Source organism: Sturnus vulgaris, unplaced genomic scaffold (genome assembly GCF_052056855.1).
Source record: "Sturnus vulgaris isolate bStuVul1 unplaced genomic scaffold, bStuVul1.hap1 Scaffold_195, whole genome shotgun sequence".
Lineage (NCBI taxonomy): Eukaryota > Metazoa > Chordata > Aves > Passeriformes > Sturnidae > Sturnus > Sturnus vulgaris.
The window spans coordinates 6,906,156-7,191,176 of NW_028276170.1; the positions used below are offsets into that span (position 1 = coordinate 6,906,156).

The 285,021-nt window shown below is 52.3% G+C and overlaps 4 protein-coding genes across 8 annotated transcripts; 3 read left to right on the forward strand and 1 right to left on the reverse strand.

Annotated features, from left to right (window-relative positions):
- The first annotated feature begins 39,097 nt into the window (after positions 1–39,097).
- On the forward strand, positions 39,098–46,339 carry LOC148218041 (class I histocompatibility antigen, F10 alpha chain-like). 3 transcript variants are annotated; one of them, XM_088158146.1, is made up of 8 exons: positions 39,098–39,386; positions 43,030–43,293; positions 43,549–43,824; positions 44,015–44,287; positions 44,380–44,487; positions 44,586–44,621; positions 44,741–44,772; positions 45,862–46,339. In XM_088158146.1, exons 1-7 carry the CDS (start codon positions 39,311–39,313, stop codon positions 44,764–44,766), a joined length of 1,059 nt encoding a protein of 352 aa, XP_088014272.1. In that variant the 5' UTR covers positions 39,098–39,310; the 3' UTR covers positions 44,767–44,772; positions 45,862–46,339. The 3 variants fall into 3 exon arrangements, with proteins under 3 accessions (XP_088014272.1, XP_088014273.1, XP_088014275.1); XM_088158147.1 differs by having other exon boundaries at positions 45,876–46,339; XM_088158149.1 differs by lacking the exon at positions 39,098–39,386 and adding an exon at positions 39,407–41,957.
- A 1,137-nt stretch (positions 46,340–47,476) lies between these two features.
- On the forward strand, positions 47,477–79,174 carry LOC148218042 (uncharacterized). Its single transcript, XM_088158037.1, has 3 exons — positions 47,477–47,585; positions 53,926–54,856; positions 78,666–79,174. Exons 2-3 carry the CDS (start codon positions 53,953–53,955, stop codon positions 79,172–79,174), a joined length of 1,413 nt encoding a protein of 470 aa, XP_088014163.1. The 5' UTR covers positions 47,477–47,585; positions 53,926–53,952.
- A 3,449-nt stretch (positions 79,175–82,623) lies between these two features.
- Positions 82,624–179,589, forward strand: LOC148218043 (uncharacterized). Its single transcript, XM_088158038.1, is given in 7 exon segments — positions 82,624–82,694; positions 112,504–112,999; positions 121,028–121,058; positions 135,501–135,512; positions 138,302–138,796; positions 150,830–150,838; positions 179,252–179,589. Coding segments are annotated over 7 exon segments (1,452 nt in total).
- A 63,493-nt stretch (positions 179,590–243,082) lies between these two features.
- On the reverse strand, positions 243,083–250,890 carry LOC148218044 (class I histocompatibility antigen, F10 alpha chain-like). 3 transcript variants are annotated; one of them, XM_088158135.1, is made up of 8 exons: positions 250,779–250,890; positions 246,898–247,161; positions 246,367–246,642; positions 245,905–246,177; positions 245,705–245,812; positions 245,571–245,606; positions 245,420–245,451; positions 243,083–244,329 (listed from the first exon to the last, which is right to left on the reverse strand). In XM_088158135.1, exons 1-7 carry the CDS (start codon positions 250,843–250,845, stop codon positions 245,426–245,428), a joined length of 1,050 nt encoding a protein of 349 aa, XP_088014261.1. In that variant the 5' UTR covers positions 250,846–250,890; the 3' UTR covers positions 243,083–244,329; positions 245,420–245,425. The 3 variants fall into 3 exon arrangements, with proteins under 3 accessions (XP_088014261.1, XP_088014259.1, XP_088014260.1); XM_088158133.1 differs by lacking the exon at positions 250,779–250,890 and adding an exon at positions 248,200–248,286; XM_088158134.1 differs by lacking the exon at positions 250,779–250,890 and adding an exon at positions 248,200–248,286 and having other exon boundaries at positions 243,083–244,343.
- Between the last annotated feature and the right edge of the window lie 34,131 nt (positions 250,891–285,021).

A 285,021-nucleotide genomic window follows, 5' to 3' on the forward strand; every position in this document is an offset into this window, starting at 1 on the left:
AATAATTGAGCCAATCAGAGCGCGCGGTGCTGATGATTCCCTCAGGCAGTCCCAGAGCGCCCAGAGCTCCTCACCTGGACTCCACCCGCGCCCCGCCCCCAGCGCCCCCCGCCAGGAGAATTTTGGGAGGGGGGGTGTCAGACCCTGGCCATGGGGCGTGTGGGGCAGCTGGGGCCCTACTGGTGCCCCCGGGAGCCCCCCGGGCTGGGGGCGCCGAGCTCTCGGGTGAGCGGGAGGGGCGGGAAGGTGTCCCGATCCGCTGTTAATCGAGGGGGGAGTCGTGATGATTCGTTTTGATCTCAGAGTTACAAAAGACAACAACAGAAGGACAAATCAGTTTGCTCAAAAAATATTACACTTTATTGAGGGCCAACAACTCAGTTTTGTGATAGAAGGAGAATTAAAGAGAGAGAGAGAGAAATGGGTGAATCATGGTTTTAAAAAGTTAAGATTTTTGCTAAGGGTAAAAGTAGTTTCCATGACCAAGATGTAAGTTAGGTAGGTAAATGCTAAGTTAATAATTACTAGATGCTTAGGCTAGAGCTAATTGGTATAATTATCTGCTATTATGAACTTAGGTATAGAAGAACATAAAATAATAAACTGTTAATCACAAAGCACAAGGCCTTGGATTGTTCCAGAGGGTCACAGAGACCTGATGAAGACTCTCCTGACTTCATCCTTTGAGACCACCGACCCAATTCAAGAGAAGAACTGTGCACGCATGAAGGACTAATGAGCTCATTTTAATATGGGATGGGGATGGGAGGTGCTGGGGTTATGCACATGTATTGTATGTAAGATCTTGGGCAATAAATAGAGGGCAAAGAACCTTGTTCGGGGCGGTCACGCCTTTGGGAGGTGACTCCCGTGCCGGTGAATAAACACACCACTTTGTAACTTTAATTAGTTACAGCGCCTTTGTCCGTGATTATTCCGGTTTTTAACAATTCAGGGGGACAAACTGCGGTCCCGTGGGGACACTGCAGGGACATCGTAGTGACCCAAAACAGGACAGGCGACATCAGGGTGGCCCTGATGTCCCCAAGGCAAGGACACCATGGTCCCCAGTGTCCCTCGGGGTGACAGTGCCACTTCTATGTCCCCACCCTGTCCCTACCCCTGCCCCACTGCCACGTCCTGGGCCGCCTCCAGCTTTCGTGTCACCTTCTTGTGTCCCTCCACCAATGTCCCCAAGGCCACCATGATGTCCCCGAGGGCCTGGGCAGCTCTGGGAATCTCCTGTCGCCATGTCCCCCATGTTTCACCACCATGTCTCAGTTAACAGCATCCACCAAGGTCCCCAGGTGCCATGTCACCGTGTCCAGCCGCCCCTGGACATCCGCAGTGACTTTGCTGGTGGCTGCAGTGGCCTCGGCACTGGCCCTGGCGGTTGCCACCCCCTGGGCACAGTCCCGCAGGCGCTGGGCCATGGCCCGGTTCTCACGGGCGATGGTGGCCAGGTGTCACCACGATGTCGCCGAGGCCTGCAGGGTCACCTGGCAGGACACGGACACCGTGCCCAGGGCCAGCAGCAGGTGACTGTCCTCGGCCACCCCCAGTGCAGCGCACACCGAGTCCAGGGACACTGCGGGGACATGGGGACACCGCACAGGTGGCACCGGGGACACGGCAGCAGGGCAACCAGCACAGTGGCACCTGAGCAGTGGCACCGAGGACACCCCAGAGCCACCAGCCCAGTGTCCCCAGGGCTGCCCCAGTGTCACCATCCCAGTGCCACCTGTTCAGTCTCAGTGTCACCAGCCCAGTGTCCCCAGTTCAATCCCATTGTCCCCAGTTCAACCCCAGCACCACCAGAGCTGCCCCAGTGTCCCCAGTCCTGTTCCAATGTCACCAGCCCAGTGTCACCAAGCCAGTGCCACCAAGCCACTCCCATCCCAGTGTCCCCAGTCCTGTCCCAGTGTCACCAGCTCAGTGTTCCCAGTTCCTTCCCAGTGCTTCCAGTGCCAGCCCAGTGTCACTGCCCCATTGCCACCATACCAATTTCACCATCCCAGTGTCCCCCGTGCCAGCCCAGTGCCACCAGACCAATGTCACCAATCCAGTTCCCTCCCAGTGCTCCCAGTGCCATCCCAGTGTCCCCCATCCTGTTCCAGTGTTCTTGTCCCAGTGCTCCCAGTTGTGTCCCAGTGCCACCAGTTCCCTCTCAGTATCACCATCCCAGTGCTCCCAGTCCCATCCCAGTGCCACCCCCCCATTGTCACCATACCAGTGTCACCAACCCAGTGCCACCAGTTCTGTCTGTCACCACCCAAGTGCCACCAGCCTGGTGTCACTAACCCAGTTCCAGCCCAGTGTCCCCAGTCCTATCCCAGTGCCACCAGTCCTGTCCCAGTACCACATACCAATGTCATCACCAGCCCAGTGTCCCCAGTGCCATCCCAGTGTCCCCCAGCCTGTCCCAGTGTTCTTGTCCCAGTTCTCCCAGTTGTGTCCCCGTGTCAGCCCAGTGCCACCCCGTCATTGACCCGTACCAGTGTCACCAGCCCAGTGCCACTGGTCCTGTCCCAGTGCCACTAGCCCAGTGCTCCCAGTGCCAGCCCAGTGCTCCCAGTGCCAGCCCAGTGTCACCAACCCAGTGGCCCCAGTTCCATCCCAGTGCCAGCAGTTCTGTCCCAGTGTCACCAATCAAGTGTCACTGGTCCTGTCCCAGTGTCCCCAGTGCCATCTCAGCGTCACCAGTGCCACCCATGGCACCACCCCAGTGTCCCCAGTTCAATCTCAGTGTATTCAGTCCTGTCCCAGTGTCACCAGCCCAGTGCTCCCAGTTCCATTCCAGTGTCCCTGTCCCATCCCAGTATCCCCCATCCTATTCCAGTGTCCCTGTCCCAGTGCTCCCAGTTGTGTCCCAGTGCCACCAGTTCCATCCCAGTCCCATCCCATTGTCACCAACTCATTTTCCCCATACCAATGTCACCATCTCAATGTCACCAAACCAGTTCCCTCCCAGTGCTCCAAGTGCCAGCCCAGTGTCCCCATCCTGGGACAGGGGAAGGTCTCTACTGGTCCATACTGGTCTGTAGTGGCCCATACTGGTCTATACTGGTTTATACTCACACACAGCACCATAAGCCCCACGGCCAGCCTATGCCCAGCCTGGAGCCCAGCTCACCTAAACTAGTCTCCACTGGTCTATACTGCTCTATACTGGTTTATTATGGTCCATACTGGTTTATAGTGGTCTATACTGGATTTTACTGGTTTATACTGGTTTATACTGGTCCATACTGGCTTTTACTCACACACAGCACTGCACAGCACCATTAGACCCATGGCCAGCCTGTGCCCAGCCTGTAGACAGCTCTGGCACTGCCGTGCCTGTTCCTCCTCCCACTCCAGCGTCATCACTGCTGCCTCAGCCGGGACCCCTTTGAGAGTAATGTTGAATTTGTCTTTACAAATGAGCTGTGGATCAGCCTGTAGATAAGGCTAGCACTGAGAGATAAAAGAAACAATGGGATGGATTCCACTGATTGATGAATGGAAAGAGATATTTGCCTTTACAAACAAACTGTAGGGCTGCTGATAAATGAAATTGGATATCGAAAGATGAAAGAAGCAACGGGGGGAAAACTATGAATTCTGTAAGAATTAAAAATTAAAAGGGAGGGTTATACATTAGAGGGGAATTTCAGGTATCAGGCGTTCTGGGAAGTCTGTGCTTCTCAAGTACCTCAGCCAATGGGGAAAGAGAGAGGGAAATGCGGCCGGGAAAATAGGATAAAAAGGAGGCTGCGTCCTCCAAAAATTTGAGAGATGCCAGGGGAATGTCCCATGGCCTCTCCCTTTATTCGAATAAAGCAAAAAGGATTCCTCTGTCTCCTTTTTGGACATAAACCTCTGGTGTTTGTGGATTAATTTTCCTGACAATTTTGGGGGCTCGTCCGGGATCTTTCCACCGTCCGGGGCAGCGAGTGGAGCTGAAGGCGCCTCACCCAGTTTGGGTGATCAGCTCCCCTTGGTGCCGGCCGGTACCGGGCGATCCATTGGGTTCCCGAGACTGTCCAGGAGACAGACGAGTGGCGGACCAGGGGGGTCCGTGAAGAGTCCGCAGGGAAGGACCACTGAAAATCTCACCGGTGAGTAAAATGGGATCTTCGGGGAGCAAACCTGGGAGGGCACCCATGGTGGGTAGCACAGGTAAAACGGGGCACCCAGAGAGGGTTGGAAAGGTGAAGCCGCAAAGGGGCCCCGGCAAAAGGGATGACGATCCCATAATACCCCCGGAGAGTCCCTTGGGGTGAATGCTGAGGTCTTGGGACAGATTGTACATTCACCCAGAAGTAACTATGGAAATGATGGTAAAATATTGTTATTTTGTGTGGCCAGAGTATAAGTTGGCAAGGGGACTTATATGGCTACTTATGGAACAGATAAAATTTATTTGTGTCGAATTTTGTGGAGGTATTGAGAGAAATTTATATGTTAAGAAAAAAAAAAAAAAAAAGGAGAAGAGGAAAGTGGTGAGGATTGGGATGTTTTCCAGCACCTTCCCCAGTCTTGTCCTCCAGTGTTGCCAGCTGCAGGTCGTCTGTATCCTCAACTTCCAGAGCAAAGGGATCAGGAGAATGTTATTCCTACAGCCCCACCTGAGAAGGATAATGGTGTAGGGGGAGGGGAGCAGCATGTTGTATCACCCCCCAGAACTAGAAGAGGAACTCAGTTTAGGGCATCAGAAGCCCCCCAAGAGACAGGGGTACACCAGATGCCACTCTGTCAAGTTCCTTTGGGGGGTCAAGGGGGAGGATTTGGGTTTGTAATTGTACCACTTACTACCCAGGATATAAGAGGGTTGTAAAAAGAATTACCCCCATATTTGGATGATCCCAGAGGGGTGGGGGAAAAGATAGAGGAATATTTGGGAAATGCGGATTATACGTGAAAGGATTGGGATTTTCTTTTGGGAATTTTGTTTGGGTCATCAGAGAAACGAATGATTTTGCAGAAAGCTCGGCAGCTGTGGGAGGATGAACATCCACAAGCAGCAGGGGGGGCTGGACCCAATGCACCTACGGTGGGTGATGCCATCCCCCAGGCAGACCCCCAGTGGGACCCAAATAACCAGGCCAGTCTGGCTCACCGTGATTGCCGTGCTTATTTGATCAGGGCAATCAAGTCTGCGGCTCCCAGAACTAACAACATAGCTAAGGCTCTGTCGTTAGAACAGGAGAAACAGGAAAGCCCTCATTGGTTGGAGAGGATTAGGGATGCCTTGAGGAAGCACGGGGGGATGGATCCTGAAGGGCCAGCCTTCAACACATTGCTTAAGGTACCATTTGTTACTAAGGCCTGGCCTGATATAAGGAAAGAAGTACAGAAAGATGAAGAGTGGCAGAATAAGCCTCTAGAGGAATTGGTTAGAAAAACACAGCAGATATATGTAAGAAGGGATGAGGAAAAGGCAGAAGCTAAAGCAAGGATGATGGCAGAGTTTGTGCAGCCCCGGAGGAATAAACCACAGGGTCCAAGGGGTCCCCAGGGACAGAGGGGACGGGGTCGGTCACAAGGAAGGGGCAGAGGGATTCCCTCCTCGGCAGGGGACAGCCGACCCAAACAGCGGCTGGGGAAGAACCAGTGTGCTGTCTGCAGGGCAGAAGGGCATTGGAAAAACGAGTGTCCGCAGAAACAACTGGACCCTCAGGAGGAGGAAGTCCAGAGAATAATAGAAATGGATTGTTAGGGGTGTCAGGGGCTCCTATTACACCAAGGACCCACCATTCAGGAGCCCTTGATAACTTTTAAGGTGGGTCCGGATCGAGAGGAGGTGTGTTTTCTGGTAGACACGGGGGCCTCTCGGTCCACCTTAAATTTTATACCTAAGTGGGGGAAATTGTCAAAAAGATCCTTGGTTATTCAAGGAGTAATCGGGAAGGATGAGCGAGTGCATTTTATTCAACCACTGTTAATAGATGTGGGGGACAGATTTGAAGTGCATGAATTCTTGTTTGTTCCTAATTGTGATTGTAATTTACTGGGAAAAAAAATTTAATGGCTAGAATGGGAATGCAAATTAGTATTGTACGAAGTGACACGGAGTCCGAAACTGTGATATCTTTGTGTAAAATGTCTGAAAAGGCTTATGCTAAAATAAATCCGGAAGTATGGGCAGCTCCAGGGAAATATGGGAAACTGGACATTGAGCCTCTCCAAATTACTTTGAAGCAACCAGGACAAGTGGTGTCTAAAAACCAATGCCCTCTTTCAAGGGAGGGAAAGAAGGGGTTACAGCCTGTTATTAAGTCCCTGCTAAAAGCAGGTCTTTTAGAGCCGTGTATGTCTCCCTATAACACTCCTATCCTGCCGGTTAAGAAACCAGATGGAACCTACAGAATGGTGCAGGATTTAAGAATAATAAATGAGATTGTCAAACCAAGGCATCCCACAGTGACAGATCCATACACAATCCTGAATCAAATCCCTTCTTCACATCAGTATTATTCTGTACTGGATTTGAAGGATGCTTTCTGGGGGTGTCCAATCACAGAAGATAGTAAACAGTATTTTGCTTTTGAGTGGGAACAGGAGGAAGGAGGGAAAATGATAAAACAACAATTGCCATGGACAGTACTCCCTCAAGGATATACAGAGTCACCAGTTCTGTTTGGGCAAGCTTTGCAGAAAATATTAAGAGAGTTTACTCCACCCTCAGGAGCCAAGTTGTTGCAGTATGTAGATGATTTGCTCTTATCAGGGGAACAGGAAAAGGTGGTTGAAGAGGCTACTGTAAAGCTGCTTAATTTTCTTGCAAAAAAGGGACTTAGAGTATCCAAAAAGAAAGCAGAGTTGGTAGAAAAGAAGGTCAAATATTTGGGACACATTCTGTCCGAAGGGTTACGGTGTATTGATCCAGAAAGGATACAAGGGATTTTACAGGTACCATTACCCCAGACTAAAAAGGAGTTACAGCGGTTTTTAGGGTTGGTGGGGTACTGCAGAGCATGGATCGAGGATTTTTCTGTGGTGGCCAGACCTTTATATAACTTTTTAACTCAAAACAGTCCTAATGTCGTGGTATGGACACCAGAAGGAGAGAAGAGCTTTAAGAAATTAAAAGACAAATTGGTTAAGGCCCCAGTCTTGGCTCTTCCAGATGCAGAAAAAGAATTTCAGCTATATGTGGATGTCAAACAGGGTCATGCTAAAGGAATTTTGGTGCAAGAGCATGGGGGAACACGGAGGCCTGGTGCCTGTTTTTCTAAGTTGTTAGACCCGGTGGCCAGAGGCGGCCCCATTGTCTGCAGAACTGTGCAGCCACAGCTCTGATGGTGGCTGAGGCCCGAAAGCTGACAAGGGGAGGGGATCTCATTGTTAAAGTCCCACATCAGATTAAAGCTTTGTTAACTGAGAGAGCCTCTAAGTGGATGACGAGTGCTCGATTATTACAGTAGGAATCTTGTTTAATGGAACAGGAGGATTTAAAATTCAACAGTGGAGAAGATTTTAATCCAGCCTCTTATTTAAATGACCCTGGAGAAAAGGGGGGCCAGGAAGAAATCCATGATGGTATCCAGGTTATAGACCTCCAGACACGGGCTAGGGAAGATCTACGGGATATTCCCTGGCCTGAGGGAGAGAATGTGTTCATTGATGGGTCCTCCAAGGTGGTAGAAGGGAAACGATTTACAGGATACTCTATCGTGAATGGGAAGCAATTAAAGGAAGGGGGGAGGTTACCACACACCTGGTCAGCTCAGACAGCAGAGCTGTACGGGCTTGTGAGAGCCTGTGAATTATACCAGGACAAGACAGTAAATATCTTTACTGATTCTAAATATGCATATGGGGTGATACATGCATTTGGAAAACTATGGAAAGAAAGAGGTTTATTAAGCTGCAGAGGAAAGACATTAGCTCACGAGAACTTAATCTCTCGCCTATTGGAGGCAGTGAATTTACCAAAAAAGGTGGCGATAATCCACATTAAGGGGCATCAGGCAGGATGGTCGGAGGAGGCAATAGGAAATCGACTGGCTGATGAAGAAGCTCGCAAAGCTGCATTGTTGCCAGAAGTCTCTAAGATCCTGCCTTTGCTCCCAGTAACTGCACCGCTGCCAGAGAAACTCTCTTTTCCACCAGAAGAACTTGAAATAATTAAAAAGAGTGGGGCAGAGGAATGAGAAAATAATTGGTTTACAGGGGATGGTAAGCAGTGGATACCAAAAGCTCTAGCCTTACAATTGTTAAAACAGCTTCATGAAGGGAGTCATTGGGGCTCCCGAGGACTGGCAGAAGCCTTCCTCGAAATGAACACTGCTGTTGGTCTCTTTAGCCTGGCAAAGCGAGCCACTGAAGGCTGTTTGACTTGTGCTAAAACCAACAACAAAGTTACAAAGAAACTGGCCAGGGGAGGGAGGCGTTGGGCAGTACGTCCCTTCCAGAGATGCCAGGTGGATTTTACTGAAATGCCTCGAGTGGCAAGATTTAAATATCTTCTGGTAATAGTATGTCAATTAACCGGGTGGCCAGAAGCATTTCCAACTGTTTCAGCAACTACAGGATCAGTTGTTAAAGTATTTTTGGAACAAATAATTCCAAGATCTAGGATGGTGGAAGCAATAGATTCAAATAGGGAAACTCATTTTACAGGAAAAATTCTTCAAGGAGTTATGACTGCTTTAGGGATACAGTGGAACCTCCATACCCCCTGGCATCCACAAAGTTCGGGCCAGGTTGAGAGGATGAATGGAGAAATAAAGAAACATCTCCTGAAGCTGGTGATAGAAACTAAAATGCCGTGGGTACGGCTCCTGCCCCTGGCTTTAACAAGAATAAGAGCCAGACCCAGGGGAGATATTCAATTATCTCCCTTTGAATTGATGTTTGGAATTCCTTACCCTTGTAATTCTCAGCCTAGTGGGGGGATAGAGATAAGTGATGTGTATTTGAAACAATATGTGGCTGGATACTGTCTCTTGTGAAATCTCTTCGACAGGAAGCTCAGCTGGCACAGACCCTGCCTTTGGACTTTGCTGTTCACAACATCCAACCGGGACACTGGGTCCTGGTTAAGGAGTGGGAAGAAGCACCACTGGTGGCCAAGTGGCGTGGACCTTTCCAGGTGTTGCTGAGCACAGACACAGCCGTCAAGACAGCTGAACACGGCTGGACCCATCACACTCGGGCCAAGGTCTCTGCAGCCCCAGAGATTTGGACATCTCAGCGGCAGGAGAAGGACGGGAAGCCGCGACTGACACTCGGCAGGAGGGGACTGGAGCAGCAGCCAGGGCGTCGACATCGGGGGAAGCCTCGTGTGCCCACCCACAGAGTGCCTGCTGAAATAGTCTGTGTGGGCATCCCTCCTCTCAGATCTCCAGGCACTGGGGGCCAACCCTTGCTGTCATTGTTTTCTTTATGTTGAGCTGTTTCTGTGCCTTCACTCCCCACAGGTGGTGTGGAAGACAACGTGAAAGTAAAAATTAAGTTAGGAGATTAGATTACACAATCAGAATGTTTCTCTTAATAATGTTCCCTTTATATTATCAGTTAGGTTGGGGCCAAGAATGGGAAAATAATTTTTTGACCTTAGGAGAAGAAGTAGCAAAAACCATTAACCTTAGCAATTGTTGGGTCTGTGGAGGGCCAGGGGGATCTGAAAACGGGCCATGGGTGGCCAGCCCAGTTGAACATCAATAGCAGATTAGCACCCTGGGTAAGGTCTGTAATGGAACAGGATTTTGGGATGAAGAAGGAAGTCCATGGCGGCTTCATTCTTCTGAAAAAGACACTTATTGCCTAAATAGGCAAATAGAGGACAATGGAAAAGTGGTGAAACAAATTGCAAAATGAATAAAAAAAATTAGCTCATGTACCAGTCCAAAGCTGAAAAAGATGGGAATGGGACATGTTTTCTTGGCTACCTGGTGGACTATAAGTTAAACAACTGCTTTTTTTCCTCTTATGTGCTGTAGCAACTCTAATCTTTTTGCCAGGCATGTTCCCTTGCTTAGTACAACTTATTCAACATGTGATCAAAGGGATGCAGGTAATAGCCACGCCCACTAATTCAGATATGGTTACAAAAGGACAGAAATTGATGTCACTCCAAATAATTACAAAACCAAAAACAACTCAGGAACAAGAAATTAAGTCAATGATACCTAAAGTTTGTAAAGACAATTATTAAAAAATAAAAGAGGAGGGATTGAGAGGAATGTTGAATTAGTCTTTACAAAAGAGCTGTGGATCTGCCTGTAGATAAGGCTAGCACTGAGAGATAAAAGAAACAATGGGATGGATTCCACTGATTGATGAATGGAAAGAGATATTTGCCTTTACAAACAAACTGTAGGGCTGCTGATAAATGAAATTGGATATCGAAAGATGAAAGAAGCAACGGGGGAGGGGAAACTATGAATTATGTAAAAAATAAAAATGAAAAGGGAGGGTTATACATTAGAGGGGAATTTCAGGTATCAGGCGTTCCGGGAAGTCTGTGCCTCTCAAGTACCTCAGCCAATGGGGAAAGAGAGAGGGAAATGCGGCCGGGAAAATAGGATAAAAAGGAGGCTGTGTCCTCCAAAAATTTGAGAGATCCCAGGGGAATGTCCCATGGCCTCTCCCTTTATTCGAATAAAGCAAAAAGGACTCCTCTGTCTCCTTTTTGGACATAAATCTCTGGTGTTTGTGGATTAATTTTCCTGACATAGGTGACCCGGGAGAGGGACCTCGCCCCCAATATCTTGGGCCGTCCTGGCAGGGGTTTTTTGAGAGGGCGAGGGATATTTGGAGCTCACCCGAAGTATCTTTGGGTCTCCCTGTTTGTGTATTTCGGGAGGCGGCAGGCGGAGCGATGTTTGCATCTTGCAGGGCTCCAAAGCTGTCCCGAAATCCCCTTTTGGGGGATCCTGCGGGGTCCCCGGGTGGTTTTTTGGGGATGTCTGGGTGGCGGCTGCAGACAGAGCCCCGGCGGTGGGTGGGGGATGGAGGTCCCCGGAGCCCCGTGGCGATCGCCCGGGACTGGCAGGGCGAGGGGAGCAGCCTTGAGGGGGGGAAAGCGAAAAGGGGAGAGCCCCGGGAGTGCCGGAGACTGAAATGGGGGCCTGGAGAGGGGGGACCCCGAGAGCCGGGAGTGAGGGGAGCCTGGAGAAGGGATGAGCCTGGAGACGGGGAACCCCTGGGACACCAAAGTGGGGACCCCAAAGCCTCCCAGGGCTCTGGCCACGCCAGGGGCTACAGGGACACGAGGCCGGGGCTGCTCCGGGCCACTTCCAGGCTGTCCCTCTGCTCTTGGGTGCCGGGGGTGGCCCTTTGTGACACGGGCGTGTGTCAGGGCCCTCGGTGATGCGGGACATTGTGGTGCTGTCATGAATGAGAGCGTTGGAGATCGCTTAAAAATCGGTGACAAGGGCATGAACAAAAGTCAGATTTAATACTGAGCGACAAAGTACAATAAGTTTGTTGGCAAGATTCACTCCACTGCCTACAGGACAGGTGAGGCACAACAAGACAAGAACAACACCAAATAAAATCCATGCAATCAGAACAGAAATTAACTGGGAACTCTCTAGGGGAGTGTGGATGGGTGTGTGCTGTGTTTAGGCGCATGCAGGGATTAAAAGGAACACGGCCTAAAACCATTTGAACTTCTACCTTAATTTGTAACTTAACTTATACCTTAGGCCTAGCAAATCAACAGAGGAACAACACCAAACTTATACCTAACTTAACTTAGAACTTAACATTAACAATTCCACAGAGCAATAACACTTAGTAGCATTTAACCTAACTTACAGCTGTAACTTCCAAGTTGTACTTAGCAACTTAATACAATAACAACACTTATGACTTACATTTAAGAACTTAGCAAAACACTTAGCATTTAACAGCATTTAAGTATGTTCATAACTATAACTGAACCTTGCTTACAGGCCTAACTTAGATATCCAAGGTACTTCCACATCTAGGAAAGCTGTATTTCTCCCAGATGTGCTATAGCATATGTGCAGGGGCACACACACAGACAGGAACAGTCAGTGCAAGCAATTCCCCCCAGAGCTCAGTGAAATCCTCCCTTCAGATGTTTTTGCATCTCCCACTGGCCGAAGGATGGGGCCTTGAGCAGTGAGGGTATGGGCCCAGGACACGTCGTGTTTCAGCGATCCTCCAGGCACAGCAAAGCCGAGGGTTTGCTGGTTCTGAGAGGCCCCTCAGAGGGAGACTGCTGGTCACAGCCCACGGTGGCCCAGGAGAGCTCAAAGGTCTCCTTTTGGATTTCTGCTGACAGGGTCACAAGAGAGTGGGCTCCAGTCATAACCATGTTTCATCCTAGCCTCAGTTTGGGTTGGCACGTTCTCTAGGAGTGAGGAAATGCATCACCACACTGGGATCTCAGGGGTGCCCATGGCCTGAATGATGCTGGCCCGATGCCAGGCACCCACCAAAGCCACTGACCCTGCCTCTCCAGCTGCAACAGTGCGGAGAAAGTTTAACCCAGAGTTCCTGGGATGGTGTAAAAAGGGGAAGCATCCCATACCAAACAGCAAAATGTGCATCACGGACCCAGCCTGGGCACAGAGAGGAAATTTATTACCAAGCAAATCACGGCAGGACAAGAAGAAGGGAAAGAAATCTCTCCAACCCCTTCCCCCTCACCAAATGGGGGTCACTGGGAATCATCCAACACAAATCCTCCCATGGAGGATGGAGCTGGAGCAGAGCACGAAGCTCTTCCCACACTTGGGGCATTCACAGGGATTCCCTTAGTGGAGACTCCGTTGGTGTTTGGTCAAGTGAGAGCTGTGTGAGAAGCTCTTCCCACACTCAGGACACTCGTAGGGCCTCTCCCCACTGTGGATGCGCCGGTGGACAGTGAGGGTGGAGTTTTGCTTGAATCCCTTCCAGCAGTCGGGGCAGCGGAAGGGCCTCTCCTCTGTGTGAATCCGCTCATGTAAAAGGACATGGGAGCTGCTCTGAAACCTCTTCCCACACTTGGGACACTCGTAGGGTTTCTCCCCGGTGTGGATGCGCTGGTGTTTTCGCAGGTTGGAGCTCCACCCAAAGCTCTTCCCACATTCCGAGCAGGTGTAGGGCCGTTCCCCTGTGTGGATCACCTGGTGCTTCATCAGATCAGAAATAGTCCTGAAGTTTTTCCTGCATTTTCCACACTCATAGGGCTTCTCCCCAGTATGGACCCTCTGGTGTCGGATCAGCTGGGAGCTGTAGCTGAAACCCTTCCCACATTCCAAGCACTTGTGGGGCTTCTCTCCTCCAGGAGGCTTCTCCACCAGCTCTGAGCTCTGCCTGGATCTCCGGCCGCCTTCCTGGCTCAGGGAGGGTCTTTCCTCCTCGCAGCTCCCTGGGCTGGGTTTGCAGCCCCTCCTCAAGAGAGATCTCTGGGGCTTTTCTGCCTCCTCCATACCTGCACACCTGAGGAATGAAAATTCCTGGATTAGGGGGAAATAACAAGAAGAGAGCTCCATAAACTGGGTGTTCCTCCTTGCCCAAGTTCATCTCTGGAAGTCATTGAGGATCTTATGTCTGTAATAACCTCCCAAATAACAAGATTCCCACCCAAAATCCTCCAAACTTTAACACACAGATCAAAACCTCCCCAAATATCAAGATTCAGCCAAAATCCCCCCCAAAATTGTGCTGATTCGAAAGCAAAACCAGTGAAAGACTCCAAGTCAGAAATACAGTTTTATAGGAAAAGAGATAAATTCATGCAATAGTACAAAAGAAAACAACTGACAGAATCAGAATACAACCTGACACCCCGCTAGTTAGGGTGGTGGTAGCAGTCCCAATGAAGTGGTCTTGTTGTAGTAGTGATGCTGTAGAAAGGTCTGGTAGCTCTTGTCCTTTGGAAACCAGTGGGGAAGGGCTGCCTTGGTGTTCCAAAGCTCAGATTTTATCTAGGTAGGAAAGGCTTGGCTCCTCCCCCTGGCTGGAGCATCTCCCAGTGGGATGATGGAATTTTATCAGTCATGCAGTGGGACTCAATGGCCCATTAACAGAAGATATCTTCCTGGAGGAAGGATGGGATGTGGAAAAGATAAAGAACACTGCCCCACCTGGTTTTAACAGATGGCCCATTAGCAGAGGATATCTCCCACAGAGATAAGGATCACTGCTCCATCTTTTTTTTCCTATACTCTTTGTTCTTTTGTTTCGTCCCTGGACCTCTGACTGATTACTTCATGTTTGCTGCTGATTTCTTCTTCCTTTTGAAGATGAAAATGGTAAAAGTGTCTTTGACCTGCCTTGCTGGATATTGTGAAGAGGAACAGTCATCTACTGCAAGTGGAAGTGTCACAGGTGGAGCAGAGTTCTGTGAGTGCTGTATCAAACCAGACCTCGTCAGACCTGCCAGAACAACTGGTCCATGCTGCCCTTCACTGCTCTGCCTGTTCCCCACTGTTTCATGCCAGAGTAATTTAACTGCTGTTAATTGGGTGTGTGTTTCACTCGAGCCAGTCCAGCAGAACCAGCAGAAAGCAGCCCCAGAATGAATGGGGCTCTGCAGAGGAGCCCCAGACTATTCATCAGCCTGCCCGCAGAACTGGCTCCAACTCTGAGCCCTTGTGACCACACTCTGAAGAAGACAGACTTCTGATATTTCTGAGGCACTTATGACTGAGGCACTGCATGTGCTTGTGCAGGGAAGAATCCCAAAGGTCTTTCTTACTTCAGGAAAAAACCTGCAGCAGTGCATACCCAGCATCTGCTATCAGCACATCCTGGCTGCACGTGCAGGAGAAGCAGCAGCAGCATTGGACACGTGGGTTTGTTAAGCTGAACTCCCCTACACTTTGAACAGTGCTCATCACAAACATATTTAATGGCACACCAGTTCCATACATTTCTCCTAAAAGCCTCCCTTGTAACTAAACTTTGCTGGAAAGTTAATGCCGAGTATGAACGAGCAACTTCGGTCTCAGTGCGGAGGTGGAGGGGTTCTAAACACTGACTTTGCGAGAGCAGCATCTCTCCTGAAGCGCTCAGGGCCACCCGAGGCGCCGCCGGGAGCGCGGTGCAGAAGCCGGCCCGGACTCAGCCGCAGCGCCGGGCACCGCGCATCGCTGCTCTGCAGGGCGGCCCGCACGTCCTCCAGCAGCTGCCGCAGGCTGCCCTTCTCCTGCTGCAGCTCGGCCATGCGCTCCTCGGCCCGCTCCAGCGCCACCATCTCCTCGCAGCGCTCTCGGGAGCAGGGCCCCGGCGGCCGCCGCTCGGGCTCGGCGGGGGCTGCGCGGGCGGATGTGGCTCTCGATGTGCTCGCCCTCCCGGCCCAGCGGCAGCCGCGGCCCCGCGCGGGTGCTGAAGTGGCCGCGGAGCCGCGCGTGGAGCTGGCGGAAGGTGAGCTCGGCCCAGAGCCCGTCCCACAGCCCCGCGCACTCCTCGGGCTCCGCCGCCTCCTCCGGCGCCAGCGCCCGGCACAGCGTGCGGGACTCCTCGCCGGGGATGCGGCCCGGCCCGGCGCAGTCCCGCTGCTGGAAGATCTCCTGCAGGGACTGCTCCGGGCCGCTGGCCAGCACGACCATCTCGTTCTCCACGCCGCGCTCCAGCCCGTAGCGGTGGGCGAGGGCGCTGAGCAGCCACTGCGTGCGCCGGGCCGGCCGCCCGGAGGGGTCCCAGCCCTCAGGCGGCTCCATCGCGCCCGCCCGGCCCGCGGCGCTGCCCGAGCATCCTGAGCGCCGCCCGCCCGAGCGCTCGGCCCCGGCCCCGGCACGGAGCGCCCGGCTCGCCCCGCACGGAGCCGCGTCCGCCTTTGTCCGGCAGGAGCAGGGACTCGGGCAAAGCGGGCAGGTGCCGCCCTGCTCCCTTTGTCTGCCAAGCCCGAGCCCCAAGTGTGGTTCTTATTTCTTAGCTAATTTCCCTCTGGTTTCTCTCTGACACAAGCATGACAATAGCATCGCACAATCCAGTTTGACAAGTAAGGCTTGTGAACGAGTGAGCGCTTCCACTAAATTAAAAACCCAATGTGCTTGAATGCCGATCTTCTGTTCGCTCAGGCTCCTGACCTCTGTAGATGAGGTGACTTCCTGGTGTTGGTGTATGGATGTTAAGAGGTCTGTGTTAGAGATGAGCAAGTGTTCAACTCGTTCAAACGAGCTGCCCAAAGCAGTGATTTTGGTGTCTCTTTTTGGCTGGGGAGCAGGACCGGTGTTGTTGAACGCAGGCAGCAGCACGAGCAGGGCTCCTCCAGCAGCAGGGACACGCCAGGAGCCAGAGCAGACCGTGGCACCAGAGTCTGAATAAAGGGTTTTTAGATAGTAATCAGATTTCCATTCTTCTGGGAGGCTAATCACTGTAACTGTTTATTGTGAAGAAGTCTCTGTAGACTGAAAAAAGTCTCCTCTTTCAACTAAATTAGTAAAAAGCTATTTTAAAGATGTTAAACTGAGTTCTTTTTATACATTTTCAGTATTAAAAAAAAAAAAGCAAGCGTGTGATAGAAAAAAAAATTCCAAAGTTTTATTCTGTTTCTTATACATTATAGTAATAAAATTCCTCTTTATACCATTTAACGTTAAACCCGTTTTTGTCTACTTCCTAATCCTCTCTCACAACAAAAAAGTTTCAAATTAATAAACCAAAACTGCTACATCCAACCTCTATGATTCCAGGATTTTGATTTCCTATTGCCCAGGGTTGTCTTCTGCAGCCAAATGCTGATGGACCGGGGAAAGACCAAGATTTTGGAGACAGTGGGGTGGAAACACCTCCAAAAAATGTTCTTCCACCCAAGCTCATGTATCCTCAGCTTGCACAGACATGGAAATCCTTTTCTTTTGGCCTTGATTTGCTTTTCATTTCTCTTCATCCCTTTAAAACATCCAACACTGGGGTAAAAATAAATTCACTGAACTGAGACATGGGTGGGGACACGGGAGGACCTTCCTTTGGTGCAGTTAAGGCTGTGTCCTCTTGTCCTGTCCCTGTTCCCTAAGAGAAGAGCCCGACCCCCACCAGGCTGCACCCTCCTGTCAGGGAGTTGTAGAGAGTGATGAGGTCTCCCCTGAGCCTCCTCTTCCCCAGGATAAACATTCCCAGCTCCCTCAGCTGCTCCTCACAGGACTTGTGTTCCACAGCTTCTCCCCTGTTGTTCCACAGCCACTGCTCCTGTTCCAGTGCAGCTGCAACCCCTCCAGTGGTGCTGCTCCCACTGCAGTGCTGCTCGTCTGTGACAATGTGAGGACATTGTGACACTGAGCAGAGACATAGTACTGTGGGGCAACTGTGACATTGAGGGGACAGATGGAACCCTGGGGCCATTGTGACACTGCAGGGCCTCTGGGAATTACAGGGCCATTATTACACTAAGGGGACACATGGAGCTCTGGGTCCCTTGTGACACTGAGGACACACATGACACTTTGGGGCCATTGTGACATTGAGGGGACATATGGAACCCTGATGCCATTGTGACATGAGGGGACATGGAGCACTGGGGCCACTGTGCCACTGCAGAGCCTCCTGGAAGCGTGGGGCATTGTGACACTGAGGGGACACATGGAACCATGATGCCATTGTGACACATGGAAACCTGAGGCCATTGTGACATGAGGGGACACACGGAACTGTCAGGCAATTGTGACATGGCAGGGGCTCTTGGACCTGTGGGACCATGGTGACACTGAAGGGACACATGGAACCGTGGGGCCATTGAGAAACTGCAGGACCTCCCAGATCTGTGGGGCCATTGTGACACTGGTGGGCACATGAAAGCCTGGGGCCATTGTGTCACTGAGGAGAAACATGGAATCCTGAGGCCACTGTCATGCTGAGGAAACAAATGGAACCCTGAGGCCATTGTGACAGGAAGGGACACATGGAACCATTGGGCCATTGTGACATTGCAGGGTCTCTTGGAACCATGGGAACATGGTGATACTGAAGGGACACATGGAACCCTGGGCCATTGTAACACTAATGGGACACGTGGAACTTTGGGGATATTGTAACTTTGAGGGGACAACTGGAATTGTGGAGCCATTGTGACACTGAGTGGACACATGGAACTGCGGACATTGTGATGCTGAGGAGACACATGGAACCATGGGACCATTGTGATATTCAGGGTACACATGGAAGGGTGAGACATTGTGACACCTCAGGGCCGCTTGGAACTGTGGGACCATTGTGACACTGAGAGGTCACATGGCAGCTGGCACTATTGTGCCACTGAGGGGACACATGGAACAATGGAGCAATTGTGACACTGCAGGGCCTCCTGGAACAGTGTAGACATTGTGACATTGAGGGGACACGTGGGACTGTGGGGCCATTGTGACACTCAGGGGTCCCATGGAACCGTGGGGCCATGGTGACACTCCAGTGTCTTGTGGAATCCAGAGGCCCCTGTGATTCTGTGGGGCCTCATGGAACCAAGGATCCATTGTGATCCCACAAGGCCTTGTCGTTCTCTGTGACTTCATGGAACTGAGGGGACACTGTGACACTGTGGAGTCTCTTGAATCCAAGAATCCAATGTGACACTTTCGAGATTTGGGGAAAGAAAGTGACTCTGTGACACTTTGGGGTCTCATGGAATCCAGAGGCCCTTATAGTTCTGCAAGACCTCATGGGACCAAGAATCCTTTGTGACATTTTGGGACTTCAGGGAATGAAAGGGATTCTGTGACACTGTGGGGTCTCATGGAATCCAGAGGCCCCTATGGTTCTGCGGGGATTTTTGGAACCAAGGGGCCATTGTGATGCCTCAGGGCCTTATGGTGTCCAGAGATCATTGTGACATTTTGGGGTCTCCTGGAACAAAGGATCCATTTTGACTTTACAGGGCCTCATGGAGCCAAGAGTGACAACATGAGACCCCACAACAGAAAGGGGGGACCCTCTGTGCTGGTTTTGCACATTTGACATTTGGGGAGGAGGGAAGATGCCACCCCCAGAAATAATTTTTTTTTTTGGACAGGAGCTGCTAAGAGCTTCCTCTATGTCTGACAAAATCTAATCAGTGATTAGTTTTGAGAACTGACAACCTGTTAAACCACTGAAAAAGCTGTGCAGGCAGAGTGGCCACACTGTTCTGGCTGGGCCCGTTGAAAATTCTGGCACAGCTCCCCAGAATTCTCCACTATAAACAGCTCTGGCCACCACCAGCAGGGATCATATGATTATCTGCAGGCCTTGGAACAAGATATTATCTCTTTCACTGTACAGATGAGACTTGCAGACCTTCAATTCTCTCTCGAGTGAGAGAACAGGACAGAGTGAAGACACGTAGAGGAACAACATGTGGACCCCAAGGTTAGAGAAGTAGAATTCAGGTCCCAGATGGGAGGGATTGAGGAGATGCCTGACTCTTGGGCTGAAATCCTCTTGTAAGTCTATGGGAAAGATAAAGTTGGTATGTCAGACTCTTTCCCTGTAACTTTTTGAAAAGCACGTGGAGGATGAAGTGTTCAAATTGTAGACATGAGCAAAAGCATCCATGCTGAACGAGCAGATATTGAAGTAGCTTGAACAGAGAGAGATGAGAGTGATGAAGACCCTTTACCCCAGGGAAGAAGAAGAGAAACTCTGTTCCCAGAGATGATCTCAGAGACAGATGAAGAGAACCTTTGCTTCTGAACAGCTCATCCTTAAAAGTGTACCCCATTAGCCAAAGATTGAGCCCTCAAAAACAATTGTGGGGAAAGCTGTAGGCCAAGTGGAGGGACTTTTTTACACAGTGATGAGATTTCCATTCTCCTGGGCAGCTGATTCACTGTGACTTTGAAGCCATGAGAGAATTGTCTCTTTTGGAGAAGTCTCCATAGCATGACAAGAGAGACTCCTCTCCCTAAGTGAACTGGATAAAGACTATTTTAGAGATGGTAAACTGGCTGAATTGTTCCTGCAGGTTGTCAGTGTAAAGAAAAGAGGGTGTGGAGGGAGGAGAAGTGTTCTGAAGGTTTTATTCTGATTCTTGTAATTCTTTTAGTTCTGTTAATAAAGTTCTTTCTTTATACCCTTTAAAGCTTGAGCCACCTTTGCCTTCCTCCTAATCCTATCTCGCAGCAGGAAATGAGTAAATAATTCTAGTGGAAGATTTGGCCAGCACTAAACCTGTAGTAGCCAACAGCTGGCCTGGAGGCCTTCCAGTTATAACTAATCCAAATTGTAATTTTATAATGTAAATAATTCTATAACTACCGTAATGATATAACTTGAGCAGTCTGGGCTGTTGGGGAGCAGGTCTAGGCCATCTGGGACATGGGCAGCCATTGGCCAGTTAGCCAGGTGGCAACTAATTTAGCCAAGCAGAGCTAACCGTGCAGACTTCAAAGGCTATATAGGGAGAACAGCCCTCAATAAAAGTTGGTTTTTGTTGCACGAACACGGAGTTTTTTGTCTTTGCTCTGTCTCAACTGCAATGAGTGGTGACCCCGATGTGATAGGCAATAGCCTGGCTGTGGGGATAGTGGTGGAGTTGGAACCCCAGTGGGGGAAGGTGACTGGGAAGAGCTGCCAGCAGTCGAGAGCTGTGGAGGTCCAGACCTTGTAAATAGAAGAACCTGCTGGGGACCCTTGTAAATAGAAGATTCTTACAAAAAGAAGAAGCAGATGGAGATACAGGAATGTGATTTTCCAGAGAAGAAAGGGAAGGGGCCCAGAGCCATGGACTGGACACAGCTGCAAGAGCTGCAGCAGAGACACCATGGGCAACATCCACCAGGGAAGTGGCTGGTCAAAATTGGATGTTTCTGCCACTCCTTCCCAGTCAGCCTCATCTCAGCCTCCAGCAGAGTCAATTCCTGCAATCACCGCAGCAATGGAAATGGGATCTGTCCCCACATGTCCCAATGGCATTAGGGTACACTGTGCACCAGGATCAACTAACATTCTATATTTCTGTGGCTCTAATGTGCCAGGACATTGGATCCACACCATCCAAAAGACCCGGTTTTCCCGTCCCTCTCTCTGGTTAGAAGCAGGGCCCCTCTAGCCCTGGTTATTATTTCTTTCCTGGGGATACATGCTGGAGGTTCCCTCAAGGGGATCTGACAGATCATCCTCCCTTCTGTAATACCCAACACCTCAGTCATGGGAGGCTGAGGCTACCTTCACTTTATAAGAGCTCCCTCAGTCTGTGTTTCCCCCCCCTGAGCTGACGCACCCGTGCTGCCAGGACAGAAGTGAGTTTCCCATCCCACCTTCTCACGTCTTCCCCATGGCCATGCTGAAAGAACCACAGGTCAGCTCGTGGGGTGTACCCTCTCCCTAGCTGGCGGACATTGGGCTCTGACTTTGGTGCCTGTGACTCGCACTGGTGCTGCACTGATCTTCCTCATCTCTTCCCTCATCTCCTCTTTAAACTTCTCTTTGAGTTCCTTAATCACAGCACAGACATGAGCCTGCATCGGCCATTGATCATATTCTCCTAATTTCTAAGTTTGTTGGTGACAGAACCCACTGTTTCTCGGCTGCTGTCAGCACTAACCATTGCAATAAAGGTGGTGTATTGAGATGGGCCCAGGTCTGCCAGATTCCACAACATCTGCCCTGTGCACCTGACCTTGTCAGGGTCATTGTCATGCTGTCCATCCCTCCCAAAGAGCACCTCCAGCACTGCCACTTCTCTCAGCTCTTGGATCCCTTCCTTAAGGGTCTTCCAGCACATTCTATGGTGGTGCTCCTGCATTCTCTCTCTGTGGACAAACCTCTCTCTCACATTCATTAAAAGCCACTCCCATAGGGAAAGGGGCCATGTTGGGTGCCAAAAATTTGTCCTGGTTTGAAAAAGGACAGGTGTGTGCTGGAGAAAAGCAGGGCCTTCCCTCGAAATTGAGCTAATAAATCCCTCCCTCTGAATTAGTATACTTTTGGAATTATGGTGATTTCAGGGAAACATATGGGGATAGGAATAACAGTTCTTTACTAGTATATATACATATATATAACAAGGCAAACAAAACAACAACAACTAAGTAATTAACAACAAATAGAAGACGGGAACCCAGTAATAGTTTTTCTGGTTGTGGACACCTTTCCCCTCTGCTGCAGTTACCGTCCCAGTTTGGCAGTCAGTGCCAGCCGGCTCCCGGTGGGCAGGGGCAGATGCGGTGGTCCCGTGTGGCTGTAGGAGTGCTGGGGGTGATGGCGGATGTGTCCTGGGTGGGAAGGGTGGAGGAAAGACTCTGCTCATGGATCCTTGGAGGCAGTGTCAGTCCCAGTGCTCCAATAGGTTGTGTGGAGGGGGCAGGGTGTCCAAGCAGGAGGGTGCAGGGTCCCACAGCCGAGGAAAGGCAGCTCCCGGCGTTGGGATGGCAGGGCGAGGTTTTCCAGTGGCCATCCTTCTCCGAGCCAAACGAGCGAGAGAGCGAGGAGCTGCACACACCTCTCCTTTACCTGCCCCTCATATCCTGGTGTTCTCCCTCTTCCCCCCCTATCCCCCCTGCCCACGAGAGAAACTCCAAAAAGGCTCAGGGAGTCTCCCCCTAACACTAGCCATCTTAGCATGTCAATGGGAAAAAATTCCAGAGAGCGAGGCGAGGGAAAAAAAAGTAAATAAAATCAACCCCCAACAGAAACTTAACCCAAACTTTACTGAAACAAGCCCGCATTGGCTGCCTGTCACTGCGGTGTCGCTGTTCCCGTGTCCCTTTACCCAGTCAGCTCTCTGATCATGTGGTGTCTACGCATCTCCCCAGCCCATCACTGCCTCACACACGAGGTGACCACCAAGCCACTCTCCGGCCATCTGACCCGCAGCTGAGCCCTTCCCAGAGTGCCCGCACCCGCAGGGAGCGCAGGGCTGGATTTGGCCGCCAGAGAGTTGGTGACCCTCGTGAGATCCTCGGTGCATTTAGTTCCTACAGGAGTGTGGGCACCGCTGGGAAATGATCTGCATGCCTTGTTAATTGGATGTTCTTCCACCGCTAGCCTGGGGCAGGATCTCTCCCGGTCCTTCTCTCAACTCCCGGGCCTCTCCTCAGCCAATGAGAGAAGGCACCAAAATAATTGAGCCAATCAGAGCGCGAGGCGCTGATGACTCCTCAGGCAGTCCCAGAGCGCCCAGAGCTCCTCACCTGGACTCCACCCGCGCCCCGCCCCCAGCGCCCCCCGCCAGGAGAATTTGGGGAGGGGGGTATCGCGTTTTATCTTCTTTTGTGTTCTTCTAGAGTCCGGATTAAATGCTGGACAGACGGAATTTCGTGTTTGGACTCAGATATTTATTAATTCTTATCTATATTACAGTGAGTTCTACAGCACTTCTAGCTAACAGGCTAAAAATGGACACGTATCTCTCTCTACAAGGCCTTTTGAGGGCCAATCTGTCCAATGAAGAACAGACAGCTAAATTCTTTTTACTTTTAACCCAATAACCAATCACCACTGTCCTGCAATGTAGAATTTTCTATCCAATTACAAGAGTACCACCAAGACCCGTGAAGAAGGTGAAAAAGAAAGAAAACTCCACCCTAAAACCTCCATCTTGTTTTATATGTATTAATATAGTCTAAAACCACAAATTCTAAATTTTCCACCATGGGACATAACACACTTCTATTCAAACTACACACCAGTGATCCCAGTTCTATCACAATTCTGGAAACCTTCTTCACAGCCTCGGGTCAAAAGCAGTGTTTTCCTGGAGGTCAATGCCTGTCAGCACAGAAAGCCCAAACCCCTCAGTTTCCAGGGTTCCAGCAGGGGGGAGGTGTCAGACCCTGCCCGGCGCTGGCCATGGGGTGTGTGGCGGGGACCCGGAGCTCTTGGCTACTGTGGGCTGCTGGGGGGCTGCTGGGGGGGGCACCCCCGGACCTGTGTCCTGCACACACAGCGCTGTTCCAGGAGATGGTTTAGTCCGAGTGTCACTTCATTCACGGCACCGACCGGCTGAGGTTCGTGGAGAGGAACATCTCCAAGCGGGAGCAGTTCCTGCACTTGGGCAGCGATGTGGGGCTGCACGTGGGGACACCTCCTTTGGGGACAAGGCTGCCAGGCACTGGAACAGCGACCCGCAATGGATGGAGTACAGACGGGCTGCGCTGGACAGGCACTGCCGGCACAACTACGAGTTGTCCAGCCCGTTCCTCGTGGAGCACAGAGGTGAGCGTGGGGCAGAGCGTGTCCCCTCGGGCCCTGCCCTGGGAATGACCCTGGAGCCCCTCAAAACCTCCCTGGGAATCACCCGAGACACGTCAGCCCTTCTTGTGCCCATTCCCGGGGCCTCCTGCCCCCCCACCCCAAGTAACTCCGGTGGCTCTCCCAGTCCATCCCAGTCTCTTCCAGTGTCCTCACGGTCCCTCCCAGTGTCACCAGAGTCCCTCCCAATTCCTCTCAGTCCACAGCCATTCCATTCGCATTCCACTCCCAGACCTCCACCCTCTCTACCAGTGAATTCCCAATCCCTCCCAGTCTGTTCCAAGTCCTTTTCAGTCCAATCTCGAACCTCCACTCTTTCTCCCGTTCCCCAATCCACTCCACTCTCTCCCAGTGTTCCCCCACTTTCTCCACTTTCATCCCCAGTCCCTCTCACTTCCACAACAGCCCTCTTCCATTTCTCCTAGTCCCCACCCCAGCTGATCCCAGTGTGTCCCCGCTCTCTCCCAGCGCTCCCCAGTGTCCATCTCACTGTGGCCCTCGAGCTCCCAGCCCAGCCCCAGATGCCTGCTCTGCTCCGTGATGGATTTCTGCCTTGCCGAGATCCAACTGAGATGGTTCCAGGGCCAGCAGGAGCTCTCGGGGCATGTGGCCACCAATCTGGTCCCTAATGGGGACTGGATTTCTACCAGCTCCTGGTGCTGCTGGAAACCCCTCCGGCACAGGGTCAGCTCCAGCTCCAGGTGGAGCACGTCAGCCTGGAGCACGGCCCGGACGCCACAGTGTGAGGGGCGTGGGGGAGGCACTGGGGGAGCTGGGAGAGGGATTGAGGTGTGCTGGGAGTAACTGGGAGCGAGTTTGAGATAGTCTGGATTAAAACAGGAGAATGGATCGGCGGTCTAGGATGGCTGAGAATGAGTTTGAAGGATGCTGGGGAGGGTGGGATGCGGTTCTAGGGGTCCTGGAGAGCACTGGGAGGGTGTCTGGGGGTGCTGGGTATAACTGGGAAGGATTTGAGTGAGCCTGGAGGAGCTGGAAAAAGATCAGGGATTGGAAAGCAGGGTTTGGAATGAGGTTGGTTGTGTTGGAAAGAGACTGGGAGGATCTTGGTGAGTTCTACTGTAGCTGGGAAGGGATTGGGAGATGGTGTGGGGGTCCTGGGGCAGTGGGGGGCAAATGAGAGGGAGTTATGGCATTTTGAAAGGGACAGGAGGGGCTTTGGTGGGTCCCAAGGAAGCCAGGAAGAGATTAGAAGAATTAGAAGAAGTTTTAGGGAGCCCCAGGTGGGCTGGGGGAGATTTGGAGGATTCTTGGAGAGCCTTGATATGTCCGTGAGAGGTTTTGGGTGGCCCTGACCCCTGTGATCCCCCAGAGATGCCGCCAGACGCCGCTCACAGCAAGGTGCTGACGGAGATTGGTGGCTCCGTGTTGGGCTTCGTCTTCCTGGCGCTCGGCTGGGGCTCGGCTTCTACCTGTGCAAGAACGTGAGGGGGGGACCCCGGGTTCATATTCCCCCGCCCCCAGAGTAGGTGTGCTCCTCCTGGGGACCTCCAGACGGGTGTCACCCCCTTTTCCCTGCCCACAGAGCTCCTGAGCCGGCAGCGGCCGCAGCCCCTCCCCATGACCTCAGGCCCAGCCAGGACCCCCCGCTCCGCACCCACATTGATTTTGGGAGGGTTGTGGGTCTGCCCCAGCCCTGCTGTAACTCTGTCCAAGCCAAGCTACTCCCAGTCCTCCCAATAAAGCTTCCCAGTTACACCCAGTTCCGTTTACTGGGGGGCGGGACTGGGAAAGGACTTGGGGGAACCCCGCGGGGGGATCGTGACTGGGCGGGGAGGGCGGGTCCAGGTGGGGAACACTGGGTGCTGCGGGTCTGCCCGGCAACCGGTGAGTCATCACAGCTGCTCTCTCTCATTGGCTGAATCTTCTTCATCGCATTCTCTGACTGGCTGAGGAGAGGCCCGGGAGTTGAGAGAAGGAACAGGAGAGATCCTGCCCCGAGCACCGGCACGGGAACAACAGAGCCAGCCTGGGCACAGCGAGGGAATTTATTACCAACCAAATCACAGCGGGACAAGGAAAAGAGAGAGAAATATCTCCAACCCCTTCGCCGACCCAATGGGGATCACCAGGACCACGGATCACCAGGGCTCTGCCCAACGGGGATCACTGGGGATCATCCAACACCGATCCTCCCATGGGGGATGGAGCTGGAGCAAAGCACGAAGCTCTTCCCACACTCGGGGCACTCACAGGGCTTCCCTTAGTGGTGACTCCGTTGGTGTCGGGTCAAGGTTGAGCTCCTGGAGAAGCCCTTCCCACACTCAGGACACTCGTAGGGCCTCTCCCCAGTGTGGATGCGACGATGGTCAGTGAGACGGGAGTTGTGCTTGAATCCCTTCCCGCAGTCGGGGCAGCGGAAGGGCCTCTCCTCTGTGTGAATCCGCTCGTGTAGGAGGAGATTGGAGCTGGTCTGAAACCTCTTCCCACACTTGGGACACTCGTAGGGCCTCTCCCCGGTGTGGATTCGCTGGTGTTTTCTCAGGTTGCAGCTCCACTGAAAGCTCTTCCCACATTCCAAGCAGGTGTAGGGCCATTCCCCTGTGTGGATCACTTGGTGCTGCATTAGGTAGTTGCTGTCCCTGAAGCTTTTCCCGCATTTCCCACACTCATAGGGCTTCTCCCCAGTGTGGATCCTCTGGTGCCGGATCAGGTTGGAGCTCTGGCTGAAACCCTTCCCACATTCCAAGCACTTGTGGGGCTTCTCCCCTCCAGGAGGCTTCTCCATCAGCTCTGAGCTCTGCCTGGATCTCCGGCCGCCTTCCTGGCTCAGGGAGGGTCTTTCCTCCTCGCAGCTCCCTGGGCTGGGTTTCCAGCCCCTCCTCGTGAGGGATCTCTGGGGCTTTTCTGCCTCCTCCATCCCCGCACACCTGAGGAATGAAAATTCCTGGTTTAGGGGGAAATAACAAGAAGAGAGCTCCATAAACTGGGTGTTCCTCCTTGCCCAAGTTCATATCTGGAAGTCATTGGGCATCTTGTGTCTGTAATAACCTCCCAAACACCAAGATTCCTACCCAAAATCCTCCAAACTTTAAGACACGCATCAAATCTCCCCAAATATCAAGCTTCAGCCAAAATCCCCTCCAAAATTTTGCAGGTTTAAAAGCAAAACCAGTGAGAGACTCCAAGTCAGAAATACAGTTTGATAGGAAAAAAGAGAAGAGAAATAAAATCCATGCAATAGTACAAAAGAAAACACCTGACAGAATCAGAATACAACCTGACACCCCGCTAGTTAGGGTGGTGGTAGCAGTCCCGATGAAGTGGTCTTGTTGTAGTAGTGATGCTGTAGAAAGGTCTGGTAGCTCTTGTCCTCTGGAAACCAGTGGGGAAGGGCTGCCTTGGTGTTCCAAATCTCAGATTTTATCTAGGTAGGAAAGGCTTGGCTCCTCCCTCTGGCTGGAGCATCTCCCAATGGGATGATGGAATTTTATCAGTTATGCAGTGGGACTCAATGGCCCATTAACAGAAGATATCTTCCTGGAGGAAGGATGGGTTGTGGAAAAGATAAAGAACACTGCCCCACCTGGTTTTAACAGATGGCCCATTAGCAGAGGATATCTCCCACACAGATAAGGATCACTGCTCCACCTGGTTTTTCCTATACTCTTTGTTCTTTTGTTTCTTCCCTGGACCTCTGACTGGTTACTTCATGTTTGCTGCTGATTTCCTCTCCCTTTTGAAGATGAAAATGGTAAAAGTGTCTTTGACCTGCCTTGCTGGATATTGTGAAGAGGAACAGTCATCTACTGCAAGTGGAAGTGTCACAGGTGGAGCAGAGTTCTGTGAGTGCTGTATCAAACCAGACCTCGTCAGACCTGCCAGAACAACTGGTCCATGCTGCCCTTCACTGCTCTGCCTGTTCCCCACTGTTTCATGCCAGAGTAATTTAACTGCTGTTAATTGGGTGTGTGTTTCACTCGAGCCAGTCCAGCAGAACCAGCAGAAAGCAGCCCCAGAATGAATGGGGCTCTGCAGAGGAGCCCCAGACTATTCATCAGCCTGCCCGCAGAACTGGCTCCAACTCTGAACCCTTGTGATCACACTGAAGAAGACACACTTCTGATATTTCTGAGGCACTTATGACTGAGGCACGTGCTTGTGCAGGGAAGAATCCCAAAGTTCTTTCAGGAAAATTAATCCACAAACACCAGAGGTTTATGTCCAAAAAGGAGACAGAGGAGTCCTTTTTGCTTTATTCCAATAAAGGGAGAGGCCATGGGACATTCCCCTGGGATCTCTCAAATTTTTGGAGGACGCAGCCTCCTTTTTATCCTATTTTCCCGGCCGCATTTCCCTCTCTCTTTCCCCATTGGCTGAGGTACTTGGGAGGCACAGACTTCCCGGAACGCCTGATACCTGAAATTCCCCTCTAATGTATAACCCTCCCTTTTCATTTTTAATTCTTATAGAATTCATAGTTTTCCCCCCGTTGCTTCTTTCATCTTTCGATATCCAATTTCATTTATCAGCAGCCCTACAGTTTGTTTGTAAAGGCAAATATCTCTTTCCATTCATCAATCAGTGGAATCCATCCCATTGTTTCTTTTATCTCTCAGTGCTAGCCTTATCTACAGGCTGATCCACAGCTCATTTGTAAAGACAAATTCAACATTACTCGCAATCCCCCCTCTTTTATTTTTTCAATAATTGTCTTTACAAACTTTAGGTCTCATTGACTTAATTTTTTTTTGTTCCTGAGTCCTTTTTGGTTTTGTAATTATTTGGAGTGACATCAATTTCTGTCATTTTGTAACCATCTCTGGATCAGTGGGCGTGACTATTACCTGCATCCCTTTGATCACATGTTGAATAAGTTGTACTAAGCAAGGGATCATGCATGGTAAAAAGATTAGAGTTGCTACAGCACATAAGAGGAAAAAAAGTAGTTGTTTAACCCATAGTCCACCAGGTAGCCAAGAAAACATGTCCCATTCCCATCCTTTCCATGTTTGGACTGGCACATGAGCTAATTTTCTTATTCCTTTTGCTATTTGTTTCACCACCTTTCCATTGTCATCTATTTGCAAACAGCAGTTTGAGTCATTAAATTTGCCACACACTCCCCCTTCTTCTGCTAATAAATAGTCTAATACCATCCGGTGTTGAAATATTGCAGTTCTCATCTGAGTAGCCTGGTCAGCAAGAAGGTCAAGAGCTGTAGCTGTCTGGTTACTTACTATTTCAAAGACAGCTTGTAACCTAATTGTCCGGTTTAGATTATAAAGGGGTTCTCTGGCACCTGATATGAATTCATTAGGATTCCAAGTGGCTGGTCCGTAGTGTTGTATGATTCGTTCAGGTGGCCATTCATCTTCACCCCATCTTTGGGTGCTCCCTCCAGCCAGGGATACATCAATTGACTGCTTTTCTCTAATTAGATCATCATGTACCTTGATTCCTAAGTGATTTCCCTGAACCTGTGGTAGCAGAAAGAGCAGTGGTCTGATATACCCCACATAACATATTCCTGACCAGTTTGGGGGTAACCTGCGATGTGCATGTTGTCCACAAATCCAGTAATGCCCCTTTAAAGCCCAGGTCCCATTGGCAAAGGGACCTTCCCAATTTTCATGGTCAATTGGAGAGTCAAAATACAGCTTACTCCCTGGGCCCAGTGGTCCCCCAACAATGGTTGCCCCACCATAAGAATCACAGTAGTTGCATTTCCAAGCTCCCACATGAGGTTTCCACCTGCAGTTACATTCCAGATCTGTTTTGTTAGATTTGGACCAGAACCTATTAAAAAGGGTTCGAGTTCCATTTCGATGTTGCCATTTCCACTGGTAGTCACGGATAACAGGTGTCCTACTTGTGGAATTATCTCGGGGGCAGCTTAAAAATAAGGGGTCAAAAACTTATCCTTCCCCACTGCTTTACAGCCTTTTAAATCTTTCTGGTAATTATGGTAGGAGCACTTTACCCAGCTACCATTTGTGAGCTTAACATGTGTTTGATTCCATCTGCCTTGATATCTGGAACAATCATAAGGAAGGCAGTTGGGGGTCCAACAATCTAAACCCAAAGATAAAGTCCAGTCACAAATGCTTTTTCCCATGTATATGCTTCCTGTCCTATTGAGACAGTAAGTGCCTTTTTCAGAAGAATGAAGCAGCCATGGACTTCCTTCTTCATCCCAAAATCCTGTTCCATTACAGACCTCACTCAGGGTGTTAATCTACTATTTAGGTTTTACTGGGCTGGCTACCCATGGCCAGTTTTCAGGTCCCCCTGGCCCTCCACAGACCCAACAATTGCTAAGGTTAAAGGTTTTTGCTACTTCTTCTCCTAAGGTCAAAAATTATTTTCCCAATCTTGACTCCAACCTAACTGATAATATAAAGGGAACATTATTAAGAGAAACATTCTGATTGTGTAATCTAATCTCCTAACTTAATTTTTACTTTCACGTTGTCTTTCACACCACCTGTGGCGAGTGAAGGCACAGAAACAGCTCAACATAAAGAAAACAATGACAGCAAGGGTTGGCCCCCAGTGCCTGGAGATCTGAGAGGAGGGATGCCCACACAGACTATTTCAGCAGGCACTCTGTGGGTGGGCACACGAGGCTTCCCCCGATGTCGACGCCCTGGCTGCTGCTCCAGTCCCCTCCTGCCGAGTGTCAGTCGCGGCTTCCCGTCCTTCTCCTCCAGCTGAGATGTCCAAACCTCTGGGGCTGCAGACACCTTGGCCCGAGTGTGATGGGTCCAGCCGTGTTCAGCTGTCTTGACGGCTGTGTCTGTGCTCAGCAACACCTGGAAAGGTCCACGCCACTTGGCCACCAGTGGTGCTTCTTCCCACTCCTTAACCAGGACCCAGTGTCCCGGTTGGATGTTGTGAACAGCAAAGTCCAAAGGCAGGGTCTGTGCCAGCTGAGCTTCCTGTCGAAGAGATTTCACAAGAGACAGTATCCAGTCACATATTGTTTTAAATACACATCACTTATCTCTATCCCCCCACTAGGCTGAGAATTACAAGGGTAAGGAATTCCAAACATCAATTCAAAGGGAGATAACTGAATATCTCCCCTGGGTCTGGCTCTTATCCTTGCTAAAGCCAGGGGCGGGAGCCGTACCCACGGCATCTTAGTTTCTATCACCAGCTTCAGGAGATGTTTCTTTATTTCTCCACTCATCCTCTCAACCTGACCCGAACTCTGTGGGTGCCAGGGGGTATGGAGGTTCCACTGTATCCCTAAAGCAGTCATAACTCCTTGAAGAATTTTTCCTGTAAAATGAGTTCCCCTATCTGAATCTATTGCTTCCAGCATCCCATATCTTGGAATTATTTGTTCCAAAAATCTTTTAACAACTGATCCTGTACTTGCTGACACAGTTGGAAATGCTTCTGGCCACCCAGTTAATTGACATACTATTACCAGAAGATATTTAAATCTTGCCACTCGAGGCATTTCAGTAAAATCCACCTGGCATCTCTGGAAGGGACGTACTGCCCAACGCCTCCCTCCCCTGGCCAGTTTCTTTCTAACTTTGTTGTTGGTTTTAGCACAAGTCAAACAGCCTTCAGTGGCTCGCTTTGCCAGGCTAAAGAGACCAACAGCAGTGTTCATTTTGAGGAAGGCTTCTGCCAGTCCTCGGGAGCCCCAATGACTCCCTTCATGAAGCTGTTTTAACAATTGTAAGGCTCGAGCTTTTGGTATCCACTGCTTACCATCCCTTGTAAACCAATTATTTTTCTCTTTTCTCTGCCCCACTCTTTTTAATTATCTCAAGTTCCTCTGGTGGAAAAGAGAGTTTCTCTGGCAGCGGTGCAGTTACTGGGAGCAAAGGCAGGATCTTAGAGACTTCTGGCAACAATGCAGCTTTTCGACCTTCTTCATCAGCCAGTCGGTTTCCTATTGCCTCCTCCGACCATCCTGCCTGATGCCCCTTAATGTGGATTATTGCCACCTTTTTTTGGTAAATTCACTGCCTCCAATAGGCGAGAGATTAAGTTCTCGTGAGCTAATGTCTTTCCTCTGCAGCTTAATAAACCTCTTTCTTCCCATAGTTTTCCAAATGCATGTAATACCCTATATGCATATTTAGAATCAGTAAATATATTTACTGTCTTGTCCTGCTATAATTCACAGGCTCTCACAAGCCCGTACAGCTCTGCTGTCTGAGCTGACCAGGTGTGTGGTAACCTCCCCCCTTCCCTTAATTGCTTCCCATTCACGATAGAGTATCCTGTAAATCGTTTCCCTTCTACCACCTTTAAGGACCCATCAATGAACACATTCTCTCCCTCAGGCCAGGGAATATCCCGTAGATCTTCCCTAGCCCGTGTCTGGAGGTCTATAACCTGGATACAATCATGGATTTCTTCCTGGCCCCCCTTTTTTTTCCAGGGCCATTTAAATAAGAGGCTGGATTAAAAATTTCCCCACCTTTAAATTCTAAATCCTCCTGTTCCATTAAACAAGATTCATACTGTAATAATCGAGCACTCGTCATCCACTTAGAGGCTCTCTCAGTTAACAAAGCTTTAATCTGATGTGGGACTTTAACAATGAGATGCCCTCCCCTTGTCAGCTTTCGGGCCTCAGCCACCATCAGAGCTGTGGCTGCACAGTTCTGCAGACAATGGGGCCGCCTCTGGCCACAGGGTCTAACAGCTTAGAAAAACAGGCAACAGGCCTCCGTGTTCCCCCATGCTCTTGCACCAAAATTCCTTTAGCATGACTGTTATGAATGATGTTCTATTTTTCTCAATTTATCAAGCAACAAGATTAAATTTAATAGTAAGTTTTTAATAGTAACAAAATGAATACAATCAAAGTATTGGAGATGACAATTAAAGTATTGGAGATGAAACAATCAAAGTGCATATATTTAAGAATATACAAAATTTGGCAGTAAGTAATTTAGTATAATTGAGGTTCGTATAAAGCATAAGCAAAACCGACCGGGGAGGGGCCCCCTCCGACCGGGGATACGGGGAGTGGCTCCCATTCCTCACGTATCAAAGCATTCAGGCCAACAATCCCACTTATATATTGTAGGCTACAGAAGTTTCTAGAAAGCTCCTCCTAGTTTCTATTCCTAAGATCTACGTAACTATACTGCACGGCGCATGCTCTACTAATGGGTTAGGGGGTCTCTTATCCTTTTAAGGGTCTTATTTCCGGTGAAGGTCCATCATCACCATCAGTGACCGAGGTGTGAGCTGCAGGTAGCACAGGCGCCCTGTGTGACTGAGCAGATGTTTTCCATAACATGACTTTAATTAAGTCCCATGCTTGTGATCATTCCATTTTTGACAGCTTCAAGGTTGAAGCTGTATTTCTAGATGCCGCTTATCAGACCTTCGTCCTTCGACTATTCTTATCTGACTTTCTTCTAACCTCCTTCTTCGACTCCCAACATCTGGGAGATGTCTTTTATCCTGTCTCACCCATCTCCCCCTTCTCACTCTGTAACAATTGTCTTCTATTGATCTAAATACAATTTTGTTAATATAGTTACAACTTAATTAGCACGAATCACATTTATCACAATGACCCTGTTTGACATCCACATATAGCTGAAATTCTTTTTCTGCATCTGGAAGAGCTAAGACTGGGGCCTTAACCAATTTGTCTTTTAATTTCTTAAAGCTTTTTTCGCCTTCTGGTGTCCATACCACGACATTAGGACTGTTTTGAGTTAAAAAGTTATATAAAGGTCTGGCCACCACAGAAAAATCCTCGATCCATGCTCTACAGTACCCCACCAACCCTAAAAACCGCTGTAACTCCTTTTTAGTCTGGGGTAATGGTACCTGTAAAATCCCTTTTTTGCAAGAAAATTAAGCAGCTTTACAGTAGCCTCTTCAACCACCTTTTCCTGTTCCCCTGATAAGAGCAAATCATCTACATACTGCAACAACTTGACTCCTAAGGGTGGAGTAAACTCTCTTAATATTTTCTGCAAAGCTTGCCCAAACAGAACTGGTGACTCTGTATATCCTTGAGGGAGTACTGTCCATGGCAATTGTTGTTTTATCATTTTCCCTCCTTCCTCCTGTTCCCACTCAAAAGCAAAATACTGTTTACTATCTTCTGTGATTGGACACCCCCAGAAAGCATCCTTCAAATCCAGTACAGAATAATACTGATGTGAAGAAGGGATTTGATTCAGGATTGTGTATGGATCTGGAACTGTAGGATGCCTTGGTTTTACAATATTATTTATTATTTTTAAATCCTGCGCCATTCTGTAGGTTCCATCTGGTTTCTTAACCGGCAGGATAGGAGTGTTATAGGGAGACATACACGGCTCTAAAAGACCTGCTTTTAGCAGGGACTCAATAACAGGCTGTAACCCCTTCTTTCCCTCCCTTGAAAGAGGGCATTGCTTTTTAGACACCACTTGTCCTGGTTGCTTCAAAGTAATTTGGAGAGGCTCTATGTCCAGTTTCCCATATTTCCCTGGAGCTGCCCATACTTCTGGATTTATTTCAGCATAAGCCTTTTCAGACATTTTACACAAAGATATCACAGTTTCGGACTCCGTGTCACTTCTTACAATGCTAATTTGCATTCCCATTCTAGCCATCAAATCTCTTCCCAGTAAATTACAATCACAATTAGGAACAAACAAGAATTCATGCAGTTCAAATCTGTCCCCCACATCTATTAACAGTGGTTGAATAAAATGCACTCGCTCATCCTTCCCGCTTACTCCTTGAATAACCAAGGATCTCTTGACAATTTCCCCCCCTTAGGTATAAAATTTAAGGTGGACCGAGAGGCCCCCGTGTCTACCAGAAAACACACCTCCTCTCGGTCCGGACCCACCTTAAAATTATCAAGGGCTCCTGAGTGGTGGGTCCTTGGTATAATAGGAGCCCCTGACACCCCTAACAATCCATTTCCATTATCCTCTGGACTTCCTCCTCCTGAGGGTCCAGTTGTTTCTGCAGACACTCGTTTTTCCAATGCCCTTCTGCCCTGCAGACAGGACACTGGTTCTTCCCCAGCCGCTGTTTGGGTCGGCTGTCCCCTGCCGAGGAGGGAATCCCTCTGCCACTTCCTTGTGGCCGACCCCGTCCCCTCTGTCCCTGGGGACCCCTTGGACCCTGCGGTTTATTCCTCCGGGGCTGCACAAACTCTGCCATCATCCTTGCTTTAGCTTCTGCCTTTTCCTCATCCCTTCTTACATATATCTGCTGTGTTTTTCTAACCAATTCCTCTAGAGGCTTATTTTGCCACTTTTCTTCTTTCTGTACTCCTTTCCTTATATCAGGCCAGGCTTTAGTAACAAATTGTACTTTAAGCAATGTGTTAAAGGCTGGCCCTTCAGGATCCATCCCCCCGTGCTTCCTCAAGGCATCCCTAATCCTCTCCAACCAATGAGGGCTTTCCTGTTTCTCCTGTTCTAACGACAGAGCCTTAGCTATGTTGTTCGTTCTGGGAGCCGCTGACTTGATTGCCCTGATCAAATAAGCACGGCAATCACGGTGAGCCAGACTGGCCTGGTTATTTGGGTCCCACTGGGGGTCTGCCTGGGGGATGGCATCACCCACCGTAGGTGCATTGGGTCCAGCCCCCCCTGCTGCTTGTGGGTGTTCATCCTCCCACAGCTGCCGAGCTTTCTGCAAAATCATTCGTTTCTCTGATGACCCAAACAAAATTCCCAAAAGAAAATCCCAATCCTTTCACGTATAATCCGCATTTCCCAAATATTTCTCTATCTTTTCCCCCACCCCTATGGCAACATATAAATATTTTTTTTTTAACCCTCTTATATCCTGGGTAGTGAGTGGTACAATTACAAACCCAAATCCTCCCCCTTGACCCCCCAAAGGAACTTGACAGAGTGGCATCTGGTGTACCCCTGTCTCTTGGGGGGCTTCTGATGCCCTAAACTGAGTTCAAATTCTAGTTCTGGGGGGTGATACAACATGCTGCTCCCTTCCCCCTACACCATCACCCTTCTCAGGTGGGGCTGTGGGAATAACATTTCCCTGATCCCCTTGCTCTGGAAGTTGAGGATACAGACGACCTGCAGCTGACCCTGGGTCAGCTGGCAACACTGGAGGACAAGACGGGGGAAGATGCTGAAAAACATCCCAATCCTCACCACTTTCCTCTTCCTCCTCTTTTTTCTTAACACATAAATTTCTCTTGTTTCTTGTCTGACATATATTAATCCACATTCCCTTTCAATCCATCCTTTCCAATTCTCCTCTAAGTACCTTCACAAAATTCAACACAAATGAATTTTATCTGTTCCATAAGCTGGCCATATAAGTCCCCTTGCCAACTTATACTCTGGCCACACAAAATAACAATATTTTACCATTATTTCCATAGTTACTTCTGGGTGAATATACAATCTCTCCCAAGACCTCAGCATTCTCCCCAAGGGACTCTCCGGGGGTATTATGGGATCGTCATCCCTTTTTCCGGGGCCTCTTCCCGGCTTCACCTTTCCAACCCTCTCTGGGTGCCCCGTTTTACCTGTGCTACCCTCCATGGGTGCCCTCTCAGGTTCACCTGTGCTACCCTCCATGGGTGCCCTCCCAGGTTTGCTCCCTGAAGATCCCATTTTACTCACCGGTGAGATTTTCAGTGGTCCTTCCCTGCGGACTCTTCACGGACCCCCCTGGTCCGCCACTCGTCTGTCTCCTGGACAGTCTCGGGAACCCAATGGATCGCCCGGTACCGGCCGGCACCAAGGGGAGCTGATCACCCAAACTGGGTGAGGCGCCTTCAGCTCCACTCGCTGCCCTGGATGGTGGAAAGATCCCGGACGAGCTCCCAAAATTGTCAGGAAAATTAATCCACAAACACCAGAGGTTTATGTCCAAAAAGGAGACAGAGGAGTCCTTTTTGCTTTATTTGAATAAAGGGAGAGGCCATGGGACATTCCCCTGGGATCTCTCAAATTTTTGGAGGACGCAGCCTCCTTTTTATCCTATTTTCCCGGTCGCATTTCCCTCTCTCTTTCCCCATTGGCTGAGGTACTTGAGAGGCACAGACTTCCCGGAACGCCTGATACCTGAAATTCCCCTCTAATGTATAACCCTCCCTTTTAATTTTTAATTCTTACAGAATTCATAGTTTTCCCCCCGTTGCTTCTTTCATCTTTCGATATCCAATTTCATTTATCAGCAGCCCTACAGTTTGTTTGTAAAGGCAAATATCTCTTTCCATTCATCAATCAGTGGAATCCATCCCATTGTTTCTTTTATCTCTCAGTGCTAGCCTTATCTACAGGCAGATCCACAACTCATTTGTAAAGACAAATTCAACATTCCTCTCAGCTTTTTACCATGCACGACATCTTGCACCAAAGAGGACACAGGAAAAGAGTTTGAGTCAATGGAAATCATGAGTTTGTAAAGGCAATTCTTGAGTAAATGAGAAAAGGAAGGATTGAAATCAGTAAGATTAATATCGTAGTAGGAGTGCATATTAAGAGGGACATGCAGTAGGCGGATCGGGAACTCTGAACCTTCCAAAAACGTCAGCCAGAGGGGAATGGGAGAGGGAGATGCAGACGGGAAAATGAGGATAAAAAGGAGGCGGCGCTTTAGAGACCACATGGCAAATGCCGCATGGCCTGTCCCTTTGTTCATCAATAAAGTCACTTTTACAGGACTCCTCTGTCTCCTTTGGATACACAACCCTCTGGGCACGGGAATTTTCCCGCACAGCCCCCGGCACAGGGCAGACACCTCTGTGCCACCCACAGCAACCGGGACGAGCCAGCGCTGCTCCGGCACCGGCTCCTGCCGAGGCCCCAGCGGGAAGGAGACCGCGGGCAGCCGCTCCCGCAGCGCCCTCAGCCCAGCGCCAACACGGGCCGGCACCGGCACAACCAACCCGCCAGAGCCCCCTGCCGCCCCCGAGGCCCGCAGCGAGCCCCGAGCCCCCGCACAACCGAGCGCGGCTCCCACCTGCGCTGGGGCCGCCTCCGAGCTCCGCCGCCGCCTCCCCGGTGGTTCCCAGTCTCTCCCTGTATGATCCTGGGCATTCCCAGTATGCTCCAAATCACTCCCAGTAGGATCCCAGTCGCCCCCAGTCATTCCCAGTATGGTTCCTTTCACTCTCAGTCCCTCTCCATAAGAGTTCAGTGTCGCCCCGGTTCCAGTATGAACCCAGTCACACCTTCTATGAAGCCATTTCCCCCCCCGATGGTTTCAGTTGCTCCCAGTATAAGCCTAGTCACCCCAGTATGATCCCAGTATCTCCCAGAGACTTCCACTATGAGTCCGGTTTGATCCCTGCCACCTCCAGTATGATCCCAGTTACTCCCAGATACTTCCAGTGTTATTCCAGCCACTCCAAGTTGGACGCCGTCAGTCCCAGTATGACCCCAGCCTGGGCCAGCTGCTCCCAGTATGATCCCAGTTACAACTGCATTATTCCATTTTCTCTTAATCACCCCTGCTACAGATCTGATCACTCCCAGTATGATTCCAGTCAATCCTAGGATGATCCATGCCACTGCCAGTCTCTGCCAGTATATATCAGTTGTCCCCTGCGTGCTCCCAGTAGCCCTCAGTGTGGTCCCAGCATGATCCTGGTGCCCCAGTTCTGCTCCCAGTGGGTTCTCGTCCCAGTCCTGGTGTACCTCGGTGTCGCAGTCTGTCCCAGTACCTTCCCAGCAGCCGTCGTCGTTTCCCAGATCCTGCCCTGCCCTATTCCCGGGCACTGAGACCCCCCCTGCACCCCCTTTCCCGGGAATCCTCCTCTGCCAGCCCCTGGCTCCCCTGTTTCCGTGTCCCCGGGGACCCCCAGACCCCCATTCCCGGCCAGCCCGGGGCACCTCACCCCCAGGCCTCCTTTTCCTGGGAAAATCTGAACTGAGCACGGGGCTCTCCAGCTGCTCTGGGATGTATGATCACCCAAAGGAAAAATAGAGAACAGGAGAGGGATCGAGAGAAGGAGACTGGGAATCAGGGATCGGGGTCACTGCGCCCAGTCCTGCTCCGCCAGGGGTGGGACCAGCACCCGCAGGAAAAATTGGATCGCGGAGCTCCCCCCGCTCCGGGCCGAACCCGGCGGGTTCCGGGCAGAGTTCGAGCGAAGGGTCCGGGAGCGCAGCACAGCCCGGCCCGGGGGTCCCGCAGTGCGGGGCTGTGAAGGGTCCCAGGTGGATCCCTGAGGGATCCAGAGGTGTCCCAGGTGCGGATCCGGGTGAATTTCCTGGAATTCCCCCTTTTCCCCTCCCCCCCGCGCTCCCTCGGGCACTTTCACTTTCGCATCTCTCGAGCTGCGCCACAGCTGCGACCGCCGACGGCAGCGATGGCTCCAGCGCTGGGTCTGGGGCTGCTCTTGGGGCTTCTGGGGCTCCTGGGGGGCCCGGGGGGCGCGACAAAAGGTGAGTGAGACCCTCCGAAACCGGGACCCCCCTGAACCGCAATTCCTGGGCACCAGGATCCCCCTAAATTTCCATTTTCGGGCACCGGGAGTCCCCTAAAACTCCGTTCCCCGGCACGAGATCCCCCGGAATCCCCATTTTAGGTCGTGTGACCCCCAAAAATCCCCTTCCCCAGCACCGGGACCCACCTGTACCTCCTTCCCCAGGACAGGGACACCCCGTAGCCCCTCTTCTGGCACGGAGATCCCCTTGAACCCCAATTTCTGGTCACCGGCACCCCTTGAACCCCCATTTTCGGTAACCAGAACCCCCTTGAGCCCTGAATTCCGGGAAGGAAACTCCCCCTTAACACGCATTCCCCAGCACGGGAACCCCTGAACCCTCGGTTTTGGGTACGGGGACTCCCCCGTACTCCCTTCCCCAGCACCGGGACCCCCCTGCACCCCTATACCCGGAACTGAGATCCCCCGCACTCCCGTCAGTGCCCTGGGAGCCCCCTGCACTCCCATTCCCAGATCCACCATTTTCCTCGGCTTTTGGACCCCCAGATCTCCCAAATTTCTGCGTCTCCCCATTTCTCCATTCCCGGCGTTTCCTGGAACGGGGTTCCAGGGGGTCCCCCGGGGTCCTAGGGGGTCTCAGCGGGGATCCAGTGGGATCCAGATGAATTCCCTGGAATTCCCCTTTACTCCCATCTCGTTTTCGCGTCTCCCAAATTGCGTCCCCAGGTTCCGCCCGCCTCTCCCTGCCCCAGCTCACCCTTTCCCGTGACCCAGGGACCCCCTGGACCCCCATTCTTGTGCACAGGGACTCCTGGATCCCCCATCCCGTCTCTCCCAGTCCCTTCCTTGAAACTTGGACCCTTCCTGAATCTACCAGTTCTGCTCCTGACTCTTGGACGCCCCCACACTCCCCCAGTCTCTGCGTACACCCCAGTTCTCCATCCCCTGCTCGTCCTGCGGGGGGTCCTGGGAGGTCCCAGGGGGAATTCAGGGGAATTCCCAAGGTTTTCTTTGTCCCCTCCTCGCGTTCCCCCAATCACTTTCGCGTCTCCCAAGCTGCGGCTTCGGGATCCGCCCGGGGACCGGTGACCGCCCCCGGCACCGGGACCCTCCTGAGCCCCCGTTGCTGGGAACGGGGACCCCCCTGCACTTCCATTTCCGGACGAACCCCCCTTCCTGGGCACAGAGACCCGCCTTGAGCGTTCATTTCGGGGCACCAGGAACCCCCTGTACTCCCTTCCAAGTCCTGAAAACCCCTGCACCCCCTTATCTTGCACCTGGAACCCCCCTGAACCCCCATTCCCGGGCACGGAAACCTCCCTGAACCCCCATTTCTGGGAAACAGGACCCCTCTGAACCTCCATTTTCAGGCACCAGGAACTCTTGAACCCCAGAAGCTGGGAAGGGAACCCCACTGAACCCAATTTCCTGGGCACCGGGACCCCCTGAACCCCCATTCCGCTGCACCAGGACCCTTCCAGCCCTCTATTCCTGTGAACGGGAACCCCCGTGCACCCCCTTCCCCAGCACCAGATCCCCCCACGCCGTTATTTGGCACCAGGACCACCCTGAACCCCGATTTACCGGCACGGGAACTCCCCTGAACCCCCATTCCTGCGCACGGGGACGGCCCTGAATCTCCATTTCGGAGGAACCGGGACCACCTTCCCCAGTTCCGGGACCCCCTGAACCCCCATATTGAGGATCGGAACCCCTCTGAACCCCCAGTTCTGGTGCATCGGGACCCCCATGTATCCCCTTATCCAGCACTGGCACCCAGCTGAGCCCCCTTATCCGGCACCAATGCCCCCCGCACCCCCTTTCCAGACCCTCTCCCTCTCGGAGACCCCAGCCCCCCTTTTCCTTGTCCTCGGGACCCCCTGGACCCCCATTCCTGCCTTTCCCAGCTCCCGCCCTCCACTTTCCTCAACCCGTGCAACCCCTTTCCTGGGCATAGGGACCCCCTGGACCCCCCATTGCCTTCACCCCAGGACCCCCTAAACCCCTATTCCTGGGCATGGGGACCGTTCCCGCATCCCTTTATTCGGTACTGAGACCCCCTCCTGAACTCCTTCACGTCTACTGGGATCCCCTGCATCCCCTTCTCGGGCATCCCGCCCCTCCCAGACTCCAGACCCGCGTTTTTCCTTCACCTTTGCACCCCCAGATCTCCCAAATTTCTGTGTCTCCCCTGTTCTCCACTCCCGGCGCTTTCTTAAGAGGGGTTTCAGGGGGTCCCAGGTGGGTCTCAGAGGGCTCCAGGGGGGTCGCAGCGGAGATCCAGAGGAATTCTCTGGAATTCCGCCGTCCCCTCCCCCCGCCGCGCTCCCTCGGTCTCTTTCGCTTCCGCGTCCCAACCTGGGAGACCGGGATCTACCCGGCGACCGATGATGTCACAGAAAAATCGCGTTACCATTGGTGAAAAGGAAATAGCAGCACCAATGGCGGGGCCGGAGGAGGCTCTGGGGGCGGGGCCGGGCGGGCCTGCGGCGGAACAGCGCGATGGCTCCAGTGCTGGGTCTGGGGCTGCTCCTGGGGCTCCTGGGGGATCTGGGGGGTGCGACGAAAGGTGAGTGAGACCCCCCGAAACCGCGACCCCCCTGAACATTCATTTCCAGGCACCGGGAACCCCCTAAACCTTCATTCCCAGGCATGGGGAGCCCTCCATAGCCCCATTTTGAGTCCTGTGACCCTCCCATCCCCTTCCCCATCACCAGGACCCCCCTGGACCCCCATTCCTGGGCACGGGGGACCCCCCTGGACCCCCATTTCTGGGCACTGGGACCCCCTTGAGGGCCAGTTACCGGGCATCAGGACCTCCCTGTACCCCCTTCCCCAGCACCGCAAAACCCCTGCACCCCCTTATCTGCCACTGACACCCCACTCATTTCCCGTTCTTTGACATCCAGATCCCTTTGAACCTCGAATCGCAGCACGGGAACCCCCCTGAACCCCCATTCCTGGGCACTGGGACACCCGTGAATCTCCATTTTCGGGCCTGGGACATCCCTGCACCCCCTTTTCGTGCATCCCGCTTTTACCAGACCCCAGTCCCGCCCTTTGGACCCCCCGGACTTCCCAACTTTCTGTGTCCCCCCCGTTTTCCACTCCAGCCGCTTCCTGAAACGGGGTCCCAGAGAGTCCCGGGCGTCCCAGGGGTCTCAGGGGGGTCGCAGCTGGGATCCAATGGGATCCAGATGAACTCCCTGGAATTTTCCCTTTCCCCTCGTCCCCTCCCCAACCGCATCCCCTCGATCTCTTTCCCGTCTCCCAGGCTGATCCTTCGGGATCCACTCGCCTCTCCCAGCCCCAGACCCCTTTTCCAATGACCCTGCGACCCCATGGACCCCCATTCCTGCTTTTCTCAGTCCCCCTTTTTCTCTGCATCAAGGGCCCCCGAGCCCCCCATTCCAGTTATCCTGGGTCTCCCCACCTTGTGACCCCTCTTTCCTGGGCACCTTTCCTGGAACCCCCATCCCACCTCTCCCAGTCCTTGTATCCTCCTTTCCTTGGCACTGGGAGTCCCCTGAGCCCCCATTGCTGGACACTGGGACCCCATGCACCCCCTTTCCATCTCTCCCAGTTCCCCTTTCATTGATCCATAACTCTCTCAATGCCCCCAAATCTCCGTGTCCCCCCAGTTCTCTACTCCCTGCATTTCCTGCACGTGGCCGTGTCGGAGCCCAGCCCAGGGATCCCCCAGTACATGGTCACGGGGTTTGTGGATGGGATCCCCTTCGAGCGCTACGACAGCGAGCGGGGCCGGGCGGTGCCACTGGCACAGTGGATGGAGGATGGAGCCGAGCCGGGATATTGGGATAGGAAGACCCAGAACTACGTGAAGGACCAGGATGTGGATGCCTGGAACCTGGATACACTACGGGACCGGTACAACCAGAGCAGAGGTGAGTGGGGGGATCCATGGGGCTGAAATGGGATCGCTGGGGCTTGATTGTGGATTCACAGGGCGCCAAGGGGATGAGATGGGGATCCATTTGGCTGGTATGGATATCTTGTGATCCATGGGTTGGGATGTGGATCCATGGGGCTGGGATGAGGCTCTGTGGGTCTCCATCAGATTCTGGGGCTCCATCGGGCTGGAATGGGGCTCTGGGACTGGGACATAATTCCATGGGTCTCTGTGGGTGCAATCCCCTCAGGTCTCCACACCGTACAGTGGCTTTATGGCTGTGAACTTGTATCCGATGGGAGTGTCCGTGGATCCTATCGGAGTGGCTATGACGGGGGGGAATTTGTCTCCTTTGACCTGGGATCCAGGAGATTCGTGGCGGCCGACAGCGCTGCTGAGATCACCAGGAGGCGCTGGGAACGTGAAGAGAACGAGGCTGAGGAGTGGACAAATTACCTGGGGCAAGAATGCCCAGAATGGCTCCAGAAATACGTCAGATACGGGCAGAAGGAGCTGGACCACAAAGGTGGGAGCAGAATTCCTGTGGGAATGTGGGACTTGGGAACGGAGGACTTGGGAATGCAGTAATTCCAGTGGGAATTCCATGGGCAGATCTCACCCCTGTCCCATTCAAGTGGGAATTCCATGGGCAGATCTCACCCCCATCCCATTCCCATGGAATTCCATGCATGTCTCTCACCGTAATCCCATTCCAGATCCCCCTGATGTCCATGTGTCTGGAAAAGAGGAACAGGGGACACTGATCTTGTCCTGCCACGCGTACGGATTCTACCCCAGCTCCATCGCAGTCAACTGGATGAAGGGGGATGAAATCTGGGATCAGGAGACGGAGTGGGGCGGGATCGTTCCCAACAGCGACGGCACCTTCCACACCTGGGCCAGGATCGAGGCGCGGCCGGAGGAGCGGGAGCAGTACCGGTGCCGGGTGGAGCATCCCGGAATGTTGGAGCCTGGGATCTACGCTTGGGGTGAGGCTGGGAATGTGGAATGTGGGAATTGGGAATTTGGAATGCCCAAATGGGGATTCCCCTCCCCCTGCTCACCATCCCTCGTTTCCTAGATCCAACATCTGGCAGGAATCTCACTGTGGTGGTCGCTGTGTCCATCATCGCTGCCGTCCTCATCCTCATTGTCCTCATTGGATTCGTTGTCTGGAAGCACCAATCCGGTAACGCATGGGATGGGGGCCGGGAAGGGGCATGGATCCACCCAGCACTGTTCTGGGAAGCCTGTGCCACCAACGCTGATCCCACTGTTTTTCCACAGGGAAGAGGGACAGGAATGAATACAGCATGGCAGCCAGTGAGTACCAGTGGTGGATCCAGCTCTGGATCCCCTCTGTGCAGATCTCAGGATGGATCCTGGGGTTAATCCTGGTGTGTGATCCGTGCTAGAATCTCATGGATTTTCTCTTTCTGCAGGAAATGATGTGGGAACAACGGCTTGACCGCAGGTACGGAGAGGGATGAGGGTGGGATTCCAGAGAGGGATCAGGGCAGGATTGGATAGATTGGGATCAGGGAGGGACTCTGGATCAGAGCAGGGGTCCAGAGCAGGATCAGATGGAATTGTGGAGTGGGATCGGGGCTGGATTCTGGAGCGGGATCAGCTGGGATGGATGGAACAGGATTGGTTGGAATTCCAGAAAGGAATTGGGGCAGGATGGGTAGGGCGAGATTGCGTGGAATAGATGGAGCAGGATTGGTGTGGGATGGATGAAGTGGGATCAGGGAGGTGTTCCAGAGCAGGATGAGTTGGATGGATGGAGCAAGTTTGAGGCAGGATCAGGTGGAATTCCGGAGCAGCTCCCGCTCTCCATGGGCTCCAGCCAGGTCCATCCTGTGGGATGGGGACAGGGACAGGGTGACACCATGACCCTCTCTCATCCCGGCAGGAATCACTGCCTGAGCAATCCCCAGAGCTGGATCCGGCCCCTTCCTGTGGTAGTCGATTTGGCTGAGATGGACTGGGATTTAGCCCAAATTCCCTATAAAGAAAGCACAAATTTAAGACCTTGGGAGGCAGGCTGTTAAAAAGCAAGGCCTTAGACATTAGGTCTGGTCCCTGCCCTGCAGATGCAGAGGCTTTAGCCTAAAACCATGGGCTTTGTAAGGACATGTCAGGCATGCCTAGGCACGTCCCTAATTCTCATTTGTCTTTGGACCTTTGCCCTCGGGTATCCCTGTGTATATCCCTCCCCCTGGTCTTTGGATGCAGCCTCTCAGATCACATGTTCACAGATGGATTAAAAGGATATCACAGGCACACCATCATTCCCATCCCTATTATTATTATTATTATTATTATTATTATTATTATTATTATTATTATTATTATTATTATTATCATTATTATCATTATTATTATCATTATTATTATTATTATTATTAGCCACACCGTAACCCGGTCAGGCTGGTGAAGTTGTCACAAAGGGAAAAACCCCCATTGCATTACAACAGGCAGCCATATCAGATTCCACATGTTCCAGGTTAAATTCACATGAAGGGGAAACTGGATTTACAGAGATATCTAATGGCTTTAGGTTCCACGTTGCAGAAGCTCCAGAATTACATCCTGCTATCCAGACCCATAGGACTGGACACACCTGCACATCCCTTCCAGCCTGGACACTGGGTCTATGTGAAGTGATGGGACAACGATCCTCTACAAGCCAAGTGGAGAGGACCATTCCAAGTCCTGCCGACCACCCTCACCTCAGTCAAAGTTGCTGGCAAAGGACCCTGGATTCAGTGCTCCAGAGTTAAGAAGGGTTCTGCTCCTGAAACAACTGAAAATACAGAGACTGATGCAGATAAAAATATGTTTTAAATTATTCCTCTTCTGTGCCTAAAGAACTGTTTGTAATAATCAGGATTCGTCTTTGCATGATAGCCAACTGTGCAAGACATTACTACTGTTAGATATTTACTGTTAGATATTTATATATTATTAGATATTTATCTGTTGTTAGATGTTTACTGTTGTTTGATATTTATCTATTAGATATTTATTTACTGTTAGATATTTACTGTTGTTACATATTTATCTATTTATTGGGGGTTAGGTTTCTTTTCTTTTGTTCCTTCTTACCTATAGAATTTTTCCCATGAATTGCTAGAAAATTCTAACTGCAGCTACTGGTTAGTGCTTTAGAAAACAAAAGGTTGGCCTGGCCCAGGTAAAAAGGAGGGCGGGGGTGGGCAGCTACTCAAGGCTTTGGGTTTTGGAAGACACGTTTGGAGCTGCTCTTGCTCAAGGAGAGGAAATCCCCATGACCCAGCACAGAGCTGCTGCTCCTTCTCCTCTGGGGTGAGCCTCTGCTCGTAAGAGCAGCCACTGACCTAAGGCCTTATTAACCCCTTCCTCACTAAAAGAGGCACCGATCACCCTCTGCTCACACCCAGCTGCCGCTGCCCGCTGCTCCTTCAGCGCTGCTCTGAGTTTCTCTGCGCTGAAGCCCCGCCCTGCCCTGCCCTGCTGGGACGTCCTGAGGTTCCAACTCCTGCCGAAAAACTCTCTGATACATCTCGTCCACCAGCCCAACATCTTTTGTTCATTCCTGCTGTTCTAGCTTAGTGCTCTTCAGAGTCCTGCAGGGGCACTGGGATTGACTGCCCCAGGGCTTTGAGAAGCAAATCCTCTCCTCCATCCTTTCCCATCTCGGCCAGAAATGCTGTCACAGGCTCCCTGGTTCTGTTTGTTATTAATTCCACAGTTGTTGTTTTCTTGCCTTGTTATACATACCAGTAAGAAACTGTTATTCCTATCTCGTATCTTCGATTAAAACCCCCTTAGTTTCAAAATTATAATAATTCAGAGGGAGGGGTTTACATTCTCCAAGTCCGAGGGAGAGTCCTGCCTTCCCTAGCAAACACATGTCTTTCAAACTGAAAGAAATTTTGGTGCCCAACATTCTCTGCGGAGAACTTTGTTTGTGTTTCCAGGCCAATGGCGGCTCAGGCCCGGGCCCGTTCCAGGGCTGTTCCTCATCTCCGCCTTTGCCCTCCCACAGCCCGGGGGGCCCTGAGAGCGCGGGCCGAGGCTGGGCCGTGTGTGCAGAGCCCGGCTCTCGCTGCCATTGGCTGATTGTGCCAATGTCACTCCCGGTTCTCGCGCGCTGAATGGGCAGAGCGGGGACAAGCCCCGCCCATTAGGCGGGGTGCAGCAAAGGCGCCATTGTCGGACAGTTTGTGTGGGCCCGGCAGCGGCGGCAGCTGCCCGAGTCCGGTGAAGCTGCGGTGGAGCTCGGAGGCGGCCCCAGCGCAGGTGGGAGCCGCGCTCGGTTGTGCGGGGGCTCGGGGCTCGCTGCGGGCCTCGGGGGCGGCAGGGGGCTCTGGCGGGTTGGTTGTGCCGGTGCCGGCCCGTGTTGGCGCTGGGCTGAGGGCGCTGCGGGAGCGGCTGCCCGCGGTCTCCTTCCCGCTGGGGCCTCGGCAGGAGCCGGTGCCGGAGCAGCGCTGGCTCGTCCCGGTTGCTGTGGGTGGCACAGAGGTGTCTGCCCTGTGCCCGGGGCTGTGCGGGAAAATTCCCGTGGCCAGAGGTTTGTGTGCATAAAGGAGACGGAGGAGTCCTGTAAAAGTGACTTTATTGATGACCAAAGAGAGAGGCCATGCGGCATTTGCCATGCGGTCTCTCCAGTTGTTGTAGTACGCAGTCTCCTTTTTATTCTCATTTTCCCGGCTGCATTCCCCCTCTCCCTTTCGCCACCGACTGAGGTACTTTGAAGGCTCAGACTTCCCGATCCGACTACTGCATGTCCTCGTTAATATGTACCTCTCCTTTTGTATAACATCCGATATTCATGGCTTTGTTAAGTGTTTCTCCTTCTCGAAGGTCAGGCACTGAGCAGGATCTTGGCTGAGCAGCTGTCTCTGGAAATTAGTAACAGTTTCTGAAAACGATGGTTTCTCCCATTACTTCCTTTTATACAAATCCCTGGCCCTATCTCCAGGCATATTCATCTTACTCTACTCAAATCCTCTTCTTATTTTCTCAGTAATTATCTTTACTGACTTTAATGTCCATTGGCTTAGTCTCTTTTCCTGGATCCTCTTTGGTTTGGGATTATTCTCAGTGACCTCACTGCCTGTCCTTTTGTAGCTGTTTCTGGATCAGGAGGCCTGGCTGCCACCTGCATCCCCTTGCTCACCTGCTGAATGAGCTGCACTCAGCGAGGTGTCGTGCATGGTAAAAAGAAGAGTTGCTGCAGCACATCAGAGGAGGAACTGCATTCGTTTAATCCATGGCGCCCCAAAAACTTGTCTAATTCTCATCCTTTCTACATTTCTACCAGAATATGAGCTACTTTCTACTTTCATTTGTTATCTATTTCACCAGTTTTCCGTTATTATCTGTTTGCAAATAGCAGTTTGAATAATCTAATTTTCCACAAATGTCGCCTTCATCTTTGGCGTGGTTTGGTTGTCATGAAGGTCAGGAGCTGGGTCTGCCTGCTTCATTATTATTTCGAGGACATCTTGTCATCTAGTCCTGTAGTTCGAATGATAAATGGGTATTTTCCCCAGCAGTGTTAATCTGCGTTTCTAAAGCTCTTCTGACTGCCTGGAACCAAAGGTTCTCTTCCAGAGCAGACATTGTGTGACTCACATGTGGCCCCCCACAATCTGCTTTTTACTTGATATCTTTAGTGTTAGAGAGTCAAGGCATTACTTGATTCTGGGCAGGATGTGCAACAGAAATCATTTCATCCACACATAAGTGCCCGGGTGTGCAGAGAAAATCATTCCATGACACGTGAGTTTTACTGGATTTTTCCTGAACTTTATACAGTCTTAAACCCTTTGGAATCCGTTGGTTTAGTGTTCATTGCTTCTAAGTTGGATAGTTCTTAATATTTGGTATCCTATTGGCCCCGTATTACTTTTCCTCTGATGTTAATTAGATCCACATTCCTGGATTTCCTTCTCAGCCTTTTCCAGACCAGGTGCCTCCATGTATGCCGGGGGCAGTGTCTGGGGTGGGTGTTCCTTGATATTTGCTGATGTTTCCTTGATGTTTGGTAGCCTTGTGGGAATCTTTTGGGCTATTCCCAGTCTGTTGAGATGTTAAACTCACGTTCATTTAGTGTAACATCCCTTTAAAAACACACTTAATAATTCCTTTCTCCAAGACAAATGCAAGTCAAGCCTGCCTAGAGAAATAATTCTGAAAACATTTTTCAACTTGGTGTATTTTCTGACCATGGAATCCCCGGCAGCCCAGTGTGTGAGTGTAACTGAGGGGCAGAGTGGAATTGTGCCGTTGTCTTCCCCAGCAGCTGTGGCAGTGCAGGCACAGAAAGCAGCGAAGCTCCAGCAGTGGCAGCAAGGATTGGCCCCAGTATGTGGAGATGCCAAAGGAGGGTGCCCAGGCAGAGGATTTCAGCAGAGGATCTGTGGGCAGGCCCAGGGGCTTGGCCCGATGTGGAGCCCTGGCTGCTGCTGCGTTGCCTTCAGTGCAGGGTCAGTGGTGTCCTCCCATGCTGCTCCTGCAGCCGGGAATTCCAAATCTCCGGGGTTTGAGAGCCCCTGAGCCCAGGGTGAGGGGTCCCCCCGTGTTGAGCTGTGCTGGCGGCTGTTTCTGTGCTCAGGGACTCTTGGAATGGGCCACGGCACTTGGCCACCAGTGGTGCTTCTTTGCACTCCTTAGGCAGGACCCGATGTCCTGGGTGGATGCTGTGAACAGCAAAGTGCCAAGGCAGGCTCTGTGCCAGCCCAGCTTCCTGTGGCAGAGATTTCACAAGAGACAGGATTCTGGCCACAGACTGCTTGAAATATACATCCCTTATCTCCACCCTGCACTAGGTGGAGAATTACCAGGGCAATGAATTGCAAAGATCACTTCCAAGGGAGATAATTGAATATCTGCCCTGGGTCTGGCTCTTATTCTTGCCCAAGCCAATGGCAAAAGCTGTATCCATTGCATCTTGGTTTCTATCACCAGCTTCCAAAGGAGTTTGTTTATTTCCCCATTCATTCTTTCTACCTGCCCAGAGCTCTTGGGGTGCAAGGGCTTGTGGAGGTCCCATTGTATTCCTAAAGCAGCCATAACGCCCTGAAGGATCTTTGCTGTAAAATGAGTTCCCCATCTGAGAGTCTGTTTTTTCCACAATCCTTTATCTTGGAGTTGTTTTAGAAATACCTTAATAAACGATCCAGTGGTTGCTGAAGAGTGTCACAGTGTTAGCTGGTTTACACTGGGCAGTGAATTTGGCCTCTGCTAAGAGAAGTGGCCTGGCCTAACAGCAGGCCCCCAGAGAACAGAGATAGTCTGGAACTCATTGGGTTACATCCTTGTCTGTCTTCAATTCTGTCCTAAGCTGCAGGGGCTATTGCTCAGAGGGCTGAGCAGCCTAAACTCGGAACCAATCACAGGCGCTTACCTGGGAACATTAAGAAAGATATTTAAGAAGAAGTCAGAAAAATAAAGAGGACTTTTTCATAAGGATCAGAGAGTGCTGTGTTTTCTGTCTCAAGTACAGCAGCAGTCGACTCAACAGAAGAAGTCAGAATTGCGTTTGCCACCCTGTTAGCTGCCATGCTGTCACCAGCAGATATTTGAGCCTTCCTGCTCAGGGCATTTCAGTGCCAGGCTCTTCCAAGCACACCCAGCTCTGCCGGTTGAGCTGACCATGCAGGTGGTAACCTGAGCTTGGTCTAATTCCCTTTCCTTCATCAGAGCGTGTCTTGGAGCTCTTTTCCCTTCTCCTGCCCTTGAAGACTCATCCATAAACACATTTTGTCCCTCAGGCCAGGGAATTTCCCCTAAATCTCTCCCAGCCTGGCTCTGGAGCTCTGTCACTTGACTGCAGTCATGGGTTTGTTCCCAGCCCCCTGTGCAGGCTGTTCAAACAGGAGCCTGGGTTAAACCCTTGCCCTGTCCTCAATTCTAAATCCTCCTGTGCCACTGAACAAGTTTCATTCTGTAATCACCAAGCACTGCTCATCCATGTAGAGGCTCCTTTGGTTATCAAAGCTTTCACTTGGTGCCAGACTTGAACAACAGGAGATCTGCTGCCATCAGTTTTTGGGCCTCAGGTCCCATTAAAGCTGTGGCTGCACAATTCTGCAGACAATGAGGCCACTCTGGCCACTGGGCTAAACATTTTAGCAGAAGAATTCCTTTGGCATGGCCCTGTTTAACATCCACATACAATTCAAATTTTTTTTCTGAGTCTGGTAGAGCCATGGCTGCAGCATCAATCATTTGTTTATTTCATTATCTTAAGTTTTGTTCCATTTCTTGTATCCATACCACAGCATTGAGACTATCTGGTGTTTAAAAGTCACAAAGTGTTCTGGCTAGAACAGAGAATCCTCAATCCAGATCCTGCAATTTCCTATTAATCGTCATACTTCTTGCAACTCCTTTTTAATCCTGGGTTATTTCTGAGCTTCCCTGGTCTCTCTCTGGGTCAATACACCAGAAGCCTGCAGTCAAAATATGTCCCAAATATTTTACCTTTTTCTCCACCATTTGCCCTTTTTTTTAATCAAATATTTAAAGATGCTGTTTAGCCTGAACATTCAGCCATTTCACAGAGGCTTCTTCTACCACTTCTTGTCCTCCTGATTGCAGCAAGTCATCCACATCCTGCATTAACCCAGTCCCTGGGGGTGGGGTAAATTCTTGTGATATTTTTTGCAAGTTTTGCCCGAATAAGGCTGGTGCTCCCGTGCATCCCTGCAGAAGGACCGTCCATGTCTTTTCCATTTTCCCTTCTATCTCTTGTTCCCACTCAAAGGCAAAATCCAGTTTACCATCCTGAGTGGGCATCCCCAGAAAGCATCTTTGCCATCAATTCCTGAATGGTGTCAGTGTGAGGAGGGCACCTGGTTGAAGATGGTGTAAGGATGTGAGAGCCCCAGGGTGCTTGGGTCTTAATATGCACTCCACTTTTGTACAGCTAGTGATATTCATGGCTCTGTTAAGTCTTTGTTCTTCTGGGAGTTCATGAATTGAGCAGGACCTTGGCTGAGCAGCAGTCTGTGTGGTCAATTAATAACATTTTCTGACCCTGGTGGCTTCTGCTGTCCCTTCCTTATGTCCACGTCCCCGGCCCTATGTCCAAGCGGATTCGCAGCATGTGTTTGTAGAGACCCTTTGCTGTTGTTCCTTGCATGGGGGTCCCCCGTTTTGGGGCCATCCCCCCTGGAGCAGGGTGTCCCGGCTTGGTGCAGCCCCGCCCCTCGGGCAGCGCTGAGCCAATGAGAGCGCGCGGCGGTGATGACGCAGCAGTGTCCAGGCAGAGCCGCAGCTCCCAGCGTTGCCCACCTGGAGCCACCTGCGCCCGGCCCGGGCCCCAGCGCCCCCCGGCAGGGGAATTTGGGGAGGTGGGAGGGGGGGAGCGCCAAGGCCGGGCCCCCCCGCGCTGTGGTGGCGGCAGCGGCTGCAGTGGGGAGCGAGTGCGGGCGGGAGCGGCCGAGAGCCCAGCGCTGCCCCAGCCCGAGCTGCCCCAGCTCCATCGCTGCCCCTGCGCTGGGATGCTGTGGGTTTGGGGGGAAGAGGGAGCCGGCAGTGGGTGCTGGGCCTGGGGGAAGCAGGAGAAGGGAAGGAGAAGCAGGGTTGAAGAACAACATGATCAAATGATGCATGTGGGAGGAGGAGGTGGGATTGTGCAGGAGAAGGAGGAATAGTAGGAGGAAGAGGAGTGTGAGGGGCAGTAGGGACACAGGATGAGGACGAGGAGTAGCAGAAACAGGAAACACCACAAGGTTCCACCCCTCCCTGTATCTGCAGGCCCTCCCAGCCCCAGGAGTGTTGCACCTCCTTACGTGCCACAGGTGATGAGGGAGAAGGATCCATGATTTGCACAGGGGTAAATCTTGGTGTTTCTGAGCTTTATTGGGTTAAATGTTGGGGCTGAGGTTTTTCTGTGGGTGCTGAATCTTCATATTTTTTTCCTCGATTACAATGTAAAATGTGCCCAAAATTATGTATTCTATCACCATCTGTTGAAGCCAGCTGGGGTAGGGATCCTTATCTCCGAGGGAGATATCCTCTGTCAAATGGCCATATGCTAGAAAACAGGTGGGGGAGTGTTCTTTATCTTTCCTTCCATCCATCCTTCCTCCAGGACGATATCAGGTATCTTCTGTTAATGGGCCATTGAGTTCAATACATAACTGATAAAATTACATCATCCCATTTTGAGATTGTGCACCCAGGGGGAGGAGCCAAACATTTTGTACCTAGATTCAAACTGAGATTTGGAACACCAAATCATCCCTTACCCACTGGTTTCCAGAGGACAAGAGCTACCAGACCTTTCTACAGCATCACTACTACAACAAGACCACGTCATCTGGACTGCTACCACCACCTTAACTAGAGGGGCGTAAGGTTGTATTCTGACTCTGTCAGTTGTTTTCTTTTGTATTGCATGTATTATATTTTTTTCTCTTGTTTTTTTCTATAAAATTCTGTTTCTGACTTGGAGTCTCTCACAGGTTTTGCTTTCAAACCAGCCCAATTTTCGAGGGGATTTTGGCTGAATCTTGGTGTTTGGGAGGTTATTACAGACACAAGATGGTCAATGACTTCCAGAGATGAACTTGGGCAAGGAGGAACTCCCGGTTTATGGAGCTCTCTTGTTTTTTCCCCAAACCAGGATTTTTCATTCCCACGGCGTGAGGACATGGAGGAGGCAGAAAAGCCCCGGAGATCCCGCAGGAGGAGGGGCTGCAAACCAAGCACAGGGAGCTGCAAGGAGGAAAGACCCTCCCTGAGCCGGGAAGGCGGCCGGAGATCCAGGCAGAGCTCAGAGCTGGTGGAGAAGCCTCCTGGAGGGGAGAAGCCCCACAAGTGCTTGGAATGTGGGAAGGGTTTCAGCTACCGCTCCAGCATGATCCGGCACCAGCAGATCCACACTGGAGAGAAGCCCTATGAGTGTAGGGAATGTGGGAAGGGATTCAGAGTCAGCTTCCATCTCATCCGGCACCAGCTAATCCACACTGGGGAAAAGCCCTATGAGTGCGGAGAATGTGGGAAGAGCTTCAGCAGCAGCTCCAACCTGATCCGGCACAAGATGATCCATACTGGGGAAAAGCCCTACGAGTGTGGGGAATGTGGGAAGAGCTTCAGCTACAGCTCCAATCTGATCCGGCACCAGGTGATCCACACTGGACAAAAGCCCTACGAGTGTGGGAAATGTGGTAAGGGTTTCAGCAACAGTTCCTACCTGTTGCAGCATCAGTTGAGCCATACAGGGGACAGGCCCTACACATGCTTGGAATGTAGAAAGAGCTTTGCGTGGATGTCCAGCTTAAAAAAACACGAGCACATCCACACCGGGGAGAGGTCCTACGAGTGTCCCAAGTGTGGGAAGAGGTTTCAGACCAGCTCCAATCTCCTCATGCATGAGCGGATTCACACAGAGGAGAGGCCCTTCCGCTGCCCTGACTGCGGGAAAGGATTCAATCTCAACTCCACCCTCACTGTCCACCGGCGCATCCACACTGGGGAGAGGCCCTACGAGTGTCCTGAGTGTGGGAAGAGCTTCTCAAAGAGCTCAACCTTGAGCCAACACCAACGGAGGCACCACTAAGGGAAGCCCTGTGAGTGCCCCGAGTGTGGGAAGAGCTTCGTGCTCTGCTCCAGCTCCATCCCCCATGGGAGGATCGGTGTTGGATGATCCCCAGTGACCCCCGTTGGGCAGAGCCCTGGTGATCCGTGGTCCTGGTTATCCTCGTTGGGTCGGGGGAAGGGGTTGGAGAGATTTCTTTCCCTTCTTATTCTCCTGTGATTTGGTTGGTAATAAATTCCCTCGCTGTGCCCAGGCTCAGTCTGTTGTTCCCCTTCAGGTGCTCAGGGTGGGATCTCTCCTGTTCATTCTCTCAACTCCTGGGCCTTTCCTCAGCCAATCAAATAATGTAATTTAGATTCAGCCAATCAGAGAGAGCAGCTCTGTTGACACAGCAGTGTCCAGGCAGATCCACAGCACCCAGTGTTCCCCACCTGGACCCCACCCAGTCACTAACCCCCTGTGGCACTTACACACGTCCTTCCCCAGTCCCTCCACACAATAAACGTGACTGGGGTGAACTGGTAAGCTTTATCGGGAACACTGGGAGCAGCTGGGGAGGGGCAGAGTGGCAGCAGGGCTGGGGGTAACACATGATCCCCCTAAAATTAGTGTGGGGACAAAGCAGAGGTCCTGCCCAAGCCTGATACCACGGGGCAGGGCTGCAGCTGCTGCCAGCTCAGCAGCTCTGTGGGAACAGAAAAGGAGGTGACACCGGAGTGGGGGCCCCACGGGGAGCACACACACTCCAAGAGAGGTGGCACATGATCCCCCCAGGACCCCTGGTCTTAGGCTGCAATACAGGATGGGACAAAAAGTATGTATTCTATCACCATCTGTTGAAATCAGCTGGGGCAGTGATCCTTATCTCTGTGGGAGATATCCTCTGCTAATGGGCCATCTGTTAAAATCAGGTGGAGCAGTGTTCTTTATCTTTTCCAAAGCCCATCCTGCCTTCAGGAAGATATCTTCTGTTAATGGGCTATTGAGTTATACTGTATGACTGATAAAATTACATCATCCCTTCCGTTCCCAATGAATGAATGATAAAATTCCATCATCGCACTGGGAGATGCTCCAGCCAGGGGGAGGAGCCAAGCCTTTCCTAGCTAGATAAAAACTGAGATTTGAAACACCAAGGCAGTCTTTCTCCACTGGATTGCAGTGAAAAATTGGATCTTTCAACATCAATACTGGACCTTCAGAGGAGAACTGCACGTTTCTACAGGAGCACTGCTTCAACTGAACCATATCTGTCATCCAGGAGGACTGCAGCCACCATTCAATCAGACTGCTACCAGCACCCTGACTGACACGGTGTCAGGTTGTATTCTGACTGTCAGTGGGTTATTTTTGGGCTTTTACTCTCTGATACTGTATTTCTATTTTAATTTTCCTAGTAAAGAACTGTTATGCCTATTCCCATACCTTTGCCAGAGAGCCTCTTAATTTCAAAATTATAATAATTTGGAGGGTGGGAGTTTAGATTCTCCATTTTAAAAAGAGGCTTCTGCCTTTCTTGGCAGACACCTTCTTTCAAACCAAGATAGATTTTGGTGCCCAACGTGGGGTCTGAGGGCACTGGGAGAAAGAAGGAATAACAGCTCCTGGGTAACCTGTTTTTTTGTGTGCTGGATATAGAAACCTCATTGGGTGGCACCATGTGGTCTAGCTTACTGTGGTTCAGGTGGGACGTGGTCGTGGCTGTATTCCTCCCATTTGCAGGCCCTATAACTAAAGCTACTGTGGCTGTTATCCAGTTTGCTTTATGGGTTAATAAGGTGAGGAATTAATGGATTTTTAACTTCTTTGGAAGGCGGGTACATGGATTCAGGACTATCACACTCTAAATGTGTTATTTGGATTACTTTAACAATGGTACCTACTGTGAGGGAATGACACCAGGGAAGACTTTTCTCCCAACCCTTTACCCAGTTTTTTGGGTCTACCCCACCATTTTCTGAAGGGATAAAATGTCCTCTAAATGCTAATGATATCATACAGTGCCTGGTGTTGCTGATATGCCTGTTCTATTTAGCAGTCAGAGATAAGGGAATATTGGCTTGGATAACCACTCTGGTACCTACCCCAGGAAATAGAGATGCTGCTGCAGAGACTGACCCTGCCCCACAGCCTGCCTCAGAAAGGAAACACCCGGATTGGGTGGGTGTTTTAGTGAAGGAGATGTGTGAGATGAGCTAGATGCTGAAGGAGTACCTTTCCCCAGCTGGTGAGAAACTCCTCCTGCCTTAGAGGGAGAGTCTGATGGTGCAGCAGTGGAACCCACAGACATTACATCTGTCCAGGTTCCAGCTGAACTGCAAGGGCAGTCACAGCCAGCAATAGTCGTCCCTGTGGAAACAAAGAAGTCTAAGATGAAAACAAGGCACCTAGATAATAAGAAAGGAGGGCCCTCACAAGCAGCAGGGGAGACAGAGGTTGAGATCATCATCGAGTCCCTGTCATATGAAAGTCTCTCTAGTCTGTGAAAAGACATTGTATGATGGGGCAGCGAGGCTTTTACAACCTGGTTACTTTGGGTCTGGGACCTTATGGGTACAGGCGTCCAACTGGATGGTCCTGAGGCAAGGAATTTGGGACCCGTGACCCAGGACTCAGGTGTGGACCAGGTATTTGTAAGGGAGACAGGGTCCCTTTCCCTCTGGGAGCGACTTTTAATGAGTGTGAGAGAGAGATTTGTCCACAGAGAGAGAATGCAGGAGCACCACCATAGAATGTGCTGGAAGACCCTTGAGGAAGGGATGCAAGAGCTGAGAGAAGTGGCAGTACTGGAGGTGCTCTTTGGGAGGGATGGACAGCATGACAATGACCCTGACAAGGTCAGGTGCACAGGGCAGATGTTGTGGAATCTGGCAAACCTGGGGCCATCTCAATACACCACCTTCATTGCAACAATTAATGCTGATAACAACCAAGATACAGTGGGTTCTGTTGCTAATAAGCAACAAACAAGCTTAGAAATTTTGAGAGTATGATCAAAGCTCGATGCAGGCTCATGTCTCTGCTGTAATTGTGAGCCTCCAAGAGGAGATGAGGGAGGAGGTGAGGAAGAACAGTTCCCAAGCAGCACCAGTGCGAGTCACAGACCCCAAAGTTAGAGTACACTCTGAGTATTTTATTGATAACTTACATCTTGCACTTCATACATTAAACTGTGTTAATCAGACTCTGTCATATCACGAGTTCCTGGAACACATTTTCAAGCCTTCCAGCTGTAGCCCAAGGGAAGCTGTTTCTGTCTTGCATCACAAAATTGGCAGATGTTTTGCAAAGACAGCCCTTTAAAAAGGACTTGTTACTTGCATTAACATCCAAGAGGTTGCTTTCAAAGACAGACAAAAAACCCCATGAACAAACAGAAACCAAACAAACAACATATTAAAAACTTTATTTTTAGCTCTTGCTTTTAATATTTTCCAAGCCGGCCTCTTCTTCCACTGCAGTGTTTTTCTTTGAACAGAAAAACACCTTTGCCAGAGGATGTGACTTAACAAGGCACATAGAACTTACACACAGTGGATATATTAAAGCTAAACAGGCAGAGTCCCATTTCACAATCATCATCATTTATTTTCTGTTTATTTTGTTTTCAGAAGGGTGAGAACTGTATCTCAGATCCCCTGGCTAGTTTGGTGCCATAGCCACTGATTACCTGTCCTTTCTAATTATCTGTCCTTTCTGTAGTTCCTCTGCCCATTTGTCGCTCTTTGATCGCTGCCTTCTTCACCTGATTTTTATATTTTTCTGGATTTGTGGGCGATTTTGTATGGGTTTTGATTTTTTCTTGGTGGTTGTTTTGTTTGCCTGTTTTGTTGGGTGACAGTTTTGGTGTTGTTATTTGGTTGGGGTTTTTTCCAGTTACCAGTAGGAATCAGCTTGTGATTTGGATTGTAAAGTTTTGAAGACAGGTGTTGCACATAAAGGTTGTTTTTGTTTTTAAAGTCATCTCACACACAGCTCTGCAAGGCCCTGTGACTTTGAGGACTGTGAGCTCTAACAAATTGTGCATGAATAGGAAACTTGTAGTTCCTATCTGCATTACACACAGCAAAATGTAAAGTGTTTGGAATGGAATCAATTCTAACCTTTTTTTATTTTCCTGCCATGCCATAAATTGTGTCAGATTCATCAATGAACTCGGTTCTTCCAGGATGGAGTGTGCAAGGATAATCCCTTAGCTCCTGTGTGGAGCTGGTGTGCACCAGGCCAGACACAGCACTGTCACCCATAGCCAGCCTCTGTCTGCACAGAGAGCAGGGAGCTGCAGCTCTGAGGAACTCAGGGCTTAGTGAGCAAACACACCAAACCCCTCATTTAGATCTGTTACTTTACTGGACTATTTGTTGCTATGTATTTAGTATATATTTATTTATAGTATATGCTGCTGGTATATTTTTATATCCCCACCCAAAGCTGAAAAAAAAGAACCCTGGCAGTTTGCTTTAGCTGTGAATTGAAAAGACTCATTTCAACAGGTTCCAGCTTTGCTCGTTGTTTGAATTCAAAGCAAGCAAAAACCTCTTCTGTTGGTCACATCAAACCAGCATAAGTCTGTGAAAGACAGAAGAGTAAAAATTAGTTCATTTTCTAGTACTTACAGTCTTCTAATTCAGCCATGGGATAATTATGCCATAATTCACTACATCAAATAACTGGTAAAAGCAATAGAAAAGAAATTTTTTAAAGCTAGGTTTAAAAAAAGTGGATTAATTTCATAAACAAAACCATGTAGTAAAAATACAGTAATTTAAACTTCTCAAAGCCTTTTGATAATGGACCCCTGCACCCCAGTCATGTGCAGTGCAGCCTCAGCTGTCCCTTTGAACCCAGAGCTGCCAAGGATCAGGGCTGGGATGAGCCTTCACCCAAAAGTGAATCCAAAATCAGTCGAGAACAGGGCTCACACACAGAGCAAAGTCTAAAGGCCAAGCCCAAACCTCCATCAGGTTGGATTTGTTTAAACACTGAATTGTAGAAAATTTGCTCATCCTGTAACATCATTATTACCATGAAACTTTACATGAGCTGCTAAATAACCACATTCCCATCCTGAAATGCATTCCCAAATATTGTTGTGAACTTGCTCTGCCTCTGCCGCTGCTCCTGGGGCTGCTCTTGGCCACGCAGCCTCAGTGGGAGCCAGCACTGGCTGCAGCCCCAGCGGGCTCCCCAGGACAAGGCCCAGCAATTAAGAGGCCAATTAAAGCACTGGGCAGCAGCAGAACCCTTATCAGAGTTATTGGGACAACAGGGACTTGCCACAGCTCCACAGCAGCATGACCATGAGCCAGGCTACCAATGCAATGAGCAGAGTTTTAATAAAACTGCAGAGAAAAATCAGCAACTTACCGTCCTATCTGATAGAGCTTCCGAATGCCAAAATAGCAGCAGAGCAGGACAAGTGGCACAGTGAACATTGTCACTACTGTGCCGATCATGCAGGACCAGCGCACATCCTGGGGGCAGACAATTCTTGGAAGGCGCTCTGGATCCTGAGCATCTATTCCTGTTTCAGGGATAACATCTGTGGGAGCAATGGGGAGCGTGAGCCCGTGCTGTGCTCCACTGCTGAGCTGGCAGCTCGCTGCATACGGCCAGGACGTTCTCTGTTTGCCCCAGAGCTGGGGCCTGCAGGCACCTTGGCACCCCTTGGCACAGGCTGTGCCACCCAACAAAGCCCAGGAGGCCGGGAGGAGAGCCCGGGGCCAGCGCAGCTGCTTGGGCAGTCGCTGCTTCCAGGGAGCCGCGCCCAACCCATCCCTGAGCAGCCACTGCCAGCCCCGACCCTCCCTGCCCCGTGACAGCTCCCCCAGCCCAAGGGGACAGAGCCAGGCCCTGTCAGGACACACTGGAGCCCTGCTCTCCTGTAACGGCTTTTTCCTCGGCCTAAACAGAGTCTTTCACCCTCCTCCGGTCTAGCTCAGGTGTTAGGGTGATATTCCTCTGGGCCTTAGCCACAGAGACGTAGATAAGATATCAAAAGAGGCTCTTTCCCCTGATAAAGTTACAGGTTTATTTCTCGTGGGTAGTGAGTGAAAAGGGAAGGGAAAAGAGCGGGGGAAGAGAGAGAAAAGAGGGGGAAGGACAGGGTAAAAGCGTGGGGGGGGAAAAGAGAACGGGGGAAGAGAAAAAGGGGGGGAAAAAAGAAAGAGCGGGATAAGAGATCTGGGGGAAAAAAGAGATGCAGGAAAAGAGAGCGAGGTCAGCGGGTCCTGACCTTTTCTAGGGTCTGGAAAGGGGGGGCGGGGAGAAATTGGATCCCAGCCAGCTCTGTGTGGCCAGGAGGGGAGAGGGACCAAGATACAGGGCACAGCAGGGGTCACGGGATGTACCATTTACAATGTATGTAGGAAACGCAACACTCTCCCCCTCTGCCCTTTCCCCACCATGGTCACCCCTTGCAGCCCCTCCCAGGTTTCGGGCGGTGTCTCCCACGGAGGGATCCCAGCAGGATTGCTCAGCCTGGCTGAGCCTGGCACAGCAATCACCTTCTGTGGCTCTGCCTGGCATCTCCTCCCTTTGTGTACCAGGGGCTGGCACGGAGCCATTGCTTTCTCCAGGAAGCACTGCCTTCACCAAGGCCTTTTGGTCCACCTCTGGAGAAAGGAAGAGGCGCAGCTGGATCAGATGGAACCATTCCCCATTGGGGAGGGGGCATCTTCAGTAAGTAATATTTGTCCTAGACATGGATAAGGATGAGGAAAAGGCCCAGGCTCTTGGGGTTGCCACGGGGCCTTCCCTCCTCCAAAGAGCCACCCCTCCTGATCTAGCCTGAGACCAGGAAATTTCAGGGGATCTCAGGGTGTGCATGGCCTGTGGGACACTTTGGGCTCCCTGTCAGATAATGCCAAAGGCCTTCCTGCAGACACTGGGGAGAAGCTGCAGCCAGGCCAGGCTGGGAAACAGCCCTGCAGGCTGTGACAGCAGCAGTGGGACAGCGAGGCTGCCATGGATCCCTTCCTGCTGTGCCGGGCACGGCGTGTCCAGATGTGCAGAGAAAGCCCCCGGCTGCTGAGTATCAGGAGAAGGCTGAGGGAAATGCACCCACCACGGCGTCTCTGCAGATCACTCAGCATCTGGTCCAGCAGTTTGGATGCTTCCACGGATTTCTTTTCTCCTACGCCTTGGTTCTTCCATCTAGGAGGACCTGAAGGGAAAGTAGTTCAATTTCTCCTTCAGGCTGCAGTGGCAGTGAGTGCATTGAGTGCTCCAAGGCACTTCCCCAACTCTGCCTTCCACTCAGGAGCAGGGGCAGAGGGAGCACATGCCTGCAGTGGCCCCACACTGGGATGGAAGGAGCCCCTTGTGGGGCAGTCAGGGGAGAAAGGACTCCCTGGAGCTGCCAGCAGCTCTGAACCCAGCCCCGGCCAGGGCCAGGGCTTGGCCAGGGCAGCGGGAGCAGCTCAGGCTGCCTGGGGCCGGCAAAGGAGCCACACAAGGCACAGCCCCGGGGCACAGCCCTGGGCCCTTCCCTTCCCTCTCTGCTCTTCCCTGTGGCTGCACAGAGCACACGGAAGGAGACACTGGCATTGCACACGGGAAGAGGATTGACAGCTAAATTCTCCTTCCTCCCACTGACAGCGATCCTGTGGGATCAGTCAGGGTTCCAGAAGGGAGCAGGGCAAGGTTTCCACAATACCTCCACCCTGAGATTATGGAAAGGGAAACATGACAGGAATGAGCTCTTGCCACAGTGACAGAGATTATTTTGTCAGGAAAGGCACACTGAGAACTTGCCTCTACCATGCTCTAGAACCTTCATCCTGTCATTCACCAGTTTTTCAAAATAATCCATGTCACCATCCCAGCCTAGAAGGAAGCACAGATGAGAACCATTTCCATGGTGTTCTGGGATCCCCTTCTGCCTTAGGGAACTGGGCACTGCAAGGGGGTCGGGTAAGGCTGTGGGAGCCAGATGTGAATGGCCATGGCCAAAGCTGAAGAGGGGCCTGGGGAGCTCTGGGCTGGCTCTGGTCACTCTGCACACTCTCTCCATGCCCTGTTCAACATCTCTGGAGGGGAAACCGAGCCAGCCCAGGGCCCCTGCAGGGTCTCTCCCTCCCACTGAGGAAAGCCTCCCTAAAGCCCTATGGAAAACCATCCCCAACGCTCCCTGGGGAGAAGGGAGCGCTGTCCCAGGGAAGGGGAGCCAGGCCCCCAGCTCACCTGCTCCCTGTGCTCTCCACGGAGCTGCCTGGGCAGCCCTGGCAGGCAGGGCCAGTGCCAGGAGGAGCAGGAGGAAGAGGCGCAGAGCAAGGGCCATGGTGCCTTGCCCTGTGCCAGTCCCGCAGCTCTTGCTGCCCCCGCTGTCCTGACACCGCTGTCCCAATGTCAGCACCACTGCCGCCGCCGCCGCTGCTGCCCCAGCAGTTGTGCTCAAGGCCTGACTGCTCGGTGCCTGTGGTGCTGTGCAACCACGGGGCTCTGGCACCTCTGGGACCTCAGAGCCTGCTGTGACCTCATGGCCAGGGTGGAATTATGTGGGGAGTGGGATCTATGTTCTTTGGGAGGGAGCTCATCCTGCCCAGCAGCTCTGTCCAAGGGCTGTGACACAGTCCCAGCCCAGCTGATCTCACAGCCTGAGGGATGGAGAGCAGCTCTGCCAAGAAGGGCTTGTGGGTGGTTCTAGATGAGAGGCTGGACATGAGCCAGCAATGACACATCCAAAGGAGTGAATGTTGAAGGAGGTGATTTCACCCCTCTGGTCTGATGAGACCACACCTGGAGTACTGCATCCAGCTCTGGGTCCCAACACAGGAAGGACATGGTCCCGTTGGAGCTAGTCCAGAGGAGGCACAAAATGATCTGAGGGCTGGAGCCTGTCTGCTTTGGAAACAGGCTGGGAAGCTGGGGGTGTTCATGCTGGAAGAGAGAAGGCTCCAGGGAGACCTGATTGCTACGTTTCAGTACCTTAAGGGGACTTGTAAAAAAGATGGGACAGAATTTTTAGTGGGGTCTGCCTTCTCTGGGCAGGCCTTGGCAGCACCGCAGCCCTTCATGGCCTCCCACTGTCCCGTGCCCTCCACGCCTCCCCCAGGCCTGCCTGGCTGCTGGAGGAGCTGCAGAGGAGCCGCATCAAGAGGCACCTCAGAGCCCTCAGCAATCCAGCCAGCAACACACGGGCAGGACACAGATGGCGCTTCCAGGCTGGCAGAGGGGTGCTGGCCATCTCCAGGGACCGGTCTCTCAGGGATCCCCGCCGCAGCTCCGGCCTCTGCCCGCCCGCTCTGTCAGAAGCCTTAAGGCTTCCACAGAACCACCAAAGGCCAAGGGCCTTTTGGCCACTTTCCCTTCCACTCCGCACGCTTGGCCAACTTGCCGAGCACAAGCACCCTTTTTGCCCTCTTCCCCATTGGCCTGAAGACTCTGGGCACCAAAAGAAAGCTCCTGGACCTCTGTGTATGACAACAGCAATTTACTAATCCTACAGTGGGGTGAAACAAAGTGCTTGCAGAGCAGAGGTGTTCCCTGCAGGCTCAGGTGGCCCCAGCAGACGCAGCCTCCCGGATCAGTTCTCCACAGTGCTCACACAGGACAACCAGCCCCTGCGACACAGGGAAGGCCGTGACTTCCAGAGGCGGCGGAATCCATCTCGCATCTGCTGGAGTCGGGAGGAGGGAATGCTCTGTACAACTCTGTTGATGTACAGAGTCTGAAGAGCCAGGCATGAGATGGCAGGGCTGGTGTCATCTGTCATGTCCTGAAGGGCTGGAAGAGAGAGGAACAGAGCCACAGTCAGAGCCTGCATCTGCAGGGACCTGGGGAGACCCTCCTGCCCCATCCCTCCCACACGGCAGCTCTTGCCATAGCCTGGAGGAAGCAGGAGACAGCGAGGATCAGCTGGAAGGCGCTGGCCACGAATGTCCCTCCCGCAGGCCCCTGGAAGGTCTCTGTGCTCTGCCCACGCCGCCCCTCGTGCGCGCAGGGAGCAGAGCCCTCCCAGCCGGGGCAGGGAACGCAGTTGCCAGCGCCAGCCCCCGCTGACAGCCCGCTGGCCTCACTCACCCCTGCACATGAGCTGCAACTCTCGCTGCTGCTCTCTCAGGAACCGCCCGGCCATCCCTGCCAACACAGAGCCTGTCACGGCCCCAGCCGCACAGCTGCCCCGCAGCGGCGCTGCCAGCCCTGCGGCCACAGCAGCGCCTTCCCCTGCAGGGCTCAGGCCCGGCCCTCGCCGCATCCTGACGCCCAAGGACACGGCTGCGAGAGGGCGGCAGCGGCGCCGAGGGCAGGCGGGGCTCCAGAGCCCCGGCCCGGATGGCGCTGCCGGGGCAGCAGGCGGGGCTGGGGCCGAGCTGCGGCGGGGCGGGGAGGGAGCCGGGCTTGTGGCTCACCAAGAAACCTGACGGCCGCCTCTCGCAGGGGCTCCTGTGGGCTCCGCAGGTACGGCAGCGCCTGGCGCAGCAGCTCGGCCGCTCGGCTCCTGTCCTGTGCCAGCTGGAGAGAGCGGCAGGGCACGGAGGGAAGGGTTGGCGCGGGCTCTGTCCCTTGGCCCCGGCCTGCCCTGCCCGCACAGCCCTGAGCGGGGCAGAGGGCCCGGCAAGCCGCGGGCTTGATGGAGCTCGGGGCTCCATCAGCTCCGGCCCTGGGGCCAGAGGAGCCTGGAGAAGAGCCCGCGTGGGCAGCCCAGGGAAGGGAGCAGCGTTCTTACCAAGCACTCGCCAAACCTCCACATCTGATCCGCCATCAGCAGGTGCTCAAGATCTCTCCTCTTCAGGAAGCTTAGTGCTGAAAGCAGCGTTTCACAAGAGGCCTGCAGAGCAGCAGAGACCCAGAGATGGCACCGCAGTCCAGGGCACAGGAGCTGCCTCCCTGTGCCAAGGCCAGGAGGAGGCTGGAGCCCATGAGGTGCCCGGGTGCAGGGAGACAGCTGAGCCCCCTGCCAGGAGGACAGCAGCGCCCAGGAGTCCTCACCTCTGCCACACGCATGTTCTCATCGTGGCAGTTGAAGAAGAGTGGCAGCAGGCTCTTGCTCACAAGCATCTTGAGGGGCTTTTTACCCTTGGCCGCTACCAACCTCATCACCTCTTGGAAGAGGCGAATGGAGAGCAGCTGCACATGGCGGTTGTCCTGTTGGAAAGGAAGCAAAAGCCCTCCTCATCAGCTGCTCCAGGCCCCTCTGTGCACAGGCCCAAAAATCCACGGGGCCCCACACTTGGGGGCAGCACCCAGTGGCCGTGGCTGGGGGCACAGAGCCTTACGTTGTCCAGCAGTGGCCAGAGCGCGCCAGCCAGCCGCAGGGCGATGGGGCTGGGTATTGCGAGGTGTCTGTGCGAGAGCAGAAAGCTGAGCACCGCGACGGTCATCTCAACGATGTCTTCATCTGCATCCCGCAACAGGTCCGCAAGGCTTTCTGTCAGGCTGTACATTCTAATGTTCTGCATGGAAGACAAGGCAGGGCGAGCCCACGCTGCTGCTGCTGCCGTGGAGCCCAGGGGCCGAAGGGCTGTCCTGAAGCACTCGGGCAGCTGAACAGCAACGCAGGAGAGCTGGGAGCAGCTGCCACAGCTCCCAAAGCCCAACCAAGCCCAAGGGGCTGCTTTCCCCAGCCCCACGCTGCCCGCACAGCTTCAGCCGCTGCTGTCTTCTCACCATCGAGGGGTCCTTGCTGAGCTGCACGAGGCCTCTGAGCACCAGGCGACGCATCTCCCTGGACGTGCTCTGCAGGCGCCTTGCCATGATCTCCAGGAGGCTGTCACCCCATTCATTGATGTCCAGGAGGTCGAGGACCTGAAAGGCACAAAGCAGTGACCGGGGTGCCCAGCTGGCAGGAGCTCAGAACTGCACAGGGCTGAGCCAAGGCAGCAGCACAGGGCACGGGCACCGTCCCAGGCAGCTGCGGCTGTGAGAGGGCAGAGAGGTGGGAGGCAGCTCAGCGAGGTTGTGCTGCCCATGGGGCTCACCTCCACAAGGAACGCCATGGCGGGCAGCTGCCAGTCTGAAATGTCTTGGCTGAGGAGCTCCAAGAGGCAGGAGATGAAGCTGCAACACCAGATCATGGAGACACAGCGCATCTCCCTGGTGGGGGGAAAAGGCATCATTGCCCCTGAGCCGAGAGGGCAAAGCTCTCCCAGGAGTGACCCACGGAGCTCTGGTCTTTTCCCAAGCACCCCGTGGGCGCTTTGGGAGGCGGCTGTTCCCGGGCACCCTCCTGTGCCAGCCTTTTCCAGTCTGCTCGTCCGTCTCTTTCTGAAAGAGCCCTCTCACCCCTGCCCATGGGAACTGTGTGGGGCACCCTGGGCACAAGTGCCGGGGGCAGCAGGGAGAAGGGGGTCTCACCTGGCCAGGAGTCCCACTGCATAGTGGTGGGTGTCAGTACAGAGCAGCGTGTCCCAGCCAGCCTTGCCTTCCATGGCTACCACAACACGCTCACACTGCACTCGGCAGAGCAGGACCTTCAGGGTCTGCACTGCAAACCTGTGTGCAGAGCAAAGCCCAGGTCATGCTGGCAGCCCTGGCTCCTGGTTGAAAGGGATGGGGAGACTGGGAGGACTGGGATGGAGCACCTTTGGGGGTTGGTGGCAAGGCCCAGTTGCTCCTGGCACCCCTTCCAGAAGGTATCAACCTCCTCTGGCGTATCCAGTGCGCTGATGTAAACTTGGAAGAGCAGACACAGAAAGAGACGGGGAAAATACTCCAACACTATAGGTGGGCACCAGGTCAGGTTGAAGACCCTCCACAGTGTCACGGTTGCCTGCAAAAAATGAACCACCCAGAGACAACACTCAGTGCCAAGACATCCGTGTGGCAGGGCCCGAGCATGCCAGGGAGAGGCCGGGGGAGACACCTCGGGGTCACCCAGCCTGGTGCCCCTGAACCTTGCCCCTAAGGCAGGTTTCAGCCCAGTGCCTGAGGCCGAGAGATGCAGCTGGGGGGAGGACAGAGAGCTAGCTGCTGGAGAGGTGGCCTAGGGGCAAGCCAAGGTCAGTTGCAGGAACTCACAGCCAGGGCAAAGACTCCTGTGCTGTCCCCATCGGAGGTGTACACACTGTCCACTGGCCAGGCGTTCAGCACATTGAGGAGTATCTGCAGCGCCGGCTCCGCAGTCCCAGTGGAGGACATGATCACTCCCCACATGGCCGTAGCAGCTCTGTGGGGTCAGAGCTCTGTGTCAGGGGGGTCTGGGCCACAGCACTGTGGCCTGGGCTGCTGCAGGGGCCCGCGCTGGCCGTCAGCCCTGCCTCTGCCCACCGGCCCTCGCTGGCAGCACCCAGCCAGCCCACGGGGGTGCAGGCATCTTGAGGGGCAGGGAGGGAGCGTGGCAGCACGCTCAGGGGCTGACATGGCAGCACTGGCAAACGGAGGAGCCAGAGGCTCCTGGAACTGTCCCCCTGTCTGGCAGTCACCAGGGACAGGCTCTACAGGGTAACGGGCCAGGGAACCCTAAACCCTCAAGGCAGGTGGGGCTGCCGTACCTGTCACCCGATGGGGCCCAGCGCAAGAGAGTCATCAGCACATCGCAGGGGAATTCCCTGGTCAGCTCCAGAAGGGCCTTGTCCAGCCTGTGCCCAGCAGACTCATTGGCCGTGAGCCACTTGTGGATGTACCTCACCATGGCTGGCACCTGCAGAAGGCCCGGGGAGACTTGGACACCTGCCCGAGCAGCAGGTTCCCCAGCTTCCCCTGAGAACTGCTGCCCTTCCCACCCTATTGGGCTGGGCCTCAAAGACTGAAGGAACCCAGCAGAGCTGGCTTGAGGCACCACACAATTCCTGGCCAGAGGCTGCTTACTTGCTTTGGATTGGAGACACCCTTCTCCACAAGCAAATCCAGCATGGCAGCACTGGTCTCACCATTGAAGAGGGGAAAGTTTGCCAAGAGCCCAGTGCCCACACCGGTGGTCTCTTCCTGCCAAATGCACATGATGAATTCATAGATCATCTGCAGGAGAAGGGCAGGAAGAGAGGGAGAATCCATGGAGTGCTCCAAGCACGGTGCTGGGCTGAGCAGTGACAGCAGGCCCAGCCCAGGTGGGGATGGCTGCAGTACCTGCGCTGTTCTGCGGAAGCGGCCACGGGCAGGGTCCTGCTCTTGTGTCGGGTCCATGGCGGCACCTGGCAAAGAGCGAGCGCAGCCAGGGCTGAGGGGCTGTGGGAGAGGCCGGAGAACACAGGCCAGCCCTGCATTCCCAGGCAGGGACAGCCCTGGGATGCTCCAGGGATGGGGTGTGGCTGCCAGGGTGTTCAGCCCCAGCCCCTCTTCTGTCCTATCCATGGGCATGTTGGATGGGATGGGATGGGATGGGATGGGATGGGATGGGATGGGATGGGATGGGATGGGATGGGATGGGATGGGATGGGATGGGACGGGATGGGGCCAAGCTGGCTGCAGGCACCAGCCCTGTGGCCCAGCTCTGCTACTCACCCTCCTGCAGCAGCTGGATCTGCTCCAGCTCTTCAGGCTGCTGTGCTGAGGGAGCTGCAGCCTCCTCCTCCTCCTTCACCCAGGCCAGCTTGGGCACTCTGGGTGGTGTCTGCTCCATGTCAGTGTTTGGAATTGGGACTGCTTGCAGGAGAAGCTCCAGATGGGCAAGTGCTGCAGTTGTGCCTTGTAGGCAGCTGCAAGAGAGAAGCCTTGGGAAGGCTACAGGACACCGTGTCCTGCAGTCTGTCCTCGAGGTCACCTGCAGAGGAAACGCTTTGGAAAAGCTCCGGGTCAGTAGGGAACAAGCTGGCTCTGTGGGGGCTCCTCACAGCACCGCTCTCTCCGTCTTCTCCCGACGAGTGCACCGAGCACTGTGGTGTGGCCGTGTCACCACCAGCACCTATGTCACGACGTGTCACAAAGGGTCACCCTTGTACGCTCTGTCCCTTTCCTATTGCACGGTGACCACGGTGCACTGTGTCACAAAGAGCCCTAGGACACACCTCCACGTGCCCTGAGGACACCCCCACCCCCACCCCCAAAGTGGCCCAGCTTGCAAGGAAGACGTTCCCCCAAGGTTCGAGGACAGCCCAACAAGAATTTTAGGAATGGCTCAAACAACAAGCAGATGCTCCTCTGCTCTGCCTGCTCAGGGCAGCAGAAGGAGCCTCCTCGGTTGCCGATGCAGCTGCAGCAGGAAGGGCATCGGGGCCTTCCACAGCAGCTGCCAGGGCCGCTCTGGGACAAGACCCGGTGCTGGGTGGCCGTCACACACACAGGAGTGTGACACAGACACGGGACATATGGCCCAGGGCACGAATGCTGCTCTGAGTCCTGGGAGCAGTGAAATCAGCAGGTGTGGCAGAGTCCCTGCCAAAGGAGACCTGCCGCCCCCAAGGCCTGCCAATGCTGGTGCCTGCTCCTGCCACAGAGACCTGTGTCCCCTGGGGACTTCTCTGCCAGAGGACAGCCAAAGCCCGCGTGCATTGGTGTGTGTGCTCCTTTCTGCAGGCGGCTGTTGGCAGGAGCACCTGGTGGCAACACTTGGTCTCTGTCAGAAGCTGTTACTCCTTCCTGGAATGATTTTTGCATGGAAGTGATTATGTGCAGTGTCCACGCATCTCCCCAGCCCATCACTGCCTCACACACGAGGTGACCACCAAGCCACTCTCCGGCCATCTGACCCGCAGCTGAGCCCAAGTTGGATATCGAAAGATGAAAGAAGCAAGGGGGGAGGGGAAACTATGAATTATATAAAAAATACAAATGAAAAGGGAGGGTTATACATTAGAGGGGAATTTCAGGTATCAGGCGTTCCGGGAAGTCTGTGCCTCTCAAGTACGTCAGCCAATGGGGAAAGAGAGAGGGAAATGCGGCCGGGAAAACAGGATAAAAAGGAGGCTGCGTCCTCCAAAAATTTGAGAGATGCCAGGGGAATGTCCCATGGCCTCTCCCTTTATTCGAATAAAGCAAAAAGGACTCCTCTGTCTCCTTTTTGGACATAAACCTCTGGTGTTTGTGGATTAATTTTCCTGACAATTTTGGGGGCTCGTCCGGGATCTTTCCACTGTCCCGGGCAGCGAGTGGAGCTGAAGGCGCCTCACCCAGTTTGGGTGATCAGCTCCCCTTGGTGCCGACCGGTACCGGGCGATCCATTGGGTTCCCGAGACTGTCCAGGAGACAAACGAGTGGCGGACCAGGGGGGTCCGTGAAGAGTCCGCAGGGAAGGACCACTGAAAATCTCACCGGTGAGTAAAATGGGATCTTCGGGGAGCAAACCTGGGAGGGCACCCATGGAGGGTAGCACAGGTAAAACGGGGCACCCAGAGAGGGTTGGAAAGGTGAAGCCACGAAGGGGCCCCGGCAAAAGGGATGACGATCCCATAATACCCCCGGAGAGTCCCTTGGGGTGAATGCTGAGGTCTTGGGAGAGATTGTATATTCACCCAGAAGTAACTATGGAAATGATGGTAAAATATTGTTATTTTGTGTGGCCAGAGTATAAGTTGGCAAGGGGACTTATATGGCCACCTTATGGAACAGATAAAATTCATTTGTGTCTAATTTTGTGGAGGTATTTAGAGGAAAGTGGTGAGGATTGGGATGTTTTTCAGCACCTTCCCCCGTCTTGTCCTCCAGTGTTGCCAGCTGACCCAGGGCCAGCTGCAGGTCGTCTGTATCCTCAACTTTCAGAGCAAGGGGATCAAGAAAATGTTATTCCTACAGCCCCACCTGAGAAGGATGATGGTGTAGGGGGAGGGGAGCAGCATGTTGTATCACCCCCCAGAACTAGAAGAGGAACTCAGTTTAGGGCATCAAAAGCCCCCCAAGAGACAGGGGTACACCAGATGCCACTCTGTCAAGTTCCTTTGGGGGGTCAAGGGGGAGGATTTGGGTTTGTAATTGTACCACTCACTACCCAGGATATAAGAGGGTTGAAAAAAGAATTACCCCCATATTTGGATGATCCCATAGAGGTGGGGGAAAAGATAGAGGAATATTTGGGAAATGCGGATTATACGTGAAAGGATTGGGATTTTCTTTTGGGAATTTTGTTTGGGTCATCAGAGAAATGAATGATTTTGCAGAAAGCTCGGCAGCTGTGGGAGGATGAACATCCACAAGCAGCAGGGGGGGCTGGACCCAATGCACCTACGGTGGGTGATGCCATCCCCCAGGCAGACCCCCAGTGGGACCCAAATAACCAGGCCAGTCTGGCTCACCGTGATTGCCGTGCTTATTTGATCAGGGCAATCAAGTCAGCGGCTCCCAGAACTAACAACATAGCTAAGGCTCTGTCGTTAGAACAGGAGAAACAGGAAAGCCCTCATTGGTTGGAGAGGATTAGGGATGCCTTGAGGAAGCACGGGGGGATGGATCCTGAAGGGCCAGCCTTCAACACATTGCTTAAAGTACAATTTGTTACTAAGGCCTGGCCTGATATACGGAAAGGAGTACAGAAAGAAGAAAAGTGGCAAAATAAGCCTCTAGAGGAATTGGTTAGAAAAACACAGCAGATATATGTAAGAAGGGATGAGGAAAAGGCAGAAGCTAAAGCAAGGATGATGGCAGAGTTTGTGCAGCCCCGGAGGAATAAACCGCAGGGTCCAAGGGGTCCCCAGGGACAGAGGGGACGGGGTCGGCCACAAGGAAGGGGCAGAGGGATTCCCTCCTCGGCAGGGGACAGCCGACCCAAACAGCGGCTGGGGAAGAACCAGTGTGCTGTCTGCAGGGCAGAAGGGCATTGGAAAAACGAGTGTCCGCAGAAACAACTGGACCCTCAGGAGGAGGAAGTCCAGAGGATAATGGAAATGGATTGTTAGGGGTGTCAGGGGCTCCTATTATACCAAAGACCCACCACTCAGGAGCCCTTGATAACTTTTAAGGTGGGTCCGGATCGAGAGGAGGTGTGTTTTTTGGTAGACACGGGGGGGGGGCCTCTCGGTCCACCTTAAATTTTATACCTAAGGGGGGGAAATTGTCAAAAAGATCCTTGGTTAATCAAGGACTAAGCGGGAAGGATGAGCGAGTGCATTTTATTCAACCGCTGTTAATAGATGTGGGGGACAGATTTGAACTGCATGAATTCTTGTTTGTTCCTAATTGTGATTGTAATTTACTGGGAAGAGATTTGATGGCTAGAATGGGAATGCAAATTAGTATTGTACGAAGTGACACGGAGTCCGAAACTGTGATATCTTTGTGTAAAATGTCTGAGAAGGCTTATGCTGAAATAAATCCGGAAGTATGGGCAGCTCCAGGGAAATATGGGAAACTGGACATAGAGCCTCTCCAAATTACTTTGAAGCAACCAGGACAAGTGGTGTCTAAAAAGCAATACCCTCTTCCAAGGGAGGGAAAGAAGGGGTTACAGCCTGTTATTGAGTCCCTGCTAAAAGCAGGTCTTTTAGAGCCGTGTATGTCTCCCTATAACACTCCTATCCTGCCGGGTAAGAAACCAGATGGAACCTACAGAATGGTGCAGGATTTAAGAATAATAAATGAGATTGTCAAACCAAGGCATCCCACAGTTCCAGATCCATACACAATCCTAAATCAAATCCCTTCTTCACATCAGTATTATTCTGTACTGGATTTGAAGGATGCTTTCTGGGGGTGTCCAATCACAGAAGATAGTAAACAGTATTTTGCTTTTGAGTGGGAACAGGAGGAAGGAGGGAAAATGATAAAACAACAATTGCCATGGACAGTACTCCCTCAAGGATATACAGAGTCACCAATTCTGTTTGGGCAAGCTTTGCAGAAAATATTAAGAGAGGTTGCTCCACCCTCAGAAGTCAAGATGTTGCAGTATGTAGATGATTTGCTCTTCTCAGGGGAACAGGAAAAGGTGGTTGAAGAGGCTACTGTAAAGCTGCTTAATCTTCTTGCAAGAAAGGGACTTAGAGTATCCAAAAAGAAAGCACAGTTAGTAGAAAAGAAGGTCAAATATTTGGGACACATTCTGTCTGAAGGGTTACGGTGTATTGATCCAGAAAGGATACAAGGGATTTTACAGGTACCATTACCCCAGAATAAAAAGGACTTATGACAGTTTTTAGGGTTGGTGGGGTACTGCAGAGCATGGATCGAGGATTTTTCTGTGGTGGCCAGACCTTTATATAACTTTTTAACTCAAAACAGTCCTAATGTCGTGGTATGGACACCAGAAGGAGAGAAAAGCTTTAAGAAATTTAAAAAAACAAATTGGTTAATGCCCCAGTCTTAGCTCTTCCAGATGCAGAAAAAGAATTTCAGCTATATGTGGATGTCAAACAGGGTCATGCTAAAGGAATTTTGGTGCAAGAGCATGGGGGAACACGGAGGCCTGTTGCCTGTTTTTCTAAGTTGTTAGACCCGGTGGCCAGAGGCTGGCCCCATTGTCTGCAGAACTGTGCAGCCACAGATCTGATGGTGGCTGAGGCCCGAAAGCTGACAAGGGGAGGGGATCTCATTGTTAAAGTCCCACATCAGATTAAAGCTTTGTTAACTGAGAGAGCCTCTAAGTGGATGACGAGTGCTCGATTATTACAGTAGGAATCTTGTTTAATGGAACAGGAGGATTTAGAATTTAAAAGTGGAGAAGATTTTAATCCAGTCTCTTATTTAAATGGCCCTGGAGAAAAGGGGGGCCAGGAAGAAATCCATGATTGTATCCAGGTTATAGACCTCCAGACACGGGCTAGGGAAAATCTACGGGATATTCCCTGGCCTGAGGGAGAGAATGTGTTCATTGATGGGTCCTCCAAGGTGGTAGAAGGGAAACGATTTACAGGATACTCTATCGTGAATGGGAAGCAATTAAAGGAAGGGGGGAGGTTACCACACACCTGGTCAGCTCAGACAGCAGAGCTGTACGGGCTTGTGAGAGCCTGTGAATTATACCAGGACAAGACAGTAAATATCTTTACTGATTCTAAATATGCATATGGGGTAATACATGCATTTGGAAAACGATGGGAAGAAAGAGGTTTATTAAGCTGCAGAGGAAAGAAGAAAATAATTGGTTTACAAGGGATGGTAAGCAGTGGATACCAAAAGCTCTAGCCTTACAATTGTTAAAACAACTTCATGAAGGGAGTCATTGGGGCTCCCGAGGACTGGCAGAAGCCTTCCTCAAAATGAACGCTGCTGTTGGTCTCTTTAGCCTGGCAAAGCGAGCTATTGAATGTTGTTTGACTTGTGCTAAAACCAACAACAAAGTTACAAAGAAACTGGCCAGGGGAGGGAGGCGTTGGGCAGTACGTCCCTTCCAGAGATGCCAGGTGGATTTTACTGAAATGCCTCGAGTGACAAGATTTAAATATATTCTGGTAATAGTATGTCAATTAACCGGGTGGCCAGAAGCATTTCCAACTGTTTCAGCAACTACAGGATCATTTGTTAAAGTATTTTTGGAACAAATAATTCCAAGATATAGGATGGTGGAAGCAATAGATTCAAATAGGGAAACTCATTTTACAGGAAAAATTCTTCAAGGAGTTATGATTGCTTTAGGGATACAGTGGAACCTCCATATCCCCTGGCACCTACAGAGTTCGGGTCAGGTTGAGAGGATGAATGGAAAAATAAAAAAACATCTCCTGAAGCTGGTGATAGAAACTAAAATGCCATGGGTATGTCTCCTGCCCCTGGCTTTAACAAGAATAAGAGCCAGACCCAGGGGAGATATTCAATTATCTCCCTTTGAATTGATGTTTGGAATTCCTTCCCCTTGTAATTCTCAGCCTAGTGGGGGGATAGAGATAAGTGATGTCTATTTAAAATAATATGTGGCTCGGATACTGTCTCTTGTGAAATCTCTTGGACAGGAAGCTCAGCTGGCACAGACCCTGCCTTTGGACTTTGCTGTTCACAACATCCAACCGGGACACTGGGTCCTGGTTAAGGAGTGGGAAGAAGCACCACTGGTGGCCAAGTGGCGTGGACCTTTCCAGGTGTTGCTGAGCACAGACACAGCCGTCAAGACAGCTGAACACGGCTGGACCCATCACACTCGGGCCAAGGTCTCTGCAGCCCCAGAGATTTGGACATCTCAGCTGGAGGAGAAGGACGGGAAGCCGCGACTGACACTCGGCAGGAGGGGACTGGAGCAGCAGCCAGGGCGTCGACATCGGGGGAAGCCTCGTGTGCCCACCCACAGAGTGCCTGCTGAAATAGTCTGTGTGGGCATCCCTCCTCTCAGATCTCCAGGCACTGGGGGCCAACCCTTGCTGTCATTGTTTTCTTTATGTTAAGCTGTTTCTGTGCCTTCACTCGCCACAGGTGGTGTGAAAGACAACGTGAAAGTAAAAATTAAGTTAGGAGAGTAGATTACACAATCAGAATGTTTCTCTTAATAATGTTCCCTTTATATTATCAGTTAGGTTGGAGCCAAGAATGGGAAAATAATTTTTTGACCTTAGGAGAAGAAGTAGCAAAAACCTTTAACCTTAGCAATTGTTGGGTCTGTGGAGGGCCAGGGGGATCTGAAAACGGGCCATGGGTGGCCAGCCCAGTTGAACATCAATAGTAGATTAGCACCCTGAGTAAAGTCTGTAATGGAACAGGATTTTGGGATGAAGAAGGAAGTCCATGGCGGCTTCATTCTTCTGAAAAAGACACTTATTGCCTAAATAGGCAAATAGAGGACAATGGAAAAGTGGTGAAACAAATTGCAAAATGAATTAAAAAAATTAGCTCATGTACCAGTCCAAACATGAAAAGGATGGGAATAGGACATGTTTTCTTGGCTACTTGGTGGACTATAAGTTAAACAACTGCTTTTTTCCTCTTATGTGCTGTAGCAACTCTAATCTTTTTGCCAGGCATGATCCCTTGCTTAGTACAACTTATTCAACATGTGATCAAAGGGATGCAGGTAAGAGCCACGCCCACTAATTCAGACATGGTTACAAAGGACAGAAATTGATGTCACTCCAAATAATTACAAAACCAAAAAAAGACTCAGGAACAAGAAATTAAGTCAATGAGAGCTAAAGTGTGTACAGACAATTATTAAAAAATAAAAGAGGAGCGATTGAGAGGAATGTTGAATTAGTCTTTACAAATGAGCTGTGGATCAGCCTGTAGATAAGGCTAGCACTGAGAGATAAAAGAAACAATGGGATGGATTCCACTGATTGATGAATGGAAAGAGATATTTGCCTTTACAAACAAACTATAGGGCTGCTGATAAATGAAATTGGATATTGAAAGATGAAAGAAGCAACGGGGGGAAACTATGAATTCTATAAGAATTAAAAATTAAAAGGGAGGGTTATACATTAGAGGGGAATTTCAGGTATCAGGCGTTCCGGGAAGTCTGTGCCTCTCAAGTACCTCAGCCAATGGGGAAAGAGAGAGGGAGATGCGGCCAGGAAAATAGGATAAAAAGGAGGCTGCGTCCTCCAAAAATTTGAGAGATCCCAGGGGAATGTCCAATGGCCTCTCCCTTTATTCGAATAAAGCAAAAAGAACTCCTCTGTCTCCTTTTTGGACATAAAACTCTGGTGTTTGTCGATTAATTTTCCTGACAGAAAGAACTTGGGGATTCTTACCTGCACAAGCACGTGCAGTGCCTCAGTCATAAGTGCCTCAGAAATATCAGAAGTGTGTCTTCTTCAGAGTGTGGTCACAAGGGTTCAGAGTTGGAGCCAGTTCTGCGGGCAGGCTGATGAATAGTCTGGGACTCCTCTGCAGAGCCCCATTCATTCTGGGGCTGCTTTCTGCTGGTTCTGCTGGACTGGCTCGAGTGAAACACACACCCAATTAACAGCAGTTAAATTACTCTGGCATGAAACAGTGGGGAACAGGCAGAGCAGTGAAGGGCAGCATGGACCAGTTGCTCTGGCAGGTCTGATGAGGTCTGGTTTGATACAGCACTCACAGAACTCTGCTCCACCCGTGAGACTTCCACTTGCAGTAGATGACTGTTCCTCTTCACAATATCCAGCAAGGCAGGTCAAAGATACTTTTACCATTTTCATCTTCAAAAGGAAGAAGAAATCAGCAGCAAACATGAAGTAACCAGTCAGAGGTGCCAGGAAGAAACAAAAGAACAAAGAGTAGTGGAAAAAAACAGGTGGAGCACTGATCCTTATCTCTGTGGGAGATATCCTCTGCTAATGGGCCATCTGATAAAACCAGGTGGCGCAGTGTTCTTTATCTTTTCCACAACCCATCCTTCCTCCAGGAAGATATCTTCTGTTAATGGGCCATTGAGTGCCACTGCATGACTGATAAAATTCCATCATCCCACTGGGAGATGCTCCAGCCAGGGGGAGGAGCCAAGCCTTTCCTACCTAGATAAAATCTGAGATTTGGAACACCAAGGCAGCCCTTACCCACTGGTTTCCAGAGGACAAGAGCTACCAGACCTTTCTACAGCATCACTACTACAACAAGACCACTTCATCAGGACTGCTACCACCATCAAAACTAGCAGGGTGTCAGGTTGTATTCTGATTCTGTCAGTTGTTTTCTTTTCTACTATTTCATGTATTATTTTTCTCTTATCTTTTTTCCTATCAAATTGTATTTATGACTTGGAGTCTCTCACTGGTTTTGCTTTCAAACCAGCACAATTTTGGAGGGGATTTTGGCTGAATCTTGATATTTGGGGTGTTTTTGATCCGTGTCTTAAAGTTTGGAGGATTTTGGGTGGGAATCTTGGTGTTTGGGAGGTTATTACAGACACATGATGCTCAATGACTTCCAGACATGAACTTGGGCGAGGAAGAACACCCAGTTTATGGAGCTCTTTTCTTGTTATTTCCCCCTAAACCGGAAATTTTCATTCCCCAGGTGTACGCAGATGGAGGAGGCAGAAAAGCCCCAGAGATCCCTCTCGAGGAGGGGCTGCAAACCCAGCCCAGGGAGCTGCAAGGATGAAAGACCCTCCCTGAGCCGGGAAGGCGGCCGGAGATCCAGGCAGAGCTCAGAGCTGGTGGAGAAGCCTTCTGGAGGGGAGAAGACCCACAAGTGCTTGGAATGTGGGAAGGGTTTCAGCCAGAGATCCAGGCTGATCCGGCACCGGAGGATCCACATTGGGGAAAAGCCCTATGAGTGTGGGGAATGTGGGAAGAGTTTTAGGGACAGCAACTACCTGATGCGGCACCAGGTGATCCACACAGGGGAACCGCCCTACACCTGCTTGGAATGTGGGAAGAGCTTTCAGTGGAGCTCCAACCTGAGAATCCACCGACGTATCCACACTGGGGAGAGGCCCTACGAGTGTCCCAAGTGTGGGAAGAGGTTTCAGAGCAGCTCCGATTGCCTCAAACATGAGCGGATTCACACAGAGGAGAGGCCCTTCCGCTGCCCCGACTGCGGGAAGGGATTCAAGCACAACTCCACCCTCACTGTCCACCGGCGCATCCACACTGGGGAGAGGCCCTACGAGTGTCCTGAGTGTGGGAAGAGCTTCTCACACAGCTCAACCTTGACCCAACACCAACGGAGCCACCACTAAGGGAATCCCTGTGAATGCCCCAAGTGTGGGAAGAGCTTCGTGCTCTGCTCCAGCTCCATCCTCCATGGGAGGATTGGTGTTGGATGATTCCCAGTGACCCCCATTGGGTGAGGGTGAAGGGGTTTGAGAGATTTCTTTCCCTTCTTCTTGTCCTGCTGTGATTTGGTTGGTAATAAATTTCCTCTCTGTGCCCAGGCTGGGTCTGTGATGCACATTTTGCTGTTTCGTATGGGATGTTTCTCCTTTTTACACCATCCCAGGAACTCTGGGTTAAACTTTCTCCCCACTGTTGCAGGTGGAGGGGCAGGGTCAGAGTGGCTTTGGTGGGTGCCTGGCATCGGGCCAGCATCACTCAGGCCATGGGCACCCCTGAGATCCCAGTGTGGTGATGCATTCCCCCACTCCTAGAGAAAGTGCTGACCCAAACTGAGGCCAGGATGAAACATGGTTATGACTGGAGCCCACTCTCTTGTGACCCTGTCAGCAGAAATCCAAAAGGAGACCTTTGAGCTCTCCTGGGCCACCGTGGGCTGTGACCAGCAGTCTCCCTCTGAGGGGCCTCTCAGAGCCAGCAAACCCTCGGCTTTGCTGTGCCTGGAGGATCGCTGAAACACGACGTGTCCTGGGCCCATACCCTCACTGCTCAAGGCCCCATCCTTCGGCCAGTGGGAGATGCAAAAACATCTGAAGGGAGGATTTCACTGAGCTCTGAGGGGAATTGCCTGCACTGACTGTTCCTGTCTGTGTGTGTGCCCCTGCACATATGCTATAGCAAATCTGGGAGAAATACAGCTTTCCTAGATGTGGAAGTACCTTGGATATCTAAGTTAGGCCTGTAAGCAAGGTTTAGTTATAGTTATGAACTTATTTATATGCTGCTAGATGTTGTTCTTTTGCTAAGTTATTGAATGTAAGTTATAAGCTAAGTGTTGTCTTTGTATTAAGTTGCTAAGTACAACTTGGAAGATATAGCTATAAGTTAGGTTAAATGCTGTTAAGTGTTATTGCTCTGTTGGATTGCTAAAGTTAAGTTATAAGTTAAGTTAGGTATAAGTTCACTGTTGTTCCTCTGTTGAATTGTTGGGCCTAAAGTATAAGTTAAAGTTAGAAGTTAAGGTAGAAGTTAAAGTGCTGCTCAGAGTTGTTAAGTTTTTAGTCCATGTTCCTTTTAATTCTTGCCCGCACTCTCTTTTGTCCCATGCACCTCAACACAGCATACACCCACCCACACTCCCCTAGTGAGTTCTCAGTTAATTTCTGTTTTGGTTGCCTGGATTTTGTTTGGTTTTGTTGTTGCTTGTTTTCCCTTGTTGTGCCTCACTTGTTCTGTAGGCAGTAGAGTGAATCTTGCCAACGAACTTCTTGTATTTTGTCGCTCAGTATTAAATCTGACTTTTGTTCATGCATTTGTCATCGATTTTTAAGCGATCTCAAACGCTCTCATTCATGACAGCACCACAATGGCCCGCATCACCGAGGGCCCTGACACACGCCCGTGTCACAAAGGGCCACCCCCGGCACCCAAGAGCAGAGGGACAGCCTGGAAGCGGCCCGGAGCCGCCCCGGCCTCGTGGCCTTGTAGCCCCTGGCGTGGCCAGAGCCCTGGGAGGCTTTGGCCACGGTGGGAGCCGGCAGCCCCAGCCCCGGCCTGCAGAGCCCTGGGGCTGCAGCCCGGGCTGGCCGGGGCAGGAGGAATTGGCCGGGCCGGACGTGCCAGGGCCTTGTGGGCAGTGGCTCCGTGTCCCGCGGGAGGCCGGGGACGAGGGGTGTCCCTCAGGGCTGTGCCCGGGCACCGGGGCTCGTCAGTGCCTCGCTCAGTGACACCCAGGGGCACCGAGCGCAGCCTCGGCGCCTTTGCAGGGCACGGGGAGCTGAGCGGGGCAGGGGCACCACGGAAACACCGAGTGCCTGCCCGGGGCAGAGCCGGGGCAAAGCCGGGCTGGAGAGCCGGGAGAGGCTGCTCAGAGCTGGCCCGGGCACTTGGGCACCTGGGAGACAGAGCCCGGCTCGGAGCTGACACTGAGCCCAATACCTGAGAAATCACAGCCGGCTTTTGTAAACACACCTCATGTTGTATTTCTCAGCATGACTTTCTATCTTTTTCAATGTTCATTTTACTTTATTTTTTACCCTTTAGAAAGAATTCCATTGTATTTTGTTATGTGTGAGGAGGGATGGGCTGGGAAAGGTTGTGGTAATGGAGTTTTTTATTCAATGTATTTTGAACTGTGAGATGTGACAAGTCCTGACTTTGACTCCAGCAGCAGTGTCTGGTTCCAGACTGCTCTGCTTTTCACAGTGACATCTCAGTTCATTGAAATCCAGCATTCAAGGCCCTTGAAACACGGAAAAGCTGGGAATGAGGTTAAAGACCTTGGAGGGTTTGCTCTGTCCGTACATTCCCCATCTCCCCTGGTGTCCGTTCATCCTCTCCACTCCTGTCCTAGAGCACATTGCTGTATCCAGAGTGCAGTACATGCTTTTATAGATAGATATTTACATGTGATTATTGTATACACGGTTCTCTTGCAGTGAGTTATTGTGATGGTAATTCCACGATCCTCTGCTTTGTGCCCAAAGAATGATTATTGTATCTAAACCCCGGCAGCCCGGGAGGGGATGTGTGCGGGGCCGGGGCGGGGAGAGGCTCCTTGTTCATTCCGCGGGCGTTTTGAAGCCTCGCTGCTCGGGTTTTCCGCGGCTCTCTCTGTGCACCGTGGGTTTCTGTTTGCCTGAGAAGCGGTTTTGCCCCAAGCAAACAAAGGATTTTTCCCCTTTTCTTGGCTCGGAGAGGATGCAGGGGCAGCCTTGCCGTGCCTGGAGGCGAACTGAGCAGCTGCTGTGTCGCAGCCCGGGGGCTCCGCGCCGGCAGGAGCGGAGCGGCGCCGCTGCAGCCCAAAGCCGCTGCGAGCCGGGCCGAGCCGGGAGAGAAAACAGCCCGAGGCTTCAGCCCCGCTGCTTCGCCTGCCGGGACCGTGCCCGCGGAGCCCGGCTGGGGAGGAGTTCAAGAGCAGGCGAGCCCCGGGCTTTCGTCTCCTTCGGGACAGCCCCTGGTTGGTTTTTCCCCTGGGGGAGAAGTCGGCGGCTGTACCGTGTGTTGTGAGCGGGGATTTCTCTGGCATTTTGGGTCTTTTGTCCCAGGTGTTTGTGTGGGATAAGATCTGACAATTTAATATCTAGCAATTATTTACATTTTTTTCCTTGCCTTGTGGGCTTACTACTTGTTGGAGTTTTTTCCACTTTCATCTATTAATATTAATTTCGTATTTGTGGAAAGGGTTATTGAAACCCTGTAGAGGAGATGATACTCACTCCAGAGTGTCCTCTTAAAAATCACAACTCAAACTGTGACACCCTACAAGAGCTTAGAACATGGAATGAGCTCCACCCTGAGCTCCCACTTGATCCAGCACCAGGAGATCCAAACTAAGAAATATCCCTGCTGGTGCATGGAAGGAGGGAAGAGATTCAGCAAGAGCCCCCACAGCATGAAGAACCTCAAGATTCACGCTGGGGAGAGGCCCTGTGAGTGCCCCGAGCGTGGGAAGAGCTTCATGCTCTGCTCCAGCTCCATCCCCCATGGGAGGATCGGTGTTGGATGATCCCCAGTGACCCCCGTTGGGCAGAGCCCTGGTGATCCGTGATCCTGGTGATCCGTGGTCCTGGTGATCCCCGTTGGGTGGAGGGAAGGGGCTGGAGAGATTTCTTTCCCTTCTCCTTGTCCAGCTGTGATTTGGTTGGTAATAAATTCCCTCGCTGTGCCCAGGCTGGCTCTGTTGTTCCCGTGCCGGTGCTCGGGGCGGGATCTCTCCTGTTCCTTCTCTCACTCCCGGGCCTGTTCTCAGCCAATCAGAGAATGCGATGAAGAAGATTCAGCCAATGAGAGAGATCAGCTGTGATGACTCACCGGTTGCCGGGCAGACCCGCAGCACCCAGTGTTCCCCACCTGGACCCCACCCTCCCCGCCCAGTCACGATCCCCCCGCGGGGTCCCCCCAATTTCTCTCCTGTCCCTCCCCACACTAAACGGCACCGGAGCGAGCTGGGAAACTTTACTGGGAACACTGGGAGCAGCCAAACTGGGGCAGAGTGACAGCAGGGCTGGGGGGAACACACGACCCCCCCAAAATCAGCGCGGGGACGGAGCGGGGGGGTCCCGGCCGCACCCGAGGCCATGGGGAGGGGCTGCAGCCGCTGCTGGGTCAGGAGCTCTGTGGGCAGAGAAAAGGGGGCAGCACCTGACTGGGGCCCCCATGGGGAGCGCACACGCTCCGAGGTCGGAACACGACCCCCGGGACCCTCCCCTCACCCTTCTCGCACTGGTAGAAGCCGAGCCCCAGCTCCAGGAAGACGAAACCCAACACGGAGCCCCCGATCCCCATCAGCACCTTGCTGCGGGCGGTGTCTGGCGGCATCTCTGGGGGTCCACAGGCGTCAAGACCTCCCAAAATCTCTCACAGACACCCCAAGCTACTCCAATCACCCTCCCAGTCACCTCTAGCCCACCCAGGACTCCTTGAATCCTCCTCCCAATCTCTTCCCGGCCTCCCCAGGACCCACCAACGCTCCTCCTGTCCCTCTCACGATCCCATAACCCCCTCCCAGTTGCCCCCCACCACCTCAGGACTCCCAAACCCTCTCCCAGTGCCTACCCAGTCTCACCAGGACTCACCACAACTGCTCCAAGTCTCTTCCCATCACAGCCAACCTTATTCCAACCGTTGCTTTCCAGTTCCTGGTCCTTTTCCATCCCCTCCAGGCTCACTCAAATCCCTCCCTGTTCCCCCCAGCTGACTCCAGTGTGTCCCCACTCTCTCCCAGTGCCCCCCAGTGTGTCCATCTCACTGTGGCCCTTGAGCTCCCAGCCCGGCCCAAGATGCCTGCTCTGCTCCAAGGATTTCTACCCTGCTGAGATCCGGGTGAGGTGGTTCCAGGGCCAGCAGGAGCTCTCAGGGCATGTGGTGGCCACCAGGAACAGGACTCCAACAGGAGAGGGCTGGTGTGGCACTGAGAGGGACTGGGAATGAAATTGGAGAGAGTGGGGGAACACTGGGAGAGAGTGGATTGGATTGGGGCAATGGGAGAGAGGGTGGAGGTTTGGGATTGAACTGAAAAGGACTTGGAAAGGACTGGGAGGAACTGGGGGGTCATTGGGGGAGAAGGGAGAGATTTGAAGGGGCACTGGGAGGGCACTGGGAGAGAGGATGGAGGTTTGGGAGTGGAGTTAGAAGGACTGGGAGTGGACTGTGGGTGGAATGTCTGTGGACTGAGAGGAATTGGGAAGGACTCTGGTGACACTGGGAGGGACTGTGAGGACACTGGGAGAGACTGGGATGGACTGGGAGAGACACTGGAGTCACTTGGGGTGAGGGGGCAGGAGGCCCCGGGGTGGGCACAAGAAGGGCTGACGTGTCTCGGGTGATTCCCAGGGAGGTTTTGAGGGGCTCCAGGGTCATTCCCAGGGCAGGGCCCGAGGGGACACGCTCTGCCCCACGCTCACCTCTGCGCTCCACGAGGAACGGGCTGGACAACTCGTAGTTGTGCCGGCAGTGCCTGTCCACCGCAGCCCGTCTGTACTCCATCCATTGCGGGTCGCTGTTCCAGTGCCTGGCAGCCTTGTCCCCAAAGGAGGTGTCCCCACGTGCAGCCCCACATCGCTGCCCAAGTGCAGGAACTGCTCCCGCTTGGAGATGTTCCTCTCCACGAACCTCAGCCGGTCGGTGCCGTGAATGCAGTGACACTCGGACTGAACCATCTCCTGGAACAGCGCTGTGTGTGCAGGACACAGGTCCGGGGGTGTCCCCCCAGCAGCCCCCCAGCAGCCCACAGTAGCCAAGAGCTCCGGGCCCACGCCACACGCCCCATGGCCAGCGCCGGGCAGGGTCTGACACCTCCCCCCTGTTGGAACCCTGGAAACTGAGGGGTTTGGGCTTTCTCTGCTGACAGGCATGGAACCCCAGGAAAACACTGCTTTTTACCAGAGGCCGTGAAGAAGCTTTCCAGAATTGTGTGATAGAACTGGGATCACTGGTGTGTAGTTTGAATAGAAGTGTGTAATGTCCCATGGTGGAAAATTTAGAATTTGTGGTTTTAGAATATATTAATACATATAAAACAAGATGGAGGTTTTAGGGTGGAGTTTTCTTTATTTTTCACCTTCTTCACGGGTCTTGGTGGTACTTTTGTAATTGGATAGAAAATTCCACAGTGCAGGTTACAGGTGATTGGTTGTTGGGTTAAAAGTAAAAAGAATTTAGCTGTGTGTTCTTAATTGGACAGATTGGCCCTTAAAAGGCCTTGTAGAGAGAGAGAGATACGTGTCCATTTTTAGCCTGTTAGCTAGAAGTGCTGTAGAACTCACTGTAATATAGATAAGAATTAATAAATATCTGAGTCCAAACACGAAATTCCGTCTCTAGAGCATTTAATCCTGACTCTGGAAGAATAAAAGATAAAACGCGATACCCCCCTCCCCAAATTCTCATGGCGGGGGGCGCTGGGGGCGGGGCGCGGGTGGAGTCCAGGTGAGGAGCTCTGGGCGCTCTGGGACTGCCTGAGGAGTCATCAGCGCCGCGCGCTCTGATTGGCTCAATTATTTTGGTGCCTTCTCTCATTGGCTGAGGACAGGTCCGGGAGTTGAGAGGAGGACCGGGAGAGATCCTGCCCCAGGCTAGCGGTGGAAGAACATCCAATTAACAAGGCATGCAGATCATTTCCCAGTGGTCCCCACACTCCTGTAGGAACTAAATGCACCGAGGATCTCACGAGGGTCACCAACTCTCTGGCGGCCAAATCCAGCCCTGCGCTCCCTACGGGTGCGGGCACTCTGGGAAGGGCTCAGCTGCGGGTCAGATGGCCGGAGAGTGGCTTGGTGGTCACCTCGTGTGTGAGGCAGTGATGGGCTGGGGAGATGCGTGGACACTGCACATAATCACTTCCAAGCAAAAATCATTCCAGGAAGGAGTAACAGCTTCTGACAGAGACCAAGTGTTGCCACCAGGTGCTCCTGCCAACAGCCGCCTGCAGAAAGGAGCACACACACCAATGCACGTGGGCTTTGACTGTCCTCTGACAGAGAAGTCCCCAGGGGACACAGGTCTCTGTGGCAGGAGCAGGCACCAGCATTGGCAGGCCTTGGGGGCGGCAGGTCTCCTTTGGCAGGGACTCTGCCACACCTGCTGATTTCACTGTTCCCAGGACTCAGAGCAGCATTCGTGCCCTGGGCCATACGTCCCGTGTCTGTGTCACACTCCTGTGTGTGTGACGGCCACCCAGCACCGGGTCTTGTCCCAGAGAGGCCCTTGCAGCTGCTGTGGAAGGCCCCGATGCCCTTCCTGCTGCAGCTGCATCGGCAACCGTGGGGGCTCCTTCTGCTGCCCTGAGCAGGCAGAGCAGAGGAGCATCTGCTTGTTGTTTGAGCCATTCCTAAAATTCCTGTTGGGCTGTCCTCGAACCTTGGGGGAACGTCTTCCTTGCAAGCTGGGCCACTTTGGGGGGGGGGGGGTGTCCCCAGGGCACGTGGAGGTGTGTCCTAGGGCTCTTTGTGACACAGTGCACCGTGGTCACCGTGCAATAGGAAAGGGATAGAGCGTACAAGGGTGACCCTTTGTGACACGTCGTGACATAGGTGCCGGCGGTGACACGGCCACACCACAGTGCTCGGTGCACTCGTCGGGACAGGACGGAGAGAGCAGTGCTGTGAGGAGCCCCCACACAGCCAGCTTGTTCCCTACTGACCCGGAGCTTTTCCAAAGCGTTTCGTCTGCAGGTGGCCTCGAGGACAGACTGCAGGACACGGTGTCCTGTAGCCTTCCCAAGGCTTCTCTGTTGCAGCTGCCTACAAGGCACAACTGCAGCACTTGCTCATCTGGAGATTTCCAAGACATCTCTCCTGCAAGCAGTCCCAACTCCAAACAGTGACATGGAGCAGACACCACCCAGAGTGCCCAAGCTGGCCTGGGTGAAGGAGGAGGAGGAGGCTGCAGCTCCCTCAGCACAGCAGCCTGAAGAGCTGGAGCAGATCCAGCTGCTGCAGGAGGGTGAGTAGCAGAGCTGGCCACAGGGCTGGTGCCTGCAGCCAGCTTAGCCCCATCCCATCCCATCCCATCCCATCCCATCCCATCCCATCCCATCCCATCCCATCCCATCCCATCCCATCCCATCCCATCCCATCCCATCCCATGCAACATGCCCATGGATAGGACAGAAGAGGGGCTGAGGCTGAACCCCCTGGCAGCCACACCCCATCCCTGGAGCATCCCAGGGCTGTCCCTGCCTGGGAATGCAGGGCTGGCCTGTGTTCTCCGGCCTCTCCCACAGCCCCTCAGCCCTGGCTGCGCTCGCTCTTTGCCAGGTGCCGCCATGGACCCGACACAAGAGCAGGACCCTGCCCGTGGCCGCTTCCGCAGAACAGCGCAGGTACTGCAGCCATCCCCACCTGGGCTGGGCCTGCTGTCACTGCTCAGCCCAGCACCGTGCTTTGAACACTCCATGGATTCTCCCTCTCTTCCTGCCCTTCTCCTGCAGATGATCTATGAATTCATCATGTGCATTTGGCGGGAAGAGACCACCGGTGTGGGCACTGGGCTCTTGGCAAACTTTCCCCTCTTCACTGCTGAGACCGGGGCTGCCATGCTGGATTTGCTTGTGGAGAAGGGGGTCTCCAATCCAAAGCAAGTAAGCAGCCTGTGGCCAGGGCTTGATCACCCCAGGAATTGTGTGGCACCTCAAGCCAGCTCTGCTGGGTTCCTTCAGTCTTTGAGGCCCAGACCAATAGGGTAGGAAGGGCAGCACTTCTCAGGGGAAGCTGGGGAACCTGCTGCTCGGGCAGGTGTCCAAGTCTCCCCGGGCCTTCTGCAGGTGCCAGCCATGGTGAGGTACATCCACAAGTGGCTCACGGCCAATGAGTCTGCTGGGCACAGGCTGGACAAGGCCCTTCTGGAGCTGACCAGGGAATACCCCTGCGATGTGCTGATGACTCTCTTGCGCTGGGCCCCATCGGGTGACAGGTACGGCAGCCCCACCTGCCTTGAGGGTTGAGGGTTCTCTGGCCCGTTACCCTGTAGAGCCTGTCCCTGGTGACTGCCAGACAGGGGGACAGTTCCAGGAGCCTCTGGCTCCTCCGTTTGCCAGTGCTGCCATGTCAGCCCCTGAGCGTGCTGCCACGCTCCCTCCCTGCCCCTCAAGATGCCTGCAGCCCCGTGGGCTGGCTGGGTGCTGCCAGCGAGGGCCGGTGGGCAGAGGCAGGGCTGACGGCCAGCGCGGGCCCCTGCAGCAGCCCAGGCCACAGTGCTGTGGCCCAGACCCCCCTGACACAGAGCTCTGACCCCACAGAGCTGCTACGGCCATGTGGGGAGTGATCATGTCCTCCACTGGGACTGCGGAGCCGGCGCTGCAGATACTCCTCAATGTGCTGAACGCCTGGCCAGTGGACAGTGTGTACACCTCCCATGGGGACAGCACAGGAGTCTTTGCCCTGGCTGTGAGTTCCTGCAACTGACCTTGGCTTGCCCCTAGGCCACCTCTCCAGCAGCTAGCTCTCTGTCCTCCCCCCAGCTGCATCTCTCTGCCTCAGGGACTGGGCTGAAACCTGCCTTAGGGGCAAGGTTCAGGGGCACCAGGCTGGGTGTCCCCGAGGTGTCTCCCCCGGCCTCTCCCTGGCATGCTCGGGCCCTGCCACACGGATGTCTTGGCACTGAGTGTTGTCTCTGGGTGGTTCATTTTTTGCAGGCAACCGTGACACTGTGGAGGGTCTTCAACCTGACCTGGTGCCCACCTATAGTTTTGGAGTATTTTCCCCGTCTCTTTCTGTGTCTGCTCTTCCAAGTTTACATCAGCGCACTGGATACGCCAGAGGAGGTTGATACCTTCTGGAAGGGGTGCCAGGAGCAACTGGGCCTTGCCACCAACCCCCAAAGGTGCTCCATCCCAGTCTTCCCAGTCTCCCCATCCCTTCCAAGGCAGGAGCCAGGGCTGCCAGCATGACCTGGGCTTTGCTCTGCACACAGGTTTGCAGTGCAGACCCTGAAGGTCCTGCTCTGCCGAGTGCACTGTGAGCGTGTTGTGGTAGCCATGGAAGGCAAGGCTGGCTGGGACACGCTGCTCTGTACTGACACCCACCACTATGCAGTGGGACTCCTGGCCAGGTGAGACCCCCTTCTCCCTGCTGCCCCCGGCACTTGTGCCCAGGGTGCCCCACACAGTTCCCATGGGCAGGGGTGAGAGGGCTTTGTCACAAAGAGACGGACGAGCAGACTGGAAAAGGCTGGCACAGGAGGGTGCCCGGGAACAGCCGCCTCCCAAAGCGCCCACGGGGTGCTTGGGAAAAGACCAGAGCTCCGTGGGTCACTCCTGGGAGAGCTTTGCCCTCTCGGCTCAGGAGCAATGATGCCTTTTCCCCCCCACTAGGGAGACGCGCTGTGTCTCCATGATCTGGTGTTGCAGCATCATCTCCTGCCTCTTGGAGCTCCTCAGCCAAGACATTTCAGACTGGCAGCTGCCTGCCATGGCATTCCTTGTGGAGGTGAGCCCCATGGGCAGCACAGCTGAGCTGCCTCCCACCTCTCTGCCCTCTCACAGCCGCAGCTGCCTGGGACGGTGCCCGTGCCCTGTGCTGCTGCCTTGGCTCAGCCCTGTGCAGTTCTGAGCTCCTGCCAGCTGGGCACCCCGTTCACTGCTTTGTGTCTTTCAGGTCCTGGACCTCCTGGACATCAAAGAATGGGGTGACAGCCTCCTGGAGATCATGGCAAGGCGCCTGCAGAGCACGTCCAGGGAGATGCGTCGCCTGGTGCTCAGAGGCCTCGTGCAGCTCAGCAAGGACCCCTCGATGGTGAGAAGACAGCAGCGGCTGAAGCTGTGCTGGCAGCGTGGGGCTGGGGAAAGCAGCCCCTTGGGCTTGGCTGGGCTTTGGGAGCTGTGGCAGCTGCTCCCAGCTCTCCTGCGTTGCTGTTCAGCTGCCCGAGTGCTTCAGGACAGCCCTTCGGCCCCTGGGCACCACGGCAGCAGCAGCAGCAGCGTGGGCTTGCCCTGCCTTGTCTTCCATGCAGAACATTAGAATGTACAGCCTGACTGAAAGCCTTGTGGACCTGTTGCGGGATGCAGATGAAGACATCGTTGAGATGACCGTCGCGGTGCTCAGCTTTCTGCTCTCGCACAGACACCTCGCAATACCCAGCCCCATCGCCCTGCGGCTGGCTGGCGCGCTCTGGCCACTGCTGGACAACGTAAGGCTCTGTGCCCCCAGCCACGGCCACTGGGTGCTGTCCCCAAGTGTGGGGCCCCGTGGATTTTTGGGTCTGTGCACAGAGGGGCCTGGAGCAGCTGATGTGGAGGGCTTTTGCTTCCTTTCCAACAGGACAACCGCCATGTGCAGCTGCTCTCCATTCGCCTCTTCCAAGAGGTGATGAGGTTGGTAGCGGCCAAGGGTAAAAAGCCCCTCAAGATGCTTGTGAGCAAGAGCCTGCTGCCACTCTTCTTCAACTGCCACGATGAGAACATGCGTGTGGCAGAGGTGAGGACTCCTGGGCGCTGCTGTCCTCCTGGCAGGGGGCTCAGCTGTCTCCCTGCACCCGGGCACCTCATGGGCTCCAGCCTCCTCCTGGCCTTGGCACAGGGAGGCAGCTCCTGTGCCCTGGGCTGCGGTGCCATCTCTGGGTCTCTGCTGCTCTGCAGGCCTCTTGTGAAACGCTGCTTTCTGCACTAAGCTTCCTGAAGAGGAGAGATCTTGAGCAGCTGCTGATGGCGGATCAGATGTGGAGGTTTGGCGAGTGCTTGGTAAGAACGCTGCTCCCTTCCCTGGGCTGCCCACGCGGGCTCTTCTCCAGGCTCCTCTGGCCCCAGGGCCGGAGCTGATGGAGCCCCGAGCTCCATCAAGCCCGCGCCTTGCCGGGCCCTCTGCCCCGCTCAGGGCTGTGCGGGCAGGGCAGGCCGGGGCCAAGGGACAGAGCCCGCGCCAACCCTTCCCTCCGTGCCCTGCCGCTCTCTCCAGCTGGCACAGGACAGGAGCCGAGCGGCCGAGCTGCTGCGCCAGGCGCTGCCGTACCTGCGGAGCCCACAGGAGCCCCTGCGAGAGGCGGCCCTCAGGTTTCTTGGTGAGCCACAAGCCCGGCTCCCTCCCCGCCCCGCCGCAGCTCGGCCCCAGCCCCGCCTGCTGCCCCGGCAGCGCCATCCGGGCCGGGGCTCTGGAGCCCCGCCTGCCCTCGGCGCCGCTGCCGCCCTCTCGCAGCCGTGTCCTTGGGCGTCAGGATGCGGCGAGGGCCGGGCCCGAGCCCTGCAGGGGAAGGCGCTGCTGTGGCCGCAGGGCTGGCAGCGCCGCTGCGGGGCAGCTGTGCGGCTGGGGCCGTGACAGGCTCTGTGTTGGCAGGGATGGCCGGGCGGTTCCTGAGAGAGCAGCAGCGAGAGTTGCAGCTCATGTGCAGGGGTGAGTGAGGCCAGCGGGCTGTCAGCGGGGGCTGGCGCTGGCAGCTGCGTTCCCTGCCCCGGCTGGGAGGGCTCTGCTCCCTGCGCGCACGAGGGGCGGCGTGGGCAGAGCACAGAGACCTTCCAGGGGCCTGCGGGAGGGACATTCGTGGCCAGCGCCTTCCAGCTGATCCTTGCTGTCTCCTGCTTCCTCCAGGCCATGGCAAGAGCTGCCGTGTGGGAGGGATGGGGCAGGAGGGTCTCCCCAGGTCCCTGCAGATGCAGGCTCTGACTGTGGCTCTGTTCCTCTCTCTTCCAGCCCTTCAGGACATGACCGATGACAGCAGCCCTGCCATCTCATGCCTGGCTCTTCAGACTCTGTACATCAACAGAGCTGTACAGAGCATTCCCTCCTCCCGACTCCAGCAGATGCGAGATGGATTCCGCCGCCTCTGGAAGTCACGGCCTTCCCTGTGTCGCAGGGGCTGGTTGTCCTGTGTGAGCACTGTGGAGAACTGATCCGGGAGGCTGCGTCTGCTGGGGCCACCTGAGCCCGCAGGGAACACCTCAGCTCTGCAAGCACTTTCTTTCACCCCACTGTAGGATTAGTAAATTGCTGTTGTCATACACAGAGGTGCAGGAGCTTTCTTTTGGTGCCCAGAGTCTTCAGGCCAATGGGGAAGAGGGCAAAAAGGGTTCGTGTGCTCGCCAAGTTGGCCAAGCGTGCGGTGTGGAAGGGAACGTGGCCAAAAGGCCCTTGGCCTTTGGTGGTTCTGTGGAAGCCTTAAGGCTTCTGACAGAGCGGGCGGGCAGAGGCCGGAGCTGCGGCGGGGATCCCTGAGAGACCGGTCCCTGGAGATGGCCAGCACCCCTCTGCCAGCCTGGAAGTGCCATCTGTGTCCTGCCCGTGTGTTGCTGGCTGGATTGCTGAGGGCTCTGAGGTGCCTCTTGATGCGGCTCCTCTGGAGCTCCTTCAGCAGCCAGGCAGGCCTGGGGGAGGCGTGGAGGGCACTGGACAGTGGGAGGCCATGAAGGGCTGCGGTGCTGCCAAGGCCTGCCCGGAGAAGGCAGTGGGAAGGCGTGAGGGGGATGCGTGTGGCGCTGGGTGGCGGGAGGCTGTGATGGGCCAGGAGGACTTGTGTGGATGGGTTGGTGGGAAGCCCTGAGGAACTGGGTGGCAGAGGCCATAAGCAGCCCCCAGACAGCCACCTTCTTCCTGCCAGCCGGCTGCTCTGGCGCTTCTCCGATGCGTCTCTGGTGCCTGTGGCAGAAGCCCTCGAGGCCTGGCCTCAGCAGGACGGTGGGGACAGCCCCGAGGTGCCCAAGCTGCTTTGGCCAGGGACAAGGAGGGACAAGGAGGCCCTGCTGGAGCACGGCCACTGGCTGCTGCAGGCGAGGAGTAGTGGGAAGTGGCAGCGCTGGAGATCAGCCCGGGTCCCCAGAGCTGTCCAGGCCACTGTGCTGTGTGGCCAAGACTCCCCTGACACTGAGCTCGGGACCCACAGAGCTGCTGCCACCATGGCAAGAACGATGTCTCCTGGAGCTGGCCTGTGGAGCTGCTGCTGTCAACGTGGCTCTGGACACCAGAGAAAAATCACCAGAGTGTGCACAGGAACAGCAGCACCCAGAAGGCTTGTACCTCCTCAGGAAGACATGCACACCAGACAGGATGCCAAAAGAGAGAGAGGCTGGAGAACACAGCCCAGCCCTGCATTCCCAGGCAGGGACTGCCCTGGGATGCTCCAGGGATGGGGTGTGGCTGCCTGCGGGTTCAGGCCCAGCCCCTCTTCTGTCCTATCCATGGGCATGTTGGATGGGATGGGATGGGATGGGATGGGATGGGATGGGATGGGATGGGATGGGATGGGATGGGATGGGATGGGATGGGATGGGGCTAAGCTGGCTGCAGGCACCAGCTCTGTGGCCCAGCTCTGCTACTCACCCTCCTGCAGCAGCTGGATCTGCTCCAGCTCTTCAGGCTGCTGTGCTGAGGGAGCTGCAGCCTCCTCCTCCTCCTTCACCCAGGCCAGCTTGGGCACTCTGGGTGGTGTCTGCTCCATGTCACTGTTTGGAGTTGGGACTGCTTGCAGGAGAGATGTCTTGGAAAAGCTCCAGATGAGCAAGTGCTGCAGTTGTGCCTTGTAGGCAACAGAGAAGCCTTGGGAAGGCTACAGGACACCGTGTCCTGCAGTCTGTCCTCGAGGCCACCTGCAGAGGAAACGCTTTGGAAAAGCTCCAGGTCAGTAGGGAGCAAGCTGGACTGATGTGGGAGGACCTATGAATTGGGGGGGATGGGTGCAGGGTTCCCAACTTTGGAAGGAAACTGGGGGGGTCACTGCTGAACTGGCGGGACATCATGTGTTGGATAACTCTAAATTTTGGTGTTTGTAGTTGAGAGAACCCCACCTTTGGGGAGTAGACACTCCTGAATTGGGAAACTGTGGGAGATAAGACCGCAATTTTTGGGGATCAATGTGGGGAAGGCAGTGGGGGGAACCCCAATTTTAAGTGAATGACTGTGGGGGAGCCCCCATTTTACCCTGCCCCATACTGGGGCGTCACTCTGGGGTTCTCCCTGACCCCCCTCTTCCCCAGATGATTTTGGGGGTGCGCCGGGCCGGGGGCTTCACCCGCTGGTTGGGGGTCGAGTGCTCGAGTGCGGACGAGGCGCTGGCGGCTGCTGGGGCTGGGGCTGACATCGTCCTGCTGGACAACCTGAGACCCCAGGTGAGCCCCAAAACCGGAGGGGGGCCAATAGTGGTGGGACCCCAAGTGTGGGCTGGACCCCAAAAATGGGGGGTTAGATTCTAAAAATGGGGATAAACCCCAAAAATGGGACACAGGGGACATCCCGGGGTGAGGCTACACCAGTAAAATGGGAATCTGCTGTAAATGTGGGCCACCCCAAAGATACGAGGGATAATCCCAATTTCGGGGGAGTCAGAGGATTGGATAATCCCAGTTTGGGAGGTTTTGGGTGAAGGGACCCTTAACTTGGGGAGTTTAGGTGGGGGGACTGTAATTTGGGGGTCAGGGGTGGGCAAATGCCTGGATTGGAGGTGTTGAATAGGAGGCCACAATTTTGGGTGGTTCTGGGTGGGGGGACAGCTATTTGGATTGGAGAGCCCAAATTTGGGGTTGTTCTGGAGGTCAGTGGTGGGTGGTACCCCCAGTTGGGCAGATGTTGGGTGGGAATCTATTTTTATTGAGTTTTTATTGGGTTTAATCAGGATAACCCTTGATTTGGAGGGGTTGGAGGTGGACACCCCAATTTTGGAGCTCAGTGGGTGGAATAATCCCTGAATTGGGGGTTTCCTGTGGGGGAGGTCCCAAATTGGGCAGATTTGGGCCAATTTGGGGGGGGATTCTGCACTATGTAGCATCCAGTATACATCCATATGTCCAGTGTACCCCCAAATTTTGGGGAGGGGGTGCTCCCTGCTAACAGGGTGTCCCCCCAGGAGCTGCACTCGGCTGCGGCGCAGGTCAAGGCTGCACATCCCGGAGTGACGGTGGAGGCCAGCGGGGGCATCGTTTTGGAGACCCTCCCCCAGTTTTTGGGGCCCCACATCGACGTGGTGTCCATGGGGTGTCTGACCCACAGTGCCCCCGCCCTGGACTTTGCGCTGCGGGTGCTGGAACCCTAAAATCCATCCCCCTGACCCTGAAAACCCAGCCTAGGACCCCAAAATCCATCCTAGGATCCTAAAAACCTACTCTGGAACCCCAAAACCCAACCTGAGATGCCCAAATCCATCCTGGGGAGGGTGAAACTCACTGTGAAACTCCAAAATCCACCCTGGGAATCCTCAAACCCCAAAGGCCCCCCACTAAGGGGTCTGTGAAATCTGGCGCTGGGACCCACAAAATCCATCTTGCACCCCAAAATCTATCTTAGAAGTGCCTAAATCAACCCTGGGACCCCAAAATTCCACCCTGAGGCCCTCCAGAACCCACCCTGGGACCCCAAATCCCCCCTGAGACTCTACAAAGCCCAACCTGAGGATCCCAAATCTCCATCCTGGGCTACTCCCACTCACCTCCCCCCTCTAAGGTGGACCCAAAATTCCACCCTGAGGTCTCCCCATCCCCCTTTCATCTTTGTACCCCCAAATAAACCCCTACCTCACCTCCCCCACTTGTCCCCCCAGTTTTTTCAGGGGTCCAAACTCCAGGCGGGGTGAGGGTCCAGACCCAGTTTGAGGATTCCAGACCCCAGTTTGAGAGGCCCAGGTCCCAGGGTGGAGAGCTGAGACCTCAGTGTGAGGATCCCAGATCACGCTGGAGGGCTGCAGACCCCGGTTTGGGGGTACCAGATCTCAGTTTAAGACTCCCAGACCCAGTTTAAAGAACCCAGATTACAGTTTGAGGGCCCCTGACCCCAGTTTAGGAGTCCAGGACCTAAACCCCCAATGTGAGGGACCCAAACCCCAGTTTAGGGGTATCAGATCTCAGTGTGAGAGTCCCAGACCCACCAGCAGCACACCTGGCAGCACCATAACACTGGGAATTAGGATCAGAGGAGAAGTCCTGCTGTAAATCACAAAATCAGGATCTAATTCCTGGCCTGATCCCACCCACCCCATCACACCTGTGTGCCCACCTGCCCACAGGTACCTTTGGGATGTCTTAAAAGAAATTTGAAAAGCAATTACTTAAAACTTAAAAAAACTAACTTTATTTACAAAACTATAGTTGGCTTGCCAGCCATAATCCTTAGGACAAAGTGATCTCCAGGCTCAAGGACGCCTGTGTGACCCTTCAGACTTAAAGTGCTGCCCCAGTCTGGGGCTGGGGTTGGATCCAGCCACACCCAGAGCCTTCTCTGAGAAGAACCCTGGGAAGTCAAGGAGTCCTTTCTGCACCTTGTGAATCAGCAGGAGGGTGTCCCTGATCAGTCGAGCCTGAATGTCCCACTCTGGGCACAACAGGCCCCCAGCTCAGCAGTGCCAGCACCACAGAGCTCGCAGGGACTGTCCCGGTGTCCGCTGCTCCTTCGGCTCCTCAGGATCGAGCTGCTCTGAGCTGCCAGACAACGCGTGAGTTCACACCCATCTTTCTGCAAGGCCTGAAGTTCTGTGACCAAAACAGAGCCGAGATGAGTTCCCGTGTTTGTAGAGACCCCCCCACTCTCCCAGCCCTCACTCCCCACTCCCCACTGAAATCCAGAGCAGGCAGCTCCTCGCTCTGGTCCTGGGGATGTCACACGATGGTCCCTGGGCACAGAGCTCTGTCAGCCCCTGCTGTTCCCCAGCACGATCCCAAACAACCAGGGACCACCAGCAGCCTGGATGTGGCACTGGGCAGGGGCTGGGGGGGACAGGGGCTGCCCAAAGAGGGACCCCGGGCTGGGGCTCATGAACCTGATGGTCCAGTCTTGCACACATTGCTGAGGGTCCCTCAGGTACTGCAGGCTCTGATGAAGGTGCTGCTCAGCCCTGCTGCTGTCCTTTTCCATCTGGAGGGACCACAAAGATGTGGCATTGTCACACATCTTCCAGGTGGCTGGAGCAGCCCCTCCTGGCAGCAGCCCCATTACCAAGAGCCCTCCTCCCTCCCACTGGGTGCAGGAAGGGGAGATGGGACTGGAGGAGAGTCCCTGGGGCTCTGTTCTTGAGCCAGGAACAAGGATGCAGCTCCAGGCTGTGGGGTCTCTTCCCCAGGCCCAGCTGCAGAGCCCAGGGCCCAGCACAGTCCCTGGGGCACATCCTCACCAAGCAGTCAGCCATCCTCCAGCTCTGCCCTGTCTTCACCACGTGCTTCAGCTCCTTCCACTTGAGGAGCTCTGCGATAGCAAGGACGGCATTCCTGGAGGCCTGTGGAACAGCAGGAACTGGGAGATGGCTCCAGGGCCTGGGAAAGTTGACCTGGGGTGACTCTGCCTTTAGGGAGCTGCCAAAACATCCGGGAATGGCCCCCAGGTACAGGGATTGAGGCCCAAATGCCTGCTCTCCAACACCTTTGGGGACACACCTGTCCACACCTCGGTGTCCTGGCCCGATGCTGAGCCCTGCTGGAGTGGGCAGGGCAGGTGCTGGCAATGCCAACTTGGCTCTGCAGGGACCCTTCCCTGGGCTGTGCTTGGGGAATGCTGCCCAAGGCCTGGAGCCCCAGGGGGGGTCAGCCACCCCTCTCCGTGTCAGTGCTCAGCCTTGGCAGCAGTGCCTGGCCCACCCTGGGGGCCTCGTCATTCATGGGGAGGATGAGCAGGGCCAGGACACTGCACGCAGTTCTTCATCCACTTCTTCTCCTTCCCCAGCCCTGCCCTCAGCAGCCTCTGAAGGAGCGCATGCAGCGCTCCCACACCCAGCTTTCCTCCTGGAAGGAACGAGGAAAGGTGAGCTTCAGGAGCAGCAGCTCCCTGCCCATAGTGATGTGAAAAACGAGGTTCACTTTCCTGGTAAATTTTAAAAGGTTTAATAAAAAAGTAAACAAATAAGAGACTAAGACAGTAAAGCAAAGGGTTAATGTGGCTGGGTGCTGGGCATTCAGCCAAGGGCACACACTCAGAAAACACTTCCTTAAATGCATCAACGTGCTGCATATTCATAGACCTTCATTATTCAAAATCATCAACCCCAACCTGCAAATCAACTTTTTTTGTAGCCATCCTGTCCTACTCCCCATCAATAAATTCCTTCCCTGGAGTTCTAGTTATCTTCATGCAGACAGGATAATCTAATGTCTTGGTTTAATTTGAATTTTTGAATTTCCTGGCCAACGCACCAAATAATGTTATAGTCTTGAGTTGCCAATTTAAATATACTCATTTTATGCTGTGAGACAGAACCAGGAGCAAAAGAACAAGTCAGGCCTAAAACTTAAAAGGGTATAAAAAACTTTATTAACTACACAAAGAAAGAGAAAGAAGAGCAAATTCAGAATAAGATCTTCAGACCACTCTTTCCTCTTGTTGGGGGTTGAATTGTTCCCTTTTCTTTCTGTGGAATTTTTCCCATTGTTCTGCTAAGTATTTGTGGCTACACCTTAGTAGCAATAGTTTTCTCTTGCAGGGGGGTGGGGGGATGGGGAGACGGGAAAAGGAAAAGGTGGGAGAGGGGTCTGGGGGGGGGACTCTGCTCTCTCACTTCGCCTGTGGAGTGAGAGGAAGACGCCCCGTGCTCGGATCTGGCATCTCCCCTGCCATCCCAGCGCTGAGATCCATGCTCCCTGCCTTTGGACATCGCTCTGCTGCTCTCCCACCTCACCCTGCTACCTCTGGACACTCTGCTGAGCACCACGACCGACACCGTGAGGGGGGAGTCACTCCCCCATCCCTCTCACCCCTGGGCTGCTGCCGCCATCACTCCAGCCCCTCTTCAACTGCGCGGGACCTGCCCTGCCCCCAGCACCGGTAACTAAGCACAGGGAGAGAGGGCTTTGGCCAAAGGGACTGGAACTGAGCTATACTGTTCTGTTCTGTTGTCAGTTTTTATAGCTGTTGTTGTTTCTGCTATTTTGCCTTGTTAGATCTCAGTAAAGAACTGTTATTCCTATCCCCATATCTTCTGCCTGACAGGCTGATTTGAAACTGAAATAATTAGAAGGGAGGGGGTTGCACTCTGCATCTCAGGAAAGGGGTTCTTGCCTTTCCTTAGAAAATACCTGTCTTTCAAACCAAGACAAGGTGACACTGGCCCGATGCCAGGCACCCACCAGAGCCACTCTGACCCTACCCCTCGAGCTGCAAGGGAAGAGAAAGTTTAAGCAGTAGCTCCAGGAGCAGATTAAGACAGGACGAGCAAACACACCAAACAGCAAAACGGATGTCACAGACATAGCCTGGGCACAGCAAGGGAATTTATTACCAACCAAATCATAGCAATAGAAGGAAAAGAGACAGAAATCTCTCAAACCCCTTCCCCCTCACCCAACGGGGACAACCAGGAACACAGATCACCAGGGCTCTGCCCAACGGGGGTCACTGGGGATCATCCAACACCGATCCTCCCATGGGGGATGGAGCTGGAGCAGAGCACGAAGCTCTTCCCACACTCAGGCACTCACAGGGCTTCCCTTAGTGGTGACTCCGTTGGTGTTGGGTCAAGTGAGAGCTCCTGGAGAAGCTCTTCCCACACTCAGGACACTCGTAGGGCCTCTCCCCAGTGTGGATGCGCCGGTGCCTGATGAGGGTGAAGTTGCGGTTGAATCCCTTCCCGCAGTCGGGGCAGCGGAAGGGCCTCTCCTCTGTGTGAATCCGCTCGTGTAGGAGGAGATTGGAGCTGGTCTGAAACCTCTTCCCACACTGGGGACACTCATAGGGCCTCTCCCCAGTGTGGATCCTCTGGTGCCGGATCAGCAGGGATCTGTAGCTGAAACCCTTCCCACATTCCCCACATTCGTACGGCTTCTCCCCTCCAGGAGGCTTCTCCACCAGCTCTGAGCTCTGCCTGGATCTCCGGCCGCCTTCCCGGCTCAGGGAGGGTCTTTCCTCCTCGCAGCTCCCTGGGCTGGGTTTGCAGCCCCTCCTCGTGAGGGATCTCTGGGGCTTTTCTGCCTCCTCCATCCCTGCACACCTGAGGAATGAAAATTCCTGGTTTAGGGGGAAATAACAAGAAGAGAGCTCCATAAACTGGGTGTTCCTCCTTGCCCAAGTTCATCTCTGGAAGTCATTGAGCATCTTGTGTCTGTAATAACCTCCCAAACACCAAGATTGCCACCCAAAATCATCCAAACTTTAAGACACGGATCGAAAACACCCCAAATATCAAGATTCAGCCAAAATCCCCCCCAAAATTGTGCTGGTTTGAAAGCAAAACCAGTGAGAGACTCCAAGTCATAAATACAATTTGATAGGAAAAAAGATAATAGAAAAATAATACATGCAATAGTACAAAAGAAAACAACTGACAGAATCAGAATACAACCTGACACCCTGCTAGTTTTGATGGTGGTAGCAGTCCCGATGAAGGGGTCTTGTGGTAGTAGTGATGCTGTAGAAAGGTCTGGTAGCTCTTGCCCTCTGGAAACCAGTGGGTAAGGGCTGCCTTGGTGTTCCAAATCTCAGATTTTATCTAGGTAGGAAAGGCTTGGCTCCTCCCCCTGGCTGGAGCATCTCCCAATGGGATGATGGAATTTTATCAGTCATGCAGTGGCACTCAATGGCCCATTAACAGAAGATATCTTCCTGGAGGAAGGATGGGTTGTGGAAAAGATAAAGAACACTGCCCCACCTGGTTTTAACAGATGGCCCATTAGCAGAGGATATCTCCCACACAGAGATAAGGATCGATGCTCCACCTGTTTTTTCCACCACTCTTTGTTCTTTTGTTTCTTCCTCTGACTGGTTACTTCATGTTTGCTGCTGATTTCCTTTCCCTTTTGAAGATGAAAATTGTAAAAGTGTCTTTGACCTGCCTTGCTGGATATTGTGAAGAGGAACAGTCATCTACTGCAAGTGGAAGTGTCACAGGTGGAGCAGAGTTCTGTGAGTGCTGTATCAAACCAGACCTCGTCAGAGCTGCCAGAACAACTGGTCCATGCTGCCCTTCACTGCTCTGCCTGTTCCCCACTGTTTCATGCCAGAGTAATTTAACTGCTGTTAATTGGGTGTGTGTTTCACTCGAGCCAGTCCAGCAGAACCAGCAGAAAGCAGCCCCAGAATGAATGGGGCTCTGCAGAGGAGCCCCAGACTATTCATCAGCCTGCCCACAGAACTGGCTCCAACTCTGAACCCTTGTGACCACACTCTGAAGAAGACACACTTCTGATATTTCTGGGGCACTTATGACTGAGGCACTGCACGTTCTTGTGCAGGTAAGAATCCCAAAGTTCTTTCTGTCAGGAAAATTAATCCACAAACCCCAGAGGTTTATGTCCAAAAAGGAGACAGAGGAGTCCTTTTTGCTTTATTCGAATAAAGGGAGAGGCCATGGGACATTCCCCTGGCATCGCTCAAATTTTTGGAGGATGCAGCCTCCTTTTTATCCTATTTTTCCAGACGCATTTCCCTCTCTCTCTCTTTCCCCATTGGCTGAGGTACTTGAGAGGCACAGATTTCCCGGAACGCCTGATACCTGAAATTCCCCTCTAATGTATAACCCTCCCTTTTAATTTTTAATTCTTATAGAATTCATAGTTTTCCCCCTGTTGCTTATTTCATCTTTCGATATAGAATTTAATTTATCAGCAGCCCTAGAGTTTCTTTGTAAAGGCAAATATCTTTTTCCATTCATCAGTCAGTGGAATCCATCCCATTGTTTCTTTTATCTCTCAGTGCTAGCCTTATCTACAGGCTGATCCACAGCTCATTTGTAAAGACAAATTCAACATTCCTCTCAATCCTTCCTCTTTTATTTTTTAATAATTGTCTTTACAAACTTTAGCTCTCATTGACTTAATTTCTTGTTCCTGAGTCCTTTTTGGTTTTGTAATTATTTGGAGTGACATCAATTTCTGTCCTTTTGTAACCATATCTGGATCAGTAGGCGTGGCTATTACCTGCATCCCTTTGATCACATGTTGAATAAGTTGTACTAAGCAAGGGATCATGCATGGTAAGAAGATTAGAGTTGCTACAGCACATAAGAGGAAAAAAAGTAGTTGTTTAACCCATAGTCCACCAGGTAGCCAAGAAAACATGTCCCATTCCCATCCTTTCCATGTTTGGACTGGCACATGAGCTAAATTTCTTATTCCTTTTGCTATTTGCTTCACCACCTTTCCATTGTCATCTATTTGCAAACAGCAGTTTGAGTCATTAAATTTGCCACACACTCCCCCTTCTTCTTCTAATACGTACTCTAATACCATCTGGTGTTGAAATATTGCAGTTCTCATCTGAATAGACTGGTCAGCAAGAAGGTCAAGAGCTGTAGCTGTCTGGTTACTTACTATTTCAAAGACAGCTTGTAACCTAATTATCCGGTTTAGATTATAAATGGGTTCTCTGGCACCTGATATGAATTCATTAGGATTCCAAGTGGCTGGTCCGTAGTGTTGTATGATTCGTTCAGGTGGCCATTCATCTTCACCCCATCTTTGGGTGCTCCCTCCAGCCAGGGATACATCAATTGACCGCTTTTCTCTAATGAGATCATCATATACCTTGATTCCTAAGTGATTTCCCTGAACCTGTGGTAGCAGAAAGAGCAGTGTCTGATATACCCCACACAACATATTCCTGACCAGTTTGGGGGTAACCTGCGATGTGCATGTTGGCCACAAATCCAGTAATGCCCCTTTAAAGCCCAGGTCCCATTGGCAAAGGGACCTTCCCAATTTTCATGGTCAATTGGAGAGTCAAAATACAGCTTACTCCCTGGGCCCAGTGGTCCCCCAACAATGGTCGCCCCACCATAAGAATCACAGTAGTTGCATTTCCAAGCTCCCACATGAGGTTTCCACCTGCAGTTACATCCCAGATCTGTTTTGTTAGATTTGGACCAGAACCTATTAAAAAGGGTTCGAGTTCCATTTCGATGTTGCCATTTCCACTGGTAGTCACGGATAACATGTGTCCTACTTGTGGAATTATCTCGGGGGCAGCTTAAAAATAAGGGATCAAAAAACTTATCCTTCCCCACTGCTTTACAGCCTTTTAAATCTTTCTGGTAATTATGGTAGGAGCACTTTACCCAGCTACCATTTGTGAGCTTAACATGTGTTTGATTCCATCTGCCTTGATATCTGGAACAATCATAAGGAAGGCAGTTGGGGGTCCAACAATCTAAACCCAAAGATAAACTCCAGTCACAAACGCTTTTTCCCATGTATATGCTTCTTGTCCTAAGTGCCTCTTTCAGAAGAATGAAGCCGCCATGGACTTCCTTCTTCATCCCAAAATCCTGTTCCATTACGGACCTCACTCAGGGTGCTAATCCACCATTTAGGTTCAACTGGGCTGGCCACCCATGGCCCGTTTTCAGATTCTCCTGGCCCTCCACAGACCCAACAATTGCTAAGGTTAAAGGTTTTTGCTACTTCTTCTCCTAAGGTCAAAAATTATTTTCCCATTCTTGGCCCCAACCTAACTGATAATATAAAGGTAACATTATTAAGAGAAACATTCTGATTGTGTAATCTAATTTCCTAACTTAATTTTTACTTTCACGTTGTCTTCCACACCACCTGTGGCGAGTGAAGGCACAGAAACAGCTTAACATAAAGAAAACAATGACAGCAAGGGTTGGCCCCCAGTGCCTGGAGATCTGAGAGGAGGGATGCCCACACAGACTATTTCAGCAGGCACTCTGTGGGTGGGCACACGAGGCTTCCCCCGATGTCGACGCCCTGGCTGCTGCTCCAGTCCCCTCCTGCCGAGTGTCAGTCGCGGCTTCCCGTCCTTCTCCTCCAGCTGAGATGTCCAAATCTCTGGGGCTGCAGAGACCTTGGCCCGAGTGTGATGGGTCTACCCGTGTTCAGCTGTCTTGACGGCTGTGTCTGTGCTCAGCATCACCTGGAAAGGTCCACGCCACTTGGCCACCAGTGGTGCTTCTTCCCACTCCTTAACCAGGACCCAGTGTCCCGGTTGGATGTTGTGAACAGCAAAGTCCAAAGGCAGGGTCTGTGCCAGCTGAGCTTCCTGTCGAAGAGATTTCACAGGAGACAGTATCCGAGCCACATATTGTTTCAAATACACATCACTTATCTCTATCCCCCCACTCGGCTGAGAATTACAAGGGTAAGGAATTCCAAACATCAATTCAAAGGGAGATAATTGAATATCTCCCCTGGGTCTGGCTCTTATTCTTGTTAAAGCCAGGGGCAGGAGCCGTACCCATGGCATTTTAGTTTCTATCACCAGCTTCAGGAGATGTTTCTTTATTTCTCCATTCATCCTCTCAACCTGACCCGAACTTTGTGGATGCCAGGGGGTATGGAGGTTCCACTGTATCCCTAAAGCAGTCATAACTCCTTGAAGAATTTTTCCTGTAAAATGAGTTTCCCTATTTGAATCTATTGCTTCCACCATCCTAGATCTTGGAATTATTTGTTCCAAAAATACTTTAACAACTGATCCTGTAGTTGCTGACACAGTTGGAAATGCTTCTGGCCACCCGGTTACTTGACATACTATTACCAGAAGATACTTAAATCTTGCCACTCGAGGCATTTCAGTAAAATCCACCTGGCATCTCTGGAAGGGACGTACTGCCCAACGCCTCCCTCCCCTGGCCAGTTTCTTTGTAACTTTGTTGTTGGTTTTAGCACAAGTTAAACAACCTTCAATAGCTCGCTTTGCCAGCCTAAAGAGACCAACAGCAGCGTTCATTTTGAGGAAGGCTTCTGCCAGTCCTCGGGAGCCCCAATGACTCCCTTCATGAAGCTGTTTTAACAATTGTAAGGCTCGAGCTTTTGGTATCCACTGCTTACCATCCCCTGTAAACCAATTATTTTCTCATTCCTCTGCCCCACTCTTTTTAATTATTTCAAGTTCTTCTGGTGGAAAAGAGAGTTTCTCTGGCAGCGGTGCAGTTACTGGGAGCAAAGGCAGGATCTTAGAGACTTCTGGCAACAATGCAGCTTTGCGAGCTTCTTCATCAGCCAGTCGGTTTCCTATTGCCTCCTCCGACCATCCTGCCTGATGCCCCTTAATGTGGATTATCGCCACCTTTTTTGGTAAATTCACTGTCTCCAATAGGCGAGAGATTAAGTTCTCGTGAGCTAATGTCTTTCCTCTGCAGCTTAATAAACCTCTTTCTTCCCATAGTTTTCCAAATGCATGTATTACCCCATATGCATATTTAGAATCAGTAAATATATTTACTGTCTTGTCCTGGTATAATTCACAGGCTCTCACAAGCGTGTACAGCTCTGCTGTCTGAGCTGATCAGGTGTGTGGTAACCTCCCCCCTTCCTTTCATTGCTTCCCATTCACGATAGAGTATCCTGTAAATCGTTTCCCTTCTACCACCTTGGAGGACCCATCAATGAACACATTCTCTCCCTCAGGCCAGGGAATATCCCGTAGATCTTCCCTAGCCCGTGTCTGGACGTCTATAACCTGGATACAATCATGGATTTCTTCCTGGTCCCCCCTTTTCTCTAGGGCCATTTAAATAAGAGACTGGATTAAAATCTTCTCCACTTTTAAATTCTAAATCCTCCTGTTCCATTAAACAAGATTCATACTGTAATAATCGAGCACTCGTCATCCACTTAGAGGCTCTCTCAGTTAGCAAAGCTTTAATCTGATGTGGGACTTTAACAATGAGATACCCTCCCCTTGTCAGCTTTCGGGCCTCAGCCACCATCAGAGCTGTGGCTGCACAGTTCTGCAGACAATGGGGCCAGCCTCTGGCACCGGGTCTAACAGCTTAGAAAAACAGGCAACAGGCCTCCGTGTTCCCCCATGCTCTTGCACCAAAATTCCTTTAGCATGACCCTGTTTGACATCCACATATAGTTGAATTTTTTTTTTTTTCTGCATCTGGAAGAGCTAAGACTGGGGCATTAATCAATTTGTCCCTGGGGCTGCCCATACTTCCTGATTTATTTCAGCATAAGCCTTCTCAGACATTTTACACAAAGATACCACAGTTTCAGACTCCGTGTCACTTTTTTACAATGCTAATTTACATTCCCATTCTAGCCATCAAATCTCTTCCCAGTAAATTACAATCACAATTAGGAACAAACAAGAATTCATGCAGTTCAAATCTGTCCCCCACATTCATTAACAGTGGTTGAATAAAATGCACTCGCTTATCCTTCCCGCTTACTCCTTGAATAACCAAGGATCTTTTTGACAGTTTTCCCCCTTTAGGTATAAAATTTAAGGTGGACGGAGAAGCCCCTGTGTCTACCAGAAAACACACCTCCTCTCGATCCGGACCCACCTTAAAAGTTATCAAGGGCTCTTGAGTGGTGGGTCCTTGGTATAATAGGAGCCCCTGACACCCCTAAGAATCCATTTCCATTATCCTCTGGACTTCCTCCTCCTCAGGGTCCAGTTGTTTCTGCGGACACTCGTTTTTCCAATGCCCTTCTGCCCTGCAGATAGCACACTGGTTCTTCCCCAGCCGCTGTTTGGGTCGGCTGTCCCCTGCCGAGGAGGGAATCCCTCTGCCCCTTCCTTGTGGCCGACCCCGTCCCCTCTGTCCCTGGGGTCCCCTTGGACCCTGCGGTTTATTCCTCCGGGGCTACAAAAACTCTGCCATCATCTTTGCTTTAGCTTCTGCCTTTTCCTCATCCCTTCTTACACATATCTGCTGTGTTTTTCTAACCAATTCCTCTAGAGGCTTATTTTGCCACTCTTCATCTTTTTGTACTCCTTTCCTTATATCAGGCCAGGCTTTAGTAACAAATTGTACCTTAAGCAATGTGTTGAAGGCTGGCCCTTCAGGATCCATCCCCCTGTGCTTCCTTAAGGCATCCCTAATCCTCTCCAACCAATGAGGGCTTTCCTGTTTCTCCTGTTCTAACGACAGAGCCTTAGCTATGTTGTTAGTTCTGGGAGCCGCTGACTTGATTGCCCTGATCAAATAAGCACGACAATCACGGTGAGCCAGACTGGCCTGGTTATTTGGGTCCCACTGGGGGTCTGCCTGGGGGATGGCATCACCCACCGTAGGTGCATTGGGTCCAGCCCCCCCTGCTGCTTGTGGGTGTTCATCCTCCCACAGCTGCCGAGCTTTCTGCAAAATCATTCGTTTCTCTGATGACCCAAACAAAATTCCCAAAAGAAAATCCCAATCCTTTCACGTATAATCCGCATTTCCCAAATATTCCTCTATCTTCTCCCCCACCCCTATGGCAACATATAAATATTTTTTTTTTAACCCTCTTATATCCTGGGTAGTGAGTGGTACAATTACAAACCCAAATCCTCCCCCTTGACCCCCCAAAGGAACTTGACAGAGTGGCATCTGGTGTACCCCTGTCTCTTGGGGGGCTTCTGATGCCCTAAACTGAGTTCCTCTTCTAGTTCTGGGGGGTGATACAACATGCTGCTCCCCTCCCCCTACACCATCACCCTTCTCAGGTGAGGCTGTAGGAATAACATTTCCCTGATCCCCTTGCTCTGAAAGTTGAGGATACAGACGACCTGCAGCTGACCCTGGGTCAGCTAGCAACACTGGAGGACAAGACGGGAGAAGGAGCTGAAAAACATCCCAATCCTCACCACTTTCCTCTTCCTCCTCTTTTTTCTTAACACATAAATTTCTCTTGTTTCTTGTCTGACCCATATTAATCCACATTCCCTTTCAATCCATCCTTTCCAATTCTCCTCCAAGTACCTTCACAAAATTCAACACAAATGAATTTTCTCTGTTCCATAAGGTGGCCATATAAGTCCCCTTGCCAACTTATACTCTGGCCACACAAAATAACAATATTTTACCATCATTTCCATAGTTACTTCTGGGTGAATATACAATCTGTCCCAAGACCTCAGCATTCACCCCAAGGGACTCTCCGGGGGTATTATGGGATCGTCATCCCATTTGCCGGGGCCCCTTCGCGGCTTCACCTTTCCAACCCTCTCTGGGTGCCCCGTTTTACCTGTGCTACCCTCCATGGGTGCCCTCCCAGGGTTGCTCCCCGAAGATCCCATTTTACTCACCGGTGAGATTTTCAGTGGTCCTTCCCCTGCGGACTCTTCACGGACCCCCCTGGTCCGCCACTCGTCTGTCTCCTGGACAGTCTCGGGAACCCAATGGATCGCCCGGTACCGGCCGGCACCAAGGGGAGCTGATCACCCAAACTGGGTGAGGCACCTTCAGCTCCACTCGCTGCCCCAGAAGGTGGAAAGATCCCGGACGAGCCCCCAAAATTGTCAGGAAAATTAATCCACAAACACCAGAGGTTTATGTCCAAAAAGGAGACAGAGGAGTCCTTTTTGCTTTATTCGAATAAAGGGAGAGGCCATGGGACATTCCCCTGGGATCTCTCAAATTTTTGGAGGACGCAGCCTCCTTTTTATCCTATATTCCCGGCCACATTTCCCTCTCTCTTTCCCCATTGGCTGAGGTACTTGAGAGGCACAGACTTCCCGGAACGCCTGATACCTGAAATTCCCCTCTAATGTATAACCCTCCCTTTTCCTTTTTATTTTTTATATAATTCATAGTTTCCCCTCCCCCCTTGCTTCTTTCATCTTTTGATATCCAATTTCATTTATCAGCAGCCCTACAGTTTGTTTGTAAAGGCAAATATCTTTTTCCATTCATCAATCAGTGGAATCCATCCCATTGTTTCTTTTATCTCTCAGTGCTAGCCTTATCTACAGGCAGATCCAGAGCTCATTTGTAAAGACAAATTCAACATTCCTCTCAGCCCAGAGGAGGATCTAGCACAAAATATTCTCCCTGTGTACTGCACGACAAAAAATATTCAGGGGAAAATACTGTGGCAGCTGAGCCTTGTGGAACTCCCAGAATACTGAGCCTGCAGAGGAGGCAAACAGCCCTGGCAGTGCCTGAGGGGACTTCTCCTCACAGACTCCTCTCAAAGTGTGTCACTTCAGCACGGGAAGGCTTTCAAACCTTTGCCTTTCCTTCCACCTGTGCTGAAATTTAAGGCTCCTCCTGAGAAAATACTGACCTACAAATAGTTCTCCATTCCTCAGCAAAGCTACTCAGGTGCTCAACTGAAGAAATTGCAAAATTAAAGGTGGTCAGAAATTTAATATCAAGGCCTATTTGCAGAGAAACCCCATCATATGGGAGCAAATATTTATTAGCATCAGTTCACCCAAAAGAAACCCAACCCTGTATTAAGCAGAGTTTTAAACGAACTTGAATTCGTTTTCCTCACATATCTGCTGGACTGGTTTGCTCCTTTTTTATCCTTGAGAGAATATTAGAACCATTTGCTCTTGACAGGATTCCTCTGGTGGTCCCCAGCCCTGGCTCCTCACCACGCCTTGCCTGGGCTGTTAACGCAGCCTGTCAGCACCACCTGACTTTGGCAGCCTGTTCAGACCTCGGGCACGGCTGGTGCCACGGTCCCCTCTGGTGCCACGGTCCCCTCTGGCTCCTGGCATATCCCTGCTGCCGGAGGAGCCCTGCTTGTGCTGCTGCCTGCGTTCAACAAAGCTCGTCCTGCTCCCCTGGCAAAGAGAGACCAAAATCACTGCTTTGGGCAGCTCGTTTGAACGAGTTGAACACTTACTCATCTCGAACACAGACCTCTTAACATCCACACACCAACATCAGGAAGTCACTTCATCTACAGAGATGAGGAAGCCTGAGAGAACAGAAGGTCGGCATTCAAGCACATTGGGTTTTTAATTTAGTGGAAGCACTCACTCGTTCACAAGCCTTACTTGTCAAACTGGATTGTGCCATGCTATTGTCTTGCTTGTGTCAGAGAGAAAGCAGGGAGAAATTAGCTAAGAAATAAGAACCACACTTGGGGCTCGGGCTTGTCAGACAAAGGGAGCAGGGCGGCACCTGCCCGCTTTGCCCGAGTCCCTGCTCCTGCCGGACAAAGGCGGACGCGGCTCCGTGCGGGGCGAGCCGGGCGCTCCGTGCCGGGGCCGGGGCCGAGCGCTCGGGCGGGCGGCGCTCAGGATGCTCGGGCAGCGCCGCGGGCCGGGCGGGCGCGATGGAGCCGCCTGAGGGCTGGGACCCCTCCGGGCGGCCGGCCCGGCGCACGCAGTGGCTGCTCAGCGCCCTCGCCCACCGCTACGGGCTGGAGCGCGGCGTGGAGAACGAGATGGTCGCGCTGGCCAGCGGCCCGGAGCAGTCCCTGCAGGAGATCTTCCAGCAGCGGGACTGCGCCGGGCCGGGCCGCATCCCCGGCGAGGAGTCCCGCACGCTGTGCCGGGCGCTGGGGCCGGAGGAGGCGGCGGAGCCCGAGGAGTGCGCGGGGCTGTGGGACGGGCTCTGAGCCGAGCTCACCTTCCGCCAGCTCCACGCGCGGCTCTGCGGCCACTTCAGCACCCGCGCGGGGCCGCGGCTGCCGCTGGGCCGGGAGGGCGAGCACATCGAGAGCCACATCCGCCCGCGCAGCCCCCGCCGAGCCCGAGCGGCGGCCGCCGGGGCCCTGCTCCCGAGAGCGCTGCGAGGAGATGGTGGCGCTGGAGCGGGCCGAGGAGCGCATGGCCGAGCTGCAGCAGGAGAAGGGCAGCCTGCGGCAGCTGCTGGAGGACGTGCGGGCCGCCCTGCAGAGCAGCGATGCGCGGTGCCCGGCGCTGCGGCTGAGTCCGGGCCGGCTTCTGCACCGCGCTCCCGGCGGCGGCTCGGGTGGCCCCGAGCGCTTCAGGAGAGATGCTGCTCTCGGAAAGTCAGTGTTTAGAACCCCTCCACCTCCGCACTGAGACCGAAGTTGCTCGTTCATCCTCGGCATTAACTTTCCAGTAAAGTTTAGTTACAAGGGAGGCTTTTAGGAGAAATGTATGGCATCGGTGTGCCATTAAATATGTTTGTGATGAGCACTGTTCAAAGTGTAGGGGAGTTCAGCTTAACAAACCCACGTGTACAATGCTGCTGCTGCTTCTCCTGCACGTGCAGCCAGGATGTGCTGATAGCAGATGCTGGGTATGCACTGCTGCAGGGTTTTTCCTGAAGTAAGAAAGAACTTTGGGATTCTTCCCTGCACAAGCACGTGCAGTGCCTCAGTCATAAGTGCCCCAGAAATATCAGAAGTGTGTCTTCTTCAGAGCGTGGTCACAAGGGTTCAGAGTTGGAGCCAGTTCTGCGGGCAGGCTGATGAATAGTCTGGGGCTCCTCTGCAGAGCCCCATTCATTCTGGGGCTGCTTTCTGCTGGTTCTGCTGGACTGGCTCCAGTGAAACACACACCCAATTAACAGCAGTTAAATTACTCTGGCATGAAACAGTGGGAAACAGGCAGAGCAGTGAAGGGCAGCATGGACCAGTTGTTCTGGCAGGTCTGACGAGGTCTGGTTTGATACAGCACTCACAGAACTCTGCTCCACCTGTGACACTTCCACTTGCAGTAGATGACTCTTCCTCTTCACAATATCCAGCAAGGCAGGTCAAAGATACTTTTACCATTTTCATCTTCAAAAGGGAGAAGAAATCAGCAGCAAACATTAAGTAACTAGTCGGAGGTCCTGGGAAGAAACAAAAGAACAAAGAGTGGTGTAAAAAAACAGATGGAGCAGTGATCCTTATCACTGTGGGAGATATCCTCTGCTAATGGGCCATCTGTTAAAACCAGGTGGGGCAGTGTTCTTTATCTTTTCCACAACCCATCCTTCCTCCAGGAAGATATCTTCTGTTAATGGGCCATTGAGTGCCACTGCATGACTGATAAAATTCCATCATCCCATTGGGAGATGCTCCAGCCAGGGGGAGGAGCCAAGCCTTTCCTACCTAGAGAAAATCTGAGATTTGGAACACCAAGGCAGCCCTTCCCCACTGGTTTCCAGAGGACAAGAGCTACCAGAACTTTCTACAGCATCACTACTACAACAAAACCACTTCATCTGGACTGCTACCACCACCCTAACTAGTGGAGTGTCACGTTGTATTCTGATTCTGTCAGTTGTTTTCTTTTGTACTATTGCATGTATTTTTTTTCTCTTATCTTTTTTCCTATAGAATTGTATTTCTGACACTCTCTCATTGGTTTTGCTTTCAAACCAGCACATGTCTGGAGGGGATTTTGGCTGAAGCTTGTTATTTGGGGAGGTTTTGATCCGTGTGTTAAAGTTTGGAGCATTTGAAGCAGGAATCTTGGTGTTTGGGAGGTTATTACAGACACAAGATGCTCAATGACTACCAGAGATGAACTTGGGCAAGGAGGAACACCCAGTTTATGGAGCTCTCTTCTTGTTATTTCCCCCTAAACCAGGAATTTTCATTCCCCAGGTGTGCAGGGATGGAGGAGGCAGAAAAGCCCTGGAGATCTCTCACGAGGAGGGGCTGCAAACCCAGCCCAGGGAGCTGCGAGGAGGAAAGACCCTCCCTGAGCCGGGAAGGCGGCCGGAGATCCAGGCAGAGCTCAGAGCTGGTGGAGAAGCCTCCTGGAGGGGAGAAGCCCCACAAGTGCTTGGAATGTGGGAAGGGTTTCAACTACAGGTCCCAGCTGATCCTACACCAGAGGATCCACACTGGGGAGAAGCCCTACCAGTGTGGGGAATGTGGGAAGGGCTTCAGCAACAGCTCCAACCTGATCCAGCACCAGGTGATCCACACAGGGGAACGGCCCTACACCTGCTCGGAATGTGGGAAGAGCTTTGCATGGAGCTCTGACCTGAGAAAACACCAGCGCATCCACACAGGGGAGAGGCCCTACGAGTGTCCCAAGTGTGGGAAGAGGTTTCACACCAGCTCCAATCTCCTCCTACATGAGCGGATTCACACAGAGGAGAGGCCCTTCCGCTGCCCCGACTGCGGGAAGGGATTCAACCGCAACTCCACCCTCACTGTCCACCGGCGCATCCACACTGGGGAGAGGCCCTACGAGTGTCCTGAGTGTGGGAAGAGCTTCTCCAGGAGCTCTCACTTGACCCGACACCAACGGAGTCACCACTAAGGGAAGCCCTGTGAGTGCCCCGAGTGTGGGAAGAGCTTTGTGCTCTGCTCCAGCTCCATCCCCAATGGGAGGATCGGTGTTGGATGATCCCCAGTGACCCCATTGGGCACAGCCCTGGTGATCTTTGGTCCTGGTGATCCGTGTTGGGAAGACACCTGGCTGAGGGGGTTCTGCCTCATCCTGTCTCCCTGTGGGCACCTGGATGAATGCTGGGGCAGGAACGTCCATCAGGGCCCAAACTGACATTGGGAATTCTTTGAGGAGAGCAGATTTGTTGACTTTCAACCTCAGAAAATATTCTGTGTTCAATCCTATCTCCTGGTGGTATCCAGGAATATCCAGGAATGGTCTTGGAGATCTTTTCCAACCTCACTAATTCCCGGATTTTCATTTCCTATTGCCCAAGGTTGTCTTCCGCAGCCACATGGTAATGAACTGAGGCAAAGACCAAGATTTTGGAGACAGTGGGGTGGAAAGACCTCCAAAAAATGTTTTTCCCTCCCACTCAAGCACATTGGTCCTCAGCTCACACAGACACTGAAATCTTTTTCTTTTGGCCTCGATTTGCTTTTCATTTCTCTTCATCCTTTTAAAACAACCAACACGGGTGAAAATAAAGACACTGAACTGAGACATGGGTGGGGATACGGAGGGACAAAGACATGGTGGGGCACAGACATGGAGAGTTGAATCATGGTTTTAAAGAGTTAAGATTTTTGCTAAGGGTAGAAGGAGTTTCCATGGCCAAGATGTAAGTTAGGTAGGTAATTACTTGATGCTTAGGAAAGAGCTAATTGGTATAATTATCTGCTATTATGAACTTAGGTATAGAAGAACCTAAATAATAAATAAAATAATAATGCGTTAATCATGAAGCACGAGGCCTTGGATTGTGCCAGAGGATCACAGAGACCTGATGAAGACTCTCCTGACTTCATCCTTTGAGACCACTGACCCATTTCGAGACCACCGACCCAATTCAAGAGAAGAACTGCGCACGCATGAAGGACGAATGGGCTCATTTTAATATGGGATGGGGATGGGAGGTGCTGGGGTTATGCACATGTATTGTATGTAAGATCTTGGGCAATAAATAGAGGGCAAAGAACCTTGTTCGGGGCGGTCACGCCTTTGGGAGGTGACTCCCGTGCCGGTGAATAAACACACCACTTTGTAACTTTAATTAGTTACAGCGCCTTTGTCCGTGATTATTCCGGTTTTTAATGATTCAAGGGGACAAACTGTGGTCACGTGGGGACACTGCAGGGTCATCTTAGTGACCCAAAACAGGACAGGTGACTTCAGGGTGGCCCCGATGTCCCCAAGGCAAAGGCACCAAGGTCCCCAGTGTCCCTCGGGGTGACAGTGCCGCCCCCATGTCCCCACCCTGTCCCTGCTGGGCTGCCTCCAGCTTTCACATCACTTCCTTGTGTCCCTCCACCGAGGTTCCCAAGGCCACCACGATGTCCCCGAGGGCCTGGGCAGCTCTGGGGAACCCCTGTTGCCATGTCCCACATGTGTCACCATCATGCCCCTGTTAACAGCGTCTACCAAGTACCCCAGGTGCCATGTCACCGTGTCCAGCTGCCCCTGGACATCTGCAGTGTCCTTGCTGGTGGCTGCGGTGGCCTCGGCGCTGGCCCTGGCGGTCGCCACCCCCTGGGCACAGTCACGCAGGTGCTGGGCCATGGCCCAGTGCTCACAGGCGATGGTGGCCAGGTGTCACCACGATGTCACCGAGGCCTGCAGGGTCACCTGGCAGGACACGGCCACTGTGCCCAGAGCCAGCAGCAGGTGACTGTCTTTGGTCACCCCCAGGGCAGAGTGTGCCAAGTCCAGAGACACTGCGGGGACATGGGGACACCGCACAGGTGGCACCGGGGACACGGCAGCAGGGCAACCAGCACAGTGGCACCTGAGCAGTGGCACCAAGAACACCCCAGAGCCACCAGCCCAGGGCTGCCCCAGTGTCACCATCCCAGTGCCACCCGTTCAGTCTCAGTGTCACCAGCCCAGTGTCCCCAGTTCAATCCCAGTGTCCCCAGTTCAACCCCAGCGCCACCAGAGCTGCCCCAGTGTCCCCAGTCCTGTCCCAGTGTCACCAGCTCACTGTTCCCAGTTCCTTCCCAGCCCAGTGTCACTGCCCCATTGCCACCATACCAATTTCACCATCCCAGTGCTCCCAGTTCCCTCCCAGTGTCTCCAGTCCATCCCAGTGTCCAGTGTCTCCAGTCCATCTCAGTGTCCCCCATCCTGTCACAGTGTCCCTGTCCCAGTGCTCCTAGTTGTGTCCCAGTGTCACCATCCCAGTGCTCCCAGTTCAATCTGTGTCTCCAGTTCCCTCCCAGTGCCACCACCCTATTCTCCCCATACCAAAGTCACCATCTCAATGTCACCAAAACAGTTCCCTCCCAGTGCTCCCAGTGCCAGCCCAGTGTCCCCCATCCTGTCCCAGTGCTCTTGTCCCAGTGCTCCCAGTTGTGTCCCAGTGCCACCAGTTCCCTCTCAGTGTCACCATCCCAGTGCTCCCAGTCCCATCCCAGTGCTACCCCCCCATTGTCACCATACCAGTGTCACCAACCCAGTGCCACCAGTTCTGTCACCACCCAAGTGCCACCAGCCTGGTGTCACTAACCCAGTTCCAGCCCAGTGTCCCCAGTCCTATCCCAGTGCCACCAGTCCTGTCCCAGTACCACATCCCCAGTGTCCCCATACCAATGTCATCACCAGCCCAGTGTCCCCAGTGCCATCCCAGTGTCCCCCATCCTGTCCCAGTGTTCTTGTCCCAGTGCTCCCAGTTGTGTCCCTGTGCCAGCCCAGTGCCACCCCGTCATTGACCCATACCAGTGTCACCAGCCCAGTGCCACCGGTCCTGTCCCAGTGCCACTAGCCCAGTGCTCCCAGTGCCAGCCCAGTGCTCCCAGTGCCAGCTCAGTGTCACCAACCCAGTGTCCCCAGTTCCATCCCAGTGCCACCAGTTCTGTCCCAGTGTCACCAATCCAGTGTCACTGGTCCTGTCCCAGTGTCCCCAGTGCCATCTCAGCATCACCAGTGCCACCCATGGCACCACCCCAGTGTCCCCAGTTCAGTCTCAGTGTCCTCAGTCCTGTCCCAGTGCCACCAGCCCAATGCTCCCAGTTCCATTCCAGTGTCCCTGTCCCATCCCAGTATCCCCCATCCTGTTCCAGTGTCCCTGTCCCAGTGCTCCCAGTTATGTCCCACTGCCACCTGTTCCATCCCAGTCCCATCCCATTGTCACCAACTCATTTTCCCCATACCAATGTCACCATCTCAATGTCACCAAACCAGTTCCTTCCCAGTGCTCCCAGTGCCAGCCCAGTGTCCCCATCCTGGGACAGGGTGGGTCTCTACTGGTCCATACTGGTCTGTACAGGTCTGTACTGGCCCATACTGGTCTATACTGATTTATACTGGTTTATACTGGTTTATACTCCTACAAAGCACCATCAGCCCCACGGCCGGCCCATGCCCAGCCTGGAGCCCAGCTCACCCAAACTGGTCTGTACTGCTCTATACTGGTCCATACTGATTTATACTGGTCCACACTGGTTTTTACTCACACACAGCAGCACACAGCACCATCAGCCCCATGGCCAGCCTGTGCCCAGCCCATAGCCAGCTCTGGCACTGCTGTGCCCCTTCCTCCTCCTGCTCCAGCATCATCATCACTGCTGCCTCAGCCAGGACCGCTTGGAGCCCCGCAGCTCCTGCTTGTCCTCGTTCCCCAGGGTCCCCCGGGCCACCGCCGGGGCCACCTCGGCCTTTCTGGCCTCCTTCAGCTCTTCCAGGGCCACTTGGGCCTGATACAGTGTGACCTTGGCTTCAGCCAGTGCCGTGGGGACGGTGCTTGGTGTCCTCAAGGCCTCGGCCAGGGCCACCAGGGCCACCAGGGCCACCAGGGCTCAGTGCCACGCGGTGTCCACCTGGGCCAGCTCGGGGGGGAGGGCAGGGGGGGACAGCTGGGGACAGGAAATGGGGGTTAGGGGGCGGGGGAGGGGTTGGAGAGTTCTGGGGAGGGTTTGGGTGGGGTTTGGGTGGTTCCAAGTGAGAATTCTCAAGGATTTGGGGTTTCCCAGATGAGGCTGCAGGAGGTTTTGGAGTTCCCAGGTACCCAGATGAGATTTTTGGGGGGGATCCCAGGTGAGCATTCCCAAGGATTTGGGGTTTCCCAGGTGGGGGTCCAGGGGGAGTTTTGGGGTTCTCAGTATGATAATTGATAAAAGATTCGTGTTAATCACAAAAGCATTGGGGTTTGTATAAACCAGAATACTAAGCTCTGAAGTGAAGCATGGACACTAGATAATGGAAATTATATGATAAAATAATTCTGTTTAAAATCACTTTGTTATATTACGTTGTATTATGTTACATTATAATATGTTATGTTATGTTTTCCAAATAAGTTGTATTGGCTACCAGCTTGCAAAATCAGACTTCCCAGAAAGCCCTTCCTGCCTTTGTCTGATCAATGCTGCCTATCTCAAGGACTAGACTTCCAGAACTTCTCTGGTGGATATCTACAAGGACCAGATGGCTATCTGTGACTGATTATCACCCAAAGGCTTTGTGAATTTGTGTAAGGATGTTTATTCAACCACCACTACTTATGACAACAAAAAACCAAAAATTATTGATTACAACGAGAACCCACAGTATAAGAAGAGGCTGCAAACCAAGGTTGGGTGGAGTGTGGAGTGGGCGGTGACCCCTCACGTTCCCCAGCGCCCTGCTTGCTCTTTCTATATCAAATAAAGCAATCTAAATTTTGCTGAATATAGAGACTTTTGTCTCTCATTTATAACAGTAACAACTGTAGTACTCTTTCTAACAGTTCACATCACACATTTTGCTCAAGTCCCTTGGGTTCATGGAGCTTGAGCAGGTAAAACTATCTTGTCAAATACCAGCAATAGTCCACTGACAATTTTAAGTGCCAAAATCATCAACCAGTACTTTTCCATTGATGATGTGGTGCCTACCAGATCAACAGTGTTACTAATTATAAGAAATACAAATGCTATAACTTATTCTAAAAGATGATGTAGATTGCTTTCTGGTTTTGTTTGAACTGAACACGTGAGGAAGGTGAGAGCCTTTATGTCCACCTTTGCTCTGGCTACACAATGGTTATTAAATACTCTAAGAACAGACATAGTATAACTTCAGAGGATTCCATGGTGTGCATGTATTCCAAGGAAGACCTTCCCAGCAGGGCTGACAGCACCTTCTTGTACACCTCCCACATAGGCAGGGAGAAGTTTATGGCAGAAGTCAGGCATGGACACATACAAAACCACCGAGAAGAGAGAGAATGTATTCACAGTAAATGCATATAAGACAAAACCCCTCAAAACACTATCCCTTACATACATATACCAAATATTACTATTAAGTTTCTGTTAAGTATTGGGTAAGCCAATTCGGCAGTATACAGATGTAGTGATTCTAGACTACTAATACATCTAACCTGTCACACAGCTCTAAAAATGGATTGCATGTAAGGTTGTCACCCTTTTTTGGTGGGGAGGCAGGACAGTTGGTAATTAGATTCGGCTCCTTGTCCTATTATTTTGATCTTGTGTATTAATATAAAACAAATGGGTACTGTTGTATATAGTTGGTTTTTCTAAAAGAACTCATTAAGGAATACGTCACACAAGCAATATTTGACTACATTCCCTACATATTTAATTTCTAAGTACATAAGCTTCATTTGGATTCCAAAATGCCTTGGAAAGTGTGAAACACCAAAGAGTAAATGCCAGTGCATCATCCAGCACCTTTTGTGCAAAAGGATTCATTCAACAGCTGTGTGGGAAACCAGACACTGCATCCGGATCATAAATCAATAATGTACCTGAAAAGTGACACAAAGAGAATAAATATATGCCAGCAGCCATGGAGGTCAGCATGGGAGTCCTGTGTCCAGATGTCAAACAGATGCAAGTACAGATGTGGATCAGTCAGAGAGCGCTGGTACTGGGCACAGGACGCGAGACCACGCCGCGAGGGGCACTCGTTATGGGCCACTCACCGGGGCTCACTCCTTCGCCAGAGGCCACTCACTTCCTCGCCGGGGGCCAGTCCCTCTCTCGCCGGGGGTCGGTCCCTCGCCCTTCGGGGATCGGTTTCTCTCCCACCGGGGGTCGGTCCCTTCCCCACCGCACTCCGCTCCCCCACGCCGCCCCGGCCGCCGCCGCTCCCACTCTGCCGCACCAACGGCCCCTCAGCCGGGCCCCGCCCCTCCGGGCCCCGCCCCCGCCCACCGGCCCCAGCCAATCCCCGCCCGCCCCGCCCGTCCCACGGCTCCCCATTGGTGGCCGAGCAGCGCGAGGGGCGCAGGCCCCGCCCCCGTGGCGGTGCTCGCGCCCAGGGTTCGGCCGTCACCGGGGCAGCGGCGGAGCGGGGCCCGCGCGCAGCGGCCGTTCCTGCAGGGCTGCGCTGCGAGCTCCGACAGCAACAACAGCGGGGGCAGGAGGCGCTTCGGCCAGCGGGCACGAGGGATCCATAAATAAACCCCAACGTTCTGCAAGAGTGGGAACTGGTGTCCAAAGAAATAGCTTACACCTGCACTTGGGTTACAACATCCCCCTGCAGGGCTACGGGCTGGTGACTTCAGGCGGCCACAGAGCCCTTAAGGGGAACTGGGCTGACTTGACTTGTTACCAAAGTGGCCAAAGAGTCCCGAAATCAGACTGGGCCCCTTGGAGTTGTTACTAAACTGTCCACATTCCACTGATCGTTCCCTGCAGTTTCCAATGGCCTCACAGAAAAAGACCTCGAGGTGCTGACCCAGAGCTGCCGAACACGAGCCCAGGTGTGCCCAGGTGGCCAAGAAGGACAATGGCATCCTGGCCAGTGTCAGCAATAGTGTGGCCAGCATGAGCAGGACAGTGACTGCCCCCCTGTTCTGGGCACTGCTGAGGTCTCACCTTAATCCTGGGGTCAGTTTTGGGTTCCTCATTACAAGAAAGACTTTGAGGTGCTCGAGTGTGTGCAGAGAATTGGGCTGGGGCGGGCTCTGGAGCACAAGTCAGATGAGAAGCGGCTGAGGGAGATGGGGGCTCAGCCTGCAGGAAAGGAGGCTCAGGGAGGACCTTCTCTCTTTCTCTCCAACTCTCTGGAAGGATGCTGGCTTAGGAGGGATTCCTAGTGATAAAGTATCTATCCCATGACCCTTTGTGCCAAAAAGATGGTGACTGTCTTTAGGATTTGAGAACCAGGAAACCTTGAGGAGGACAGAGGGGTTTGCTTTAGGGTATGAGTTTTTAAAGGCTGCCTAGGCAGTTTCACATTGTGCTAAAGGTGTACGCTCTGCCCAAGACTCTGTGGGGGGTGGCTCCTGCCTGTCAGAGTCTGGAAAAGGTAATCTTTTTTGAGACATCCTGAGGGGCTGGGAATGTGTGCTAGGAGTAGATCAGATCTCTGGGAAGGTAGTGCTCTGCTCCACAATGTCTGTCAGTCATGGCACACTGGAGGCACCCAAGTGGCCAAGAGACCAGAAATCCCTCTGGGCCACGGGCACTTTCCCCTTTGGTGCAGTTGCTGTCACAGCTGGCAGTGAGCTCTGGCAGGCTCCTGATGGGCAGGTGCCACGATCCCCGTGCGGCTGCAGGGGCACTGGGGTGATGGCAGCTGTGTCCCAGATGGGAAGGGACGGAGGAGAGGCGGGATGCTGGGAAAACAGCAAGCTGAAGCAGGAGGGCGTCCAAGCAGGGGTGAGGGGTCCAAAACAGAGAGGCAGCTCCCGGCGTTGGGATGGTGGGGGGGTAGCAATGACCTTTCTGCTCCGAGAGCCAAAAGCGAGCGAGAGCCAGCAACTGCCCCCACCCTCCTTTACCTGCTTCTAATTCCACAGTGTTCCCCCTTTCCTTCCACCCCTACCTCCCCCAGCCCTCTAAGAGAAAGTCCCAAAATACCAATGAGGCCCCGCCTCCCTCTGTCACTAGCCATCACTGCTAAGACCTAGTCATCAGTGCTTCTTAGCATGTCAATGAGAAAAAATTCCACAGGCAGAGAGGAAAGGGAAAAACCAACCCCCAACAGTCAGGGTCATCTCATGGTCGTTCTCATGCTCGTCTTGTGGTCAGCTCATGGCCACAATCATGTGATGTTCATGTCAGGATCATAACTGAGTCATCGTCATGGCCATCTCATGGTCATGTGTAGCAATGAGGAACAGACACACGGACTTGATTGCTTGCTCCAAAGAAGATGGTTTATTGTAACCAACCGAGCCTTTTTATACTCGAAACTTAACCCAAACTTAACCCAAACTTTACTGAAACAAGCCCGCATTGGCTGCCTGTCACTGCGGTGTCGCTGTTGCCGTGTCCCTTTACCCAGTCAGCTCTCTGATCATGTGGTGTCCACGCATCTCGCCAGCCCATCACTGCCTCACACACGAGGTGACCACCAAGCCACTCTCCGGCCATCTGACCCGCAGCTGAGCCCTTCCCAGAGTGCCCGCACCCGCAGGGAGCGCAGGGCTGGATTTGGCCGCCAGAGAGTTGGTGACCCTCGTGAGATCCTCGGTGCATTTAGTTCCTACAGGAGTGTGGGCACCGCTGGGAAATGATCTGCATGTCTTGTTAATTGGATGTTCTTCCACCGCTAGCCTGGGGCAGGATCTCTCCCGGTCCTCCTCTCAACTCCCGGGCCTCTCCTCAGCCAATCAGAGAAGGCACCAAAATAATTGAGCCAATCAGAGCGCGCGGCGCTGAGGACTCCTCAGGCAGTCCCAGAGCGCCCAGAGCTCCTCACCTGGACTCCACCCGCGCCCCGCCCCCAGCGCCTCTTGCTAGGAGAATTTGGGGAGGGGGTATCGCGTTTTATCTTCTTTTTTGTTGTTCCAGAGTCGAGATTAAATGCTCGAAAGACGGAATTTCGTCTTCAGACTCAGATATTTATTAATTCTTATCTATATTACAGTGAGTTCTACAGCACTTCTAGCTAACAGGCTAAAAATGGACACGTATCTCTCTCTCTCTACAAGGCCTTTTAAGGGCCAATTTGTCCAATTAAGAACACACAGCTAAATTCTTTTATTACTTTTAACCCAACAACCAATCACCCGTGACCTGCACTGTGGATTTTTCTATCCAATTACAAAAGTACCACCAAGACCCGTGAAGAATGTGAAAAAAAAAGAAAACTCCACCCTAAAACCTCCATCTTGTTTTATCTGTATTAATATAGTCTAAAACCACAAATTCTAAATTTTCCACCATGGGACATTACACACTCCTATTCAAACTACACACCAGTGATCCCAGTTCTATCACACAATTCTGGAAACCTTCTTCACAGCCTCAGGTCAAAAGCAGTGTTTTCCTGGAGGTCAATGCCTGTCAGCACAGAAAGCCCAAACCCCTCAGTTTCCAGGGTTCCAACAGGGGGGAGGTGTCAGACCCTGCCCGGCGCTGGCCATGGGGCGTGTGGCGGGGGCCCGGAGCTCTTGGCTACTGTGGGCTGCTGGGGGGCTGCTGGGGGGACACCCCCGGACCTGTGTCCTGCACACACAGCGCTGTTCCAGGAGATGGTTTAGTCCGAGTGTCACTTCATTCACGGCACCGACCGGCTGAGGTTCGTGGAGAGGAACATCTCCAAGCGGGAGCAGTTCCTGCACTTGGACAGCGATGTGGGGCTGCACGTGGGGACACCTCCTTTGGGGACAAGGCTGCCAGGCACTGGAACAGCGACCCGCAATGGATGGAGTCCAGACGGGCTGCGGTGGACAGGCACTGCCGGCACAACTACGAGTTGTCCAGCCCGTTCCTCGTGGAGCGCAGAGGTGAGCGTGGGGCAGAGCGTGTCCCCTCGGGCCCTGCCCTGGGAATGACTCTGGAGCCCCTCAAAACCTCCCTGGGAATCACCCGAGACACGTCAGCCCTTCTTGTGCCCATCCCCGGGGCCTCCTGCCCCCCCACCCCAAGTAACTCCGGTGGCTCTCCCAGTCCATCCCAGTCTCTTCCAGTGTCCTCACGGTCCCTCCCAGTGTCACCAGAGTCCCTCCCAATTCCTCTCAGTCCACAGCCATTCCATTCGCATTCCACTCCCAGACCTCCACCCTCTCTACCAGTGAATTCCCAATCCCTCCCAGTCTGTTCCAAGTCCTTTTCAGTCCAATCCCGAACCTCCACTCTTTCTCCCGTTCCCCAATCCACTCCACTCTCTCCCAGTGTTCCCCCACTTTCTCCACTTTCATCCCCAGTCCCTCTCAGTTCCACAACAGCCCTCTTCCATTTCTCCTAGTCTCCACCCCAGCTGATCCCAGTGTGTCCCTGCTCTCTCCCAGCGCTCCCCAGTGCCCATCTCACTGTGGCCCTCGAGCTCCTAGCCCGGACCCGGCTGACTGCTCTGCTCTGTGATGGATTTCTGCCTTGCCGAGATCCAACTGAGATGGTTCCAGGGCCAGCAGGAGCTCTCGGGGCATGTGGTGGCCACCAATCTGGTCCCCAGTGGGGACTGGATTTCTACCAGCTCCTGGTGCTGCTGGAAACCCCCCCGGCACGGGGTCAGCTCCAGCTCCAGGTGGAGCACGTCAGCCTGGAGCACGGCCCGGACCCCACAGTGGGAGGGGCGTGGGGGAGGCACTGGGGGAGCTGGGAGAGGGATTGGCTTGTGCTGGGAGTAACTGGGAGCGAGTTTGAGATAGCCTGGATTAAAACAGGAGAATGGATCGGGGGTCTAGGATGGCTGAGAATGAGTTTGAAGGATGCTGGGGAGGGTGGGATGGGGTTCTAGGGGTCCTGGAGAGCACTGGGAGGGTGTCTGGGGGTGCTGGGTATAACTGGGAAGGATTTGAGTGAGCGTGGAGGAGCTGGAAAAAGATCAGGGATTGGAAAGCAGGGTTTGGAATGAGGTTGGTTGTGTTGGAAAGAGACTGGGAGGATCTTGGTGAGTTCTACTGTAGCTGGGAAGGGATTGGGAGATGGTGTGGGGGTCCTGGGGCAGTGGGGGGCAAATGGGAGGGAGTTATGGCATTTTGAAAGGGACAGGAGGGGCTTTGGTGGGTCCCAAGGAAGCCAGGAAGAGATTAGAAGAATTAGAAGAAGTTTTAGGGAGCCCCAAGTGGGCTGGGGGAGATTTGGAGGATTCTTGGAGAGGCTTGAAATGTCCGTGAGAGGTTTTGGGTGGCCCTGACCCCTGTGATCCCCCAGAGATGCCGCCAGACGCCGCTGACAGCAATGTGCTGACGGATATTGCTGGCTCCGTGTTGGGCTTCGTCTTCCTGGCGCTGGGGCTCGGCTTCTACCTGTGCAAGAACGTGAGGGGGGGACCCCGGGTTCATATTCCCCCGCCCCCAGAGTAGGTGTGTTCCTCCTGGGGACCTCCAGCCGGGTGTCACCCCCTTTTCTCTGCCCACAGAGTTCCTGAGCCGGCAGCGGCCGCAGCCCCTCCCCATGAACTCACGGAAGGCCAGGACCCCCTGCTCCATCCACACACTGATTTTGGGAGGGTAGTGGGTCTCCCCCAGCCCTGCTGGAACTCTGCCTAAGCCCAGCTGCTCCCAGTGTTCCCAGTAAAGCTTCCCAGTTACACCCAGTTCATTTAGTGGGGGGTACTAGGAAAGGACTTTGGGGGGACCCCGCGGGGGGATCGTGGCTGGGGGGGAGGGTGGGGTCCAGGTGGGGAACACTGGGTGCTGCGGGTCTGCCCGGCAACCGGTGAGTCATCACAGCTGCTCTCTCTGATTGGCTGAATCTTCTTCATCGCATTCTCCGATTGGCTGAGAACAGGCCCGGGAGTTGAGAGAAGGAACAGGAGAGATCCCGCCCCGAGCACCGGCACGGGAAAAACAGAGCCAGCCTGGGCACAGCGAGGGAATTTATTACCAACCAAATCACAGCAGCACAAGGAAAAGAGAGAGAAATCTCTCCAACCCCTTCCTTCCACCCAACAGGGATAACCAGGACCACGGATCATCAGGGCTCTGCCCAACGGGGTTCACTGGGGATCATCCAACACCGATCCTCCCATGGGGGATGGAGCTGGAGCAGAACACGAAGCTCTTCCCACACTCGGGACACTCACAGGCTTCCCTTAGTGGTGACTCCGTTGGTGTCTGGTAAAGGTTGATCTGTCAGAAAAGCCCTTCCCACACTCAGGACACTCGTAGGGCCTCTCCCCAGTGTGGATGCGCCGGTGGACAGTGAGGGTGGAGTTGCGGTTGAACCCCTTCCCGCAGTCGGGGCAGCGGAAGGGCCTCTCCTCTGTGTGAATCCGCTCGTGTAGGAGGAGATTTGAGCTGGTGTGAAACCTCTTCCCACACTTGGGACACTCGTAGGGCCTCTCCCCGGTGTGGATGCGCTGGTGGTATTTCAGGGCAGAGATCCACCCAAAGATCTTCCCACATTCCAAGCAGGTGTAGGGCCGTTCCCCTGTGTGGATCACCTGGTGATGCGTCAGATAATAAATAGTCCTGAAGCTCTTCCTGCATTTCCCACACTCGTAGGGCTTTTCCCCAGTGTGGATCATCTGGTGTTGGATTAGCTCGGAGCTCCACTTGAAACCCTTCCCACATTCCAAGCACTTGTGGGGCTTCTCCCCTCCAGGAGGCTTCTCCACCAGCTCTGAGCTCTGCCTGCATCTCCGGCCGCCTTCCCGGCTCAGGGAGGGTCTTTCCTCCTCGCAGCTCTCTGGGCTGGGTTTGCAGCCCCTCCTTGTGAGAGATCTCCGGGGCTTTTCCTCCTCCTCCATCTGCCAACGCCTTGGGAATGAAAAATCCTGGTTTGGGGAAAAAACAAGAGGGGAGTGCCTTGAGCTGGCGGTTCCCCCTTGCCCAAGTTCATCCCAGAAAATTATTGGCCATATTGTGTCTGTAAGAACCTCTGAAACACCAAGATTCAGCCCCAAAATCCTCCAAACCTCAAGATACACATCAAAAACGCCCCACAAAGCAAGATTCAGCCAAAATCCCCTTGAAATACAAAGATTCAGTCCCCGCAAAAGAAATAAAGCACCAACTTTTACCCCAATAAAGCTTTCAAACACCAAGATTGACCCTTCAGAAAATCATAGATCCCCCACTCTGGTCACCTGCTGCATTTGGAGGGGGGCAATGAACTTGGGGCTGCAGGGGTGAGGCTGTAGATAGAGGGAGGGATGGAAACTTCTGTTGCTTCTCTTTTCTGCTCCTCCTTCTCCTGTGTCCCTGCTTTTCCTCACATTTCTCTTCCTCCTACTATTCCTCCTTCTCATGCACAATCCCACCTGCTCCTCCCATATGCATCGTTTGACCATTTTGTTGTTCAACCCTGCTTCTCCTTCCCTTCTCCTCCGGCCCCCAGGCCCAGCACCCACTGCCGGCTCCCTCTTCCCCCCAAACCCACAGCATCCCAGCGCAGGGGCAGCGATGGAGCTGGGGCAGCTCGGGCTGGGGCAGCGCTGGGCTCTCGGCCGCTCCCGCCCGCACTCGCTCCCCACTGCAGCCGCTGCCGCCACCACAGCGCGGGGGGGCCCGGCCTTGGCGCTCCCCCCCTCCCACCTCCCCAAATTCCCATCCAGGGGGGCGCTGGGGCCAGGAGACAGACGAGTGACAGATCAGGGGGGCTGGGAAGAGTCGGCAGCCAGAGAGCCCTGAAAATCTCAGCAGGGACTACAGTGGGATCTTCGGGGACTGAACATGGCAGGGCACCCATGGAAGGTAGAAAGGGAAAGCCAGGAAGGGCTCCTGGCCAAAGGGATGATGATCCCAAAATATCTCTGAATGATCCCTTGGAAGCATGTTGAGGAAGTTTGCACATTCTCCCAGAGGTAATCAAGGACATAGAAACCCAGCAGCACAATAAGGGAAGTCCAGAAGGGATTTAGACAACAGGGGATGGAGGTTGTTGGTGTGCTGGGAAGGGATTGGGTGAAGGACAGTGTGCAGGAATATGGTTCAGGCAAGAAGAAGCAGGAAGAATCTTGTGGTAAGAAAATGGAAGATGGAAAAGAGGAGGAAAGGAAAACTCTGAGGATGGGGTTGTTTTTCAGCAGGGTTTGATTCTCAGAATTTCCCAGCTGATGCAGATCCTTTGTATCCCCAGTTGCCAGGACAGGCACACAAGGAGGTCAGGATTGCAGGGGGTTTCTCTGTGCTGGGCAGCGGCAGGAGCGGGCGCAGAGGGGCGGCACCGGGAGCACGGGCTGGGGGCCTGTGGGGAGCTGCGGGGCCGGGCCGGGGCTGTGGGGCAGCCGGGGCTCAGCGCCGGGCGCTGCCTGAGCCCAGCACCCCCCGGCAATTGCAGGCCCGGCAGTGGCCCCCGGCCCCCAGGAGGCTGCGGGACGCCCCGGCCGCTGCCCGGCCCCGTGGAGCTGCCGGCCCTGCCCGCCGGGGGGGCCGCGTTTGGACACTGCGGCAGGACAGGCACCGGCTCTGGGATACGGGCTGGCCACGGCAGCCACAGCACAAGGAGCAGCAGCACAAAGGAACAGCTGGGAAATGGGCATTGGACGTGCAAGCATCCAGATTAGCTTTTAAGCATTTTCCTTGGGTCACTGCAGAAAGGAATGATTTAGCAGAAAGCTCAGCAGCTGTCAGAGGATGAGCACCCCCAGGCACTGAGGGGGCTGCAGGAGGAGCAGAAGAAGCCCCTGGAGCACTTGGTCACAAAGGCACAGCAGGGGAATGCAAGAAAGGAGGAGGAAAAGGCCAAGGGGAAGGCAAAGGCCATGGCAGAGTTTCTACAGCCCCTGAGGGATGAACCCCAGGGCTCAAGGGGGCCCCAGCACCCAGGGTCTCTCACATCCTTACACCATCTTCAACCAGGTGCCCTCCTCACACTGACACCATTCAGTCCTTGATGGCAAAGATGCTTTCTGGGGATGCCCACTTACACAGGATGGTAAACTGGATTTTGCCTTCGAGAGGGAACAAGAGGTAGAAGAGAAAATGGGAAAGACATGGACGGTCCTTCTGCAGGGATGCACGGAAGCACCAGCCTTATTGGGGCAAGCCTTGCAGAAAATATCACAAGAATTTACCCCACCCCCAGGGATTGGGTTAATGCAGGATGTGGATGACTTGCTGCAATCAGGAGGACAAGAAGTGGTAGAAGAAGCCTCTGTGAAATGGCTGAATGTTCAGGCTAAAAAGCATCTTTGACTATTTGAAAAAGAAAACACAAATGGTGCAGAAAAAGGTTAAATATTTTGACTGAAGATTTGTGGTGTATTGACATAGAGAAAGACTAGGGAATCTCAGAAGTAACGTTACCCAGCACTAAAATGGGGCTGGGAGAATTTTGAGACTGAATAGATAATTGCAGGACCTGCAATTGGATCCTCAATCCTGGATTGAAGATTGTCTGACTTTTTAAGCCTAGATAGCCTCAATGTTGTGGTATGGACATGAGAAACTGCAAAACTTCAAAAAATGAAATAAAACCAAAATGATTGGTGCCCCAGCCATGGCTCCTTTAGAATTAGAAAAGAAATTTGAATTGGATGTGGATGTTAAACAGAGCCATGCCAAAGGAATTCTCATTCTAAAATGTTTAACCCAGTGGCCAGAGTGGCCTCATTGTCTGCAGAATTGTGCAGCCACAGCTTTAATGGGACCTGAGACCCAAAAACTGATGGCAGGAGGATCTCCTGTTGTTCAAGTCTGGCACCAAGTGAAAGCTTTGATAACCAAAGGAGCCTCTACATGGATGAGCAGTGCTCGGTGATTACAGAATGAAACTTGTTCAGTGGCACAGGAGGATTTAGAATTGAGGACAGGGGAAGGGTTTAACCCAGGCTCCTGATTGAACAGCCTGCACAGGGGGCTGGGAACAAACCCATGACTGCATTCAAGTGACAGAGCTCCAGAGCCAGGCTGGGAGAGATTTAGGAGACATTCCCTGGCCTGAGGGACAAAATGTGTTTATGGATGGGTCTGCAAGGGCAGGAGAAGGGAAAAGAGCTCCAAGACACGCTCTGATGAAGGAAAGGGAATTAGACCAAGCTCAGGTTACCGCCTGCATGGTCAGCTCAACCGGCAGAGCTGGGTGTGCTTGGAAGAGCCTGGCACTGAAATGCCCTGAGCAGGAAGGCTCAAATATCTTCTGGTGACAGCATGGCAGCTAACAGGGTGGCAAAAGCAATTCTGACTTCTTCAGCAATAACCAGATCGCTTATGAAGGTATTTCTTAAAGAAATAATTCCAAGAGAACAGATTGGGGAAGCAACAGACTGAGATTGAGAACTCATTTTACAGCAAAGATCCTTCAGGGGGTTATGGCTGCTTTAGGAATACAATGGGACCTCCACGAGCCTTGGCACTCCCTGAGCTCAGGTCAGGTAGAAAGAACAAACAGGGAAATAAAGAAACAACTTTGAAAACTGGTGATAGAAACCAAGATGCCATGGTAGCAGCTTTTGCCATTGGCTTTGGCAAGAATAAAAGCCAGTCCCAGGGCAGATATTCAATTATCTCCCTTGGAATTGATCTTTGCAATTCCTTACCCTGAGAATTCTCCACCTAGTGCGGGCTGGAGATAAGGGATGTATATTTCAAGCAGTCTGTGGCCAGAATCCTGTCTCTTGTGAAATCTCTGCCACAGGAAGCTGGCCTGGCACAGAGCCTGCCTTGGCACTTTGCTGTTCACAGCATCCACCCAGGACTCTGCCTCTCAATTACACTCACACACTGGGCTGCCTGCGATCCCACTGTTGGAAAGTCTACCAAATTTAAATTTTTTTATATTCCATTTTACTAGTCAGGCTCGGTTTGCCATTCTCTCAGGAAAGAAATTTTAAAAGGTATTTCTTATGGACTGTTAGACCACTCAACAGAGATGAGTTTAACATCTCATCAGACTGGGAATAGCCCAAAAGATTCCCACAAAGAGAACGACATTGAACAAAACATCAAGGAAACATCAGCAAACATCAAGGAACACCCACCCCAGACACTGCCCCGGCATAGATGGAGATACCTGGTCTGGAAAAGGCTGAGAAGGAAATCCAGGAATGCGGATCTAATTAACATCAGAAGAGGAGAAATCCGCCTGCAATAGGAAACCAAATACAAAGAACTACACAACTTTGAAGCAATCAACACTAAACCAATGGATTTCAATGGGTTCGGACAGTAAAAAGTTTAGGAAAAATCTAGTAAAACTCACGTGTAATCGAATGATTTCTCTGCACACCAGGGCTATGTGTGGATGAAAATATTTCTGTTGCTCATCCTGACCAGAATCAAGTAATGCCTTGACTCTAACACTAAAGACATTATTGAAGAGTTTTTGTTTTTCCTGCAGTTTCAGTGACAAGATTACACAGTTAGAAATTTTTTTCTTATTAATCCTACTTTTATTTTATCAGTTAGGTTTGGACCAGGGGTGTGACAAGGAATTTTTATTCCTTGGAGAAGATGTAGAAAAGACTTGCTTGCAGTGGAATATTTTTCTATATATTTGTGGCTGACTCTTAATGATGGCAGAATTTCGGAATGGGTTTTTCGATGCTCACCTTTAAGCTGCATTTTGCAAACGTAGAAGAGTATTAATCGTAAGGCTTTAACACATAAATAGTTAATACAAAATCGTTAAAAAAAAAAAAAAAGAAAAATAAAGCAGAATGTGAAGGTGCACTGTGAATCACCTAAAGGCTGCTCTGGAACAAAAGCATCCCTTCCAGGCAGCCAGCAGAGGACCTTTAGAAATGCAAATTAACATTGCTCAGGAAAAGTGCAGACAATGCCCAAGGGCCTTCTTACCTGAGGGAGGAATTGGGCTGATTCCATCTGCCCCTCACCCCCAGCTCTGCCTGCTTGCACAGATGGAATTTGCACAGCTAAAGGCAGAGCCCATGGTGAGGATATCTGACTGCAACAGAAATTGGTTAAGCTGCAAAGGGAAACAGCAAACACAGAATGTTGTGGAAGGTTAATGAAAAACAGTGGTTGGGGGGGGGAATCATCCCTCTCCCGAGAGCACTGAGGTGTTTTTGCTACTCCAGAGAAATCAGTTGGGAATCCAAACATTTGATGATTTAATAAGAAAAAGTGGTCAATTGATACAGCCCTGGATGGAGGGAGCACCCAAAAATGGGAAAAAGATGAACGGCCACCAGAACAAATCCTACAACACCATGGACCAACCCCTGGGATCCCTAAAGAATTCATATCAGGACACAGAAAACCCATCCATAATTTGAGTGTCATTATTACGTTAAAAAGTGACCTTGAAATAATAACCAACCAGACAGCTCCAGCTCCTGAACTTCCTGCCAAACAATCCACTGAAATGAGGAACGAGACATTTCACCATGGGATGGGATCAGATTATCTATTAACAGAAAGAGGCGCAGTTTGTGGAAAATTAAATCATTCAAATTGCTGTTTGCAAATAGATGATAACCGAAAAGTGATGAAACAGGTAACAAAGGAAATAAGAAAGTAGCTCATGTACCAGTCCAAACAGGGAAAGGATGGGAATGGGACACGTTTCCGTGGTTCCCTGGTAGACCACGGCTTAAACGAATGCTGCTCCTCCTCTGACGTGCTGCAGCAACTCTCAACTTTTTACCATGCATGACACCTTGCGCCAAAGAGGACGCAGGAAAAGAGATTGAGTCAATGGAAATTAAAAGTTCGTAAAGGCAATTCTTGAGAAAATGAGAAAAGGAGGAATTGAAAGCAATAAGATTAATATCGTAGTAGGAGAGCATATTAAGAGGGACATGCAGTAGGTGGATCGGGAACTCTGAACCTTCCAAGTACTTCAGCCAGTGGGGAATGGGAGAGGGAGATGCAGACGGGAAAATGAGGATAAAAAGGAGGCTGCGTCTTAGAGACCGCATGGCAAATGCCGCATGGCCTCTCTCTTTGTTCACCAATAAAGTCACTTTTACAGGACTCCTCTGGGCACACAAACCTCTGGCCACGGGAATTTTCCCGCACAGCCCCGGGCACAGGGCAGACACCTCTGTGCCACCCACAGCAACCGGGACGAGCCAGCGCTGCTCCGGCACCGGCTCCTGCCGAGGCCCCAGCGGGAAGGAGACCGCGGGCAGCCGCTCCCGCAGCGCCCTCAGCCCAGCGCCAACACGGGCCGGCACCGGCACAACCAACCCGCCAGAGCCCCCTGCCGCCCCCTCGGCCCGCAGCGAGCCCCGAGCCCCCGCACAACCGAGCGCGGCTCCCACCTGCGCTGGGGCCGCCTCCGAGCTCCGCCGCCGCCTGTGGCTGAGGAATTCGATGGGATGTGTTGCCTTAACCTTTCTGACCACTCCCAGCCCATCTATGCCAGCATTCAAGCCCTGAAAGAAGGTGTCAATAAACTTCGGGTAGATAATGGGTACGACTGGCTGAACTGGCTCTTAGGGCACTGGGGACTCACTGGCTGGGTCAGGAATTTAGTTAAAATAGGTTTGTATGTATTAGGCATCATATTATGCATTGTAGTAGTTATTCCTTGTATTTTACAGTGTGTTAAGAATTTAATAGACAAATCGCTTAAGAGTGTATTTTTAGTTAAAAGAAACGGGGGAGGTGTGGATATGGGTAATGCAAATGAGACTGATAGTACTGCAGATTTAATCAGCAAATGCAGCCTGACAACGAGGATGCCTGGCAAGAGCAAACAGAGACCTGACTGCAAGAGGACTGGATCAAGTCTGGGTTATGGGAAATAAGATTTTACTAAGTCCAAATGTAAAGTTTGTCTATGTGAGAGTTTGTCTATGTAAGGTTTGTCTATGTGATTGCAGTAAAATATTACCAGCCTTCCTGTAAATGGTATATAAGCACATGTAGTGCTCAGTAAAAATTGGATTTTGATCACCATTCAGTGTCCCCGTCTCTCTCTCATCGTCGATAGTTCAAGTACTCCCCGTGGGTTCCTGGAAAGAGAATGGTGGCACATCTACTGCCTGCTACCCCCCTCTAGGCAATATTCAACTGTTTCGTTCACAGACTCATCTTCCAGCACTCTTAGTGGGGTCAGCAGAGCCACTTCCCACTGGTGGGGGCAAAGAGCACCCTCTGTGCCTTTGTGGTGGGAGCAGACAGTGTTGTCTCAAAGGAAAGGTCAGAGAGAGACCAAGCTGGACCTCTGCCTCCTGCCCCTCACCCCACAAGGGCAGGAGGGCACAAAATTGAGAATGCTTTTTTCTTTCTGTCCTGTCATTTCCAGGAGCTTGACTAGCTCGAAGGAGAGGATTCGAAGGATTTCTTGAGGATCACTGCCAGTGCACAGCACACATGGCATCCCTCACCCCTTACATCATCATGGCATGGAGGGGTAGGAACCAACAACAGCCCTACCCCACTGCTCCAGAAGCCAAAATCCCCATGCAAGCATTTAGTTATGGCCTTCTTAGAGAACCACATTCCCACCCAAATCTTCCCCTCTGCAGCAGCTCATTCCCACAGGAACTGGCAGAGCAGATGGGCTTTGGACATTGGCTGGCTTCCATTGCACTCCCTGCCCCGGAGCTGGCACGGCAGGAGAAGGGCTCTGGTGAACCTTCTCCTCCTCCCATGTAGGCTCTAACCCAGCTGCCAGAACTTCAAGTTCTCAGAGCACTTCTGGGCTCTGAGCAGCGGCCACGGGAGGAGGAGATGCAACTCCAAAGGCAGCAGTTCCCAGGCCCAGCTCCTGCCATCCCAGTGGGGCTGCTCGGTGGTTCAGGAGAGGAAGGGAAGGGCAAGTGCAGGTGGCAGTAGCTCATTTCCGACTGAAAGAGAGAAAGATAATTTATTCACTTTGAAATCACTGCATTCAAGCTCTGATCTTAACCTGAAAGGGAAGTAACACCTTATTGTGTTTAATTTGGGTGGAGAACAACTGTTACATTTGATGTGGTAAGCAGTTCAATTATCTGAGGGAATGTGTACAGCAAAATTAGTGTTCACAGAAAGAGAGAAAAGTCAGGACGTAGCAAAAGAGAGGAGGAAAAGAAAGCACACCCCAAGCCAGTGTTTTTCCCAATCCAGGGTTTTCTGTTTGTAGGGAATGGGTGCAGAGTAGCTTTCCCTTGAGATTCAGGACTGAGAGGCCAGAGCTAGAAAGGTTGTTCAGTGAGAAATCCCCTCTCCCAGATCTGTACAAGAGTTGTTCTTTAGCTTTTACATGGATGTTTAAAACCTGACATATCCTTTCCTCATGTGACTCATCCCACGACCAGTAAACATAGCTGGACTTAATTACTCTCTTAGTCTGTTCTATTACACAACTCTGTATCATCTTAAGTTCTTTGGTGATGGAGTCATATTTCCACCGGGCTAGTTTTCTTCCCAGGGGGCTATTTAAGGGTCTATCTGTTGACATATTTCCATTTCTTTTTCCCCTACTGAATTCCTTCCTTGCTCTTAGTCCCATTCTTCCCGCCAATCACTGGTTCTCACAACAAAAGCTGCCTTCCCGACAGACAATTACAGGTCCTTGAAAGCAAAGCTGGACTACCAGGAATGTTTTTACAGATCAAGATCTGATTTCTTAGGAGCATTAGTGTTAAATAAACGAGGATTTTCTCAAGAACTGTCTGAATGTTCCCACTCTTCTGGATTTGACTGGGCTTCCTTTCTTCCCAGAAAGTGGCACAGGGATGGGACTGGATGCAGGATGGGAATGCTGTGTATGACAGGGAGAGAATTTGGTTGTGGCTAAGCAAGGCTTGCCCTCCTCAAGGACTCTGCAGGGTCCTAGAAGCCACTCAATATCCCATGCTCTGCCATCGAGGAGGTGACAAAGAGCCTGGAGGGAGCCTGTCCAGGACTGCCAAAGGGACTGGACAGAGGGATATTCTCGGTGCTGGGAGCACCTGGATGTTGGACCAGCCAGCTCCTGCTGCCTTTTGGTGGTGCCTGAGCAGGGCTGTGACAATGCCAGGGACATCCTGCAGTGACATCTCCCCTGTCCGTCTGGGCGTGCGCTCGGTCCCAAAGCTCACCCTGATCCTGATCTCAATCTCACTCCATGTTGAGACACACTCACTCTCCTGGATTTAATCTCATCCCAGTGCCAGACTCGTGCAGCCTCAGAGCCAATCTCAAGGCCAGGCCTAAGGCAAATGGCACATTTAGCCTTAACCCCAATTCCAGCTCTAATCTAAAACCCAGTTCTAACTGCAAAGCCCAGCCACAATTCCAGACCCTACCAAATGCTCAGCCCTAAACCAAATGCCACATTTAGCCCTATGCCCAAAGCCAGCCCCAATTGCAACTCTAAGCCCAACTCCAATGGCAGTCTCAAGCCCTAAGTGCAGCTTTGAGTGCCAGCCCACACTCCAATGCCAGCTTTAGCTTGAATTCCCAAGCTCAGCGCCAATTCCTGCCCTAAGGCCAACACCGTTCTTAGTCCTAAGCCAAATGGCAGCCCCAGTCACACTCCCTAGCCCAAGCCCGGCTCTGAACTCAAGATCACTGTGATAAATATATTACACTGTCGGCTTTAGCAATTGTTAGAGTGAATACTACGTGTTTCATAAGGTTGACTTCTGTAAAAGAAGTTTTCCTAAAGTTTAGACATCTTTTAATGCGAATGGTGTTTTGTGAATGTTGGTGAAGAGTTGTTGTAATGTTAAGATTTAACCAGTGAAGGAATTCACACCTGTTGAATGTATTGAAAAGTAACAAATGATGAGGACTGGGAAAACTGCACATGCTTGAAAAAGGTAGGACAGGGGACAAACTCTGTTTAAGTGCTTGAATATGTATAGCCTTTTGTAAATATGTATTGGGCTGATGCAATACCCAGGTGGGCAGGGGGTAGTCTCTGCCCTCACCGATTCGGGTGGACTGGCACTGGCTCCATCCCCCTCTGATCTAGGGGGGCCAGTGCAGTCGCTGTTGTTACAGATGAGCAATGTGGTGGTTGGCTCTCACAATTAAAGGATGAACAGTGTGTGTATGTTAAGATAAGTTTTGTGGATGTATAATGATGTTATTGTAATATATCCTCCCATAGTCCTCTTTCCCCTCCCCCTTGCATTGTTGTCACGACATGGCTCAGGCAGTCGGGGCATTTGGGGAGGGCCGGCTTGTTCCTACACCTGACCTCCAGTGCAGATGTAAGAAAGGAGTCTCCAGCAATGGACGGCAGAGAAGGAGTTCAGCGACAAGACTTTGGGAGGGCCCAGGGCCATAAAAGGCAGAACATCCATTCTGTAGGGGAGCACGAGGGGGTTTAGTCCTGTGCTCCCAGTGCTGATTTTTCTCCTAATTCAGTCTTTTGCTGTATTTTTCTAAGATTTAAGAAATTGCTGAAAGTTTTAAAAGAGCAAGCGTCGTTTCTCACACCCTGCACTGACAGGGTAGGAGGTGCAGCTGGAAGGAGGGAGGCGTGTGGAAAGCTGGTTTGAAGGGTCTCCATTTACTTCTCATAATGCTGCTCTGAGTTTTTGGAGTTTTCTGCCAGAAATCTCTCCCGTCCAGTCATCCCCTGGGGTTTGGGGCAGTTTTCCCATTTTGGGGGAAATCAAAGCTGAGAGGAATGTTGAATTTGTCTTTACAAATGAGCTGTGGATCTGCCTGTAGATAAGGCTAGCACTGAGAGATAAAAGAAACAATGGGATGGATTCCACTGATTGATGAATGGAAAGAGAGATTTGCCTTTACAAACAAACTGTAGGGCTGCTGATAAATGAAATTGGATATCGAAAGATGAAAGAAGCAACGGGGGGAAAACTATGAGTTCTGTAAGAATTAAAAATTAAAAGGGAGGGTTATACATTAGAGGGGAATTTCAGGTATCAGGCGTTCAGGGAAGTCTGTGCCTCTCAAGTACCTCAGCCAATGGGGAAAGAGAGAGGGAAATGCGGCCGGGAAAATAGGATAAAAAGGAGGCTGCGTCCTCCAAAAATTTGAGAGATGCCAGGGGAATGTCCCATGGCCTCTCCTTTTATTCGAATAAAGCAAAAAGGACTCCTCTGTCTCCTTTTTGGACATAAACCTGTGGTGTTGGTGGATTAATTTTCCTGACAGAAAGAACTTTGGGATTCTTACCTGCACAAGCACGTGCAGTGCCTCAGTCATAAGTGCCTCAGAAATATCAGAAGTGTGTCTTCTTCAGAGTGTGGTCACAAGGGTTCAGAGTTGGAGCCAGTTCTGCGGGCAGGCTGATGAATAGTCTGGGGCTCCTCTGCAGAGCCCCATTCATTCTGGGGCTGCTTTCTGCTGGTTCTGCTGGACTGGCTCGAGTGAAACACACACCCAATTACCAGCAGTTAAATTACTCTGGCATGAAACAGTGGGGAACAGGCAGAGCAGTGAAGGGCAGCATGGACCAGTTGTTCTGGCAGGTCTGACGAGGTCTGGTTTGATACAGCACTCACAGAACTCTGCTCCACCTGGGACACTTCCACTTGCAGTAGATGACTGTTCCTCTTCACAATATCCAGCAAGGCAGGTCAAAGACACTTTTACCATTTTCATCTTCAAAAGGGAGAAGAAATCAGCAGCAAACATGAAGTAACCAGTCAGAGATCCCGGGAAGAAACAAAAGAACAAAGAGTGGTGGAAAAAAACAGGTGGAACAGTGATCCTTATCTCTGTGGGAGATATCCTCTGCTAATGGGCCATCTGTTAAAACCAGGTGGGGCAGTGTTCTTTATCTTTTCCACAACCCATCCTTCCTCCAGGAAGATATCTTCTGTTAATGGGCCATTGAGTGCCATTGCATGACTGATAAAATTCCATCATCCCATTGGGAGATGCTCCAGCCAGGGGGAGGAGCCAAGCCTTTCCTACCTAGATAAAATCTGAGCTTTGGAACACCAAGGCAGCCCTTACCCACTGGTTTCCAGAGGACAAGAGCTACCAGACCTTTCTACAGCATCACTACTACAACAAGACCACTTCATCTGGACTGCTACCACCACCCTAACTAGCGGGGTGTCAGGTTGTATTCTGATTCTGTCAGTTGTTTTCTTTTGTACTATTGCATGAATTTATCTCTTTTCCTATAAAATTGTATTTCTGACTTGGAGTCTCTCACTGGTTTTGCTTTCGAATCAGCACAGTTTTGGGGGGGATTTTGGCTGAATCTTGATATTTGGGGAGGTTTTGATCTGTGTCTTACAGTTTGGAGGATTTTGGGTGGGAATCTTGGTGTTTGGGAGGTTATTACAGACACAAAATGCTCAATGACTTCCAGAGATGAACTTGGGCAAGGAGGAACACCCAGTTTATGGAGCTCTCTTCTTGTTATTTCCCCCTAAACCAGGAATTTTCATTCCTCAGGTGTGTGGGGATGGAGGAGGCAGAAAAGCCCCGGAGATCTCTCACGAGGCGGGGCTGCAAACCCAGCCCAGGGAGCTTCGAGGAGGAAAGACCCTCCCTGAGCCGGGAAGGCTTCCGGAGATCCAGGCAGAGCTCAGAGCTGGTGGAGAAGTCTCCTGGAGGGGAGAAGCCTCACAAGTGCTTGGAATGTGGGAAGGGTTTCAACTACAGCTCCCAGCTGATCCGACACCAGAGGGTCCATACTGGGGAGAAGCCCTACGAGTGTGGGAAATGCAGGAAAAACTTCAGCACTATTTCTTATCTGATGAAGCACCAGGTGATCCACACTGGGGAACGGCCCTACACCTGCTTGGAATGTGGGAAGAGCTTTGGCTGGAGCTCTGATGTTAGAAAACACCAGCGCATCCACACTGGGGAGAGGCCCTATGAGTGTCCCCAGTGTGGGAAGAGGTTTCAGACCAGCTCCAATCTCCTTCTACATGAGCGGATTCACACAGAGGAGAGGCCCTTCCGCTGCCTCGACTGCGGGAAGGGATTCAACCGCAACTTCACCCTCATCAGGCACCGGCGCATCCACACTGGGGAGAGGCCCTACGAGTGTCCTGAGTGTGGGAAGAGCTTCTCACAGAGCTCTCACTTGACCCAACACCAACGGAGTCACCACTGAGGGAAGCCCTGTGAGTGCCCGAGTGTGGGAAGAGCTTCGTGCTCTGCTCCAGCTCCATCCCCCATGGGAGGATCGGTGTTGGATGATCCCCAGTGACCCCCGTTGGGCAGAGCCCTGGTGATCTGTGTTCCTGGTTATCCCCGTTGGGTGAGGGGGAAGGGGTTTGAGAGATTTCTGTCTCTTTTCCTTCTATTGCTATGGTTTGGTTGGTAATAAATTCCCTTGCTGTGCCCAGGCTATGTCTGTGACATCCGTTTTGCTGTTTGGTGTGTTTGCTCGTCCTGTCTTAATCTGCTCCTGGAGATACTGCTTAAACTTTCTCTTCCCTTGCAGCTCGAGGGGCAGGGTCAGAGTGGTTCTGGTGAGTGCCTGGCATCAGGCCAGTGTCACCTTGTCTTGGTTTGAAAGACAGGTATTTTCTAAGGAAAGGCAAGAACCCCTTTCCTGAGATGCAGAGTGCAACCCCTCCCTTCTAATTATTTTAGTTTCAAATCAGAGCCTGTCAGGCAGAAGATATGGGGATAGGAATAACAGTTCTTTACTGAGATCTAACAAGGCAAAATAGCAGAAACAACAGCTATAAAAACTGACAACAGAACGGAACAGTGTAACTCAGTTCCAGTCCCTTTGGCCAAAGCCCTCTCTCCCTGTGCTCAGTTAGTGGTGCTGGGGGCAGGGCAGGTCCCGGGCAGCTCAAGAGGGGCTGGAGTGATGGCGGCAGCAGCCCAGGGGTGAGAGGGATGGGGGAGTGACTCCCCCCTCACGGTGTCGGTCGTGGTGCTCAGCAGAGTGTCCGGAGGTAGCAGGGTGAGGTGGGAGAGCAGCAGAGCGATGTCCAAAGGCAGGGAGCGTGGATCTCAGTGCTGGGATGGCAGGGGAGATGCCAGATCCGAGCACGGGGCGTCCTCCTCTCACTCCACAGGCGAAGTGAGAGAGCAGAGTTCCCCCCCCCCAAGACCCCTCTCCCACCTTTTCCTTTTCTGGTGTCCCCCCATCCCCCCACCCCCCTGTAAGAGAAAACTATTGCTACTAAGGTGTAGCCACAAGTACTCAGCATAACAATGGGAAAAATTCCACAGAAAGAAAAGGGAACAATTCAACACCAAACAGGAGGAAAGAGTGGCCTGAAGATCTTATTCTGAATTTGCTTTTCTTTCTTTGTGTAGTTAATAAAGTTTTTTATACCCTTTTAAGTTTTAGGCCTGACTTGTTCTTTTGCTCCTGGTTCTGTCTCACAACAGAAAATGAGTATATTTAAATTGGCAACTCAAAACTATAACATTATTTGGTGTGTTGGCCAGGAAATTAAAAAATTAAAATTAAACCAAGACATTAGATTATCCTATCTGGATGAAGATAACCAGAACTCCAGGGAAGGAATTTATTGATGGGGAGTAGGACAGGATGGCTACAAAAAAAGTTGATTTGCAGATTGGGGTTGATGATTTTGAATAATGCATGAAGATCTGTGAATATGCAACACGTTGATGCATTTAAGGAAGTGTTTTCTGAGTGTGTGCCCTTGGCTGAATGCCCAGCACTCAGCCACATTAACCCTTTGCTTTACTGTCTTAGTCTCCTATTTGTCTTTTTTTTTAATTAAACCTTGTAAAATTTACCAGGAAAGTGAACCTCGTTTTTCACATCACTATGGGCAGGGAGCTGCTGCTCCTGAAGCTCACCTTTCCTCGTTCCTTCCAGGAGGAAAGCTGGGTGTGGGAGCGCTGCATGCGCTCCTTCAGAGGCTGCTGAGGGCAGGGCTGGGGAAGGGGAAGAAGTGGATGAAGAACTGCGTGCAGTGTCCTGGCCCTGCTCATCCTCCCCATGAATGACGAGGCCCCCAGGGTGGGCCAGGCACTGCTGCCAAGGCTGAGCACTGACACGGAGAGGGGTGGCTGAGCCCCCCTGGGGCTCCAGGCCTTGGGCAGCATTCCCCAAGCACAGCCCAGGGAAGGGTCCCTGCAGAGCCAAGTTGGCATTGCCAGCACCTGCCCTGCCCACTCCAGCAGGGCTCAGCACCGGGCCAGGACACCGAGGTGTGGACAGGTGTGTCCCCAAAGGTGTTGGAGAGCAGGCATTTGGGCCTCAATCCCTGTACCTGGGGGCCATTCCCGGATGTTTTGGCAGCTCCCTAAAGGCAGAGTCAGCCCAGGTCAACTTTCCCAGGCCCTGGAGCCATCTCCCAGTTCCTGCTGTTCCACAGGCCTCCAGGAATGCCGTCCTTGCTATCGCAGAGCTCCTCAAGTGGAAGGAGCTGAAGCACGTGGTGAAGACAGGGCAGACCTGGAGGATGGCTGACTGCTTGGTGAGGATGTGCCCCAGGGACTGTGCTGGGCCGTGGGCTCTGCAGCTGGGCCTGGGGAAGAGACCCCACAGCCTGGAGCTGCATCCTTGTTCCTGGCTCAAGAACAGAGCCCCAGGGGCTCTCCTCCAGTCCCATCTCCCCTTCCTGCACCCAGTGGGAGGGAGGAGGGCTCTTGGTAATGGGGCTGCTGCCAGGAGGGGCTGCTCCAGCCACCTGAAAGATGTGTGACAATGCCACATCTTTATGGTCCCTCCAGATGGAAAAGGACAGCAGCAGGGCTGAGCAGCACCTTCATCAGAGCCTGCAGCACCTGAGGGACCCTCAGCAATGTGTGCAAGACTGGACCATCAGGTTCATGAGCCCCAGCCCGGGGTCTCTCTTTGGGCAGCCCCTGTCCCCCCCAGCCCCTGCCCAGTGCCACATCCAGGCTGCTGGTGGTCCCTGGTTGTTTGGGATCGTGCTGGGGAACAGCAGGGGCTGACAGAGCTCTGTGCCCAGGGACCATCGTGTGACATCTCCAGGACCAGAGCGAGGAGCTGCCTGCTCTGGATTTCAGTGGGGAGTGGGGAGTGAGGGCTGGGAGAGTGGGGGGTCTCTACAAACACGGGAACTCATCTCGGCTCTGTTTTGGTCACAGAACTTCAGGCCTTGCAGAAAGATGGGTGTGAACTCACGCGTTGTCTGGCAGCTCAGAGCAGCTCGATCCTGAGGAGCCGAAGGAGCAGCGGACACCGGGACAGTCCCTGCGAGCTCTGTGGTGCTGGCACTGCTGAGCTGGGGGCCTGTTGTGCCCAGAGTGGGACATTCAGGCTCGACTGATCAGGGACACCCTCCTGCTGATTCACAAGGTGCAGAAAGGACTCCTTGACTTCCCAGGGTTCTTCTCAGAGAAGGCTCTGGGTGTGGCTGGATCCAACCCCAGCCCCAGACTGGGGCAGCACTTTAAGTCTGAAGGGTCATACAGGCGTCCTTGAGCCTGGAGATCACTTTGTCCTAAGGATTATGGCTGGCAAGCCAACGATAGTTTTGTAAATAAAGTTAGTTTTTTAAGTTTTAAAGAATTGCTTTTCAAATTTCTTTTAGGACATCCCAAAGGTACCTGTGGGCAGGTGGGCACACAGGTGTGATGGGGTGGGTGGGATCAGGCCAGGAATTAGACCCTGATTTTGTGATTTACAGCAGGACTTCTCCTCTGATCCTAATTCCCAGTGTTATGGTGCTGCCAGGTGTGCTGCTGGTGGGTCTGGGACCCTCACACTGAGATCTGATACACCTAAACTGAGGTTTGGGTCCCTCAGATTGGGGGTTCAGGTCCTGGACTCCTAAACTGGGGTCAGGGACCCTCAAACTGTAATCTGGGTTCTTTAAACTGGGTCTGGGATTCTTAAACTGAGATCTGGTACCCCCAAACTGGGATCTGCAGCCCTCCAGCGTGATCTGGGATCCTCACACTGAGGTCTCAGCTCTCCACCCTGGGAGCTGGGCCTCTCAAACTGGGGTCTGGAATCCTCAAACTGGGTCTGGACCCTTCCCCCACCTGGAGTTTGGACCCCTGAAAAAACTGGGGGGACAAGTGGGGGAGGTGAGGTAGGGCTTTATTTGGGGGTACAAAGATGAAAGGGGGATGGGGAGACCTCAGGGTGGAATTTTGGGTCCACCTTAGAGGGGGGAGGTGAGTGGGAGTAGCCCAGGATGGAGATTTGGGATCCTCAGGGTGGGCTTTGTGGGGTCTCAGGGGGGATTTGGGGTCCCAGGGTGGGTTCTGGAGGGCCTCAGGGTGGAATTTTGGGGTCCCAGAGTTGATTTAGGCAGTTCCAAGATAGATTTTGGGGTGCAAGATGGATTTCGTGGGTCCCAGCACCAGATTTCACAGACCCCTTAGTGGGGGGCCTTTGGGGTTTGAGGATTCCCAGGGTGGATTTTGGAGTTTCACAGTGAGTTTCACCCTCCCCAGGATGGATTTGGGCATCTCAGGTTGAGTTTTGGGGATCCAGAGTAGGTTTTTAGGATCCTAGGATGGATTTTTGGGGCCCTAGGCTGGGTTTTCAGGGTCAGGGGGATGGATTTTAGGGTTCCAGCACCCGCAGCGCAAAGTCCAGGGCGGGGACACTGTGGGTCAGACACCCCATGGACACCACGTCGATGTGGGGCCCCAAAAACTGGGGGAGGGTCTCCAAAACGATGCCCCCGCTGGCCTCCACCGTCACTCCGGGATGTGCAGCCTTGACCTGCGCCGCAGCCGAGTGCAGCTCCTGGGGGGACACCCTGTTAGCAGGGAGCACCCCCTCCCCAAAATTTGGGGGTACACTGGACATATGGATGTATACTGGATGCTACATAGTGCAGAATCCCCCCCCCAAAGTGGCCCAAATCTGCCCAATTTGGGCTCCCCCACAAGAAACCCCCAATTCAGGGATTATTCCACCCACTGAGCTCCAAAATTGGGGTGTCCACCCCCAACCCCTCCAAATCAAGGGTTATCCTGATTAAACCCAATAAAAACTCAATAAAAAGAGATTCCCACCCAACATCTGCCCAACTGCACCACCCACCACTGACCTCCAGAACAACCCCAAATTTGGGCTCTCCAATCCAAATGGCTGTCCCCCCACCCAGAACCCCCCAAAATTGTGGCCTCCTATCCAACGCCTCCAATCCAGGCATTTGCCCACCTACTGACCCCCAAATTACAATCCCCCCACCTAAACTCCCCAAGTCAAGGGTCCCTTCACCCAAACCCCCCCAAATTTTAATTACCCAACCCTCTGACTCTCCCCAAATTGGGATTCCCTCTCATATCTTTGGGGCTGCCCCACATTTACAGCAGATTCCCATTTTACTGGTGTAGCCTCACCCCGGGATGTCCCCCATTTTTGCCACTCCCCTCGATTTTGGGTCTCAGCTGGGGATAACAGAGCCAGGATCTATGTGGTTAATCCCCACTTTTTTGGGTTCAACCCATTTCACTGGTCTGCCTCTCTTTTTAAAGGATCTTGACCCTCATTTTTGGGTCCAGCCTCACACCTGGAGGGTCCTCCCATTCTTGGGGGCCCTTGCCAGATTTTGGAAGCTCACCTGGTGGGGGCAGAGGTCAAACCTATGGCATTACCAACTTTTTAGGGAGATCTGTGCCCATTTTTGGGGTTTCTCCCCATTTTTAGAATCTAACCCCCCATTTTTGGGGTCCAGCCCACACTTGGGGTCCCACCACTATTGGCCCCCTCCGGTTTTGGGGCTCACCTGGGGGCTCAGGTTGTCCAGCAGGACGATGTCAGCCCCAGCCCCAGCAGCCGCCAGCGCCTCGTCCGCACTCGAGCACTCGACCCCCAACCGGCGGGTGAAGCCCCCGGCCCGGCGCACCCCCAAAATCATCTGGGGAAGAGGGGGGTCAGGGAGAACCCCAGAGGGACGGGGGACAGGATGGGGCAGGGTAAAATGGGGCTCCCCCCAGTCATTCACTTAAAATTGGGCCCCCCCACTGCCCTCCCCCCACATTGATCCCCAAAACTTGGGGTTCTCTCCCACAGAGTTCCCCAATTCAAGGGTGTCTGCTGCCCCCAAAGTTGGGCTTCTCCCAACTACAAACACCAAAATTTAGAGTTACTCAATGCATGATCTTCCCCCAGTTCAGGGGTGACCCCCCAGTTTCCCTCCCAAATTGGGACCCCTGCACCCATCCCCCCCAATTCAGGGGTCCTCCCACATCAGTCCACGCCCACAATACCCCAGTCCAAGAGTCTGTCCAAAAATTGGTACCCCCTTTAAATATTGGTGCTTCCCCACCACCCTCGAAATTCGGGGTACCCCAAGCCATCACTCCCCCAAAATCGAGCCCCCTTCACCAAAACCCCCCATTACCTCCAAATGTCATATTCCCCACACCCCCAAAATTGGGGTTGTCTCACCGACCACCCAGAACCCACCAATTCAAGGGTTACCCCTCCAATCTCCCGCCCAAACTGGGGTGCTGCTCCTCCAGTCTCCGAGTTTCCCCAAAATCCAGGGATCCTTCCGCCATTACCGCCCAAATTCTGGAGTCCCCCCACACCCAGAACCCCCAGTTCAAGCCCCCCCAATTGTCCCCCCAAGTTCGGTGTCCCCACCTGCTCGAGCCCCCCCGCTGCCGCCGCCAGCGCTCGGTGATTGTCCTTGAGGAGGAGGAGTCCCCCCAAACCTGCCCGGTGGGGGTCAGCGCCCCCCACCCCCAGCGCGTATTTCTCCGCCAAGCGGAACCCGGGCGTGGTTTTTCGGGTGCCCCCCACGACCCCCGCCCAGCCCTGGGCCCGGGCCACCCCCACAGCCCTCGCGGCCATCGAGGCCACCCCGCTGCAGCGCCCCAAAATATTGAGGGCGACCCTCTCCGCTGCCAGCACCCCCGCGGCCGGACCCTCCACCTCAGCCACCAACACCCGCCCGGGGGGCAGCGCCGCCCCCTCGGGCACCCTCCAGGTGACCCGGCACCCCGACACCCCGAAAACGGCCTCGGCCAAGGGGGCCCCGGCCAGGACACCCCCCGAGTGCCCCCCGGCCTTGCTGAGCAGCTGCGCTCGGGTCGCGCTGTCCCCCACGGTCGCCACCGCCGCGTCCGGCCAGGGCGCGTCCTCGTCCAGCCGGGAGCGCGCCAGGGAGCGCAGGCGGTGCGGGGGGGGCGGGGGGGCCCAGCCCCGGGCGGGGGGCGGCGAGCGGGCCGGGGGCGAGCGGGACATGGTCCGGGGGAGCCTGGGCAGAGAGACAGAGGCGCTGCTTGGGGGCTGCGGGAGTGGGATTTGGGGTCGTGGGGAGGGATTTGGGATCGTGGGGAGGGGCTGTTGGCGTCCTAGGAAGGTCCGTGAGAGGGTATTGGGATCCAGGAAGGGTTTTCAGGGAGATATTTGGGTCTGGAGGGGTTTTGAGGTGTTGAGGGGGAAATTTGGGTTGGTCTTTGGGAACCCCAGAGTGACACCCAATCCCTCAGAAGAGTATGGGGCAGGGTAAAATGGGGGCTCCCCCTGTCTTTGAATTAAAATTGGGGTCCCTGCCACTGATCCCCACAAATCGGGGGCTTCTCCCCAGAGCCCCCCAATTCAAGGGTGTCTTCTGGCCCCAAAGTTGGGGTTCGCCCAACGACAAACACCAAAATTTAGAGTTACCCAACACATGATCCCCCACAGTTCAGGCTATTGAAGTATTGAGGGGGAAATTTGGGTTGGTCTTTGTAGGACTTGGGGAATTTTGAGGGGTTGCTGCGGGGGTTGAGGGTCCCAGGAGGGTCCTTGAAGAGATATTGGGGTCCTGGGAAGGGTTTGTCGGGAGGTTATTGCGTCCTGGGAAGGGGATTTTGGGCGGCTCCTGGGGGGAGGTTGAGGGTCCTAGGAGAGTCTTGGAGGGGATATTGGGGTCCTAAGGGGATTTTGGAGAAGATTTTTGGGTGCAGGGGGGATTTTGGGAGTTATTGGGGTCCTGGGATGGATCTGGGAGTCCAGGAAGGAGATCAAATGTGGGTCCCGCCCCTCCATGGGCACCCAAAATGTGGGTCCCCCTCCCCCCTCCTGCCCCTTCCCCCCAGCTCAGGGGGGTCCAAAGTCCGGTCCGGAGTGGCCACATCACCCACCCCTCCCCCCTCCCCTTCCCGAGACTCCCAGGTGGGGGAGGGGCGCCCCACTGACCTGTCCAGGGTTGGAGGCGACTGAAGCCCGAACTGGGGCTCCGGGGTTCTTACCTGGGGGGGCGTGGCCCGCCTCGCCCCAATGCCCCACCCTGGGCTGTGATTGGCTGCCCTGGGGGTCCCCACCCCCCAAAAAACCCGCAGGCGGTTTGGGATGGGGGAGGGGAAATTCCCTTTATTGACAGTAAATGAGCGTGGCGAGGGCATTGGGGACACTTGGGTGGCGCCCCACGGACGGGGGGGACACTTGGGGTGACACCAGATGACGTCAGGTGATTCCCCCAACCTGCCCCCCCTAATTCAGACCCTGCCACATCCCATCAGTGTCACGTGGAGGGGGCTACAGCGGCATCGGGGGTGATGGACACATGGAGGTGACAGGAGGTGACAGTGACAGGGGTGTTCCCGCAGTAGCTGTGATAGGAACACTGGGATGTGAAAGGGTGAAAGGATGTGAAAGGCGTGGGGGGGAAAGGGGGTGGTGACAGTGCCCGCGGTGTGATGGTGACAATGTCAGGGGTGTGGGGTGGCAGTTCCAGGGGTATGTTGACAGTGCCAAGGGTGTGGTGACAGTGCCGGAGTGTGGTGACAGTACCAGGGGTGTGATGACAGTTCCAGGGGTGTTCCTCTGGGCGGGGCTGTGGCCGAGGGGTTGGACAAGGTTGGGCTGAGGGCAGAAGATGGAGATGGGGGAAGAGGGAACAGAGGGACATTGCGAGGGGGAGACAGGGAAGAGATCGGGGTGGGCGAGCCATGGTGGAGGGGACAGCAGAGGGGACATGGAGATGACAGTGGGGGCAGGGACAAGAGAGGACCCAGGCATGGAGTTGGGGACATGGAGAGGACTTGGACATGGTGGTGGGGTCATGGGGATGGGGATGGTAGCCAGGAGGAGATGGTCAAGGAGACCTGGAGATCGTGGAGGTGACCTGGACGTGGTGGTGGCACATGTGGAGGAGAGAGGAAGATGGAACTGGGGACAGAGATGAGCAATGAAATGTGGAGAGGTGGTGGGGACATGGGGAGGACATGAGGGGGATATGGAGATGTTCAAGGTGAACAGGATGTGGTGGTGGGACATGAGGAGGGGACAGGGAGATGGTAGTGGGGGCATGGAGATGGTCAAGAGCACCTGGAGATGGTCGAAGGGACACAGGAAGTGAGAGGGTGGGGACAGGGAAGAGCTGGAGGTGACCTTGGACCGTGAAGGTGACCATGGAGGTGACCCATGAGCAGAGGGCAGGGTTCAGGTGGGACATTGGCCCATGGGAACAGGGGGATTGGGAATGCTGGGACAGGGGGCTGTGGGGACATGGTGTGAGCAGTGTCAGGGTGATGGTGTCAAGGGTGTGGGTGAGGAAGATGAAGGTGATGATGAAGATGGTGCTGTTGGTGTTGTGGTGATGATGATGGAGGTTGATGGTATTGGGAGATGATGATGGCGGTGTGCGTGATGAAGATGAAGATGATGATGTTGCAGAGGATAAGGCTGATGATGTGGGTGGTTGTGGTGATGAAGATGATGGTGATGATGAAGGCCACCCCTGCTCCTTATTGAGGGCATTTCACATCTCGATGGGGACCAGCACTGGCAGCGCCATCGGCTCTGGAGCCTCAAAGATGTCACAGTCCAGAGCCTCAAAGACCTCGCTGTGCTCTGGGACCTGCATGAAGTGGGGCTGGAGGGGGTCACCAGGGGGTCACTGGGCTGGAACACTTAGGGGACACCTTGGGGACACCCAGGCAGGACTCCTGGGGGCTGGGGAGGCTCCACTGGTGTTGGGACTAAGGAGCAGCAGTTGCCATCCCAAACACTGTCCCCACAGGGGGATTCTGCCAAGAGACAAGCACAGAATGGAGCACCCTAAGGTAAGATCCAGGTGGGACAATTGTCCTCAGGCCATCTTGGACCTTGGGGGAGGTAAACAAAGCTGGGGGATCAGAATGGACCCTGGTGGTGGACAAGGAAATCCAACCCAGCACCCGTGCTGGAATCAGCTGTGACTGGGATAAATGGAATTCCAGAGGGGCAGATGGTGACCACTGACCCATGGCCACCACCAAGCCCAGAAACCTCCAGCTGAACAGAAGAGTCAGCCTGAGCCTGGAATCATCAGCACCCAAGGCCAGGGAATCGTTAAACCAATGGCATTAGAGAGGGGTGTAGCCCATGAGCACTAATTCCTGAGTTTGCTAAAATGGATAAACAGGGAGAAGTTCAGAATGACCTCAGGACCCTCCACCACCCAAAAGCTCCAGGGGAAGAAGGACCAACAGGACACTGCTGGATCCATGGGTGGTGCTGACCTTGTGACTGATCTCTCTCCCTCCCTTCTCCCTCTCTTCCTGCCCTTCCTCCTTTCTCTCCCTGGCATTTCATTGTTCAGTAAATTCCAGACTATTGACTCTGGTCCCATTTGCCCCTGAATTTGGGCAGAGGCACCTCAAGGATGGGATATGAACAGCTCAAGATTCTTCAGGTGGCCTTAACCCCCTCATTTCCAAGAGCCATGAAGCCACGAGTGCTGATCCTTGGCCAGGGAAGCTCTGTCACTCCCAGAGGGAGCAGAGGAGCCAGGGCTCCAGGCTCCTGGCCATGATCCTCTCCTGCCCCGAGCCCAACCTATGCTCCCTGGGGATGGGGCTCCCAGAGCCCTGGGCAGAACCTGTTTCCCTCTGTGCCCCAAACCCTGGGGGCTCCAGAGGCTGCTCTGGGTGCCCCTCGTCCCTCCCAGCTCCAGGGGGACATTCCAGGGTGTCCCAGCCTGCCCTGCCCAGGGCACACAGTGGTGGGGGAGGGGAGGGAGAGAGACCCCTGGGAGCCCCTGGAGTCACTCTGGTCATGGGTGGGGGAGGGACTGGAGACTCGCAGGGTTGAACAAGGGCCACAGAGCACACAGGGACACGGAACACGGACATGGGAACACACATGGAGATAACACACAGAGACACGGAACACGGACATGGGAACACACATGGAGATAACACACAGGGACATGGGAACACACAGAGATGTGGGAACACACACATGGACAGGGGAACACACACAGGGACATGAGAACAGGCACACGTGCATACACAGAGTTGTTTTGCTGAAGGGGTTTATTGATTATTCCAGGGACATTCCCAGGGTTCCCAGGGGATCAGGGGGATTATCCAGAGATGATCATCTCCTCATGCTGCTGGAGGGGGACAGGCCCTGGGTGTCATCACCAGTTCCAGACCTGAAAGGCAAAGCCCAAGTCGTGACACCCGTGTCCACTGGGACACGAGAGGGACCTTGTTCCCACCCCTCTCTTTGCAGGGACCTGCAGCAGGAGAAGGGATTTGGAGCCCCAGATACACCTGGGACTGGACTTGGCTCCTGACATCCATGGGGCTCCCAGAGCCCCTCACCCTGGAATATCCCAAAACCTCCCAGAGCCCTTGCTGCTCCCACAGGGACACTGGGTGTCCCCAGAGCCCCCCAGTGCAAGGAAAGCCTTGGGGACAGCTCTGTCCACCGAACCCCAGCACATGGATCAGGGACAGCCCCCTCCATGTCCCTCTGACTTTCCCAAGCTCTGCCCACCCCACAGGGCTCAGGGATCTTTTGTGGGGCTGGAGAACCCCCAAGATTTCTCACCAGGGCATCCAGAGGGGCAGCCGGGCATCACTCCCGCAGAAGCTCCACCTGCTCAGCCACGAGGGGCTGGGGAGAAAGGGGGGGTTAGAGCCACACTGGGGGATACTGGGGCTGGTTGGGAGATACTGGGGCAGGCTGGGGTGTACTGGGGCACAGTGGGGTGTGCTGGGGTGCACTGGGGGGTGATAACCAGGAGAGGGGAAGCTCTGGGTCCAGCAGAACTGCGGGTACCCACCTCAGACCTCTTCACTCGTTGGACGCCGTTCTTCTTCTGCAGAGAGATGGGGAGATGTCACTGGTCACTGGGGTGTCCCCAGTCCCAGCAAGGCACGGGGGGACCCAACTGGCCCCCAGTTCCCACACTGGTGCCCCAATTCCAGGACTTACCACAATGCATCCACCTGCAGCTCCTCCTATGACTACCTGCAGATGGAGAGCAAAGGTTTAGTCTGGAATGGTCCTTGTGGGAATTCAAGAGTCACAGGTGTCCCCACGCCCCGTGGCTGTCCCCAGTCTGAGGGGGAAAATCCCTTCTGCTCCCCCAGTCCCACTCCAGGCAGTTTCACCCGATCCCTGTTCCTGCAGGGACCACGGTGGGGATGGAGACGAGGAGAGCGAGGGGAACTTGGGGCCTCCAAGGAGGAGGGGATGGAGTGGGATGTGAGGGCCCCAAAGACACTGAACTGGGGGAAGTTTGGGGCCCCTCGGGATGGGGCTGGGGGTGCTGAAGGGATGGGAATGGGGGAATGCAGGTGGGGAGGCAGGAATTCCAGTGGGGGACATGGGGGCTGAAGTGGGAGGTGGGTGGGGACAGGGGAAAGCAGGGGCAGAGGACCAAAATTGTTGGGTTTGGGAAGGGCTTTGGGAGTCCAGGAGGGGGATTTGGGGATACTGTCATGGAGAATGAGAAAGGGAAGGGAGTGGAGGGAAAGAGGAGAGGAAGTGGACTGGGCATGGGGATCTTTGGGGTGCCTGGGGTGCACTGAGATGGGTGGGAATACAATGGGGACCCTGGGGAAGGGGCAGCCTTGGGAAGCTCTGGGATGTACAGGCACGCACTGGGGTGCACTGGGATGGCCTGGAGGGTCATGGCCATGAGAGGGGAGGCTCTGGTTCAGCAGAAGAATTCAGGATACTCACATCGCCAACAGCAATGCCACCAACTCGCTGTGGAGAGAGCATGAGATGTCACTGGGGTGTCTCCAGTACTAGTAAAGACTGGGGGAGACCAAACTTCCCCCCAGTTCCCACACTGGTGAACCCAGCTCCAGGACTTACCCCAGCACATAGAGCTCCACCACTGCCATCAAAGGTGGCCTGGGCAAGGAGAGCAAAAGGTTGGTCAGGATTGGCCCTTGAGGGGCTGGGGGGACACAGGAGTCCCCAGCCCCCCACCTCCCACCCATGGCCGTCCTCTGCTCTGAGCAGGGGGTGCCAGGGGATTTGGGAACATCACTGCAGGGTGGAAGGAAATGAACTGAGGGCAAAGACTGGAGAGAAGACCCTGGGAATCATCTGGGGGCTTGAGGGGACCAGGGGCAGAGGGGGAGGCATTTCCCAATTTGTGCCAGCTCAGCCTGGCTTGGGACTGGAACAGTTCATCCCAGTTTGGCCGAGTTCAGCCTAGTCTGTACTTAAATGAGTTTGGACCTCTTGGTCCCACTTCAGCCTAGTTTGGGACTGGCCTTTGTTCTTGTGTGGGCAACAGAGGAGATGCTGGGGAGATGCCCGAGGGGATCAAGAGGATGGGATGGGATGGGATGGGATGGGATGGGATGGGATGGGATGGGATGGGATGGGATGGGATGGGATGGGATGGGATGGGATGGGGAGGCCCAAAAGGACGGGATTTGGGGATAGCAGCACAGGAAAGCTCTGGGGCCCTCGCAGGGAGGAGCCGGGTCCGAGCATCCGTGGTTCAGCCGGGCTCTGGCAGCGGGAGTTGAATTGCGGCAAGGGGAAGGACAGAGGCAATGGTGGCGAGGAGAAAGCGGCACGGCCCGGGGCCGGGGAGCCCGGCGGAGCCCCTGCATTGGGAAGAGCCCTCAGACCTGAGCCCAGCCCGTGCCTTTGGAGCCTCACCTCGCTCTGTGCCGGCAGGCACAGCAGGATGGAGAAGAGCAGGGCCACGCTGAGCACAGCCACCTTCATCTTCCTCTCGCACTGGGCAGCGCTGGCTGAGGCTGCAGCAGGGCAGGAGCACCTTTATCCCTGCCGGGACTTCCTCCCTGCGCCCTCCCTGACAGACCCCAGGCCAAAGCCCGGCTTGGCACAGCCCCCAGCCCTGGCCACAAGCCCAGCCCTGGCACAGAGTCCATCCCGGCTGTGGCACGGATCCAGCCCCGCTCCCCGCATCCCTGCAGCTTCCTGCACGGGGCAGCTGCCCCTGGAGGGGACCGGGCACCCGGGGGGCCGAGGGGGGCAGGCAGGGATCCAAAGGCAGCTGGGGACCCTGTGGGGACACCCCCACTCCAACACAATCCATCCTCCAACAGCCCCCAGCCCCACACCCCCCATCTCCCGGGACCCCTCCCCTCCCAGAGCATTCCTTGCAGGACACCCCGGAGCTGAGCCCAGCCCCAAACCTGGAGTGTCAGAGCAGGATTGTGCTCAAGGGAGTGGTGCTGGTGCCACACCCTGTGGGTCACCCCATGGTTCTGTCTGTGGATCAGGGGGTTGGACACAAGGAAGTGAGATGGGGAACCTCCCTGGAGACTGGAAATTCGAGTAGAGAACTTGGAATGGGAAAAAAAGCCAAAAAGCATTTCTCCAGGACAATCCCAGAATCCTAGGATCACTGTGGCTGGAAGAGCCCTCCAAGACCACCAAAGCCACCCTGTGACCAATCCCCACCAGAGCCCTGAGTGCCACTTGCAGGCTTTCCTTGGACACCTCTGGGATGGGGACTCCATCACCTCCCCTGGCAGCCCCTTTCAAGGCCTGACCACCCTTTCCATGAAGGAATTCCTCCTGATGTCCAGCTGGCACAGCTGCAGGCTGTTTCCTCCCACCCTGTCCCTGTTCCCTGGGAGCAGATCCCGACCCTCACCTGGCAGTCCCCTCCTGTCAGGGAGTTGTGCAGAGTGAGAAGGTTCCCTCTGAGCCTCCTTTTCTCCAGGCTGAGCCCCCCCGGCTCCATCAGACACTTCTGGTGCTCCAGCACCTTCCACAGCTCCGTTCCCTTCCCTGGACACGCTCCAGCCCCTCAATGTCTCTGTGGCCATGAGGAGCCAGCCCTGGACCCAGCCCTCAAGGGGCCCCAGCAGTGCCAGCACAGGGATTGTCACTGCCCTGGTCCTGCTGCTGCCCCATGGCTGGGACAGCGCAGGTGCCCTTTGCCTCTGCCCACCTGGGCACACCTGTGCTCATGTTCACACACTGCCACCAGCACTCCCAGGACCTTTTCCAGTTTTCCAGCCTGTCTGCCCCAGCCTGGAGCATTCCATGGGGTCGCTGTGACCCCAGTGTGGGACCCCACACTTGGCCTTATTGACCCTCACACTTTTGGCCTCAGCCCATCGATCCAGCCTGCCCAGATCCTTCTGCAGAGCCTTCCTGCCCAGCAGCAGATCCACAGTGCCACACAGCTTGGTGTTTTCCATGAATTTGGTACTAGTAGACACAGTCAGCCCTGAGCCCTGAAGTGCTGATCTGGAAAAAGGAACCCATCAACCTGCTGGGGTCATCTGGAATGGCCCCTTAGGTGTCCAGGGGCTGGAAATTCATCTCCTGAGCAGCTTCACCTCCATTGTGCCCCTCCAGGATCAACACTCCTCAGTTCTCCAACAAAGGAGGCACAAAGCACCAAGAGGCAAAAGGAAAATCTTCCAGGTCATTGCTGGCTCTGCAGGAAAATCCAATGCAAACAGTCAAGTCAGGTGCCTGAAGGATTTTCTGACCTGTGCCACAACAGGTCCCTTCTGTGAGGTCAGTGTCCCGTGAGGAGGGAACATGTCCTGGAAATGTCACGGAATGTCAGTGGAGAATGGAGGCACTGGCAGCTCGTGGCAGCCCTGGCAGGGACTGTCACTGATCTGTGTCCTCGGGGTGACCCTGACAGGGGCCTCTGAGCTGGGACAGCAGCGCAGGACCCTGGGCTGGGAAGGTCAGCCCCAGCTCAGGGCCAGCGCTGGGACCAGGGCAGGACAGGGCAGGGCCATCCCTGGGGCCAGGGGAGCTGCGGGAGCTGTGTCCCAGTGCCAGCCCGGTCTGGAGCCACAGCCCTGCTGGGCACAGAGCCCCTGGGAGCCGATGGCTGTGCCAGCTCAGCACAGCGGGCTTGGGCTGATCCAGCAGGACACGGTGGCCGTGGCTGTGCCAGGGGCTCTGCCCGGGGATCTTCCCCTGGGGGCCTGGAGCAGTCTGGGGCTCCGGGGACAGGAATGGGCTGGAGCCGGGCACTGCCACCAGCCCAGCACTGCCACAAGGCCAGCCCCGGTGTCCCAGTGCCACCATTGCCCAGTGCTCCCCAGGGCACCTGCAGGGACTGGAGATCCCGGTCCCCCAGCTGCTGCCATGGCCCCTGACCCCGCTGTGCTCCCCCTGCCCCTTCTCCCTGATCCCGGGGTGCTGCTGCCCCAGGAAGAGGGGTCAGTGCACCCCAATGAGCCCAGGGGCTGCAGTGGGAACAGGGACAATCCTGCTCTGACACTCCAGCTTTGGGGCCGGGCTCAGCTCCGGGGTGTCCTGCAAGGAACGCTCTGGGAGGGGAGGGGTACCGGGAGATGGGGGGTGTGGGGCTGGGGGCTGTTGGAGGATGGATTGTGTTGGAGTGGGGGTGTCCCCACAGGGTCCCCAGCTGCCTTTGGATCCCTGCCTGCCCCCCTCGGCCCCCCGGGTGCCCGGTCCCCTCCAGGGGCAGCTGCCCCGTGCAGGAAGCTGCAGGGATGCGGGGAGCGGGGCTGGATCCGTGCCACAGCCGGGATGGACTCTGTGCCAGGGCTGGGCTTGTGGCCAGGGCTGGGGGCTGTGCCAAGCCGGGCTTTGGCCTGGGGTCTGTCAGGGAGGGCGCAGGGAGGAGTCCCGGCAGGGATAAAGGTGCTCCTGCCCTGCTGCAGCCTCAGCCAGCGCTGCCCAGTGCGAGAGGAAGATGAAGGTGGCTGTGCTCAGCGTGGCCCTGCTCTTCTCCATCCTGCTGTGCCTGCCGGCACAGAGCGAGGTGAGGCTCCAAAGCCACGGGCTGGGCTCAGGTCTGAGGGCTCTTCCCAATGCAGGGGCTCCGCCGGGCTCCCCGGCCCCGGGCCGTGCCGCTTTCTCCTCGCCACCATTGCCTCTGTCCTTCCCCTTGCCGCAATTCAACTCCCGCTGCCAGAGCCCGGCTGAACCACGGATGCTCGGACCCGGCTCCTCCCTGCGAGGGCCCCAGAGCTTTCCTGTGCTGCTATCCCCAAATCCCGTCCTTTTGGGCCACTCCATCCCATCCCATCCCATCCCATCCCATCCCATCCCATCCCATCCCATCCCATCCCATCCCATCCCATCCCATCCCACCCATCCCATCCTCTTGATCCCCTCGGGCATCTCCCCAGCATCTCCTCTGTTGCCCACACAAGAACAAAGACCAGTCCCAAACTAGGCTGAAGTGGGACCAAGAGGTCCAAACTCATTTAAGTACAGATTAGGCTGAACTCGGCCAAACTGGGATGAACTGTTCCAGTCCAAAGCCAGGCTGAGCTGGCACAAACTGGGAAATGCCTCCCCCTCTGCCCCTGGTCCCCTCAAACCCCCAGATGATTCCCAGGGTCTTCTTTCCAATCTTTGCCCTCAGTTCATTGCCTTCCACCCTGCAGTGATGTTCCCAAATCCCCTGGCACCCCCTGCTCAGAGCAGAGGACAGCCATGGGTGGGAGGTGGGGGGCTGGGGACTCCTGTGTCCCCCCAGCCCCTCAAGAGCCAATCCTGACCAACCTTTTGCTCTCCTTGCCCAGGCCACCTCTGATGGCAGTGGTGGAGCTCTATGTGCTGGGGTAAGTCCTGGAGCTGGGTTCACCAGTGTGGGAATTGGGGGGAAGTTTGGTCTCCCCCAATCTTTACTAGGACTGGGGACACCCCAGTGACATCTCATGCTCTCTCCACAGCGAGTTGGTGGCATTGCTTTTGGCAAGGTGAGTACCCCGAGTTCTTCTGCTGAACCAGAGCCTCCCCTCTCATGGCCATGACCCTCCAGGCCATCCCAGTGCACCCCAGTGCGTGCCTGTACATCCCAGAGCTTCCCAAGGCTGCCCCTTCCCCAGGGTCCCCATTGTATTCCCACCCATCTCAGTGCACCCCAGGCACCCCAAAGATCCCCATGCCCAGTCCACTTCCTCTCCTCTTTCCCTCCACTCCCTTCCCTTTCTCATTCTCCATGACAGTATCCCCAAATCCCCCTCCTGGACTCCCAAAGCCCCTCCCAAACCCAACAATTTTGGTCCTCTGCCCCTGCTTTCCCCTGTCCCCACCCACCTCCCACTTCAGCCCCCATGTCCCCCCACTGGAATTCCTGCCTCCCCACCTGCATTCCCCCATTCCCATCCCTTCAGCACCCCCAGCCCCATCCCCTGGGTCCCCAAGTTCCCCCAGTTCAGTGTCTTTGGGGCCCTCACATCCCACTCCATCCCCTCCTCCTTGGAGGCCCCAAGTTCCCCTCGCTCTCCTCGTCTCCATCCCCACCGTGGTCCCTGCAGGAACAGGGATCGGGTGAAACTGCCTGGAGTGGGACTGGGGGGAGCAGAAGGGATTTTCCCCCTCAGATTGGGGACAGCCATGGAGCTTGGGGACACCTGTGACCCCCTGAGTCCCACAGGGGCCATTCCAGACTAAACCTTTGCTCTCCATCTGCAGGTAGTCATAGGAGGAGCTGCAGGTGGATGCATTGTGGTAAGTCCTGGAATTGGGGCACCAGTGTGGGAACTGGGGGCCAGTTGGGTCCCCCCGTGCCCTGCTGGGACTGGGGACACCCCAGTGACCAGTGACATCTCCCCATCTCTCTGCAGAAGAAGAACGGCGTCCAACGAGTGAAGAGGTCTGAGGTGGGTACCCGCAGTTCTGTTGGGCCCAGAGCTTCCCCTGTCCTGGTCATCACCCCCCAGTGCACCCCGGAACACCCCACTGTGCCCCAGTACACCCCAGCCTGCCCCAGTATCTCCCAACCAGCCCCAGTATCCCCCAGTGTGGCTCTAACCCCCCTTTCTCCCCAGCCCCTCGTGGCTGAGCAGGTGGAGCTTCTGCAGGAGTGATGCCCGGCTGCCCCTCTGGATGCCCTGGTGAGAAATCTTGGGGGATTCCAGCCCCACAAAAGATCCTCGGGGACCAGGGCAGATCCCTGAGCCCTCTGGGGTGGGCAGAGCTTGGGAAAGTCATAGGGACATGGAGGGGGCTGTCCCTGATCCATGTGCTGGGGTTCGGTGGACAGAGCTGTCCCCAAGGCTTCCCTTGCACTGGGGGGCTCTGGGGACACCCAGTGTCCCTGTGGGAGCAGCAAGGGCTCTGGGAGGTTTTGGGATATTCCAGGGTGAGGGGCTCTGGGAGCCCCATGGATGTCAGGAGCCAAGTCCAGTCCCAGGTGTATCCGGGGCTCCAAATCCCTTCTCCTGCTGCAGGTCCCTGCAAAGAGAGGGGTGGGAAGAAGGTTCCTCTCGTGTCCCAGTGGACACGGGTGTCACGACTTGGGCTTTGCCTTTCAGGTCTGGAACTGGTGATGACACCCAGGGCCTGTCCCCCTCCAGCAGCATGAGGAGATGATCATCTCTGGATAATCCCCCTGATCCCCTGGGAGCCCTGGGAATGTCCCTGGAATAATTAATAAACCCCTTCAGCAAAACAACTCTGTGTATGCACGTGTGCCTGTTCTCATGTCTGTGTGTGTGTTCCCACATCCCTGTGTGTTCCTGTGTCCCTGTGTGTTATCTCCATGTGTGTTCCCATGTCCGTGTTCCTGTCCCTGTGTGTTCTGTGGCCCTTGCTCAACCCTGCGAGTCTCCAGTCCCTCCCCCACCATGACCAGAGTGACTCCAGGGGCTCCCAGGGGTCTCTCTCCCCCCACACCCACCACTGTGTGCCCTGGGCAGGGCAGGCTGGGACACCCTGGAATGTCCCCCTGGAGCTGGGAGGGACGAGGGGCACCCAGAGCAGCCTCTGGAGCCCCCAGGGTTTGGGGCACAGAGGGAAACAGGTTCTGCCCAGGGCTCTGGGAGCCCCATCCCCAGGGAGCACAGGCTGGGCTCGGGGCAGGAGAGGATCATGGCCAGGAGCCTGGAGCCCTGGCTCCCCTGCTCCCTCTGGGAGTGACAGAGCTTCCCTGGCCAAGGATCAGCACTCGTGGCTTCATGGCTCTTGGCAATGAGGGGGTTAAGGTCACTTGAAGAATCTTGGGCTGTTCAGATCCCGTCCTTGAGGTGCCTCTGCCCAAATTCAGAGGCAAATGGGACCAAAGTCAATAGTCTGGAATTTACTGAACAATGAAATGCCAGGGAGAGAAACGAGGAAGGGCAGGAAGAGAGGGAGAAGGGAGGGAGAGAGATCAATCAGAAGCTCAGCACCACCCATGGATCCAGCAGTGTCCTGTTGGTCCTTCTTCCCCTGGAGCTTTTGGGTGGTGGGGGGTCCTGAGGTCATTCTGAACTTCTCCCTGTTTATCCATTTTAGCAAACTCAGGAATCAGTGCTCATGGGCTACACCCCTCTCTAATGCCATTGGTTTAACGATTCCCTGGCCTTGGGTGCTGATGATTCCAGGCTCAGGCTGACTCTTCTGTTCAGCTGGAGGTTTCTGGGCTTGGTGGTGGCCATGGATCAGTGGTCACCATCTGCCCCTCTGGAATTCCCTTTGACCCAGTCACAGCTGATTCCAGCACCAGTGCTGGGTTGGATTTCCTTGTCCACCACCAGGGTCCATTCTGATCCCCCAGCTTTGTTTACCTCCCCCAAGGTCCAAGATGGCCTGAGGACAATTGTCCCACCTGGATCTTACCTTAGGGTGCTCCATTCTGTGCTTGTCTCTTGGCAGAATCCCCCTGTGGGGACAGTGTTTGGGATGGCAACTGCTGCTCCTTAGTCCCAACACCAGTGGAGCCTCCCCAGCCCCCAGGAGTCCTGCCTGGGTGTCCCCAAGGTGTCCCCTAAGTGTTCCAGCCCAGTGACCCCCCGGTGACCCCCTCCAGCCCCACTTCATGCAGTTCCCAGAGCACAGCGAGGTCTTTGAGGCTCTGGACTGTGACATCTTTGAGGCTCCAGAGCCGATGGCGCTGCCAGTGCTGGTCCCCATCGAGATGTGAAATGCCCTCAATAAGGAGCAGGGGTGGCCTTCATCATCACCATCATCTTCATCACCACAACCACCCACATCATCAGCCTTATCCCCTGCAACATCATCATCTTCATCACCCACACTGCCATCATCATCTCCCAATACCATCAACCTCCATCATCATCACCACAACACCAACAGCACCATCTTCATCATCACCTTCATCTTCATCACCCACACCCCTGACACCATCACCCTGACACTGCTCACACCATGTCCCCACAGCCCCCTGTCCCAGCATTCCCAATCCCCCTATTCCCATGGGCCCATGTCCCACCTGAACCCTGCCCTCTGCTCATGGGTCACCTCCATGGTCACCTTCATGGTCCAAGGTCACCTCCAGCTCTTCCCTGTCCCCACTCTCTCACTTCCTGTGTCCCTTCGACCATCTCCAGGTGCTCTTGACCATCTCCATGCCCCCACTACCATCTCCCTGTCCCCTCCTCATGTCCCACCACCACATCCCGTTCACCTTGAACATCTCCATATCCCCCCTCATGTCCTCCCCATGTCCCCACCACCTCTCCACATTTCACTGCTCATCTCTGTCCCCAGTTCCATCTTCCTGTCTCCTCCAGCTCCTCCCTGTCCCCTCCAAATGTGCCACCACCATGTCCAGGTCACCTCCACGATCTCCAGGTCTCCTTGACCATCTCCTCCTGGCTACCATCCCCATCCCCATGACCCCATCACCATGTCCATGTCCTCTCCATGTCTCCAACTCCATGTCTGGGTCCTCTCTTGTCCCTGCCCCCACTGTCATCTCCATGTCCTCTCTGCTGTCCCCTCCACCATGGCTCTGTCACCTCGATCTCTTCCCTGTCTCCCCCTCGCAATGTCCCTCTGTTCCCCTCTTCCCCCATCTCCATCTTCTGCCCTCATCCCAACCTTGTCCAACCCCTCGGCCACAGCCCCGCCCAGAGGAACACCCCTGGCACTGTCACCACACCCCTGGCACTGTCACCACACCCCTGGCACTGTCACCACACCACTGGCAGTGTCACCGTACCCGTGACACAGTCACCACCACATCCCTGGCAGTGCCACCACACCTCTGGCACTGTCACCGCACCCTTGGCACTGACACCACCACACACCTGGCACTACCAGCACCACACCCATGGCACTGCCACCATCACACCGCGGGCGCTGTCACCACCCCCTCTCCCTCGCCCCCGCCTTGTTTTCCCTTTCACATCCCAGTGTTCCTATCACAGCTACTGCGGGAACACCCCTGTCACTGTCACCTCCTGTCACCCCCATGTGTCCATCACCCCCGATGCCTCAGTAGCCCCCTCCACGTGACACTGATGGGATGTGGCAGGGTCTGAATTAGGCGGGACAGGTTGGGGCAATCACCTGACGTCATCTGGTGTCACCCCAAGTGTCCCCCCCGTCCGTGGGGCGCCACCCAAGTGTCCCCAATGCCCTCCCCACGCTCATTTGCTGTCAATAAAGGGAATTTCCCCTCCCCCATCCCAAACCGCCTGCGGGTTTTTTGGGGGGTGGGGACCCCCAGGGCAGCCAATCACAGCCCAGGGTCGGGCATTGGGGTGAGGCGGGCCACGCCCCCCCAGGTAAGAACCCCCGAGCCCCAATTCGGGCTTCAGTCGCCTCCAACCCTGGACAGGTCAGTGGGGCGCCCCTCCCCCACCTGGGAGTCTCGGGAAGGGGAGGGGGGAGGGGTGGGTGATGTGGCCACTCCGGACCGGACTTTGGACCCCCCTGAGCTGGGGGGAAGGGGCAGGAGCGGGGAGAGGGACCCACATTTTGGGTGCCCATGGAGGGGCGGGACCCACATTTGATCTCCTTCCTGGACTCCCAGATCCATCCCAGGACCCCAATAACTCCCAACATACCCCCTGCACCCAAAAATATTTTCCAAAATCCCCTTAGGACCCCAATATCCCCTCCAAGACTCTCCTAGGACCCTCAACCTCCCCCCAGGAGCCGCCCAAAATCCCCTTCCCAGGACGCAATAACCTCCCGACAAGCCCTTCCCAGCACCCCAATATCTCTTCAAGGACCCTCCTGGGACCCTCAACCCCTGCAGCAACCCCTCAAAATTCCCCAAATCCTACAAAGACCAAACCAAATTTCCCCCTCAACGCCTCAAAACCCCTCCAGACCCAAATATCTCCCTGAAAATCCTTCCTGGACCCCAAGACCCTCTCAGGGTCATTCCTAGGACGCCAACAGCCCCTCCCCACGACCCCAAACCCCTCTCCACGACCCCAAATCCCCCTCCCGCAGCCCCCAAGCAGCGCCTCTGCCTCTCTGCCCAGGCTCCCCCGGACCATGTCCCGCTCGCCCCCGGCCCGCTCGCCGCCCCCCGCCCGGGGCTGGGCCCCCCCGCCCCCCCCGCACCGCCTGCGCTCCCTGGCGCGCTCCTGGCTGGACGAGGACGCGCCCTGGCCGGACGCGGCGGTGGCGACCGTGGGGGACAGCGCGACCCGAGCGCAGCTGCTCAGCAAGGCCGGGGGGCACTCGGGGGGTGTCCTGGCCTGGGCCCCCTTGGCCGAGGCCGTTTTCGGGGTGTCGGGGTGCCGGGTCACCTGGAGGGTGCCCGAGGGGGCGGCGCTGCCCCCCGGGCGGGTGTTGGTGGCCGAGGTGGAGGGTCCGGCCGCGGGGGTGCTGGCAGCGGAGAGGGTCGCCCTCAATATTTTGGGGCGCTGCAGCGGGGTGGCCTCGATGGCCGCGAGGGCTGTGGGGGTGGCCCGGGCACAGGGCTGGGGGGGGGGTCGTGGGGGGCACCCGAAAAACCACGCCCGGGTTCCGCTTGGCGGAGAAATACGCGCTGGGGGTGGGGGGCGCTGACCCCCACCGGGCAGGTTTGGGGGGACTCCTCCTCCTCAAGGACAATCACCGAGCGCTGGCGGCGGCAGCGGGGGGGCTGGAGCAGGTGGGGACGCCGAACTTTGTGGGGACAATTGGGGGGGCTTGAATTGGGGGGTTCTGGGTGTGGGGGGACTCCAGAATTTGGGCGGTAATGGCGGAAGTATCCCTGGATTTTAGGGAAACTCGGAGACTGGAGGAGCAGCACCCCAGTTTGGGGGGGAGATTGGAGGGGTAACCCTTGAATTGGTGGGTTCTGGGTGGTCGATGTGACAACCCCAATTTTGGGGGTGTGGGGAATATGAGGTCTGGAGGTAATGGGGGGTTTGGTGGAGGGGGCTCGACTTTGGGGGAGTGATGGCTTGGGGTACCCCGAATTTCGAGGGTGGTGGGGAAGCACCAATATTTAAAGGGGGTACCAAATTTTGGGACAGACTCTTGGACTGGGGTATTCTGGGCGTGGACTGATGTAGGAGAACCCCTGAATTGGGGGGGGGATGGGTGCGGGGGTCCCATTTGGGAGGGAAATTGGGGGGTCACCCATGAATTGGGGGAAGATCATGCATTGAGTAACTCTAAATTTTGGTGTTTGTAGTTGGGAGAAGCCCAACTTTGGTGGCAGCAGACAACCTTGAATTTGGGGACTCTGGGGGAGAGGACCCCAAATTTGGGGATCAATGTGGGGGGAGGGCAGTGGGGGGGGCCCAATTTTAAGGGAATGACTGTGGGAAAGCCCCCATTTTATCCTGCCCCATACTGGGGCGTCCCTCTGGGGTTCTCCCTGACCCCCTCTTCCCCAGATGATTTTGGGGGTGCGCCGGGCCGGGGGCTTCACCCGCTGGTTGGGGGTCGAGTGCTCGAGTGCGGACGAGGCGCTGGCGGCTGCTGGGGCTGGGGCTGACATCGTCCTGCTGGACAACCTGAGCCCCCAGGTGAGCCCCAAAATCGGAGGGGGCCAATAGTGGTGGGACCCCAAGTGTGGGCTGGACCCCAAAAATGGGGGTTTGGATTCTAAAAATGGGGATAAATGCCAAAAATGGGCACAGATCTCTGAAAAAAGGTGGGTAAAGGCATAGGTTTGACCTCTGCCCCCACCAGGTGAGCTTCCAAAATCTGGCAAGGGCCCCCAAGAATGGGAGGACCCTCCAGGTGTGAGCCTGGACCCCAAAAATGGGGGTCAAGACCTTTTAAAAAGAGAGGCAGACCAGTGAAATGGGTTGAACCCAAAAAAGTGGGGATTAACCACATAGATCCTGGCTCTGTTATCCCCAGCTGAGCCCCCAAAATCGAGGATAGTGGCAAAAATGGGGGACATCCCAGGGTAAGGCTACATCAGTAAAATGGGGATCTGCTGTAAATGTGGGGCAGCCCTAATGATATGAGCGGGAATCCCAATTTCGGGGGAGTCAGAGGGTTGGATAATCCCAATTTGGGGGGGGTTGGGTGAAGGGGCCCTTGACTTGGGGAGTTTAGGTGGGGGGATTGTAATTTGGAGGTCAGTGGGTGGGCAAATGCCTGGATTGGAGGCGTTGAATAGGAGGCCACAATTTTGGGGGGTTCTGGGTGGGGGGACAGCCATTTGGATTGGAGAACCCAAATTTGGGGTTGTTCTGGAGGTCAGTGGTGGGTGGTGCCCCCAGTTGGGCAGATGTTGGGTGGAAATCTATTTATATTGAGTTTTTATTGGGTTTAATCAGGATGACCCTTGATTTGGAGGGATTGGGGGTGGACACCCCAGTTTTGGAGCTCAGTGGGTGGAATAATCCCTGAATTGGGGGTTTCTTGTGGGGGAGGCCCAAATTGGGCAGATTTGGGCCAATTTGGGGGGGATTCTGCACTGTGTAGCATCCAGTATACATCCATATGTCCAGTGTACCCCCAAATTTTGGGGAGGGGGTGCTCCCTGCTAACAGGGTGTCCCCCCAGGAGCTGCACTCGGCTGCGGCGCAGGTCAAGGCTGCACATCCCGGAGTGACGGTGGAGGCCAGCGGGGGCATCGTTTTGGAGACCCTCCCCCAGTTTTTGGGGCCCCACATCGACGTGGTGTCCATGGGGTGTCTGACCCACAGTGCCCCCGCCCTGGACTTTGCGCTGCGGGTGCTGGAACCCTAAAATCCATCCCCCTGACCCTGAAAACCCAGCCTAGGACCCCAAAAATCCATCCTAGGACCCTAAAAACCTACTCTGAAACCCCAAAACTCAACCTGAGATGCCCAAATCCATCCTGGGGAGGGTGAAACTCACTGTGAAACTCCAAAATCCACCCTGGGAATCCTCAAACGCCAAAGGCCCCCCACTAAGGGGTCTGTGAAATCTGGCGCTAGGACCCACAAAATCCATCTTGCATCCTAAAATCTATATTGGAACCGCCTAAATCAACTCTGGGACCCCAAAATTCCACACTGAAGCCCTCCAGAACCCACCCTGGATCCCCAAATCCCCCCTGAGACCCCACAAAGCCCACCCTGAGGATCCCAAATCTCCATCCTGGGCTACTCCCACTCACCTCCCCCCTCTAAAGTGGACCCAAAATTCCACCCTGAGGTCTCCCCATCCCCCTTTCATCTTTGTACCCCCAAATAAACCCCTACCTCACCTCCCCCACTTGTCCCCCCAGTTTTTTCAGGGGTCCAAACTCCAGGTGGGGGGAGGGTCCAGACCCAGTTTGAGGATTCCAGACCCCAGTTTGAGAGGCCCAGGTGCCAGGGTGGAGAGCTGAGACCTCAGTGTGAGGATCCCAGATCACGCTGGAGGGCTGCAGATCCCAGTTTGGGGGAACCAGATCTCAGTTTAAGACTTCCAGACCCAGTTTAAAGAACCCAGATTACAGTTTGAGGGTTCCTGACCCCAGTTTAGGAGTCCAGGACCTGAACCCCCAATGTGAGGGACCCAAACCCCAGTTTAGGGGTATCAGATCTCAGTGTGAGGGTCCCAGACCCACCAGCAGCACACCTGGCAGCACCATAACACTGGGAATTAGGATCAGAGGAGAAGTCCTGCTGTAAATCACAAAATCAGGGTCTAATTCCTGGCCTGATCCCAACCCACCCCATCACATCTGTGTGCCCACCTGCCCACAGGTACCTTTGGGATGTCTTAAAAGAAATTTGAAAAGCAATTATTTAAAACTTAAAAAAACTAACTTTATTTACAAAACTATAGTTGGCTTGCCAGCCATAATCCTTAGGACAAAGTGATCTCCAGGCTCAAGGACGCCTGTGTGACCCTTCAGACTTAAAGTGCTGCCCCAGTCTGGGGCTGGGGTTGGATCCAGCCACACCCAGAGCCTTCTCTGAGAGGAACCCTGGGAAGTCAAGGAGTCCGTTCTGCACCTTGTGAATCAGCAGGAGGGTGTCCCTGATCAGTCGAGCCTGAATGTCCCACTCTGGGCACAACAGGCCCCCAGCTCAGCAGTGCCAGCACCACAGAGCTCGCAGGGACTGTCCCGGTGTCCGCTGCTCCTTCGGCTCCTCAGGATCGAGCTGCTCTGAGCTGCCAGACAACGCGTGAGTTCACACCCATCTTTCTGCAAGGCCTGAAGTTCTGTGACCAAAACAGAGCCGAGATGAGTTCCCGTGTTTGTAGAGACCCCCCACTCTCCCAGCCCTCACTCCCCACTCCCCACTGAAATCCAGAGCAGGCAGCTCCTCGCTCTGGTCCTGGGGATGTCACACGATGGTCCCTGGGCACAGAGCTCTGTCAGCCCCTGCTGTTCCCCAGCACGATCCCCAACAACCAGGGACCACCAGCAGCCTGGATGTGGCACTGGGCAGGGGCTGGGGGGGACAGGGGCTGCCCAAAGAGGGACCCCGGGCTGGGGCTCATGAACCTGATGGTCCAGTCTTGCACACATTCCTGAGGGTCCCTCAGGTACTGCAGGCTCTGATGAAGGTGCTGCTCAGCCCTCCTGCTGTCCTTTTCCATCTGGAGCGACCAGAAAGATGTGGCATTGTCACACATCTTCCAGGTGGCTGGAGCAGCCCCTCCTGGCAGCAGCCCCATTACCAAGAGCCCTCCTCCCTCCCACTGGGTGCAGGAAGGGGAGATGGGACTGGAGGAGAGCCCCTGGGGCTCTGTTCTTGAGCCAGGAACAAGGATGCAGCTCCAGGCTGTGGGGTCTCTTCCCCAGGCCCAGCTGCAGAGCCCACGGCCCAGCACAGTCCCTGGGGCACATCCTCACCAAGCAGTCAGCCATCCTCCACGTCTGCCCTGTCTTCACCACGTGCTTCAGCTCCTTCCACTTGAGGAGCTCTGCGATAGCAAGGACGGCATTCCTGGAGGCCTGTGGAACAGCAGGAACTGGGAGATGGCTCCAGGGCCTGGGAAAGTTGACCTGGGGTGACTCTGCCTTTAGGGAGCTGCCAAAACATCCGGGAATGGCCCCCAGGTACAGGGATTGAGGCCCAAATGCCTGCTCTCCAACACCTTTGGGGACACACCTGTCCACACCTCGGTGTCCTGGCCCGATGCTGAGCCCTGCTGGAGTGGGCAGGGCAGGTGCTGGCAATGCCAACTTGGCTCTGCAGGGACCCTTCCCTGGGCTGTGCTTGGGGAATGCTGCCCAAGGCCTGGAGCCCCAGGGGGGGTCAGCCACCCCTCTCCGTGTCAGTGCTCAGCCTTGGCAGCAGTGCCTGGCCCACCCTGGGGGCCTCGTCATTCATGGGGAGGATGAGCAGGGCCAGGACACTGCACGCAGTTCTTCATCCACTTCTTCCCCTTCCCCAGCCCTGCCCTCAGCAGCCTCTGAAGGAGCGCATGCAGCGCTCCCACACCCAGCTTTCCTCCTGGAAGGAACGAGGAAAGGGGAGCTTCAGGAGCAGCAGCTCCCTGCCCGTAGTGATGTGAAAAACGAGGTTCACTTTCCTGGTAAATTATACAAGGTTTAATTAAAAAAAAAAGACAAATAGGAGACTAAGACAGTAAAGCAAAGGGTTAATGTGGCTGGGTGCTGGGCATTCAGCCAAGGGCACACACTCAGAAAACACTTCCTTAAATGCATCAACGTGTTGCACATTTATAGACCTTCATTATTCAAAATCATCAACCCCAACCTGCAAATCAACTTTTTTTGTAGCCATCCTGTCCTATTCCCCATCATTAAATTCCTTTCCTGGAGTTCTGGTTATCTTCATCCAGATAGGATAATCTAATGTCTTCTGTCTTGGTTTAATTTGAATTTTTGAATTTCCCAGCCAACACACCAAATAATGTTAGAGTTTTGACTTGCCAATTTAAATATACTCATTTTCTGTTGTGAGACAGAACCAGGAGCAAAAGAACAAGTCAGGCCTAAAACTTAAAAGGGTATAAAAAACTTTATTAACTACACAAAGAAAGAGAAAGAAAAGCAAATTCAGAATAAGATCTTCAGACCACTCTTTCCTCCTGTTGGGGGTTGAATTGTTCCCTTTTCTTTCTGTGGAATTTTTCCCATTGTTATGCTAAGTATTTGTGGCTACACCTTAGTAGCAACAGTTTTCTCTTGCAGGGGGGTGGGGGGATGGGGGGAGACGGGAAAAGGAAAAGGTGGGAGAGGGGTCTGGGGGGGGGGACTCTGCTCTCTCACTTCGCCCGTGGAGTGAGAGGAGGATGCCCCGTGCTCGGATCTGGCATCCCCTGCCATCCCAGCACTGAGATCCACGCTCCCTGCCGTTGGACATCGCTCTGCTGCTCTCCCACCTCACCCTGCTACCTCCGGACACTCTGCTGAGCACCACGACCGACACCGTGAGGGGGGAGTCACTCCCCCATCCCTCTCACCCCTGGGCTGCTGCCGCCATCACTCAGCCCCTCTTCAACTGCGCGGGACCAGCCCTGCCCCCAGCACCGGTAACTGAGCACAGGGAGAGAGGGCTTTGGCCAAAGGGACTGGAACTGAGCTATACTGTTCTGTTCTGTTGTCAATTTTTATAGCTGTTGTTGTTTCAGCTATTTTGCCTTGTTAGATCTCAGTAAAGAACTGTTATTTCTATCCCCATATCTTCTGCCTGACAGGCTCTGATTTGAAACTAAAATAATTAGAAGGGAGGGGGTTGCACTCTGCATCTCAGGAAAGGGGTTCTCGCCTTTCCTTAGAAAATACCTGTCTTTCAAAGCAAGACAAGGTGACACTGGCCTGATGCAAGGCACCCACCAGAGCCACTCTGTCCCTGCCCCTCCAGCTGCAAGAGAAGAGAAAGTTTAACCAGGAGCTCCAGGATCAGATTAAGACGGGACGAGCAAACACACCAAACAGCAAAAAAGGCGTCACAGACACAGCCTGGGCACAGCGAGGGAATTTATTACCAACCAAATCATAGTAACAGAAGGAAAACAGAGAGATATCTCTCCAACCACTTTACCCCACCCAATGGGGATCACCAGGAACACAGATCACCAGGGCTCTGCCCAACGGGGGTCACTGGGGATCATCCAACACCGATCCTCCCATGGGGGATGGAGCTGGAGCAGAGCACGAAGCTCTTCCCACACTCGGGGCACTCACAGGGCTTCCCTTAGTGGAGCCTCCGTTGGTGTCGGGTCAAGTGAGAGCTCTGTGAGAAGCTCTTCCCACACTCAGGACACTCGTAGGGCCTCTCCCCAGTGTGGATGTGCCGGTGGGCAGTGAGGCTGCCATTTTGCTTGAATCCCTTCCCGCAGTCGGGGCAGCGGAATGGCCTCTCCTCTGTGTGAATCTGCTCATGTAGGAGAAGATTGGAGCTGGTCTGAAACCTCTTCCCACACTGGGGACACTCGTAGGGCCTCTCCCCAGTGTGGATGCGCTGGTGTCTTCTCAGGCCAGTGCTCCATCCAAAGCTCTTCCCACATTCCAAGCAGGTGTAGGGCTGTTCCCCACTGTGGACCACCTGGTGCCGGAGCAGGTCAGAGATCTCACTGAAGCCCTTCCCGCATATCCCACAGTCATAGGGCTTCTCCCCAGTGTGGATCCTCTGGTGTTCAATCAGCCTGCACCTGTAGCTGTAACCCTTCCCACATTCCAAACACTTGTGGGGCTTCTCCCCTCCAGAAGGCTTCTCCACCAGCTCTGAGCTCTGCCTGGATCTCCGGCCGCCTTCCCAGCTCAGGGAGAGTCTTTCCTCCTCACAGCTCACTAGGCTGGGTTTGCAGCCCCTCCTCGTGAGAGATCTCCGGGGCTTTTCTGCCTCCTCCATCCCCACACACCAGGGGAATGAAAATTCCTGGTTTAGGGGGAAATAACAAGAAGAGAGCTCCATAAACTGGGTGTTCCTCCTCGCCCAAGTTCATCTCTGGCAGTCATTGAGCATCCTGTGTCTGTAATAACCTTCTAAACACCAAGATTCCCACCCAAAATCCCCCAAATTTAAGACACGGATCAAAACCTCCCCAAATATCAAGATTCAGCCAAAATCCACTCCAAAATTGTGCTCGCTTGAAAGCAAAACCAGTGAGAGACTCCAAGTCAGAAATACAATTTCATAAGAAAAACATAAGAGAAATAAAATCCATGCAATAGTAGAAAAGAAAACAACTGACAGAATCAGAATACAACCTGACACCCCGCTAGTTAGGGTGGTGGTAGCAGTCCCAATGAAGTGGTTTTGTTGTAGTAGTGATGCTGTAGAAAGGTCTGGTAGCTCTTGTCCTTTGGAAACCAGTGGGTAAGGGCTGTCTTGGTGTTCCAAATCTCAGATTTTATCTAGGTAGGAAAGGCTTGGCTCCTCCGCCTGGCTGGAGCATCTCCCAATGGGATGATGGAATTTTATCAGTCATGCAGTGGCACTCAATGGCCCATTAACAGAAGATATCTTCCTGGAGGAAGGATGGGTTGTGGAAATGATAAAGAACACTGCCCCACCTGGTTTTAACAGATGGCCCATTAGCAGAGGATATCTCCCACAGAGATAAGGATCACTGCTCCACCTGTTTTTATCCACCACTCTTTGTTCTTTTGTTTCTTCCCAGGAGCTCTGACTGGTTATTTCATGTTTGCTGCTGATTTCTTCTCCCTTTTGAAGATGAAAATGGTAAAAGTGTCTTTGACCTGCCTTGCTGGATATTGTGAAGAGGAGCAGTCATCTGCTGCAAGTGGAAGTGTCACAGGTGGAGCAGAGTTCTGTGAGTGCTGTATCAAACCAGACCTCGTCAGACCTGCCAGAACAACTGGTCCTTGCTGCCCTTCTCTGCCCTGCCTGTTCCCCACTGTTTCATGCCAGAGTAATTTAACTGCTGTTAATTGGGTGTGTGTTTCACTCGAGCCAGTCCAGCAGAACCAGCAGAAAGCAGCCCCAGAATGAATGGGGCTCTGCAGAGGAGCCCCAGACTATTCATCAGCCTGCCCGCAGAACTGGCTCCAACTCTGAACCCTTGTGACCACACTCTGAAGAAGACACACTTCTGATATTTCTGAGGCACTTATGACTGAGGCACTGCACGTGCTTGTGCAGGTAAGAATCCCAAAGTTCTTTCTGCCAGGAAAATTAATCCACAAACACCAGAGGTTTATGTCCAAACAGGAGACAGAGGAGTCCTTTTTGCTTCATTTAAATAAAGGGAGAGGCCATGGGATATTCCCCTGGGATCTCTCCAATTTTTGGAGGACACAGCCTCCTTTTTATCCTATTTCCCGGCCGCATTTCCCTCTCTCTTTCCCCGTTGGCTGAGGTACTTGAGAGGCACAGACTTCCCGGAACGCCTGATACCTGAAATTCCCCTCTAATGTATAACCCTCCCTTTTAATTTTTAATTCTTACAGAATTCATAGTTTTCCCCCCGTTGCTTCTTTCATCTTTCGATATCCAATTTCATTTATCAGCAGCCCTACAGTTTGTTTGTAAAGGCAAATATCTCTTCCCATTCAACAATCAGTGGAATCCATCCCATTGTTTCTTTTATCTCTCAGTGCTAGCCTTATCTACAGGCTGATCCACAGCTCATTTGTAAAGACAAATTCAACATTCCTCTCAATCAAAATCCAATTTTTACTGAGCACTACATGTGCTTATATACCAATTACAGGAAGGCTGGTAATATTTTACTGCAATCACATAGAGAAACCTTACATAGACAAACTCTCACATAGACAAACTTTACATGTGGACTTAGTAAAATCTTATTTCCCATAACCCAGACTTGATCCAGTCCTCTTGCAGTCATGTCTCTGTTTGCTCTTGCCAGGCATCCTCGTTGTCAGGCTGCATTTGCTGATTCAATCTGCAGTACTATCAGTCTCATTTGCATTACCCATATCCACACCTCCCCCGTTTCTTTTAACTAAAAATACACTCTTAAGCGATTTGTCTATTAAATTCTTAACACACTGTAAAATACAAGGAATAACTACTACAATGCATAATATGATGCCTAATACATACAAACCTATTTTAACTAAATTCCTAACCCAGCCAGTGAGACCCCAGTGCCCTAAGAGCCAGTTCAGCCAGTCGTACCCATTATCTACCCGAAGTTTATTCCCACCTTCTTTCAGGGCTTGAGTGCTGGCATAGATGGGCTGGGAGTGGTCAGAAAGGTTAAGGCAACACATCCCATCGAATTCCTCAGCCACAGGCGGCGGCGGAGCTCGGAGGCGGCCCCAGCGCAGGTGGGAGCCGCGCTCGGTTGTGCGGGGGCTCGGGGCTCGCTGCGGGCCGAGGGGGCGGCAGGGGGCTCTGGCGGGTTGGTTGTGCCGGTGCCGGCCCGTGTTGGCGCTGGGCTGAGGGCGCTGCGGGAGCGGCTGCCCGCGGTCTCCTTCCCGCTGGGGCCTCGGCAGGAGCCGGTGCCGGAGCAGCGCTGGCTCGTCCCGGTTGCTGTGGGTGGCACAGAGGTGTCTGCCCTGTGCCCGGGGCTGTGCGGGAAAATTCCCGTGGCCAGAGGTTTGTGTGCCCAAAGGAGACAGAGGAGTCCTGTAAAAGTGACTTTATTCGTGAACAAAGAGAGAGGCCATGCGGCATTTGCCATGCGGTCTCTCTAAAGCGCAGCCTCCTTTTTATCCTCATTTTCCCGTCTGCATCTCCCTCTCCCTTTCCCCACTGGCTGAGGTACTTGGAAGGTTCAGACTTCCCGATCCACCTACTGCATGTCCTCGTTAATATGCACCTCTACTACGATATTAATCTTACTGCTTTCAATCCTTCCTTTTCTCATTTTCTCAAGAATTGCCTTTACAAACTTTTAATTTCCATTGACTCAATTTCTTTTCCCGCATCCTCTTTGGCGCAAGGTGTCGTGCATGGTAAAAAGCTGAGAGTTGCTGCAGCACGTCAGAGGAGGAGCAGCATTCGTTTAAGCCGTGGTCTGCCAGGGAACCACGGAAACGTGTCCCATTCCCATTATTTCTCCGGAATACGAGATATTTTCATATTTCCTTTGCTATCTGTTTAACCACTTTTCGGTTATCATCTGTTTGCAAACAGCCGTTTGCGTCATTTAATTTTCCACAAACTCCTCCTTCTTCTGTAAGTAGATAATCTGATCCCATCCCATGGTGAAATGTCTCGTTCCTCATTTCAGCGGCTTGGTCAGCAGGAAGGTCAGGAGCTGGAGCTGTCTGCTTGGTTATTATTTCAGGGATACTTTTAAACCTAATTTTGCCACTCAAATTATGGATGGATTTTCTGTGTCCTGTTATGAATTCGTTAGGGATCCCAGGGGCTGGTCCATGGTGTTGTAGGATTTGTTCTGGTGGCCGTTCATCTTTTTCTCTTTTTTGGGTGCTCCTTCCAGCCAGGGCTGCATCAATTGACCCCTTTTCTCTGATTAAATCATCAAATGTTTGGATTCCCAATTGATTTCTCTGGACTAGCAAAAACACCTCATTGCTTTGGGGAGAGGGATGATCCCCCCCACACTTTTTTTCATGAAATTTGCTCAATATTCTCCGTTTGCTGTTTCCCTTTGCAGCTTAACCAATTTCTGTTGCAGTCAGATATCCTCACTATGGGCTCTGCCTTTAGTTGTGCAAATTCCATCTGTGCAAGCAGGCAGAGCTGGGGGTGAGGGGCAGATGGACTCAGGGAAATTCCTCCCCCTGGCAAGAAGGCCCTTGGGCATTGTCCACACTTCTCCAGAGCAATGTTAATTTGCATTTCTAAAACTCCTCTCCTGGCTGCCTGGAACTAGGATTTTCTTCCAGAGCAGCCTTTAGGTGATTCACACGTCCACCCTCATAATCTGCTTTATTTTTCTTTTTTTATTTTTTTTAGCCATTTTTTATTAACAGTTTATGCGTTAAAGCCTCACCATTAATACTCTTCTAGGTTTGCAAAATGCAACTTAAAGGTGAGCTTCTAAAGATCCATTCTGAAATTCTGCCGTCATTAAGAGCCACCACAAATATATAGAAAAATATTCCAATGCAATCAAGTCTTTTCTGCCTCTTCTCCTAGGAGTAAAAATTGCTTGTCACACGCCTGGCCCAAACCTAACTGACAATCTAAAAGTAGGATTAATGTGAAAATTTTTTCTCATGGTGTAATCTTGTCACTGAAACTGCAGGGACAATAAAAAACTCTCCAACAATATCTTTAGTGTTAGAGAGTCAAGGCATTACTTGATTCTGGTCAGGATGTGCAACAGAAATAATTTCTTCCACACATAGCCCGGGTGTGCAGAGAAAATCATTCCATGAGATGTGAATTTTACTAGATTTTTCCTGAAATTTTACAGTCTGAACCCATTGAAATCCATTGGTTTAGTGTTCATTGCTTCAAAGTTGTGTAGTTCTTAGTATTTGGTTTCCTATTGCAAATGGATTTCTCCTCTTCTGATGTTAATTAGATCCGCATTCCTGGATTTCCTTCTCAGTCTTTTCCAGACCAGGTGTCTCCATCTTTGCTGGGGCAGTGTCTGGGGTGGGTGTTCCTTGATGTTTGCTGATGTTTCCTTGATGTTTTGTTGAATGTTGTTATCTTTGTGGGAATATTTTGGGCTATTCCCAGATGTTAAACTCATCTCTGTTGAGTGGTGCAACATCCCTTAAAAAAAACCTTTTAAAATTTCTTTCCTGAGAGAAAGGCAAACCGAGCCTGACTAGTAAAATGAAAGGTAAAAAAAATTTAAAGTTGGTAGACTTTCCAACAGTGGAATCGCAGGCAGCCCAGTGTGTGAGTGTAATTGAGAGGCAGAGTCCTGGGTGGATGCTGTGAACAGCAAAGTGCCAAGGCAGGCTCTGTGCCAGCCCAGCTTCCTGTGGCAGAGATTTCACAAGAGACAGGATTCTGGCCACAGACTGCTTGAAATATCCATCCCTTATCTCCAGCCCGCACTAGGTGGAGAATTCCCAGGGTAAGGAATTGCAAAGATCAGTTCCAAGGGAGAGAATTGAATATCTGCCCTGGCTCTGGCCAAAGGTTATAATGGCCGGATGCTTGGCCTTCAGCCAAGGGCACACACTGACTCAGAAAACACTTCCTAAATGCAGCAACATGTTGCATATTCATAGACCTTCATGCATTATTCAGAATCACTCTCCTCTGACCTGTAAATCATTTTTTCCTTCCCTGGGGTTTTGGTGTCCTATAATCCAGGAATGTGAAGAATTTCCTGATTATCTTTTTTACCATTCTCCAAGTTTGTTACATGAACAAAAGATTTTTACATTATACTCCAAGAAAAAATATATTTATCACACAGCTATTTATAAGTTTTGTTAATTGCAGAACTAAAAGAAACTATATTCATACAGCAATGTTTTCCAGCATATAGCATTCATTTTAATATTTGCAAAAACTCAATAATATAATGTACACTTATAACACACTTAGAATTCAAATTTCTTTTTCTCAGTGTGGAGGAGACATAGCTGGTGGTCCAATCATTTTGTTATTTTTCATTTTGTCAGGTTTTTTTCCTTTTCTCCTGTCCATACATCCCTTATCTCCACCCTCCACTAGGTGGAGAATTACGAGGGTAAGGAATTCCAAAGATCAATTCCAAGGGATATAATTCAATATCTGCCCTGGGTCTGGCTTTTATTCATGCCAAAGTCAATGGCAAAAGCCGCTACCATGGCATCTTGGTTTCTATCACCAGCTTCCAAAGGAGTTTCTTTATTTCCCCATTCATTCTTTCTACCTGACCTGAGCTCTGGGGGTTCCAGGGCTTGTGGAGGTCCCATTGTATTCCTAAAGCAGCCATAACCCCCTGAAGGGTCTTTGCTGTAAAATGAGTTCCCCATCTGAGAGTCTGTTGTTTCCACAATCCCTTATCTTGGAGTTATTTGTTTTAGAAATACCTTAATAAGCGATCCGGTTATTGCTGAAGAAGTCAGAACTGCTTTTTTCACCCTGTTAGCTGCCATGCTGTCACCAGCAGATATTTGAGCCTTCCTGCTCAGGGCATTTCAGTGCCAGGCTCTTCCAAGCACACCCAGCTCTGCCGGTTGAGCTGACCATGCAGGTGGTAACCTGAGCTTGGTCTAATTCCCTTTCCTTCATCAGAGCGTGTCTTGGAGCCCTTTTCCCTTCTCCTGCCCTTGCAGAGCCATCCATAAACACATTTTGTCCCTCAGGCCAGGGAATGTCTCCTAAATCTCTCCCAGCCTGGCTCTGGAGCTCTGTCACTTGAATGCAGTCATGGGTTTGTTCCCAGCCCCCTGTGCAGGCTGTTCAATCAGGAGCCTGGGTTAAACCCTTCCCCTGTCCTCAATTCTAAATCCTCCTGTGCCACTGAACAAGTTTCATTCTGTAATCACCGAGCACTGCTCATCCATGTAGAGGCTCCTTTGGTTATCAAAGCTTTGACTTGGTGCCAGACTTGAACAACAGGAGATCTGCTGCCATCAGTTTTTGGGCCTCAGGTCCCATTAAAGCTGTGGCTGCACAATTCTGCAGACAATGAGGCCACTCTGGCCACTGGGTTAAACATTTTAGCACAAGAATTCCTTTGGCATGGCCCTGTTTAACACCCACATCCAATTCAAATTTCTTTTCTAATTCTAAAGGAGCCGTGTCTGGGGCACCAATCATTTTGGTTTTATTTCATTTTTTGAAGTTTTGCAGTTTCTCATGTCCATACCACAACATTGAGGCTATCTAGGCTTAAAAAGTCAGACAATCTTCAATCCAGGATTGAGGATCCAATTGCAGGTCCTGCAATTATCTATTCAGTCTCAAAATTCTCCCAGCCCCATTTTAGTGCTGGGTAATGTTACTTCTGAGATTCCCTAGTCTTTCTCTGGGTCAATACACCACAAACCTTCAGTCAAAATATTTAACCTTTTTCTCCACCATTTGTGGTTTTTTTTTCAAATATTCAAAGATGCATTTTAGCCTGAACATTCAGCCATTTCACAGAGGCTTCTTCTACCACTTCTTGTCCTCCTGATTGCAGCAAGTCATCCACATCCTGCATTAACCCAATCCCTGGGGATGGGGTAAATTCCTGTGATATTTTCTGCAAACTTGCCCCAATAAGGCTGGTGCTTCCGTGCATCCCTGCAGAAGGACCGTCCATGTCTTTCTCATTTTCCCTTCTACATCTTACTCCCACTAAGAGGCAAATTCTAGTTTACCATCCTGTGTAAGTGGGCATCCCCAGAAAGCATCTTTGCCATCAAGTCCTGAATGGTGTCAGTGTGAGGAGGGCACCTGGTTCAAGATGGTGTAAGGATGTGAGAGCCCCTGGGTGCTGGAGCCCCCTCGGGCCCTGGGGTTCATCCCTCAGGGGCTGTAGAAACTCTGCCATGGCCTTTGCCTTCCCCTTGGCCTTTTCCTCATCCCTTCTTGCATTCTCCTGCTGTGCCTTTGTGACCAAGTGCTCCAGGGGCTTCTTCTGCCCCTCCTGCAGCCCCCTCAGTGCCTGGGGGTGCTCATCCTCTGACAGCTGCTGAGCTTTCTGCTAAATCATTCCTTTCTGCAGTGACCCAAGGGAAATGCTGAAAAGCTAATCTCGATCCTTGCACGTCCAGTCCCCATTTCCCAGCTGTTCCTTTGTCCTGCTGCTCCTTGTGCTGTGGCTGCCGTGGCCAGCCCGTATCCCAGAGCCGGTGCCTGTCCTGCCGCAGTGTCCAAACGCGGCCCCCCCGGCGGGCAGGGCCGGCAGCTCCACGGGGCCGGGCAGCGGCCGGGGCGTCCCGCAGCCTCCTGGGGGCCGGGGGCCACTGCCGGGCCTGCAATTGCCGGGGGGTGCTGGGCTCAGGCAGCGCCCGGCGCTGAGCCCCGGCTGCCCCACAGCCCCGGCCCGGCCCCGCAGCTCCCCACAGGCCCCCAGCCCGTGCTCCCGGTGCCGCCCCTCTGCGCCCGCTCCTGCCGCTGCCCAGCACAGAGAAACCCCCTGCAATCCTGACCTCCTTGTGTGCCTGTCCTGGCAACCGGGGATACAAAGGATCTGCATCAGCTGGCAACTTTTGAGGATCAAATCCTGCTGAAAAATTTCCCCATCCTCAGTATTTTTCTCTTCCTCCTCTTTTCCATCCTTCATTTTTTTCCCACATAGATTGCTCCTGCTGCATCTTGACTGAACCATATTCCTGCACAATCCCCTTCACCCAAGCCCTTCCCAGCACACCAACAGCATCCATCCCCTGTTGTCTAAATCTCTTCTGGACTTCCCTTAATGCTCCTGTGGGTGTCCATGTCCTTGATTACCTCTGGGAGAATGTGCAAACTCCCTCAACATGCTCCCAAGGGACCCTTCAGAGATATTTTGGGATCATCATCCCTTTTGCCAGGAGCCCTTCCTGGCTTTCCCTTCCTACCTTCCATGGGTGCCCTGCCATGTTTAGTCCCCGAAGATCCCACTGTAGTCACTGCTGAGATTTTCAGTGCTCTCTGGCTGCCGACTCTTCCCAGCCCCCCTGATCTGTCACTCGTCTGTCTCCTGGCCCCAGCGCCCCCCGGCAGGGGAATTTGGGGAGGTGGGAGGGGGGAGCGCCAAGGCCGGGCCCCCCCGCGCTGTGGTGGCGGCAGCGGCTGCAGTGGGGAGCGAGTGCGGGCGGGAGCGGCCGAGAGCCCAGCGCTGCCCCAGCCCGAGCTGCCCCAGCTCCATCGCTGCCCCTGCGCTGGGATGCTGTGGGTTTGGGGGGAAGAGGGAGCCGGCAGTGGGTGCTGGGCCTGGGGGCCGGAGGAGAAGGGAAGGAGAAGCAGGGTTGAAGAACAAAATGGTCAAAGGATGCACGTGAGAGGAACAGCTGGGATAGCGCATAGGAACGAGGGTTAGTAGGAGCAAGAGGAGTGTGAGCAAGAGTAGAGACATAGGAGGAGGAGGAGGAGGAGCAGAAACGGGAAGGAGCACAAGGTTCCACCCCTCCCTGTATCTGCCGCCTCTCCCCCAGCTCCAGGAGCCTTGCCCTCTCCACATGCAGCAGGCGACCGGGGAGGGGATCCATGATTTTCACAGCGTTGAGTCTTGGTGTTTCTGAGCTTTATTGGGTTAAATATTGGTGCTTTGGTTTCTTTGCGGGGCCTGAATCTTTATATTTTGGAGGGGCTTTTGGCTGAAGCTTGATATTTGGGGGGTTTTTGATCTGCGTCATGATATTTGGAGGATCTTTGGGCTGAAACTTGGTGCTTGGAGGTTCTTACAGACACAAGATGCCCAATGTCTTCCTGAGTTGCACTTTGGCAAGGAAGAACCCCCATCCCAAGGCTCTCTCTTCTTGTTTTTTCCCAATAACAGGATTTTTCATTCCCCATGTGTGGGCAGATGGAGAAGGAGGAAAAGCCTGGGAGATCCCTCACTAGGAGTGGCTGCAAACCCAGCCCAGGGAGCTGCGAGGAGGAAAGACCCTCCCTGAGCCGGGAAGGCGGCCGGAGATGCAGGCAGAGCTCAGAGCTGGTGGAGAAGCCTCCTGGAGGGGAGAAGACCCACAAATGCTTGGAATGTGGGAAGGGTTTCAGGTGGAGCTCCCAGCTGATCCGGCACCAGAGGATCCACACTGGGGAATGGCCATACGAGTGTGGGGAATGTGGGAAGGGATTCAGAGACAGCTCCAAACTGTTGCAGCACCAGGTGATCCACACAGGGGAACGGCCCTACACCTGCTTGGAATGTGGGAAGAGCTTTGGGTGGATGTCCTACCTGAAGGAACACCGACGCATCCACACTGGGGAGAGGCCCTACGAGTGTCCTGAGTGTGGGAAGAGCTTCTCAAAGAGCTTTAACTTGTCTCAACACCAACGGAGGCTCCACTAAGGGAAGTCCTGTGCATGCCCCAATTTCGGGAAGAGCTTCGTGTTCTGCTCCAGCTCCATCCCCCATGGGAGGATCGGTGTTGGATGATCCCCAGTGACGCCCTTTGGGCATAGCCCTGGTGATCCGTGTTGTGACTGGGGGGGGGCTCTGCACCATCCTGTCTCCCTGTGTGCTCCTGGATGAACGCAGGGGCGGGTACAACCATTGGGATGCAAACCGACATTGAGAATTCCTTGGGGAGAGTGAAATTGTTCACTTTCAACCCCAGAAAATCTTCTGTGTTCAGTCCTATCTTCTGGTGGTGCCCTGCTGGGCAGGGTGGAGGAAGAACTCCCGGCCCGTGGCTGGAATTGAGTGCAGTGGGCGCCGGAGAACAGCCATGAAACCAGAAACTCATGACGGCTCCTCTGACTAAACCCTACAGTCCTCACCCAGCCCCCAGCGTGGCCTTGAAAGACTCTTTATTGTAAATAACTCTGACTGCCCCACCTGGGAAAAATCACAAATCCCTCTGCTGCCCTCTGGGCAAGGTATTAACTCTTTCAATGCCCAGAATAAAACTTTACAGATACTTTATTCTCGCTCCTAAATTGAAAAAATCAACAACAACAAAAAAGACAAAACAGTAATACACACAGAAACAATATAAAAACACCAAAATCAAACAAAAAGAAAAGTCAAATCCTAAATAAAGAAAGGAGAAAAGTCATGAACGAAAATTTCTCGTTTTTTAAACTATGGACAAAATACTTTTGTTTCCCTATAACACATACAAATATTATGAAGTGAATATGACTGTTTGTTGGAGGTTGGGTGTTCCCCTTTTTCTCTCTGTGGAATTTTCCCCATTGTTATGCTAAGAAGCTGTGGCTCCCCCCTGGCTCAGACGGCTGGTTTTCCCTCGAGGGGAGGGGGAGGGAAGAGGGGGAAACACCGCGATGTGCAGGCAGCAGGTAAAGGAGAGGTTTGGGAGTCGCTCTCTCTCTCTCTCGCTCGTGGAGTCGGAGGAAAGACGCCGGTGCTGCTGCGCCACCCCCTCGCCATCCCAGCGCCGGGAGCCGCGTTCTCTGCTGTGGGACACCGCACTGCTCCCTTTCCCGCTTTCGGTCTCCCAGCTCCGGACACCCTGCTGGGCACCGTGACCGGCACCGTGAGCAGAGAAGTCTCTGCCCATCCCTCTCCCACCCGGGACGAGGCCGCAGCCATTGCCCCGGTCCTCCCGCAGCTGCGGGGACGGGACCTGCCCACAGCCCCGGTAACTGCAGGGCAAGGAGAGGGTGTCTGCGGCCAAAAAAGGACTAGAACTGAGTTATTGTTCTGTTGGCTGTTAATTTCATAGCGGTTGGTTTTGTTTGTCTTGTTAGATATATTAGTAAAGAACTGTTATTCCTACCCCCCATATCTTTGCCTGAGAGCCCCTTGATTTCAAAATTATAGTAAAGTGAAGGGAGGGGGGTTTCTACTCTCCGTTTCAAAGAGAGGCTGCTGTCTCTTTTGGCAAATACCTGTCTTCCAAACCAAGACAGATTTGGGCCTGAGGGCATTGAGAGGAGGGTGAAAAAGGAATAACAGTTCTCTTGAATTACCTAAGTTTTGTGGTAGGTGACACCATGCTGTCCAGCTTACCCTGGTTTGGGCTCCATGTGGTCACTGCTGTATCTCTCCCATTTGCAAGCCCTTTTTTGAACATGGGTGTTATCACTGAGGTTATTGTGGCTATTATCCAGTTCATTCTGTGGGTTGATCAGCAGAGAAATTAATGGATTTTTAACTTCCTCTGGAAGACAATCACATGGATTCAGAGCTATTGCACTCTAAGTGTGTAGTTTTGGGGTTTACTTCAATAATGGTACTTACTGTGAAGAAGTGTCAGCAGGGAAAATGTATCCCCAACCCATCACCCACTTTTTAAAGTCCTCTCCACCAGATTTGAAGGAGTTCAGATCCACTCTAAATGCTAATGATATCATACAGTGGTTGGTGTTGCTGATATGCCTGTTCTATTTAGCAGTCAGAGACAGGGGACATTGATTTGGATAACAACCCTGATACCTACCCCAGGAAATTGGGATGCTGCTGCAGAGCCTGACCCTGCCCCACAGCCCACTTCAGAAATGAAACACCCAGAGTAGGTAGGGGAAGGAGATGAGCCAGATTCTGAAGGAGTACCTTTCCCCAGCTGGTGAGAAACCCTCCCCCTGCCTTAAAGAGGGAGACTCTGATGGTGCAGCAGTGGAACCCACAGACATTACATCTGTCCAGGTTCCAAATGTACCACAAGGGCAGTCACAGCCAGCAGCAGTCACCCCTGTGGAAACAAAGAAGTCTAAGATGGAAACAAAGCACGTAGTTAATAAGGATAAGAAAGGAGGGCCCTCACAACCAACAGGGGAGCCAGAGGTTGAGATCATCACCAAGTCCCTGTCGTAGAAAAGTCTCCATACTCTGCAAAAAGACATTGAGTGATGAGGCCGTGAGGCTTTTACCACCTGGTTACTGCAGGTGTGAGATCTTATGGGTACAGGTGTGCAACTGGACGGTACTGAGGCAAGGAATTTGAGACTCTTGACCCAGGACTCAGGTGTGGACCAGGTATTTGTAAGGGAGCCAGGCCTCCTTTCCTTCTGGGAGTGGCTTTTAATGAGTGTGAGAGAGAGGTTTGTCCACAGAGAGAGAATGCAGGAGCACCACCATAGAATGTGCTGGAAGACCCTTGAGGAAGGGATCCAAGAGCTGAGAGAAGTGGCAGTGCTGGAGGTGCTCTTTGGGAGGGATGGACAGCATGACAATGACCCTGACAAGGTCAGGTGCACAGGGCAGATGTTGTGGAATCTGACAGAGCTGGGGCCATCTCAATACACCACCTTCATTGCAACAATTAACGCTGATAATAACAGAGACAGTGGGTTCTGTTGCCAACAAGCAACAAGCTTAGAAATTTTGAGAGTATGATCAAGGCCCAATGCAGGCTCATGTCTCTGCTGTAATTGTGAGCCTCCAAGAGGAGATGAGGGAGATGAGGGAGGAGGTGAGGAAGAACAGTTCCCAAGCAACACCAGTGCTGTCGTATCACGAGTTCCTGGAACATATTTTCAAGCCCTTCCAGCTGTTTCTGTCTTGCATCACAAAATTTGGCATGTGTTTTGACCTTTTAAAGGACTTGTTGCATGCATTAACATCCAAGGGGTTGCTTTCATCGTGCCCCATCCATCCCACACGGCAGCTCTTGCCATGGCCTGGAGGAAGCAGGAGACAGCAAGGATCAGCTGGAAGGCGCTGGCCACAAATGTCCCTCCCGCAGGCCCCTGGAAGGTCTCTGTGCTCTGCCCACGCCGCCCCTCGTGCGCGCAGGGAGCAGAGCCCTCCCAGCCGGGGCAGGATTCCTAATGGTTGCTGGTGTTTTTTTCTAGGGAGACTTCCTGCTCAATGCAGGCTTCCCCTCAGGATGCCTGATGGTCTCTGGTGGTTTCAGTGGGGACAGCTCCTGCTCAATGCAGGCTTCCCCTTGGGATCCCTCATGGCAGCTGTTGCTGAGGTTGCTGCATGGTTGCAGGCCTGAGCTGTCGCCTGTCCCCAGCCCCTGCCCGCTGAGGGCCTGCTCTTCCAGCCTGCTGGGCATGGGGCTGGCTGCTTTGGAGTTGGGATTCACCTTTTCCTTCTCCATGTGCAACTGTCTGGAGCACAGAGATCCCGGGAGCTGCTTCCTCCTGAGCCAGTGGCACTCCTGGCACTGGGCAGCACAGGGCCCTGTGCCCCGTATATACCCCTGCAGGGCGGGGCTGTGCCATGTCACCAGGACAACAGAATGGCCAACAGCACCCAGGAACCCGATAGAACGGCCCTGTGTCACAAAGGGCCCAGCCCAGCACCCCTTCAGCAGCCCAAGCCCCTGGAAGTGTCATGGAGCAGGTGCCCAGCAGGTGCTGGCTTTGCAGGCTGGGCTGTGCGGGGCCAGAGGAATTGGCCGGATGGACGCAGGCAGGGAGTTGTGGTCAGCGGCTCCATGGGCGGCTGCAGGCCGGGGATGAGGGGTGTCCCTCAGGGAGGGCTCTGCCTCGGCCCCGGGGGGGCCCAATGCGAGGGCGAGGGGCTGGGGGGGCCATGGGGGCGTTCGATCAATGGGGAGGGCCCGGGGAGTGCTGAGAAGGGGGTGGTGAGTGGGTGGGAGGGAGGGGACCCATGGATTTGGGGGGAGTCTTGATGAGTGTGGGGGGAGTCCCATGGATTTTGGGGTCCTGGTGACGGGGGGGGAGCGGTGAGTGGGGGGGGTCCCATAGATGGGGGAGGGGCAGTGAGTGGGGGGGATCCTGGCGCGCTGGGGGGGTCCCAAGTATCCGGGGGGTCCCAGCACTTTGGGGCGGTCGGTGAACGGGGGGGCAGTGAATAGGGGGAGCCCCGGTAAATTGGGGGGGGTCCCTGGTGATAACCAGAGGAGGGGGGGAAGGAGCGAGCCCCAAGGGACTCCTCCCGGTGCTGGGGACACTCCGGTGCCCCCCCAGCGCACGCCCCCCCCCATTCCCGCTCCTGTTCCCGGGGGAAGTCAAAGGGGAGGGGCGGAATCCCCGGGATGGGCAGGGGGGGCACAAAGGGGGGTCCGGGCCCTGTGCACCGGAGGGTGGTCGGTACACGAGGGGGGGGGGGGTCCAGTCCCGGCGCCCGAGGGGGCGTCCCGGTGCCCGGTGATTCGTGAGGGGGTGTCCGGTGATTCCTGGGGAGGTCTCCGGTGGTCCTGGTGCATGACGGGGGGGTCCCGGTGACTCATGGAGGGGTCTCCGGTGATCTCGGTGCCCGAGGCTGGCGATGTTTGAGGGGGGGTCCGGCGGTCCCGGTGCACGATGAGGGGGTGTCACTGCTCGATGGGGGGAGGGGGGAGTCCCGGTGCCCGGTGACGGTGTTGATTGATGGGGGAGGTCCTCTGGTGGTCCCGGTGCCCGGTGATTGATGGAGGGGGTCTCCGGCGATTCCTCGGGAAAGGGGGGGCGGTCCGGTGATGCCGGTGCACGAGGAGGGGAGAGAAGAAACTCGAGGGTCCTGAGGGGGTCCCGGTGCACGAGGACGGTTAAATTCGGGGGTCCTGGTGCTCGGAGGGGGGGTCGGTTCCTGGTGTTTGACACAGACAGAGACTCCGGTGACACTGGGGACCCTGGCACGGGGCTGGTGACACTCAGGGGCTCCGGGTGGCACAGAGACTCTCCCCAAATTCTCTGGCACGAGGTCCTGGTGGCACGAGGGGCTCTCGGTGATACGAGGAGCTGGTGGCACTCCAGGGGCTCCTGGTGGCAGAAGGAGCTGGGGGCACTTGAGGGGCTCTTGGTGACACAGGGCTCTCAGTGTCACTCGCAGGGCTCTCGGTGATACGAGAAGACCCCTCGTTCCTGCTGGTGGCACTCGAGGAGCTCTTGGTGACACTCGCAGGGCTCTCAATGACACGAGGGGCCCCCAAATTCCTCTCAGTGACACGAGTAGCCCCCAAATTCCTCTGGGTGACACAAAGAGCTCCCCAAACTGGTCTGGGTGACACGAGGAGACGGTGGCACGAGAGGAGCCCTTTGCACGAGGATCCTTCGCACGAGGACCCCCAAAATTCCTCGAGCGAACCCCCTCGAAATCCTCACGCGGGACCCCCCCACTCAGCGCGAGCCCAACCCCTCCCCCCCCTCCCCCCCGCTCCTCACCCCGGGGGTCTCCGGGTGATCCCGGCCCAGGTCCTCCCCTTTCCCCCTTTTCCCCCAGGACTGGGAAGATCGGAGGGACTGAAGGGGGGGTGCAGGTGCGGGTTTTTTCGGGAGGGTCCCGGCGGCCCCCGGGGCGGGGTCAGTGCTCAGCAGCGGGGCCGCGCCGCTCGCACCCGTTGGCCGAGATCGGGGGGGCGGGGGCGGCTCGGGGACCCTGCTGGGCCCCCAAATCACACCCGGGTCTGCTGCTTTAGTCCTGTGCTACCAGCGCTGATTTTTCTCCTAATTCAGTCTTTTGGTGTATTTTTTTTTGCTAAGGTTTAATAAACCTTTATAATTTTACAAAGTGAGCGTCGTTTCTCCCACCCTGCACTGCCGAGGTAGGAGGTGCAGCTGGAAGGAGGGAGGCGTGTGGAAAGCTGGATTGAAGGGTCTTCATTTACTTCTCATGCTCCGAGTTTTTGGAGTTTTCTGCCAGAAATCTCTCCCCTCTCCCACTCATCCACAGGGCTTTGGAGCAGATTTCCCTTTTTGTGCGGGAAATCAAAGCCATGCACTGATGCTCCTAATTAGGGGGTAGGAGAAATGAGGTTCCAGGGCTTCCCGCTGAGCCGGAGGCAGCGAACACGCAGGGCTGGGAAAGGCGTGCCGGGAGCTGCGGAGAACTTTGTTTGTGTTTCCAGGCCAATGGCGGCTCGGGCCCGGGCCCGTTCCAGGGCTGTTCCTCATCTCCGCCTTTGCCCTCCCACAGCCCGGGGGGCCCTGAGAGCGCGGGCCGAGGCTGGGCCGTGTGCAGAGCCCGGCCCTCGCTGCCATTGGCTGATTGTGCCAATGTCACTCCTGGTTGTCGCGCGCTGATTGGGCAGAGCAGCAAAGGCGCCATTGTGGCAGCGTCTGTGCGGGCCCGGCAGCGGCGGCAGCGGCCGGAGCCCGGGGAGGCGGCGGCGGAGCTCGGAGGCGGCCCCAGCGCAGGTGGGAGCCGCGCTCGGTTGTGCGGGGGCTCGGGGCTCGCTGCGGGCCGAGGGGGCGGCAGGGGGCTCTGGCGGGTTGGTTGTGCCGGTGCCGGCCCGTGTTGGCGCTGGGCTGAGGGCGCTGCGGGAGCGGCTGCCCGCGGTCTCCTTCCCGCTGGGGCCTCGGCAGGAGCCGGTGCCGGAGCAGCGCTGGCTCGTCCCGGTTGCTGTGGGTGGCACAGAGGTGTCTGCCCTGTGCCCGGGGCTGTGCGGGAAAATTCCCGTGGCCAGAGGTTTGTGTGCCCTCAGGAGACAGAGGAGTCCTGTAAAAGTGACTTTATTGATGAACAAAGAGAGAGGCCATGCGGCATTTGCCATGCGGTCTCTAAAGCGCCGCCTCCTTTTTATCCTCATTTTCCCGTCTGCATCTCCGTCCCCACTGGCTGAGGTACTTGGAAGGTTCAGACTTCCCGATCCGCCTAGTGCATGTCCTTCTTAATATGCACCCCCACTACGATATTAATCTTACTGCTTTCAATTCCTCCTTTTCCCATTTTCTCAAGAACAGCGCTTACAAACTTTTATTTTCCATTGACTCAATCTCTTTTCCTGCATTATCTTTGGCGCAAGGAGTCGTGCATGGTAAAAACCTGACGGATGCTGCAGCACGTCAGAGGAGGAGCAGCATTCGTTTAAGCCATGGTCTGCCAAGGAACCACGGAAAAGTGTCCCATTCCCATCCTTTCCCTGTTTGGACTGGTACATGAGCTAATTTCTTATTTCCTTTGTTATGTGTTTCACCACTTTTTGGTTATCATCTATTTGCAAACAGCAATTTGAATGATTTAATTTTCCACAAACTCTGCCTCCTTCTTTTAATAGATAATCTGATCCCATGCCATGGTGAAATATCTTGTTCCTAATGTCAGTGGATTGGTCGGCAGGAACGTCAGGAGGTGGAGTTGTCTGGTTTGTTTTTATTTCAAGGACAGTTTTTAACCTAATTATGCGACTCAAATTATGGATGGATTCTCTATATCTTGATATGAATTCGTTAGGGTTTCCAAGGGCTACTCCATGGTGTTGTAGGATTTGTTCTGGTGTCTCTTCATCTTTTTCCCTTTTTTGGTTGCTCCCTCCAGCCGGGGAACAATCCATTGACCACTTTTTTATAATTAAATCATCAAATACTTGGATTCCAAACTGATTTCTCTGGGCAAGCAAACACTGCTCTGATACACCCTTTATAACCTGGACAGTGACAGCACAGGTTGGAGTGAGGAGAGGGATGATTCCCCCCCACTTTTTTTAGTAAAGCTTTCCCAACATTCTCCGTTTGCTGTTTCCCTTTGCAGCTTAACCAATTTCTGTTGCAGTCAGATATCCTCACTATGGGCTCTGCCTTTAGTTGTGCAAATTCCATCTGTGCAAGCAGGCAGAGCTTGGGGTGATGGGCAGAGAGAATCAGCCAAATTCCTCCCCCAGGCATGAAGATCATCCTGGTTCATTGTGCACACATTGCCCTAGCAGTGTTAATTTGCATTTCTAAAGCTCCTGTCCTGGCTATGCCTGGAACCCATGCTTCTGTTACAGAGCAGCCCTTAGGTGATGCACAGGTGCACCCCCACAATCTGCTTTTGTTTTTCTCTTTTTTTTTAACGATTTTGTATTAGCTGTTTATGCCTTAAAGCCTCATCATTAATACTCTTCTAGTTTTTCAAAATGCAACCTAAAGGTGAGCATCGAAAAACCCATTCCGAAATTCTGCCATCATTAAGAGCCGCCCACAGATATGTACAAAATATTCCAATGCAATCAAGTTTTTTCTAGTTCTTCTCCTAGGAGTAAAAATTGATTCTCACACCTCTAGTCCAAACCTAACTGACAATATAAAAGTAGGATTGTTCTGCAGAATTTTTCTCATGGTGTAATCTTGTCACTGAAACTGCAGGAAAACAAAATCTCTCCCAACAATATCTTTAGTGTTAGAGAGTCAAGGCATTACTTGATTGTGGTCAGGGTGAGCAGCAGAAATCATTTCATCCACACATAGCCCGGATGTGCAGAGAAAATCGTTCAGTGAGATGTGAATTTTGTTAGATTTTTCCTAAAATTTTACAGTCTATACCCATAGAAATAAATTGGTTTAATGTTGATTGCTTCCAAATTGTGTAGCTCTTAGTATTTTGTTTCTTAGCAGACACGGATTTCTGCTCTTGTGATGTTAATTAGTTCTCACTCCTGGATTTCCTTCTGTTTTCCAGACCAGGTGTCTCCATCTATGCCGGGGCAGTGTCTGGGGTGGGTGTTCCTTGATGTTTGCTGATGTTTCATTGATGTTTTATTGCTGTTTATGTTTGTGGATATCTTTTGGGCTATTCCCAGTCTGTTGAGATGTTAAACTCATCTCTGTTGAGTGGTGCAACATCCCTTAAAAAAACCTTTTAAAATTTCTTTCCTGAGAGAAAGGCAAACCGAGCCTGACTAGTAAAATGAAAGGTAAAAAAAATTAAATTTGGTATACTTTCCAGCAAGGGAATCGCAGGCAGCCCAGTGTGTGAGTGTAATTGAGAGGCAGAGTCCTGGGTGGATGCTGTGAACAGCAAAGTGCCAAGGCAGGCTCTGTGCCAGCCCAGCTTCCTGTGGCAGAGATTTCACAAGAGACAGGATTCTGGCCACAGACTGCTTGAAATATACATCCCTTATCTCCAGCCCGCACTAGGTGGAGAATTCCCAGGGTAAGGAATTGCAAAGATCAATTCCAAGGGAGAGAATTGAATATCTGCCCTGGCTCTAGCCAAAGGTTATAATGGCCGGATGCTTGGCCTTCAGCCAAGGGCACACACTGACTCAGAAAACACTTCCTAAATGCAGCAACATGTTGCATATTCATAGACCTTCATGCATTATTCTGAATCATTCCCCTCCAACCTGTAAATCATTATTTTTTCCTTCCCTGGGGTTTTGGTGTTCCATAATCCAGGAATGTGAAGAACTTCCTGATTATCTTTTTTCCCATTCTCTGAGTTAGTTACATGAAGAAAAGCTTTTTGCATCAAAATGTTGTAGTCCAAAAAAATATATTTATCACTATTATTTATAAGTTCTGTAAATAGCAAAGCTAAACTAAACTCTTCATTCAGCAAAGTTTTCCAACATAGACCATTCATTTTAATATTTTCAAAAAGTCAGTAATATGTACTAATAATACACCTAGGATATAAATTTATTTTCTCAGTCGGGAAGAGCCATAGGTGGGGCACTAATCATTTTATTTTTCATTTTCTCAAATTTTCTTCCTTTTCTTCTGTCCATACCACAACATTGAGGCTATTGGGGTTTAGAAAGTGATAAAATGTTATGGGTAGAAGAAAAAATCCTCAATCCAGGTCTTGAAATTTCTTATTAAAGCTCAGAATTCTTGCACTTACTTTTCAGTCCTGGATCACTTCTGAGATTCTCCAGACCCTCTCTAGGTCATTACACTGCAAACCTTCAGTCAAAATATGTCCCAAATATTTAGCATCTCTCCATTTGCTCCTTTTTTTTCAAATACTCAAAGATGCTTTTTAGCCTGAATATTCAGCCATTTCACCAAGACTTCTTCTGCCACTTCTTGTCCTCCTGACTGCAGCAAGTCATCCACATCCTGCATTAACCCAGTCCCTGGGAGTGGGGTAAATTCTTGTGATATTTTCTGCAAGGTTTGCCCCAATAAGGCTGGTGCTTCCGTGCATCCCTGCAGAAGGACCGTTCATGTCTTTTCGATTTTCCCTGGAAAAACACAGCCCCTTTGGCCCTGGGGTTCATCCCTCAAGGGCTGTAGAAACTCTGCCATGGCCTTTGCCTTCCCCTTGGCCTTTTCCTCATCCCTTCTTGCATTCCCCTGCTGTGCCTTTGTGACCAACTGCTCCAGGGGCTTCTTCTGCCCCTCCTGCAGCCCCCTCAGTGCCTGGGGGTGCTCATCCTCTGACAGCTGCTGAGCTTTCTGCTAAATCATTCCTTTCTGCAGTGACCCAAGGAAAATGCTTAAAAGCTAATCTGGATGTTTGCACGTCCAATGCCCATTTCCCAGCTGTTCCTTTGTGCTGCTGCTCCTTGTGCTGTGGCTGCCGTGGCCAGCCCGTATCCCAGAGCCGGTGCCTGTCCTGCCGCAGTGTCCAAACGCGGCCCCCCCGGCGGGCAGGGCCGGCAGCTCCACGGGGCCGGGCAGCGGCCGGGGCGTCCCGCAGCCTCCTGGGGGCCGGGGGCCACTGCCGGGCCTGCAATTGCCGGGGGGTGCTGGGCTCAGGCAGCGCCCAGCGCTGTGTGGAGCAGGCAGAGCAGTGAAGGGCAGCATGGACCAGTTGTTCTGGCAGGTCTGACGAGGTCTGGTTTGATACAGCACTCACAGAACTCTGCTCCACCTGTGACACTTCCACTTGCAGTAGATGACTGTTTCTCTTCACAATATCCAGCAAGGCAGGTCAAAGACACTTTTACCATTTTCATCTGCAAAAGGGAGAGGAAATCAGCAGCAAACATGAAGTAACCGGTCAGATATCCCGGGAAGAAACAAAAGAACAAAGAGTATAGGAAAAAACAGGTAGAGCAGTGATCCTTATCTGTGTGGGAGATATCCTCTGCTAATGGGCCATTGAGTCCCACTGCATGACTGATAAAATTCCATCATCCCATTGGGAGATGCTCCAGCCAGGGGGAGGAGCCAAGCCTTTCCTACCTAGATAAAATCTGAGCTTTGGAACACCAAGGCAGCCCTTACCCACTGGTTTCCAGAGGACAAGAGCTACCAGACCTTTCTACAGCATCACTACTACAACAAGACCACTTCATCGGGACTGCTACCACCACCCTAACTAGCGGGGTGTCAGGTTGTATTCTGATTCTGTCAGTTGTTTTCTTTTGTACTATTGCATGTATTTTATTTCTCCAATCTTTTTTCCTAAAAAATTGTATTTTTGACTTGGAGTCTCTCACTAGTTTTGCTTTCAAAGCAGCACGATTTTGGAGGGGATTTTGGCTGAATCTTGATATTTGAGGAGGTTTTGGTCCGTGTCTTAAAGTCTGGAAGATTTTGGGTGGGAATCTTGGTGTTTGGGAGGTTATTAGAGACACAAGATGCTCAATGACTTCCAGAGATGAACTTGGGCAAGGAGGAACACCCAGTTTATGGAGCTCTCTTGTTATTTCCCCCTAAACCAAGAATTTTCATTCCTCAGCGATGGAGGAGGCAGAAAAGCCCCGGAGATCTCTCACGAGGAGGGGCTGCAAACCCATCCCAGGGAGCTGCGAGGAGGAAAGACCCTCCCTGAGCCGGGAAGGCGGCCGGAGATCCAGGCAGAGCTCAGAGCTGGTGGAGAAACCTCCTGGAGGGGAGAAGCCCCACGAGTGCTTGGAATGTGGGAAGAATTTCAGGTGGAGCTCTGATCTGATGCGGCACCAGAGGATGCACACTGGGGAGAAGCCCTTCGAGTGTGGGAAATGTGGGAAGGGCTTCACAAGGATCTCTCACCTGATGTGGCACCAGGTGATCCACACAGGGGAAAGGCCCTACACCTGCTTGGAATGTGGGATGAGCTTTGGGTGGAGCTCTGCCCTGAGAAAACACCAGCGCATCCACACCGGGGAGAGGCCCTACGAGTGTCCCAAGTGTGGGAAGAGGTTTCACAGCAGCTCCAATTGCCTCATCCATGAGCGGATTCACACAGAGGAGAGGCCCTTCCGCTGCCCCGACTGCGGGAAGGGATTCAATCTCAACTCCACCCTCATCAGGCACCGGCGCATCCACACTGGGGAGAGGCCCTACGAGTGTCCTGAGTGTGGGAAGAGCTTCTCACACAGCTCAGCCTTGACCCGACACCAACGGAGGCTCCACTAAGGGAAGCCCTGTGAGTGTCCCGAGCGTGGGAAGAGCTTCGTGCTCTGCTCCAGCTCCATCTCCCATGGGAGGATGGGTGTTGGATGATCCCCAGTTGGGCAGAACCCTGGTGATCCGTGGTCCTGGTTATCCCCATTGGGTGGGGGAGGTGTTTGAAGATATTTCTTTCACTTCTCCTTGTGCTGCTGTGATTTGGTTGTAATAAATTCCGTTGCTGTGCCCAGGCTGGGTCTGTTGTTCCCATGCAGGTGCTTGGGGTGGGATCTCTCCCGTTACTTCTCTCAACTCCCGGGCCTCTCCTCAGCCAATTAGAGAAAGCACCAAAATAATTGAGCCAATCAGAGCGCGCGGCGCTGATGATTCCCTCAGGCAGTCCCAGAGCGCCCAGAGCTCCTCACCTGGACTCCACCCGCGCCCCGCCCCCAGCGCCCCCCGCCAGGAGAATTTGGGGAGGGGGGGTGTCAGACCCTGGCCATGGGGCGCGTGGGGCAGCTGGGGCCCTACTGGTGCCACTGGGAGCCCCCCGGGCTGGGGGCGCAGAGCTCTCGGGTGAGCGGGAGGGGCGGGAAGGTGTCCCAATCGGCGGTTAATCGAGGCGGGAGTCGTGATGATTCGTTTTGATCTCAGAGTTACAAAAGACAACAACAGAAGGACAAATCAGTTTGCTCAAAAAATATTACACTGTATTGAGGGCCAACAACTCAGTTTTGTGATAGAAGGAGAATTAAAGAGAGAGAGACAGAAAGGGGTGAATCATGGTTTTAAAAAGTTAAGATTTTTGCTAAGGGTAAAAGTAGTTTCCATGACCAAGATGTAAGTTAGGTAGGTAAATGCTAAGTTAATAATTACTAGATGCTTAGGCTAGAGCTAATTGGTATAATTATCTGCTATTATGAATTTATGTATAGAAGAACATAAAATAATAAACTGTTAATCACAAAGCACAAGGCCTTGGATTGTTCCAGGGGGTCACAGAGACCTGATGAAGACTCTCCTGACTTCATCCTTTGAGACCACCGACCCAATTCAAGAGAAGAACTGTGCACGCATGAAGGACTAATGAGCTCATTTTAATATGGGATGGGGATGGGAGGTGCTGTGGTTATGCACATGTATTGTATGTAAGATCTTGGGCAATAAATAGAGGGCAAAGAACCTTGTTCGGGGCGGTCACGCCTTTGGGAGCTGACTCCCGTGCCGGTGAATAAACACACCACTTTGTAACTTTAATTAGTTACAGGGTCTCTGTCCGTGATTATTCCGGTTTTTAAGGATTCAGGCCCCGGCTCAGGGGGTATCACAGCCCCCCCGTTCCCCGCTGTGGCGCTTTCCCACCCCCCTTTCGGGTGGCTGCAGCCCCCGCTGCTCAGCGCCGCCGGCTCAGGCTCCCGTTCTCCCCGCGGGGCCCGGAGCTCCCCCCCCGCCGTCTGCTGCCCGACTTGGGAGCTGCCTCTGCACTGCAGCCACAGGCGGCTGTGCGCTCATTTCGTCCCAAATCATTTTCCGGTGATGATTATCCACTTCTTCACTGATTTGAGGCTTATCAGCTGTTGCAGACGCTGGGCTGATGGTACAATGTTGTAGTGATTGGTAATCCTGTAATTTCACATGTGTTATTAATTATATCTGTTATCAGAAATGTTTTATATTGTTGTATCTGAATTATTCCCGATTGCTGTAAGTGTTTGGTTTTACTATATATATTGTTTTGTTTTGATGTTCCCTTCATGTTCATGGCAAGAGTAACGCATGCTGTTTTTAAAACAAAGAAGGGGAAATTAACACCTAAGGAAATATGAATAGTGCAATATTTATACAAAAAAAAAAGAAAATATTTTTAGGTAAACCTCATTAATTGAATTTACAAAGACTAATTAAGTAATTAACTTAAGGAGAAGGTATGCATCTGTTTTTATCATCAACAAGTTCAAAGTAGTCACCTGTTCATTCAGCCAAACATCAGTTGCCTCCAAGAAAATGAAGCCCAGTGAGAAGAAAAAGAACCTAATCACCATGCAGCCTTCGTGGCCAGAACAAAACCAGAAGTAGGAGTGCCAAGACATGGCTGTGTCTGGAAATTTACAGGCAAATTGCCAACAAAAGCCTTGTGTCAACATCATGGTATAGCATTCCTACTAACCTTCCTCAGTTATTCCCTGTTCCAGGATCCAAGAGCACATTCAGTGATGTCAAAGATCAACATTTCCAGCTAATGGACTATTTTGACTTTAAAACAATGGTCATTTATTCCCATTTCCCTAGGACACACTGGACATTATTCTTTTGTTTTCTCATGCTGTGAAACCCTGGGTCAATTACATGATAGAATTGGCTAAGTTTTGTTGATTGTAATCGATCTTTTATGTATCTTATCCCTTATCTAACAGATAACCAGTGATAACCTTAATGAGAGAACACCCTCACAAGAGAGAGCTATTTTATCATCAGAACATATGAGCCTTCTTTGAATTAATGAAAAAGGGTGAGATGCTGCAGTCAGGTAGACAAATTATAAAAGGCTTCATAAAATCAGGTCTTGCTCTCTGCTAAATTAATAGCTAGCCTGTCACTTCTTCTGTGTGCAGCTAAGTTACTTGCTTGTTCCCAGGTGAAAACAATCTTAAGCATGAAAACAATTAACTCAACAAGCTATTCTGGTAAGTGAACCATTTGCACCTGCAAGAAATAAGAAATCTGTCCTGCTGGGGACAAGGACGTTCATTCCCTTCCAGGAGCCCAATGCCCGGCTGGGGCTCCAGGGCAGGGGGTCCTTGAGCAGCTGCCCCAGAACCTCCGCCAGGGTCTCCCAGCGCAGCCGGAGCCGCTCGGCCTGGGGTCCCCAAAGGCCTCAGCGAGCCCCAAGTCCCTGCCAGGAACCCTCAACTCCCTCCAAGCCAGCATCCCCCACAGCCCCTGCAAGTTCCCCCCATGGCACCGGCCGTGGCCGTGTCCCCACATGTCACTGGCCATGTCCCACCATGTCCTCACCCATGGCTGTGTCCCCACCATGTTTCCATCCCTGTCACTGTCCCCCACATCTCCATCCATGCCCGTGTCCCCCCATGTCCCCAGGAATGGCCATGTCCCCCTCCATGTCCATGTGTCCCCATGTCACTCTCCATGTCTGTGTCCCCACCATGTCATTGTCCCCCTGTCCCCACCCATGTCTCAGTTCAGTGTCTTTATTTTTACCCCAGTGTTGGATGTTTTAAAGGGATGAAGACAAAGGAAAAGCAAATCAAGGCCAAAAGAAAAGAATTTCTGTGTCTGTGCAAGTAGAGGATCCACGTGCTTGGGAGGGAGGGAGGGAAGAACATTTTTGGAGGAGTTTCCACCCCACTGTCTCCAAAATCTTGGTCTTTGCCCCAGTCAATCACCATTTGGCTCCAGAAGATACCCTAGAGTAATAGGAAATCAAAATCCTGGAATCACTGAGGTTAAATGTAGTAGTTTTGGTTTATTAATTTGAATTTTTTTGTTGTGAGAGAGGATTAAGAAGTAGACAAAAAACAGCTTTTACTTTAAATGGTATAAAGAGAAATTTTATTACTAGAAACTATAAGAAAAAACCCTTAGAAGAAAACTTTAGGCTACAGCTTTTTCTTCAATACATTTTTTTTAATACTAAACACGTACAAAAACAACTCAGTCTACCATCTCTAAAATAGTTTTTCACTCATTTACTTGAAAGAGGAGACTTTTTTTCAGTCTATGGAGATTTCTTCATAAGAAAACGGATTCTTCTTGTTTTGATATTACAGTGATTAGCTACCCAGGAGAATGGAAATCTGATTACTATCTAAAAATCCTTTATACAGACTAACAATTTTTCTCATAACTTTTATTGAGGACTATATTAACTTCTGATGCACAGTTTAAGGATTATAACAGTTTAAACAAAACCTTACTTCATTTTTGAGAATAGAGTTTTTTCCTTTTTGTTTTATTGGGGGGGTCAGCAGGGGTTTTCTTATTATTTAAACCTAGGAGATTACTGCAATTTTAACATTTGTTTACTTTAATATTAATGCTTTTCTTTATATGTACAGTTGGAACAGTCATATTCACTTCAAAATATTTTTACATGTTTTAGAGGAAACAAGAGTTTTTTCTCCATAGTTTAAAAACAAAGAGAAATGTTAGTTCATGACTTTTCTCCATTCTTTATTTCGAAGCTGACTATTCCTTTTGCTTGATTTCGGTGTTTTTATATTGCTTCTGTGCGTATCACTATTTTGGTGGGTTTTTGGTTTTGGTTTTTTGGGTTTTTTTTTTGTTGTTTTGTTTGTTTGTTTGGGGGGGGGGTTTGTTTGTTTGTTGTGCTTTTGTGTTTTTTTCTACCATCCAACACCAATCCTCCCATTGGGGATGGAGCTGGAGCAGAGCACGAAGCTCTTCCCACACTCGGGGCACTCACAGGGCTTCCCTTAGTGGAGACTCCGTTGGTGTCGGGTCAAGGCTGAGCTGTGTGAGAAGCTCTTCCCACACTCAGGACACTCGTAGGGCCTCTCCCCAGTGTGGATGCGCCGGTGGACAGTGAGGGTGGAGTTGTGCTTGAATCCCTTCCCGCAGTCGGGGCAGCGGAAGGGCCTCTCCTCTGTGTGAATCCGCTCATGTTTGAGGCAATCGGAGCTGGTGTGAAACCTCTTCCCACACTTGGGACACTCGTAGGGCCTCTCCCCGGTGTGGATGTGCTGGTGGTATCTCAGGGCAGAGATCCACCCAAAGCTCTTCCCACATTCCAAGCAGGTGTAGGGCCGTTCCCCTGTGTGGATCACCTGGTGCTCCATCAGATGAGAAATAGTCCTGAAGTTCTTCCCACATTTCCCACACTCATAGGGCCGTTCTCCAGTGTGCATCATCTGGTGCCGGATCAGCTTGCAGCTCCACCTGAAACCCTTCCCACATTCCAAGCACTCGTGGGGCTTCTCCCCTCCAGGAGGTTTCTCCACCAGCTCTGAGCTCTGCCTGGATCTCCGGCCGCCTTCCCGGCTCAGGGAGGGTCTTTCCTCCTCGCAGCTCCCTGGGCTGGGTTTGCAGCCCCTCCTCGTCCTGAGAGATCTCTGGGGCTTTTCCTCCTCCTCCTCCATCTACCCACGGCATGGGAATGACAAATCCTAGTTTGAGGGGAAAAAAAAAAAAGAGCACCTTGGGCTGGGGGTTCCTCCTTCCAAAGTTCATCTCAGGAAGTCATTTGGCATCTTGTGTCTATAAGAACCTCCAAAACACCACGATTCAGCACAAAAATTATCCAAACATCAAGACATAGATCAAACACTCCCCAAAAAGTAAGTTGCAGCCCAAATCCCCTCCAAAATATAAAGATTCAGCCCCTGCAAAAAACCAAAGCACCAACATTTAGCCCTATAAAGCTCACAAACAGCAAGATTCACCCCTGTGAAAATCATGGATCATCATCTTCGGTCACTTGCTGCATATGGGGGGAGCAAGGCTCCTGGGGCTGGGGGAGAGGATACAGATACAGGGAGGGGTGGAACATTGTGCTGCTTCCCATTTCTGACCCTCCTGCGGTGTACCTGCTCTTCCTCACACTCCCGCCCATTATTCTTCTTTCTCCTGCACAATCCCACCTGCTCCTCCCACGTGCAGCGTTTGACCATTTTGTTCTTCAACCCCGCTTCTCCTTTCCTTCTGCTGCTGCCCCCAGGCCCAGCACCCACTGCCGGCTCCCTCTTCCCCCCAAACCCACAGCATCCCAGCGCAGGGGCAGCGATGGAGCTGGGGCAGCTCGGGCTGGGGCAGCGCTGGGCTCTCGGCCGCTCCCGCCCGCACTCGCTCCCCACTGCAGCCGCTGCCGCCACCACAGCGCGGGGGGGCCCGGCCTTGGCGCTCCCCCCCTCCCACCTCCCCAAATTCCCCTGCCGGGGGGCGCTGGGGCCAGGAGACAGACGAGTGACAGATCAGGGGGGCTGGGAAGAGTCGGCAGCCAGAGAGCCCTGAAAATCTCAGCAGGGACTACAGTGGGGTCTTCGGGGACTAAACATGGCAGGGCACCCATGGAGGGTAGAAAGGGAAAGCCAGGAAGGGCTCCTGGCCAAAGGGATGATGATCCCAAAATATCTCTGAATGATCCCTTGGAAGCATGTTGAGGAAGTTTGCCCATTCTCCCAGAGGTAATCAAGGACAGGGAGACACAGGGGAGCAATAAGGGAAGTCCAGAAGGGATTTAGACAACAAGGGATGGATGCTGTTGGTGTGCTGGGAAGGGATTGTGTGAAGGGCAGTGTGCAGGAATAGGGTTCAGGAAAGAGGCAGCAGGAGAAATCTACGTGGGAAGAAAATGGATGATGGAAAGAGGAGGGAGAGAAAAATACTGAGGATGGGGTTGTTTTTCAGCAGGCTCTCATCCTCAAAAGTTGCCGGCTGATCCAGATCTTTTGTATCCCCGGTTGCCAGGACAGGCACACAAGGAGGTCAGGATTGCAGGGGGTTTCTCTGTGCTGGGCAGCGGCAGGAGCGGGCGCAGAGGGGCGGCACCGGGAGCACGGGCTGGGGGCCTGTGGGGAGCTGCGGGGCCGGGCCGGGGCTGTGGGGCAGCCGGGGCTCAGCGCCGGGCGCTGCCTGAGCCCAGCACCCCCCGGCAATTGCAGGCCCGGCAGTGGCCCCCGGCCCCCAGGAGGCTGCGGGACGCCCCGGCCGCTGCCCGGCCCCGTGGAGCTGCCGGCCCTGCCCGCCGGGGGGGCCGCGTTTGGACACTGCGGCAGGACAGGCACCGGCTCTGGGATACGGGCTGGCCACGGCAGCCACAGCACAAGGAGCAGCAGGACAAAGGAACAGCTGGGAAATGGGAATTGGACGTGCAAGCATCCAGATTCGCTTTTAAGCATTTTCCTTGGGTCAGTGCAGAAAGGAATGATTTAGCAGAAAGCTCAGCAGCTGTCAGAGGATGAGCACCCCCAGGCACTGAGGGGGCTGCAGGAGGGGCAGAAGAAGCCCCTGGAGCACTTGGTCACAAAGGCACAGCAGGGGAATGCAAGAAGGGATGAGGAAAAGGCCAAGGGGAAGGCAAAGGCCATGGCAGAGTTTCTACAGCCCCTGAGGGATGAACCCCAGGGCCCAAGGGGGCCCCAGCACCCAGGGGCTCTCACATCCTTACACCATCTTCAACCAGGTGCCCTCCTCACACTGACACCATTCAGTCCTTGATGGCAAAGATGCTTTCTGGGGATGCCCACTTACACTGGAGGGTAAACTGGATTTTGCCTTTGAGTGGGAACAAGAGGTAGAAGGGAAAATGGGAAAGACATGGACGGTCCTTCTGCAGGGATGCACGGAAGCACCAGCCTTATTGGGGCAAGCCTTGCAGAAAATATCACAGGAATTTACCCCACCCCCAGGGATTGGGTTAATGCAGGATGTGGATGACTTGCTGCAATCAGGAGGACAAGAAGTGGTAGAAGAAGCCTCTGTGAAATGGCTGAATGTTCAGGCTAAAAAGCATTTTTGTCTATTTGAAATAAAAGAGGAAATGATGGAGAAAAGGGTTAAATATTTGCGACATATTTTGACTGAGGCTTTGTGGTGTATTGGCCCAGAGAGGGACCAGGGAATCTCAGAAGTAATCCAGGACGAAAAAGCAGCTGCAAGAATTCTGAGGATTAATAGGAAATTGGAGAACCTGGATTGAAGATTCTCTGCTCTAGCCACAACATTGTATGACTTTTTAAACTCAAATATCCTCAGTGTTGTGGTATGGACAGGAGAAAAGGAAAAAAACCTGAGAAAATGAAAAATAACAAAATGATTGGACCACCAGCTATGTCTCCTCCAGACTGAGAAAAAGAAATTTGAATTCTATGTGTGTTATAATTGTACATTATATTATTGAGTTTTTGCAAATATTAAAATGAATGCCATATGCTGGAAAATACTGTTGTATGAACATAGTTTCTCTTAGTTCTGCAATTAACAAAACTTATAAATACAAATAAATATACATAAATAAACAAAAGTTATAATTAGTTTGTGATAAATATATTTTTGTTCCAGTATAATGTCATAATCTTATGTTCATGTAACAAACTTGGAGAATGGCAATAAAGATAATCAGGAAATTCTTCACATTCTCGGAATTATGGGACGCCAAAACCCCAGGAAAGGAAAAAATAATGATTTACAGGTCGGAGGAGAATGATTCTGAATAATGCAGGAAGGTCTATGAATATGCAACATGTTGCTGCATTTAGGAAGTGTTTTCTGAGTCAGTGTGTGCCCTTGGCTGAAGGCCAAGCATCCGGCCATTATAACCTTTGGCCAGAGCCAGGGCAGATATTCAATTATCTCCCTTGGAACTGATCTTTGCAATTCCTTACCCTGGGAATTCTCCACCTAGTGCGGGCTGGAGATAAGGGATGTATATTTCAAGCAGTCTGTGGCCAGAATCCTGTCTCTTGTGAAATCTCTGCCACAGGAAGCTGGGCTGGCACAGAGCCTGCCTTGGCACTTTGCTGTTCACAGCATCCACCCAGGACTCTGCCTCTCAATTACACTCACACACTGGGCTGCCTGCGATTCCATTGCTGGAAAGTATACCAAATTTAATTTTTTTTACATTCCATTTTACTAGTCAGGCTCGGTTTGCCTTTCTCTCAGGAAAGAAATTTTAAAAGGTTTTTTTAAGGGATGTGGCACCACTCAACAGAGATGAGTTTAACATCTCAACAGACTGGGAATAGCCCAAAAGATTCCCACAAAGATAACAACATTCAACACAACATCAATGAAACATCAGCAAACATCAAGGAACACCCACCCCAGACACTGCCCCGGCATAGATCGAGACACCTGGTCTGGAAAAGGCTGAGAAGGAAATCCAGGAATGCGGATCTAATTAACATCAGAAGAGGAGAAATCCATTTGCAATAGGAAACCAAACACTAAGAACTACACAACTTTGAAGCAATGAACACTAAACCAATGAATTTCATTGGGTTCGTACAGTAAAAAGTTTAGGAAAAATCTAGTAAAATTCACATCTCATGGAATGATTTTCTCTGCATACCCGGGCTATGTGTGGATGAAATGATTTCTGTTGCACATCCTGACCAGGATCAAGTAATGCCTTAACTCTCTAACACTAAAGATATTGCTGGAGAGTTTTTATTGTCCCTGCCGTTTCAGTGACAAGATTACACCATGAGAAAAATTTTTCACATTAATCCTACTTTTAGATTGACAGTTAGGTTTGGGCCAGTGGTGTGACAAGCAATTTTTACTCCTAGGAGAAGAGGCAGAAAAGACTTGATTGCATTGGAATATTTTTCTATATATTTGTGGTGGCTCTTAATGATGGGAGAATTTCGGAATGGATCTTTAGAAGCTCACCTTTAAGTTGCATTTTGCAAACCTAGAAGAGTATTAATGGTGAGGCTTTAACGCATAAACTGTTAATAAAAAATCGATAGAAAAAAAATAAAAAAGAAAACTAAAGCAGATTGTGAGGGTGGACGTGTGAATCACCTAAAGGCTGCTCTGGAAGAAAATCCTAGTTCCAGGCAGCCAGGAGAGGAGTTTTAGAAATGCAAATTAACATTGCTCTGGAAAAGTGTGGACAATGCCCAAGGGCCTTCTTGCCAGGGGGAGGAATTTCCCTGAGTCCATCTGCCCCTCACCCCCAGCTCTGCCTGCTTGCACAGATGGAATTTGCACAACTAAAGGCAGAGCCCATAGTGAGGATATCTGACTGCAACAGAAATTGGTTAAGCTGCAAAGGGAAACAGCAAACGGAGAATATTGAGCAAATTTCATGAAAAAAGGTGTGGGGGGGATCATCCCTCTCCCCAAAGCAATGAGGTGTTTTTGCTAGTCCAGAGAAATCACTTGGGAATCCAAACATTTGATGATTTAATCAGAGAAAAGGGGTCAATTGATGCAGCCCTGGCTGGAAGGAGCACCCAAAAAAGGGAAAAAGATGAACGGCCACCAGAACAAATGCTACAACACCATGGACCAGCCCCTGGGATCCCTAACGAATTCATATCAGGACACAGAAAACCCATCCATAATTTGAGTGGCATAATTAGGTTAAAAAGTATCCCTGAAATAATAACCAAGGAGACAGCTCCAGCTCCTGACCTTCCTGCTGACCAAGCCGCTGAAATGAGGAACGAGACATTTCACCATGGGATGGAATCAGATTATCTACTTACAGAAGAAGGAGGAGTTTGTGGAAAATTAAATTATGCAAACGGCTGTTTGCAAACAGATGATAACCGAAAAGTGGTTAAACAGATAGCAAAGGAAATATGAAAATATCTCGTATTCTGGAGAAAGGATGGGAATGGGACAAATTTTCGTGGTTCCCTGGAATACCATGGCTTAAACGAATGCTCTTCTTCCTCTGACGTCTGCAGTAACTCTCATCTTTTTACCATGCACGACACCTTCCGGCAAAGAGGATGCAGGAAAAGAAACTGAGTCAATGGAAATTAAAAGTTTCTAAAGGCAATTCTTGAGAAAATAAGAAAAGGAGGGATTGAAAGCAGTAAGATTAATAATGTAGGAGGGGTGCATATTAATGAGGACATGCAGTAGGCGGATTGGGAATTCTGAACCTTTCAAGTACCTCAGCCAGTGGGGAAAGGGAGAGGGGGGATGCAGCCGGGAAAATGAGAATAAAAAGGAAGCGGCGTTTTAGAGACCGCATGGCAAATGCCGCATGGCCTCTCTCTTTGTTCATCAATAAAGTCACTTTTACAGGACTCCTCTGTCTCCTTTGGGCACACAAACCTCTGGCCTCGGGAATTTTCCCGCACAGCCCCGGGCGGGCACAGGGCAGACACCTCTGTGCCACCCACAGCAACCGGGACGAGCCAGCGCTGCTCCGGCACCGGCTCCTGCCGAGGCCCCAGCGGGAAGGAGACCGCGGGCAGCCGCTCCCGCAGCGCCCTCAGCCCAGCGCCAACACGGGCCGGCACCGGCACAACCAACCCGCCAGAGCCCCCTGCCGCCCCCTCGGCCCGCAGCGAGCCCCGAGCCCCCGCACAACCGAGCGCGGCTCCCACCTGCGCTGGGGCCGCCTCCGAGCTCCGCCGCCGCCTGTGGCTGAGGAATTCGATGGGATGTGTTGCCTTAACCTTTCTGACCACTCCCAGACCATCTATGCCATTGGCCTGGAAACACAAACAAAGTTCTCCGCAGCTCCCGGCACGCCTTTCCCAGCCTCGCGTGTTCGCTGCCTCCGGCTCAGCGGGAAGCCCTGGAGCCTCACTACCACTACCCCTAATTAGGAGCGTCTGTGCATGGCTTTAATTTCCCCCAAAATGGGAAAACTGCCCCAAACCCCAGGGGATGAGTGGACGGGAGAGATTTCTGGCAGAAAACTCCAAAACCTTAGAGCACGATAATGAGAAGTAAATGGAGACCCTTCAAACCAGCTTTCCACACGCCTCCCTCCTTCCAGCTGCACCTCCTACCCTGTCAGTGCAGGGTGTGAGAAACGGCGCTTGCTCTTTTAAAACTTTCAGCAATTTCTTAAACCTTAGAAAAATACAGAAAAAGACTGAATTAGGAGAAAAATCAGCGCTGGGAGCACAGGACTAAACCCCCACGTGCTCCCCTACAGAATGGATGTTCTGCCTTTTGTGCCCCTGGGCCCTCCCAAAGTCTTGTCGCTGAACTCCTTCTCTGCCATCCATTGCTGGAGACTCCTTTCTTACATCTGCACTGGAGGTCAGGTGTAGGAACAAGCCGGCCCTCCCCAAATGCCCCCAGTACCTGAGCCATGTCGTGACAACAATGCAAGGGGGAGGGGAAAGAGGACTATGGGAGGATATATTACAATAACATCATTATACATCCACAAAACTTATCTTAACATACACACACTGTTCATCCTTTAATTGTGAGAGCCAACCACCACATTGCTCATCTGTAACAACAGCGACTGCACTGGCCCCCCTAGATCAGAGGGGGATGGAGCCAGAGCCAGTCCCCCCGAATCGGTGAGGGCAGAGACTACCCCCTGTCCACCTGGGTATTGCATCAGCCTAATACATATTTACAAAAGGCTATACATATTCAAACACTTAAACAGAGTTTCTCCCCTGTCCTACCTTTTTCAAGCATTTGCAGTTTTCCCAGTCCTCATCATTTGTTACTTTTCAATACATTCAACAGGTGTGAATTCCTTCACTGGTTAAATGTTAACATTACAACAACTCTTCACCAACATTCACAACACAACATTCGCATTAAAAGATCTCTAAACTTTAGGAAAACTTTTTACAAAAGGCAACCTTATGAAACACATGGTATTCACTCTAACAATTGCTAAAGCCGACAGTGTAATATATTTATCACAGTGATCTTGAGTTCAGAGCCGGGCTTGGGCTAGGGAGTGTGACTGGGGCTGCCATTGGGCTTAGGACTAAGAACGGTGTTGGCCTTAGGGCAGGAATTGGGGCTGAGCTTGGGAATTCAAGCTAAAGCTGGCATTGGAGTGTGGACTGGCACTCAAAGCTGCACTTAGTGCTTGAGACTGCCATTGGGATCGGGCTTAGAGTTGCTATTGGGGCTGGTTTTGGGCTTAGGGCTAAACGTGGCATTTGGTTTAGGGCTGAGCATTTGGTAGGGGCTGGAATTGGGGCTGGGCTTTGTGGTTAGGGCTTGGGTTTATATTAGAGCTGGAATTGGGGTTAAGGCTAAATGTGCCATTTGCCTAAGGCCTGGCCTTGAGATTGAGATGGCAGGAGCTGGGCCTGGGAACTGCTGCCTTTGGAGTTGCATCTCCTCCCCCCGTGGCCGCTGCTCAGAGCCCAGAAGTGCTCTGAGAACTTGAAGTTGTGGCAGCTGGGTTAGAGCCTACATGGGAGGAGGAGAAGGTTCACCAGAGCCCTTCTCCTGCCGTGCCAGCTCCAGGGCAAGGAGTGCAATGGAAGCCAGCCAATGTCCAAACCCCATCTGCTCTGCCAGTTCCTGTGGGAATGAGCTGCTGCAGAGGGGAAGATTTGGGTGGGAATGTGGTTCTCTAAGAAGGCCATAACTAAATGCTTGCATGGGGATTTTGGCTTCTGGAGCAGTGGGGTAGGGCTGTTGTTGGTTCCTACCCCTCCATGCCATGATGATGTAAGGGGTGAGGGATGCCATGTGTGCTGTGCACTGGCAGTGATCCTCAAGAAATCCTTCTAATCCTCTCCTTCGAGCTCGTCAAGTTCCTGGAAATGACAGGACAGAAAAAAAAATTTAAAAATGCTCAGTTTTGTGCCCTCCTGCCCTTGTGGGGTGAGGGGCAGGAGGCAGAGGTCCAGCTTGGTCTCTCTTTGACCTTTCCTTTGAGACAACACTGTCTGCTCCCACCACAAAGGCACAGAGGGTGCTCTTTGCCCCCACCAGTGGGAAGTGGCTCTGCTGACCCCACTAAGAGTGCTGGAAGATGAGTCTGTGAACTAAACAGTTGAATATTGCCTAGAGGGGGGTAGCAGGCAGTAGATGTGCCACCATTCTCTTTCCAGGACCCCACGGGGAGTACTTGAACTATCGACGATGAGAGAGAGACGGGGACACTGAATGGTGATAAAAATCCAATTTTTACTGAGCACTACATGTGCTTATATACCATTTACAGGAAGGCTGGTAATATTTTCCTGCAATCACATAGACAAACCTTACATAGACAAACTCTCACATAGACAAACTTTACATTTGGACTTAGTAAAATCTTATTTCCCATAACCCAGACTTGATCCAGTCCTCTTGCAGTCAGATCTCTGTTTGCTCTTGCCAGGCATCCTCGTTGTCAGGCTGCATTTGCTGATTAAATCTGCAGTACTATCAGTCTCATTTGCATTACCCATATCCACATTTCCCCCGTTTCTTTTAACTAAAAATACACTCTTAAGCGATTTGTCGATTAAATCCTTAACACACTGTAAAATACAAGGAATAACTACTACAATGCACAATATGATGCCTAATACATACAAACCTATTTGAACTAAATTCCTGATCCAGCCAGTGAGTCCCCAGTGCCCTAAGAGCCAGTTCAGCCAGTCGTGCCCATGATCTACCCGAAGTTTATTCACACCTTCTTTCAGGGCTTGAATGCTGGCATAGATGGTCTGGGAGTGGTCAGAAAGGTTAAGGCAACACATCCCATCGAATTCCTCAGCCACAGGCGGCGGCGGAGCTCGGAGGCGGCCCCAGCGCAGGTGGGAGCCGCGCTCGGTTGTGCGGGGGCTCGGGGCTCGCTGCGGGCCGAGGGGGCGGCAGGGGGCTCTGGCGGGTTGGTTGTGCCGGTGCCGGCCCGTGTTGGCGCTGGGCTGAGGGCGCTGCGGGAGCGGCTGCCCGCGGTCTCCTTCCCGCTGGGGCCTCGGCAGGAGCCGGTGCCGGAGCAGCGCTGGCTCGTCCCGGTTGCTGTGGGTGGCACAGAGGTGTCTGCCCTGTGCCCGGGGCTGTGCGGGAAAATTCCCGTGGCCAGAGGTTTGTGTGCCCGCAGGAGACAGAGGAGTCCTGTAAAAGTGACTTTATTGATGATCAAAGAGAGAGGCCATGCGGCATTTGCCATGCGGTCTCTAAAGCGCCGCCTCCTTTTTATCCTCATTTTCCCGTCTGCATCTCCCTCTCCCTTTCCCCTCTGGCTGAGATACTTGGAAGGTTCAGAATTTCCGATCCGCCTACTGCATGTCCCTCTTAATATGCACTCCTCCTACGATATTAATCTTACTGCTTTCAATCCTTCCTTCTCTCATATTCTCAAGAATTGCCTTTACTAACTTTTAATTTCCATTGACTCAATCTCTTTTCCTGCATCCTCTTTGGCGCAAGGTGTCGTGCATGGTAAAAAGCTGAGAGTTGCTGCAGCACGTCAGAGGAGGAGCAGCATTCGTTTAAGCCATGGTCTGCCAGGGAAACACGAAAATTTCTTCCATTCCCATCCCTTCTCCAGAATACGAGATATTTTCATATTTCCTTTGCTATCTGTTTCACCACTTTTCGGTTATCATCTGTTTGCAAACAGCCGTTTGCGTCATTTAATTTTCCACAATCTCCTCCTTCTTCTGTAAGTAGATAATCTGATCCCATCCCATGGTGAAATGTCTCGTTCCTCATTTCAGCGGCTTGGTCAGCAGGAAGGTCAGGAGCTGGAGCTGTCTCCTTGGTTATTATTTCAAGGATACTTTTAAACCTAATTATGCCACTCAAATTATGGATGGGTTTTCTGTGTCCTGATATGAATTCGTTAGGGATCCCAGGGGCTGGTCCATGGTGTTGTAGGATTTGTTCTGGTGGCCGTTCATCTTTTTCCCTTTTTTGGGTGCTCCCTCCTGCCACGGCTGCATCAATTGAACACTTTTATCTTATGAAATGATAAAATGTTTGGATTCTCAAGTGATTTCTCTGGACTAGCAAAAACACCTCATTGCTCTGGGGAGAGGGATGATCCCCCCACACACACTTTTTTTCATGAAATTTGCTCAATATTCTCCGTTTGCTGTTTCCCTTTGCAGCTTAACCAGTTTCTGTTGCAGTCAGATATCCTCACTATGGGCTCTGCCTTTAGTTGTGCAAATTCCATCTGTGCAAGCAGGCAGAGCTGGGGGTGAGGGGCAGATGGACTCAGGGAAATTCCTCCCCCTGGCAAGAAGGCCCTTGGGCATTGTCCACACTTTTCCAGAGCACTGTTAATTTTCATTTCTAAAACTCCTCTCCTGGCTGCCTGGAACTAGGATTTTCTTCCAGAGCAGCTATTAGGTGATTCACACGTCCACCCTCACAATCTGCTTTATTTTTCTTTTTTTTTTTTTTAACGATTTTGTATTAACTATTTATGTGTTAAAGCCTTACGATTAATACTCTTCTAAGTTTGCAAAATGCAACTTAAAGGTGAGCATTGAAAAACCCATTCCGAAATTCTGCCATCATTAAGAGTCAGCCACAAATATAGAGAAAAATATTCCAGTGCAAGCAAGTCTTTTCTACATCTTCTCCTAGGAGTAAAAATTGCTTGTCACACCCCTGGTCCAAACCTAACTGATAAAATAAAAGTAGGATTAATATGAAAAAATTTTCTAATTGTGTAATCTTGTCACTGAAACTGCAGGAAAAAGAAAAACTCTTCAATAATGTCTTTAGTGTTAGAGTCAAAGCATTACTTGATTCTGGTCAGGATGTGCAACAGAAATCATTTCATCCACACATAGCCCGGGTGTGCAGAGAAAATCGTTCCATGAGACGTGAATTTTACTAGAATTTTCCTAAACGTTTTACAGTCTGAACCCAATGAAATTCATTGGTTTAGTGTTTATTCCTTCCAGGTTGTGTAGTTCTTAGTATTTGGTTTCCTATTGCACACGGATTTCTCCTCTTCTGATGTTAATTAGATCCACATTCCTGAATTTCCTTCTCAGCCTTTTCCAGACCAGGTGTCTCCATCTGGGCCAGGGGCAGTGTCTGGGTGTTCCTTGATGTTTGCTGATGTTTCATTGATGTTCCTTGATGTTTATTATCTTTGTTGGTATCTTTTGGGCTATTCCCAGTCTGTTGAGATGTTAAACTCATCTCTGTTGAGTGGTCTAACAGTCCATAAAAAATACCTTTTAAAATTTCTTTCCTGAGAGAAAGGCAAACCGAGCCTGACTAGTAAAATGAAATGTAAAAAAATTTAAAGCTTGTATATTTTCCAACAGTGGAATTGATACCGAAATAATGAGAAAAAGGACTAATGTAGATATAGTAGTAGTCATGCTAAGGCTTAGAAAACTGCAGTTCTCGGACAGGCCCTGGGAACCAGCCCTGGGAATGAGCTGGGGACTGTGGAAACAATAATTAAAGATAATTAAAGAATTTAGTGGAGCATATAAGAACATCTAGAAACTTTCAGGATAAGGCTAAAGTATAATAATAAATAAAGGGTTCTGGTGATGGGAAAACATACAAGGGGGAATTAAAGGGGGGTAGCCTATAGTTTTGAATAGACAAGCATGCAAAATTTATAACTTTTAGGAATGATATCTACAAGATTTATGTATCTGTATTGTCTTGAAGAATGTGTACCTCTGCACGTGGACTACTTTGTAAAAAGGTATAAAAAACTTGACGAAAAAGGGAACTGTGGGACCCTGACTTTGGACGCTAGTCCGCAGGTTCCCCGGGCCCTGAATAAAGCACCGCATAAACTGACACTCTGTTAGTTTGTGTTCTGTTTGGGGCATCGGGCAGCAGTTTTCTGGCGACCCAGATGGGACTCCGGAGGCGGCAGGGGCGGTTCGCGAGCTGATCCACTCCACGCCGGCACCAGGTGATTTCTGGGGAGGACATCAACCCGTGCCCGACCCCGCGCCTGACGGACGACCAGGAGGTAAGCCCGAAGGTGCTTTATTCCTTTTATCGAGGGAAAGGGGGGCCTGCCGATTAAGTCGGAACGGCGTTTCCGCACGGGGGTCACAGACGTCTTTAAGGTTGTGGAAAAAGCCTAGGCGCTGACCGTCAGACGCAGCAGTGACTGCACAGGTTCAGCACTTGCCACTCGCAGAGACGAGAAAGGCAAGAATTGTGGAAAGGGTGTGAGTGTAAAGGGTGTGAGTGTTGTGTGTGGTGTGTATTGGAAAGGGTGTGAGTGTTGTGTGTGGTGTGTATTGTGTTAAAAAAAAAAAAAAGAAAAAAAAAAAAAAAAAAGAAAAAAAAAAAAAAAAGAAAAAAAGTGTAATGATGCCTTTAAAAACGTTTAAGACTCTAGCAAGTTCCGGGATGGAAATCCCAGACGATTCACCATTGGGCTGTTTATTACAACACTGGAATGCGGGGAACTTTGGTCAAGAATTAAGTAAAAGGAAATTGATTGATTTCTGTAATCATGTATGGCCTTTATATGAACCCGATGGTATGCAATGGCCTAGGAACGGTACACTGAATCCTGACATTATTACACCTTTGATGCATTTCCTGCAAAGTAATGAAAAATGGGATGAAATACCGTACCTAGACCTCTTTTATTATTTGAAAGATAAACCAGAGTGGCAAAAGGAGTGTGGGATCATGGTTTTGAAAACATTAAACCTTTGTGAAGGATGTAAGGGGTGGCAGAAAGAGAAGGAATGCTCATTTAATGGTTCTGCTTCGTGAAGCAGTCGGGCCGCAGGGGGAACGGGTCATAGTGAAAGTTCCCTTTTCTCCGAATGATTTGCTAATTTGGAAACAATCAGCGGGGGCGTATCGGGAGGATCCTGAACGAACTGCGCGGGTGGTAAAAATGGTAATTAAGACTCAGAACCCAGATTGGAATGATTTACAAGTTCTGTTAGACACAATAATGGATTCTACTGAAAAGGAAATGGTGTTTAAAGCCATGACAGAGAAAGCACGGGAAATGATTAGGTTGCGGCTTGCGGATGGTACAGTAAATGACTTAGTGCCTAGGGAAGATCCGGAGTGGGATCCCAACTCGACGGGCGGGTCTCGGAGACTTAAAGCTTATCAGGATTTGTTAACAGAAGGAATACGGAATGGAATACCAAAAACTTTGAATTGGTCTAAGTTATATTCGGTCAGACAGGAAAAGAATGAGTCTCCATCAACCTTTTTAGAGCGGCTTAAGGAGACAGCTCGTAGATACACTAATTTAAAAGTTGAGGGAGAATCGGGAAAATTACAGCTAGCATTAATTTTTATGGGGCAGTCCCAGGAAGATATTAGAAAGAAATTACAAAAATTGGAGGGAGAAGATACTCGGAATTTAGATAAACTATTGGAAGTTGCGTGGAAGGTATATAATAACAGGGAAAAAGAAACGGCCAGGAAACAACAGGCTACTATGTTAGTGGTGTTACAGCAAGTGGCTGGAAATAATATGAGAGGAGGGAGTCGTGGACGTGGACGAGGAAGGGGAAGAGGAATAGCAAAGGGGGAAATGCCAATGGGGGTGGGAGGACTCATGGGACGATTGAATATGGGAAGAGGAAGAATGCAGCTGGGGATAGATCAATGTGCTCTATGTAAAATAGAGGACATTGGAAAAATGAGTGTCCTCTCAACCAAGGAATGGGTTTTGGGGGAGGAATTATAGCCAGTGGGGATGGAAATCAGGGACTGATGAATAATACAGGTGCTTTCCCGGGAAATCCACAAGGTGCCGCCCAGGCCTTTATGATGGGGAATTACCAGAATCAGAGCTGACTAGACCAGGATTTAAAGGTAATAATGGAAGTAGATGGGGAACCGTTAGAATTTAGAGTAGATACTGGGGCATCATTCTCAGCTGTCAACACTAAGATAGGACCTTTGAGTGATTCTACTATTCAAGTAGTGGGAGTTACGGGACAAGTTGAGGAACGAACATTTTTGCGGCCATTAGATATAAAATTTGGGGGGAAGGAATTTGACCATCGATTTTTATATATGCCAAATAGCCCAGAATCACTGTTTGGGAGGGATTTATTGTCAATGTTAGAAGCAAAGATAATATTTGAAAAAGGTAGAGTAAGATTGGAATTTCCCGAGGAGAATATTGCTAAGCTGTTTGTAGTGAAAGAAGTAGAAGCAGTAGAAATACCACAAGAAATAGAGCAAGCTGTAGTACCATGGGTATGGGAAACAGGAGTACCTGGAAAATCAAAAGCGGCACAACCAGTTGTAATAGAACTAAAAGAAGGAGCCTCCCCAGTAAGGGTAAAACAATATCCTTTGAAATTGGAAGCACGAATAGGAATAGCACCTATGATTGAACAATTTCTTAGCTTAGGAATTTTACAGGAATGTGAGTCAGAATTCAATACTCCGATATTCCCAGTTAGAAAGCCAAATGGTAAGTATAGATTAGTTCAAGATTTAAGAGCAATTAATAATATCACTAAAGATATACACCCAGTAGTAGCTAATCCGTATACATTGTTGACAGCTGTGTCGGAAAAGTTTAAGTGGTTCACAGTGATTGATTTGAAAGATGCATTTTTCTGTATCCCCTTGGCACTTGAAAGTAGGAAATACTTTGCTTTTGAGTGGGAGAACCCAGACACGGGACGCAAGAAGCAGCTCACCTGGACGCGTCTACCACAAGGATTCAAAAACTCACCAACTATTTTTGGAAATCAATTGGCTCGAGAGTTAGAGGAATGGAAGATGACTCAGGTAAAAGAATCACCTTTTTTATATGTTCTCCTACAATATGTTGATGATATCTTTATAGCCTCCGCAGAAAAGGATGTTTGCCTTAGACTCACCATTGAATTACTTAATATGCTGGGACAAGCTGGATACCGAGTATCGAGAGAAAAAGCTCAGCTGGTAAGAACCCAAGTGATTTACTTAGGCTGCGAAATTTCACAAGGGGTGCGAAAGTTAGGAATCAATCGAGTACAAGCAATTTGCACCATACCCACACCACGAAATCCACAAGAGTTAAGATCCTTTTTGGGCATGATAGGGTGGTGCCGCTTGTGGATTCCGGAATTTGGACTGAAAGCAAAACCCTTGTATGAAGCAGCCAAAAGCCCTGTGTTTCAGTGGGGACAAACGCAAGAAAAGGCATTTCAGAGTCTGAAACAAGCTTTAAAGGAAGCCCCAGCACTAGGATTGCCAGATCTCACAAAACCTTTTCAACTATACGTAAATGAAAGACAGAGACTGGCAATAGGGGTTCTCACCCAAAAATTGGGCTCATGGAAACGCCCGGTGGGGTACTTCTCAAAGCAGCTAGACTCTGTAAGTGCCGGATGGCCCAGTTGTCTTAGGGCTGTGGCAGCAACAGTGCTCCTAATTCGAGAAGCCAGAAAATTGACTTTGGGAAAAAGGATGGAAGTATTTGTTCCCCATATGGTCATTGCAGTTTTGGAACAAAAAGGGGGGCATTGGCTCTCGTCGAGTCGCATGTTACAATATCAGGCACTCCTCCGAGAACAGGATGACATTGAATTAAAAATAACCAATCATCTTAATCCAGCAGAATTTCTTAGGAGCAGCAGCCAGGAAGAAGGAGGCGAATTGACACATGATTGCGTAGAAATCATTGAACAGGTATATGCCAGCCGGAAGGACCTGAAAGATGAGCCTTTGGAAAATCCGGAATGGGAACTGTTTACAGATGGATCCAGCTTTGTGGAAAACGGAATCAGGTATGCAGGATACGCAGTAGTGACTTTGACACAAATAATAGAAGCTCGAGCTTTAACCTCGGGAACTTCAGCCCAGAAAGCTGAGATACAAGCTCTGGTAAGAGCCTTAGAATTGAGTCAGGGGAAAAGAGTAAACATTTGGACTGATTCAAAATATGCCTTTGGAGTAATACATGTACATGGAGCACTGTGGAAAGAAAGAGGACTGTTGAATTCTCAAGGATCAGAAATTAAGCACAAAGAACAAATATTAGCACTATTGGAAGCAGTGCATAAACCTCAGGCAGTAGCAGTGATGCATGTAAAAGGACATCAAAAGGAAGAGGGAAAAGCGTTCCAAGGAAACCAGCTGGCTGACAGAGTTGCCAAACAGGTTGCTCGAGAGGTATGGACACAATTAGCTTTATTGCCAGTGCGAATTAACCCTGCCACTTCTTTTCTTGAGCAGAAACCATGGTATACACATGAAGATGAGAAGCTTGCTCAATTTGTTCAGGCCCAGAAGAATGAAAAAGGATGGTATGTCACAGCTGAAGGTCAGGTTGTATTGCCAACAAAAGTAATGAAAACAATTTTAGAAATCGAACATAACAAGTGCCATTGGGGAGCAGACGCATTGGTACAGTTTTTAAAACGTGAGATAATTTCCAATCGGATGTTAACAATGGCAAAGCGGATTAACGCCATGTGTCCAGTCTGTATTAAAAATAACCCAGTGACACGAAGGCAGATACAACTAGGAAAGTTACAAGTGGGGCCGCAACCAGGAGACTATTGGCAAATAGATTTCTCAGAGCTACCAAAAGCACAAGGGTACCGTTATTTACTGGTGTATGTGTGTACCTTTTCAGAGTGGCCAGAAGCCTTCCCATGCAGGACTAACCAAGCAAAGGAAGTAATTAAAACTTTACTACGGGAAATCATCCCTAGATTTGGAATCCCATTAGGAATGTCCTCAGATAGAGGACCTCACTTTGTAGCTAGAGTAGTCCAAGAGGTAGCCAGAGTGTTAGGGATAGTTTGGAATCTCCATACGCCCTGGAGACCACAATCTAGTGGCCAAGTGGAACGGATGAATCAGACATTAAAAGGGCAAATTAAGAAAATTTGTCAGGAAGCGAAGATACAGTGGCCTCAGGCACTACCTCTAGCCTTGCTAAGAATCAGGATTAAACCCAGAGAAAGGATAGGAGTAAGTCCATACGAAATTTTGTATGGCAAACCATATCATGCTACAACCTACAAAGGGGACCCTCACTTAGTAGGAGATCAAGTATTGTTGAGTTACATTTTGTCTTTAAATAAAGTCCTTACAGCGCTGCGAGGAGCATTGCAGTGGAACCGGCCTCTGCCCTTGGAGAATCCTGTCCATGACATACAGCCAGGAGATCAAGTATATGTGAAAAACTGGAATACGGAACCCTTGAAAGAAATATGGGACGGTCCTCACCAGGTGATCATGACTACCTACACGGCAGTGAAAGTCCAAGGGATCGAAAACTGGATTCACTACACTCGAATCAAGAAGGTCCCGTCAAGATGGGAAGTACAGCCTCTGTCAGCAACAAAGCTGGTGTTCAGGGCAAGGCCTTAGTTCTTTTAACATTAGTCTGTATAATGCAGGTGGGAGAAGCGTTTGTTAAAATTACAGTTCCGGAGCCAGATGTAATGGTGCCTGAGGGTGCGGGAGTAAATTTAACCTGTTTGTTTTCTGACAACCAGAGAACTGGATTAAAAGAAGTACATGCAGCCTGGAGACAAATCACCACAGACGAGGTATTTACAGAAGGAATTGTGACACTTTGGGATATGGAACAGCAAAGAGGTAACACCACATTGACAATATCGCATATGCAAGCTGATCAGGTAGGACAATTCTCATGCATTGTGCGGATTAGAGAAAGTTTTGATTATGGGAACATAAATGTAGGTATTCTAAAAGAGAATGGGAGAACATGGCAGGTGACAGAAGCTGGAAAAACACAACAAGAATTGGGACAAGAAAATTTAATAGTGGGATTAGTTAGGGATTTTGGACAAGTACAAAATACTACGTCCATCACTGCATGTTTACCTTTACCTAAAGCTGCGGGAGATCCAATACCATGGGGCATCATTCCTGTTGGGGAAATGCCTCCAGTAACTATAAATGGGACAAAAAGATGTAATAAAGAAGTACGGAATCATACTAAGATGATAGAGGAAACCTATACAGTTCGAGGGAAATGGTCAACACCGGGACAAAAGAGTGAGTGCCTAAAATTACTAAATCCAGTTTTTACAAGAATTGGACGGTTCAAGAATGTAGGATGGTGTACTTATGACGTAAGACAAAAAAGACAAAAAAAACAGTCACAGAATTTTCTTATGAGATAGTATGTCAAGAAGGGAAGGAAGAATGGGAACATTGGAAAACGATTTGGGGTCCTAGTTTGTTAGAACCTTACAGTTACATAGGACCAGTACATTGGTGTGTCGAATGGTCGGGCCAGAGAGAGCAAGGACATCTAGGAGTGTTAGGAACTGAAACAGTAAGACGGGATCGAGTGACCCTCACACCTAGCTGGAATTGTAGCAAAATCATCACCTGTGATACCCCTGAATCCCAAATTGGTTTAGTGCCAGTACGGATACTATTAAAATGGGGCTGTGAATGTCAAAGGTATAATCATACAATAACAGGTGAAATAAAAGGGGCATGGAAAGACTGTCAGACGACTACCATCAGGAGTCCAGGGTATTCAGTGTGGGTAATGGGGCACGGACAGTGGACTACTCATATGCCTATTAATGGCCCGGTCACACAGATTACTTTAGGAGTCCCTACACTTTGCCCTTTTTGGAAACAGTCTAAATTAACGCAAAAAGAGATGCAGTCACGAACAAAGAGAGAAACAAATGAAGCGGCAGGAGAACTAGGATTGGGAAATGAAGATGAATGGCATGAACCCTCATCAGGAGTTAAATTTAGATGGGTATTGGAGTCCTTGTTTGCACCAATTTCTACATATAGAAACCGGGAGATGCTGTACAAATTAGTAGGACAAACTGAGAGGCTAGCCGCAGTTACAAAGAAAGGATTTAGGGATCTAAACTTACAGTTGCAGGCAACAACAAGAATGACAATTCAAAATAGAATGGCATTAGATTTGCTTTTATTAAAAGAACATGGAGTCTGTGGGTACCTCCAAGGAAAGGTTGACCATTGCTGCGTACATATCCCAAATGTCACAGAAGAAGTAGAAAAAGACATAAATCAATTAGAACAAATTAAAACAAAAGTGCATGAAGTCCAGGAGGAAGCTGAACATAACTGGGTAGGAGCACTGTTTAGCTCCCTAGGAATCCAAGTCTCTGGTTGGATATCATCAATTGTACAATATGTAATAATGATTGTATTGATTATTGTAGTATGCATGATTATGTATAGATGTCTTTTAGGAATGATTGCCAGAGAAGGAACTCATACTCGACGTGTTATGAGAGCACTGACCCAGAAAGAAGTAATCCTGCCAACTCGAAAAGAAGACTCACCATCCTACTTAGAAACCATAACTTGAAGAATTGAGCATCCTTGCAGAAAATCTGAAGAATGCTCAAAAGGGGGGAGTTGATACCGAAATAATGAGAAAAAGGACTAATGTAGATATAGTAGTAGTCATGCTAAGGCTTAGAAAACTGCAGTTCTCGGACAGGCCCTGGGAACCAGCCCTGGGAATGAGCTGGGGACTGTGGAAACAATAATTAAAGATAATTAAAGAATTTAGTGGAGCATATAAGAACATCTAGAAACTTTCAGGATAAGGCTAAAGTATAATAATAAATAAAGGGTTCTGGTGATGGGAAAACATGCAAGGGGGAATTAAAGGGGGGTAGCCTATAGTTTTGAATAGACAAGCATGCAAAATTTATAACTTTTAGGAATGATATCTACAAGATTTATGTATCTGTATTGTCTTGAAGAATGCGTACCTCTGCACGTGGACTACTTTGTAAAAAGGTATAAAAAACTTGACGAAAAAGGGAACTGTGGGACCCTGACTTTGGACGCTAGTCCGCAGGTTCCCCGGGCCCTGAATAAAGCACCGCATAAACTGACACTCTGTTAGTTTGTGTTCTGTTTGGGGCATCGGGCAGCACCAGAGTAATTTAACTGCTGTTAATTGGGTGTGTGTTTCACTCAAGCCAGTCCAGCAGAACCAGCAGAAAGCAGCCCCAGAATGAATGGGGCTCTGCAGAGGAGCCCCAGACTATTCATCAGCCTGCCCGCAGAACTGGCTCCAACTCTGAACCCTTGTGACCACACTCTGAAGAAGACACACTTGTGATATTTCTGAGGCACTTATGACTGAGGCACTGCACGAGCTTGTGCAGGTAAGAATCCCCAAGTTCTTTCTGTCAGGAAAATTAATCCACAAATACCAGAGGTTTATGACCAAAAAGGAGACAGAGGAGTCCTTTTTGCTTTATTCGAATAAAGGGAGAGGCCATGGGACATTCCCCTGGGATCTCTCAAATTTTTGGAGGACGCAGCCTCCTTTTTATCCTATTTTCCCAGCCGCATTTCCCTCTCTCTTTCCCCATTGGCTGAGGTACTTGAGAGGCACAGACTTCCCGGAACGCCTGATACCTGAAATTCCCCTCTAATGTATAATCCTCCCTTTTAATTTTTAATTCTTACAGAATTCATAGTTTTCCCCCCGTTGCTTCTTTCATCTTTCGATATCCAATTTCATTTATCAGCAGCCCTACAGTTTCTTTGTAAAGGCAAATATCTTTTTCCATTCATCAATCAGTGGAATCCATCCCATTGTTTCTTTTATCTCTCAGTGCTAGCCTTATCTACAGGCTGATCCACAGCTCATTTGGAAAGACAAATTCAACATTACTCGCAATCCCCCCTCTTTTAATTTTTCAATAATTGTCTTTACAAACTTTAGCTATCATTGACCTAATTTTTTTTGTTCCTGAGTCCTTTTTGGTTTTGTAATTATTTGGAGTGACATCAATTTCTGTCCTTTTGTAACCATGTCTGAATTAGTGGGCGTGGCTCTTACCTGCATCCCTTTGATCACATGTTGAATAAGTTGTACTAAGCAAGGGATCGTGCATGGTAAAAAGATTAGAGTTGCTACAGCACATAAGAGGAAAAAAAGCAGTTGTTTAACCCATAGTCCACCAGGTAGCCAAGAAAACATGTCCCATTCCCATCCTTTCCATGTTTGGACTGGCACATGAGCTAATTTTCTTATTCCTTTTGCTATTTGTTTCACCACCTTTCCATTGTCATCTATTTGCAAACAGCAGTTTGAGTCATTAAATTTGCCACACACTCCCCCTTCTTCTGCTAATAAATAGTCTAATACCATCCAGTGTTGAAATATTGCAGTTCTCATCTGAATAGACTGGCCAGCAAGAAGGTCAAGAGCTGTAGCTGTCTGGTTACTTACTATTTCAAAGACAGCTTGTAACCTAATTATCCGGTTTAGATTATAAAGGGGTTCTCTGGCACCTGATATGAATTCATTAGGATTCCAAGTGGCTGGTCCGTAGTGTTGTATGATTCGTTCAGGTGGCCATTCATCATCACCCCATCTTTGGGTGCTCCCTCCAGCCAGGGATACATCAATTGACCGCTTTTCTCTAATTAGATCATCATGTACCTTGATTCCTAAGTGATTTCCCTGAACCTGTGGTAGCAGAAAGAGCAGTGTCTGATATACCCCACATAACATATTCCTGACCAGTTTGGGGGTAACCTGTGATGTGCATGTTGGCCACAAATCCAGTAATGCCCCTTTAAAGCCCAGGTCCCATTGGCAAAGGGACCTTCCCAATTTTCGTGGTCAATTGGAGAGTCAAAATACAGCTTACTCCCTGGGCCCAGTGGTCCCCCAACAATGGTTGCCCCACCATAAAAATCACAGTAGTTGCATTTCCAAGCTCCCACATGAGGTTTCCACCTGCAGTTACATCCCAGATTTGTTTTGTTAGATTTGGACCAGAACCTATTAAAAAGGGTTCGAGTTCCATTTCGATGTTGCCATTTCCATTGGTAGTCACGGATAACATGTGTCCTACTTGTGGAATTATCTCTGGGACAGCTTAAAAATAAGGGGTCAAAAAACTTATCCTTCCCCACTGCTTTACAGCCTTTTAAATCTTTCTGGTAATTATGGTAGGAGCACTTTACCCAGCTACCATTTGTGAGCTTAACATGTGTTTGATTCCATCTGCCTTGATATCTGGAACAATCATAAGGAAGGCAGTTGGGGGTCCAACAATCTAAACCCAAAGATAAAGTCCAGTCACAAACGCTTTTTCCCATATATATGCCTCCTGTCCTATTCAGACAGTAAGTGCCTCTTTCAGAAGAATGAAGCCGCCATTGACTTCCTTCTTCATCCCAAAATCCTGTTCCATTACGGACCTCACTCAGGGTGCTAATCCACCATTTAGGTTCAACTGGGCTGGCCACCCATGGCCCGTTTTCAGATCCCCCTGGCCCTCCACAGACCCAACAATTGCTAAGGTTAAAGGTTTTTGCTACTTCTTCTCCTAAGGTCAAAAAATTATTTTCCCATTCTTGGCCCCAACCTAACTGATAATATAAAGGTAACATTATTAAGAGAAAACATTCTGATTGTGTAATCTAATTTCCTAACTTAATTTTTACTTTCACGTTGTCTTTCACACCACTTGTGGCGAGTGAAGGCACAGAAACAGTTTAACATAAAGAAAACAATGACAGCAAGGGTTGGCCCCCAGTGCCTGGAGATCTGAGAGGAGGGATGCCCACACAGACTATTTCAGCAGGCACTCTGTGGGTGGGCACACGAGGCTTCCCCCGATGTCGACGCACTGGCTGCTGCTCCAGTCCCCTCCTGCCGAGTGTCAGTCGCGGCTTCCCGTCCTTCTCCTCCAGCTGAGATGTCCAAATCTCTGGGGCTGCAGAGACCTTGACCCGAGTGTGATGGGTCCAGCCGTGTTCAGCTGTCTTGACGGCTGTGTCTGTGCTCAGCAACACCTGGAAAGGTCCACGCCACTTGGCCACCAGTGGTGCTTCTTCCCACTCCTTAACCAGGACCCAGTGTCCCGGTTGGATGTTGTGAACAGCAAAGTCCAAAGGCAGGGTCTGTGCCAGCTGAGCTTCCTGTCGAAGAGATTTCACAAGAGACAGTATCCGAGCCACATATTGTTTCAAATACACATCACTTATCTCTATCCCCCCACTAGGCTGAGAATTACAAGGGTAAGGAATTCCAAACATCAATTCAAAGGGAGATAATTGAATATCTCTCCTGGGTCTGGCTCTTATCCTTGCTAAAGCCAGGGGCAGGAGCCGTACCCACGGCATTTTAGTTTCTATCACCAGCTTCAGGAGATGTTTCTTTATTTCTCCATTCATCCTCTCAACCTGGCCTGAACTCTGTGGGTGCCAGGGGGTATGGAGGTTCCACTGTATCCCTAAAGCAGTCATAACTCCTTGAAGAATTTTTCCTGTAAAATGAGTTCCCCTATCTGAATCTATTGCTTCCACCATCCCATATCTTGGAATTATTTGTTCCAAAAATATTTTAACAACTGATCCTGTAGCTGCTGACACAGTTGGAAATGCTTCTGGCCACCCGGTTAATTGACATACTATTACCAGAAGATATTTAAATCTTGCCACTCGAGGCATTTCAGTGAAATCCACCTGGCATCTCTGGAAGGGACGTACTGCCCAACGCCTCCCTCCCCTGGCCAGTTTCTTTGTAACTTTGTTGTTGGTTTTAGCACAAGTCAAACAACATTCAGTAGCTCGCTTTGCCAGGCTAAAGAGACCAACAGCAGCGTTCATTTTGAGGAAGGCTTCTGCCAGTCCTCGGGAGCCCCAGTGACTCCCTTCTTGAAGCTGTTTTAACTATTGTAAGGCTAGAGCTTTTGGTATCCACTGCTTACGATCCTTTGTAAAACAATTATTTTCTTCTTTCCTCTGCAGCTTAATAAACCTCTTTTTTTCCCCCATAGTTTTCTAAATGCATGTATCACCCCATATGCATATTTAGAATCAGTAAAGATATTTACTGTCTTGTCCTGGTATAATTCACAGGCTCTCACAAGCCCGTACAGCTCTGCTGTCTGAGCTGACCAGGTGTGTGGTAACCTCCCCCCTTCCTTTAATTGTTTCCCATTCACGATAGAGTATCCTGTAAATCGTTTCCCTTCTACCACCTTGGAGGACCCATCAATGAACACATTCTCTCCCTCAGGCCAGGGAATATCCCGTAGATCTTCCCTAGCCCGTGTCTGGAGGTCTATAACCTGGATACCATCACGGATTTCTTCCTGGCCCCCCTTTTCTCTAGGGCCATTTAAATAAGAGGCTGGATTAAAAATTTCCCCACCTTTAAATTCTGAATCCTCCTGTTCCATTAAACAAGATTCATACTGTAATAATCGAGCACTCGTCATCCACTTAGAGGCTCTCTCAGTTAACAAAGCTTTAATCTGATGTGGGACTTTAACAATGAGATCCCCTCCCCTTGTCAGCTTTCGGGCCTCAGCCACCATCAGAGCTGTGGCTGCACAGTTCTGCAGACAATGGGGCCGCCTCTGGCCACCGGGTCTAACAACTTAGAAAAACAGGCAACAGGCCTCCGTGTTCCCCCATGCTCTTGCACCAAAATTCCTTTAGCATGACCCTGTTTGACATCCACATATAGCTGAAATTCTTTTTCTGCATCTGGAAGAGCCAAGACTGGGGCCTTAACCAATTTGTCTTTTAATTTCTTAAAGCTTTTCTCTCCTTCTGGTGTCCATACCACGACATTAGGACTGTTTTGAGTTAAAAAGTTATATAAAGGTCTGGCCACCACAGAAAAATCCTCGATCCATGCTCTGCAGTACCCCACCAACCCTAAAAACTGCCGTAACTCCTTTTTAGTCTGGGGTAATGGTACCTGTAAAATCCCTTGTATCCTTTCTGGATCAATACACCGTAACCCTTCAGACAGAATGTGTCCCAAATATTTGACCTTCTTTTCTACTAACTGTGCTTTCTTTTTGGATACTTTAAGTCCCTTTTTTGCAAGAAAATTAAGCAGCTTTACAGTAGCCTCTTCAACCACCTTTTCCTGTTTCCCTGATAAGAGCAAATCATTTACATACTGCAACAACTTGACTCCTGAGGGTGGAGTAAACTCTCTTAATATTTTCTGCAAAGCTTGCCCAAACAGAATTGGTGACTCTGTATATCCTTGAGGGAGTACTGTCCATGTCAATTGTTGTTTTATCATTTTCCCTCCTTCCTCCTGTTCCCACTCAAAAGCAAAATACTGTTTACTATCTTCTGTGATTGGACACCCCAGAAAGCATCCTTCAAATCCAGTACAGAATAATACTGATGTGAAGAAGGGATTTGATTTAGGATTGTGTATGGATCTGGAACTGTGGGATGCCTTGGTTTGACAATCTCATGTATTATTCTTAAATCCTGCACCATTCTGTAGGTTCCATCTGGTTTCTTAACCGGCAGGATAGGAGTGTTATAGGGAGACATACACGGCTCTAAAAGACCTGCTTTTAGCAGGGACTCAATAACAGGCTGTAACCCCTTCTTTCCCTCCCTTGAAAGAGGGTATTGCTTTTTAGACACCACTTGTCCTGGTTGCTTCAAAGTAATTTGGAGGGGCTCTATGTCCAGTTTCCCATATTTCCCTGGAGCTGCCCATACTTCCGGATTTATTTTAGCATAAACCTTCTCAGACATTTTACACAAAGATATCACAGTTTCGGACTCTGTGTCACTTCTTACAATGCTAATTTGCATTCCCATTCTAGCCATCAAATCTCTTCCCAGTAAATTACAATCACAATTAGGAACAAACAAGAATTCATGCACTTCAAATCTGTCCCCCACATCTATTAACAGCGGTTGAATAAAATGCACTCACTCATCCTTCCCGCTTACTCCTTGAATAACCAAGGATCTTTTTGACAATTTCCCCCACTTAGGTATAAAATTTAAGGTGGACCGAGAGGCCCCCGTGTCTACCAAAAAACACACCTCCTCTCGATCCGGACCCACCTTAAAAGTTATCAAGGGCTCCTGAGTGGTGGGTCTTTGGTATAATAGGAGCCCCTGACACCCCTAACAATCCATTTCCATTATCCTCTGGACTTCCTCCTCCTGAGGGTCCAGTTGTTTCTGCGGACACTCGTTTTTCCAATGCCCTTCTGCCCTGCAGACAGCACACTAGTTCTTCCCCAGCCGCTGTTTGGGTCGGCTGTCCCCTGCCGAGGAGGGAATCCCTCTGCCCCTTCCTTGTGGCCGACCCCGTCCCCTCTGTCCCTGGGGACCCCTTGGACCCTGTGGTTTATTCCTCTGGGGCTGCAAAAACTCTGCCATCATCCTTGCTTTAGCTTCTGCCTTTTCCTCATCCCTTCTTACATATATCTGCTGTGTTTTTCTAACCAACTCCTCTAGAGGCTTATTCTGCCACTCTTCATCTTTTTGTACTCCTTTCCTTATATAAGGCCAGGCTTGAGTAACAAATTGTACCTTAAGCAATGTGTTGAAGGCTGGCCCTTCAGGATCCATCCCCCCGTGCTTCCTCAAGGCATCCCTAATCCTCTCCAACCAATGAGGGCTTTCCTGTTTCTCCTGTTCTAACGACAGAGCCTTAGCTATGTTGTTAGTTCTGGGAGCCGCTGACTTGATTGCCCTGATCAAATAAGCACGGCAATCACGGTGAGCCAGACTGGCCTGGTTATTTGGGTCCCACTGGGGGTCTGCCTGGGGGATGGCATCACCCACCGTAGGTGCATTGGGTCCAGCCCCCCCTGCTGCTTGTGGATGTTCATCCTCCCACAGCTGCCGAGCTTTCTGCAAAATCATTCATTTCTCTGATGACCCAAACAAAATTCCCAAAAGAAAATCCCAATCCTTCCATGTATAATCCGCATTTCCCAAATATTCCTCTATCTTTTCCCCCACCCCTATGGGATCATCCAAATATGGGGGTAATTCTTTTTTCAACCCTCTTATATCCTGGGTAGTGAGTGGTACAATTACAAACCCAAATCCTCCCCCTTGACCCCCTAAAGGAACTTGACAGAGTGGCATCTGGTGTACCCCTGTCTCTTGGGGGGCTTCTGATGCCCTAAACTGAGTTCCTCTTCTAGTTCTGGGGGGTGATACAACATGCTGCTCCCCTCCCCCTACACCATCATCCTTCTCAGGTGGGGCTGCAGGAATAACATTTTCCTGATCCCCTTGCTCTGAAAGTTGAGGATACAGACGACCTCAGCTGGCCCTGGGTCAGCTGGCAACACCGGAGGACAAGACGGGGGAAGGAGCTGAAAAACATCCCAATCCTCACCACTTTCGTCTTCCTCCTCTTTTTTCTTAACACATAAATTTCTCTTGTTCCTTGTCTGACCCATATTAATCCACATTCCCTTTCAGTCCATCCTTCCCAATTCTCCTCAAAGTACCTTCACAAAATTCGACACAAATGAATTTTATCTGTTCCATAAGTGGCCATATAAGTCCCCTTGCCAACTTATACTCTGGCCACACAAAATAACAATATTTTACCATTATTTCCATAGTTACTTCTGGGTGAATATACAATCTGTCCCAAGACCTCAGCATTCACCCCAAGGGACTCTCCAGGGGTGTTATGGGATCGTCATCCCTTTTGCTGGGGGTCCTTCCCGGCTTCACCTTTCCAACCCTCTCTGGGTGCCCCATTTTACCTGTGCTACCCTCCATGGGTGCCCTCCCAGGTTTGCTCCCCGAAGATCCCATTTTACTCACCGGTGAGATTTTCAGTGGTCTTTTCCTGCGGACTCTTCACGGACCCCCCTGGTCCGCCACTCGTCTGTCTCCTGGACAGTCTCGGGAACCCAATGGATCGCCCGGTACCGGCCGGCACCAAGGGGAGCTGATCACCCAAACTGGGTGAGGCGCCTTCAGCTCCACTCGCTGCCCTGGACGGTGGAATGATCCCGGACGAGCCCCCAAAATTGTCAGGAAAATTAATCCACAAACACCAGAGGTTTATGTCCAAAAAGGAGACAGAGGAGTCCTTTTTGCTTTATTCGAATAAAGGGAGAGGCCATGGGACATTCCCGTGGGATCTCTCCAATTTTTGGAGGACGCAGCCTCCTTTTTATCCTATTTTCCCGGCCGCATTTCCCTCTCTCTTTCCCCATTGGCTGAGGTACTTGAGAAGCACAGACTTCCCGGAACGCCTGATACCTGAAATTCCCCTCTAATGTATAACCCTCCCTTTTACTTTTTAATTCTTACAGAATTTATAGTTTTCCCCCCGTTGCTTCTTTCATCTTTCGATATCCAATTTCATTTATCAGCAGCCTTACAGTTTGTTTGTAAAGGCAAATATCTCTTTCCATTCATCAATCAGTGGAATCCATCCCATTGTTTCTTTTATCTCTCAGTGCTAGCCTTATCTACAGGCAGATCCACAGCTCATTTGTAAAGACAAATTCAACATTCCTCTCCAAGGGGTCCTGGCTGAGGCAGCAGTGATGATGCTGGAGTGGGAGGAGGAACAGGCACGGCAGTGCCAGAGCTGGCTACAGGCTGGGCACAGGCTGGCCATGGGTCTGATGGTGCTGTGCAGTGCCGTGTGTGAGTAAAAACCAGTATGGACCAGTATAAAGCAGTATAAACCAGTAAAAGCCAGTATAGACCACTATAAACCAGTATGGACCAGAATAAACCAGTATAGAGCAGTACAGACCAGTGTAGACCAGTTTAGGTGAGCTGGGCTCCAGGCTGGGCATGGGCTGGCCATAGGGCTGATGGTGCTGTGTGTGAGTATAAACCAGTAGAGACCAGTATGGACCAGTACAGACCTGTACAGACCAATATGGACCAGTAGAGACCTTCCCCTGTCCCAGGATGGGGACACTGGGCTGGCACTGGGAGCACTGGGAAGGAACTGGTTTGGTGACATTGAGATGGTGACATTGGTATGGGGACAATGAGTTGGTGACACTGGGATGGAACTGGTGACACTGGGACACAACTGGGAGCACGGGGACAGGGACACTGGGACAGGATGGAGGATACTGGGATGGGACAGGGACACAGGAATGGAACTGGGAGCACTGGGCTGGTGACACTGGGACAGGACTGAGGACACTGAGACTGAACTGGGGACACTGGGGTGGTGCCATGGGTGGCACTGATGATGCTGAGATGGCACTGCGGACACTGGGACAGGACCAGTGACACTGGATTAGTGACACTGGGACAGAACTGGTGGCACTGGGATGGAACTGGCCACACTGGGTTGGTGACCCTGAGCTGGCACTGGGAGCACTGGGCTGGCACTGGGACCACTGGGCTAGTGGCACTGGGACAGGACCGGTGGCACTGGGCTGGGGACACTGGTACGGGTCAATGACGGGGTGGCACTGGGCTGGCACAGGGACACAACTGGGAGAACTGGGACAAGAAGACTGGGATAGGCTGGGGGACACTGGGATGGCACTGGGGACACTGGGCTGGTGATGACATTGGTATGGGGACACTGGGGATGTGGTACTGGGACAGGACTGGTGGCACTGGGATAGGGCTGGGGAAACTGGGCTGGAACTGGGTTAGTGACACCAGGCTGGTGGCACTTGGGTGGTGACAGACAGAACTGGTGGCACTGGGTTGGTGACACTGGTATGGTGACAATGGGGGGGTGGCACTGGGATGGGACTGGGAGCACTGGGATGGAACTGGATTGGTGGCATTGGTCTGGTGGCACTGGGCTGGCACGGGGGACACTGGGATGGTGAGATTGGTATGGTGGCAATGGGGCAGTGACACTGGGCTGGCACTGGAAGCACTGGGAAGGAACTGGGAACACTGAGCTGGTGACACTGAGACAGGACTGGGGACACTGGGATGGGAGTGGCTTGGTGGCACTGGGTTGGTGACACTGGGCTTGTGACACTGGAACAGGACTGGGGACACTGGGGCAGCTCTGGTGGTGCTGGGGTTGAACTGGGGACAATGGGATTGAACTGGGGACACTGGGCTGGTGACACTGAGACTGAACAGGTGGCATTGGGATGGTGACACTGGGGCAGCCCTGGGGACACTGGGCTGGTGGCTCTGGGGTGTCCTCGGTGCCACTGCTCAGGTGCCACTGTGCTGGTTGCCCTGCTGCTGTGTCCTCGGTGCCACCTGTGCGGTGTCCCCATGTCCCCGCAGTGTCCCTGGACTCGGTGCGTGCTGCGCTGGGGGTGGCCGAGGTCAGTCACCTGCTGCTGGCCCTGGGCACAGTGGCCGTGTCCTGCCAGGTGGCCCTGCAGGCCTCGGCGACATCGTGGTGGCACCTGGCCACCATTGCCCGTGAGCACCGGGCCATGGCCCAGCATCTGCGAGACTGTGCCCAGGGGGTGGCAACCGCCAGGGCCAGTGCTGAGGCCACTGTGGCCACCAGCAAAGTCACTGCGGATGTCCAGGGGCGGCTGGAGACGGTGATATGGCACCTGGGGACCTTGGTGGACGCTGTTAACTGAGACATGGTGGTGAAACATGGGGGACATGGTGACAGGAGATTCCCAGAGCTGCCCAGGCCCTCGGGGACATCATGGTGGCCTTGGGGACAATGTTGGAGGGAAACAAGAAGGTGACACGAAAGCTGGAGGCGGCCCAGGACGTGGCGGTGGGGCAGGGGTAGGGACAGGGTGGGGTCATAGAAGTGGCACTGTCACCCCGAGGGACACTGGGGACCTTGGTGTCCTTGCCTTGGGGACATCAGGGCCAACCTGATGTCGCCTGTCCTGTTTTGGGTCACTACGATGTCCCTGCAGTGTCCCCACAGGACCGCAGTTTGTCCCCCCAAATCGTTAAAATCCGGTATAATCACGGACAAAGGCACTGTAACTAATTAAAGTTACAAAGTGGTGTGTTTATTCACCGGCACGGGAGTCACCTCCCAAAGGCGTGACCGCCCCGAACAAGGTTCTTTGCCCTCTATTTATTGCCCAAGATCTTACATACAATACATGTGCATGACCCCAGCACCTCCCATCCCATATTAAAATGAGCCCATTCGTCCTTCACCCGTGCACAGTTCTTCTCTTGAATTGGGTTGGTGCTCTCGAAATGGGTCAGTGGTCTCAGAGGATAAACTCAGGAAAGTCTTCATCAGGTCTCTGTGACCTCCTGGAACAATCCAAGGCCTTGTCCTTTGTGACTTACGGTTTATTATTTTACCTTTTTCAATACATAAATTCATAATAGCAGATAATTATACCAATTAGCTCTAGCCTAAGCATCTAGTAATGATTAACTTAGCATTTACCTACCTAACTTACATCTTGGTCATGGAAACCACTTTTACCCTTAGCAAAAATCTTAACTTTTTAAAACCATGATTCACCCCTTTCTGTCTCTCTCTCTTTAACTCTCATTCTATCACAAAACTGAGTTGTTCGCCCTCAATAAAGTGCAATTTTTTTAGAGCAACCTGATTTGTCCTTCTGTTCTTGTCTTTTGTACCTCTGAGATCAAAATGAAGCATCATGACTCCCCCCTCTACTAACAGTGGATTGGGACACCTTCCCGGCCCTCCCGCTCACCCGAGAGCTCCGTGCCCCCAGCCCGGGGGGCTCCCAGTGGCACCAGTAGGGCCCCAGCTGCCCCACACGCCCCATGGCCAGCGCCGGGCAGGATCTGACACCTCCCCCTCCCCAAATTCTCCTGGCGGGGGGCGCTGGGGGCGGGGCGCGGGTGGAGTCCAGGTGAGGAGCTCTGGGCGCTCTGGGACTGCCTGAGGAGTCATCAGCGCCGCGCGCTCTGATTGGCTCAATTATTTTGGTGCCTTCTCTGATTGGCTGAGGAGAGGCCCGGGAGTTGAGAGGAGGAGCAGGAGAGATCCTGCCCCAGGCTAGCGGTGGAAGAACATCCAATTAACAAGGCATGCAGATCATTTCCCAGTGGTGCCCACACTCCTGTAGGAACTAAATGCACCGAGGATCTCACGAGGGTCACCAACTCTCTGGCGGCCAAATCCAGCCCTGCGCTCCCTGCGGGTGTGGGCACTCTGGGAAGGGCTCAGCTGCGGGTCAGATGGCCAGAGAGTGGCTTGGTGGTCACCTCGTGTGTGAGGCAGTGATGGGCTGGGGAGATGCGTGGACACCACATGATCAGAGAGCTGACTGGGTAAAGGGACACGGCAACAGCGACACCGCAGTGACAGGCAGCCAATGCGGGCTTGTTTCAGTAAAGTTTGGGTTAAGTTTCTCTTGGGGGTTGTTTTTTATTCTTTTTTTTCCCTCTCCTTGCTGTCTGGAATTTTTTCCCATTGATATGTTAAGATGGCTAGTGATAGGGGAGACTCCCTGATCCTTTTTGGAGTTTCTCTCGCAGGGCAGGGGGGGTGGGGGGGAAAGTGGGAGAACACGGCAAGATCAGGGGCAGGTAAAGGAGAGGTGTGGGCAGCTGCTCGCTCTCTCGCTCGTTTGGCTCGGAGAAGGACGGCCACTGGAAAACCTCGCCCTGCCATCCCAACGCCGGGAGCTGCCTTTCTCGGCTGTGGGACCCTGCACCCTCCTGGTCGGATGCTCTCCCACTTCAGCCTGCCCCCTCCACACAACCTATTGCATCACTGGGACCGACACTGCCTCCAAGGATCCATGAGCAGAGTCTTTCCTCCACCCGTTCCACCCAGGACACAGCTGCCATCACCCCCAGCACTCCTGCAGCCACACGGGATCACCGCATCTGCCCCTGCCCACCGGGAGCCGGCTGGCACTGACTGCCAAACTGGGACGGTAACTGCAGCAGAGGGGAAAGGTGTCCACAACCAAAGGAACTGTTACTGGGTTCCTGTTCTGTTTGTTGTTAATTTCGTAGTTGTTGTTTTGTTTGCCTTGTTATATATATGTATATATACTACTAAAGAGCTCTTATTTCTATCCCCATATCTTTGCCTGAAAGCCCCATAATTCCAAAAGTATACTAATTCAGAGGGAGGGATTTATTAGCTCCATTTCCAGGGAAGGCCCTGCTCTTCTCCAGCACACACCTGTCCTTTTTCAAACCAGGACAGATTTTTGGCACCCAACATGGCCCCTTTCCCTATGGGAGTGGCTTTTAATGAGTGTAATAGAGAAGTTCCTCCACAGAGAGAGAATGCAGGAGCACCATCATAGAATGCGTTGGAAGACCCTTGAGGAAGGGATCCAACAGCTGAGAGAAGTGGCAGTGCTGGAGGTGCTCTTTGGGAGGGACAAACAGCATGACAATGACCCTGACAAGGTCAGGTGCACAGGGCAGATGGCAAACCTGTGGCCATCTCAATACACCACCTGTACTGCAATGGTTAGTGCTGACAGCAGCCGAGAAATACTGGGTTCTGTCACCAACAAACTTAGACATTAGGACAGTATGATCAATGGCCTGATGCAGGCTCATTCCACCCGAACCCCTGCCTCTCCTTGGGTCAGGAGGGACTGGAACCCGCCTCTACCTGGACTGGGATGGGAAAAGCAGCTTTTCCCTTCTCCCTCCGTGACTGGTGTGTTGCCATCTGCTTTACTTTTCCTCCCCCTTCCCCCCCCCCTTCCCGGGTCCTGCCTCTACCTGGGCTAGGATGGGAAGGACCCAGCCTCTACCTGGGCTAGGACAAGAAAAGCAGTCTCTCCCTTTGTGCTCACTCGCTTCGTCCGGTCACCGGCCAGGTCCCTCGCGGGATGCTGGAAACGCGGATAGAAGGACTCCACTCTCGCTTCGCAGCAAAGGCCACGTCTCATTCAGGCAAGCACACAGTCATCCCCACCAAACCACACAGATACTCACAGTCCGATGCTCCTGTCTGGGTCTCCGTGCACGAGAATTCCAGGTGATTTTGCCGCGGTCTTCCGGGGAGATTTTCCTTGCTCAGTCTCTATGGTGCGGGACGTCGATGGGTCCCGAGAATCACTGACGAACCGGGGCCACAGCAGTGGGGCGCCTCCCCGAAATCGCAGCGCCTCTCAGGGCTCCAAGGACGTCCCGGGTTTCGGCACCAAATTGTTATAAATGAGAGACAAAAGTCTCGATATTCAGCAAAATTTAGATTGCTTTATTTGATATAGAAAGAGCAAGCAGTGCTGGGGAACGTGAGGGGTCACCGCCCACTCCACGCTCCACCCAACCTTGGTTTGCAGCCTCTTCTTATACTGTGGTTTCTCGTTGTAATTAATAATTTTTTTGATTTTTGTTGTCATAAGCAGTGGTGGTTGAATAAACATCCTTACACAAAGCCTTTGGGTGATAATCAGTCACAGATAGCCATCTGGTCCTTGTAGATAACCACCAGAGAAGTTCTGGAATTCTCGTCCTTGAGATAAGCAGTATTGATCAGACAAAGGCAGGAAGGGCTATTGGGAAGGCTGATTTTGCAAGCTGGTATCTGATACAACTCATTTGGAAAACATAACATAATATAATGTAACATAATACAACATACCATAACAAGGTGATTTTAAACAGTGATTTTATCATATAATTTCCTTTATCTAGTGTCCATGCTTCATTTCAGAGTTTAGTATTCTGGTTTATACAAACCCCAATGCTTTTTTGATTAACACGAAACTTTTATCAGTTATCACACTGGGAACTCCAAAACTCCTCCTGGACCCACACCTGGGAAACCCCAAATCCTTGAGAATTTTCACTTGGAACCACCCAAACCCCACCCAAACCCTCCCCAGAACTCCCCAACCCCTCCCCCACCCCCTAACCCCCCTTTCCTGTCCCCAGCTGTCCCCCCCTGCCCTCCCCCCCGAGCTGGGCCAGGCAGATACCATGTGGCGCCGAGCCCTGGTGGCCCTGCTGGCCCTGGTGGCCCTGGTGGCCCTGGAGCCCTGGCCGAGGCCTTGAGGACACCAAGCACCATCCCTGCAGCACTGGCTGAAGCCAAGGTCACGCTGTATCAGGCCCAAGTGGCCCTGGAAGAGCTGAAGGACTCCAGAAAGGCCGAGGTGGCCCCGGCAGTGGCCCAGGGGACCCTGGGGGACGAGGACGAGCAGGAGCTGCAGCACCAAGGGGTCCTGGCTGAGGCAGCAGTGATGATGATGCTGGAGCGGCAGGAGGAAGGGGCACAGCAGTGCCAGAGCTGGCTATGGGCTGGGCACAGGCTGGCCATGGGGCTGATGGTGCTGTGTGCTGCTGTGTGTGAGTAAAAACCAGTGTGGACCAGTATAAACCAGTATAAACCAGTATGGACCAGTATAAACCAGTTTGGGTGAACTGGGCTCTGGGCCGGGCACAGGCCGGCCATAAGGCTGATGACACTGTGTGTCAGTAAAAACCAGTATAAACCAGTATGGACCAGTAAAATCCCATATAGACCACTATAAACCAGTATGGACAAGTATAAACCAGTATAGAGCAGTACAGACCAGTACAGACCAGTCTGGGTGAGCTGAGCTCCAGGCTGGGCATGGGCTGGCCATGGGTCTGATGGTGCTGTGTGTGAGTATAAACCAGTAGAGACCAGTATGGACCAGTACAGACCTGTACAGACCAGTATGGACCAGTAGAGACCTTCCCCTGTCCCAGGATAGGGACACTGGGCTGGCACTGGGAGCACTGGGAGGGAACTGGTTTGGTGACATTGAGATGGTGACATTGTTTTGGGGACAATGAGTTGGTGACACTGGGATGGGACTGGGATGGAACTGGTGACACTGGGACACAACTGGGAGCACGGGGACAGGGACACTGGGACAGGATGGAGGATACTGGGATGGGACAGGGACACTGGAATGGAACTGGGAGCAGTGGCCTGGTTACACTGGGACAGGACTGAGGACACTGAGACTGAACTGGGGACACGGGGGTGGTGCCATGGGTGGCACTGGTGACGCTGAGATGGCACTGGGGACACTGGGATGGAACTGGGAACACTGAAAGGGGACGTTGGGATGGGGACATTAGGAAGGGACTGGTGACACTGAGGTGGTGACACTGGGACAGAACTGGTGGCACTGGGATGGAACTGGCCACACTGGGTTGGTGACCCTGAGCTGGCACTGGGAGCACTGGGCTGGCACTGGGACCACTGGGCTAGTGGCACTGGGACAGGACCGGTGGCACTGGGCTGGGGACACTGGTACGGGTCAATGACGGGGTGGCACTGGGCTGGCACAGGGACACAACTGGGAGAACTGGGACAAGAAGACTGGGATAGGCTGGGGGACACTGGGATGGCACTGGGGACACTGGGCTGGTGATGACATTGGTATGGGGACACTGGGGATGTGGTACTGGGACAGGACTGGTGGCACTGGGATAGGACTGGGGAAACTGGGCTGGAACTGGGTTAGTGACACCAGGCTGGTGGCACTTGGGTGGTGACAGACAGAACTGATGGCACTGGGTTGGTGACACTGGTATGGTGACAATGGGGCAGTAGCACTGGGATGGGACTGGGAGCACTGGGATGGTGACACTGAGAGGGAACTGGTGGCACTGGGACACAACTGGGAGCACTGGGACAAGAGCACTGGGACAGGATGGGGCACACTGGGATGGCACTGGGAGCACTGGGAGGGAACTGGTTTGGTGACATTGAGATGGTGACTTTGGTATGGGGACAATAGGGTGGTGGCACTGGGAGGGAACTGGAGACACAGATTGAACTGGGAGCACTGGGATGGTGACACTGGGACACAACTGGTGGCATTGGGATGGAACTGGTGACACTGGGACACAACTAGGAGCACTGGGACAGGGACACTGGGACAGGATGGGAGACACTGGGATGGACTGGAGACACTGGACACTGGGATGGACTGGAGACACTGGGAGGGAACTGGGAGCACTGGGATGGTGAAATTGGTATGGTGGCAATGGGGCAGTGACACTGGGCTGGGAAGGAACTGGGAACAGTGAGCTGGTGACACTGGGACAGGACTGGGGACACTGGGGCAGCTCTGGTGGCGCTGGGGTTGAACTGGGGACACTGGGATTGAACTGGGGACACTGGGCTGGTGACACTGAGACTGAACGGGTGGCACTGGGATGCTGACACTGGGGCAGCCCTGGGCTGGTGGCTCTGGGGTGTTCTTGGTGCCACTGCTCAGGTGCCACTGTGCTGGTTGCCCTGCTGCTGTGTCTCCGGTGCCACCTGTGCGGTGTCCCCATGTCCCCGCAGTGTCCCTGGACTCGGTGCGCGCTGCGCTGGGGGTGGCCGAGGACAGTCACCTGCTGCTGGCCCTGGGCACGGTGGCTGTGTCCTGCCAGGTGACCCTGCAGGCCTCGGTGACATTGTGGTGACACCTGGCCACCATTGCCCGTGAGCACCGGGCCATGGCCCAGCATCTGCGAGACCGCACCCAGCAGGTGGTGACCACCAGGGTCAGCGCCGAGGCCACCGTGGCCACCAGCAAGGTCACCACAATGTCCAGGGGCAGCTGGACACGGTGACATGGCACCTGGGGTACTTGGTAGACGCTGTTAACAGGGACATGATGGTGACACATGTGGGACATGGCGACAGGGGTTCCCCAGAGCTGCCCAGGCCCTCGGGGACATCGTGGTGGCCTTGGGGACATCGGTGGAGGGACACAAGGAAGTGATGCGAAAGCTGGAGGCAGCCCAGGATGCAGGGACAGGGTGGGGACATGGGGGCGGCACTGTCACCCCAAGGGACACTGGGAACCTTGGTGCCTTGCCTTGGGGACATCAGGGCCACCCTGAGGTCACCTGTCCTGTTTTGGGTCACTACGATGTCCCTGCAGTGTCCCCACGTGACCGCAGTTTGTCCCCCTGAATCGTTAAAAACCGGAATAATCACGGACAAAGGCGCTGTAACTAATTAAAGTTACAAAGTGGTGTGTTTATTCACCGGCACGGGAGTCACCTCCCAAAGGCGTGACCGCCCCGAACAAGGTTCTTTGCTCTCTATTTATTGCCCAAGATCTTACATACAACACATGTGCATAACCCCAGCACCTCCCATCCCCATCCCATATTAAAATGAGCCCATTCGTCATTCAAGCATGCGCAGTTCTTCTCTTGAATTGGGTCGGTGGTCTCGATGGATGAAGTCAGGAGAGTCTTCATCAGGTCTCTGTGATCCTCTGGCACGATCCAAGGCCTCGTGCTTCATAAATAACGGTTTATTATTTTATGTTCTTCTATATGTAAGTTCATAATAGCAGATAATTATACCAATTAGCTCTTGCCTAAGCATCAAGTAATTACCTACCTAACTCACATCTTGGTCATGGAAACTCCTTCTACCCTTAGCAAAAATCTTAACTCTTTCAAACCATGATTCAACTCTCCACGTCTGTGCCCCACCATGTCTTTGTCCCTCCGTATCCCCACCCATGTCTCAGTTCAGTGTCTTTATTTTCACCCGTGTTGGTTGTTTTAAAAGGATGAAGAGAAATGAAAAGCAAATCGAGGCTAAAAGAAAAGGATTTCCGTGTCTGTGTGAGCTGAGGACCAATGTGCTTGAGTGGGAGGGAATAATATTTTTTGGAGGACTTTCTACCCCACTGTCTCCAAAAGCTTGGTCTTTGCCTCAGTTCATCACCATTTGGCTGCGGAAGACAACCTTGGGCAATAGGAAATGAAAATCCTGGAATCAGTGAGGTTGGAAAAGATCTCCAAGACTGTTCAGTATTCCTGGATGCCAGCAGGAGATAGGATTGAACACAGAGATTTTCTGGGGATCAAATCTGCTCTCCGCAAGGAATTCCCAATGTCAGTTTGAGCCCTGATGGACGTTCCTGCCCCTGCATTCATCCAGGTGCCCACAGGGAGACAGGATGATGCAGAGACCCCCCCCCAGCCAGGTATCTTCCCAACACGGATCACCAGGACCATGGATCACCAGGGCTCTGCTCAACGGGGGTCACTGGGGATCATCCAACACCGATCCTCCCATGGGGGATGGAGCTGGAGCAGAGCACGAAGCTCTTCCCACACTCGGGGCACTCACAGGGCTTCCCTTAGTGGAGCCTCCGTTGGTGTCGGGTCAAGACTGAGTTGTCTGAGAAGCTCTTCCCACACTCAGGACACTCGTAGGGCCTCTCCCCAGTGTGGATTCGCTGGTGGACAGTGAGGGTGGAGCTGTGCTTGAATCCCTTCCCGCAGTCGGGGCAGAGGAAGGGCCTCTCCTCTGTGTGAATCCGCTCATGTCTGATGAGAGTGGAGCTTCTCTGAAACCTCTTCCCACACTTGGGACACTCGTAGGGCGTCTCCCCAGTGTGGATGCGCTGGTGGTATTTCAGGGCAGAGATCCACCCAAAGCTCATCCTACATTCCAAGCAGGTGTAGGGCCGTTCCCCAGTGTGGATCACCTGGTGCTGCATCAGATAAGAAATAGTCCTGAAGCTCTTCCTGCATTTCCCACACTCGTAGGGCTTTTCCCCAGTGTGGATCATCTGGTGTTGCATCAGCTCAGAGCTCCACCTGAAACCCTTCCCACATTCCAAGCACTTGTGGGGCTTCTCCCCTCCAGGAGGCTTCTCCACCAGCTCTGAGCTCTGCCTGGATCTCCAGCCGCCTTCCCGGCTCAGGGAGGGTCTTTCCTCCTCGCAGCTCCCTGGGCTGGGTTTGCAGCCCCTCCTGGTGAGAGATCTCTGGGGCTTTTCCCCCTCCTCCATCCACCCACAGCATGGGAATGACAAATCCTGGTTTGAGGGGAAAAACAAAAGAGCACCTTAGGCTGGGGGTTCCTCCTTTCAAAGTTCATCTCAGGAAGTCATTTGGCATCTTGTGTCTTTAAGAACCTTGAAAACACAACGATTCAGCACAAAAATTATCCAAACATCAAGACATAGATCAAAAACTCCCCAAAAAGCAAGTTTCAGCCCAAATCCCCTCCAAAATATAAAGATTCAGCCTCTGCAAAAAATCAAAGCACCAACATTTAGCCCAATAAAGCTCACAAACACCAAGATTCACCCCTGTGAAAATCATGGATCATCCTCTTCGGACACTTGCTGCATGTGGGGGAGCAACGCTCCTGGGGCTGTGGGAGAGGCTACAGATACAGGGAGGAGTGGAACATTGTGCTGCTTCTCATTTCTGACCCTCCTGCGGTGTCCCTACTCTTCCTCACACTCCCGCCCATTATTCTTCTTTCTCCTGCACAATCCCACCTGCTCCTCCCATATGCATCCTTTGACCATTTTGTTCTCCAACCCTGCTTGTCCTTCCCTTCTCCTGCTGCCCCCAGGCCCAGCACCCACTGCCGGCTCCCTCTTCCCCCCAAACCCACAGCATCCCAGCGCAGGGGCAGCGATGGAGCTGGGGCAGCTCGGGCTGGGGCAGCGCTGGGCTCTCGGCCGCTCCCGCCCGCACTCGCTCCCCACTGCAGCCGCTGCCGCCACCACAGCGCGGGGGGGCCCGGCCTTGGCGCTCCCCCCCTCCCACCTCCCCAAATTCCCCTGCCGGGGGGCGCTGGGGCCCGGGCCGGGCGCAGGTGGCTCCAGGTGGGCAACGCTGGGAGCTGCGGCTCTGCCCGGACACTGCTGCGTCATCACCGCCGCGCGCTCTCATTGGCTCAGCGCTGCCCGAGGGGCGGGGCTGCACCAAGCCGGGACACCCTGCTCCAGGGGGGATGGCCCCAAAACGGGGGACCCCCATGCAAGGAACAACAGCAAAGGGTCTCTACAAACACATGCTGCGAATCCGCTTGGACACAGGGCCGGGGACGCGGACATAAGGAAGTGACAGCAGAAGCCATCAGGGTCAGAAAATGTTATTAATTGACCACACAGACTGCTGCTCAGCCAAGGTCCTGCTCAATTCATGAACTCCCAGAAGAACAAAGACTTAACAGAGCCATGAATATCACTAGCTGTACAAAAGTGGAGTGCATATTAAGACTCAAGCACCCAGGGGCTCTCACATCCTTACACCATCTTCAACCAGGTGCCCTCCTCACACTGACACCATTCAGTCCTTGAAGGCAAAGATGCTTTCTGGGGATGCCCACTCACACAGGATGGTAAACTGGATTTTGCTTTTGAGTGGGAACAAGAGATAGAAGGGAAAATGAGAAAGACATGGACGGTCCTTTTGCAGGGATGCACGGATGCACCAGCCTTATTGGGGCAAGCCTTGCAGAAAATATCACAAGAATTTACCCCACCCACCCCCAGGGATTGGGTTAATGCAGGATGTGGATGACTTGCTGCAATCAGGAGGACAAGAAGTGGTAGAAGAAGCCTCTGTGAAATGGCTGAATGTTCAGGCTAAAAAGCATCTTTAAATATTTGATTAAAAAAAAGGGCAAATGGTGGAGAAAAAGGTAAAATATTTGGGACATATTTTGACTGTAGGCTTCTGGTGTATTGACCCAGAGAGAGACCAGGGAAGCTCAGAAATAACCCAGGATTAAAAAGGAGTTGCAAGAAGTATGACGATTAATAGGAAATTGCAGGATCTGGATTGAGGATTCTCTGTTCTAGCCAGAACACTTTGTGACTTTTAAACACCAGATAGTCTCAATGCTGTGGTATGGATACAAGAAATGGAACAAAACTTAAGATAATGAAATAAACAAATGATTGATGCTGCAGCCATGGCTCTACCAGACTCAGAAAAAAAATTTGAATTGGATGTGGATGTTAAACAGGGCCATGCCAAAGGAATTCTTCTGCTAAAATGTTCAGCCCAGTGGCCAGAGTGGTCTCATTGTCTGCAGAATTGTGCAGCCACAGCTTTAATGGGACCTGAGGCCCAAAAACTGATGGCAGGAGATCTCCTGTTGTTCAAGTCTGGCACCAAGTGAAAGCTTTGATAACCAAAGGAGCCTCTACATGGATGAGCAGTGCTCGGTGATTACAGAATGAAACTTGTTCAGTGGCACAGGAGGATTTAGAATTGAGGACAGGGCAAGGGTTTAACCCAGGCTCCTGATTGAACTGCCTGCACAGGGGGCTGGGAACAAACCCATGACTGCATTCAAGTGACAGAGCTCCAGAGCCAGGCTGGGAGAGATTTAAGAGACATTCCCTGGCCTGAGGGACAAAATGTGTTTATGGATGGGTCTGCAAGGGCAGGAGAAGGGAAAAGAGCTCCAAGACACGCTCTGATGAAGGAAAGGGAATTAGACCAAGCTCAGGTTACCGCCTGCATGGTCAGCTCAACCGGCGGAGCTGGGTGTGCTTGGAAGAGCCTGGCACTGAAATGCCCTGAGCAGGAAGGCTCAAATATCTTCTGGTGACAGCATGGCAGCTAACAGGGTGGCAAACGCAATTCTGACTTCTTCTGTTGACTCGACTGCTGCTGTACTTGAGAGAGAAAACACAGCACTCTCTGATCCTTATGTAAAAGTCCTCTTTATTTTTCTGACTTTTTCTTAAATATCTTTCTTAATGTTCCCAGGTAAGCGCCTGTGATTGGTTCCAAGTTTAGGCTGCTCAGCCCTCTGAGCAATAGCCCCTGCAGCTTAGGACAGAATTGAAGATAGACAAGGATGTAACCCAATGAGTTCCAGCCTATCTCTGTTCTCTGGGGGCCTGCTGTTAGGCCAGGCCACTTCTCTTAGCAGAGGCCAAATTCACTGCCCAGTGTAAACCAGCTAACACTGTGACATTGTTCAGCAATCACTGGATCGTTTATTAAGGTATTTCTAAAACAACTCCAAGATAAAGGATTGTGGAAAAAACAGACTCTCAGATGGGGAACTCTTTTTACAGCAAAGATCCTTCAGGGGGTTATGGCTACTTTAGGAATACAATGGGACCTCCACAAGCCCTTGCACCCCCAGAGCTCTGGGCAGGTAGAAAGAAGGAATGGGGAAATAAAGAAACACCTTTGGAAGCTGGTGATAGAAACCAAGATGCAATGGATACAGCTTTTGCCATTGGCTTGGGCAAGAATAAGAGCCAGACCCAGGGCAGATATTCAATTATCTCCCTTGGAAGTGATCTTTGCAATTCATTGCCCTGGTAATTCTCCACCTAGTGCAGGGTGGAGATAAGGGATGTATATTTCAAGCAGTCTGTGGCCAGAATCCTGTCTCTTGTGAAATCTCTGCCACAGGAAGCTGGGCTGGCACAGAGCCTGCCTTGGCACTTTGCTGTTCACAGCATCCACCCAGGCCATCGGGTCCTGCCTAAGGAGTGCAAAGAAGCACCACTGGTGGCCAAGTGCCGTGGCCCATTCCAAGAGTCCCTGAGCACAGAAACAGCCGCCAGCACAGCTCAACACGGGGGGACCCCTCACCCTGGGCTCAGGGGCTCTCAATCCCCGGAGATTTGGAATTCCCGGCTGCAGGAGCAGCATGGGAGGGCACCACTGACCCTGCACTGAAGGCAACGCAGCAGCAGCCAGGGCTCCACATCGGGCCAAGCCCCTGGGCCTGCCCACAGATCCTCTGCTGAAATCCTCTGCCTGGGCACCCTCCTTTGGCATCTCCACACACTGGGGCCAATCCTTGCTGCCACTGCTGGAGCTTCGCTGCTTTCTGTGCCTGCACTGCCACAGCTGCTGGGGAAGACAACGGCACAATTCCACTCTGCCCCTCAGTTACACTCACACACTGGGCTGCCGGGCATTCCATGGTCAGAAAATACACCAAGTTGAAAAATGTTTTCAGAATTATTTCTCTAGGCAGGCTTGATTTGCATTTGTCTTGGAGAAAGGAATTATTAAGTGTGTTTTTAAAGGGATGTTACACTAAATGAACGTGAGTTTAACATCTCAACAGACTGGGAATAGCCCAAAAGATACCCACAAGGCTAACAAACATCAAGGAAACATCAGCAAACATCAAGGAACACCCACCCCAGACACTGCCCCCGGCATACATGGAGGCACCTGGCCTGGAAAAGGCTGAGAAGGAAATCCAGGAATGTGGACCTAATTAACATCAGAGGAAAAGTAATACGGGGCCAATAGGATACCAAATATTAAGAACTATCCAACGTAGAAGCAATGAACACTAAACCAATGGATTCCAAAGGGTTTAAGACTGTATAAAGTTAAGGGAAAATCTAGTAAAACTCACGTGTCATGGAATGATTTTCTCTGCACACCCGGGCACTTATGTGTGGATGAAATTATTTCTGTTGCACATCCTGCCCAGAATCAAGTAATGCCTTGACTCTCTAACACTAAAGATATCAAGTAAAAAGCAGATTTTGGGGGCCACATGTGAGTCACGCAATGCCTGCTCTGGAAGAGAGCCTTTGGTTCCAGGCAGTCAGAAGAGCTTTAGAAACGCAGATTAACACTGCTGGGGAAAATACCCATTTATCATTCGAACTACAGGACTAGATGACAAGATGTCCTCGAAATAATAATGAAGCAGGCAGACCCAGCTCCTGACCTTCATGACAACCAAACCACGCCAAAGATGAAGGCCACATTTGTGGAAAATTAGATTATTCAAACTGCTATTTGCAAACAGATAATAACGGAAAACTGGTGAAATAGATAACAAATGAAAGTAGAAAGTAGCTCATATTCTGGTAGAAATGTAGAAAGGATGAGAATTAGACAAGTTTTTGGGGCGCCATGGGTTAAACGAATGCAGTTCCTCCTCTGATGTGCTGCAGCAACTCTCATCTTTTTACCATGCACGACACCTTGCTGAGTGCAGCTCATTCAGCAGGTGAGCAAGGGGATGCAGGTGGCAGCCAGGCCTCCTGATCCAGAAACGGCTACAAAAGGACAGGCAGTGAGGTCACTGAGAATAATCCCAAACCAAAGAGGATCCAGGAAAAGAGACTAAGCCAATGGACATTAAAGTCAGTAAAGATAATTACTGAGAAAATAAGAAGAGGATTTGAGTAGAGTAAGATGAATATGCCTGGAGATAGGGCCAGGGATTTGTATAAAAGGAAGTAATGGGAGAAACCATCGTTTTCAGAAACTGTTACTAATTTCCAGAGACAGCTGCTCAGCCAAGATCCTGCTCAGTGCCTGACCTTCGAGAAGGAGAAACACTTAACAAAGCCATGAATATCGGATGTTATACAAAAGGAGAGGTACATATTAACGAGGACATGCAGTAGTCGGATCGGGAAGTCTGAGCCTTCAAAGTACCTCAGTCGGTGGCGAAAGGGAGAGGGGGAATGCAGCCGGGAAAATGAGAATAAAAAGGAGACTGCGTACTACAACAACTGGAGAGACCGCATGGCAAATGCCGCATGGCCTCTCTCTTTGTTCATCAATAAAGTCACTTTTACAGGACTCCTCTGTCTCCTTTGGGCACACAAACCTCTGGCCACGGGAATTTTCCCTCACAGCCCCGGGCACAGGGCAGACACCTCTGTGCCACCCACAGCAACCGGGACGAGCCAGCGCTGCTCCGGCACCGGCTCCTGCCGAGGCCCCAGCGGGAAGGAGACCGCGGGCAGCCGCTCCCGCAGCGCCCTCAGCCCAGCGCCAACACGGGCCGGCACCGGCACAACCAACCCGCCAGAGCCCCCTGCCGCCCCCTCGGCCCGCAGCGAGCCCCGAGCCCCCGCACAACCGAGCGCGGCTCCCACCTGCGCTGGGGCCGCCTCCGAGCTCCGCCGCCGCCTCCCCGGGCTCCGGCCGCTGCCGCCGCTGCCGAGCCCACACAAACTGTCCGACAATGGCGCCTTTGCTGCACCCCGCCTCATGGGCGGGGCTTGTCCCCGCTCTGCCCAATCAGCGCGCGACAACCAGGAGTGACATTGGCACAATCAGCCAATGGCAGCGAGGGCCGGGCTCTGCACACGGCCCAGCCTCGGCCCGCGCTCTCGGGGCCCCCCGGGCTATGGGAGGGCAAAGGCGGAGATGAGGAACAGCCCTGGAACGGGCCCGGGCCCGAGCCGCCATTGGCCTGGAAACACAAACAAAGTTCTCCGCAGAGAATGTTGGGCACCAAAATTTCTTTCAGTTTGAAAGACATGTGTTTGCTAGGGAAGGCAGGACTCTCCCTCGGACTGGAGAATGTAAATCCCCCTCCCTCTGAATTATTATAATTTTGAAATTAAGGGGGTTTTAATCGAAGATATGAGATAGGAATAACAGTTTCTTACTGGTATGTATAACAAGGCAAGAAAACAACAACTATGGAATTAATAACAAACAGAACCAGGGAGCCTGTGACAGCATTTCTGGCCGAGATGGGAAAGGATGGAGGAGAGGATTTGCTTCTCAAAGCTCTGGGGCAGTCAATCCCAGTGCCCCTGCAGGACTCTGAAAAGCACTAAGCTAGAACAGCAGGAATGAACAAAAGATCTTGGGCTCGTGGACGAGATGTATCAGGCAATTTTTCGGCAGGAGTTGGAACTGCAGGACGTCCCAGCAGGGCAGGGCAGGGCGGGGCTTCAGCGCAGAGAAACTCAGAGCAGCGCTGAAGGAGCAGCGGGCAGCGGCAGCTGGGTGTGAGCAGAGGGTGATCGGTGCCTCTTTTAGTGAGGAAGGGGTTAATAAGGCCTTAGGTCAGTGGCTGCTCTTACGAGCAGAGGCTCACCCCAGAGGAGAAGGAGCAGCAGTTCTGTGCTGGGTCATGGGGATTTCCTCTCCTTGAGCAAGAGCAGCTCCAAACGTGTCTTCCAAAACCCAAAGCCTTGAGTAGCTGCCCATCCCCGCCCTCCTTTTTACCTGGGCCAGGCGAACCTTTTGTTTTCTAAAGCACTAACCAGTAGCTGCAGTTAGAATTTTCTAGCAATTCATGGGAAAAATTCTATAGGTAAGAAGGAACAAAAGAAAAGAAACCTAACCCCCAATAAATAGGTAAATATGTAACAACAGTAAATATCTAACAGTAAATAAATATCTAATAGATAAATATCAAACAACAGTAAACATCTAACAACAGATAAATATCTAATAATATATAAATATCTAACAGTAAATATCTTAACAGTAGTAATGTCTTGCACAGTTGGCTATCATGCGAAGAAGAATCAGGATTATTATGAACAGTTCTTTAGGCACAGGATTAATTTAAAAAATGTTTTCATCTGCATCAGTCTCTATTTTCAGTTGTTTCAGGAACAGAACCCTTAACTCTGGAGCAGTGAATAAAAGGTCCTTTGCCAGCAACTTTGACTGAGGTGAGGGTGGTTAGCAGGACTTGGAATGGTCCTCTCCACTTGGCTTGTAGAGGATCACTGTCCCACCACTTCACATAGACCCAGTGTCCAGGCTGGAAGGGATGTGCAGGTGTGTCCAGTCCTATGGGTCTGGATAGCAGGATGTAATTCTGGAGCTTCTGCAACGTGGAACCTAAAGCCATTAGATATCTCTGTAAATCCAGTTTCCCCTTCATGTGAATTTAACCTGGAACATGTGGAATCTGATATGGCTGCCTGTTGTAATGCAATGGGGGTTTTTCCCTTTGTGGCAACTTCACCAGCCTGACCGGGTTACGGCGTGGCTAGTAATAATAATAATAATAATAATAATAATAATAATAATAAGTGGGATGGGAATGATGGTGTGCCTGTGATATCCTTTTAATCCATCTGTGAACATGTGATCTGAGAGGCTGCATCCAAAGACCAGGGGGAGGGATATACACAGGGATACCCGAGGGCAAAGGTCCAAAGACAAATGAGAATTAGGAACGTGCCTAGGCATGCCTGACATGTCCTTACAAAGCCCATGGTTTTAGGCTAAAGCCTCTGCATCTGCAGGGCAGGGACCAGACCTAATGTCTAAGGCCTTGCTTTTTAACAGCCTGCCTCCCAAGGTCTTAAATTTGTGCTTTCTTTATAGGGAATTTGGGCTAAATCCCAGTCCATCTCAGCCAAATCGACTACCACAGGAAGGGGCTGGATCCATCTCTGGGGATTGCTCAGGCAGTGATTCCTGCTGGGATGAGAGAGGGTCATGCTGTCACCCTTTCCCTGTCCCCATCCCACAGGATGGACCTGGCTGGAGCCCATGGAGAGCGGGAGCTGCTCCGGAATTCCACCTGATCCTGTCCCAAACTTGCTCCATCCATCCAACTCATCCTGCTCTGGAAGACCTCCCTGATCCCACTTCATCCATCCCACACCAATCCTGCTCCATCTATTCCACGCAATCTCGCCCTACCCATCCTGCCCCAATTCCTTTCTGGAATTCCAACCAATCCTGCCCCATCCATCTCACACAAATCCTGCCCCATCCACCCTGCACCAATCCTGTTCCATCCATCCCAGCTGATCCCGCTCCAGAATCCAGCCCCGATCCCACTCCACAATTCCATCTGATCCTGCTCTGGACCCCTGCTCTGATCCAGAGTCCCTCCCTGATCCCAATCTATCCAATCCTGCCCTGATCCCTCTCTGGAATCCCACCCTCATCCCTCTCCGTACCTGCGGTCAAGCCGTTGTTCCCACATCATTTCCTGCAGAAAGAGAAAATCCATGAGATTCTAGCACGGATCACACACCAGGATTAACCCCAGGATCCATCCTGAGATCTGCACAGAGGGGATCCAGAGCTGGATCCACCACTGGTACTCACTGGCTGCCATGCTGTATTCATTCCTGTCCCTCTTCCCTGTGGAAAAACAGTGGGATCAGCGTTGGTGGTACAGGATTCCCAGAACAGTGCCAAGTGGATCCATGCCCCTTCCCGGCCCCCATCCCGTGCGTTACCGGATTGGTGCTTCCAGACAACGAATCCAATGAGGACAATGAGGATGAGGACGGCAGCGATGATGGACACAGCGACCACCACAGTGAGATTCCTGCCAGATGTTGGATCTGGGAAACGAGGGATGGTGAGCAGGGGGAGGGGAATCCCCATTTGGGCATTCCAAATTCCCAATTCCCACATTCCACATTCCCAGCCTCACCCCAAGCGTAGATCCCGGGCCCCGACATTCCAGGATGCTCCACCCGGCACCGGTACTGCTCCCGCTCCTCCGGCCGCGCCTCGATCCTGGCCCAGGTGTGGAAGGTGCCATCACTGTTGGGAACGATCCCGCCCCACTCCGTCTCCTGATCCCAGATTTCATCCCCCTTTATCCAGTTGACTGCGATGGAGCTGGGGTAGAATCCGTACGCGTGGCAGGACAAGATCAGCGTCCCGTGTTCCTCTTTTCCAGACACATGGACATCAGGGGGCTCTGGAATGGGATAACGGTGAGAGACATGCATGGAATTCCATGGGAATGGGATCAGTGTGAGATCTGTCCATGGAATTCCAGGGGAATGGAATGGGGGTGAGATCTGCCCATGGAATTCCCACTGGAATTACTGCATTCCCAAGTCCTCCGTTCCCAAATTCCACATTCCCAAAGGAATTCTGCTCCCACCTTTGTGGTCCAGCTCCTTCTGCCCATATCTGACGTATTTCTGGAGCCATTCTGGGCATTCTTGCCCCAGGTAATTTGTCCACTCCTCAGCCTCGTTCTCTTCACGTTCCCAGCGCCTCCTGGTGATCTCAGCAGCGCTGTCGGCCGCCACGAATCTCCTGGATCCCAGGTCAAAGGAGACAAATTCCCCCCCGTCATAGCCAAGCCGGTAGGATCCACGGACACTCCCGTCGGATACAAGTTCACAGCCATAAAGCCACTGTACGGTGTGGAGACCTGAGGGGATTGCACCCACAGAGACCCATGGAATTATGTCCCAGTCCCAGAGCCCCATTCCAGCCCGATGGAGCCCCAGAATCTGATGGAGACCCACAGAGCCTCATCCCAGCCCCATGGATCCACATCCCAACCCATGGATCACAAGATATCCATACCAGCCTAATGGATCCCCATCTCATCCCCTTGGCGCCCTGTGAATCCACAATCAAGCCCCAGCGATCCCATCCCAGCCCCATGGATCCCCCCACTCACCCCTGCTCTGGTTGTACCGGTCCCGTAGTGTATCCAGGTTCCAGGCATCCACATCCTGGTCCTTCACGTAGTTCTGGGTCTTCCTATCCCAATATCCCGGCTCGGCTCCATCCTCCATCCACTGTGCCAGTGGCACCGCCCGGCCCCGCTCGCTGTCGTAGCGCTCGAAGGGGATCCCATCCACAAACCCCGTGACCATGTACTGGGGGATCCCTGGGCTGGGCTCCGACACGGCCACGTGCAGGAAATGCAGGGAGTAGAGAACTGGGGGGACACGGAGATTTGGGGGCGTTGAGAGAGTTATGGATCAATGAAAGGGGAACTGGGAGAGATGGAAAGGGGGTGCATGGGGTCCCAGTGTCCAGCAATGGGGGCTCAGGGGACTCCCAGTGCCAAGGAAAGGGGGATACAAGGACTGGGAGAGGTGGGATGGGGGTTCCAGGAAAGGTGCCCAAGAAAGAGGGGTCACAAGGTGGGGAGACCCAGGATAACTGGAATGGGGGGCTCGGGGGCCCTTGATGCAGAGAAAAAGGGGGACTGAGAAAAGCAGGAATGGGGGTCCATGGGGTCGCAGGGTCATTGGAAAAGGGGTCTGGGGCTGGGAGAGGCGAGTGGATCCCGAAGGATCAGCCTGGGAGACGGGAAAGAGATCGAGGGGATGCGGTTGGGGAGGGGACGAGGGGAAAGGGAAAATTCCAGGGAGTTCATCTGGATCCCATTGGATCCCAGCTGCGACCCCCCTGAGACCCCTGGGACGCCCGGGACTCTCTGGGACCCCGTTTCGGGAAGCGGCGGGAGTGGAAAACGGGGGGGACACAGAAAGTTGGGAAGTCCGGGGGGTCCAAAGGGCGGGACTGGGGTCTGGGAAAAGCGGGATCACGAAAAGGGGGTGTAGGGGGGTCCCAGGCCCGGAAATGGAGATTCACGGGTGTCCCAGTGCCCAGGAATGGGGGTTCAGGGGGGTTCCCGTGCTGCGATTCGAGGTTCAAAGGGATCTGGATGTCAAAGAATGGGAAATGAGTGGGGTCCCAATGGCAGATAAGGGGGTGCAGGGGTTTTGCGGTGCTGGGGAAGGGGGTACAGGGAGGTCCTGATGCCCGGTAATTGGCGCTCAAGGGGGTCCCAGTGCCCAGGAATGGGGGTTCAGGGGTGTCCTGGTGATGGGGAAGGGGATGGGAGGGTCACAGGACTCAAAATGGGGCTATGGAGGGCTCCCCGTGCCTGGGAATGAAGGTTTAGGGGGTTCCCGGTGCCTGGAAATGAATGTTCAGGGGGGTCGCGGTTTCGGGGGGTCTCACTCACCTTTCGTCGCACCCCCCAGATCCCCCAGGAGCCCCAGGAGCAGCCCCAGACCCAGCACTGGAGCCATCGCTCTGTTCCGCCGCAGGCCCGCCCGGCCCCGCCCCCAGAGCCTCCTCCGGCCCTGCCATTGGCGCTGCTATTTCCTTTTCACCAATGGTAACCCGATTGTTGTGTGACATCATCGGTCGCCGGGTAGATCCCGGTCTCTCAGGTTGGGACGCGGAAGCGAAAGAGACCGAGGGAGCGCGGCGGGGGGGAGGGGACGGGGGAATTCCAGAGAATTCCTCTGGATCTCCGCTGCGACCCCCCTGGAGCCCTCTGAGACCCACCTGGGACCCCCTGAAACCCCCCTTAAGAAAGCGCCGGGAGTGGAGAACAGGGGAGACACGGAAATTTGGGAGATCTGGGGATGCAAAGGTGAAGGAAAAACGCGGGTCTGGAGTCTGGGAGGGGCGGGATGCCCGAGAAGGGGATGCAGGGGGTCCCAGTAGACGTGAAGGAGGTTCAGGAGGGGGTCTCAGTACCGAATAAAGGGCTGCAGGAAGGGTCCCCATGCCCAGGAATAGGGGTTTAGGGGGTCCTGGGGTGAAGGAAAGAGGGGTGAAGGCAATGGGGGGTCCAGGGGGTCCCTGTGCCCAGGAAAGGGGTTGCACGGGTTGAGGAAAGTGGAGGGCGGGAGCTGGGAAAGGCAGGAATGGGGGTCCAGGGGGTCCCGAGGACAAGGAAAAGGGGGGCTGGGGTCTCCGAGAGGGAGAGGGTCTGGAAAGGGGGTGCGGGGGGCATTGGTGCTGGATGAAGGAGTTCAGCTGGGTGCCGGTGCTGGATAAGGGGATACATGGGGGTCCCGATGCACCAGAACTGGGGGTTCAGAGGGGTTCCGGTCCTGAATATGGGGGTTCAGGGGGTCCCGGAACTGGGGAAGGTGGTCCCGGTTCCTCCGAAATGAAGATTCAGGGCCGTCCCCGTGCGCAGGAATGGGGGTTCAGGGGAGTTCCCGTGCCGGTATATCGGGGTTCAGGGTGGTCCTGGTGCCAAATAACGGCGTGGGAGGATCTGGTCCTGGGAAAGGGGGTGCATGGAGGTCCCCGTTCACAGGAATAGGGGGCTCGGAGGGTCCTGGTGCAGCGGAATGGGGGTTCAGGGGGTCCCGGTGCCCAGGAAATAGGGTTCAGTGGGGTTCCCTTCCCAGCTTCTGGGGTTCAAGAGGTCCTGGTGCCTGAAAATGGAGGTTCAGAGGGGTCCTGGTTCCCAGAAATGGGGGTTCAGGGAGGTTTCCATGCCCGGGAATGGGGGTTCAGGGGGGTTCCAGGTGCAAGATAAGGGGGTGCAGGGGTTTTCAGGACTTGGAAGGGAGTACAGGGGGTTCCTGGTGCCCCGAAATGAACGTTCAAGGGGGGTCTCTGTGCCCAGGAAGGGGGGTTCGTCCGGAAATGGAAGTGCAGGGGGGTCCCCGTTCCCAGGAACGGGGGTTCAGGAGGGTCCCGGTGCCGGGGGCGGTCACCGGTTCTCGGGCGGATCCCGAAGCCGCAGCTTGGGAGACGCGAAAGTGATTGGGGGAACGCGAGGAGGGGACAAAGAAAACCTTGGGAATTCCCCTGAATTCCCCCTGGGACCTCCCAGGACCCCCCGCAGGACGAGCAGGGGGTGGAGAACTGGGGTGGACGCAGAGACTGGGGGGGTGTGGGGGCGTCCAAGTGTCAGGAGCAGAACTGGTAGATTCAGGAAGGGTCCAAGTTTCAAGGAAGGGACTGGGAGAGGCGGGATGGGGGATCCAGGAGTCCCTGTGCACAAGAATGGGGGTCCAGGGGGTCCCTGGGTCACGGAAAAGGGGGAGCTGGGGCAGGGAGAGGCGGGCGGATCCTGGGGACGCAGTTTGGGAGACGCGAAAACGAGATGGGAGTAAAGGGGAATTCCAGGGAATTCATCTGGATCCCCGCTGAGACCCCCTAGGACCCCGGGAGACCCCCTGGAACCCCGTTCCAGGAAACGCCGGGAATGGAGAAATGGGGAGACGCAGAAATTTGGGAGATCTGGGGGTCCAAAAGCCGAGGAAAATGGCGGATCTGGGAATGGGAGTGCAGGGGGCTCCCAGGGCACTGCAGGGGGTGCGGGGGGATCCCAGTCCCGGGTATAGGGGTGCAGGGGGGTCCCGGTGCTGGGGAAGGGAGTACGGGGGAGTCCCCGTACCCAAAACCGAGGGTTCAGGGGTTCCCGTGCTGGGGAATGCGTGTTAAGGGGGAGTTTCCTTCCCGGAATTCAGGGCTCAAGGGGGTTCTGGTTACCGAAAATGGGGGTTCAAGGGGTGCCGGTGACCAGAAATTGGGGTTCAAGGGGCTCTCCGTGCCAGAAGAGGGGCTACGGGGTGTCCCTGTCCTGGGGAAGGAGGTACAGGTGGGTCCCGGTGCTGGGGAAGGGGATTTTTGGGGGTCACACGACCTAAAATGGGGATTCCGGGGGATCTCGTGCTGGGGAAGGGAGTTTTAGGGGGCTCCCGGTGCCCGAAAATGGAAATTTAGGGGGATCCTGGTGCCCAGGAATTGCGGTTCAGGGGGGTCCCGGTTTCGGAGGGTCTCACTCACCTTTTGTCGCGCCCCCCGGGCCCCCCAGAAGCCCCAAGAGAAGCCCCAGACCCAGCGCTGGAGCCATCGCTGCCGTCCCCGGTCGCAGCTGTGGCGCCGCTCGAGAGATGCGAAAGTGAAAGTGCCCGAGGGAGCGCGGGGGGGAGGGGAAAAGGGGGAATTCCAGGAAATTCACCCGGATCCGCACCTGGGACACCTCTGTATCCCTCAGGGATCCACCTGGGACCCTTCACAGCCGCGCACTGCGGGACCCCCGGGCCGGGCTGTGCTGCGCTCCCGGACCCTGCGCTCGAACTCTGCCCGGAACCCGCCGGGTTCGGCCCGGAGCGGGGGGAGCTCCGCGATCCAATTTTTCCTGCGGGTGCTGGTCCCACCCCTGGCGGAGCAGGACTGGGCGCTGTGACCCCGATCCCTGATTCCCAGTCTCCTTCTCTCTATCCCTCTCCTGTTCTCTCCTTTTCCTTTGGGTGATCATACATCCCAGAGCAGCTGGAGAGCCCCGTGCCCAGTTCAGATTTTCCCAGGAAAAGGAGGCCTGGGGGTGAGGTGCCCCGGGCTGGCCGGGAATGGGGGTCTGGGGGTCCCCGGGGACACGGAAACAGGGGAGCCAGGGACTGGCAGAGGAGGATTCCCGGGAAAGGGGGTGCAGGGGGGGTCTCAGTGCCCGGGAATAGGGCAGGGCAGGATCTGGGAAACGACGACGGCTGCTGGGAAGGTACTGGGACAGACTGGGACACCGAGGTACACCAGGACTGGGACGAGAACCCACTGGGAGCAGAACTGGGGCACCAGGATCATGCTGGGACCACACTGAGGGCTACTGGGAGCACGCAGGGGACAACTGATATATACTGGCAGAGACTGGCAGTGGCATGGATCATCCTAGGATTGACTGGAATCATACTGGGAGTGATCAGATCTGTAGCAGGGGTGATTAAGCGAAACTGGAATAATGCAGTTGTAACTGGGATCATACTGGGAGCAGCTGGCCCAGGCTGGGGTCATACTGGGACTGACGGCGTCCAACTTGGAGTGGCTGGAATAACACTGGAAGTATCTGGGAGTAACTGGGATCATACTGGAGGTGGCAGGGATCAAACCGGACTCATAGTGGAAGTCTCTGGGAGATACTGGGATCATACTGGGGTGACTAGGCTTATACTGGGAGCAACTGAGACCATCGCGGGGGGGAAATGGCTTCATAGAAGGTGTGACTGGGTTCATACTGGAACCGGGGCGACACTGAACTCTTATGGAGAGGGACTGAGAGTGAAAGGAACCATACTGGGAATGACTGGGGGCGACTGGGATCCTACTGGGAGTGATTTGGAGCATACTGGGAATGCCCAGGATCATACAGGGGGAGACTGGGAACCACCGGGGAGGCGGCGGCGGAGCTCGGAGGCGGCCCCAGCGCAGGTGGGAGCCGCGCTCGGTTGTGCGGGGGCTCGGGGCTCGCTGCGGGCCTCGGGGGCGGCAGGGGGCTCTGGCGGGTTGGTTGTGCCGGTGCCGGCCCGTGTTGGCGCTGGGCTGAGGGCGCTGCGGGAGCGGCTGCCCGCGGTCTCCTTCCCGCTGGGGCCTCGGCAGGAGCCGGTGCCGGAGCAGCGCTGGCTCGTCCCGGTTGCTGTGGGTGGCACAGAGGTGTCTGCCCTGTGCCCGGGGCTGTGCGGGAAAATTCCCGTGGCCAGAGGTTTGTGTGCCCAAAGGAGACAGAGGAGTCCTGTAAAAGTGACTTTATTCCTGAACAAAGAGAGAGGCCATGCGGCATTTGCCATGCGGTCTCTAAAGCGCCGCCTCCTTTTTATCCTCATTTTCCCGTCTGCATCTCCCTCTCCCATTCCCCACTGGTTGAGGTACTTGGAAGGTTCAGACTTCCCGATCCACCTACTGCATGTCCTCGTTAATATGCACCCCTACTACGATATTAATCTTACTGCTTTCAATCCCTCCTTTTCTTATTTTCTCAAGAATTGCCTTTTCAAACTTTTAATTTCCATTGACTCAATCTCTTTTCCTGCATCCTGTTTGGCGCAAGGTGTCGTGCATGGTAAAAAGCTGAGAGTTTCTGCAGCACGTCAGAGGAGGAGCAGCATTCGTTTAAGCCGTGGTCTGCCAGGGAACCACGAAAACGTGTCCCATTCCCATCCTTTCCTTATTTGGACTGGTACATGAGCTACTTTCTCACTTCCTTTGTTATCTGTTTCACCACTTTTCCTTTGTGATCTGTTTGCAAACAGCAGTTTGAGTCATTTAATTTTCCACAAACTCCTCCACTTTCTGTTAATAGATCATCTGATTCCATTCCATCAGGAAACGTTGCATTCCTCATCTGAGTGGATTGGTCGGGAAGAAGGTGAGGAGCTGGAGCTGTCTGGTTGGGTGTTATTTTGAGGACATTGTGTAATCTAATTATGCTATTGAAATGATAAATGACTTCTCTGTCTCCTGATATGAATTCGTTAGGGCTACCTGGGGCTGGTCCATGGTGGTGTAGGATTTGTTCTGGTGTCTGTTCATCTTTTTTCCAGTTTTGGGGTGCTCCCTGCAGCCAGGGCTGCATCAATTGACCACGTTAATCTTATGAAATCATCAAATACTTGGATCCCCAACTGGTTTCTCTGGATTAGCAAAAACACCCCAGTGCTCTGGAGAGAGGGATGATACTCCCGCCCCCCCCTCTATTTTTCATGAAGGTTGCACAAAATTCTCCGTTTGCTGTTTCCCTTTGCAGTTTAACCAATTTCTGTTGCAGTCAGATATCCTCACTATGGGCTCTGCCTTTAGTTGTGCAAATTCCATCTGTGCAAGCAGGCAGAGCTGGGGGTGAGGGGCAGAGGGAATCAGCCCAATTCCTCCCCCAGGCTAGAAGAGTTTGGTACATCTTGCACACATTGCCCTAGCAGTGTTAGTTTGCATTTCTAATTAAATCGCCACATACTCGAATTTCCAACTCATTTCCCTGAATTTGTGGCTGCAAAAACACCCCAGTGCCCCAATACACCCTATATAACCTGGACAGTGACAGCACAGGTTGGAGTGAGGAGAGGGATGATTTCCCCCCTGCTTTTTTTCATGAAGTTTTCCCAACATTCTCCGTTTGCTGTTTCCCTTTTCAGCTTAACCAATTTCTGTTGCAGTCAGATATCCTCACTATGGGCTCTGCCTTTAGTTGTGCAAATTCCATCTGTGCAAGCAGGCAGAGCTTGGAGTGGGGGACAGAGGAAATCTGCAAAATTCCTCCCCCAGGCAAGAATAGTTTGGTAAATTGTCCATACATTTCTTCAGCAGAGTTAATTTGCATTTCTAAAGCTGCTCTCCTGACTCTGCCTGGAATGAATCTTATAAAAGTAGGATTATTAAGAAAAAACCTTCTAATGGTGTAGTCTTGTCACCAAAACTGCGGGAAGAACTAAAACTCTTCAACACCATTTCTACTGTTAGAGAATCAAGGAATTGCTTGATTCTGGCCAGGATGTGTAGCAGAAATCATTTCATCCACAAATAGCCCGGGTGTGCAGAGAAAATCATTCCATGACACGTGAGTTTAACTAGATTTTCCCTTAACTTTTTACAGTTTGAACCCATAGAAATCCATTAGTTTAATGTTCATTGCTTCCAAGTTGTGTAGTTGTTACTATGTAATTTCCTATCGACCCCGGATTTCTTCCCCTCTATATTAATTAGGTCCGCACTCCTGGATTTCCTTCTCAGCCTTTTGCAGACCAGGCATCTCCAACTATGCCAGGGGCAGTGTCTGGGGTGGGTGTTCCTTGATGTTTGCTGATTGGCCTTAATGGTCGTAATCTTTGTGAGTATCTTTTGGGCTATTCCCAGTCTATTGAGATGTTAAAGTCCTCTCTGTTGAGTGGAGGAACATTCCTTAGAAATCTCTTTAAAATTCGTTTCCCCAATGCAAAGCACATGAAGCCTGAGTAGAGAAATAGATTTTTAAAATTACACTCGGTATATTTTCCGACCATGGAATCCCCGGCAGCCCAGTGTGTGAGTGTAACTGAGGGGCAGAGTGGAATTGTGCCGTTGTCTTCCCCAGCAGCTGTGGCAGTGCAGGCACAGAAAGCAGCGAAGCTCCAGCAGTGGCAGCAAGGATTGGCCCCAGTGTGTGGAGATGCCAAAGGAGGGTGCCCAGGCAGAGGATTTCAGCAGAGGATCTGTGGGCAGGCCCAGGGGCTTGGCCCGATGTGGAGCCCTGGCTGCTGCTGCGTTGCCTTCAGTGCAGGGTCAGTGGTGCCCTCCCATGCTGCTCCTGCAGCCGGGAAGTCCAAATTCCTTTGGCATGGCCCTGTTTAACATCCACATCCCATTCCAATTTCTTTTCTGAGTCTGGTAGAGCCATGGCTGTGGCGTCCATCACTTTCTTTTTTCATTTTCTCAAATTTTGTTGTTTTTCTTATGTCCATACAATAATATTAAGGCTATCTGGGGTTAAAAAGTCATACAATATTCTTGCTGGAACAGAGAATCCTCAGTGCAGGTGCTGCAATTGCCTATTAATCCTCAGAGTTGTCCCAGTTCCATTTTAGTGCTGGTTAATGTTAGTTCTGAGATTGCCTGGTCCCTCTCTGGGTCAATACACCACAAATCTTCAGTCAAAATATGTCCCAAATATTTAACCTTCTTCTCCAGCATTTCCTCTTTTATTTCAAATACTCAAAGATGCTTTTTAGCCTGAATATTCAGCCATTTCACAAAGGCTTCTTCTACCACTTCTTGTCCTCCTGACTGCAGCAAGTCATCCACATCCTGCATTAACCCAATCCCTGGGGGTGGGGTAAATTCTTGTGATATTTTCTGCAAGGCTTGCCCCAATAAGGCTGGTGCTTCCGTGCATCCCTGCAGAAGGACCGTCCATGTCTTTCCCATTTTCCCTTCTACCTCTTGTTCCCACTCAAAGGCAAAATCCAGTTTACCATCCTGTGTGAGTGGGCATCCCCAGAAAGCATCTTTGCCATCAATTCCTGAATGGTGTCAGTGTGAGGAGGGCACCTGGTTGAAGATGGTGTAAGGATGTGAGAGCCCCTGGGTGCTGGGGCCCCCTTGGGCCCTGGGGTTCATCCCTCAGGGGCTGTAGAAACTCTGCCATGGCCTTTGCCTTCCCCTTGGCCTTTTCCTCCTCCCTTCTTGCATTCCCCTGCTGTGCCTTTGTGACCAAGTGCTCCAGGGGCTTCTTCTGCCCCTCCTGCAGCCCCCTCAGCGCCTGGGGGTGCTCATCCTCTGACAGCTGCTGAGCTTTCTGCTAAATCATTCCTTTCTGCAGTGACCCAAGGAAAACGCTTAAAAGCTGATCTCGATCCTTGCACGTCCAATGCCCATTTCCCAGCTGTTCCTTTGTGCTGCTCCTTGTGCTGTGGCTGCCGTGGCCAGCCCGTATCCCAGAGCCGGTGCCTGTCCTGCCGCAGTGTCCAAACGCGGCCCCCCGGCGGGCAGGGCCGGCAGCTCCACGGGGCCGGGCAGCGGCCGGGGCGTCCCGCAGCCTCCTGGGGGCCGGGGGCCACTGCCGGGCCTGCAATTGCCGGGGGGTGCTGGGCTCAGGCAGCGCCCGGCGCTGAGCCCCGGCTGCCCCACAGCCCCGGCCCGGCCCCGCAGCTCCCCACAGGCCCCCAGCCCGTGCTCCCGGTGCCGCCCCTCTGCGCCCGCTCCTGCCGCTGCCCAGCACAGAGAAACCCCCTGCAATCCTGACCTCCTTGTGTGCCTGTCCTGGCAACCGGGGATACAAAGGATCTGCAGCAGCTGGCAACTTTTGACGAGAAGAGCCTGCTGAAAAACATCCCCATCCTCAGTATTTTTCTCTTCCTCCTCTTTTCCATCATTCTTTTTCTTCCCACATAGATTCTTTCTGCTGCTTCTTGCCTGAACCATATTCCCTGCACTTCTCATCACACCAACACCATCCATCCTCTGTTGTCTAAATCCCTTCTGGACTTCCCTTATTGCTCCCCTGTGTCTCCCTGTCCTTGATTACCTCTGGGAGAATGGGCGAACTTCCTCAACATGCTTCCAAGGGATCATTCAGAGATATTTTGGGATCATCATCCCTTTGGCCAGGAGCCCTTCCTGGCTTTCCCTTTCTACCCTCCATGGGTGCCCTGCCATGTTTAGTCCCCGAAGATGCCACTGCAGTCACTGCTGAGATTTTCAGTGCTCTCTGGCTGCCGACTCTTCCCAGCCCCCCTGATCTGTCACTCGTCTGTCTCCTGGTCCCAGCGCCCCCCGGCAGGGGAATTTGGGGAGGTGGGAGGGGGGGAGCGCCAAGGCCGGGCCCCCCCGCGCTGTGGTGGCGGCAGCGGCTGCAGTGGGGAGCGAGTGCGGGCGGGAGCGGCCGAGAGCCCAGCGCTGCCCCAGCCCGAGCTGCCCCAGCTCCATCGCTGCCCCTGCGCTGGGATGCTGTGGGTTTGGGGGGAAGAGGGAGCCGGCAGTGGGTGCTGGGCCTGGGGGCAGCAGGAGAAGGAAAGGACAAGCAGAGTTGAAGAACAAAATGGTCAAACGCTGCACGTGGGAGGAGCAGGTGGGATTGTGCAGGAGAAAGAAGAATAATGGGCGGGAGTGTGAGGAAGAGTAGGGACACCGCAGGAGGGTCAGAAATGGGAAGCAGCACAATGTTCCACCCCTCCCTGTATCTGTAGCCTCTCCCACAGCCCCAGGAGCGTTGCTCCCCCCACATGCAGCAAGTGACCGAAGAGGATGATCCATGATTTTCACAGGGGTGAATCTTGCTGTTTGTGAGCTTTATTGGGCTAAATGTTGGTGCTTTGGTTTTTTGCAGGGGCTGAATCTTTATATTTTGGAGGGGATTTGGGCTGAAACTTACTTTTTGGGGAGTGTTTGATCTATGTCTTGATGTTTGGATAATTTTTGTGCTGAATCGTGGTGTTTTGGAGGTTCTTATAGACACAAGATGCCAAATGACTTCGTGAGATGAACTTTGGAAGGAGGAACTCCCAGCTCAAGGTGCTCTTTTTTTTTCCTCTCAAACCAGGATTTGTCATTCCCATGCCGTGGGTAGATGGAGGAGGAGGAGGAAAAGTCCCAGGGATCCCACAGGAAGCGGGGCTACAAACCCAGCGCAGGGAGCTGCGAGGAGGAAAGACCCTCCCTGAGCCGGGAAGGCGGCCGGAGATCCAGGCCTCAGAGCTCAGAGCTGGTGGAGAAGCCTCATGGAGGGGAGAAGCCCCACAAGTGCTTGGAATGTGGGAAGGGTTTCAGGTGGAGCTGCAAGCTGATCCGGCACCAGATGATGCACACTGGAGAACGGCCCTATGAGTGTGGGAAATGTGGGAAGAGCTTCAGAACTATTTCTCATCTGATGGAGCACCAGGTGATCCACACAGGGGAACGGCCCTACACCTGCTTGGAATGTGGAAAGAGCTTTCAGTGGAGCACCAACCTGAGAGGCCACCAGCGCATCCACACTGGAGAGAGGCCCTACGAGTGTCCCAAGTGTGGGAAGAGGTTTCAGACCAGCTCCAATCTCCTCAAACATGAGCGGATTCACACCGAGGAGAGGCCCTTCCGCTGCCCCGACTGCGGGAAGGGATTCCAGCACAACTCCAACCTCATGAGGCACCAGCGCATCCACACTGGGGAGAGGCCCTACGAGTGTCCTGAGTGTGGGAAGAGCTTCTCACAGAGCTCTCACTTGATCCAACACCAACGGAGGCTCCACTAAGGGAAGCCCTGTGAGTGCCCCGAGTGTGGGAAGAGCTTCGTGCTCTGCTCCAGCTCCATCCCCCATGGGAGGATCTGTGTTGGATGATCCCCAGTAACCCCCGTTGGGCAGAGCCCTGGTGATCCGTGGTCCTGGTGATCCCTGTTGGGAAGACACCTGGCTGAGGGGACTCTGCCTCATCCTGTCTCCCTGTGGGTACCTGGATGAACACAGGGGCAGGAACGTCCATCAGGATCCAAACTGAGATTGGGAATTTCTTGGGGAGAGTGAACTTGTTGACTTTCAACCCTAGGAAATCTTCTTTGTTCAATCCTATCTTCTGGTGGCATTCAGGAATACTGAATGGTCTTGGTGGTCCTTTCCAACCTAAATGATCTTGCAATTTTGATTTTTTATTACTAAAGCGTGTCTTCTGCAGCCAAATCATGATGAACTGGGGCAAAGACCAAGATTTTGGAGACAGTGCAGTGGAAACACCTCCAGAAAAGGTTCTTCCCTCCCACCCAAGCACATGGATCCTCAGCCAGCATGGACACAGAAATAATTTTCTTTTGGCCTTGATTTGCTTTTCATTTCTCTTCATCCCTTTAAAACATCCAACACTGGCTTGAAAATAAAGACACTGAACTGAGACATGGGTGGGGACATGGGGGGACAATGACATGGTGGGGACACAGACATGGAGAGTGACATGGGGACACATGGACATGGAGGGGGATGTGGCCATTCGTGGGGACATGGGGGGACACAGGCATGGATGGAGATGTGGGGGACAGTGACAGGGATGGAAACATGGTGGGGACACAGCCATGGGTGAGGACATGGTGGGACATGGCCAGTGACATGTGGGGACACGGCCACGGCCGGTGCCATGGGGGGAACTTGCAGGGGCTGTGGGGGATGCTGGCTTGGAGGGAGTTGAGGGTTCCTGGCAGGGACTTGGGGCTCGCTGAGGCCTTTGGGGACCCCAGGCCGAGCGGCTCCGGCTGCGCTGGGAGACCCTGGCGGAGGTTCTGGGGCAGCTGCTCAAGGACCCCCTGCCCTGGAGCCCCAGCCGGGCATTGGGCTCCTGGAAGGGAATGAACGTCCTTGTCCCCAGCACGACAGATTTCTTATTTCTTGCAGGTGCAAACGGTTCTCTTACCAGAATAGCTTGTTGTGTTAATTGTTTTCCTGCTTAAGATCATTTTCACATGGGAATAAGCAAGTTACTTAGCTGCACATAGAAATGACAGGCTAGCTATTAATTTAGCAGAGAGCAAGACCTGATTTTATGAAGCCTTCCTTTTCTAATTTCTCTACCTGATTGCAACATCTCACCCTTTTTCGTTAATTCAAAGAAGGCTCATATGTTCTGATGATAAAATAGCTCTCTCTTGTGAGGGTGTTATCTCATTAAGGTTATCACTGGTTATCTCTTAGATATGGGATAAGATACACAAAAGACAGATTACAATCAACAAAACTTAGCAAATTCTATCATGTCATTGACACAGGGTTTCAGAGCATGATAAATAAAAGAATAATGTCCAGTGTGTCCTAGGGAAATGGGAATAAATGACCATTGTTTTAAAGTCCAAATAGTCCATTAGCTAGGAATGTTGATTTTTGACATCACTGAATGTGCTCTTGGATCCTGGAACAGGGAATTACTGAAGAAGGTTAGTAGGAACACTATACCATGATGATGACACAAGGCTTTTTTTTGCGATTTGCCTCTAAATTTCCAGCCATGTCTTGGCAGTCCTGCTTCTGGTTTTGTTCTGGCCAGGAAGGCTGCATGGTGATTAGGTTCTTTTTCTTCTCACTGGGCTGCATTTTCTTGGAGGCAATTGATGTTTGGCTGAATGAACAGGTGACTACTTTGAACTTGTTGATGATAAAAACACATGCATACCTTCTCCTTAAGTTAATGAATTAATTAGACTTTTTCATTGTACATTCAATTGAAGAGCCTTACATAAAAATATTTTCCTTTTTTTGGAATAAATATTAAAAAAATTTTTTATAAATATATAAATATTTAGGAGCTAATTCCCCCTTCCTTGTTTTAAAAACAGCATTCATGATTCTTGCCATGAACATGAAGGGAAGTTCAAAACAAAACAATACATGTAGTAAAACCAAAAATTTACAGTAATTGGGAATAATTCTGATAGAACAATCCAAACCATTTCCGATAAGAGATATAATTAAAAACACTTGTGAAATTGGATTATTACCAAACATTAAAACATTGTACCATCATCCCAGTGTTTGCAACAGCTGATAAACCTCAAATCAGTGAAGAACTGGATAAGCGTCTGTTGGGGGTTGGTTTTTCCTTTCCTCTCTGCCTGTGGATTTTTTTTCCCATTGACATGCTAAGAAGCACTGATGGTTGGGTCCTAGCACCAGGGAGAGGTTCCCTGGTTTTTTGGGAGTTTCTCTCGGAGGGCGGGGGGAGGGAAAGGGGGAACACGGTGAGATTGGAAGCAGGTAAAGGAGGGTGGGGGCAGTTGCTGGCTCTCGCTCGCTTTTGGCTCTCGGAGCAGAAAGGTCATTGCTACCCCCCCACCATCCCAACGCCGGGAGCTGCCTCTCTGTTTTGGACCCCGCAGCCCTGCTTGGACGCCCTCCTGCTTCAGCTTGCTGTTTTCCCAGCATCCTGCCTCTCCTCCATCCCTTCCCATCTGGGACACAGCTGCCATCACCCCCAGCCCCTGCAGGTGCCGGGATCGTCACATCTGCCCCGTCCACCGGGAATCTGCCAGCGCTCACTGCCAGCGGTGACGGTGACTGCAGCACAGGGGAAAAGAGCCTGAGGCCCAGAAGGACTGGAACTGGGTTCCTGTTCTGCTTCTTGTTAATTCCAGAGTTGTTGTTCTGTTTGCCTTCTTAGATATACTAGTAAAGAACTGTAATTCCTATCCCCATATCTTGGCCTGAGAGCCCCTTAATTTCAAAATTATACTCATTCAGAGGGAGGGATTTGCTTTCTCCATTTCAAGGGAAGGCCCTGCTTTCCCTAGCACACACCTGTCTTTTATTCAAACCAGGAGTGATTTTGGCACCCAACGGTGGAAACTGTGGGCATTGAGTGGAAAGGCTGGAAAAGCAATAACAGTTCTTGAGTGACCTGATTTTGTGTTTTAGGTGGCACCATGTTGTCCAGCTTACCCTGGTTTGGGCTGCACGTGGTCACTGCTACATCTCTCCCATTTGCAGGCCCTTATCTCAACATGGGTGCTATCACTAAGGGTACTGTGACTATGATACAGTTCATTTTGTGGGTTGATAAGGTGAGGAATTAATGGATTTTCAACTCTCTCTGGAAGGCAGGTACATGGATTCAGAGCTATTGCACTCTATGTGTTTTTGAGGTTACTACAATAATGGTACTTACTGTGAGGAAGTGACAGCAGGGGAAATTTTCTCCCAACCCATCACCCAGTTGTTTTGGTCCACCCCACCAGTTTTCAAGGTCTTCAAATCCACTCTAAATGCTAATGATATCATACATTGGCTGGTGTTGCTACTCTGCCTGTTCTGTTTAACATTCAGAGATAAGGGGACATTGACTTGGATAACAACCCCAGGAAATCGGGATGCTGCTGCGGAGCCTGACCCTCTTCCAGAGTCTAGGGATGTTACCCCAGAGCCTAACCCTGCCCCAGAGCCTGACCTTGCCCCACAGCCCACTTCAGAAAGAAACCACCCAGAGTAGGTAGGGGTTACAGTGAATGAGATGTGTGAGATGGGCCAGATGCTGAAGGAGTACCTTTCCCCAGCTGGTGAGAAACCCTCCCCCTGCCTTAGAGGGAGACTCTGATGGTGCAGCAGTGGAACCCACAGACATTACATCTGTCCAGGTTCCAGCTGTACTGCAAGGGCACTTGTAGCCAGCAGCAGTCACCCTTGTGGAAACAAAGAAGTCTAAGATGAAAACAAGGCACCTAGAAAATAAGGATAAGAAAGGAGGGCCCACACAATCAGCAGGGGAGCCAGAGGTTGAGATCATCACCGAGTCCCTGTCATATGAAAGTCTCTGTAATCTGTGAAAAGACATTGTATGATGGGGTCGTGAGGCTTCTAAAACTTGGTTACTTTGGGTCTGGGACCTTATGGGTACAGGCATCCAACTGGATGGTCCTGAGGCAAGGAATTTGGGACCCTTGACCCAGGACTCAGGTGTGGACCAGGTATTTGTAAGGGAGACAGGTCTCCTTTCCCTCTGGGAGCGACTTTCAATGAGTGTGAGAGAGAGGTTTGTCCACAGAGAGAGAATGCAGGAGCACCATCATAGAATGCCTTGGAAAACCCTTGAGGAAGGGATCCAAGAGCTGAGAGAAGTGGCAGTGCTGGAGGTGCTCCTTGGGAGGGATGGACAGCATGACAATGACCCTGACAAGGTCAGGTGCACAGGGCAGATGTTGTGGAATCTGGCAAACCTGGGGCCATCTCAATACACCACCTTTATTGAAACAATTAATGCTGATAATAACAGAGACAGTGGGTTCTGTCACCAGCAAATTTAGAAATTTTGGAAGTATGATCAATGGCTCAATGCAGGCTCCTGTCTCTGCCATGGTCAAGGGCCTCCAAGAGCAGATGAGGGAGATGAGGGAGGAGATGAGGAAGATCAGTGCAGCACCAGTGTGAGTCACAGGGACCAAAGTCAGAGCCCAGTATCCCCCAGCTAGAGAGAGGGTACACCCCATGAGCTGACCTGTGGTTCTTTCTGGGTGGCCATGGGGAAGACATGAGCAGGTAGGATGGGAAACCCACTTCTGTCCTGGCAGCTCGGATGCGTCAGCTGAGGGGAGGAAAGACAAACCGAGGGAGCTCTGATAAAGTGAAGGTAGCCTCAGCCTCCCATGACCGAGGTGCAGGGTATTACAGAAGGGAGGATGATCTGTCTGATCCCCTTGATGGAACCTCCAGCATGTATCCCCAGGAAAGAAATAATAAACAGGACTAGAGGGGCCCTGCCTCTAGCCAGAGAGAGGCACAGGAAAACCAGATCATTTGGAAGGTGTGCATCCGATGTCCTGGCACATCAGAGCCACAGAAATATAGAGTGTTAGTTGATCCTGGTGCACAGTGTACCCTAATGCTATTGGGACATGTGGGGACAGATGCTGAGTCCATTGCCAGGGTGATGGGAGGATTGCAGGAATTGACTCTGCTGGAGGCTGAGGTGAGCCTGACTGGGAAGGAATGGCAGAAACATCCAATTTTGACCGGCCACTTCCCTGGTGGACGTTGCCCATGGTGTCTCTGCTGCAGCTCTTGCAGCTGTGTCCAGTCCATGGCTCTGAGCCCCTTCTCTCTCTTCTCTGGAAAATCACATTCCTGTATCTCCATCTGCTTCTTCTTTTTGTAAGAATCTTCTATTTACAATGGGCCCCAGCAGGTTCTTCTATTTACAAGGTCTGGACCTCCACAGCTCTCGACTGCTGGCAGCTCTTCCCAGTCACCTTCCCCCACTGGGGTTCCAACTCCACCACTATCCCCACAGCCGGGCTATTGCCTATCACATCGGGGTCACCACTCATTGCAGGTGAGACAGAAGTGATGACAAAAAACTCTGTGTTCGTGCAACAAAAAACAACTTTTATTGAGGGCTGTTCTCCCTATATAGCCTTTGAAGTCTGCACGGTTAGCTCAGCTTGGCTAAATTAGTTGCCATCTGGCTAACTGGCCAGTGGCTGCCCATGTCCCAGATGGCCTAGACCTGCTCCCCAACAGCCCAGACTGCTCAAGTTATATCATTACAGTAGTTATAGAATTATTTACATTATAAAATTACAATTAGGATTAGTTATAACTGTAAGGCCTCCAGGCCAGCTGTTAGCTACTACAGGTTTAGTGCTGGCCAAATCTTCCACTAGAATTATTTACTCATTTCCTGCTGTGAGATAGGATTAGGAGGAAGGCAAAGCAGGCTCAGACCTTAAAGGGTATAAAGAAAGAACTTTATTAATAAAACTAAAAGAATAATAAGAATCAGAATAAAACCTTCAGAACACTTCTCCTCCCTCCACACCTTCTTTTCTTTCCCACTGACAGAGTGCAGGAACAATTCAGCCAGTTTACCATCTCTAAAATACTCTTTTTCCAGTTCACTTAGGGAGAGGAGTCTCTCTTGTCATGCTATGGAGACTTCTCCACAAGAGACAATTCTCTCGTGGCTTCAAAGTCACAGTGCATCAGCTGCCCAGGAAAATGGAAATCTCATCACTTTGTAAAAGTCTCTCCACTCGGCCTACAATTTTCCCCACAATTGTTTTTGAGGGCTCAATCTTTGGCTAATGGGGTACACTTTTAAGGATGAGCTGCTCAGAAGTAAAGGTTCTCTTCATCTTTCTCTGAGATCATCTTCATCTCTGGGAACAGAGATTCTCTTCTTCTTCCCTGGGGTAAAGAGTCTTCATCACTCTCATCTCTCTCTGTTCAAGCTACTTCAATATCTGCTTGTTCAGCATGGATGCTTTTGCTCATGTCTACAATTGAAACATTTCATCCTTCATGTGCTTTTCAACAAGCTACAGGGAAATAGAGTCTGACATACCGACTTTATCTTTCCCATAGACTTACAAGAGGATTTCAGCCCAAGAGTCAGGCATCTCCTCAATCCCTCCCATCTGGGACCTGAATTCTACTTCTCTAACCTTGGGGTCCACATTTTGTTCCTCTACATGTCTTCACTCTGTCCTGTTGTCTCACTCGACAGAGAATTGAAGGTCTGCAAGTCTCATCTGTACAGTGAAAGAGATAATATCTTGTTCCAAGGCCTGCAGATAATCATATGATCCCTGCTGGTGGTGGCCAGAGCTGTTTACAGTGGAGAATTCTGGGGAGCTGTGCCAGGATTTTCAAGGGCCCCAGCCAGAACAGTGTGGCCGCTGTGGCTGCACAGCTTTTTCAGTGGTTTGACAGGTTGTCAGTTCTCAAAACTAATCACTGATTAGATTTTGTCAGATGTGGAGGAAGCTCTTAGCAGCTCCTGTCAAAAAAAATCATTTCTGGGGGTGGCTTCTTCACTCCTCACAAAATGTCAAACGTGCAAAACCAGCACAGAGGGTCCCCCCTTTCTGTTGTGAGGTCTCGTGTTGTCACCCTTGGCTCCATGAGGCCCTGTAAAGTCAAAATGGATCCTTCGTTCCAGGAGACCCCAAAATGTCACAATGATCTCTGGACACCATAAGGCCCTGAGGCATCATAATGGCCCCTTGGTTCCAAAAATCCCCGCAGAACCATAGGGGCCTCTGGATTCCATGAGATACCACAGTGTCACAGGATCCCCTTCTTTTCCTGAAGCCCCAAAATATCTCAAAGGATTCTTGGTCCCATGAGGTCCTGTAGAACTATGAGGGCCTCTGGATTCCACAAGACCCCACAGTGTCACAGAGTCACTTTCTTTCCCCAAATCCCGAAAGTGTCACAATGGATTCTTGGATTCGAGAGACCCCACAGTGTCACAGTGTCCCCTCAGTTCCATGAAGTCACAGAGAACGACAAGGCCTTGTGGGATCACAATGGATCCTTGGTTCCATGAGGCCCTGCAGAATCACAGGGGCCTCTGGATTACACAAAACACTGGAGTGTCACAATGGCCCCACAGTCCCACGTGTCCCCTCAATGTCACAATGTCCACACGGTTCCAGGAGGCCCTGCAGTGTCACATTTGCTCCATTTTTCCATGTGTCCCCTCAATGGCACAATAGTGCCAGCGTGTCATGTGACCTCTCAGTGTCACAATGGTCCCACAGCTCCAAGAGGCCCTGAGGTGTCACAACGTCTCACTGTTCCATGTGTACCCTGAATATCACAATGGCCCCACGATTCCATTCCCCTCAAAGTTACAATATCCCCAAAGATCCACGTGTCCCATTAGTGTTACAATGGCCCAATGGTTCCATGTGTCCCTTCCTGTCACAATGGCCTCAGGGTTCCATTTGTCTCCTCAGTTTGACACTGGCCTCAGGATTCCATGTTTCTCCTCAGTGAAACAATGGCCCCAGGCTTTCATGTGTCCCCTCAGTGTCACAATGGCCCCACAGTTCCATGTGTCCCTTCAGTATCACCATGGTCCCACAGTTCCAAGAGCCCCTGCCATGTCACAATTGCCCGATGGTTCCATGTGTCCCCTCATGTCACAATGCCCCACGCTTCCAGGAGGCTCTGCAGTGGCACAGTGGCCCCAGCGTTCCATGTCCCCTCATGTCACAATGGCCCCAAAGTGTCATGTGTGCCCTCACTGTCACAAGGGACCCCGAGCTCCATTTGTCCCCTTAGTGTAATAATGGCCCTACAATTCCAGGAGGCCCTGCAGTGTCACAATGGCCCCAGGGTTCCATCTGTCCCCTCAATGTCACAATTGCCCCACAGTACTATGTCTCCATTCAGTGTCACAATGTCCCCTCATTGTCACAGACGAGCAGCACTGGAGTGGGAGCAGCACCACTGGAGGGGTTGCAGCTGCACTGGAACAGGAGCAGTGGCTGTGGAACAACAGGGGAGAAGCTGTGGAACACAAGTCCTGTGAGGAGCAGCTGAGGGAGCTGGGAATGTTTATCCTGGGGAAGAGGAGGCTCAGGGGAGACCTCATCACTCTCTACAACTCCCTGACAGGAGGGTGCAGCCTGGTGGAGGTCGGGCTCTTCTCTTAGGGAACAGGGACAGGACAAGAGGACACAGCCTTAACTGCACCAAAGGAAGGTTTATCCTGAACATTAGAAAAAAATTTATTCACAGGGTGATTGGGCATTGGATTGGGCTGCCCAGGGAAGTGATGGAGTCACTTGTAAATGGGGTAACTGCACCACCTAATTAGTGGTTTGTCTTCATTTTCTTTTGTTTTTAGTCAAAGACAGCATTAAAAACACAAAGGAGGTGAATTTTCTCGAGTTTGGTCTTGGTTGTTTAATAAATCTTATTTAAAGTACAGAGAGTTCTGCAACAAGTCTAGCCACCAGCTAAAGCCAGCACAATGGAGGCGTATTGAGCTAGTTACAAGGTTTTTTAAAGTTAAAAAGTTCAATAAAGAACTAACACCTGTATTATTTATGCTTTTCATTAAATAACCAACCTCCTGTGATCCACTGTGCAGCATTAACTGTCCAACCAGAAACTACTACCTGAAACCATGAAGAAGAAGGATGAAGAAGACAGAGACAACACTTAAAACCTTCCATCTTTGTTCCATACTTCTTACTATATTCTAAAAATCCCAAATTCCAAACCCTTCACCATGTGAAACACCACACTTTAATCCCAATAACAAACTCGTGACTCCAACTCTATTATTCAAATTTGGAAGCCTTCTCCAAGGCCTCAAGTCAAAAGCAGTGTTCTCCTGAGGGTCAGTATCAGAAAGCACAGAAAGTTCAAAAGTCCCAGGTCTCTGGGATCCAACAGTCACCATCCCTGGAAGTGTTTAAGGAAAGACTGGATGTGGCACTCAGTGCCATGGGCTGGTGACAAGGTGCTGTTGGGTCATTGGTTGGACTGGATGATCTCAGAGGTCTTTTCCAACCTCAATTCTGTGATTCCGTGATTCAATGGAGCATCAATGGAAAATGGGTGGATAAAGAGTGGAACAGGCCTGGCAGCTGTTCTGGGAGCAGTGCTGGAGATGCCGAAGGGAACGGCGGCGGAGCGGGAATGGAGCGGCGCCGGAGATGCCGAAGCTGCGGGACACAGAGCGGCTCCGAGCGCTGTGTCCTGCAGGAGCCAGCCCTGCACACCAGAGCCGAGCCCGTCAGGCTGACCCAGAGCAGGGGGCAGAGGCAGGAATTGCTGCTGGGCCATGGGAGGTGTGGATCGAGTGCATTTAATGGTGACTTGGGGCTTTGATTCTTGTCACTGCAGCCACATTCTGTGGTGCCAGGACCCTTCCAGTTCATCTGAAGTCATGAACTCAGGACAAAAGCAGAACAAAAGGAAGCAAACGACCTTCTCTACTGCAGGGAAACACATCTTGGTTTAATGATTTCTGATATAGGAGCCAAACTGGATTAGCTATTGGTCTGTGGTTTGTTGTAATCCAGGAACAATTTCCAAAGTAATGGCATTTGGCATTAAAAACGAGAAACATGCCTCATCATCTGGATAATGCACACAGAGTAGAGAGTTATTTCTGGTTGTTTATATTGCATTTTATCTTCTTTTTTCTCTTCTGCCAGAGTTAGAATTAAAAGCTCAAGAGACGGTATGTTGTGTTCAGACTCAGATGTTTATTCATTTTTATCTAAATTACAGTGAATTCTACAGCACGTCTAGCTAACAAGCTAAAAATGGTGATGTATCTCTGTCTTTACAAGGCCTTTTAAGGCCTAACTGTCCAATTAAGAATGAACACCAAAATTATTTTTACGTTTAACCCATTAACCAATCACCCGTGACCTGCAATGTGGAATTTCAAATCCAATTAAACAAGACCCTACCTAGACCCATGAAGAAGAAGGTGAAGAAGAAAGAAACCTCCAATTTGCCTTCTACATATGACTATATTCTAAAACCCTAAATTCCAAAATTTCCACCATGTGATATTACACACTTTTATTTAAACTTCACACCAGTGATCCCAGTTCTGTCATTCAATTTTGGAAGCCTTCGCCACAGTCTCAGGTCAAAAACTGTATTTTCTTGTGGGTCAGTATCTGTCAGCACAGAAAGTCTAAAACTCTCGGTGGCCAGGGTTCCAACAGTTATGATCAAGGAAACAACTGGAATTATTTTCTCTCCTGGTTTCACACTTTCTTCCTCTCTCTGGGTTTAAGCCTCCACCAGTCCCTGCAGGTCTGCTTTCCGTAATCTGCTCCTCTGGAGTTGGGATGTGACAAATGAGCAGTGGAAAGAGGGAGGATAATGGATAATGGACCATTCCAACTGCAAACTCAGCTTTAGTAGCCTCTGGATTTCCAGTGTTTAGAAATTGTCATGTTTTAAACTACCTGACCAAATCCCATGTTTCTCGCTTTTGCCCTGGCTGAAATCCTTCCTTTGGCCTTGTTTAGGAACTCACCCTCAGAAACACCTCATTGCAGACGCTTTTCTGTTGGTTTTGATAAGAGATGACAAGAAAATCAGCACGAGGGGGAGGGATGAGTGAGAGGGGAAAAACAATTCCTTCCTTGTGTCTTCCTTGTGGAAAGTCTCCTCTAGAGGTTGTGCTGCAGCTGGAGACCTGGCCAGAGGGAAGGGATTGAGCTGAGGCAGCAGAGGCATCTCCTCCCTGGTTTGTAGCCCTGGGGCTGGGAGGGGACACAGGTGCCCCCCTTGCACCCCACAACCCCCTGGAATGGGGGATTCTCCCTGCCTCTGCCAGGTGCTCCTTATCCATGCCTGGCCTGGGTGCTCCTGGTCTGAGCTCCCTCCCATGGTCATTCCTGATGGTGGGGAGTGGGAGGGAGGAGTTCAGTGCCAATCTGGGAGGTGCCAGCAGGGTCAGAGATGTGGGGAGGTGACAGTGACAGAGTGACAGGATGTGCAGATGGACACAGGGACAAGACAACACCTCTGGGGGAAACCTCTTGGAGATTTGGGCGGTTTTTGTTTGTAAAATACACACGGACATAGAGCAAAGCTTTGCTCAAAGGGTTTATTGATTATTCAGGGGAAATGGCCCAGGGCTCAAAGGGTTCAGGGGGTTCCTCCAGGGATGATCATCTCCTCATGCCACCAGAGGGGATTAGGACAATGGTGTCCCCACAGCTTGCAATCCTAAAAATCAAAATCCAGAAGGTGACCTCTGGTGCACAGTGGGAAATGAGAGGGGCCCTGTCCCCACCCCTCTCCCTGCAGGCACGGCTCACCTAGACACCCAGAGAGGCAGCCAGGCGCTTCTGCCGCAGAACAGCCTCCAGCTTCTCAACAAGAGGGGGCTGGGGACAAACACAGCATTAGAGACACACTGGGGGCACTGGGCTGCACTGGGAGGTGGGGAAAAGCACAGGGGTCATTGGGGAAGGGGCCTGTGGGGCGAAATGGGGGGCAGGAGTTGCTGTGCTCCTGCCCAGAAGCCCTGGGGTCCTGCCAAGAGGCACAGCTGGGGCAGGGGCTGCGTCCTGGGTCACCCAGGGGGGGTGCTGGGGGAACAGGGATGGGAATGCAATGGGGGCCTGGGAAAGGGGCGCTCTGGGGGGGATCTGTGGGGCAGGGGAGTTGTCTGGGGTGTCAGTAGGGGTGCACTGGGCTGTGCTGGGACAAACTGGGATGGTCTGGGGTGTGGTGGCCATGCAAGGGGAGGGTCTGACACTGCCAGAACTCGTGGTACCCACCAGAGGCGTCTCCAGGATCACGACATCGTCTACATCAATCTGCAGAGAGACCAGGAGACCTCGCTGGGAACTGGGATGGCCCCGGTGCCAGCAAAGGATGGGAGGACACAACTGTCCCCAAATTCCCAGAGGGAATGCCCTCCAATCCCAGCACCCCACTCACCTCCCGCAGATCATCTTGGGTTCCTTCCAGGAGCGCCTGGGAAACAAGAACAAAACTTTAACCTGGATTAGATCCAGTGGGGCTGTGGGGGGACAGGGAGCAGGGTGGAGGTGATGGGGTGGGAATTCAGGGCCTCCAAGGAGATCTGTTTGAGGTGGAGGGAGAGCCAAAGACACTGAACTGGGGTCAATGGAGGGCCCAAGGGACTGGGCTGGGTCTGGGGAAGGGGCTCGGTGTGAGGTACAGGGGAGGAGAAAGGAATTGCAGGGTAGGGACATGGGAATGCAAGGGAGGGGCTGGGTGGGGACAGAAGAACGAGGATGGGTGGGGACAAAAGCGACAGGACCGAGAGAGGATTTGGGAAGGGGGCATGAGTCAGGGCATTGTTGAAGGGGACCCTGCTGCAGTAGCCAGGGAGAAAAGGAAATTATTGCGGGGGGGGCACATGGAAGAAAAGGCTTCGGGAATGGTCAATGGGAGGCGTTTGAGGACCCTGGAGAGGACACAGAGGAGGGAGCAGGGACGGAATTCCTCAAGGAACCCAAAGGGTGGGATGGGAGGGGACAAAGGGCAGGGTGTGGGGACAGCGTTTGTCTGGTGCCTCACCTTGGCCTGTGCCGGGGGGCACAGCAGGATGGAGAAGAGCAGGGCCACGCTGAGCACAGCCACCTTCATCTTCCTCTCGCACTGGGCAGTGCTGGCTGAGGCTGCAGCAGGGCAGGAGCACCTTTATCCCTGCCGGGACTCCTCCCTGCGCCCTCCCTGACAGCCCCCAGGCCAAAGCCCGGCTTGGCACAGCCCCCAGCCCTGGCCACAAGCCCAGCCCTGGCACAGAGTCCATCCCGCCTGTGGCACGGATCCAGCCCCGCTCCCCGCATCCCTGCAGCTTCCTGCACGGGGCAGCTGCCCCTGGAGGGGACCGGGCACCCGGGGGGCCGAGGGGGGCAGGCAGGGATCCAAAGGCAGCTGGGGACCCTGTGGGGACACCCCCACTCCAACACAATCCATCCTCCAACAGCCCCCAGCCCCACAACCCCCATCTCCCGGTACCCCTCCTCTCCAAGGGTTTTTCCTTCCAGACACCCCAGAGCTGAGCCCAGCCACTCACCCAGTGGGTCTGAGCAGAATCGCCACTGTTCATCCTCCTGCCCCACGGGGAAACAGGAGATGGACTGACCCCTCTTCTTGGGACAACGAGACTCCGGAATATTGGAAAATTGGGATATGATAGGACAGAGGTGTCATGTACCTGGGAAATAGCCAGGTGATTTGGATCTCCAGGCACTGGAGACACTGGAGAGAACTGGGAAATGATCACCTCAAGACAAGGCTGAAGCTTGAGGAATTGCTCAGGTGTGGTACTTCCCACATCCACACCACCCCATTATTTCCCTTTCCCTGCATGACCCAAACTGGTCCCATCTTCAGCCCCAGGGTGGAGTCCAGGTGGGAATATCCCCTGCCCTGGGGAAGATCCTCATCCTGTCACACCTGCAGCCAATAAACCCTCCCAGAGCTCCTTGGTCCTGCTCTGCACAGCTGCCACTCATGGGGGGTGCCAGCGACCCCATCCCCAACCAGGCTCCCATTCCAGCACTGTCCCTGCCTGGGACTTGCCCACAGCTCCCCAAGGCCCTTGTCCCCACACAGGGTCTCTGCAATGCCCTGGCCTTTGCCCAGGCCAGCACTGGCCCTGAGCAGGATGTGCCCATCCCAAGGAATATGGGGAAGTTGGCACTTCTCCTAGAGCAGCCATTGGGAGCTAATTGGGCAAACAGAGGAGCCCAGTCAGGGGAGGGATCTTGGTCCTGTCAGAATCTCTGATAAGCCCTGTTTACCCAGGGCCTGAAGCACCAGGAAGACATTCAGACATCTTGGGCATCCAAGAAGTGAAAATCCCCTGAGAAGTGGTTCCTGAGAGCTGTCCCTGGCTGTGATTCCTGTTTGACATTCCAGGACATTAGTGAAGGTTTGTTGGTTCCTAGGAGGTGCCTTGGAGTCCTGAAAGGTCACAATGGGGTCTCCCCACAGGCTTTTCTTCTCCAGGCTGAACAGCCCCAGCTCTCTCTGCCTCTCTCTGTCACAGAGGTGCTCCAGCCCTCAGAGTGTCTTGGTGTCCTCCTCTGGAACAGCTCCATGAGTTCTGAGTCTTTCCTGTGCTGAGAATCCTCTTGCAAATTGTTTATACAGAAGACACCATTGATAGGAGAGGGGAAACTCATTTGTCCTGAAAGGCTGCCACGAGTGTAGGGACAAACTGTAGGGACAGTTTCTGGAGGGCTGAGACACAACCCCCAGAGAGGAAGGGACATTCCCACGGGGTTCCCTGGAAATGGGGGATCACTCCACCCGCACTGGGAACCTCCGTGTGTGTCCAGCTCATTGTCCCCAGGCTGTTGGCACATGGTCAGTGGCCGTCCAATGCCATCCCTCTGACTGGCACTGATCTCCAATGCAGCATGGAACTCTCCTTGCCAAAGTTCCCAAATTAGGACCCTGCAGACACTTCCTGAATTCCTCTCCAAGGTGATTAGTAACTTTGGTGATTAGGAATAGTGGTCAGCACACCAATGACATCACAGCACTTGTCCATCTGGTCAAGAATCCCCCACAGGGACACACTGCTCCCTCATCCATGGGGCATAAAGCAACAAAACTCCAGAGGAAAATCTTCCCCCGTGGACATTGTGGCTCCTTGGGCAAGTTCCAGAGCAAACAGTCAAGGCAGTGGCCTGAAATGTTTCCCAGCTGGCCCACAACACATCTCTGATGGAGCCACAGGACAGAGAAAGCAGAAGCCTTCACTAATGTCCTGGATTGTCATACTGGAATCACATCCATGGATAGCCCTCAAGAACAACTTCTCAGGGGATTTTTCACTTCTTGGATGTCCAAGATGTCTGAACGTCTTCCTGGTGCCTCAGGCCCTGGGTAAACAGGGCTTATCAGAGATTCTGACAGGACCAACATCCCTCCCCTGACTGGGCACCTCTGTTTGCCCAATTAGATCCCAGTGGTGCCTGGGGACAAACACCCACTCCCCATATCCCTGGGGATGGGCACATCCTGCTCTGGGCCACTGCTGGCCTTGGATCAGGGCATTGCAGAGACCCTGTGTGGGGACAAGGACCTTGCGGAGCTGCAGCCAAGTCCCAGTGAGGGACAGAGCTGGAATGGGAGCCTGGTTGGGATGGGGTCCCTGGCACTCCCCGTGTGTGGCAGCTGTGCAGAGCAGGACCCAGGTGCTCTGGGTGGGACAGGCTCAGCCCCAGGGCAGGGGACATTCCTGTCTGGACTCTGCTCAGGGGCTGGAAATGGGACTGGTTTGGGGCATGCAGGAAAAGGGAAATGGAGTGGTCTGGCTGTGGGAACAAGCACACCTGAGGCATTGCCCAAGCCTCAGCCTTGTCTTCAGGTGATCAGCATTGCCCAGTGTTCCCAGGGTCTCCAGTGACTGCAGATCCCAATCACCCGCCAACCCTTGACTTAAGTTTTCCCACATTCCTGTTTTCCCTGATTCCTGATGTCCCAGGAAGAGGAGTCAGTGCCCAGTGCTGTTTCTTCAAAGTGCCACAGCAGGAATAGGGGCAATTCTGCTCGGATCCAACAGGTTTGGGATGGGGTCAGCTCTGGGCTGTCCCACGGGGAAAGCTCTGGGAGCAAACAGGCAGCGGGGGAATCACAGCCATGGACAGGCTCAGGAACCACTTCTCAGGGGATTTCCACTTCTTGGATGCCCAAGATGTCTGAATGTCTTCCTGGTGCTTCAGGCCCTGGGTAAACAGGGCTTATCAGAGATTCTGACAGGACCAACATCCCTCCCCTGACTGGGCACCTCTGTTTGTCCAATTAGATCCCAATGGCTGCTCTAGGAGAAGTGCCAACTTCCTCATGTCCCCTAGGATGGGCAAATCCTGCTCAAAGGCCAGGGAATTGCAGAGACCCTGTGTGGGGACAAGGGCCTTGGGGAGCTGTGGGCAAGTCCCAGGCAGGGACAGAGCTGGAACGGGAGCTTTGTTGGGGATGGGGTCGCTGGCACCCCCCATGAGTGGCAGCTGTGCAGAGCAGGACCAAGGAGCTCTGGGAGGGTTTATTGGCTGCAGGTGTGACAGGATGAGGATCTTCCCCAGGGCAGGGGATATTCCCACCTGGACTCCACCCTGGGGCTGAAGATGGGACCAGTTTGGGTCATGCAGGGAAAGGGAAATAATGGGGTGGTGTGGATGTGGGAAGTGCCACACCTGAGCAATTCCCCAAGCTTCAGCCTTATCTTGAGGTGATCATTTCCCAGTTCTCTCCAGTGTCTCCAGTGCCTGGAGATCCAAATCACCTGGCTATTTCCCAGGTACATGACACCTCTGTCCTATCATATCCCAATTTTCCAATATTCCGGAGTCTCGTTGTCCCCAGAAGAGGGGTCAGTCCATCTCCTGTTTCCCCGTGGGGCAGGAGGATGAACAGTGGCGATTCTGCTCAGACCCACTGGGTGAGTGGCTGGGCTCAGCTCTGGGGTGTCTGGAAGGAAAAACCCTTGGAGAGGAGGGGTACCGGGAGATGGGGGGTGTGGGGTCGGGGGCTGTTGGAGGATGGATTGTGTTGGAGTGGGGGTGTCCCCACAGGATCCCCAGCTGCCTTTGGATCCCTGCCTGCCCCCCTCGGTCCCCCGGGTGCCCGGTCCCCTCCAGGGGCAGCTGCCCCGTGCAGGAAGCTGCAGGGATGCGGGGAGCGGGGCTGGATCCGTGCCACAGGCGGGATGGACTCTGTGCCAGGGCTGGGCTTGTGGCCAGGGCTGGGGGCTGTGCCAAGCCGGGCTTTGGCCTGGGGGCTGTCAGGGAGGGCGCAGGGAGGAGTCCCGGCAGGGATAAAGGTGCTCCTGCCCTGCTGCAGCCTCAGCCAGCGCTGCCCAGTGCGAGAGGAAGATGAAGGTGGCTGTGTTCAGCGTGGCCCTGCTCTTCTCCATCCTGCTGTGCCCCCCGGCACAGGCCAAGGTGAGGCACCAGACAAACGCTGTCCCCACACCCTGCCCTTTGTCCCCTCCCGTCCCACCCTTTGGGTTTCTTCAGGAATTCCGTCCCTGCTTCCTCCTCTGTGTCCTCTCCAGGGTCCCCAAACGCCTCCCACTGACCATTCCCGAGGCCTTTCCTTCCATTTCCCCTCCCTTGAATCCTTTGCCTTTCTTCCTGCTCACTGCAGCGGGGTCCCCTTCAACAGTTCCCCGAGTCACCCCCCACCCTTCCCAAATCCTCTCTCGGTCCTGTCGCTTTTGTCCTGACCCATCCTCGTTCTTCTGTCCCCACCCAGCCCCTCCCTTGCATTCCCATGTCCCTACCCTGCAATTCCTTTCTCCTCCCCTGTACCTCACACCGAGCCCCTTCCCCAGACCCAGCCCAGTCCCTTGGGCCCTCCATTGACCCCAGTTCAGTGTCTTTGGCTCTCCCTCCACCTCAAACAGATCTCCTTGGAGGCCCTGAATTCCCACCCCATCACCTCCACCCTGCTCCCTGTCCCCCCACAGCCCCACTGGATCTAATCCAGGTTAAAGTTTTGTTCTTGTTTCCCAGGCGCTCCTGGAAGGAACCCAAGATGATCTGCGGGAGGTGAGTGGGGTGCTGGGATTGGAGGGCATTCCCTCTGGGAATTTGGGGACAGTTGTTTCCCCCCATCCTTCGCTGGCACCCGGGGCCATCCAGTTCCCAGCGAGGTCTCCTGGTCTCTCTGCAGATTGATGTAGACGATGTCGTGATCCTGGAGACGCCTCTGGTGGGTACCACGAGTTCTGGCAGTGTCAGATCCTCCCCTTGCATGGCCACCACACCCCAGACCATCCCAGTTTGTCCCAGCACAGCCCAGTGCACTCCTACTGACAGCCCAGACAACTCCCCTGCCCCACAGATCCCCCCCAGAGCACCCCCTTTCCCAGGCCCCCATTGCATTCCCCATCCCTGTTTCCCCCAGCACCCCCCTGGGTGACCCAGGATGCAGCCCCTTCCCCCAGCTGTGCCTCTTGGCAGGACCCCCAGGGCTTCTGGGCAGGAGCACAGCAGCTCCTGCCCCCCATTTCCCCCCACAGGTCCCTTCCCCAATGACCCCTGTGCTTTTCCCACCTCCCAGTGCAGCCCAGTGCCCCCGATGTGTCTCTAATGCTGTGTTTGTCCCCAGCCCCCCTCTTGTTGAGAAGCTGGAGGCTGTTCTGCGGCAGAAGCGCCTGGCTGCCTCTCTGGGTGTCTAGGTGAGCCGTGCCTGCAGGGAGAGGGGTGGGGACAGGCCCCTCTCATTTCCCAGTGGGCACCAGAGGTCACCTTCTGGATTTTGATTTTTAGGATTGCAAGCGGTGGGGACACCGGTGTCCTGATCCCCTCTGGTGGCATGAGGAGATGATCATCCCTGGAGGAACCCCCCTGACCCCTTTGAGCCCTGGGCCATTTCCCCTGAATAATCAATAAACCCTTTGAGCAGAGCTTTGCTCTGTGTCCGTGTGTATTTTACTAACAAAAACCCCCCAAATCTCCAAGAGTTTTCCCCCAGAGGTGTTGTCTTGTCCCTGTGTCCATCTGCACATCCTGTCACTCTGTCACTGTCACCTCCCCACATCTCTGACCCTGCTGGCACCTCCCAGATTGGCACTGAACTCCTCCCTCCCACTCCCCACCATCAGGAATGACCATGGGAGGAGCTCAGACCAGGAGCACCCAGGCCAGGCATGGATAAGGAGCACCTGGCAGAGGCAGGGAGAATCCCCCATTTCCAGGGGGTTGTGGAGTGCAAGGGGGGCACCTGTGTCCCCTCCCAGCCCCAGGGCTACAAACCAGGGAGGAGATGCCTCTGCTGCCTCAGCTCAATCCCTTCCCTCTGGCCAAGTCTCCAGCTGCAGCACAACCTCTAGAGGAGACTTTCCACAAGGAAGACACAAGGAAGGAATTGTTTCTTCCCTCTCCCTCATCCCTCCCCCTCGTGCTGATTTTCTTGTCATCTCTTATCAAAACCAACAGAAAAGCGTCTGCAATGAGGTGTTTCTGAGGGTGAGTTCCTAAACAAGGCCAAAGGAAGGATTTCAGCCAGGGCAAAAGTGAGAAACATGGGATTTGGGTCAGGTAGTTTAAAACATGAGAATTTCTAAACACTGGAAATCCAGAGGATGCTAATGCAGAGTTTGCAGTTGGAATGGTCCATTATCCATTATCCTCCCTCTTTCCACTGCTCATTTGTCACATCCCAACTCCAGAGGAGCAGATTACGGAAAGCAGACCTGCAGGGAGTGGAGGAGGCTTAAACCCAGAGAGAGGAAGAAAGGGTGAAACCAGGAGAGAAAATAATTCCAGTTGTTTCCTTGATCATAACTGTTGGAACCCTGGCCACCGAGAGTTTTAGACTTTCTTTGCTGACAGATACTGACCCACAAGAAAATACAGGTTTTGATCTGAGGCTTTGGAGAAGGCTTCTGAAATTGAATGATAGAACTGGCATCACTGGTATGAAGTTTAAATAAAAGTGTCTAATATCACATGGTGGAAATTTTGGAATTTAGGGTTTTAGAATATAGTAATATGTAGAAGGCAAGATGGAGGTTTTAGGGAGGAGGTTTCTTTCTTCTTCACCTTCTTCTCATGGGTCTAGGTGGGATCTTGTTTAATTGGATAGGAAATTCCGCATTGCAGGTCACAGGTGATTGGTTATTGGGTTAAAAGTAAAAATAATTTAGATGTTTGTTCTAACTGGACAGTTAGGCCTTAAAAGTCCTTATAAAGATAGAGATACATCACCATTTTTAGCTTGTTAGCTAGGAGTGCTGTAGAACTCACTGTAATATAGATAAGAACAAACATCGGAGTCAAAACACGAAATACTGTCTCTCAAGCTTTTAATCCTGACTCTGGCAGAGGAGAAAAAAGAAGAGAAAACACGATAATAACAACCACAAATAGCTCTGCACTCTGTGTGCAATATCCAGATGATGAGGCACGTTAATTTTTAATGCCAAATGTCAGTACTTAGGAATTTTTTCCTGGATTAGAACAAACCACAGGCCAATAGATAGCCCAGTTTGGCTCCGATATCAGAAATCATTAAACCAAGATGTGTTTCCCTGCAGTAGAGAAGGCCGTTTGATTCCTTTTGTTCTGCTTTTGTCCTGAGTTCATGACTTCAGATGAACTGGAAGGGTCCTGGCACCACAGAATGTGGCTGCAGTGACAAGAATCAAAGCCCCAAGTCACCATTAAATGCACTCGATCCACAGCTCCCATGGCCCAGCAGCAATTCCTGCCTCTGCCCCCTGCTCTGGGTCAGCCTGACGGGCTCGGCTCTGGTGTGCAGGGCTGGCTCCTGCAGGACACAGCGCTCGGAGCCGCTCTGTGTCCCGCAGCTTCGGCATCTCCGGCGCCGCTCCATTCCCGCTCCGCCGCCGTTCCCTTCGGCATCTCCAGCACTGCTCCCAGAACAGCTGCCAGGCCTGTTCCACTCTTTATCCACCCATTTTCCATTGATGCTCCACTGAATCACGGAATCACAGAACTGAGGTTGGAAAAGACCTTTGTGATCATCCAGTCCAACCAATGACCCAACACCACCTTGTCCCCAGCCCATGGCACTGAGTGCCACATCCAGTCTTTCCTTAAACACTTCCAGGGGTGGTGACTGTTGGATCCCAGAAACCTGGGAGTTTGGAACTTTTTGTACTTTCTGATACTGACCCTCAGGAAAACACTGCTTTTGACTTGAGGCCTTGGAGAAGGCTTCCAAATTTGAGTAATAGTTTTGGAGTCACGGGTTTCTTATTGGAATTAAAGTGTGTGATTTCACTTGGTGAAGGGTTTGGAATTTGGGATTTTTAGAATATAGTAAAAAGTATGGAACAAGATCGAAGTTTTTAAGTGTTGTCTCTTTCTGTCTTCTGCTTCCTTCTTCTTCATGGTTTCAGGTAGTAGTTTCTGGTTTGACAGTTAATGCTGCACAGTGGGTCACAGGAGTTTGGTTATTGAGTGAAAACCCATAAATAATATAGGTGTTAGTTCTTTATTGAACTTTTTAACTTAAAAAAACCTTGTAACTAGCTCGATATGCCTCCATTTCGCTGGCTTTTAGCTGGTGGCTAGACTTGTTGCAGAACTCTCTGTACTTTAAATAAATTTATTAAACAACCAAGCCCAAACTCGAGAAAATTCACCTCCTTTGTGTTTTTAATCCTGACTCTGAGTAAAAACAAAAGAAAATGAAGACAAGGCACTAATTAGGTGGTGCAGTTACCCCATTTACAAGTGACTCCATCACTTCCCTGGGCAGCCCATTCCAATGCCCAATCACCTTTTCTGTGAATAAATTCTTTCTAATGTTCAGGATAAACCTTCCTTTGGTGCAGTTAAGGCTGTGTCCTCTTCTCCTGTCCCTGTTCCCTAAGAGAAGAGCTCGACCCCCACCAGGCTGCACCCTCCTGTCAGGGAGTTGTAGAGAGTGATGAGGTCTCCCCTGAGCCTCCTCTTCCCCAGGATAAACATTCCCAGCTCCCTCAGCTGCTCCTCACAGGACTTGTGTTCCACAGCTTCTCCCCTGTTGTTCCACAGCCACTGCTCCTGTTCCAGTGCAGCTGCAACCCCTCCAGTGGTGCTGCTCCCATTCCAGTGCTGCTCGTCTGTGACACTGAGGGGACACATGGAACTCTGGGTCCCTTGTGACACTGAGGGCACACATGACACTTTGGGGCCATTGTGACATTGAGGGGACATGGAACACTGGGGCGACTGTGTCACTGCAGAGCCTCCTGGAAGCATGGGGCATTGTGTCACTGAGGGGAAACATGGAACCGTTGGGCCATTGTGACATGCCAGGGTGTCTTGGAGCTATGGGACCATGGTGACACTGAGGGGACACATGGAACTGTGGGGTCATTGTGACACTGAGGGGGACACATGAAACAATGGGCCATTCTGACACTGAGAGGATACATGGAACCGTGGGGCCATTGTGACACTGAGGGGACACATGGAATTGTGGGGCTATTGTGACATTGAGGGCACACATGGAACCCTGGCCCCAAAGCGACACTCAGGGGACACACGAAACCGTGCGGATATTGTGACAATGAGGGGACACATGAAAGCCTGGGGACATTGTGTCACTGAGGGGAAACGTGGAACCTTGAGGCCATTGTGACATGAGGGGATGCCCGGAACTGTCGGGCAATTGTGATACAGCAGGAGCTCGTGGAACCATGGGTCCATGGTGACACTGAGGGGACACATGGAACCATGGGACCATTGTGACATGGCAGGGTCTCTTGGAACCGTGGGACCATGGAGATAGTGAAGGGACACATGGGACCCTGGGCCATTGTGACACTAATGGGACACGTGGAACTTTGGGGATATTGTAACTTTGAGGGGACACATGGAACCATGGGGCCATTGTGACATTCAGGGTACACATGGAAGGGTGAGACATTGTGACACTTCAGGGCCTCTTGAAACTGTGGGACCATTGTGACACTGAGAGGTCACATGGCACGCTGGCACTATTGTGCCACTGAGGGGACACATGGAACTGTGGTGCCATTGTGACACTGCAGGGCCTCCTGGAACAGAATGGACATTGTGACATTGAGGGGACATGTGGGACTGTGGGGCCATTGTGACACTCAGGGGTCACATGGAACCGTGGGGCCATGGGGTCACTCCAGCGTCTTGTGGAATCCAGAGGCCCCTGTGATTCTGCAGGGCCTCATGGAACCAAGGATCCATTGTGATCCCACAAGGCCTTGTCATTCTCCACGACTTCATGGAACTGAGGGGACACTGTGACACTGTGGGGTCTCTTGAATCCAAGAATCCATTGTGACACATTCAGGATTTGAGGAAAGAAAGTGACTCTGTGACACTTTGGGGTCTTGTAGAATCCAGAGGCCCTTATAGTTCTGTGGGGCCTCATGGGACCAAGAATCCTTTGGGATATTTTGGGGCTTCAGGGAATGAAAGGGATTCTGTGACACTGTGGGGTCTGATGGAATCCAGAGGCCCCTATGATTCTGTGGGGATTTTTGGAACCAAGGGGCCATTGTGATGCCTCAGGGCCTTATGGTGTCCAGACATCATTATGAGACTGTGGGGTCTCCTGGAGCAAAGGATCTATTTTGACTTTACAGGGCCTCATGGAGCCAAGAGTGACAACACGAGACCTCACAACAGAATGGGGGGACCCTCTGTGCTGGTTTTGCACATTTGACATTTTGTGAGGAGGGAAGAAGCCACCCCTGTAAATTACTTTTTTTGACAAGAGCTGCTGAGAGCTTCCTCTATGTCTGACAAAATCTAATCAGTGATTGGTTTTGAGAACTGACAACCTGTTAAACCACTGAAAAAGCTGTGCAGCCAGAGTGGCCACACTGTTCTGGCTGGGCCCCTTGAAAATCCTGGCACAGCCCCCCAGAATTCTCCACTGTAAACAGCTCTGTCCACCACCCAGCAGGGATCATATGATTATCTGCAGGCCTTGGAACAAGATATTATCTCTTTCACTGTACAGATGAGACTTGCAGACCTTCAATTCTCTCTCGAGTGAGACAACAGGACAGAGTGAAGACATGTAGAGGAACAACATGTGGACCCCAAGGTTAGAGAAGTAGAATTCAGGTCCCAGATGGGAGGGATTGAGGAGATGCCTCACTCTTGGGCTGAAATCCTCTTGTAAGTCTATGGGAAAGATAAAGTTGATATGTCAGACTCTATTTCCCTGTAACTTTTTAAAAAGCACGTGGAGGATGAAGTGTTCAAATTGTAGACATGAGGAAAAGCATCCATGCTGAACAAGCAGATATTGAAGTAGCTTGAACAGAGAGAGATGAGAGTGATAAAGACCCTTTACCCCAGGGAAGAAGAAGAGAACCTCTGTTCCCAGAGATGAAGATGATCTCAGAGACAGATGAAGAGAACCTTTGCTTCTGAACAGTTCATCCTTAAAAGTGTACCCCATTAGCCAAAGACTGAGCTCTCAAAAACAATTGTGGGGAAAGCTGTAGGTCGAGGGGAGGGACTTTTACAAAGTGATGAGATTTCCATTCTCCTGGGCAGCTGATGCACTGTGACTTTGAAGCCACGAGAGAATTGTCTCTTGTGGAGAAGTCTCCATGGCACGACAAAAGAGACTCCTCTCCCTAAGTGAACTGGAAAAAGAGTATTTTAGAGATGGTAAACTGGCTGAATTGTTCCTGCATGTTGTCAGTGTAAAGAAAAGTGTGTGGAGGGAGGAGAAGTGTTCTGAAGGTTTTATTCTGATTCTTATAATTATTTTAGTTCTGTTAATAAAGTTATTTCTTTATAGCCTTTAAGGTTTGAGCCGGCTTTGCCTTCATCCTAATCCTATCTCACAGCAGGAAATGAGTAAATAATTCTAGTGGAAGATTTGGCCAGCACTAAACCTGTAGTAGCTAACAGCTGGCCTGGAGGCCTTACAGTTATAACTAATCCCGACTGTAATTTTATAATGTAAATAATTCTATAACTATTGTCATGATATAACTTGAGCAGTCTGGGCTGTTGGGGAGCAGGTCTAGGCCATCTGGGACATGGGCAGCCATTGGCCAGTTAGCCAGGTGGCAACTAATTTAGCCAAACAGAGCTAACCGTGCAGACTTCAAAGGCTATATAGGGAGAACAGCCCTCAATAAAAGTTGGTTTTTGTTGCACGAACATGGAGTTTTTTGTCATTGCTTCTGTCTCAACTGCAATGAGTGGTGACCCCGATGTGATAGGCAATAGCCTGGCTGTGGGGATAGTGGTGGAGATGGAACCCCAGTGGGGGAAGGTGACTGGGAAGAGCTGCCAGCAGTCGAGAGCTGTGGAGGTCCAGACCTTGTAAATAGAAGAACCTGCTGGGGACCCTTGTAAATAGAAGATTCTTACAAAAAGAAGAAGCAGATGGAGATACAGGAATGTGATTTTCCAGAGAAGAAATAGAAGGGGATCAGAGCCATGGACTGGACACAGCTGCCAGAGCTGCAGCAGAGACACCATGGGCAATGCCCACCAGGGAAGTGGCTGGTCAAAATTGGATGTTTCTGCCACTCCTTCCCAGTCAGGCTCACCTCAGCCTCCAGCAGAGTCAATTCCTGCAATTCTCCTGTCACCCCAGCAATGGACACAGGATCTGTCCCCACATGTCCCAATGGCATTAGGGTACATTGCAAACCAAGATCAACTAACACTCTATATTTCTGTGGCTCTGGTATTCCAGTTTATCGGATCCCCACCATCCAAAAGATCTGGCTTTCCTGTACCTCTCTCTGGCTAGAGGCAGGGCCCCTCTAGTCCTGTTTATTATTTCTTTCCTGGGGATACATGCTGGAGGTTCCTTCAAGGGGATCTGACAGATCATCCTCCCTTCTGTAATACCCTGCACCTCAGTCATGGGAGGCTGAGGCTACCTTCACTTTATCAGAGCTCCCTCGGTTTGTGTTTCCCCCCCTGAGCTGACGCACCTGTGCTGCCAGGACAGAAGTGGGTTTCCCATCCCACCTTCTCATGTCTTCCCCATGGCCACCCAGAAAGAACCACAGGTCAGCTCATGGGCTGTACCCTCTGTCTCTAGCTGGGGGATACTGGGCTCTGACTTTGGGGCCTCTGACTCGCACTGGTGCTGCACTGATCTTCCTCATCTCCTCCCTCATCTCCCTCATCTGCACTTGGAGGCCCTTGACCATGGCAGAGACAGGAGCCTGCATTGGGTCATTGATCATACTCTCAAAATTTCTAAATTTGCTGGTGACAGAACCCAGTGTCTCTCAGTTGTTATCAGCATTAATTGTTGCAATAAAGGTGGTGTATTGAGATGGCCCCATGTCTGCCAGATTCCACAACATCTGCCCTGTGCACCTGACCTTGTCAGGGTCATTGTCATGCTGTCCATCCCTCCCAAAGAGCACCTCCAGCACTGCCACTTCTCTCAGCTCTTGGATCCCTTCCTCAAGGGTTTTCCAAGGCATTCTATGGTGGTGCTCCTCCATTATCTCTCTGGACAAACCTCTCTCTTACACTCATTAAACGTCGCTCCCAGAGGGAAAGGAGGCCTGGCTCCCTTACAAATACCTGGTCCACACCTGAGTCCTGGGTCAAAGGTCCCAAATTCCTTGCCTCAGGACCATCCAGT

Bases quoted from the DNA above. Each gene is read 5' to 3' on its own strand.
- LOC148218044 (XM_088158135.1), bottom strand. From the start codon at position 250,845: ATGGCTCCAGCGCTGGGTCTGGGGCTTCTCTTGGGGCTTCTGGGGGGC. The intron at 247,162-250,778 runs GTGAGTGAGACC...GTGTCCCCCCAG, and splicing joins CCCGGGGGGCGCGACAAAAG to TTCTCTACTCCCTGCATTTC. The intron at 246,178-246,366 runs GTGGGAGCAGAA...ATCCCATTCCAG, and splicing joins GAAGGAGCTGGACCACAAAG to AGCCCCCTGATGTCCATGTG.
- LOC148218041 (XM_088158146.1), top strand. From the start codon at position 39,311: ATGGCTCCAGCGCTGGGTCTGGGGCTGCTCTTGGGGCTTCTGGGGCTC. The intron at 43,825-44,014 runs GTGGGAGCAGAA...ATCCCATTCCAG, and splicing joins GAAGGAGCTGGACCACAAAG to ATCCCCCTGATGTCCATGTG. The intron at 44,622-44,740 runs GTGAGTACCAGT...CTCTTTCTGCAG, and splicing joins TGAATACAGCATGGCAGCCA to GAAATGATGTGGGAACAACG.
- LOC148218042 (XM_088158037.1), top strand. From the start codon at position 53,953: ATGGAGGAGGCAGAAAAGCCCCGGAGATCCCGCAGGAGGAGGGGCTGC. The intron at 54,857-78,665 runs ACTAAGGGAAGC...AGAAGCCTTCTG, and splicing joins CCAACACCAACGGAGGCACC to GAGGGGAGAAGACCCACAAG.